Here is a 288,358-nt window from a genome sequence, read left to right as displayed (position 1 = left end):
TTTGTATGTTACATTCAAATTATTTCATCTTATTCTCAATATGCCTCATGCGAATGTTCATACCAAGAAAATTAAACCCTTCACTTGTGTTGCTTAAAAAAATTTGGCATGAGTTTGGTCAAATATGTATGTGAATGTCCGTGTCAATGTTTTGTCTCAATGTTCTATACTTTAAAATCATATGACAATGGTGTCATCGTGACCCATGTGAATGATCCTATTATCCACATGTAAACACCCCATTTTTGACCGTCCTCAAGACTTGGACGTCACTGTTTGAACTCTCGGTAATCATCCATGTTTGTGTTTGTTTGGAGTTTCCGGAGGTCTCGGCTACGCGCCTTGCCTCAGGATCTCCGAACTCGACCGTTTAGTGTCTGGTTTTGCACCAAACACTTGTGCTTTGCCTTTGAGAGGCAGGGTAGGGCTTGTAGACCATCCCCACCCACCACCGGCAGTGGCTAGAGGCCACCGGCTGGTTTTTGCTGCTACCGGCAATGTATATTGCCGGTCGGCACTATTTGTTGCCGGTCGACACTCCATTTTGCCAAAATGGCATTTTTGGCCGGCCGACTACTGTGCATCTGCTTTTGAAAATATTTTGAGACAGCTGTCTTGCTTTTGCTCCCCTCCATACACGTGTATGGAGGGATCTCCCTCTTATGAAGCTTGTCTTGTAAGCTTTACAAGACAAGAGGCTTCTATAAAGAGAGGGGCTCTCTCTTGTTGCTAAGATTGGAGAGACTTGAGATATTTTAGAGGGCTTAGACAGCCATTGTTAGGGTTTGAGTTCTAGGGTTAGGGTTTGATACACATCATATCTCTATATTACACTTGTGTGTGTGTTTTAGTCCATACTATTGCACACAAGCACCTAGTGTTTCACCTTCCTCTTGAAACTAAGGTTCTAAGGGCTTGTTCTTGAGGTTCTTGACTGGTTTGGAGCCTAAGGAAGGCCATTGGAGCATCATTGTTGAAGAGGACTTCAAGGGTAAGAATCTTACCCATTTTTCCCCCATTCTTGCATTGTATTTTTACCTGTCTTAAAATCGTTTTTGAGCTTGGTGTATAATATAAAAAAGTTCTGTTTTTAGGCCCTCTTGATTGTTTATTAAGGGTGTTTTGTGGTTTGGAGGTGTTTGATCCCTCTTAGGCCTTGAAAGGTCTCATTTTGTGCTATTTTGTGCAAGTTTTGAGACTTTGGTGTTTGCGCCTCTTCACCACTGAAATCTTGAGGGATTTCAGTGGTAAAGATGGTGCCTTGAAGTCTCCAAAAGGGGAGGGCCACCCCCTCTCCTTGTTGTTCTTGAAATGGACCATTTTTGGCCTCTTGAGAGAGCATCATGTTAAAGTGTGTATTGGCCATGTCTTGGTTGCTTTCCATGCTTAATATGTTGTAATATACCTCTGTTTTTTGTTGGTTTTGGTACACCATGCATGCTTAGCATACCTACCATGTAATGCCATGTTATTGCCTTAATATGCCTTAGGTTGTTAGCCTTTGTTCAAGCATGTTTTAGGCTTAGTCTTGTGAAGCTTTTATGCATATTTTGCCATGTTTTAGGTCTGTCCATAGTTGTTTGGGTCGGATTCGGCATGCTTAGTATAGCTCTTTTGTATTCGGGCTTGTTGGCCTCAAGTATGCGGATGTGTAGTATGCGTTGCTTGCATCATTTCGGTGGTTTGAAACCACCCTACATGTTATTTCAGTCCTTTTAGCATGCCTAAATGTTTGCATTTTGTGGCCCTTTTGTTGCTTCAAGAGTTGATGCTCCATGCTTCATATTTGTGCCATGATGTATACCTCTAGGATTAGGTTGCTTAGATGCCATCTAAGTGATTCTTGAGGCTTGTTTTTGCATGATTTGGGACTGTTTTGACCCAATTTGGTCATTTGCTTCATGAGTCATATGATCATGCTTTAGGTCCTTGGGCCTCGTTGTATGTGTAGCTTGCATTGGTAGGTCAATTTGGCATCATGTCCTACATATTTTCAAGGCTTATAATGCATGCTATTTGTCCATGATTGTCTCATTCAAATGTGCTTAGAAATAGCCCTTTGATGCTTAGGCATTTGGGCCTTAACATGTGCATGTGTGTATGTGTGTTTTAGTCCCTTGTTTTGGTCATTTTGGCCCTTGTTTTAGGCCTTATTAAAGCTGCCTAAACCATGCTTAAGTCCATCTTGACATCCATTAGCATTGCCTCATGTTTGCTTGTATGCTTGCATAAGTGCCTTGCCATGCCGTGTTGCATCCTTAGCTTGCATGCCTAAGTTGCATTGCATCTTGTATGCATGCCTTGTTCCTTGAATTGGTGATAGGAATTGGGCCTTAGTTTGTTTGATTGATTTGCATTTCATTTGACATGAAAGTTGCATACTTGATCACTTGGGCCATCATGCATGGAAATGCGTGATTGGTGGTCCGAGAATCGAGACACATGCCCCTTTGAGTCATTACCATGATAAGGGACATGAATGGTGCATATATGCCTTGAATTGTGCTGCCATGCTTTGCCTTGCCCTCTGTTGCTGTCATTTGCAGATTCTGCAGGAACACTCTGCCGACCGTCAGTGTAAAGTGCCGACCGGCAATCATTTCTCTGTCGACAGATTCATTTTGTGCCGGTGAGCACATCCCACTGCTGGTGGCAATTCCATGCGGCCGGTGATGTCTCCCAGTATCCAAGGAAGCAGTCCTGAGGTTTTGGCAGCCTCCAGAGGAGTAAAAGAAGGAAAACAGAGGCAACCTACGCATGGCGGTGCATTTCCCGAGGCGATTTCTTGTTTTCTTAGCTTAAGTTAATTTGCTTAGTTGATTAGGCAATTTGTAATATTTAATTAGCTTGCGTAGTTAATTAATTTGTATTATTTATTTGGCCCCCTCCGAGTGAGGGCAAATCTGTAATAAGTGTGTGTGAGTGGTGTGTATGTCTTCCAATCTCCACTTCTTTCTTCCCTTTTACTTACTTGCTTTGTTGGTTAGTATTAGGGCACGTTTAATTTAGCATACCTTATGCTATGCATGCGTGCATTCATGCATTTGTATTGCATGCATTAAGCTCGGTACATCATGCTAACTGCATTTGTACCTCAATTCGAAATTGAATACGTGATAGTTGATCGCATTTCACATGCCATGTTTAGGTTAACCGAGCCTGTCTAGATTTCATTTTTGCATGTGTTGCATTAGGCAATCTAACATGAACTAGGACACGCATGTTTGCTAACTAGTTTATTGTTTTGACACGGAGTACGATGTAAGTATTTATGCTTTAGCATCTCGCATGCGTGTGAATGTTAACATGACAGTATGCTTGCCATGCGGCTAAATGCTTATGTGCTAAACTATTTGAATGCCTGTGGGTGAAGGTTGGATTGTTTGAGTTGGAAAAACTCATTGAAATCCGTGTTTTAGCCTACTTGCGAGTAGCAAATTCCAAAGCATTTTCAAAACAAACGGATATGCAATGTTTATTCCCAAATTAGGCAATCTAGTCTATACTTGTTTGCTGTGCGCATAACGTACTAATTCTAGGCTAATAATCGGAATAAGAACACAACGTTTTCAAAAATGGATATCACGGTTAGTAGAGGCCAGTCTTCGGACCGGGCGAAAGGGGGTGCTCATAGCTGACCTTCCCCGATCGTACCCAAGCTCCCGAGCCGAGACAACTCCGGTGATGACGGACATGTGGCCTTCGGCACCGAGTCAGGGTTTCCTAAATTCTCCCATTTTAAAATATTTAGGTGGCGACTCTGTATCTGGCAAAGCAGTCCATGTTTGGCACTACTTTTCAAAAATCTGTTTCTCAAAACGATTTGCCAGATTTGGACTCTTTGGTTCAGATTCAGAACCGTGATACAAATCGAGTCCGAACTGTAGTAACCCCAAATGAACGGAACGGGACTCATCCTCCCGAGGCGTTCGGGGGACGTCTACACCACGTAGCTTTGTTTAAATATTTGCAGTCAAGTGAATATTCACACAGACATGATTTACATTATTTAGTGCATGATTTTGTCTTCAATTTGAGGCAAGTTAGAAAGTGTTTGGGGGGGGTCCATGGTAGTTCTGTGAAAGTAGCTGTGGTGCTGGTCTGCTGGTCTATAAAGCTCTGCAGACATGTTTGTTGCTGTATGAAAGCTGTGTTTTGGCTGAATTCTACTCTATAGGTCTACAACAGTAGTGCCTCACTGCAACAGGTGTTTGTATTGGAGTCTTGGGGTCCTGCTTATGTGCCTAATTGCTCTGTTGCTGATCTGTATGCTATTTGGGAAGGCTCTTGCTTGCTGCTGCTTTTGCTATTGATTGGTGACTACTAACTCAGGGTGGTTTTGGATCCTCACCCTTTTTGTTCATGATGGTTGTGAGAAGCTGCAAATGGTTTTGCTCTGGCTTTGCTTTTGGTCTGCAACAGTAGTGCCTCACTACAACAGGTGCTCTGTGCTGATCTGTATGCTATTTGGGAAGGCTGGTTTATCTGCTCTGGGCTGCTCTTGCTTGCTGTTGCTTTTGCTATTGATTGATAACTACTAACTCAGGGTTAACTTGGCTGATATGCTGTTGGATTCTCACCCTTTTGTTCATGATGGTTGTGAGGAGCTGCAAGTGGTTTGCTGTGGTTTTGCTTCTGGTTTTGCCCTGGAGTAAGCTCCTTCTGGTTTTGTTGCTGGTCTGTACTAGGCTCTATCTGTTGCTATTGCATCTGTTTATCTGTCAGTTAGGTGTTACTCTTGCTTTGTTTTGTGTTGTTGGTTTCTCACCAACTTGTAGGTTGGAGCTTTCTCTAGCTCCAGGCTCCTCTTTATTGATGTTTTGCCTATCATATGTAATTTATATGTGGTTCATCAATAAAGATTTCTTTTGCCAATCAAAAAAAAAAAGTGAATATTCACACAATTTTTTATGTCCAACTATTCCTCTCCATCTTCCCTTCCTCTCTTTGAATTTACAATACAAACTTCACATTTTATGATTTTGTGAATTTTCATATTATGAAATCTACAAGATTCAATTTTGAGAAACCTTTCCTATATCTTGCTAGAAAGCTTGCGGGGTAATATATAAGAGGTTTTCCTTTTTGTGCTTACTGTTTTAGTTTTTCACTTTGTATTTGTACTTTTGGAGTATTACTGAATTGATTATTTCACCTTGCATTAATCATAATCTTCACTTTGTTGAATATTCTGCTCCTGCTTCTCCAGAAGTTCAAATTCACATCGTTATATATTATAATTTGTTCTAAAAAATGGATCGTTTCAATAAATATATAAATGTATTGTATATATTGTAGGATAAGGTGTGAGAAAATATCTATAAGGATAAAATTGTTCACAAAGAGCTCAAATATAGAAATTAAGATTTGGTGAATTAAATCTTCAAAAATAAGACTTATTGAAATATAAAAATTTAGAATACAAGTACGTGGAAGTAAACTTTTCACTAAATTCCCTTCTTTTTTTTTTCATGAGTAATTATGGAGAAGTGGTTTGGAAATACTCTTCAGGATCCTGAGAAACGCTCGTGATCCTCTGCTAGTCACCTGAAAAATAATAAACACTCCGGTCAAGGGTGCCGGAATTTGCACTCCGACGGGCAAGTTAGTATCTACACTCGAGGAATCCTGTATTCTGAGTTTAAGCACAATAATTCTCACATACCTCTTTAGGACTGAAGATCTTGTATTTATAGTATTCTCTTGGGGCCTTGGGGCCTGGCCCACGCCTAGTCCTTGCCATGTACTTCTACACGGCCCTTGTTTCACTGGCAGGAATGCCGGCTCTTTTATTCGGCCCCAAAATTGGATAGGGTCAATGCCGAATAGAAGTTATGTTCTGGACCGGATTGGTCTGCTCCTGTTGATCCAAAATTATTCGGCTCCAACAATTGCCCCCCAAACACCCCACTTGCACCAGTTAGTTGGCGTGATTGGCTTCTAGTCTGGAGGTTAGAAATCCGACGGTTATTCCTCTTCCCGATGCATGTGAGAACGCGTACACACTTGTTGGTCATTATAACACTTTCCCGCCCCTTTATACGCTGCCTCCATTTAATGCGATTTGAATTTGTCTCTTCGAATGTATGCTCTGAATACTCGAAGATATCTGGCTCGTCTTCCAGTGGGACTCTTGCATTCCGCGGCTTCTGCAACCCCTTGTTTCTCGATCTTTCCTTCGCCTCCTATAAGTTTTCTTCTCCTACCTTTTTTGATCCCCCCTCTTTATTTGCTTTTAGTTTTCCGTAATCCCTGAGTCGGCAAGAATGGCGAAACATTTGAAAGAGCTCCTTTCTGCGGATCAAATCTCTGGCTTTCGACGCCACTTCTCCATCCTTGACAACGTCCATCTGTCACTTTTGGCAGACAGCACTACTGATATGGTGAGGGAAAACGAGAACACAATCGTCTTTCCTCTCCTATCAATTGCTGAGGGCGGCGTCTATTTTCCTCTTCACCCACTTTTGAGGGCCATTCTTCGGTACTAGGGTCTCATTCCTTCCCAGCCCAACGTGAACTTCTTCCGCATCATAATGGGCATTGTAGAGAGAAATCGGCGTCTTAGAGTTGATTTAGGTATTCCCGTCATTCGACATTGTTATGTCCTAGCCAAGTCTACTGGCCGTCTGGGACGCTACTTCCTTAGAGCCAAGGACACTGACCACCACTTAGTGACCATGCTTGCTAGCTCTGGCAAGCGTGTCGATGACGTGATGGTCATTGTCCGCGGTAATTGGAAATTCGGCGAAGGGGAAGATTGCCTAGATCCTGTGCCGAGGCAAAAAGGCGAACCAGGTGGCCGACCAAATCACTGTTTCTGTTACTTACATATGCATGTATTCGACACTTTAGCTCACCTAATTGTTTTGTCTACACAGGCAGTGACTTGAAGAGAGTGTTGACTTCAGACGACGAAGTTGTGCTCGCAGAAATTAAAACCACGCTACAGTTCGTCAGCCGTCCAGACCTTCAAAAACAAGGAAGGGCAGCCCGCATTCTCCTACGGTACGAGCCAACCTACACGACGTTCTCGGCGGCAGATAATATTCCCATCGCGCAAGGCGATAACCAACTGACGGCCCTCATCTTTCCCAGCTTCAAAAACTTGAGGCAGATTGGCCTTAAATCGTCTAATTCTGAGCACGTGGAAAGACAAGTTGCCGAACCTATCGCCGAGGACCCGGAGGAGTTGGTCGCGGAAGTTGACAAAACCATCAATTCGGCCTTTGAGGAAGCCGGGTTGAACTCTCCTGATCCTCCATCTACATCAGGCCGAGGGGATGCCAAAGATATCTTTACGAACTTGGGAGATCTTCCCGGCAATTTCTATGAGGATATGGCCGGGGATAATCTTACGCAGATGGCACGAAAAAGGAATGCCGAATGCATGGCCGCCCGACAAAAGGCCGTAGCCATCCGTTCCGGACTTGTCCCGACTGAATCTATTACTCCCGTTGCCATACAAGAAACGGCTCACGTTGTCCTGGCCGAGACGGAAAAGGAGGTCGAGCGCCCGATGACGGAAGTTCGGCCGATTTCAGAGGATCGAGACGAAAAACGAGGTGTTGAGGGTGAGGACGGCTCCGAAGGGGGCCCCTTGGAAAAACGGCCACGCTTGGAGGAGTCGGCTGTGGTTGCTCCTTTTATTATTGAGCCAAAGATTAAAAAAATATGCTGATCTCCTCCGAAGCGTCGGCTCTGAAAGATGTAGCTGTGACACTAAGCCTGGCTGCCTCGGTCTCCTTGCCGGCTGACAAGGCGATGTTTCGTGCCGAGCCGGATTTGGCGACAATAGCATTAGCCGCCCAGTCGATTTTTCTGGTACATGACTGAATCTTTGGTTTGGTTTGCATTTGATGTTTCTTGGCGCATGACGATCCTTTGTTTTGCAGACAGTTAGAAGGATGGCAGAATTGGGCCGCCGCCAGCATGACGCTGTTGAAAGGATTGGCTGTTCGCAATCTGAAGTCGAGGGTCAAAAGAGCAAGGCAAAGTTCGAGGCAATGAGAGCCGCGATGGAAAACGCGCGAGCTAAGGCTGAGAAGGAAAGGGCCAAAACTGCTGATCAACTCAGGGCTGATGCCGAGGAGAGGGCAAATGCGAGCGAGGAGTCGCTCAAGTTAGCCAATGAGGCGCTTGCCAAGCTGGAGGCCGAGTTTGGAGAATTGAAGCAGGTTAAGGAGAAAGCCGACTCTGAGTCCTCGGTGGCATTCGAGGCTGGGAAGAGTTCCGCCTTTAAGGACTATGTAGAAAAAGTCCCCAAATTCGAAAATCGGGGGTGCAAACACGGCTGGCTCACAGCCCTTGCTGCCGCTGGAGTTACATTGGCCACGCCAATTCCCTACGACCAAGTAGATGTTGAGCCGCTTAAGTCTAACCCTGAGACTTGATTTGGGAGACATTCTAGTTTTGTTAGATTTTTTTTTTTTTTCGATTTCAATGTCTGTTTTTGTTTAGAAGATTTTCATCTGTGTTGGACTTTCATATGTAAAATGTCCGCTGTTAGCGCCCAATTTATGAATGAAAATTTCATATGCTTCCAAGATATTTCTCGTATTGTTTGTTATATGAGTAGACAATTAGGAGAATCAGTGGTTATGACAAAATTCCAAGACTACGTGAGACGACAGACTTACAAACCGACTAAGCTTAGCGTTCTGATTAAAACAATGAATCTGCCCTTGCCCCAACGAGTTCAAGATCGTAGAACGCCGAATAACACATCCCATAAGAATCTTGTGTTGAGGCATCGATTCAGGGAATGGCTAGAGCACTTAAACCGACTAGATTGATGAATCTGCCCTTGCCCCAGCGGGTTCGCGATCGTAGAACGCTGAATAACACGTTCATAAGAACCTTATGTTGAGGCATCGAATCGAGAAACGGCTGGGGCACTTAAGCCGACTAGATTGATGAATCTGCCCTTGCCCCAACGGGTTCACGATCGTAGAACGCCGAATAACATGCTCATAAGAACCTTGTGTTGAGGCATCGATTCGGGGAACGGCTGGGGCACTTAAGCCAACTAGATTGATGAATCTGCCCTTGCCCCAGCGGGTTCGCGATCGTAGAACGCCGAATAACACGTCCACAAGAACCTTGTGTTGAGGCATCGATTCGGGGAACGGCTGGGGCACTTAAGCCGACTAGATTGATGAATCGGCCCTTGCCCCAGCAGGTTCCCGATCGTAGAACGCCGAATAACACGTCCATAAGAACCTTGTGTTGCGGCATCGATTCGGGGAACGACTGGGGCACTTAGGCCGACTAGATTGATGAATTTGCCCTTGCCCCAGCGGGTTCCCGATCGTAGAACACCGAATAGATACGATTGGGGCCTATGATTCGTTCGGCGCCGGGTAGTTGGCGCTTCAACATTGAGGGGATTGCCTCGGAGGTGCTGCCCCCGTAAGGAATAAATGGGTGTGTACTTCGTGAACGAGGGTCCCATTTATGTACTCATTCAGCATTTCAATCCAGCTGTTTGAGGAAGATTGAACAAGCGCAAATGTCAAATAAACTTTTCTTCAACAACAGAGGCGAAGCGAAGACTCTAGCTGAGCTAGGAGGAGCTATGAGTCGAAGCGGCGAACCTTCACGCACGGGCAGTAGGACTTCGAGGGATCGGGAGAGGCGCCAATCTCCTCGTCGTCGGAGTAGGTCGCTCAGGAGGGACAAACAGCCACAGCGTAAGTCTCCTCAGCTTGGTTCCAGTAGGCAACCTGACGCGACTCCTCGCCCATTGAGTTTTGCAGTCTTCGTGGGTAATATACCAATGACAGAGGCGGACTCGATCATTCGAGATCCGAATGTGGCAGTAGAGTTTACTCGACAGATTTTCCTGCCTGAAGTTCAACAGTCGATGGTAGGTCGACAGGATTTCAAAGTGTTTCGTAAAGGCGTTCACAGGGCAGTGAGGGGACTGTACACGGCTTATGAGGTCGGCATGCGTCTCTGCACCGCTCGCCGCGACATAGAACAGAGAGATGAACGCATTCGGAAGTTAGAAGCTCGCGTCGAGAAGGCCGAGCGCTAGATAAAGAAAATCAAGTCTGGCAGGCCCCAATTAACCAGCCACCCCAATCCGGTTGTTGAAGAGAGGGCTACTCAGAGGCTGATTAGCGATGCGATCGCCGATCGTAATACGGCTAGCATGTTCGCGATCGAGACTGCGAGGGGTACGGCCTATGAAAAAGGCTTCCATGACAGTCGAAAGGTCGGAATTCAGAAGACCAAGGAGGAACTCGCCGAAGAAGTTTGCCGATGTGAAAATCGTGGATTTAGACACGATAGGATCAAGGCACTTCGGCAAACCGCGAGTATCTAATCAGGAGGGTTGGATTCGGCGTTTCCGTTGTATCAACAGAAATATTTTCCCTTCTCCGCATTTGAAATTGAGAAGAGCGATGACGAAGAAGTCGCCGAACCCAAGAAATCCTTGTAATGCTTACGTAGATTGAAAGTGAAATTATGTATTTATTCGCTGAATTTAATAAAATGCTTAGTTTTCAATCTGTAGTGCACTTGTTATTTATATTAGTACTCATTTTATTCCAACTTTGCTTCGTTGAAAATTTTATTCGGCACACGCGTATTTTTTGCGGAGGCCATTTCGGCCTGAAGGCGTCGTGCGCCGATGGGGCTCCGAATCCGGAGGCTTTTTCGGCCCAAAGACGTCATGCACCGATGGGGCTCCGACTCCGAAGTCATTCGGCCCATCTATAATTTCTGTTTATATAATTAGGCCATTTTAATAAGGTAGAAATTAGTGCATGAAGTGGCTGCGGCAACGTATCGATCGGCATGGGGCCAAGATGGTCGGCCGGTTAGATTAATAAATCGTCCCTTGCCCCCAGCCAGTTCATGGACTTCAAGGCATTCGCCCATGATTGCTGTTTATATAATTTAGGCCGTTTAACAAGGCAAAAATTAGTGCATGAAGTGGCTACGGCGAATGTCGCTCGGCGTCTGTCGTTTAGAGTTCAATGTTAATGAAATCGCCTCGGGGCCACTGCAAAGATTTTAGAAATAAAATGCCTCGGATTTGTCGTTCCAGTGACTACGCTTTTTGTGAACAGACTCGTTTTAGAATGATTTTGTTGCGTGGGGTTACGTAACTGTGATCATCAAATGGAGTTTTTCTTTGTCAAGGAAGAAGCTCGGACTCTGGTTAAGGCTGATATTGCGACGAATCGCAGCGGGAAAAACACTCGCACGGGAGGCAGGGTGCTCAAGAAACGTCAGCCTTTAAGTCGTCAAAGCAGATCACCTCGAAAGGAGAAACAGCGATGGTGAAGTTGTCCGCAACCGCGGCCAAGAAATGGGGCCGACGTAGCTCCGCGACCGTTGAGTATTATTGTTTTCGTGGCGAATTCCTTTCTTGTCTTGGATCTTGGCCTTGACATTGTCTATGGTGCCATAGGTTTCCGCCTCAAGGGCGATTATCTCGTTGGGGTGAATCGTGGACTCAAACGCAGTCAGATCAAAGCATTTTCAAGTTACGGGTGCCCTCTGATCAGCGGGCATCGATTTGGCGCTGCCGCTTGTACAGCGTGATGTCGTATGAGAATAGATGTTGTAATGCTTCGAATGCGGATGGTGTTTTTTGTAATTACTGTTTAATTTGAATAAAATGTTTCATTCTAAAAGTTTATCTCGTTCTGAACTTTTATATATTTAATTTGAGCATCTTACTTTGAATGCTGGCACGTTTTTTCTTGTTCATGCGATTGTACTGGTTTCAGCCTACATATCCCTGCTTAGATGTGTAAATGTTTTCATTTTAGAAGGGCGCTCCGAATCCGGAAGCTTTATCGGCCTAAGGACGTCATGCGCCGATGGGGCTCCGACTCTGAAGGCTTTATTGGCCCAAAGACGTCATGCGCTGATGGGGCTCCGAATCCGGAGACTTAATTTGGCTAATCGTAACATCCACAAAGGGCGTTTCGAATCCGGAGACTTAATTTGGCCAATCGTGACATCCACGAAGGGCGCTCCGAATCCGGAGACTTTATCGGCCCAAGGACGTCATGTGCTGATGGGGCTCCGAATCCGGAGACTTAATTTGGCCAATCGTGATATCCACGAAGGGCGCTCCAAATCCGGAGGCTTTATCGGCCCAAAGTCGTCATGCGCCGATGGGGCTCCGAATCCGAAGACTTAATTTGGCCAATCGTGACATCCACGAAGGGCGTTCCGAATCCAGAGGCTTTATCAGCCCAAAGACGTCATGCGTCGATTGGGCTCCGAATCCGGAGACTTAATTTGGCCAATCGTGACATCCATGAGGGGCGCTCCGAATTCGGAGGCTTTATCGGCCCAAAGACGTCATGTACCAATGGGGCTCCGAATCCGGAGACTTAATTTGGCTAATCGTGATATCCACGAAGGGCGTTTCGAATCCGGAGACTTAATTTGGCCAATCGTGACATCCACGAAGGGCGCTCCGAATTCGGAGACTTTATCGGCCCAAGGACGTCATGCGCCGATGGGGCTCCAAATTCGGAGACTTAATTTGGCCAGTCGTGATATCCACGAAGGGCGCTCCAAATTCGGAGGCTTTATCGACCCAAAGTCGTCATGCGCCGATGGGGCTCCGAATCCGGAGACTTAATTTGGCCAATCATGACATCCACGAAGGGCGTTCCGAATCTGGAGGATTTATCGGCCCAAAGACGTCATGCGTCGATTGGGCTCCGAATCCGGAGACTTAATTTGGCCAATCGTGACATCCATGAGGGGCGCTCCGAATTCGGAGGCTTTATCGGCCCAAAGATGTCATGCACCAATGGGGCTCCGAATCCGGAGACTTAATTTGGCTAATCGTGATATCCACGAAGGGCGTTTCGAATCCGAAGACTTAATTTGGCCAATCGTGACATCCATGAAGGGCGCTCCGAATCCGGAGACTTTATCCGCCCAAGGACGTCATGCGCCGATGGGGCTCCAAATCCGGAGACTTAATTTGGCCAATCGTGATATCCACGAAGGGCGCTCCAAATTCGGAGGCTTTATCGGCCCAAAGTCGTCATGCGTCGATGGGGCTCCGAATCCGGAGACTTAATTTTGCCAATCGTGACATCCACAAAGGGCGTTCCGAATCTGGAGGATTTATCGGCCCAAAGACGTCATGCGTCGATTGGGCTCCGAATCCGGAGACTTAATTTGGCCAATCGTGACATCCATGAGGGGCGCTCCGAATTCGGAGGCTTTATCGGCCCAAAGATGTCATGCACCAATGGGGCTCCGAATCCGGAGACTTAATTTGGCCAACCATGACATCCACGAAGGGCGCTCCGAATTCGGAGGCTTTATCGGCCCAACCAATAGGGCTCCGAATCTAGAGACTTAATTTGGCCAATCGTGACATCCACGAAGGGCGCTCCGAATTCGGAGACTTTATCGGCCCAAAGTCGTCATGCGCCGATGGGGCTCCGAATCCGAAGACTTAATTTGGCCAATCGTGACATCCACGAAGGGCACTCCGAATTCGGAGGCTTTATCGGCCCAAAGTCGTCATGCGCCGATGGGACTCCGAATCCGGAAACTTAATTTGGCCAATCATGACACCCACGAAGGGCGCTCTGAATCCGGAGGCTTTATCGACCCAAAGACGTCATACGCCGATGGGGCTCCGAATTCGGAAACTTAATTTGGCCAATCGTGACATCCACGAAGGGCGCTCCGAATCCGGAGGCTTTATCGGCCTAAAGACGTCATGCGCCGATGGGGCTCCGAATCCGGAAACTGAATTTGGCCAATCATGACATCCACGAAAGGTGCTTCAAATTCGGAGGCTTTATTGGCCCAAGGACGTTATGCGCCGATGGGGTTCCGAATCCAGAGACTTTATTTGGCCAATCGTGACATCCACGAAGGACGCTCCGAATCTGGAGGCTTTATCGGCCCAAAGACGTCATGCGCCGATGGGGCTCCGAATCCGGAGACTTTATTTGGCCAATCATGATATCCATGGCGGGTACTCCGAATCCGGAGGCTTTATCGGCCCAAAGACGTCATGCGCCGATGGGGCTCCGAATTCGGAGACTTTTGAACTGGATTGCAGAGTCAGTAAACAGGCATCTTTGCATTACAGAAATGGAAAGTGTACATGGTGAGCCGCTCAGAACCAATATCATTCCCACAATGGAGTTGACCTGCATCTCCGTTGGTGTCTTTCCAGAAAGGAGATAACATGCTTGTGCGGATTGCTAGGAACCCCGGATTTGCTCAACGCCATGTTCGGTCGGAAAGCGTAGCAGCTGATGATAGATGCTTGGTACGGCCCGAATAGTATGCAACCAAGTCCGCCCCCATAATGAGGTTATACGGCGAAGGGAGCTTAACGACCAGGAATTCCATTTCCACCGTTTGGGAGCCCGCCCGAACGGGTAACGTGATTTTCCCCAACGGATACTCCGGATTCTCATTGAAGCCGAACAATGGATGAGGAGCTGGAGACAAGTCTGATTCGTCGAAGCCGAGTTTGATGAAGGTCTCGTAATACATGACCTCCAAAGTGCTCCCCTGGTCAACGAGGACGCGTTCAACGGTAAACCGGTTCATGTGTAGTTTAATGACCAATGGATCAATATGGGGGAGTGTTATGCCGATAAGATCGGAATCGTCGAAGATAATGCTCGGCGCTTGATGGGGCTGTTTCGTTTGTGCGCACTGCTCCTGAGGAGATGAACGGATTGCATGCACGGTACGTGGCATTGGAAGACTATATATCATATGTATAATGCCGAGGGGAGGTGACTCCTGTCGAAGGGCTACAGTTTTGATTGTGCTTTTCCAGACGTGTTGCTGGAGCCGACCATCTTGGACCAATTCCTCAAGGTGGTCTTTCAAGGCATAGCAGCTGTCCGTATCATGGCCGTGATCTTTGTGATATTCACAACATCTATCCCGCCTTCTCGTGTCAGGAGGTCCCACCATCTTGGATGGCCATTTGAAGAATGGAAGATGTTGGATCTTGGGCATAATTGAGCTGATTGGCTCTGACAGCTCCGTATATTTCTTGTCGGCGCGCTTTGTGCACCAGCTATCGACCTGCAGTTGCTCATTGGCTTGGTGTGGGCATCGATCGCTGGATCAGCGAGAATCCCGTCTCTTGTCTCGTTTAGCCCGCTGTCGTGGTTCAGGGCTTTGAGGTGGTGCGGAACTTATTGGCTGAGCGATTTCGGGAGGGGCCGTTTTGTTGACCACGTGTCCGGCCTTAACCCGCAAGGCGTCGTCTTCCATTTTGCAGTCTTCCTCTACTTTCTTCATCAACCCCCAAACTGTTTTGGGGGGTCTTCTAGTCAAGGAACTGTGGAGGGCACTATCTGGGTGTAGTCCCATTTTGAAGGCAGTGATGGCCATGGAGTCACTGCAAGCGTCATCGACAAGGTTAAAGCATTCCCAATATCACGCCGAATAAGCTCTTAGTGTTTCTCCTGGCAAGACTTGCATTGCCCAGACGGAGTCGGCTTGCTTTGGCTGGACTTCGTTGGTAATGAATCTGGCCCTAAAGGATTTCTGCAATTGGTAGAAGGTTTTGATCGAAGCCGGCTCCAGTTTATAATACCACCGGACCGCCAACGGTCCCAAACTGCTGGGAAATATTCGGCACATGAAGGCCTTGTCGTCTGCATGCAATGTCATGGCCTGCTTGTAGTGGCGGATGTGGTCGGTGCGGTCTGTTTTGCCGTCGTACAGGGTGAACGACGGTGCTTTAAATTTCTTTGGTAGCGCAGCCTTTGCGATCTGTCGTACGAAGGGGTCGGTTTATCTTCGTCTGAACTTTTTCTTCTTCGCTTCTGCATTGTATGAGGACTTTCTTCGGAAGAACTAGTGGTTTCATGTCGTCCCTTCTTCCTGGGCTCCGGGGATAGTGAGTCGGAGTCGCTATCAGTGTCTTGTCATGCTCGAGGTTGTCGACCACCCGCCTTCGGAGATCGTTCTGGATTTAGGCGCGCAGCTTGTTTGGACTTTGCCATTTCCAAGGCCAAATCTTCACGAAGACGTTCGTTCTCAGCGATCATGTTCTCCAGCCTCTGTTCATTTTGCTTTGCTTGTTCCATGATCGCCTGCATTGTCTCGTGCTCCGAAGTCGAGGGTGAGGCGAAATTCAAGGCTCGTCGTGCGGCGATAGTCTCTGGTCCAAGCAAGTTTGTTGGAGTAGTTTCATCGTGAGGTATAGGGTCGACAGTGACTGTCGGAGGATCTTCCGTCACGCTCTCCATGGATGTGCTTGAGTATTCCCACAGACGGTGCCAATTGTGGGGAAGTGGTTTGGAAATACTCTTCAGGATCCTGAGAAACGCTCGTGATCCTCTTTTGGTCACCTGAAAAAGAATAAACACTCCGGTCGAGGGTGCCGAAATTAGCACTCCGACGGGCAAGTTAGTATCTACACTCGAGGATGCTTGTATTCTAAGTTTAAGCACAATAATTCTCACATACCTTTTTAGGACTGAAGATCTTGTATTTATAGTATTCTCTTGGGGCCTTGGGGCCTTGGGGCCTAGCCCACTCCTAGTCCTTGCCATGTACTTCTACACGGCCCTTGTTTCACTGGCAGGAATGTCGGCTCTTTTATTCGGCCCCAAAATTGGATAGGGTCAATGCCGAATAGAAGTTATGTTCTGGACCGGATTGGTCTGCTCCTGTTGATCCAAAATTATTCGGCTCCCACAATCATAAATGATATATAAACAGATGTATAGAGACTTTTAATACAAAATAGGCAATTTATTCAAATACAAAAATTAAACTCACTTTTTAAATCTAATAATGTGGAAATCAATTAAAATATCTAAGGCAATTTTTTTTCCTCATATATTCACTAATCATCTCATTTACACATAATTGAGTCTGAAAAATGAGTTTGGAAAATGAACTCATATATCATTGTCCATAAAATATCTACAAGGATAAAATTGTTCACAAAAGACCTCAAATATAGAAATTAAGATTTGGTGAATTAAATTTCAAAAAATAGTACTTATTGAAATATAAGAATTTGGGATACATGGAAGCAAACTTTTCACTAAATTCCCCTTTTTTTCACGAGTAATAAATGATATATAAACAGATATATAAAGACTTTTAATACAAAATAGACATTTTTATTCAAATTTAAAAGTTAAACTCACTTTTCAAAGTTAATAATGTGACAATCAATTAAAATATTTAAGGTGGTGTTTGGGAAGTAAGCTGGGGGCTAAATTAGCCACATAAGGACAAAAATGACTTATTTAGCCAAAAAATGACAAAAGATGCACAGGAATGAGGCAACAACACTGGACAAGCAAAGTTTACGGAACTACCCCCATGAAAGAGGGGCATGTGTCCTTTCACACAAAAGTTAAAAAAAAAAAAAAATTTATTTAAATTTGATTTCAAGTTATGTGTAATTATGAGTTTTAAAAATAAATTATTACTTGCGTTTTATTTTATGTGTTTGGTTATGATTTGAGTGTAGAGTTGTTTTTAAATTTAAAATATTAACATTTTTATTAATTTAAATTAATTGAATATTTAAATTATTTAAATTTTTTTGTTAAAATAATTTTTTGAATATTTAAATTATTTAAATTTTTACGATTTAAATTTTTTGAATATTTATTTTAGTTTCTTACTTATTAAATTTTTTAGATTATTTACATTATTTAAATATTTAAAATAAAATTAAAGGTAAAATAAAAATTAAAACGCAAATTAAAATAAAAATAAAAATAAATATTTAAAATAAATTAAAAGTAAAATCAAAATCAAAACGCAAATTAAAATAAAAATAAAATTAAATATTTAAAATTAAATTAAAATTAAATTACTTAAAATACACAGGACAATAATATAAAACCTCACTTTTTTTATCATTTTACATAAAATGAAAAAAAAAAATTAATGTATACAAATAAAAAAAAATTACAAATAAAAAAATGACAAAAACGTTAAAAAACCTCACTTTTTATCATTTCACAGAAAATGAAAAAAAAATTAAAATAACAATAAAATAAAAAACACATGAAAAAACCATTTGCAAAAAAAAAAAAAAAAAAAAAAAAAACTTAAAATACATAAATTATTTTAAAAAAATACGCCTCATTCAAAAATATTTAAAAATATTTAAAAAATTACAAAAAAGTAAATTCAAAAAAAAAAAGAAGAACGACAAAAATAAGCCTCATCCAAAAAGAAAAAAAATAGAAATTACCATTTGCCATGTAATTTATAAATAAATAAAACACATGAAAACCCTCTTTTGAAATAAAACACATCAAAAATATATTAAAAAAAACATAAAAACATAAATTACCATTCGCCACGTAATTTACAAATAAATGAAACACATAAATAAAAAAAAATGTTATTGTATGCCAATAAAAATAAATAAGGCAAAAAATGTAAATTAAAAAACAAGAACTAATTAATGTATAAAAAAATAAAAACGACAAAAACATAAATTTAAAAAAAAAATAAAAATGACAAAAACAAATAAATTTAAAAAAATTAAAAAAATAAAAATACGGCAAATCCAAACCCAAAATAAAAAAATAAACAAAAATAAAAATGACAAAAACAAATAAAAATATAAATGAAAAAAACAAAAATAAAAATGATAAAAATGACAAAAACAAATAAAAATGACAAAAACATAAATTTAAAAAAAAATAATAAAATAAAGCAAAATACGGCAAATCCAAACCTAAAATAAAAAAATAAAATAAATAAATATTTTACCAAAATACGCCAAAATAAAACCCAAAATAAAAAAATTTAAGTAAAATACGCCAAATCCAAACCCAAAAAAAAGAAAAAAAAAAGTTAGCCAAAAAAGCCAAATCCAAATCGAAAAAAAAAAAAAAAAAAAACAACAACAACAACAAGGGCACTTTGGTAAATGAACAGGAAGACACCTCACCAAAAAGTCAAAAATTCAAAAAAGTCAAAAAGTCCTTCCCAAACCAAGCTAAAATAGTCAAAAAATCCAAAAAGTCAAAAAGCCAACCCACATCCCAAACGGAGGCTAAGGGAACTTTTTTTTTCATATCTATTCTAATCATTAACCAATCATTTCATTTATACATAATTGAATCCAAAAAATGAATTTGAAAAATGAATTTATATATCATTATTTATAAATATATATATATATATATATATTAAAAAAAATACACAATAGCGTGAAATGAGAGAAATTATCAATCTTAGATTACGACAAGGATGAATTCCTGACCTCTCAAAAAGAAGAGTATAGTGGTGGCCGAGCGAGCCGACCCAGATAAAATAATTACTGATGAAATTGTCATGTGTAATTTATTTTCATTCGTCAAATAAGCAACAAAATTATGGTTGCCTTTGGGAAGGTATATTTGATTATGGTGTTTGGTTATAATTTTTAAAAATTAATTTCACATCATTTTTGAAAACTCATTTTAGGTGGGATTTGAATTTTGAAATTTAGCCTATCCAGTTGTCCTTCTGAACGTCCGGTTGATTGACCGGAACAGTACAATATATATATTTTTGGCAACTGGCACCTGTTATTTTTTTATATATTAAATAAAAAATATATTCCGAATTTTTTAAAAAAGCTTATGAGTTTTGAATAGAATTTTAGGTTGTATGTTTAATTATGAGTTGTAAGTTTTTGAATCAAATATCATGTCACATCAATTATTTTAAACTCAATTCAAATTTCTTTTCAAAACTCATAATCAAACAATTTTTTTACACTTAAATTATAATTTCAAAATTCATAAATTTAAAATATAACTCTATTCTCAAATGATAATTCTAAAACTCTATCAAACGCAAGCTATATTTTTCTTGCAAAATCATTATAATTAGGGGAGATTTACCAATAAATCCCAAAATTTGAACTTATGAACCAATTGGTCCCATTTTTATTCTATTAAACCGTTTAGTCCCATCTTTCTCCTATCACACACAGATACACACATACATTGTGAGGGGCAGACAGACACACACACACAGATACACACACATATACACACACACAGACATATACACACACCCAGACAGACACACACACACACAGATACACACACACAGACATATACACACACCCAGACAGGCACATACACACAGATACACACAGACAGACACACACACACACACAGATACACACACACAGATACATACACACAGACAGACACACACACACAGATACACACACATACAGATACACACATACATTGCGAGGGGCAGACACACACACACACACAATAGCTAATCGATGCGACGCCGTTGCTGACCGATCAGATCTTCCTGAGCCGCCGGTTCGTGTGCCGCCCGCCGAGCCTCCGCGGCAGTCGGAGAATGATGCGCGAGCCAGAGTTGAGGGTAAGAGAGGCGGCGGCGGAGCAGATCGAAGCGAGACAGAGCGATTGGGCGTACTCGAAGCCGATCGTGATTCTGGATCTGTTGTGGAACTTCGCGTTCGTGTTCGTTGTTTTGTCGGTGTTGGTGGTGAGTCGGAAGGAGTCTCCGACGAAGCTTGTTCGTTGTTTTGTCGGTGTTGGTGGTGAGTCGGAAGGAGTCTCCGACGACGCCTTTGAGGCTTTGGATTGTTGGATACAGTGTGTGCTTCACATGGTTAATAAAAAAAAAATAAAAAGGACCAAATATGGAAAATAGGATCAACAAGTAACAAACTTCCCCACTGATAGGACTTACCCGAACAAAAGAATAAAGTTGGGACTAATTGGTTTAAGAGTTTATGAAATAGGATTTATTAGTAAATTTTCCTATAATTAGTGACAAAATGGGATTTTATCTTTAATATTCATCACAATAAAATATTTTTGTTGTGCTACATTGAAAATTTATTATTATGAATTTAAGATTTTTTTTTTCTTGCAAAATCATTATAATTAGCGGAAAATGGGATTTTATCTCTAATATTCATCGCAATAAGATATTTTTGCTGTACTACATCAAAACTTCATTTGAATTTAAGATTTTTTCTTACGAACTCATTGTTAGAGTATTCGCATCAGCCTCAATAAAATTTGAGTCAAATTATAATTTAAAATTTATTTTTGTTCTTTTAGCTAGTCACTATTTTAGTACTCACTGTATCAAACTCTCTATTCTAATTCAATCTTATTAAAATATTAATTTCTTATTGTATTTGTTATTCATTATTTTTTTATTAAATTGATGAGGTGCCATTCAAACAATTCTTAAAAAATACAAAAATAAAAATAAAAAATTGCCGCTAACTAGTTGACTAGCCAGTCAACCAATTAGACTAATTTTCGGCATGTTTTCTTCTTTTGTTACAGGCACTCGAGTTCGGATCCTCTCCAGCCAAAGGATCCCTCCGGTCCTCCGGTCAAGGGCCACGATTTGGCCACGTGGCCCTTTGAAGATCTACGGCTCAGATAAATAAAATAAAAAAAGAATTTCGTTTTTCACCAAAAACTTCTTCTTCAAATCATCTAAAAAAAAAATCTGAACATCATCAATATCATCTTCAAACTTAATTGATTATTCAGATCATCTAAAGATGTTCAAATTTTATCAAATGCTAAAAAAAATCTTCAAGATCAGATTTGAACATCAATCTTAATTGATATAATTTGAACATCATCTTCAAACTTCAAACTTCAAAATTTGAACATCAATCTTAATTGATTATCAAACGCAGATCTGTGATAAAATTTGAACATCAATATCATCTTCAAACTTCTTCAAACTTAATTGATTATTCCCTCAACATTTCAGTTCCATTTTTTTTTAAATTGATATTTTTAATACAGATCTGTGAGTAAATCTGTAAAAAAAAAAATCAGATTTCAAATCTGCATAATTTTTTTTTCTTGAAGATCATCAATATCTGCAGAAAAATCTGCAGAGATTTTTTTTAGTTTTGATGCAGATTTCTGTGTTCAAAAATCTTTGAAGATCATCAATATATATTCTTGAAGATCATCTATCCATTGTTTTTCAGAAATCTGCATATATATTCAGATCATCTAAAAAAAATCTGAACATCTTCAACATCATCTTCAACACCTTCATCATCTATCCATTGAAGATCATCAAGATCATCTGCAGAAAAACGCATCAAATCTTCATCATCTTCAACATCTTCAACATCATCATCATCTTCATCAACAACAAAAAAAAAATTCATCTGCAGATCCGGATCTACAAATCTTCATCATCTTGATTTTTCTTCTTTTTCTTCTTCCAAAATATCTGCATCAGAAAAACGCAGGAAAAAAGAAAAAAAAATGCATCCTCTGTTCTTCTTCCATTTCAGAGAAACAAAATTCTTTTTTTTTTTTTTATCTGAGCCGTAGATCTTCAAAGGGCCACGTGGCCAAATCGTGGCCCTTGACCGGAGGACAGGAGGGACTTTTAGCTGGAGAGGATCCGGACTCCAGGCACTCACAGGACATCCGGTGAAATATTCAGGAGGACATCCGGTGGGATATCCAGGGAGACATCCGAGTGGACGACTGGTTTAAAGATTTTGGCCTAGTTTTGCTCCAGAAATAATAAAAAATCATATAACTAATGAACACTGTAACAAATTTAACAAAAAGTTAATTTACAAAAAAATTTGTTGAGCCTGATGGAGGAAAAATTTGATGTTGATGCTCTGTACAATAGCTTCAAAGTTATTGTAGAGAGACTGATGCGGATGCTCTAATTAGCGACAAAATGGGATTTTATCTCTAACATTCATCACAATACAAAATTGAAAGTTCATTATCATGTATTTAAGAATTTTTTTCCTTTGCAAATATTAGGGTTATTTACACAGACAGAGACTCCCCAAATTATTAAGAAGTATCACTTTAACTCCTTAAACTATAAAAACATACAAACAGACCCCCTAAACTACTGAGAAGTATCACTTTGACCTCCTGTACTATAAAAGTATATAAATAGACCCCTAAATATTGACATGTTTCACTTTGACCCCTTCTTTACACTGTCAATTAAACCAAACTTTTAAACATTTTTTTATATGAAAATACCCTTCAACGCTCTATATATTTACAATTTCATTATCATTGCTTTTTAATTTTTTTTAAATATAAGAATTTATCCATTATTATTGTTTTTCATTATTTTTTTAAATATTCTTTGTAAATATTTTTTGCAAAAAGAATATTTAAAAAAAACAATAATAAAATAGAAAACTGAGGAAAATTGAGAAGAAGTGTTGTTTGGTGTGTTAGTGTTATATAGAGTGTTGAGAAAAGTAGAGAGAAAATGTTGATTAATGTATCCCAATAAATATATGTATATAAAAAAAATATACTTTTTTAATATATGTCAAACACGTACAGTCTCATCTGTCTGACAATGTCACATTATAACCTACAAGTATCAGGAAAATACCTAAAAAAATGTTTAAAAAATTATATAGTAGGACAAGCCGAAAGTGCTCCTCACTCAGGATTTTTTTTTTAGTAGTGGCTATTTAATTAAAATATGTGAAATACCAATAAATCTTAAAATAGTAATTTTATAGATTTAAAGATTTCATTCTAGCTTGAATTACATAAATGATCAAATATAAACATACGTATGTTATGCATTGAGGGATAAATGTGAGTTTTCTCATAATGTTGAAATTACTAAATATAACACTTCAAAAAAATTTTTAATGTACTTTTTTTCAAACGTAGCACTCCAATTAATATAACACAAAAACTCCTTAATATACTTTTTCTAAACGTAACACCTAAATGTAATACATTAGAAAACTCTTTGATATACTTTTCTTAAATGTAACAATGTAACATTTTAAAAAAATTCTTTAACGTATTTTTTCCAAAAACGAATAAGACAATTGGAAAAACAAATCATAAAAAGATATTCACTTAAACTCAAATGACACCAAATCGAATAAATATAACTTTCTAAAACAAAAAAGACTAATTAGTTCATAAGAAAACTCTTAGGACTAAATGGATCGACATTTCCCTATATTGAATTTATGGGTAAATTTTTCTAAGATTAAGGTGCTTGAAAATTACTTTAATTTTCTATGAAAAAACGTACAAAAAAAAAATATAGAGAATGCGAAAAAAAAATTGATTTTTTATGACTTTTTAGTTTTTTTACGTTTTTTAGTAGTATTTTAGCTTTTGAATTTTTTTAGTGATTTTTTTACTAAAAGATTGTTTGGGATGTCCTAAATAAGTGTACTTTTTAACTTTTTTTGACTAAAAAGTTGAGGGAAAAAAATGATTGTTTGGGTTAACTTTTTACTTTTTATGAAAAAATGTGTATTAAAAAGTTGTATAAATTAGTGTGCAGGGAAAAATTAGGATTGGGAGTTGTGCAGCCGTACTTTTTGACTTTTTGTGAATAATGATAACTTTTTGAATTTTTGATTTTTTGACTTTTTAGGCACATGCCAAACTTGGCCCTAATGACTAAATACTAAAAATTGGATATTTCTCATTTATTTTTATTTTTTTTCATGAAGTTACAAAAAAGTATAAAATTGACCAGTAAGAGAGTATGTTTTGTTCATATTATGGGAACAAATCCACACTCCCTAAGCAGGGTTCGCATGAGAGATGAAATATAGCCAATTTCCATTTTTTTTTTTTGTTCATGCAATATAGAGAATTGAGAAACATGAAGGTACACACTACAACATTTTTTTAGTTTAGTGACATTTGAAAGTGTCACAAAATTATTCTTCTAATGACATTTTTTGGTCTTGTGGCATTTTGAACAAGTGTCATTTCTATCGGTGCCACGGTAGATACGAGTGTCATGGTAGATACTTGCAAGTGCCACTGCACCATCATGGCTGAAAACTTTCAATGACATTTTAATGTCATGGTAGATATTATTTGTGACACTATCAAGCGCCATTAAAAAAAGAGTTAGTGACATTTGTAAGTGTCATTACACTATCAAGACTAAAACCTTTCAGTGGCACTTTAATGTCATGGTAGGCACTATTCATGACGCTATCAAGTGCCATTCATGACGATAATTCATTGTAGAACAATTTGATCCGCTCTTGCGGAGACTCGAACCGCCAACCTTCCGCACCATAAACTTTATACACCACACTCTTCCTACTACACCTTTATAGCACCACATGATTATATATGCAACATATATTATTTATATAGTACATACATCTATATTAATATAAAAGTATATGTATAAACATAATTATTTTATTGAACATAATTTATGTAAAATAAACTATTTACTACCAAAATAAAAAAAGACCACTTTTGGCGACTAAAAATATTTTTTAGTCGCCAATTCTATACTTTTGGCTACTAATTATTTTTTAGTTACTAAAAAACTTAACTTTTGTCAACCAAAATCGGACTTGGTTGTCGAAGATGCACTTTCAGCTACCAAAATTTTGGTCACCAAAAAATTTTATTCCCACCTTAGGATTTTAGTTCTCCTGCGCTAAAAATGACCACTTTTGGCGACTAAACTTATTTTTTAGTCGCCAATTGTAGACTTTTGGCTACTAAAAATTTTTTTGGCACCAAAAAGCTTTACTTTTGGCTACTAAAATTTTTTTAGTCGGTAAAACGCATATAATCAGCGACCAAACTTATTTTTAGTCGCCAATTGTAGACTTTTAGCTACTAAACTTTTTTAGTCACCAAAAAGGTTTACTTTGGGCTACTAAAAATTTTTTAGTCACTAAAACCCATATAATCAGGGACCAAACTTAGTTTTAGTCGCCAATTGTAGACTTTTGGCTACTAAAATTGTTTAGTCGTCAAAAAGCTTTACTTTTGGCAACTAATGCTATTTTGGTCGCTGAAAGCTATACTTTCAGTGACCAAATTTTTTTGGTCAGGAAATTTAGTCGCCGAATATGCTTTTTCCTGTAGTGTATATTGAGTTTAATTCATTTATTTTTAATCATACTGCATTTTAAAAATTTAGAAAATATATTGGTATTTTTTGTTTTTCAAAAATGTCATTATAAGCTTGGAAAGTTTTTAACTTAGTGGCATTTCTCAAAATGCTATAAAATATTTGTTTATGACACTTTTCACCTAAGTGTCATAAAAAGTAATTTGCACCTACCTAGTGTCCTGACATTTTTTAAAAAATGCCATTGCAAATATTCATAAAATTTTTTTGTAGTGACATTTTTGTTGTACTGAAGTGACACTTTTTTATAATTGAAATGCCACTAGAGCCTTGTATGTTTGTGGCTCTATGACATTTTTCTAAAAAATGCCACCAAATATTCTTTTTGTGACATTTTTTAAGAACATGCCACTAGTATGGTGTCACTAAAATATATTTTTGTTGTAGTGTTGTGACACTTGTTTATCGAAATGTCACTAGAGCCTTTTATGTTTGTCGTTTTGTGACATTTTTCAAAAACGTGCCACTAAATATCATTTTTGCGGCATTTTCTAAAAATATGCCACTAGTGTAGTGCCACTAAAGTATGTTTTTGTTGTAGTTTTGTGACACTTGTTCATTGAAATGTCACTAGAGCCTTTTATGTTTGTCGTTTTGTGGCATTTTTCAAAAACGTGCCACTAAATATCATTTTTTGTGGCATTTTCTAAAAATATGCCACTAATGTAGTGCCACTAAAATATGTTTTTGTTGTAGTGACAGGAAAATAAAGGATAGAGAAGTTGCAATGCCTTTAATCAAAATAAAATAAAAGTTATTACTTAACACTTTCCTACGAAAGTCTAATGCGAAATTAGAAGGCAAAAGAAAACTATGTAAAAACTTTGGGTTAACCTTTTTGCCTAGAATTGTTTAATTCTATAATCTTTATTTTTGAAACTATAATAGCCTGCCAATTTTTTCAAAGTTCCAAATTTTTACTGTATTTGATCTTTGACAGCGTTATAGAAAGTGTTAAAAAAATTTACTTATCTAAGACCAAAAAAAAAAAAAAAAACTCTTATCCAAAAGTCCAATAATAAATCATGAATAAGATATATTTTTGGAAAATGTTTGAGGGCCACAATTTTTGTGGCCACAATGGCTCAAAACTATCAAAACGACGTCGTTTTGACAGTTTTGAGTCATTGTGGCCACAAAAATTGTGGCCCTCTAGCATTGTTGTATATTTTTTGGGGGTGCCTAAATGTCCAGCAAGACACAACAATGTACCTTCTTATCTTAAAGTCCAACAAAATAAAAATTCTAGTGCAAATGCTTCAATAGTAAAGGCAATGAACTCATCTTATATATAAAAAGGAAAATAAGTGAGACCCCATTTTTGGAGACGCTCACAATTCTCAAATTGATGTGGATTAATCATGTGTTTGTAGTTTTTTTTTTTTTTAAGATCAATCATAGGTGAGTCGGAGTTGTGGGGGGTTGTGCTTTTTGGGCATCTCAATCATTATGTTACAAAAAAATAGATACACGAATGATCAATCTAAAAAATAAATATTATTTAAATAAAAAAAGAAGACTGCTATTAGCACCTATCTTTTTACTTTGGCCTCCTCCCTCCAATTTCTTTGAACCCCCACGTAGCAAAATGAATCCTCTCAATTTTCTCTTTGAACCCCCACCTTAATACCAACTATACCCCTTATCTTTTTGACCCCCAACTTTTCTTTCTGCAATTTTCCTACCATCGGCAGTCCCATCTCTCTGGCAAGCTCCCAACACCTCCCTCACCAAAGACCACCCGTCCACAACCTTCAACCACCGCAACCCCCTTCATCTTCTTCTTCTTTTTTTTAGACCTTCGCTTTTCAATCCGAAATCAACCAACTCCCCAGTTTCATCATCAACAGTTTCTATAACAACAAAGAGATCTTCCCCCATGAACTCATCAGCAATGCCTCTGATGTATCTATACACACAAACATATACATATATATATATATATATGTATATATGTGTGATGTAGGTTTTTGCTTTTTTGATGGGGTTTGTTGCAGGCATTGAATAAGATTCTGTGGGAGCCGAATATTAGGGGATGCAAAGAGGCCGAGTACACATTTGGAAAATCAAGATATATATTATATTTGGCCCCGTCTTGTACCATCCAAAAGCCAAGCATCCTAATCGGCCATAGAACCAGTTGAGCGATGAGCCGAGTGAACAATCATGCGGTGGATTAAAAGTGGGCCCGACCCTGAGGCCCAAAATCGGATATAAATAGAGGAACATCAGCCAAAGAAAGATATGTGAGAGATAACCCCAAGAATCTTGAGACATAAGCAAATGTGAAACATATACTGACTTGTCTGTCGGAGTACTAATTCTGGCACCCCTTATTGAGTGTTAATCTCTTTTCAGGTGGCAATCAGAGGATCAGGAACGTCCTTCAGGATCCAAGAGTATTTCCAAACCACATTACCACAATTGGTGCCGTCTGTAGGAATACTCAAATACATCCATGGCGGGTGTAACGGAAGATCCTCCGATAGTCGATGATGAAACTACACCAAGAGACAACCTCACACTAATAAACATGCTGGGACCGGAGAATATCACCGCGCGACGTGCCTTGAACTTTGACTCAGTAGCTCAGACATCACCCTCAACTTCGATGCATGAGACAATGCAAAAAATTATGGATCAGGCAAAGCAAAGTAAACAGCGGCTGGAGAACGTGTTGGCTGAGAATGAGCGCCTATGCCAGGATTTGGACTTGGAGGTGGCGAAATCCCAACAAGCCGCATGCCAAGACCGGGGTCGACTTTCGGGAAAGAAGGATAGTCGCCGACGTCAACTTCAGAAATGTAATAGTGATAGTGATTCAGACTCACCATCCCCGGAGCCCAGAAAAAAAGGGTGCGTTGATGTATCCAGCTCGTCTGAGAGAAGTCCGTATGTACGGCATAGACGAAGGAAAAGCGATGATTCGGATGAGGAAGGTAAACACAACTCATTCATGCGACAAATTGCCAGGGTTGTGCTACCCAAGAAGTTCAAGGCACTGTCGTTCACCCTCTACGATGGAAAATCAGACCCCACTGATCACATTCGTCATTACAAGCAAGCGATGATGCTCCATGCTGATGACGAAGCCCTCATGTGTCGCATATTTCCAAGCAGTTTGAGACCACTGCCCGTGAGGTGATACTATAAATTGGAGCCGACATCAATTAAGAGCTTCTACCAACTCCAAAAGTCATTCAAGGCAAGATCCATCACCAATGAGGTCCAGCCGAAGCAAGTCAACTCACTCTGGGCCATGCAAATTAAACCGGAAGAAACTCTTCGTAAATACTCAACCCGCTACTGGGAATGCTTTATTCTGATTGATGATGCTTGCAATGATTCCATGGCCATCACTGCCTTTAAGATGGGATTGCATCCCGACAACCCCCTCCGCAATTCATTGACCAAGCGTCCCCCCAAAACCGTCTAGGCATTAATGAAGAAGGTTGAAGAATACTGGAAAGTGGAAGATGATGCCCTTCGAGTCAAAGCTGGACGTAAAGCTGCTGAGACGGCCACGTCGAGAGTTGTTCAGCCAATTAGCTCCGTGCCTCCAAGAAGCCTCGAACGAGGGAATCAACCCAAACGAGACAAAAGGCATGATTCGTTCCGATCAACCGACTAATGTTCATAACGAGCTAATGAACAATACCAAGTGGATAACAGGCGCATAAGGCGTCCGGGCAAAGAATACACAGAGCTGACAGAGCCAATCAATAAGATTCTGTCAAAAATACAACACCTTTCATTCTTCAAGTGGCCGCCCAAGATGACGGGACCTCCCGATGCGAGAAGACAAGATAAACGATGTGAGTATCATAAAGACCATAGTCACGACACCGATAGTTGTTTTTCTTTAAGAGATCACCTGGAAGAATTGGTGCAAGACGGCCGTCTTATGCAATACGTCCGAAAGAACACTTCAACAAATACAGTAGCTCTATGGCCGATGTCACCCCCTCTTAGTGTAATCCATATGATATACAGCTTGCTGGCACCACTTGAGGTGCACACAATCCAGTTGCCGTCTAGCACACATGGCTCAATGACGCCAGCGAAACGGCCACTTGACACTGGAAGGATTAGTTTCGATGACAGTGATTTAGTTGGAGTGACCCACCCCCACACTGATTTCCTCGTCATCGAGCTACGTGTAAACAGAGTCACCATCGAGCGTGTCCTCATTGACCAGGGCAGCACTTCGAAGATAATGTACTACAAACCTTTTGTCAAACTTGGTTTTACCGATTCGGACCTATCTCCGGCTAATTATCTATTATTCAGCTTCAATGCTAACCCGGAGTACTTTTTGGGCAAGATCACACTACCTGTACGGGCCGGAACCAGATCAGTAGACGTAGAGTTTCTGGTTATTAAGCTCCCTTCACCATATAATCTGATCATGGGCAGAACTTAGTTACATACGATGCAAGCCGTGCCAAGCGCCTACCACCAACTGCTCCGTTTTCTGACTGAATACAGTATTGAACAAATTCGCGGCTCTCAGAAGTCGGCGCATGCATGCTATCTTCTAACTACAAAGAGATCGAGGGAACTGGAAGTGCATTCAATTGAGGTGCCGGATAGGGAGAGTCCCGAAGACATTTGGAGGATCCCAAGTGAAAAAGCAACCGAAGCCCTGCATCGGGTCAAAATTGATGGAAATCCTGACAAGTTCTTCATGATCGGCGCTTCCTTGGATAACGTGAAAAGACAGGAATTGGTAGCCTTCTTACTTGGCAATATTGATGTGTTTTCATGGTCCCCATATAAGATGCCAGGAGTAGATCCATCAGTGGCCCAACACCGCTTGAACGTTGATCCGAAATGTAAGCCAATTGCTCAAAGAAGCCAGCGGTCTACCGCGGAGCATACTTCAGTCGTTGTTGAAGAGGTGGATAGGTTACTTGACACCAGGGCAGTTCGCGAAGTAACTTATCCTGCATGGTTGTCCAATACTGTGGTTGTAAAGAAGAAGAAGAAGAATGGCTCTTGGCGCATCTGTGTAGATTTTACGGACTTGAACAAAGATTGTCCCAAAGACTGTTTTCCCCTGCCCAGAATAGACCAACTCGTAGATGTAACTGTACATCATCAACGCATGAGCTTCTTGGATGCCTACAAAGGCTATCATTAAATTGCCATGCATCCGTAAGATCAAGAAAAAACCGCATTCCTCACCCCAAGAGGGACCTATTGCTACAAGGTCAAGCCTTTTGGGCTGAAGAATGCGGGGGCAACTTATCAAAGACTAATGACTTCCATGTTCAAGGAATAGCTCAGCCGTACCATGGAAGTATACATTGATGATATAGTGGTCAAATCCAAGGAAAAGCATTCCCATCTAGCCGATTTGTCAGAGACATTCAGCATTCTTCGAAAGTACAAAATGAAATTGAACGCTTCTAAGTGTGCATTCGGCATCGGCTCCGGTAAATTCCTTGGCTACATCGTTAACCACTGCGAAATCGAAGCCAATCCAAGGCAGATCACGGCAATTCTAGAGCTTGGATCCCCTCCGTCAGTCAAAGAGGTTCAGAAGCTAATGGGGATAGCCGCCGCACTTAACAGATTTATTAACCGTTCCACAGATCGCTGCTGACAATTCTTCTACACACTTTGGTAAGGTAGAGCATTTGGTTGCACTCCCGAGTGCTAGGCCGCCTTGGACGGCCTGAAATCTTACCTCCGATCAGTTCCACTCTTGGCAACACCTGCAGCCGGCAATCCACTCATTTTGTATCTGGCAGTATCCTACTAGGCGGTTAGCGCCGTATTGTTAAAGGAAGAACTAGGGAAGCAGCGACCAGTTTACTATGTGAACAAAGCTATGGCCGACGCCGAGACACGTTACCTTCCACTAGAAAAGCTTATCCTTGCTCTCATCATGGCTACAAGAAAACTGATGCACTACTTTCAGGGACATACCATTGGGGTGCCAACGGAATATCCCCTTCGGTCAGCGCTCCGCAGCGCGGAGGCGTCTGGGCGCGTCTCGAAATGGGCTCTTAAACTCAGCCAGTATGATATCCAGTTTTTACCCAGAACTTCTATCAAAGCGCAAGTGCTCGCCGACTTTGTTGCCGAGTTCACAGGATCCCTGGCCGACTTTAAGTTCGATCAAGTGCAAACTAAGCTCGACTAGAGAATGTATGTTGGCGACGTTTGGCAGATGTATTGCGATGGGTCATCCAACCAGTGTGGTAGTGAGGCTGGCGTAGTAATCATGACCCCTGAAAGGACAATAATCGAACAGGCCGTCAAATTGGGATTCGACGCATCAAACAATGGGGCCGAATATGAAGCACTGTTAACCGGCTTGCGAAATGCACTTCACTTCAGTGCGCGGCATCTGCTTGTTTTCTGTGACTCAAAGCTAATAATCAACCAGTTGAAAGGGGAATATACAGCCAAAAATATAACGATCCCGGGTTTACCCTTGTTGTACAGTGATCCGGACATGTGTCCGTGGATGATAGTAGTTGATTATTACCTGGTGTACATCCTTTCTTACTTTGTATTTGGGTTATAGGATGTGTTGGGCAGGTTTGTTACAGGTTGGTTGAGTTTAGAAACCAAAACTAGTTGCCCAGATTTTGACCTATCCGCTCGAGCGGGGGTTTTGGCGCTCGAGCGGGAAGTCCACCCATCCAGTATTTCCTGTGCAGTGTTGGACGCTCGAGTATGGGATTGGACGCTTGAGCGGGATTGAGTGAGTGCCGCTCGAGCGAGGAATTGGACGCTCGAGCGGGAGACCTGTCTGCAAAAGTGCTGAGAGTGTGCATCCGGCGCTCGAACGGGGGATTGGCCGCTCGAGCGGGAGTCTGTGAGTGACGCTCGAGCGGGGGTTTGGACGCTCGAGCGGGGAGACTTTTATATAAATCCGAGATCCGACTTTTGGATCACTTTTTCAAGATCTTTTCTCTCTCTTACTTTTCCAAAAAGCCATTTTCAGAGCTTCTCACTCTAAAACCGGCCCTTCTCTCTTAGATTTGATCTAGTAGGAGTTGTTTGCTCACCTTTGGTCTTTACGAAAGTTGTGTTGATCGTCGAGGGCTACACTTTAATTTGAAAATTTCAGAATTTGAAGCATTTTGGTTTTGGTCTTCATCTCCATTGGAGCTCAAACTTTGAGGTAGGGATATCCTACTCCTTTCTATGAGCTTTGTCTTTAAATTTTAGTATTTTGAGATGTTGGGGTTGGTTTGGTAATTTGGTGAAAGTTTGGGGCTTTTGTGTAAATTTACAAAGGTTGGGGTTTTAGCTAAATAAAGCCTAGATACATGTTTGGCATGGAAAAAGTGAAATTAATGTTAAAACATTAATGAAAATGGAACCTAAGGGTTGTAATGTTAATTATGAAAAATGCCCTAATTACATTGATTGATTAATTTGTATAATTAATTGTTGGAAATGAGGAATTGAATTGAGAATATGGAAATTGGAAAGGGAAGGGATTAAAGGGTGTAGTTGGATTATTTATCGCTCACCTAGTTGGAATGTTGATTATATATCCATTGTTGCATTTATTTTCTGTATAGAAATAACTGCTTTGGGCTATCGGTGGAGGATAGTCGTGATTGTTGTAGACAATGCATGATGATTAGGCAAACTGAAACTAATCACTAGAATGTGTCATTGAGATTGACAATTGAAAGAATACATTAAATTTATGTATTGTGTGATGATGTGTATAATTGTTGTTTATATGCATTGTGTTGTGTTGGAGAAGATAGGGGATGTACTCCACGGTTTAGGGGAAGATAGGGGATAGACCTCTAAACCGGATGTTGTTGGGAGGAGATAGGGGATGGACTCCGTAGATAGAGCTCATATGCTTATCTAGTGATGTATTGACAGAGCTCATATGCTTGCCATTGGAAGTGTGATAGTGCTCATATGCATATCTGTGGAATTGATGATATAGCTTGTATGCTTATCTGTTGGTTTGTGATATAACTAGTATGCTTATCTATTATGAAATGGGGAAGTGCTTGATATGAGTTATTGTCTCATATGAGTTGTTTGGCCAGGTTCTGAGCCATGGTTATAAAATGAGAATTGAAAGGAACTAGAAAATGAATTGTAACATGGACTTACATGTCATGAAACTGTAAAGTGTGATAAGAGAAAGTATCAGTGTTGGCCATCTATCAACTGCTAATCTTTTAGTCATTGTTCATATTTGGTTTAGTGTATTTCTACTGGGCTGTGGCTCACCCTATATGGGAATATCATTTTCAGGTACAGGTAGCATGCCGCCTCCAAGGACATAGCTTGGGAGGCTAGAGGCGGACACACGCTTGTCGTTTTATTTTTGATGTATTACATGTAAATTCAAGCCAAGGGCTTAATGTGTAAATGAGTTAGTACTCTTTTGTTGTAACCAAGTGTTAACTTGGAAAGTTGTAAGCCTTTAGGGCATTTGCTTTTGTCGTTAACATGTAATACTTTTTGTAATGAAACTTTGATAAATGGAAGAATGTGGAACTTTTATATATCAATGCATGTCTCTATTGATGAGTTTAATGTTGTTATTTTGAGAGCGTTACAAAAAATGACCGCATGGTAGCCTATATGAAAACGGCTAATTCTTTGCTCGTGAAATTTGATCACTACGAACTGAATCAAATAACCCGAGATCAGAACACGCATGCAGATGCCCTGGCTTACTTAGCCTCTGCTATCAACTCAGAAATTAAGCGGACAATTGAAGTAGGGTTTGTCCCCGAGCCGAACATTGCCTTTTTAGAACCAGTTCAAGTCAATGTTATCGAACCCGGTCCGAGTTGGATGGACCCTATCGCCGCATTCCTATCTTCAGAATAGCTCTCGATGGATAAGAAAAAAGCACATAAACTCCGAAACAAAGCCCTCCGATACTATTTGGATCCGCAGGGGAAGCTCTACAAAAAAATCTCTCTTCGGGCCGTACTTAGAGTGTGTTCACCCGGATAAAGGCAAGGAACTTTTATCCGAAATACATGAAGGCAATTGTAGAGCCCATTCAGGCAGACGTTCTCTGGCTCACGGCGCCGTGTCGCAGGGGTACTATTGGCCGACCATGCGAACCGACACCCAGTGTTATGCCAAGAAATGTGGTCAATGCTAGAAGTTTTCCCACTTAACTCACCTGCCAACCGAGGAGTTAAATTCTATCACTAGCCCTTGGCCATTTGCTCAATAGGGCCTTGATATCGTTGGACCGTTACCATGAGCCCCGGGCAACAGGCGATTCCTAATTGTTGCGATAGATTATTTCACAAAATGGGTCGAAGCAGATGCACTAACACACATTCGAGATTCCGACATCAAACGTTTTGTATGGAAAAACATCATAACAAGATTCGGCACACCACGAGCACTTGTTTCTGACAACGGTACCCAATTTGATTGTGGCGTGTATCGAGAATTGTGCGACACCTATGGTATCCGGCCCTACTTTTCCTCGCCGGTTTACCCCCAGAGCAATGGTCAAGTGAAGGCCACCAACAAGGTTATCTTGGACGGCATCAAGAGAAAGGCTGGAGAAAGCTAAAAGCAAATAGGTCGCAGAGTTGCCCAGTGTGTTGTGGGCTCATCGCACTACTCCGAGACAGTCCACTAGAGAAACGCCATTTGCTCTGTGCTTCAGAACCTAGGCAATCATCCCCCTGGAGATCGGCCTCCCAACCTTTAAATCAAAAGTTTTCGATATGGGCCGAAATGACATGATGTTGGCCTTGGACTTGACTCTGATTGAAGAACGCTGAGACCGTGCCTTTGCATCCATGGCACGGTACCAACAACAGCTCGCTAAGTCGTATAATTAATGTGTTCAGCTACGCCGTTATATCAAGAGAATTGGTCCTCAAGAAAGTGCTCCTCGTTGCTAGAAATCCGGCTAACGGAAAATTGGGTCCTAACTGGGACGGCCCCTATCAGATTGATTCAATCGTAGGGACAGGGGCATATCGACTCAAAGACATGGATGGAAAAAGCTTGTCGCGCCCGTGGAATTCCACACACTTGCGCAAATTTTATCATTAACTTGTACGGCACGATAGCTTGTTTTGTTTTTACACAGCGTATATCTTTCTTTTCTCTAATATAATGTCCTGTTGTCCAGTGAGTTTTGGTTGTGTGAAAAAGCCTCCGAATTTGGAGTGCCCTTCGTAGAAATCACGATTGGCCAACACAAAGTCTTCGAATTCAGAGCGCCCTTCGTGGAAGACACGATTGGCCAAGACACTAAGCCTCCGAATTCGGAGCGCCCTTCATGGAAAACACGGTTGGGCTGAATAAGCCTTCGAATTCGGAGCGCCCTTCATGGAAATCACGATTGGGCAAGGCAAAAAGCCTCCGAATTAGGAGCGCCCTTCGTGGAAATCACAGTTGGGCCGAATAAGCCTCCGAATTTGTAGCGCCCTTCGTGGAAGACACGGTTGGGCCGAATAAGCCTCTGAATTCACGATTGGCCAAGGCAAAAAGCCTCCGAATTCGGAGCGCCCTTCATGGAAATCACGGTTGGGCTGAATAAGCCTTCGAATTTAAAGCGCCCTTAATGGAAAACACGATTGGCCAAGACATCGAGCCTCCGAATTTGGACGCCCTTCGTGGAAGACACGGTTGGGCCGAATAATCCTCCGAATTCAGAGCGCCTTTCGTGGAAATCACAGTTGGGCGGTGTAGACACCCCATTTTTGACCGACCTTAAGACTCAGACGTCACCATTTGAGTGCTCGGTGATATTGCATACTGTACTCATTCAGAAGTTTCAGAGTCCCGGCTGCGAGCCTTGCCTCCGGACTTCCGGACTCTTTTGTGCCTTGCCTCGGTTTGCGAACCAGGCTCCGTTTTCTCTGTTTTCTCTTCCCAAAGGGAGGGAGAGGTCTTGTAGATCATCTCTCAGTGGCCGTAGGCTACGTTTTGTGGTCGTAGGCCATTTTTCCCGTTTGGAGCCCGGTTTTCGATTTTTCGGTTTTTCGGAGCCGACGGCCGTGCGCCTCTGTTCGGGACCGCTTAACCACCTCCGTTTGCTCCAGTTTTTGGCATACATCTTATTTCCTCCCTTTTGAGGAACACTGTGGCCCGAGAGACCAACTTCGCAGTCGAACGCCACCTCCGGTGCTTAACAGCCCATTTTCGGGGCCCTGGGCCGCGCGTTTCGGTCCCCCGAACCTCCGTTTTGCATCTGTTTTGGTTCATTTTTGGTGGAGACCTTATTTTCATTGTTAGGAAGCTTGTAGAAGGGTGGGAGGCCAGCAATTGTTCCGAAAAGCCAGCTTTATTCCTTCATCGCCCTCCGACGCCTGTTTTCCTCACTTAAAAGCCAATGTTGACCACCCCAGGGCCACTTTCTTGAACCCTAAACCCCATATTTGTGTTGTACACACCTGGGAGGCCACCAATAGTTGGTGGCCGACCAATAATTGTTTCTGACCCTTTTGACCCCCTCTAAAAAATGGTCTTTTCTCCCTCCTGGTTTACTTTTTCTGGGTTTTAACCACATAGTTGTGTTGTGCACACATGGGAGGCCACCTTTCTGGGTAGGCCGACCAGTAATTGTGATTGACCCTTTTGACCCCTAGTCGGCTGACCAGGGGAGGTGGCCGGCTGGCTCCCTGGCCCTTTTGAACCTAGTCGGCCAGAATCCTCTCACCTGGCTCCTTCCAGCTGTGTATTTTGTTTTCCCCCAGACCCTGTATCCGGGGGGGTGCCCTTTTGGGGGGAAATTTGAATTTGTTTTCCCCCCTTTTTTCTCCATTCCTTTGCCTATATAACCAGCCCCTCAGCTGCATTTTTAAGGGTTAGAAAAATCCATTGGAGCTCTTGCATTGAAGCCTCCCTCTCTCTCTACTCCAAGCCTCAAAATACCCTTGCTCCTACACCATTTCTACACCAACTCATAGCCTATCAACCCACACTCCACTTCCAGCAACTTGAGGCTATTTTTCAGAGTTTAGAAACACCTTTCCTTGGTCCAAAAGCTGCTGAAGTTTGGTTCTACAAGGGTGAGTCATTTTCTTTCCTTTTCTAGTCTTTTCTTGCTTTGTATCTAAGCCGTACTTTCTTGAATTTTTGGGCTCCGACCCAAACTGTAAATAGTCATATTTTGAGTCCCTTTTCATGTTTGATTAAGGGTCTTTCTCTGTTTGAGAACAGCAGCTGTCACTTGCCTCTTTAACTCTCTTTTAGGCCCTATTTTTGCATAGTATTTTAGGCCTATTTGTGAGTTGTTTTGGACTTTTCCATAAACTGTAAAATAACTTTTTTTGATCCCCTATTCAACATTGTTAAAGGGATCTCCTCTGTTTGAGGCCTCCTGCTATCACTTGCTTCTTTATCTCTCTTTTAGGCCAATTTTTGCATAGTATTTTAGGCCTATTTGTGAGTTGTTTTGGACCTTTCCATAAACTGTGAAAATTCTTTTTTTGAGCCCCTCTTCAACATTGTTGAAGGGCTCTCCTCTTTTTGAGAACATAAGATGCCACTTGTCTCTTTACCCCTCTTTTAGGCCTTTTCTTGCATGATAGTTTGGCCTTATTTTTGATTATTTTAGTGGCTTGATGTAAACTGTAAAGTGCCCTATTTTGAGCTCCTCTTCAACTTTGTTGAAGGGTTATTTGCCATTCGGGGTCATCTTCTATCCCTTTGTTTTTAAATCTCTATTTTAGGGCCACTTTTACATGATAGATTAGCCCTATTTTCATTCATTTTTGGGACTTGTTATAAACTGGAAATATGCATGTTTTGGGACTGTATTTCATCTGTCTTCATGCTTCATGATCAAATAATGCATGCTTTGTATAGCTATAGGCCAATGCGTATGCCTAGTTTTGTGTTTCGGGGCCATTCCATGCATCGGGTGCCATGTTTCCATGTTTCGGGATCATTTTGCATCACATTTCAGTGCTGAAACTTGCATGTTTGTATGCCATATTTCGTGCCTTACCATGTCTTGTTAGAGTGGCATTTGTGCCTTAGGCTTGGTCCTCGGTTTGCGTGCATGTGTGCACGCATTTCGAGTGTCTCATTTTCATCTCATGGCTACTGATGTGAGTGTGGCTGAGGTCCACTCATGTTGGTGTAAGCTCATTGTGCATTGTGTATGCCATTTCATTTCATAGCATTGCGTATGCTAGGTTTTATGTTAGCGCATTGTGTATGCCATGTTACCTCGTGCATCGTGTATGCCATTTCATAGCATCGTGCATGCTAGGTTGTATATTAGTTGCATTCATGCATGTCATGCATATCGCATTGTATTTGGGATAGGAGTTAGCCCGAACACGGGAAACGAGGAACGTTTCGCACTCCGAGTGACGGAACGTGTCTCAATTCCTTGTCACCGACACTCCGGATTATCCATGATGGAGTTTAGGTCTTGTTGTGTTTATATGTGCATTCATTTCATATTGAGTCGTGCAATTCGACTCCTCGGCCATCATGCATCAATGTACGTGATTGGTGGCACGAGGATCGAGGACTACACTCCCCGAAGAATAGTCATGCATACATATGTGAAAATACTTTGCCATGCCCCTTTGTTGCTCTCTGTTGCAGCAAATTAGAAATCGGCAGCCTTCCGGAGTTTGGCACGCATTCCAAGAATAATTGCAAATAGAGGCAAACCGGGGCATCGCGAGGGATTCTCTGCACAAGGCAACCCGAGCATGCATCATTCATCATCCGGAGCAGATTTGAGGCAGTCCCTGGCTTGCATGCCAATTTATTGCTTTCCTAATTTAATTTGTTAATTAATTAGGGTTTTGTACATATTTGGACTGTAATTATTTGGGACTGTATTTTATTCAGACCCTCTGCGCGAGGGCACAACTATAATAAGTGTGCGTGTGTGTGATGTATGTCTTCCAACCCCACGTCTTTCTCCCATTTATTTACCCGCTTATAATGGTTAGATTAGGGCATGTTTCAATTAGCATACAGTATGATAGCATGTTTGCATTCATTCATCTGTCTTGCATGCACCGGGCTCGGCGCATCATACTAACTGCATTGTATTTTCAATTCCAAGTTGAATACATGTTAGCTGTAGCATTTCATATGCCATGTCTAGAATAGCCGAGCCTGCTATAGTTGCACTTTTGCATGTGTTACATTAGGCATTTCTGTATAATTAGGATCATGCATGGATTTCTAATTAGCTTCTGTTTTGGCTTGGAGTACTCGGTAAGTTTTATGCTTTAGCATCCTTGCATGCGTGTGAGTGACTGCCATGATAGCATGCTTACCATGAGGCTAATTGCTTATGTGATATATCTGCCTGAATGCCTGTGGGTGAAGGTCGGGTTATTTGGATTGAAATAATTCATCAAATGTGTGTTTTAAGCCCACTAGATAGTAGCAAAATCATATTTTTCTAAGCCCACCCGAGGGTGGCAAATCCATGTCTTAGCCTACTTGCGAGTAGCACCATCAAACCATTTTCAAATAAACAAACATGAAACGTTTTGTTCCAATTCAGGCGATCCAGTCTATACTTGTATGCTGTGCGCATCACATAGTAAATCTAGGCTAATAACCGGAATAAGAACACATCATGTTTTCAAAAATAGATATCGTGGTTAGTAAAGGCTGATCTTTGATCGGGCGAGCGGGGGTGCTCACGAAGTGACCTTCCCCAATCGTACCCAAGTTCCCGAGCCGAGGCAACTTTGGTGATGACGGACACGTGGCCTTAGGCAAACGAGTCAGGGTTACCTAAATTTCCCCAAAATAAAATATTTAGGTGGCTACTCTGTATCTGGCAAAGCAGTACATGGCACTTCTTTCAAAATCTGTTTTCTCAAAACGATTTGCTGGATTTGGACTCTTTGGTTCAGATTTAGAACCATGACAATTTTAGAGTCCTGAACTGTAGTGACCCCAATGAACAGAACGAGATTTCCCTTCCGGGGCGTTCGGGGACGTCTACAGGCGAAATAAGCCTCCGAATTTGGAGCGCCCTTAGTGAAAAACACGATTGGCTAAGACACAAAGCCTCCGAGTTCGGAGCGCCCTTCGTGGAAATCACGATTGGCTAAAGCAAAAAGCCTCCGAATTCGGAGCCCCCTTCGTGGAAATCACGGTTGGGCCGAATAAGACTCCGAATTCGGAGCGCCCTTCTTGGAAAACACGATTGGGTAAGACACAAAGCCTCCGAATTTGGAGTGCCCTTCGTAGAAATCACGATTGGGCCGAATAAGCCTTTGAATTCGGAGCGCCCTTCGTGGAAGACAAGGTTGGGCCGAATAAGCCTCCGAATTTGGAACGCCCTTCGTGGAAAGCACGGTTGGGCCAAATAAGCCTCCGAATTCGGAGCGCCTTTCATGGAAATCACGGTTGGCACGAACGAGTATCCGAATTCGAAGCTCATTTCATGAGCATTGTGATTGATAAGCGCCAACGCAATTGACATACAATGGTAGATGATCATAGCTTAATTTGTAAACATTGTCTGAAATAACTTGCAAACATTTCAAATAATATGTTTCATTAAATTGATCGTGAATACATAATCCGCATCCAATTTGCGTTAAAGAGGTACAATGTGTTCAATTTTATTCGGTACCACCTTCGTTGTCACTTTTCTCTACTTCGAAAGTTGCGAAGGGAAAATTGTGACGCTGATATAATGGCGACGCCGAATCAACGCCTGTTGCACGGAAAGCCTCCGTGGCCTGGAGAGCCTTGATCCACCCGTGCTTAAATCTACGATTCTTGCATCGACAGACCTCCTCGACAAGTTTTTCCTTAGTCTTTTGTATCCCAATTTTTTGGCCCTCATAGAAGCCTTGTTCATAGGCCCTAGTCTTTGCAGCCTCTATCGCAAACATGCTTGACATTTCTCGATCGGCAATCGCATGACTTATAAGCTGTTGGGTCACCCTTTCCTCCACAATCGGGTTAGCTTGGCCTGTCGACGATGTCTCGACAGTTTTGACTCTTCTTAATTCACATTCAGCTTTCTCTGCGCAAGCTTCCAAGTTTCGAATGCGTTCATTTTTCTGCTCTATCTCTCGCCGTGCGGCACGTAGGCACATGCCGATTTCATAGGCGGTGTATAGCCCTTTCACTACTCCATGAACTCCCTTCCGAAACACTTTGAAATCAGGTCGACCGATTATCGACTGCTGGACTTCTGGCAGAAAAATCTATCATGCAAATTCAACTGCTACGTATGGATCTCGAATGATCGAATCTGCCTCCGTCATCGGTCTATTCCCGATAAAGACTGAAAAACTCGATGGACGCGGTGGCCCACTGGCCTCACTTTGAGAATGAGGGAAGTTCCCCCGCTGCTACTTCTCCTTTTTAGATGACCTGCTGCAACGACGTGGAGAGTGGCACCTCTCGCGCTCCCGAGACATCCTACTTCCCATTCGTAAAGGTTCGCCACCTTGATTCATCACTGAGTCCAGCTCAGCCAGTGTCCTACCCTCCCCTCTACTGTTGAAGAATAGTCTACTAGATATTCACACTTTTCCAACCTCGTTCGACGCATTGGGTTGAGTTGAGTTTGGACACACTAATGGAATCTACGCACACGAAGCAACCACACCTTTTATTACTCGCGAGTGCACTGCTCCCAAAGCGATCTCTTCAAAGTTCTACACCATAAACTACCGATATTCGGCGACCACTTCACTAATCTGATAGGGCAAGGGCAAGGGCAGATTAATTGATTTATTTGGCCCAGTATTAGTAATTTGTAATTTGTGCTGAAACGATAGTCTGCCCCAGCCAATTCATGAACTACAGATATTCAGTAGCCACGTTCACTAATCCGCTGGGCAAAGGGCAGATTGATTGATCTATTCGGCCTAGTATTAGTAATTTGTAATTTGTGCCGAAACGATAGTCTGCCCCAACCAATTCATGAACTATCGATATTCAGCGGCCACGTTCACTATTCGCTGGGGCAAGGGCAGATTGGTTGATCGATTCGGCCTAGTATTAATAATTTGTAATTTGTGCCGAAACGATAGACTGCCCCAGCCAATTCATGAACTACCGATATTCAGCGGCCACGTTCACTAATCTGCTAAGGCAAAGGCAGATTGAGTGATCTATTCGGCCTAACCTCAGTACTTTAATTAATTAATTTGGCCTACTTGTAAAACCACGCAGTTATTTGCCTGCCACCTCAGTCCTTTAATTAACTAATTTGGCTTACTTGTAAAACCACGCAGTTATTTGCCCGCCGATTTATCTTATTAAATTGTTTCAACAATCCCATTCTGTGATTACACATGTAACAAACAGAAAAACAAAGGAAATTTTCATTAATAAATTGAGTACAGATGTAGTCATTTTACACATAAAACTTACTTTACATTTAACTTCCAACCGAAGTAAATAAACAAAAATCTACAAAAATTATACACGGAAGATTCTTAACAAAAATCAAGTTATCACCCTAATCAATCTTTAGGGTCAGACTCGAGCGGCTCAACGTCCACCTGCTCGTATCGAATCGGCTGGACCAATGTCACATTAGCGGCAGTGAGGGCTTTGAGCCAGTCATGTTTGAAGCCCTGATTCTTGAACTTGGGCATTTATTCTGCGTAGTTGCCCAAGGCGGCATCCTTCCCAGCTTGGAACTCTTTGGAAATCTCGGAGTCGGCTACTTCCTTCGCTTTCTTCAACTCTTCCAAATCGGCTTCCAATTTGGCAATCACCTCCTAGGCTAACTTGAGCACGTCTTCGCTCGCGTTTGCCCTCTCTTTGGTGGCCATCCTGAGCTGGTCGGAACTTTTTGCCTTTGCTGACTCGGCATTGGCCCTTGCACTTTCCTCGGCCGCTTTCGCTACCTCATACTCGGCCCTTTGAGAGGCCTCGGCAGCCTTGCTCTTCTCACTTTCAATTTCTACTTTCAGAAGGCCAATCTGTTCAATAGCATCGTGTTGACGGCAGCCTATCTCGGTTATCCTTCCCGCTATCGGCAAAACAAAGAATTAGAATAAAAAAATATAGGCAGAAAGCAGCAGATAAGGATCAAGTCATGTACCAATATGGCCGACTAAGCGGCTAATGCTATTGCCAGCAAACCTGGGTCTGCCCGAAAAGTTGCCCTGTCAAGCAGTAGGGAAATTGAGGAAGTCATGCTCAATGCCACGGCCTGATCTTTCAGAGCCGACGCATCAAAGGAAATCGACACGTTTTTTATCCTTGGTTGAACAACAAATGGCACAACCGAGTCTGATTCCTCAATGAGCGGCCGTTTGTCGGTAGGGTTTTGCGGACTTCATTCTTGGCGAGACGTTTCTTCCCCCTTTGATCGGTCTCCTGACTCAACCGTTTGACTATTTGCTCCGTCTCGGCCGTCTCAATTTGAGCCGTTTCTTCTACAATAACAGGCGGAGAAGACTCAGCCGCGACAGCAGGTTTAGAACGGATGGTCTCGACCCTCCTCCGGGCGGCCATCCATTCGGTGTTCTTCCTCCTTGCCAGCTGCGTAAGCGATTCCCTCACCATGTTCTCAGGATACGAGCTAGGGAGATCTCCTAAATCAGTAAAAATGTCTTCAAAAGAGACGTTCCCTCGACCTAAAGTGGATAGATGGTTGGATGGGTTAAGGCCGGCTTCTTCAAACACCAAGTTTAGAGCCTCGTCAACTTCTTCGGCTTCCAAAGCGGACTGACTCGGTTGCTCGGCGACTTCTACGGCTACTGGTTTTTCAGCCTGCTCCGAATCAGAAGCTTCCAAACCAATCTGCCTAAGGCTTTTGAAACGGGGGAAGATAAGGGTCGTGAGCTGCTATTCGCCCCATGGAATCGGAATGCTGTCCGCGACCGAAAATGTTGTATAAGTCGGCTCGTACCTCAGAAGTATATGGGCTGCCCTCCCTTGCTTCTGGAGGTTTGAATGGCCAAATAACTAGAGTGCGGTTTTGATTTCCACAAGCACAACGTCATCGGCCGAAACCATAACTTTCTTCAAATCGTTGCCTGCACAAACAAAACGATAAGTACATAGAAAAAAAGCCGAGTAACTATAAAGTAGATAAATGTAAGGAGTTATACGGCCACCTGGTTCACCTCTCCATCTAGGTACAGGATCTAGACGATCTTCGCCTTCGCCGAATTCCCAGTTACCTCAGACAATGACCATGACATCATCAACTCGCTTGCTAGAACTGGCAGGCATAGTCACCAAGTGATGGTCGGTGTCCTTGGTCCTGAGAAAATAGCGCCCTGCTGGCCAGAAGATTTGGCCAAGGCATAACAATGTCGAATAGCAGGTATGCCAAGATTGATCCTAAGGCGTCGGTTTAACTCTATAATCCCCATTATGATTTGGAAAAAATTTACATTAGGTTGAGAAGGGATTAGACCCCAATGACGAAGAACGACCCTAAGAAATGGGTGAAGGGGGAAACGAACTCCGCCCTTAGCAATTGAAATGAGAGGAAAGATGATTGTACTTTCATGAGTCCTCTCCATATCAAGGGTGGTGTTTGTCACGAGTGACAGAGGGACATCGTCAGGGATGGAAAAATGCCGTCGAAAACCAAAAATTTGACCCGCAGAAAGGAAGTCTTTCAAATGTTTTGCTATCCTAGCCAGTCTAAGGAGTACGCTAAACTAAAAACAAACAAGGAAATGGTATTCGAAATGAAAGAGAAGAGAACTTACAAGAAGTAGAGGAGACAATGAGAAACGGAAGAAGGTTGCAGAGGTCGTGAAATAGAGGAGGTATATCGAAAGGCAGACTAGGAGCTTTGAGTATTCAAAAAACATGCATTCGAACGGACAACAAAGTTTTAAATCACAATAAATGAAGGAAGCGTACGAAGGGACGGGAAATTGTAATGATGACCGAAAAGCGTGTGCGTTTTGACACTCGCATTGGAATGAGGTTAACCGCCGAATTTCTGTTTTGACTTTTCAAGTTCGAAACCAAACACAGCAACTAACTGTTGTTAGTGGGGTGTTTGGCAGTAATTGTGGGAGCCGAATATTAGGGGATGCAAAGAGGCCGAGTACACATTTGGAAAATCAAGATATATATTATATTCGGCCTCGTCTTGTACCATCCAGAAGCCGAGCATTCTAATCGACCATAGAACCAATTGAGCGAGGAGTTGAGTGAACAATCACACGATGGATTAAAAGTGGGCCTGACCCTGAGGCCCAAAAGTGGATATAAATAGAGGAACATCAGCCAAAGAAAGGTATGTAAAAGATAACCTCAAGAAACTTGAGACATAAGCAAACGTGAGACATATACAGACTTTTCCGTCGGAGTGCTAATTCCGGCACCCCCGACCGGAGTGTTAATCTCTTTTCAGGTGGCAATCAGAGTATCAGGAACGTCCTTCAAGATCCAAGAGTATTTCCATACCTCAGATTCAATTTGAGAGCTTGATCGACAAAAGCAAGCTTGATTTTGCACCCGAGCTCTTCATCAAGATTGTCCCTAACAAGGTTAATAAAATCCTCTCCATCATCGATAGCAGTATCGAAATGACTAAAGCAGGTTCTTATTAATCAAATCAATTTCATATTTGTCTTGTATTGACTTTGAATTTTGTTTCTCATGAAATTTGGTTGATTTGTTATTAGACTTGGTGAATAATTTGATGACAATCCCGAGGTCGGAGACGAAAGAGTTCATGGAGGCATTGTAAGCAGGGTCTGATGTCAACAGTACATTTGGAAAAATAGGGTTAGGGTTAGGGTTTGGAAAGTTAGGGTTAGAATATTAGGGATAAGGGTAAAAATGTAACTTCATGTTAGGATAAAATTGGAATTTAAAAAAATATAAAAGATGGGGGGTTCAAAGAAGAAAGGTAAGTGCTAATAACAGCACTCTAAAACAATCCAATTGAAATTTTACTATCCATGCCCATAACTTTTAGGATTAAATATACAAATAGTCTCAAAATATATGTCTTATGTCATTTTACTTCTCAATATTTTAAATTTGTCAATTTGGTCCCTCTAACTATTAATTTTCTCTCTAAATCGTATCCTCCTATATTTTCATCTACAATTGATAATGAAAGTAAGGTCAATTTTGTCAAACCACATTTACACATCAACAAAATGAGAAAACAATAATCATCAAAGTATGTTATTTGCTTCATTCATCTCCAATGTTCCAATGACTCAATTTAGGCCGCGTTTGGGGAGCTGATTATTTTAGTAGGTTATTTTAATTTTTTATTATTTTAATAGGTTAAAATTTTTGTGTTTGAAAAAATGGTTGGTTTTTTTTTAATTAGATGTGATGTTTGTGAGAGAAAAAGTAAAATGATTATGGATTTGATGTGACATTTTATCTTATTGACTACTTTAACCTATTTTGTTTTTTGTGAATTTTAGCCCAAAAAAACATAAAAACAAAAAAAAAAGCAAAAAAGTCACTTGCCAAAAAAACCCCAAATTATTAAGTGTCATAGAAGTTTGACGAAAATACCCTTACTTCCATAATCAATTATAGATGCAAAGAGAGGTAGAGACTATTTAAAGGAAAAATTAATTAGTTAGAAAATAAATCGACACATTCAAAATATCATAAATCAAAATGATACACAATGCATATTTTGAGAATCATTTAGGTATTTAACCCTAACTTTTGTAGAGATCCAATATTCCCACGGAATAAAAGGAACACATAGTTATCACATCCTGGACTAAAGAAAGAGTTTGTTCAAACAAGCTAATCTTTCATGTAACTGGATAAAATGTTGAACTTTTGCCAATTTGACCTTCTTTATATCTTTTCATCTTCACTAGTCCAAAAATAAAATATTTCTTAAATGGAAAAAATGGCTTACCTAAAAATTTAATGAATTTCTGAAAATTGCATTAAAGTAACAAATTTTTTTTTTGGGTCAAAATCTTTCAAGTAGACCCCCTCTTGTCAAAATCCCACTTGGCATCCACATACTCGGTCAATTTGGAAATTTCGACCTGCTTCTTAGTATTTCTTTTTTTTTTTTTTGGATTCATCCAGTTGTACCTTGGTGTTTCTTCATTTCATGATCAATAATTATGCACATTAATATTATAAAAAAAAATTAAAGTTGTAAAATTTCTAACAACATAATAATTATAGACAGTTAATTTTCAATTTTAATAACATGCTGTAACTTTTTAAAATGAAATGAAGAGTATAAAAATCCCATCCACTTTATAATTAGGGAAACTAATGACTCAAAATAAATAAATAATACTAGTTCTGACTTTAATCCACTTACATAACCAAGTGAAATCCTTAACTACGTGAAAAACATGGGACTTCACACGATTGCACAACAACCACACCGTTGAACAAACCATATTGGTATAAGTCCACACCAAAAAGGGTGGAGCATGTCAGATTTATGGCTGGTTTGACATTCTCTAGATAATTTATCTTTTTATTTTTTTTATTTTTTTTATCACATCACTTTTTTATTTTTTTGCACATTTTTTTATAAAAAGACAAAAAATACACTTATTTAGATCATCCCAAACAACCCTTATAATATCTATCCATCACCCATTTTTCTGTTTTATAAAACTGTAATATATGACTGTAAAAAAGTTCAAAACTAAAATGATGCAAAAATCAAAAGAGTAAATTATCACACGGTCCGGCATATTACGTGGCGGTTTATTTATCTAATAGAATTTTGAATTTATCCATCACGTCCCTTGTTTCTTGAATAATATAAACATTTTAGTACCCAAAAATGCTTTAGAGCTCTAATATAGGAGCTCTAATAGCTCTAATGGGAAGGTGGGTTCCACCCTGATGTGACGTTTGTGCCTTATTTTGTTTTTTTTTTTGTTTTTTTTTTGCTTTGACACATCATTAGAGCTCAAATTAGAACTCTATATTTAGAGCTCTCTATCATTTCTCTTTAGTACCCTATTATTGAACTGGTATACAATCATAGGACAACAAATGATGTTGTTGCTAATAGGTATGGATCTAGGATTTGATCATCGGTGGGGTGAAAAAAAAAGGAATAAATTGTTAATAGATCCTAATAATTGGATTTAATTCTCATCAAATTCTATTGAAAATAAGTCTTAATAAAATTATTGTTAAAAATAATTTTTTTGTGACATTTTTTATATGTCGCTAAAAATATTTTACTATTTAGATACATATAAATAAGGTGTATTTAAAAAAGTAAAAAAAAATTCTTAAAATTTAAAAAATATTCATTAAAAACAAAAACAAAAAAACACGAAAAACAAAAACACAATTTTCAAAAAACTGAACCCAAACACTCAAACTCTTAACAAAAAAAAAAAAAAAACTCCCCAAAACCCATTCTGTCTCTCATGACGGTGGAAGAAAAATATTTCTAAAGTGAATCGATCAGTGTAAGGAATATGTTTTTTGTGATTTTATTTTTTTCTTCGCATTAGGTGCGTATATCTTCCTTCAATCAATTTATTTGATCAATCCAAAACCCTAAAAACAACACATATTAATATATATCTATGTGTATGTATAGTTTGAAGGGAGCAAATTCGTATTTTGCTTAGTCTCAATCTCGCTCCTCCCCAATCTCACGAAGTCTCTCTCCTCTCTTTTTCACTGAGAATGTTCGGATCCGTATTCCCGAACAAATAAGCTATGTTTGAGTCTGTGTCCCAAAACAAATAACCAATGTTCAGACCTGTGTTCTCAAACTTGATAAAATGAAAACTCCTCCAAATGTAAACAATTTTAATCTTTCAAAGTGTATCAAATTTCCATGTTCGAACATGTGTTTCGGAACAAATAACCAATGTCTGGGCTTGTGTTCCCAAAATTTGGTTATGTGTTCGAGAGTTCATTATCGAAAAAAATACGAATATTTCTCATCATTTTTGCCGTATTTTTCAAGAAACTTATCCTTACAAGTCAACGAATTTCCTTTAAACTTACATTATTGTACTTCTCTCGTCTCAAGAAATTGTAATTATCGAAAAAACTTTCACTCATTATCATTGTCAAAAACGTGTGTGTAATCGACTGATTGCCACCATTGTTACCGGATCGCCTTCAGAAGGTTCTCAAGGTTTTGCGGGTGGGATTTTGGAAAGATGGATGGGTGATGGTGGAAGTGGGTGCTTTCATAAACCTTATCTCATTATTTAGTGGGTGTGTGAATTTAATTGTGAGATGGGTGTCCCACTATTATTAATGTTCTTTTTAATAATTTCATTTGAGATTATTATTGTAATAAGAAAAATGGTTAAGAAATGAGGAGTCCAAAATAATAAATGCGGTGCTAATAAATGCCCTCTAATTTTATCTTTAAAATTTTCATATTGTGTCAATTTCATCCACTTAATAATACCCTTTGAGAAATTTGACTAAAATTAAGAGAAAGTAGTTCATTTACTCTCATCGAAGTGATTGAGATGTTGTCATTTAATTTGAAATAATTCATTCTCTTTTGAATTGACCAATTTATCATGAATAAAATTATATGCACTAATTAGTATATCAATTAGTGTACTAATGGATAATGTAACATAGTTTTATTGGTTTTGAGTATTTGTGCTTTGTATAATAAGTGGGATCCATAATTTTAAAATTACATTACTATAGCATGTGTTGGTATACTAATTGATATAGTAATTGGTATGTGTAGCACCATTGATTTATCATTGTTTTTTGTCAAATTTTCAACAAGTGTTATTAATTAGATTACATTGATACAATTTCAAAAATTAAAAGGCAACCTTGATATAATGGAAATTATAATGACGAAATTGACATCAGAGATAAATTACAGATATACTAATATAATTTGCATTTTAATGAAATTATGCATTTTGACAGTTAAGGGTCTTAAAAGGGTGTATGTGATTCGTGTAGTGTTTATTTAAGGGGAAATAACTGCACAGTGAATGTAACCCAAAAAAAATTACAAAAACATGAAAATGTATAATATTTCAATTATTATAATATATAATTTTTTTTTATATTCTTATAATTTATTTTTTTTACTGCTAATTATTTCCCTTTTATTTAACTCCCATTATGGGAGTCGTACATGATAGTTTATTTATTTTTCAGTTTGAATTTTTTGTGATGGTTATTTATTTATTTTTAGGGTTGGTTTGGGGTGTCCTAAAAAAGTGTACTTTTTGTCTTTTTATGAAAAGATGTGCAGAAAAGTAGAGAGGTGATGTGATGAAAAAAAAATAAAAAAATAAAAAGATGGATTATATAGTCTATGTCAAACCAGCCATAAGTATACATAAAGCTGTTTATAAATAACAATAAGAATTTTTAAATATTATTAAACTAATCAGTTTGATATAATATTTTTTATAATTATTTTTTTTCAATTGAAAAAAATAATTTCAACGCCACTGTCAAATCGTTTCTTTGATGATCTGGCACGAACAAATTCACCAAAACAATTGATGGCGATCCACTGCCAAATTCATCGTACTTCACACGCCAATGCTCTCCATTAGTCTACTAGTACCAACTTCAATACCACTTTCAATAATGATTTAAGTCCGTTTTGGAGTTATAGAGAGCGGATTAGAATTGATAGTGAGGTGAAATTATTGTATAGAGTGTTTGTTTTGAGAGATAGAGAGGAGACTCTTAATCTCTTAGTATTAGTAAAGGCCTTGAAAAGAGAATTGGGATAGAAGAGGTAGAGATGATATTAGAAAAATAGTGAGGGGATTAGAATTTTTTTTATTTATTTTATTTTTTATATATTGGGAATTTTTTTTTTAAATATTAATTTTTTATATATTGGGAATTTTTTTTTTTAAATATTAATGTTTAATTTTTTAAATTTTTTTATTTGTTTTATTATTTTATATAAAAATAATTTAACAATTCCTACACTAATAACTATCATCAAAACAAACACAATTTTACTTAATTCCCTCACTATCAATCCCCTCACTAATAATTCCCTCACTATGAATCTCATTCATTCTACCTCTGAAAACAAACAGAGCCAGAGTATTAATTTGAGTGTTTTAATAGAGCACTAATGACATAATAAGAAGAAAAAATAAATAAATAAATCAATACTAAAATATCACATCACAATAAATGAGGTACACTGCCAACTCACTAAAGTTAGTCTTAGAACTCAAGAATTAAAATTTCAAAGCATTTTTTATACCACTTTTGCACCAAATACAGGTTTTTTTTTTTTTTTTTTTAATGAAAAGATGTAAACGATTAGTAAAATTTAAAATAAGTTTGATTTTTTTTTTCTATATTTAAAATAATAATAAAATTTATAATTTTAAATGAAGTGAAAACATTTTTCTTATGGTCTCTTTATTTTTAACCAATCATATTTTGTGCTTTGTAACGACACTTCAAATGAACCAACAAAAGGTTGGTCCAGTGAATAAAACCTTCGAATCCCTCACTCAAGGCTTGGGTTCGAGGCTCCATAACCCCTTGTTGGGGTTAAACATACTCCTTAGTGCCTAGAGCACGCGGGAGGCCTAAGTTTCGGCCCCGACGTAGGTGCGGTGGGGTTCCCTGCAGTTATGATGTAGGTGCTGAGGGGCAATACTCCCTAGCGGATATGTTGAAGTAGCCTATCTGCATATCCATTTTTCTGAATAAAAAAATATATATATATATATGACAACTTCAATTTTGGTAGAATGGCCGGTTTTCATCTTCTTTTCTTTTTGGGTAAATTGTATTGATTTCTCTACAAGTTTAAAAAAAATATAGCCTCAGTTTGGGAAGTGGGTTGACTTTTTGAATTTTTTGACTATTTTAGCATGGGTTAAAAAGCTTGATTTGGGAAGGATTTTTTGACTTTTTTTGTGAGAGAAGAGTGTAATGATTATGGGTTAGATGTGATGTTTTGTTTGTTGTGGTTAAAATAGCCAAAAAAACTCTTGCCAAACGGAGCCATAATAAGTCTCACAAATTTAACATAATTAATTAAGTTTTCTTAATATTAATTTCGTATAACACTTAGTTCCTTTTGAATGAAAAATAATATTATCATTTTTTTTATATATTTTATTTTATTTTATTTTTATATTTTTATATCATTTACATTATTAATTTTAATTTTTTAAATTTTACTAAGCCTCCGTTTGGGAAGTGAGTTAGCTTTTTGACTTTTTGACTTTTTTGACTATTTTAACCTGTGCTAAAAAGCTTAGTTTGGGAAGGACTTTTTGGCTTTTTGACTTTTTTTTGTGAGAGAAGAGTGTAATGATTATGTGTTGAATGTGATGTTTTGTTTATTGTGACTAAAATAACTTATTTTGTCTTTTGTAACTATTTTAGTCCCAACCTTACTTGCCAAACGGACCCTAAAAGAAAGATCGAGATAATTATTATATTCTTACCACAGTTAATCAGAGGTCAGTATACACCAAAAATAAATAAATAAAAGGTCAATGGTGCCGTTTGAAGAGTGAGTTAGCTTTTTTATTTTTTCAGTTGTTTTAGTTTGGGTTAAAAAATTTGATTTGGAAAGAATTTTTTGAGTTTTTGAATTTTATGACATTTTTTATGAGAGAAGAATGTATAAATTATGAATTAAATGTGATATTTTATTTGTTATGATTAAAATAATTTATTTTATCTTTTGTGGTTAAAATAGCCAAAATCATCCTCCCAAACGGGACCAATATAAGTGGACAATTGACTAGTCAGCACCACTAAGAAATTTCTTTAATGCAGATTGAATAGTCAGCACCACTTCGTGCACATATCACAATACAGGGGACTACATTATTTTTTTCATACTATCGAACGGTCGTTCAATCATTAAGGTTAAGTTTGATCAGTTGAAAAAAAGTTAAAAAATTAAGAAATTATTTAAAAAGTAAAAAAGTTGTCACTATTTACTAAAAGTAAAAGGTTACGGTTGCATAATTTTAAATTCTAATTTTTTCTTACACACTGATTTATACAATTTTTTAATACATATTTTTTCATAAAAAGTCAAAAAATTAACTCAAACATTCATATTTTTTCTCAATTTTTTAGTTCAAAAAGACAAAAAGTGCACTTATTTAAGACACCCCAAACAACTCTAAGTTTAACTAAGAAATTTTTTTAAAACAAAATTGATTATTTTCGAAACCCGTTAATTTAATTAATTTTTATAAAAAAAATTAAAAATGAACTTTTTAATAATAATTTTTTTTTTCCTTTTTAACTATTTTAATATGTTGCCATTGCCAAACATACAAAATTGCCCAAAGTCTTCACTTTTTAAAAAGTATTTTGTATTGTCAAGTAACTAATATAATGTAATTGATGTGCCGTAAAAATTAAGATTGGAATCATATATAGTCAAACATTTAGTACATAATGGATCAAGCACAAAATAAATTCTTAAGTTCCACATGACCAATAAGTAGAAAAATACAAAACCTCACAAAATATTCTCTTTTTTAACACAAATCAAATAAGATAAGATTTTATTTTGGCATTTATCTAAAATCTTATTAATAAAGAAAAATTTTAAAATCTTTATGAAAATTTTATAATATACACGTTGAAGACCTTTGTGGCATTAGATTATGAATCATTGGATGTTGGTTGTAATTTGATTATGGTTTATTGTAAATGTAATTTTGATTGTAACCAAAAAGATATTTAGTTATGCCTCAAACGTGTTTGATTATAAACTATTAAGTTATGACATAAGATGATTTGATTATGATTTTTTGTGATTATATCAATATCATAAAATATTTTAACTTGCACATAATATATCTATTTTTAAAGAATGTGTATTATAACATTACGCAATACACTTGGTGAAAAGCACGTTACGTGTGCAATTGAAAAGATCATGAAGTGTAAGAGACAACTAAAAGTTGTGTGTTTGGTTTATTCTTGAGAGATTGATTTTCAAAAAAAAAAATTGGGGAAAAAGTTTAGGTGTCGTTTGGTAAAATAAAAATTTGTTTGGTAAAATTTTTGATTTATAAATCAGTGGTCTCAGTTTATAAATTTGGCCAAAAAATAAAAACACAACACAAAAAATGTGTTTTTATTTTGGATTTTCATTTTTTTTTTTTTTTACTACCCAACCCTAGCCACCACCCGCCACAATTTTTCACCACTGTCTTCCGCCACCACCACCCACCACCCACCCCCCGCCACCACCCACCACCCACCCGCCACCACCCACCACCACCCACCTGCCACCACCATCTACCCCTCGCCACCACCACCATCTACCCCTCGCCACCACCACCACCCGCCACTACCATCCACCGCCCGCCACCACCACCCACCACCTACTTGCCACCACCACTCACCACCCACCTGCCACCACCCACCACTACTACCACCACCACCCACTCGCTACCACCTACCACCCGCCACCGTCACCGTCACCCACCCACCTACCCACCCACCTACCACCAGCACCACCACCGGCCACCACCCACTTGCTACCACCCATCACTCGCTACCGTCACCCACCCACCCATTATCACTACCCACCACCCATCTGCTACCACCCACTACCATCCGCCATCCACCCGCCACCGTCACCCACCCACTCACCACCACCACCACCACCACCACCCACCCGCCACCACCAACTACCCACCACCCGCCGTCATCACTTTCCACCACCGTCTTCCGCCGCCACTTGCCACCACTTGCTATTTCTCACTCTTTTTATATTTTTAAATTTTTTTAAACATTTTGCCAATTACCAAACGCGTTTGCAGTTTTTGTTTTTCTAAAAATAAACAAAAATAAACAAAAACCAGTTTATAAAATTTTTGTAAATATAAACTGAAAACGTAAACGTTACCAAACACACCCTTAGAAATTTTTTTGGTTTGTTTGGTTGTATATTTTGAAAATAATTTTGGAGTTTGGGGGTTTGGAATGATTTGATATTTTGTTATAATTAAGTAGATGTGTGTGAGAGAAAAAGTGATTGAGAATGAGAGAGGAGAGAGAAAAAATGATTGATTGATATGTAAGAGAGAGAAAGTGATTTTGAAAATTTTTTGAGAAAAACCACAAACCAAACAAAAATTTGAAATTTTTTTTCAAAATAACTCTCCCAAAAACAAACCAAACAAACCCTTTATTTTTTGTGATTTAAGGAAAGAATGAATAATGACATAAATATTATTGTAACTGGCAAACTGCTCTTATGGACATTTTGAAAAACTAAAATTATGTCACATAAATGCAAAATACAGTGTCGGCTTTATTATCTATATTATTGTTAAGTGGAAGTTTAAATTGATTCAGTGAAACCTTCTTCTTTTCATGTCACGTGACAACTTTATATATATTAAAATAAAAAAAATTATTATATACAGTGTGAGTAAGTTTTGAACTCAAAATTTTAAATTTTATTAAGAATATATTTATCATTTAAGTAACATATATATTATAATATTAAATTTTTTATTATTAATTATCTTTAATTGCATCCCCATCGCGTTTGCCATGCTAATAAGAGAGAGATAGATAGACATGGGCCTGTACTGCTACTCTACTATGTCGGTTTTTATGTCAACGGCTGGCGCTGGACTGGAATGGTTGGGTAATGTTATGACCACAAAATCTTTTAAAAAAAAAATAAATAATAAAATAGTATATCGATAAGCAAACTAAGTTATTAATAATTCTTTCAATTTAAAAAATAAAAGATAAAAATATATATATTATTCTATCAACTAATAGGTGATCCGTGTAATGTATGAAAATTTATTTTTAAATTAGAAAATTAATTTTGAGTCTTAATATTTTATGTGTAAAAAATTTTAATAATTAAAAGTTAAATACAAACGGATTTACTAATGGCTCATAAAAATTATTGCCACTATATGTGATCTTATGTAAAATAGGCTTATAAAAAACAATTTCTTTCCATTTTTTTTTTTTTATAAAAAAAGTGTATTCTATAAATTCAATATTTTTATTTAAAAAGTATTCAATAAATATCAATAGGTGCCTTAAATATATATGTGAGGATATATTTTCTGAGTACCAACACGTGGCTAAGGTGACGCCGACGTGTAAGCCGAGGTGCCACGTGTCCTGGTCATGACGCCGAGGTTATCTCGGCGAGGCCGAGGTTACCTCCGAAGATGTCGAAATCCGAGATAGGTAGATAAGGCACAAGAATCCTAGAAAGGGGAAGACTACAGTTGGGAAATGATAAGATTCTTAAGGAGTTTATCCCAATCCTACTAGGAGTCCAAGATTTATAGTAATCCTAAGTTCATTAGAGTTAGGCTCCTGTTGGGACAAGGATTGGGTTAGCTATAAAAGAGAGGCACCCCTATGGGTCTAAGGTATGCAATTTCAGATTCTGAACAGTGAGATTTACACTATTTATTATCTTTGAGAGATATACTGACTTGATCGTCGGAGTACCCCCGGGTGGACGAACCACCGCTGGAATCTTCTCTTTCTATTGCAGGTCAGCTAGGTGTCATCTATTCTACCAGTGTTCTCCAGCTGAATACTAAGTTGGGCAGTGTGATCGGAAAATCACTCACACAATTTGGCGCCTTCTGTGGGAACCAAAGGAGAATAGATGGCCAGTAACGGACAGAAGGAAAAGATTGGGGACGACACTCCTGCTGGGAGTGGGAGACCTATTGACCTTGATATCACAAGAGATGAATGCAATGCAGAAACTCGTGACTAGAATCACGGAGTAAAAGACGTCGACCAGACTGGCGACGCACCAAAGAAACCAAATAGAAGTGGATACTACAACGAGGACGACCTCCAGGTATAGAAGGATAGGTGCCTTCGGAGGGATGAAGAAGTAAAAGAGATGGCAAACATATTGGCAGACCTACAGTCGGTCGTCAATTTCATGATGCAAAATAAAGTCATGCAGCCACCATTCCTGCTGTACGACACGCCGATTCCAGCGGCCAATACCTAGAAGGGAGGGCAGAAAACAATCCCCGTAGCCCCTCAGCACAGTGGGAGCGAAAGATACTCTCACCGACCTTCTAGGGAAGTCGGACGAAGAGAGTCAAGAAGAGAAGAATCACGGAGGACGCATTGCACAAAGGAGGCAGATCCCAAAGGACATCAACATGTTCAGGGGCAGGCATTGTGCTTCGACACAACTCATAGAGAAGGGTCGAAAAGGACTAACCATGAAGCTGAAAGTAGCGTACCAAAAAGACTGAAAGCAGGAGATAGCCGAGCTCCTGGGCGGACGAAGGAGGACTTAAGAGATTACCTCAAGAGGACGCAACAGAATGCCGACGCCGAGGTAACCTCCCCAGATAAGCCGAGGACACCATTCTCGGTAGAATTGGACAGGTTTGAGGCGCCGAAGACATTCAGTATGCCGAGGTTTCAAATATACGATGGTAAGTCAGAACCCAACTTCCACGTTGGATTATATTTGAACTCAATGGCATTGTATAGTGGGAACGAGCCATTGCTCTGCAAAGTGTTCCCCTCATCTTTTGGGGAGATTGCATCAGATTAGTTCCACAAATTACCAAAGGAAAACGTGAAGACTTGGGAAGGCCTGGCCGAGATGTTCGTGGCCAGGTTCGTGACAAACAAGCTGCAGCCATTAAGGGTGGACGCATTGATGGCCCTGAAGATCAGCAAAGATGAAGGCTTAGGGCCTATGCAAAAAGATACTATGAGGTGTTCAATCGAATACCGGAATGCAATCAAGAGGTGGCGGTCGTATCTTTCAAGAACGGCCTGAAAGACAACTGTCCACTACGAAAGTCTTTGGCAAAGACATTGCCAAAAAGTATGGAAGAGCTCATGCAAAAAGATACTATGAGGTGTTCAATCGAATACCGGAATGCAATCAAGAGGTGACGGTCGTATCTTTCAAGAACGGCCTGAAAGACAACTGTCCACTACGAAAGTCTTTGGCAAAGACATTGCCAAAAAGTATGGAAGAGCTCATGGCGAGAATCGAGAAGTATGCCAGAGCCGAAAAAGACACATCGGGGACTAAGGAGATAAAGCAAAAGAAAGGAAGCGACTCGCCGAAGCGAGGCTGACGTAACAATGGATCGAGCAAACAAGAGGCAGAACTAAGGGCCACACAGGCAGTAACAACTGTGTTTCAAATCCCGATTCCCAAAGTCCTGGACCGAATTCAAAACCAACCCTATTTCAGAACACCAGCGAAGGCACCAAGAGAGTTTATGGGAAAGAACGTTGGAAGACATTGTGCTTATCACAATGAAGATGGGCACACGACTCAGGGTTATAGAGCCCTGAAAACACACTTGGAAGAACTGGTGAGGCAAGGCCATTTGAGAGACCTCATCGATGAGGCCATAACAAGGGAAGAACAGGCAAGATTGCCTAAGGCGGCAGCAGCTCCGCCTCTCCCAGCACCACAACCTCAGGCAGGAGGACCTCGGGTAGTCAATGTGATTCATTCAAAGGTCAACGAGAACGAAATTAGGGGGGAGACCCAGAAGGTGAAGCACCTGCAACATGTCTACCAAGTCGGGGAGAAGAGACATCGGGCAGATGAGCGCCAAGGACCAGTAGTGTCCTTTTTAGAGGCCGACCTTGAGATGGTACAGCATCCGCATAATGACGCCTTGGTAGTATCCCTCCAGGTTGGAGAGTGCCAAGTAAAACGCATCCTGATTGACCAAGGCAACTCTTGCGACATCATGTATGTTCGATGTTTTAAGGAGCTTGGCCTTCACCCAGACGATATGGAGCAATCCAATAGCCCAATGGTCAGGTTGAATGAAACGCCGACATGGCCACTGGGAACAACCAGCTTGGAGGTGCAGGCGGGCACCAGGAAGGTAACAACAGAGTTCACCGTAATCGACACACCCTCCCCTTACAACATCATCTTGGGAAGGCCTTGGTTGCATGCAACGGGGGCAGTTCCCTCAACATTGCATCAACTATTGTGATTCTCAACAGAGCATGGGATAGAGGAAGTCAGAGGCGATCAACTGCAAGCGAAGAATTGCTCCATAGCAGTAATGAAATCTACCTGCAGCACACGAGAGCCAGAAAAGGCAGAAATTGAAGATGAGAACGTGAAAGTCCTAGAAGACGTCAGCAAGGAGCCAACCGAAAAGAGCGAAGAGGCACTGAAGAAAATCCTTGTCCAGGATGGGGATGAAGAACGCTTCTTTCTTCTCGGTTCGGGCTTAGCCGAAGAAGAGGAAAAAGAGTTGGAAGCTTTTTTTAGAGCAAATATTGAGGTGTTTGCTTGGACACCTTACGAAATGCCTGGCATTGACCCCGAGGTCACTTGCCACAAACTGAATGTTGACAAGTCAGCCAAACCTATAATTCAACGAGCCAGAAAATCGACGTTGATGTACGTCGAAGCAGTAGAGGAAGAAGTAGACAGACTTCTGGAGGCCAGGGCCATTAGAGAAGTTCACTACCCGACATGGCTATCAAATACAGTAGTGGTGAAGAAAAAGAATGGCAAATAGAGGGTCTATGTAGACTTTACCAGTTTAAACAAAGTCTGTCCCAAAGACAGTTTTTCTCTACCCAAGATTGACCAGCTAGTAGATGTCACTTCAGGGCATGGAAGAATGAGCTTCCTAGATGCCTACAGGGGGTACCACCAGATAGCCATGTATCCCCCAAACGAAGAGAAGACCGCGTTCATCACCCCAAAAGGCCTGTACTGTTACAGAGTAATGTCTTTCGGGTTGAAAAACGCAAAAGTAACTTACTAAAGTTTGGTAACCAAAATGTTCAAACACCTGATTAGCCGAACAGCAGAAGTCTACATCGACGACATGGTCGTTAAGACCAAGGAGCCAGAGGGTCATCTTGCCAATCTAAAAGCAGTCTTTGAAATCCTTAAAACATATTGGCTCCGACTCAATACATCGAAATGTGCATTTGGAGTTGGATCTGGTAAGTTTTTAGGATACCTGATGACCAGAAAGGGCATCGAGGCCAGCCCAGATCAGATCAAGGCCATCCTAGAGTTGAAGAGCCCGACGTCGGCAAAACAGGTGCAGATGCTAATTGGAAGGGCCGCAACTCTGAATAGGTTCATAAGCAGAAGCTCAGACAAGTGCAAACCTTTCTTCAACTTGGTGAAGCAAGCCATGAACTTTCTTTACACAGAAGAGTGCGAAAAAACATTAGCCGATCTGAAAAAGTACCTGACCACAGCTCCAGTTCTTTCGAATCCAGAACCTGGGGAGGAGCTGTTCCTGTACTTGGCAGTTTCAAAACATGCGATAAGTACAGCACTAATCCGAGAAGAAAAATGGGAGCAAATGGCTGTTTACTATGTAAGCAAAACCCTAGCCGACGCAGAAACAAGGTATCTACCCTTAGAGAAATTGGCACTGGCTTCAGTAATGGCTTCAAAGAAGTTGAACCATTACTTCCAGGCCCATAAAATTGTGGTACCGACAGAACATCCATTGAAGTCCCTATTGCAGCAGGGAAACTTAACAGGAAGAATAGCCAGATGGGCAGTCGCCCTAGGCTAGTATGATCTGGAGTACAGGCCTAGAACAGCAATCAAAGGCCAGGTTTTGGCCGACTTCATGGTCGAGTTCACGCCAGAATCCATCGAACATCGGGCTCCGTTGAGCCAAGATAAACGATGTCCAAACAAGCAACTAGAAGCCCAGCCAAAGACACAAGAGCAAAGGAAAAAGGACAAACTCAGACCCTGCAGCATTTACATCGGCGACTCCTTTCGACTGTTTGTTGATGGAAGTTCAAACCGACAAGGAGCGGGGGTAGGAGTAGTTTTGATATCTCTAGATGGACAGATAGTGGAACAGTCCATTCGTTTGGGGTTCAATGCCTTAAACAACGAAACAGAGTATGAAGCATTGATTGCAGGACTAAAGCTGGCTGTAGCAGCAAAGGTAGGTGAGGTAATAGTCTTCTGCGACTCCCAGCTCATTGTCAACCAGACGACGGGCGAGTTTGCCGCTCGAGATGAACGGATGTCAGCTTATGCAAAGGAGGTCATCAGGCTGGCAGCCTTGTTTCAGAACTGCCGACTACTTCAGGTTAGCCGAGATGATAACAGCCACGCCAATGCGTTGGCCTACCTAGCTAGTGCAGTACAACCTGGAAAAGCAAGAACAATAATGATCAACTATTTGTCGGGCTCGAGCGTCGAGCCACTATCCACAGAGCATGAAGCAATGTGCGTGGATATGGGACTAAGCTGAATGGACGCAATTGTTGCATTCCTGAAAAAAGGGAAGCTGCCAGACAATCACAAAGAGGCACACAAGATCAGATTGAAGTCGGCAAGATTCAGTATGACAGCAGAGGGGCATCTCTACAGAAGGTCCTTCACTGGACCCCTTTTAAGGTGTGTACATCCTTTACAAGTTGAAGATTTTTTATATGAATTTCATGAAGGCATTTGTGGAAGCCACGCTGGGGGCAGATCACTCGCCCATAGGGCCATCACCCAGGGGTATTGGTGGCCTTACATGCAGAAAGATACAGAAGCCTATATAAAGAAGTGTGACCAAACCCAAAGGTTTGCACCTCTGATACACCAACCGGCAGCAGACCTGAACTCTGTATCCAGTCCTTGGCCATTTGCCCAATGGGGCATGGATCTCGTCGGGCAACTACCCCAAGCAACTGGACAAAGGAAGTACTTGCTGGTAGCAACAGATTACTTCACTAGGATAGAAGCTGAACCTCTTGCCAAGATCCGAGATGTGGACGTAAAGAACTTCATTTGGAAGAACATTATCACCAGGTTTGGGATTCCAAGAGCAATTGTTGCAAACAATGGAACTCAATTTGATAGTAAGCTAATCAAGAACTTCTGTGCAAAGTTCAAGACCAAGAACTACTTTTCAACCCTAAGCTTTCCACAAAGCAATGGACAAGCAGAAGCATCCAACAAAGTAATTATGGATGGGATAAAGAAGAGGCTGCAGGCAGCGAAAAGAAAGTGGGTAGACGAATCGCCCAATGTACTCTGGGCATATCGGACTATGCTGAGAAGATCAACAGGGGAATCCCCCTTTGCCATGGCTTATGGCACAGAAGCAGTCATTCCGCTGGAGGTCGGCATCCCTGGGATCAGAATCCAAGGGGTAGAGAACGGGACTAATGATGTACTCCTAGCCCGAGATCTAGATCTTCTAGAAGAACGAAGGGAGAAAGCTGTAATTCAGCTCGCAGCATACCAGCAACAGCTTGCCAGAGCTTATAATAAGAAGGTTAACCCAAGGGAATTTCAAATTGGAGACCTCGTCTTAAGAAAAGTCGTCGGCAACAAGAAGGATCCCAGAGAGGGCAAGCTTGGCCCAAATTGGGAAGGACCCTACAGAATCATCTCGGTGCTAGGCAATGGGGCATATCGGCTTGAAGATAATGAGGGCAAAGAGTTGCCAAGACCTTGGAACACTTGCAATTTGAAACTTTTCTATCATTAGAATTCCTTTGTTCTTTTGTCATTTGACGAAGTAAATAAATAAAGATTCATCTTGGTTTTCTTTTCAAGATACTTGACATTGTCTCTAGAATACATGTATAATGAGAACCTAAGTAGAACTTAGGTTCACATGAGGGGGCAGAGAGAGGCGAAATCATTGTTTAACACTTGTTGAAATTTGTGGACAATTTACAAGTTGAAGTTAAACCGAGATCATCGTTTAACACTTGTTGAAATTTGTGGACAATTTACAAGTTGAAGTTAAACCAAGATCATTGTTTAACACTTGTTGAAATTTGTGGACAATTTACAAGTTGAAGTTAAACCGAGATCATTGTTTAACACTTGTTGAAATTTGTGGACAATTTATAAGCTAAAGTTAAACCGAGATCATTGTTTAACACTTGTAAATTTGTGGACAATTTACAAGTTGAAGTTAAACTGATATCATTGTTTAACACGTGTTGAAATTTGTGGACAATTTACAAGCTGAAGTTAAAGCGAGATCATTGTTTAACACTTGTTGAAATTTGTGGACAATTTACAAGTCGAAGTTAAACCGAGATCATTGTTTAACACTTGTTGAAATTTGTGGACAATTTACAAGTTGAAGTTAAACCGAGATCATTGTTTAATAGTTGTTGAAATTTGTGGACAATTTACAAGTTGAAGTTAAACCGAGATCATTGTCTAAACACTTGTTGAAATTTGTGGACAATTTACAAGTTGAAGATCATTATTTAACACTTGTTAAAATTTGTGGACAATTTACAAGTTAAAGTTAAACCGAGATGATGTCTAACACTTGTTGAAATTTGTGGACAATTTACAAGATTGAAGACTAAGGTTAAACACTTGTTGAAAATTTATATGTACAAGGTGAAACCAAGATTATGCCGAGAAAGGTAGTTAGGTACTTGCCGAGATAAATCATCAGTTTGTACAATCGAGGTGTGTCACCCCGAGAAGGTTGCACAAGGATTGAAGTGTATATTGAAGACATGTAAGATATTCTAAGTATGAAAACATACAAGGCAAACATGCAAGCATTCAAAAGCAAAAGAGTTGTATTAAGAGAACGTCAACGATGTAAAGAGTTTTACACTACTTCAAAAAAAAAAAAAAAAAAAAAACAACAACAACAACAACAACAAAACATAAAACTAAGGCTCCTCAACAGTAACAGTTGGTTGAGTTTGAAGTTCAGACGATTGTTGAGAGGACGCCTCGGCAGCCTTTTCCTCCGCGAGCTCGGCATTAATTTGGGCAAGAGTTTTGTCAAGGCTCTTGTCGGCAAAGGTGACGTCGGCTGATGTCTTCTCAGGAGCAGTATCTTTGAGAACCTCATCACCCTCTTCATCTTGAGTCAAGTCTAGGACTTGCTCACTCTGAAAAGGGGACTTGGCCCCATCAACATCCTTTGGCTTTCTCACCATGGTCTCCTCATCAGATTCAGAGCCATCATCAGATTGAGCTGTAGTTGGAGTTGGAGGGAATGGAAGAAGAATGGCGTCGGCATTTCTCAAAGGCGAGCCCTCAGGGACATTAAAATTTTTTAGAAGGGACATCCAACCAAGGGTGAAACCCTTGTTGCATGCCTTCTTCACTTGCTTTTCGTAGGCCCCCGTGACATCGGCCATACCCTGGGTATACGCCTTCTCATCAGCATCCTTGATTTCAGTCTCTTTTGTAGCCAAGGCCTCCTGCAGCTCTTTTTGGGCCTGGACCATCTTCTCCTCGGCCTTTCTTTTTTGGGACTCAGCAACCTTCCTAATGGCCTCAGCAGAATCAACCTTCTCTTCGGCATCGGTCTGAGCCTTGATGGCAGCTTCGGCTTGTGTAGACACCCCATTTTTGACCGACCTTAAGACTCAGACGTCACCGATTGAGCGCTCGGTGATGGTGCATATTGTGCTCGTTCAGAAGTTTCAGAGTCTCGGCTGCGAGCCTTGCCTCCGGACTTCCGGGCTCTTTCTTGTCTTGCCTCGGTTTGCGAATCAGGCTCCGTTTTCTCTTCCCGAAGGGAGGTAGAGGTCTCGTAGATCATCTCTCAATGGCCGTAGGCTACGTTTCGTGGTCGTAGGCCATTTTTCCCATTTCGGAGCCCAGTTCCTGGTTTTCAGAACCGTCGGTCGTGTGCCTCGGTTCGGGACCGCTTAACCACCTCCGTTTGCTCCGGTTTTTGGTATACACCCCACCACCATCCATTCCAATGACTTGGAGCTATTTTTCAGAGCTTAGGAGCACCATTTCTCAGACCAAGAGCTGTTGGTCCATTGGTCTTCAAGGGTAAGCTTCTTTTCCTCTTTTTTGTTCCTATCTTGCTCTATATCTAAGCCTTTCTTGCAAGCATTTTTGGGCTCCGACCCAAACTCTAAATAGTCATATTTTGAGCTCCTTTTCATGTTTGATTAAGGACCTTTTGCTGTTTGAGGTTTCATACTATCACTTGCCTCTTTAACTCTCTTTTAGGCCTATTTTTGCATGGTATTTTAGGCTTATTTGTGAGCTGTTTCGGACTTGGTCATAAACTGTAAAATGTCTTGTTTTGGGCCCCTCTTCAACTTTGTTGAAGGGCTCTATTCAGTTTGAGGCCGGCAGATACCACTTGCCTCTTTATCTCTCTTTTAGGCCTATTTTTTGGGAGAAATTTGAATTTCATTTTCCCCCCTTTTCCTCCACTCCTTTGCCTATATAACCAGCACCCCCAGCTGTGTTTTCAGAGGTGAAAAAATTTTCTTTAAGGCTCTTGCATTATCTCTCTCTCTCTCTCTCTCTCTCTCTCTGTATTCCAAGCTCCAAAACCCCAAGTTTCCTACACCATTTCTACACTACCTCATAGCACAAAGCCTCCATACTCCATTCCAGACCTTTGAAGCTGATTTCCAGAGGTGAAGAGCTTTTAAACTTGGTCCAAAAGTCGTTGAAGCTTGGTTCTACAAAGGTGAGTCCCATTTTCCCTCTTTCTTGCCTTGTTTTGTTCCATATCTAAACCATACTTGATTACACTTTTGGGCTCCGACTCTAACTGTAAATAGTCATATTTTGAGCTTCTTTTCATGTTTTATTAAGGACCTTCTGCTGTTTGAGGTCTCCTACTACCACTTGCTTCTTTATCTCTCTCTTGGGGCCTAATCTTGCATGATATATTAGTGTAAATCAAAACACAAAAACATGCAGCGGATAAAATGTTTAGATCATACCTCTTTGATGATAGAACCTCGTGGATAAATCACGTGCTTCCAGAGTCTGATAAACCAACTCAGCAGTGAAGTGATATCACAGATTGAATATCACCCACACAAATCACAGTGCAAATGACTTGATCGTTGTTTTTGGGAGAGAGTCAGTATATGGGTAGAAACAGATCATACGTTGTTTCTCTCTTGGTTACCCATAACCATATATCAGATATATAATATATTATTATATCTATCCATATCAGTTAAAACTGATAATATCTGTATCTTGAGTGGTTATCCTAAATAGGTTTGAATTCAATTTCAAAACCTATTTGGATAGGATTCCAAATTCAAATTCAAATGGTCATGCCACATGGGCACCCATTACTAATATCTCCCACTCGCACATGAGTTGGCATGACACTGCCACATCTCTATCTCAATCTCCCAAAAAATAAACAATCTCATACTAGCCACTGCACCGTGCGACTGCTGAGAACACCTGCATGTGGGAGCTCTATACTAGAAACTCAAAATGAGCCAGCATAGAGACATCAACCCAAAAAGAACAGAAATAGTGTCTCATATACCCCAGACCCATCTAATTACACCGGTCCAAAAAAAACATCTCTAATCCCTCAAAAAGAGCATGTTTGACCCTCTCAATTCTTGCAATATATTCACACTCAATTCGTCTCTCATACAAAGCGATATGAGTTGCCGGCAGTGAATATACAACAGTGGTGTAATACTAGATGATCTTCCCTTTGCACTCATGCCATTTAGTTTAGGATTGACCGCTTTCCCAGTGATGTCCCTTAAGGCCGAATCATGCATGACCGCAGGCAACATACCAAAGTAGCAGAACATCAACCCCTTACCTTATGACATAGTCAAAAGTCACAAAAGGGTACATAAATGAAAGTCATATCAATAATGACACGTAAAACTCACACGGTGAGGAAGCAGGGATCCATTCTCTCACCTCATTACTCGGTCGCCAAGCACATATAGTATGAATACATGCTACGGTGGAGTAACTCTTCCATAAAGAGTGATGTCATACTCGATACACCGTACAGATATTAGTCTAGTCGCTTTCTAGCGCCTAACCCGAATTCTCTATTTGCTCGCCTTCTAGGCGCCAAATGAGATCTCGCATCTGGCTAATCATAACAGGCACAACATGGAAAGTGGGTACTATCATCCATGTTTAGTCCTTAACACGACCTCATCTTGGTTGTAACCAAGGCGACATGCATAGTGGATTATTTAAGCCTCTCTTGGCTCCAAATAAAAATAAGCCACTAGTCTCAACCTTGCTCGCTCCTAAGCACCAAGGGCGATTGCTCGTGTGAGTGAGCCAATCTTGCCTGCTGACATCATCATTTGCTAATCATTATGACACAAACCATAATAGTGTCAACATCCCATCATCTCAAAATAAGTGATCGATTTAAAAAAAATGACCACAGCTTGCGCAATTATAGATTCCAAACATAAGCCATATCAGCACCTCTTGCGATAAGTATATACAATGGAATCCACCATGTGCGCCTCACATGAAATGAATTAAGATCACTACCTCTTGCGCAATAACCTCTCTAAAGATATTTTGGTAACCAATTTGCGTTCATTCTTAATGCGCCCAACTAGCGCAGATGCGCCCAACTAGCGCATTGAATCTTACAAGGAGCAAATTAATATGCTTCTAGTAAAGCATTTTATCCACAGTCTAATGAGCAAGGTCAATGTCTAAACAACTCAGTTAACCATTTATCAAAAAATAACACTTACCATGCCGAATACGCCCACATAGCGTACTTTAGGCTCCCACAACAAAGAAAAGATCAAGGAATATAGGTCATCTGTTTCTCCCAAAGACAATCCGAGGATTCACTCAATAGCTAAGGCTATGGCTTTTACCGATAGGTAAGTCAATGGGTTTGCAATTTTGTATCTAGAATCGTTCTAGGATATTCCTTATGTAAGTCATCGAAGACAAACCAAGAATTTTCCTAAAACAATCCCTAAGGATCGTACATCCGAGCATATAAATTACGTCACCCATGTCTATCATATCTAAAATAGAGGACTGCCCACCCTAGGTGGCGACAACCTTATAAATTCCTGGCTCATAATGACTAAGTAAGGAAAAAACTTCTTTTGGACCATTGATCATGCCTCAGTGGTCTTCATCGATCATCGTTGGCCTATCATGGCTTGACGAAATCTAAGAACCACTGTTTGGATAACTGCTTTAGGCTGTAAAAGATTTATTGGAACTAGCAACCTTTTTGCGCTCCTAACTTTTCACCATAAAAACAGAAAGTAAATCCCTACGGATCTACTTATCCAATTCTCCAACGAGAAGTTGGGTCACAATGCCCACAAATCAATGTTCCGAACTTATGTCAATCATAGCCTAAGTCAAAATAACCTCACTCCCCAGGAGGAAGTCTTCTCATGGTCTACACTTTCCTCAATGGTGCGACTTTTCGGTATCTAGCGAGCCTTATGCCTCAACAATGACTATCCAAATTACGCATAAATTTAGAACAGTTTTGCGTCATAATGGAAAGTCAACCAAATTATAGAAATGGTTAATCCTCAAAGACTTTGTCTTAAACTGCGCAACATTGATCCACTTTTTTAAACACAGGGGACTAGAGCCTTTGGCATTATCCTAGGCTCTTTATCATCTTGCGGAGCAATCATGAATGTTTCCCTCTCAATCACCCAGTGATGACGTGGAAAATTTTCACATTTGCTACCACGCAACTAAGAATGTAGAGTATTCTGCTCTAATGGAGTAATCCATTAGTAGGCACATCACTCCCACTGTCCCTAGGATATTAGAAATTTCTTTCCATTCTCAACTAGGCTACATAGAGCGCTATGCTTGGAATTCTCCATCTTATAGAGTTCCAAAAACTCTATTCACGTCACCTTTTCTAATAAAACTTTATGTGACTTAGTTACACTACCACAAAGCTGCTTACCTATATGCACATGACCCGGAGGGTTTGCATGACCGCATACAATAATGCGCCACACGACCCTTTGTGTTTACAAGACAGCATACAATAATGCGCTATAGAACCCTAGGTCTGAACTTCGCAATCTTATGAGAAGTAAAATAAAGATAAGCTGCTTAACGGTTACAGATCGCCCATAGATGGCTCTCCGCTAACCTATTACTCAAATGGAGTGTAAAATCTGATATGGAGGGCACTTAGTTAGGGATATAGGCAACAAACTAGTGCAATTTCCAATTGGGAAACATTTTGCGCCATTATCCACCTAACATTAACAATATTTAATTCCTTATCTCTACTACACAATTGTGTTGTTGAGTACTAGGAATAATCAATTTTCTAAGCACCCATCTCTCTTCACAGAGTTTTCTAAAAAATAACTCAAATAGATACTCGCCACCTTGGTCAAAACTAAAAGCATGAAAGCTGTTATCTAATTGATCTCAACCTCATATGTGCAATGTCAAAAATCATCTCAAAACTTTTGACTTATGGGAGATCAAATAGTCTTGACTCAGATGCGTATCGTAATCTATAAATGTGTCGAGATTGAGGCTTAGCTATCATACCCTCGCACATATCTAGTCACAAATATCATAGTGGACTAAATGCGCCAATACAAATGACCTTCTACGGCTTTCCTACTTACTTGTGCGCACCCATTGCGAACAAAGTTACACATTCACATGAGAGCAGGATGCCATAAGCGAGTGGGCTCGAGAAGGCCTACTCAAACCATCGTGTCATCATCTCATTAATGTGATTAAGTATAATAAGCCACTGGTTCATGACCAATGTCATAAACTAATTCCAATCATCTTAATGTGTGAGTTTTCGAAGACAAGTTTTAAAGGTTTAGGCCCAACTAGGTAATGACTCACGACAAAGTCATATTCACTAGATCATAAAAGGGATGTCATGGAGATATCAAGTGCGCCTAAGTCGCAAATTTAACTAGTAAGTGCTAATCCCCTGCACCTTCAAGTCAATTTTATTCTCCATACATTTTACTGCATCTAGTTGAAAGATAACGATACTCATCTTGCCATATCTATTTCTCGCTTCATAGTTACTTGCAATTAATTCTACTATCCACAAGAAGGAGAGAATAAGCTATCAACTATGACAGCTCCAAAGTAACTTAATCGCGAATTAGGCTAAAGAGTTTAATTCAACACAATACTCTCACAAGTGATGCGTCAAATTCTTAGAGTCATAACAACCTTGTCGGCCTTGACCTTTTCATCACTATGCCGCAACGTTTGCGCTTAGTGTTAAACGTTATTAAAAAAAAACGTTAGCCTAGCTAAGGAATTATACAAAGAAGCCCCTCCTCATGTCTCACACTCAAGTGTGGAAACAGTAAGTGTCCAGACTTAGACAAGTTGGCAATGCTAATAGATTTTGCAGCCACTAAGCGCTAATCTTCTCACTTAGTGTTAATAGATTTTGCAGCTTCTAAGCGCTAATCTTTTAACTTCACGTGATATTTCAACGCACACTATTATAGTGCATGGAATTTTGCTCCATCCAACTCCCAATAATTGGGTAGAGAGCAAAACACTGCTCATACTGGCTACTCGTCTTACACTTAATGACTAATTTATTTAAGCTCGTATTTCTAGGATGACGTGACTCTTGAATGTTACTTCATCCAATGATGTAACATTATTTACAAATCAAATTACAAAGTCAATCCGCACAGCTCATTAGTCAAGATCATATACTGATCTATTGAGGGCTTACTAATTTCATAACTCCAAAACTCGCCAACCAAAACTACGTAGTATGCCGCTAACCATAGCGCACACATTAGTTTTTATTGTGCCAAACAAGGCACCAAAACCACGGCAACTTTGAGTCATGTTTCCTTACTTTGGCTCAATTAAGGTTTGACCTAAAGTCTCCAAGACTTTTGCTCATCTAAAGAATGGGATTAGTTTGATCACATTTGAACATCTCTACTAAGTCTAGGTCAATCAAATTAACTTCCATAAGTTAAATCAATTTAGAGAGAAATTCGCATTGGGATTAATTTGATTAGCATAATATAATTTTGCTGCAAAAATCTAAATTAAATAGTGACAATGTTACACAAGTCGCAAGATCGAAAGTCCGCTATGCTCGTAATCATCTCTTGCGCCACAGGTGACAATTATCCAAAATTTAATTTAATTTATGTGAAAAATATTGGTTTTCGGGAGTTAATCTACAAAGATTTCTCTCAACCAAATAACCTCCCACTGACTATGGCATATACAAAGCATGATAAATTCCATACAATAGCATGTTAATGTAAATTTACAAATAACTCATGCTATATTCATTTAATAATGGAATTCTAATAAATAAATAAATAAATAATCATGCTTCTCTAATTACAACATATTACAAACTCTAAAAAAAAATATGCTGTATTAAATATTTAAATTATGCCATAACAGAAAGTACATCATCCTGAAATTTTCTGGAATTTTCTGGTATTTTCTGGAATTTTCTGGAATTTTAAATAACTAATAAACACACATAAAATCAGAAATAAATATTCCAGAATCTGATAAAATGGTATAACTATACCAGTAAATAGTAAACTATATCAATAGTCTACAATAAAAAATTCAGCCCCAGAAATTTAATCATGCAACACCAGATGCATTTTAAAGCAAAAATAATGCATTATTATTTCAGGAAAAATATTTTTTATTTTCATAAAATTTTCAAAATTTTACAGAATGTAGAAAAATTAATTCTGAGTCTAACGGTACCAACCATGCTTAAAACAAAGCTATAACGAATAAATTATGGCCAATTAACGCAATTCAGAATTAAAAACAAACAAACAAAGCCTTAGAGCCAAGCCAGGCGGGAAAAACGGCTCGGCTCGGCTCAGCGCCGCTCAGCGCAAGTCGGCGCAAGTCGGCTTAAGGGGCGGCTCAGCGCGGCTCGGCGCTCGGCTCCAGCACGCGGCGCGCGTGCGAGGCGCGGACGGCGTGCGCGTGGACAGCGCCGCTAACGCGCGTGTGATGGCGCGTGCAGGCGCGTCTGCAGGGCGTCTGGCGCGTGTGAGCGCGTGGCAGCGCGTGGGCGCGCGTGGCTGCGGCGTGGTGGCGCGTGCATACCACGCGCCGCCTTCCAGGGTACTGACTGGTCCGATTTTTATACTGCCGGACTCCTTTTGTCAAAATAAAACCGTTTATGGTATGAAAAAAGACATTAATGAACATAAAAAAATATTTATCCTCTTAATCTAATCAAAGTAGATTTTTTTTTTCTCTTTTACAAACATTCATGTATATAATGTAAACATACACATGTAAAAATATACACATGATTAAAAAGAAACACAAAAATATCCATCAACTTGGCTCTGATACCAATGTAAATCAAAACACAAAAACATGCAGCGGATAAAATGTTTAGATCATACCTCTTTGATGATAGAACCTCGTGGATAAATCACGTGCTTCCAGAGTCTGATAAACCAACCCAGCAGTGAAGTGATATCACAGATTGAATATCACCCACACAAATCACAGTGCAAATGACTTGATCGTTGTTTTTGGGAGAGAGTCAGTATATGGGTAGAAACAGATCATACGTTGTTTCTCTCTTAGTTACCCATAACCATATATCAGATATATAATATATTATTATATCTATCCATATCAGTTAAAACTGATAATATCTGTATCTTGAGTGGTTATCCTAAATAGGTTTGAATTCAATTTCAAAACCTATTTGGATAGGATTCCAAATTCAAATTCAAATGGTCATGCCACATGGGCGCCCATTACTAACAATTAGCCTTGTTTTTGATCATTTCTGGGCTCCAAGCCAAACTGTAAATAGTCTTATTTTGAGCCCCTCTTCAACATTGTTGAAGGGCTCTCCTCTGTTTGAGAACAGCAGCTGCTACTTGTCTCTTTACCTCTCTTTTAGGCCTTTTCTTGCATGATAGTTTGGCCTTATTTGTGATTATTTTCGTGGCTTGATGTAAACTATAAAATACCTTTTTTTGAGCTCCTCTTCAACTTCGTTGAAGGGCTCTTTGCCATTTGGGGCCAGCTGCTGTCCCTTTGTGTTTAATCTCTATTTTGGGGCCATTTTTGCATGATAGATTAGCCCTATTTGTGTTCATATTTGAGACTTGTTATAAACTGGAAATATGCATGTTTTGGGACTGTCTTTCTTCTGTCTTCATACTTCATGATCAAATAATACATGTTTTGTATAGCTATAGGCCAATGCATATGCCTAGTTTTGTGTTTCGAGTTCATTCCATGCATCGGGTGCCATGTTTCCATGTTTCGGGACTGTTTTGCATCATATTTCAGCACTGAAATTTGCATGTTTGCATACCATGTTTCATGCCTTGCCATGCCTTGTTAGTGTTGCATGCTATGCCTTGGGTTCGGTCATCGGTTTGCATGCATGCGTGCACGCATCTCGAGTGTCTCATTTTCATCTAATGGCTACCGATGTGAGTGTGGCTGAGGTCCACTCATGTTAGTGTAAGTCCATTGCGCATTGTGTATGCCATTTCGATTCATAGCATTGTGTATGCTAGGTTGTATGTTAGCGTATTGTGTATGCCGTGTTACCTCGTGCATCGTGTATGCCATTTCATAGCATTGTGCATGCTAGGTTGTATATTAGTTGCATTCATGCATGTCATGCATATTGCATTGTGCTTGGGATAGGAATTAGCCCAAGCACAGGAAACGAGGTACGTTTCATACTCCGAGTGACGGAACGTGTCTCAATTCCTGGTCGCCGACGCTCCGGATTATCCATGATGGAGTCTAGGCCTTGTTGTGTTCATATGTGCATTCATTTCATATTGAGTCGTGCAAATCGACTCCTCGGCCATCATGCATCGAGATGCGTGATTGGTGGCACGAGGATCGAGGACTACACTCCCTGAAGAGTAGTCATGCATACATATGTGAAAATACTTTGCCATGCCCCTTTGTTGCTCTCTGTTGCAGCAAATTAGAAATCAGCAGCCTTCTGAAGCTTGGCACGCATCCCGAGAATAATTGCAAACAGAGGCTAATTGGGGCATCGCAGTGGATTTCCGCACAAGGCAACTCAAGCATGCATCATCCATCATCCGGAGCAGAGTTGAGGCAGTCCCTGGCTTGCATGCCAATTTATTGCTTTCCTAATTTAATTTGTTAATTAATTAGGGTTTTGTACATATTTGGACTGTAATATTCATTCGGGACTGTATATTATTTATTCGGACACTCCGCGTGAGGGCAATATTGTAATAAGTGTGTATGTATGTATGTCTTCCAACCCCACGTCTTTCTCCCTTTTATTTACCAGCTTATGATGGTTAGATTAGGGCATATTTTAATTAGCATACAGTGTGATAGCATGTTTGCATTCATTCATCTGTTTTGCATGCACCGGGCTCGGCGCATCATACTAACTGCATTGTATTTTCAATTTCAAGTTGAATACATGTTAGCTGTAGCATTTCATATGCCATGTTTAGAATAGCCGAGCCTACTATAGTTGCATTTTTGCATGTGTTGCATTAGACATTTCTGTATAGTTAGGATCATGCATGAATTTCTAACCTAGCTTTTGTTTTGGCTTGGAGTACTCGGTAAGTTTTACGCTTTAGCATCCTTGCATGCGTGTGAGTGAATGCCATGATAGCATGCTTACCATGAGGCTATGTGCTTATGTGATATAAACTGCCTTAATGCCTGTGGGTGAAGGTTGGGTTATTTGAATCGGAACAATTCATTAAATGTGAGTTTTAAGCCCACTAGATAGTGACAAAATCATGTTTTCTAAGCCCACCCGAGGGTGGCAAATCCACGTCTTAGCCTACTTGCGAGTAGCACCATCAAACCATTTTCAAACAAACAAACATGAAATGTTTTGTTCCAATTCAGGCGATCCAGTCTATACTTGTATGTTGTGCGCATCACATAGTAAATCTAGGCTAATAACCGGAATAAGAACGCATAATGTTTTCAAAAATAGATATCATGGTTAGTAGAGGCCGATCTTTGATCGGGCGAGCGAGGGTGCTCACGAAGTGACCTTCCCCAATCGTACTCAAGTTCCCTAGCCGAGGCAACTTTGGTGATGACGGACACGTGGCCTTAGGCAAACCAGTCAGGGTTTCCTAAATTTCCCCAAAATAAAATATTTAGGTGGCGACTCTGTATCTGGCAAAGCAGTCCATGTTTGGCACTTCTTTCAAAATCTGTTTTCTCAAAACGATTTGCCGGATTTGGACTCTTTGGTTCAGATTTAGAACCGTGACAAATTGAGAGTCCGAACTGTAGTGAGCCCAATACGAGCGGAACGGGACCTCATCCCTCCCAGGGGCGTTCGGGGACGTCTACAGTTTTTGGCGACTCCACTGGGAAGCTTAGAGAACTTGACTCGAACTCATGATATCTGGTTTTAACTACACTTGTGTGTTTCTTTGCATTGCATTTGCATTGGTGCGCCTAGGACACCGTGTTTGCCATCTGCTATTCCCGAACGGTTTGCCGGAGGCTTGTCTTGTCAAGGCATGACCATAAGGCTGACCGGTTGTGGGCTCTGCCAGTATGGGAACACAAACCCCGGTTTTACCGGGGCACCCTTTTGACCATTCGACCTAGTGCATATTCGGAATCCATAGTGACCATTCCAAACTAGGACAGGTTGCTTACCCGATCATAAGTTGTTTGAAACCGCTGCGTGAGTAGTGAAACCCTAGCTCCTGACAAAATAGGACAGGGAAACCCTACCCCAACATAGGGGTGTTTTGGCTCTCACTTATCTGTTATGTGCTTTTAGAGTGCGTCTCTACAGGAATGCATGTATCAGTTTGCAAGTTTGGGCATCAGGCCTGCGGGCACCAGTTCAGTATTTTGGGATTCAGTTTACCTGAGGGTATCAGTTTACGGGCAGAATTCTGTAGAGGCACAATCATTCAGCTCTGCTCATATGGGTTATCGTGAAATCAAGCTGTGATGCTCTCTGTTTTCCCTTTTGCTAGGTAGTCCTGGAACCATAGCTTCAGAAGGCTCCGATATCCCCCGGGTACATTGGACTAGTGCTGATAGACTTTGTTAGGTCAGAAGTTCGATTCAAGGGAAACCGGTATTCTTTCGCTGAGGCAAGGCAAAGAAAGGCCAGTCAGGGCTCACCGGTTCATCTGACCCGTCAGTCGCCAGTCACATCACCTTTGTTCGGACTCAGCAGACCGTGATGGCACAAGGTTCGGAAGAATTTGTGGCCGTGATAGCAGCGCTAAATCAGGGAACTGCCATGCGGGCTGAGACTAATACTGAAACACACCGCCCATCTGGGGCGTCTGCCTCACATCTAGCTTTGGGACCCCAGCCGAACTTTGACTCACTTCCGCCAGCTGAAGATTTGCAGGGTCCAGATCCTCGAGAAGGGTTAGCTCAAGCCCGAGTTTTCAGACCCTTGGTGCTGCCTAATGAGAGGCTTTATCCCCTCGATGTTAATGAGCTCGATCTGACCGCAGTGAAAATTGCAAACCTTGAGAAGCAATGCAAAAAGACACAAGGCCTTAACTCCATTCCCGACATTGAGGATGGGTACATCGAGTCTGCCGTACGGCTCCCAGACAGATTCAAAATGCCATATATTGACCGTTTCGACAGGTCTGGGGATCCAATGGTACATATCTGGCTTTTCTTGGATGTCCTGAAGCCGATGGGTTTGACTAAGCCACAAAAACTCTCTCTGTATGGAAGAACCCTGTCAGGTGTAGCAGCCACTTGGTATGCCAAGTTGGAGGATATAGTGAAGCAAAACTGGGAAGAACTGGCTGAGGCCTTTGTCGATCAGTATTCCTACAATACCCAAGTTGAAATGACCATCCAAGAGCTTGAAACAACTCGCCAGAACCCAACAGAGCCTTTTGTGGAATTCGTTGCAAGGTGGAGAGCAAAGGCAGCACAAATGACAAATCGTCGCCCTTCTGAAAGGGATCAAGTGCAGATGATGGTGCGAAACCTCGAGCATGATATGTTGCAAAAGTTGATAGTCGCTCCGCTATTCACTTTCAAAAGTTTGCATGAATTGGGGGTTCAGGTCGAGAATGCATTCAACAGTGGGATCATTCCCAGAACAAGGGAACCGACAAGGAGGATGATTTCAAGGAGTACCAATGCTGGAAGTAGCACTATTCCCGAACCCATTAAAATCAATGCAGTCACCACAGCCAACCCTTTTACCAAACCAAGCCTAGAAACAACCGGCCCAGCCCGAGCTCAGGGCAGAACTTTCACCCCTCTCTATATGAGCCTGACTAGCGCACTAAAAGTCTTGATGGAAAGAGGGTATCTCAAACCCCTCGATCCTCAACCTCTGTCTGACCCACTCCCAGCTAAACATAACCCCTTCAAGTACTGTATGTACCATCAGCAGCGTGGTCATGGCACCGACCGTTGCTACCGCCTTCGTCATGAGGTCCAAAATCTCATCGATAATCGGACGATAGCTCCACCTTTAGACCCCAATGACCAAACATCTCCTGCCTACCTCAATCTTATCCATATACTGCCATCCACCTATGACCCCAGCATATACATCACCCCAGCCCATCTACCCAAGTCTGAGGTGTTTATCCCAGAAAGCATGGACTTATGCATGATGGGTACATCTGAACCCCAATCATCTCAAACCCGTGAGCCCACTACTTCTGAGCTGAAGAGAATGATCGAAGATCTTCAGAGAACTGTGACAGATCTGGCCTCCGGGACATTGGCTCCATTATCAACCACATCACATACCAGGGAGTTCATGTCAAAAGGCTCCCCAGTCTTGGAACGGGCTGCATTTGAGGAATGCCAATCCCTTGGCAAAGTGGAGACGAGTGGAAAGAACAAGGTAGGGGCGGGTATGGATCCCCATGAACATCTTCTGTCTGCTGTTGAGGCTTTGAAAGCCAAAGGACTGAACAAACAGCAAGTGCTTGCAGTGGTTGCAAAAACTGTGGATAATACTTTTGCCACTCAAGTTGGAGGCAGTCTGAATCAAGGGAAAAATCGGGAAAAGGGCCATCGCACCAGAAATGATCCTGTTAGCTCTAATCCTCCACTCGGAAGAGATCAGCAAACCAGGCCAGCACCTGCCAATCCCTTTGCTGGTGCTCCCAGCAAAAATCTACAAACCTTGAAGTACCAACCCCGAGGTCGGAGGGTCTTCCATGCCCTCTATATGCCTTTGTCCAAAGCTCTCCAAATCCTTGTTAGACAAGGCCATCTCAAACCCCTTGAGCCTCGGCCTCTCCCGAACCCTCTTCCGGCTACGCATGACGCTGCCCAGTACTGTGCCTTCCATCAGCAAACTGGCCATACTACCGACAACTGCTTCTGTCTTCGTCATGAAGTACAGGATTTATTTGACAACGGGGTCATTGTCGTGCCAAGCTTTGCAAAGTCTATCGGCACTGGATCGGTGAACTTGGGGGATAATATGACCATGTGATCAGGGGATGAACCACCTGCGGATGGCACTCGATTTACTCTAGATATGGCGTATGGCAAGCACCGTTTTGAGCATTTGGCGAAAGCTACATTCTGACTTGGGTATTGAGTCAGTCTTGTTGTTTTGTTTTGAGTCTGTCCTTTTGTTTTGAGTCAGCCTTTTCATACTGAGTCAGTTGAGGTCTGTCTTGTCGTATCGAGTCAGTCCTGTTGTATAGGGGTCGGGTGATCCCGAAGGGTGTTACCTCGGACATCACTGTTTTGTTTCGTGTTTGTCTTTTTGCTTTCTTTGAGTCTGTTTCTACCGAGGAGCCAGTTGTGCCAACAGATCTCAATGAAACAGCAGTAATTTTCGCACTATTGTATTTGCTTCAGCCGTGCGCCAGTTGTGCCAGAAAATTTGAATGAAACGGCAATGCATCTTACCTGCTCTTTTGTGCCTTGAATTCATTACATCGACCTAAGTTTTTCAAAACCTTTTAAACACTGCGGTGAAAACGAAGAGGAAGGAATTCCTCTGGTTTTGCAAAAATTTGATCAATTGAGAGAAAGAGAGGCATGCTAAGCCCTTAATGAATGAAATCATGCTTGTTAGTGTGAGTACTGGGAAGGATCCTGGCTTGATCCAGATTGGTTCTACACTGTCTTCAGCGCGAGCGACTGGTCGCTTTCTTAAAAGATTTCAAAAAATGTTTTGCGCGGTCCTGCGAAGACCTGTGTAGAATCGCTCTTGAGATTGTGTAGCTTAGGATCGCTCTCAGCCTCGAGACTCGACCCCTCTGCTTTCAAAACCTTGAACTCGAATTCAGAACGTTCAATAGTCAACTACAATGTGAGGCCTGTGTGGCCAGATTCAAAGCAGCCCTCGAACAAGAGGCAAGGAAGTCAGATCAAGAAGACCAGATGTCATCAAAAGAAGCTTGCGAAGCTAGGTCAGAAGCACCCTTCGAACTAGGGGCAAAAAAATGTCAGACAGCTCGAAGAGCCAAAGGTGGATCATTCCGCAAGTCAATGAAAATCGGCAAGAATGCCAAATCCCAGAAGGGAGGAAAGAAGAAAGTATTGCTCAAGGACAGCCGAGTTCCTATCCACAACACTAGGGGCAAATTCAGCCCCCATTGGATGGACTTCTACTTCGTCAGCAAATAACAGCCATTCTCCTAGATTCAGACGACTTCAGGATCTCAAAACCATTTGACATGGACAAAGCTACACTTTTACCCTTGAGAGGCTCGCTGGGCCGAAAACCCGGAAGGGCGACCCAGGCAAAAGTTAGAGCAAAAAAAAAAAAAAAAGAGAAAAAAAAAAAAAAAAAAAGAAAAGTGCAAAGAATGAAAAAAAAAAAAAAAGAGAGAAGAAAAATGAAGAAAAATGCAAAGAAAAGAACAAAAAAAAGAAAATCAAAAAAGAAAAGAAATGAAAAGAATTGAAAAGAAAAGAAAAACAAAACTCGCAAGGTCGAAAACTCGCAACAGGCGCCTTGGCAAAAGTTAGAGCATAAAAAGGAGAGGTTAAATACCCGAGTGTACCTTAACCCCGAACTACGTAAGGCTTGATTCCCATCTTTGGGATACGTAGGCAACTTCATTCTGAAGTCCAGCCGTAAAACACTCCAAATTCGATTGTGTCCATGCGATGGTTCTGGTCATCTTTGTCTTCTCTATATCTGAGGATTTGGTTGTGTTCGTCACTCTGAGGACTGCCTACAATGCGCTGCGGTGCCATCCAAACAAGGGGCAACTTTCCATTGCCATTCAAAACGCCGCAGTGTCATTTCAAACAAGGGGCAACTTTCCGTTGCCATGTAGTGTCCTTCAGACATGGGGCAATTTTCCATTGCTATGGGTCCAAGGTTGTGCATCTCAAGAGTAGGTTCCGTGCTCGTTGAGCAGTGGTCGTTTGCAAAAATAGTTTTTGAGAATTTTTACTAAGGTTGACTAATCTTCTCGAAAAGTACTCCATTTTTCAAAACTGGACCATTTCTTGGACCCAAAAAAGGAAAACTCTTAGTGCTCATAGCCTAACTTGCATGATTTTAAATCAGAAAATTGAACAAGCGTGTTAGTCTAACTCTCATGTTGGTCAAAACTGTTTTAGTCGAAAACCAAAACAAAAAAATTTGTCAAAATGATGAACTAGGGGCACAGTTGAGTCAGGCTTCCTGTCTTTTCCCCGTTGCCAATGCCTTTGCCAGAAAAGGGCACCATACTTGCCAAGAAGGACACTCTACCTGCCGGAAAAAGGCACCACTGAAGCTGACTGCAACAGGGGAGAAAGCTCTCACATCCTCCAAGCAAAGAGGTATCAAGTCAAGTGTGAAGCACGAACTGGAATGGATCAAGATATCCCACTCCCTCATCTGGATAGATCTAACCACGTCCAAACTCCCCGGCAGAGCATCGACAGCCGATGTCAGCTGCAGATTCGCTACACGCTTAGTTGCAGCACAACCCCTCTGTGGGATGAACTCACTAGCTGCACGCAGGAAAAGAAGAATCTAGTTGAGTGCTAGGGGCAAGAGCCCACAACTTTTTGTTTATCCATTAACCACCCTGGGGAGGGATGAAAATGAGAGAATAAAGAATAGAGAGATGTACGATGAGAGAAAAGTGAGAAAAGGGTTTTGTGAGAAAAATCGAGCTTGAAGGTCGAGTGATGTGAGAATCACAAATGAGAAAGGGTGGGAAACAATACCCAGAGAAACAGGCTCCCTGTGCGCGTCTGAGTGTCGTGTCTTTTTGTTTTACCTCGATTCTTGTCTTGAGTCATTTTTTTGAGTGTCTGTATTTGTGTTTAGGTTGATTACCTTTTGTTTTCCGTTGTTGAGTCGTAGTGCGTTGTGTTCAGTTGTAGGCTCAATACCCGGTCGAGAACTCATTTATCAATTTCAAAATAAAATCATTTTGTGCTCCGAGTGCCGTGCTGTTCTCCACATCTGTGCAAAACAAGATTCGTTCTTTCATAAAATCGTAGGGTTTAACCCAGGTCATGTCAGAATAGTAAAACCAGGACCTATTTGAAGCTATATAGGTTCCAGACTGCAAAGCAAAAGAAAAGAGGAAATGTCGAGCATCTGAGTTTATTTCAACTTCAGTAAGTTCCGAGACTACATTCCGTATGTACCTCTTCAGGTTTTGCCATTGCTCTGAAGTACGAGTGTACCTCTACCTCAAGCTCAAGATCAAGTCTGCTTCAAGCCAGAATGGCGATCAAAAGTGCTCTCCCTGAGTACCATTCCCTGCCAGAGGCATCTTGGCTGTGTTTGCAATGAGTTCCTAGGAGACCAACTACGACGGTGGAAACTAGAGTTCGAATGGCTGTTGCCTAGAATGCAAAGGTTTGGGATTTCCGAGACTAAAGTCTGGTTTAAATCCCCAGAGGCATGTCCTCAGCTTGAAATCTGTACGGAAGCCCCATAGGTTGAGATAGCGTGTATGCACCTCAATTCTGGATACCGAACCAACCTAGTTTGTCACCCTGTTGGAGAATAGAGAAAGTTGTGAATATGATCAGGAAGAAAGGCAACGTCCAAAGTGTTCTACATGAAGAACCCTTGTCAGTATTTCAGAGCCTTTGTACTGTAAGTTGAAGGTAAGTGCTCGAAGAGCATGAGGGGAGATCCCCGTCAGAGTAGAGCAGTTTATCACCACTCACCCCATGAGGTGCTTTCTAAAGCGCCGCTACGCTTGTTTATTGCGTTCCTTAAACATCATGCATTGTATTGCATTGTACCTATCAAGTTTCTTTCTCATTCATGCACGATATTGTATGTACGGTTCATTCAAAGAAGTTCTGTTTAAGATCAATCATTTAGTGTATCAATCACACTTCACTCATTTTGTGTATCAATCACACTTCACTTCATTCACTTAGTGTATCAATCACACTTCATTCACTGTTGTGTATCTATCCCACACGTTCTCATTTTGTGTATCTATCATGCACATATACACTTCATTTATTTAGTGTATCAATCACACCTCATTTTGTGTATCTATCACACACATCCTCATTTTGTGTATCTATCACACAGATTCTCATTTTCTGTATCTATCACATACATTCTCATTTTCTGTATCTATCACACATATTCTCATTTTCTGTATCTATCACACACACCCACTTTTAGTGTATCCATCAAGCTCGTTCACTAAGTGCATCTATCACACTTCGTGTTCACATTTAGTATATCAATCATACTCTGTTCACATTGTGCACCTATCACACTTTGTGTTCATTTTCAGTATATCAATCATACTCTGTTCACTAAGTGCATCTATCACACTTCGTGTTCACATTTAGTATATCAATCATACTCTGTTCACATTGTGCATCTATCACACTTTGTGTTCATTTTCAGTATATCAATTATACTATGTTCACTAAGTGCATCTATCACACTTCGTGTTCACATTTAGTATATCAATCATACTCTGCTCACATTGTGCATCTATCACATTTTGTGTTCATTTTTAGTATATCTATCATACTCTGTTCACATTATGCATCTATCACACTTTTTGTTCATTTTCAGTATATCAATCATACCATGTTCACTAAGTGCATCTATCACACTTCGTGTTCACATTTAGTATATCAATCATACTCTGCTCACATTGTGCATCTATCACACTTTGTGTTCATTTTCAGTATATCTATCATACTCTATTCACTAAGTGCATCTATCACACTTTGTGTTCATTTTCAGTATATCTATCATACTTTATTCACTAAGTGCATCTGTCACACTTCGTGTTCACATTTAGTGTATTAATCACACTTCATTCATTTAGTATATCAATCATACTCTGTTCACATATTGCATCTATCACACTTTGTGTTCACCTTTAGTGTATCCATCACACTCGTTCGCATAGTGCATCTATCACACTTTGTGTTAACCTTTTGTGTATCCATCACACTTGTTCACCAAGTGCATCTATCACACTTCGTGTTCACCTTTTGTGTATCCATCACACTTTGCTCACTAAGTGCATCTATCACACTTTGTGTTTACCTTTTGTGTATCCATCACACTTGTTCACTAAGTGCATCTATCACACTTTGTGTTCGCTTTTTAGTGTATCAACCACACTCTGCTCACATTGTGCATCTATCACACTTTGTGTTCGCTTTTAGTGTATCTATCATACTCTGTTCACATAGTGCATCTATCACACTTTGTGTTCACTTTTAGTGTATCAATCACACTTTGTTCACATAGTGCATCTACCACACTTTGTGTTCACCTTCAGTGTATCAATCACACTCTGTTCACTTAGTGCATCTATCACACTTTGCGTATATCCATCATGCTTTGCTTCACATAGTGCATCTATCACACTTTGTATTCACTTTGTGTATCTATCACACTTTGCTTCACTTAGTGTATCAATCACACTTTATTCATATAGTGTATTCAGCACACTCTCTTCACTTTTGTGTATCTATCACACATGCTCGCTAAGATTGCATCATAACTGCATGAAATGTAGCTTGATTTGCCTTCCTGCTTAAAACTGTCGCATTTATTATGAATATTTGCTTCGTTACAGCTTTATTTACATTATCCTTACTGCATGAAATGTAGTTAGATTTGTATATGCTTGCTGCTTTGCATAATCATGAGTTACGTCCGGCTTTGTGCATATCATTTTGCATCTTGCCCTCTCCCTGCGAGCATGCCTGTGGACACATCTTTGTTATCTTGCCTGCTTGTCTAAGTCTTCGGCCTTGTCAAAAATGGGTCGTCTCTGGGCTTTGACATTCACTCCCGTCACGTGTGACTTTCGAGTTCTGTCAAAGAGGGACAACTGTAGACACCCCATTTTTGACCGACCTTAAGACTCAGACGTCACCGATTGAGCGCTTGGTGATGGTGCATATTGTGCTCGTTCAGAAGTTTCAGAGTCTCGGCTGCGAGCCTTGCCTCCGGACTTCTGGGCTCTTTCGTGTCTTGCCTCGGTTTGCGAACCAGGCTCCGTTTTCTCTGTTTTCTCTTTCCGAAGGGAGGGAGAGGTCTCGTAGATCATCTCTCAGTGGCCGTAGGCTACGTTTCGTGATCGTAGGCCATTTTTCCCGTTTCGGAGCCCGGTTCTCGGTTTTCGGAACCGTCGGCCGTGTGCCTCGGTTCGGGACCGCTTAACCACCTCCGTTTGCTTCGGTTTTTGGTATACACCCCACCACCATCCATTCCAATGACTTGGAGCTGTTTTTCAGAGCTTAGGAGCACCATTTCTCAGACCAAGAGCTGCTGGTCCATTGGTTTTCAAGGGTAAGCTTCTTTTCCTCTTTTTTTGTTCCTATCTTGCTCTATATCTGAGCCTTGCTTGCAAGCATTTTTGGGCTCTGACCCAAACTGTAAATAGTCATATTTTGAGCTCCTTTTCATGTTTGATTAAGGACCTTTTGCTGTTTGAGGTTTCCTACTATCACTTGCCTCTTTAACTCTCTTTTAGGCCTATTTTTGCATGGTATTTTAGGCTTATTTGTGAGCTGTTTTGGACTTGGTCATAAACTGTAAAATATCTTGTTTTGAGCCCCTCTTCAACTTTGTTGAAGGGCTCTCTTTAGTTTGAGGCTGGAAGCTACCACTTGCCTCTTTATCTCTCTTTTAGGCCTATTTTTGGGGAAAAATTTGAATTTCATTTTCCCCCCTTTTCCTCCACTCCTTTGCCTATATAACCAGCACCCCCAGCTGTGTTTTCAGAGGTGAAAAAATTTTCTTTAAGGCTCTTGCATTATATATCTCACTCTATCTCTCTATTCCAAGCTCCAAAACCTCAAGTTTCCTACACTATTTCTACACTACCTCATAGCACAAAGCCTCCATACTCCATTCCAGACCTTTGAAGCTGATTTCCAGAGGTGAAAAGCTTCTAAACTTGGTCCAAAAGTCATTGAAGCTTGGTTCTACAAAGGTGAGTCCCATTTTCCCTCTTTCTTGCCTTGTTTTGTTCCATATCTAAGCCATACTTGCTTACACTTTTGGGCTCCGACTCTAACTGTAAATAGTCATATTTTGAGCCTATTTTCATGTTTTATTAAGGACCTCCTGCTGTTTGAGGTCTCCTACTACCACTTGCTTCTTTATCTCTCTCTTAGGGCCTAATCTTGCATGATATATTAGCCTTGTTTTTGATCATTTCTGGGCTCCAAGCCAAACTGTAAATAGTCTTATTTTGAGCCCCTCTTCAACATTGTTGAAGGGCTCTCCTCTGTTTGAGAACAGCAGCTGCTACTTGTCTTTTTACCCCTCTTTTAGGCCTTTTCTTGCATGATAGTTTGGCCTTATTTGTGATTATTTTTGTGGCTTGATGTAAACTGTAAAATACCTTTTTTTGAGCCCCTCTTCAACTTCGTTGAAGGGATCTTTGCCATTTGGGTCCAGCTGCTGTCCCTTTGTGTTTAATCTCTATTTTGGGGCCATTTTTGCATGATAGATTAGCCCTATTTGTGTTCATATTTGAGACTTGTTATAAACTGGAAATATGCATGTTTTGGGACTGTCTTGCTTCTTTCTTCATACTTCATGATGAAATAATGCATGTTTTGTATAGCTATAGGCCAATGCATATGCCTAGTTTTGTGTTTCGGGTTCATTCCATGCATCGGGTGCCATGTTTCCATGTTTCAGGGCTACTTTGCATCATATTTCAGCACTGAAATTTGCATGTTTGCATACCATGTTTCATGCCTTGCCATGCCTTGTTAGTGTTGCATGCTATGCCTTGGGTTCGGTCATCGGTTTGCGTGCATGCGTGCACGCATCTCGAGTGTCTCATTTTCATCTAATGGCTACCGATGTGAGTGTGGCTGAGGTCCACTCATGTTGGTGTAAGTCCATTGCGCATTGTGTATGCCATTTCGATTCATAGCATTGTGTATGCTAGGTTGTATGTTAGCATATTGTGTATGCCGTGTTACCTCGTGCATCGTGTATGCCATTTCATAGCATTGTGCATGCTAGGTTGTATATTAGTTGCATTCATGCATGTCATGCATATTGCATTGTGCTTGGGATAGGAATTAGCCCAAGCACGGGAAACGAGGTACGTTTCATACTTCGAGTGACGGAACGTGTCTCAATTCCTGGTCGTCGACGCTCCGGATTATCCATGATGGAGTCTAGGCCTTGTTGTGTCCATATGTGCATTCATTTCATATTGAGTCGTGCAAATCGACTCCTCGGCCATCATGCATCGAGATGCGTGATTGGTGGCACGAGGATCGAGGACTACACTCCCTGAAGAGTAGTCATGCATACATATGTGAAAATACTTTGCCATGCCCCTTTGTTGCTCTCTGTTGCAGCAAATCAGAAATCAGCATCCTTTCGAAGCTTGGCACGCATCCTGAGAATAATTGTAAACAGAGGCTAATTGGGGCATCGCAGTGGATTTCCGCACAAGGCAACTCAAGCATGCATCATCCATCATCCGGAGCAGAGTTGAGGCAGTCCCTGGCTTGCATGCCAATTTATTGCTTTCCTAATTTAATTTGTTAATTAATTAGGGTTTTGTACATATTTGGACTGTAATATTCATTCGGGATTGTATATTATTTATTCGGACCCTCCGCGTGAGGGCAATATTGTAATAAGTGTGCATGTGTGTATGTCTTCCAACCCCACGTCTTTTTCCCTTTTATTTACCAGCTTAGGGCATATTTTAATTAGCATACAGTATGATAGTATGTTTGCATTCATTCATCTGTTTTGCATGCACCGGGCTCGGCGCATCATACTAACTGCATTGTATTTTCAATTTCAAGTTGAATACATGTTAGCTGTAGCATTTCATATGCCATGTTTAGAATAGCCGAGCCTGCTATAGTTGCATTTTTGCATGTGTTGCATTAGACATTTCTGTATAGTTAGGATCATGCATGGATTTCTAACCTAGCTTTTGTTTTGGCTTGGAGTACTTGGTAAGTTTTACGCTTTAGCATCCTTGCATGCGTGTGAGTGAATGCCATGATAGCATGCTTACCATGAGGCTATGTGCTTATGTGATATAAACTGCCTGAATGCCTGTGGGTGAAGGTTGGGTTATTTGAATTGGAACAATTCATTAAATGTGAGTTTTAAGCCCACTAGATAGTGGCAAAATCATGTTTTCTAAGCCCACCTGAGGGTGGCAAATCTACGTCTTAGCCTACTTGCGAGTAGCACCATCAAACTATTTTCAAACAAACAAACATGAAATGTTTTGTTCCAATTCAGGCGATCCAGTCTATACTTGTATGCTGTGCGCATCACATAGTAAATCTAGGCTAATAACCGGAATAAGAACGCATAATGTTTTCAAAAATAGATATCATGGTTAGTAGAGGCCGATCTTTGATCGGGCGAGTGGGGGTGCTCACGAAGTGACCTTCCCCAATCGTACTCAAGTTCCCGAGCCGAGGCAACTTTGGTGATGACGGACACGTGGCCTTAGGCAAACGAGTCAGGGTTTCCTAAATTTTCCCAAAATAAAATATTTAGGTGGCGACTTTGTATCTGGTAAAGCAGTCCATATTTGGCACTTCTTTCAAAATCTATTTTCTCAAAACAATTTGCCGGATTTGGACTCTTTGGTTCAGATTTAGAACCGTGACAAATTGAGAGTCTGAACTGTAGTGAGCCCAATACGAGCGGAACGGGACCTCATCCCTCCCGGGGACGTTCGGGGACGTTTACAGCTTGGTCCTCTAACTTCTTCATTTTCGATTGAAGGCTTTTGTTGGTTTTTTGAAGAGTACAGAACTCCCTCCTCATCTCGGTCAACTTCTCTCGATTTTCAAAAGATTGAACAGAGAAAGAATGGGCACGCTGGATGGCCTGAAAAAAACACAAGACAAAAGTTATTACAAAATCTTCTAAAGTACAAGAAATGGAAAAATTGCCAGGTAAGGACACTCACTTGAACAGAACGCTGAAGCATCAGAGCGTAATTTCCATACTCGCTCAACTCGACATTTCGGTCAAGATCACTAGGGAGAAGCAGAGCAGTACTGAGGGCTACGCCGACGCTGATATCCTCAGCGCTATCGTTGGCCATGACAGGCTTATCTTCCAGAGTGATTGCGGGGGCCCAGGGGGCATTAGGCTTTTTAGACCCCGAGGTCGTTGCAGAAGATGACCTCGACCTTTTGGATTTGGTAAAGTCGAATGGAAGTGTTTCGGCGGACCTCTTCGCAAGGACAGAGGCAGTTTTCTCACTCGGAGCCAGTTTAGAAATTGGCAAGGTATCCTCAGAATCGATCTGAGGCACCTTTGCCTTTGGCTGAGCCTTTTTGATTCGTTTTGGCTTTGAAGGAGGCTGGGTTTGTGTTGGCTGAGCGTCAACATCAGTTGGAATGTTAGCCGGGAGATCTTTAGCAACTGGTTTTGGGCGACCCATCTCGGCAGAAGAAACTGTTCGGCATCGACGGCGGCGTTGGGATATTGGAATCAAGTATGGAGCCGAGGTTGACGGTTGCTCAGCTGGATCAGAGGTTGACCCTTGGTCTATCCGAAATGTAGACGTGGTTTGTGGAGTTGTAGCAGAGGGTGGAGAAAGGCTTTTCTTCTTCCTCCTAGGGACGTCGGGCAGAGCTGACTTGTATGTTGGAATAAAATTGAGAAGCAGAGGTGCCTTCCGTTTATGGACTGGCAAGTCCAAAAGTTTCTTCAAATCCTTGCTGGGAATGAAGGATTGGCGAAAATTTTTTGGTGGCTTAGGAACAGCTGCAAGAAAAACAGACATTAAGAAATAGATAAAATATGAAAGACTCTAAAAAACAATTAGGTATGAATGCAGGGCTCTTACCATTGCCCTCTACAAAGACTGATTGAGGGAGAGGGAAGAGATGAAGGTCTTCATCTGGGGCGAACTCCCAGTTCCCCGAAGTAATGAAATAATCGTCCCCAGCTCCCTTATTGGAGTCAGGGAGGTCGGCAACGATTTTGTATTCAGTGGACCTCAGCTTGAGGTAGTAAACATAGCCAGTGTCTTTTTTAAGGCCACACATGGTGTAGCAATATTGGATGTCGGCTAATGTGATCCTAGCGTTTTCTTGTTTGGCTAAGGCTATGATACCATTGATGGTTCGATAGGAATTGATGGAAAGTTGCATTGGGTTCAATTTGTAATAACGAAGTATTTCACGGAAAAGGGTGTCGAGTGGGAGCCGAAGTCCACACTCAATGAAGGCTACCACAGGGAAAGACATGGAGTCAACAGTAGGCATGATGGAGTCATCATCCCCAGCCAACCTCAGATGGACGTCGGCTGGGATTTCAAACTCTTGTCTAAAGAATGTTAGTTTGGATGGGGTGTCTATCCTATGTTTCCACATACCCATGATATCGGCTTAATCGAAGGGGTTGGATTTCAGAAGATGTTTTGAAAGGGTTATTTGAACCTCGGCAAACACTTAGGTAAATGCAGGTTTCAGTTTTTTCCTAAATTGTGGGTTCTACAGACAAATCCCAAACCTAAGTCTATGGAAACGAAGATTAAAGGCACAAATCTGGAAAAGACACAAAAAACAGAAAACAAGAACAAGTTTTAGAATCAAGAACAAAGATGGGCTATCAAGAACATAGCGAGTACAAGGGGTACAAAGTGCAAGAAAATGGTGAATAATGCGTGTATTCAGGACATGGGCAAGGGCAAAATTGTGGAATAAAGCACACTCAGATATGAGATTCACAAATCGAATGTTTAAACAAAGCAGTAATGGCAACAAGTAGTAAAGAGCATCTGAGAATTGAAAACGAAAGGAACAGTGGCTTACCAGAAAAAGTGAAACCGGTATGAAGATCGCCGAAGTCAGGCGACGGTTACAGAAGTAACAAAACTGCGAAAGCTTCACCAAGAGGGAGGAATGAAGGCAGTTGCAGAGCTTGAAGTCTGGAACAATGGCGGATTCAAGAGAAAAAAGTAAGAAAGAGAAAAAACAAGAGTATCTAATGAAAAGTGAAGAAATGAAAGAAGAGGGAAAAGTTTTTGTTAAAACTTGAAACGACGGCAAAAAAAAAAAAAGGGCAGTTAATGCGCCTAGAGCAGTAAATGCGTCAGACGGTGTATGCAGGCGCAAAATGGCTTACAGGCGAGTCACAGGCACGATCCAATGAGGATAAGACGCGTGAATGAAACGATTGAATAGTGATGCATGCCAGCTCATACGAGTGAAGGAATTCACTGGAATTCTTGATTAAGGAGACATGTCGGCCTTAAACAATGATGTACTGGTAGGAAGGAATGATATAGGTTCCATCACCTTAGAATGCCGAGGTAATAGAACCTAGGGGGCAGTTGTGGGGATATATTTTCTGAGTACCAACACGTGGCTAAAGTGACGCCGACGTGTAAGCCGAGGTACCACGTGTCCTGGTCATGACGCCGAGGTTATCTCGGCGAGGCCAAGGTTACCTCCGAAGATATCGGAATCCGAGATAAGTGAATAAGGCACAAGAGTCCTAGAAAGGGGGAAGACTACAGTTGGGAAATGATAAGACTCTTAGGGAGTTTATCCCAATCCTACTGAGAGTCCAAGATTTATAGTAATCCTAAGTTCATTAGAGCTAGGCTCCTGTTGGGACAAGGATTGGGTTAGCTATAAAAAAGAGGCACCCCCGTGGGTCTAAGGTACGCAATTTCATATTTTGAACAGTGAGATTTGCACTATTGATTATCTTTGAGAGATATACTGACTTGATCGTCGGAGTACCCCCGGGTGGACGAACCACCGCCGGAATCTTCTCTTTCTGTTGCAGGTCAGCCAGGTGTCATCTATTCTACCAGTGTTCTCCAGCTGAATACTAAGTTGGGCAGTGTGATCGGAAAATCACTCACACAATATACAATCATTTTCGATGAATCATTATTCTTTAATAATATTCCACATTATTTATCATTTAACATTTATCAATTTATCTTCTAAAAACTTAACCAAAAAAAATATTGAGTTCCGTTATTTTAATCAATCAATATCAAATTGAAAGCTATTTCGTGTATGTAAATCAATTCTAGAAATATGATGTGTAACATAAAATCACAATTGAATTTACTTTAACTAATGTGATGATATTTTATACTATAATATGTGTTACAAAAGAATAATATTAATTTAAATTAAAATTATTTATTTTAATAATCTTAGCCTAATCATTCTATAAAAGTGTTATTTGAATGCTTATATATTATAAATTTAGTTAAATTATTTATTTATTTTGATAATTTTAATTCTATTGTGCTATAAAAAGTGTAATTATCATATAATGATTTTATATGATATATATATATATATATTAAATTATAACATAGTTAAATAAACACTTATTTTGATATTAAAAATAATAGTTAATCAGAAAGAGAATTAGTAATATAAAACTAAAAGTGATTCTAATTATTTAATTTTATTATATTTATTTGAAAAATAAAAATATGTAGAAATAGAAGTACACAAAATTTATTTAAAAGATTAAATATAAATATGCTGTGATTGGATTAATAAGAAAATACATAAATTAAATATGTAAATTATTGATTTTTTTTCTTTAATATTCTTTTTGAATTATTCATACATATTGTATATAGGTATATAAAATTTAAATTAAATATAAATACTTTGTAATAAATAATTTCATGTTAAACAAAAAATTAAATATTAATTAATATTAAGACTTCAATAAGATAGATAAAAAAATTAAAAATATAAGAGAAAATTAATTTAATCCGTGCGATGCACATGATTAAGCACATTCTATCTTATTTATTTATTTATCTATATAACAAGATAATTTTTTTTTCAAATATCATAATAATTAAATTAAAATATCAACTATATAAAAGAAATCTGACAACGACAAAGCTAAATACACGATGAAAAATATATGAAAAATAAGTATTTCTCAAATAGAGTCCATATAAAATTTGTTATTATAATTGAAATTGAATTTGTGTAGAACCCCATATGTAATTAAGAAAATACATGTTGGTATAATTTTATATATATAATCACTATAAAATTTAAACGACAAATCCATATAATATAGAATTGGTATTGGATATAGAATAATGCACGGAAAAATAAGAAGAAAAAAAAAAGGAGGCAATTTAACATTAAAAAAAATCCTAATACCCTTGAAAGAATTAAGAAGAAAAACGTGAAATACAAAATTGGTATTGGATTTGTAAATTATCTAAATTTATGATGAAAAATATATGAAAAAGAAATATTTGTCAAAAAGAGTCCATATAAATAAGTAAAATTAGTATAATTTAAATTAGATTTACGTTTGTATAGATTCTATATGTCATTAAGAAAATATATGTTAACGTGACTCTTTTTTTTAAAAAAAAAAAGAAAAAGAAAAAGAAAAAGTAAGCCCTTAAAATATGCCACTTAAATATGAAAAAAAACACTACTTTTAGTAATATATACTAGTAATTTACCCGTGCAATGCATGTGCTATTTTTTTTTTTTTTTTGAAACAAATATTTGATAGTACAATGTGTGTTATAAAAAATAATATTTTAATTTAAAATTAAATTAAAATTAAAGTATGATTTTAATTATTTATTTTGATAATATTGGCGCTATCATTCCATAAAATTGTTACTTGAATACTTATATATATTAATTTTAGTTAAATTATTTGTGTATTTTAATAATTTTAGTTCTATCGGATTATAAAAGTGTAATTATCATTAAAAAAAAATTTGTATGATATATATTAAATTATAAAATAGTAAAATAAACACTTATTTTGATATTAAAAATAATAGTTAAATTAGAAGAAAAATTAGTAACATAAAATTAAAAGTAATTCTAACTATTTAATTTTCTTTTATATTCATTTGGAAAATAAAAATATGTAGAAATAGAAATTATATAAAATTTATTTAAAAATTAAATATAAATATGTTGTAATTGGATTATCATATAATGATTTTATATGATATATATATATATATATTAAATTATAAAATTATAAAATAAACACTCTTAATTAAATTAAAATAGCAACTATATAAAAGAAATTCAACAACGACTAACCAAGAAAGAATCACATAACATCTAACTTAAAAAGAAAAAATAATGAAAACAACCAAACGATAGATATATCTCAGTGTATGAAGTGATTAATCATCTGTAATATGATGTCAAAACATAAAAGAACTTACTGTTCAAAAATTGAAAAAATAACTCAAGCAGTAAATCTAAACTTTAGAGATTTCTCGAGAGTATCATTGCTGTGCAAATTTTTCTTCCTGTGAGTCGTGATTATATAAAATAATGCAGTAAATGAAATATAATTCCATATATAGAATCACTATAAAATTTAAATGACAAACCCATATAATATAGAATTAATATTGAGTATAGAATAATGCACGGAAAAATAAGAAGAAAAAAAGGGGGGCATTTTAGCATTAAAAAAAATCCTAATATCCTTGAAAAAATTAAGAAGAAAAACGTAAAACGCAAAATTGGTATTGAATTTGTAAATTATCTCAAATTACCATGAAAAATATATGGAAAAAAAGATATTTATCAAATAAAATTCATATAAAATAGGTAGAGTTAGTATAATTTAAATTAGATTTGGGTTTATGTAAAACTCTATATGTAATTAAGAAAATACACGTTGATGTGACTATTTTAGAAAAAAAAAATTAAATAAATTCTTATAATATGCTACATAAACATGAAAAAAATATTACTTTTAATAATATATATATGATATGATGATATGATTATATATATGTGTGTGATCTATATGCATGTGAGACCAACACATATGTGAGTAATTGATAATTTAATTTGTAATTGTAACAAATACAAAATGAATACTGTTATTCAGATCTAAAAATTAGACTCACTCTTTAGATTCAATGATGTGTTATTAACTAATTATTTCTTGACACATCACTAGATCTAGAAAGTAAACTTACAAAGTAAACTTATATATTATTTTCCCGACAAACCATGAAAAGACAAAGTTTAGTTAGAGAGGGCAAGAAAGTTTTTTATTTATTTTTTTGTCTTACTCTCTTAGAAAGATAATGGATAGGTTAGGTGAACCGCTTTCTTCATTTCCTTCTTAGTGGAGAGTGTAATACAAGAATTCAATATCTCACACTGGTCAAAACCAAAATCAACTTTATTTTTCTTTCTTACTTCACAAGGCGAATGATTAGAGTGTTGATCTACTGCTCTCCAACCACTTCAAATTTGTTCAATTAGACACTATCTTTGCTACACTTAAGCCAATGGTTAACAAGGTCCAAGTAGTGCACACTGAAATGGGATTGAAAGTCCCATCTCAATCTTGACTTGGGATACCTGGGTAGTTAAATGTTTATATCTATAACTTTTCCCTTACCAAACAATGTGCTACATTGAAGATGAAGGGCGATTGCTTATCTAGGAAAATAGAAAAGCTTGCTTGGTGAGCAGCGGTGGGACTGCTCAGTTCATAATCCACTTTTGTGTGTGGGTTTGTGGAAGATATTGAACATTTTACCACCACCTTTTGCTTGATGAAAAGGCTAAAATTTGGTGACCAACCTTGGCTTCTTTTTTTTTCGGCGTGAAAAGTGTCCATTATCATTTGAGGGAAAAGTTATTCGCTGTCTATGGTAAGGTCAGGTGATGCTGCAAATTAAATGTGATAGATGTTAAAAAACAAATTTATTTATGTTGTGATTGGGAACAGTGACAGTTTTGGCCCAAAACCGACAAAAGTCACCATTTGAGCCCAGCCCCGAAAATTGATATTGAAAAAACAAAGACGGTTTCAAATTTTTTTTAGCAATTATACTAACTCACAAAAAATACATCATTTGAATTTGAAAGGTCTTAACAGAGTTTGGTAAAGATTCAAAAATAACAGATGGTTGATATAATGAATTATTTAAAACTATTTGATGATTGTTTTATTAGGAAAAAAAAATCAAAAAGCCGATTGATATGGTAAATTATTTAAAATTAATGGATGGTTATTTCGTAAATGCATGAATTGCAAAATGAAATATGATTAATTATATCAGTTACAGTTATTTTGAGAAAATTTCTAAATTTGAAATTGATTAGATTTTATTTTCGGTCAATTATGTCACAATAGATATTAAATATATTAGTAATTTAATCCATTGCGAAGAATTTAGTTAATAAGCTGAATAATGCAAGTTTGGTAAGCAATTTTGCTGTCAAAAATATAAAAAGCATGATGTTCAAGTGATATTTTATTACAATTTGTTAACTTTTTATTTACTACTTGAGCTTGAATTATTTTTGTCATTTTCCTTATTGTAAACTTTGTTATATATTTAAGTAAATATTAATAGTCATATATGGAAGTAATCTTTTTGTAAACACATAACATATATATATATATATATATAATCTTTCAATAACGGTTTGTTTTTGTTTTTTTATTTAAATGTACGAGAGACCTCAATATCAAAAATTCACTTTAAATCTTGAAAATGTCAAAACTAACCCTAATTGGAGAAATAATAGAAGCCATGATAATTGATGACCGGTTAGTGGCATGGTCACGTGATCTCATTAGGATACTCAATAATGTCTCATTTGAGGAGTCGTATAGAAGGGATCTCCTCGAGCTGATTGTATAGAAAAATTATTCACCTTGTTTGGTTTCTAGTTTTGCAAAACATTTTTTAAAAAATTTTATTTTCTTATTTTTCGTATTTTTTTATTTTTATTGAATTTTTTTAATATTTTAAGCAATTTTTTTACTTTTTAGACACACCGAACATAAATACACCTAAAAAATAAAAAAATTGTGAAAAAAACTTTTAAAAATTCACTAAATACCAAAAATACAAAAAAAATATAAGAATTCAGTACATTTTTTTGTATTTTTATGTATTTATTAATTTTTTAAAATATTTTTTCACAAATTTTTTACTTTTTAGATACATCTAAATAAGGTGCATCTAAAAAAGTAAAAAAAAAATTAAAATTTAAAAAATATTTACTAAAAACAAAAAAACATAAAAACCAAAAAAATCAATTTTCAAAAAACTTAATTCAGAAAACTCAAACCAAACACAGTGATTGGTGCTCTTTCAAAACCAACTTGTACTATAATTTGACCCAACTTCATCATAATAAACAGAAGTTAGTAAGGACATTTCCAACGGTTTATCTTTTTTTTTTTTCCCCACTAAATTTGAGTAAAAGCTTCCTTCTATATTATGTGCTCCAACGGAATTTCATCAAACCACCGGTCGACCAGGCGGATGACCTGCCGGATGTCCGACCGATTGACTAGCCAGTGTAATTTTTTCACAAACTTTTGCCTTGAAATGGTCATCTAGGGGTACATCCGGTGATGAAAATTCGAGGGCAATGAATAGTGATTTAATAAAAAGCACATCCATCCCTAGTTTAATGAAAGATTTGAGAAATCTTGGATTTGATTATCTATTTGATGAACGATTGGAGAAGCAAAAAGTAAGCTTTTTTTTATCAAATTTGAATTGGATGATCTATTTGATAAACCATTGAAAATGGTCTAACAGAGATTGATGGAAACCATATCATTTTATAGAGCTTCATTTGGCAAATGAATTCTTTTAGCTTTTTGGCTAAATTAGTCATAAAAAGACAAAATAAATTAAAATGTCAATAAGATAAAATGTCACATTTAAAATATAATTATTTAATTTTTTCTCTTATAAAAGTCAAAAAAGCTAAAAAAATCAACGCAAACAAACTTTTTAATCTTAGACTAAAATAATCAAAAATCAAAAGCCCAACCAACCTTCCAAACGGAGCTTGAGTCTTGAATTCAGAACCACTCATTTAGCAAACACAATTGGAGTGAACTCTCTACCGCTAAGTTACTGTCATGCCCCGGATTTACACGGTCCAGTCCACGTGAATAAACCCACAATCGATAGACAAAAATGACAATAAGATATATCAAAATAGCATCTCTCATGTGAATGAATGTTATAAAGTCATACAGTAAATGAGTTCTTCCGATTCATACATCTTATATACAACATCTAGGTGGTATGAATGTTCATTATACTAAACATACAACAATAGTCATCAAGTTGAAATGTTCATCGGCTTACATCATATACAAAAGGTGTAACCCTTACAAGAATGGTACACGGCCTAATAAAGCAAGTAAATGGCCTATGGCCTACAAATACAGGAATCACCCTACACGGTTCCAATCACAACTTCACGTCACTGTCCACATCCACACATGTACACCTGAAAAATATTTTCAGCCATGTAGAGTGAGAATAAAGCCCAGTAAAGATACTACAATACAATATATGAATCTTAACGAAATCATAAGGTGAATGCATATGCCATGCCCTTGTAAAACAATTCCATATTTCCATCTCAAAACAATGCAATGTCAAATTATATATCAATTCAGGAAATAATCTATTAACATTAGTAACAGGGCAATGAATACAACACACTGTGAATCTCTAACCAAATACAAACTTTCACAAAAATTTCGTCCGTAGGAAACTGTAAACCGACACCCATGTAAACGTAGGCTATACAAGCACTACTATTGTCATTTCACGGAAATTTCGTCTGCGGGAATTGGCATCCATGTATGCACGCGGTTTTTAAGGCTTTCACCATGGATACACAGGTCAACTTAATTTGAAGGAACCACATCACTTATTCAGATTTACCAAGGTATTCACCCATTTCTCTCAAAACAATTCATTTTCAATGATTAAGTATGCAACAATGCCCAATGCGATATGGATGAGAAATTAGTTTCAGTTCACCTAATTCTCATGCAATTTCTACAACAATCAAAACTATCATCCACCGATAGTCCAAAACAGATATTTCTAATCAATAGAAAGTTTCAATAACAATAAATATATTTTCATCATTTCCAAGATGTGAGCGATATTACATACCCAACTCCACCATCATCATCAATATCTACATTCTTCCCAATCTTACAAAACCAACATCATTTTTCATTGTTTTCTAACACAAGCCAAAACCCATGGTTTTAGAACAAAGCCTCATTTTCTTTCAAAATCACTTTTGATTATAGTAAAGGCATCATTTTAACATATCTTAACCATTAATACAAAATCATAACCTTGTTCAAGAACTCATTTGAAAAATCTCATACATTTCAAATCCAAACCCTAAGTTTAACCCAAAACACCCAAATCCATAGATCTTTTGAAACAACAAATAATTAGGGCAAAAATCATACCAAAGGTCTAGAAATCCCTACCTCAAGTGATGAAAAGGAAAAAACTTAAAAAACTCAAAGTCGATGAAACCACCAAACTCTTAGATCAAAAGAAAGCCCTCGACGAGATCTACAACCTTTCACAAATGACCAAGGTGTCATGACCCAAACTCGCTCCTATATGTTTAGCATCATAAATGGCCAGTAATCTTTGGATTACCAAAGGCCTCTGTACAAAATAACATATAACTAAAGAGATAACGGAAGTAACTATACACAATACAATATCCATAGAGCTGTGTAGACATACATCAGATAAAAAATTTAAAGCTTTATATACATATAAGTGACGTCAAATAAACAGCAGTCTTACGTCACCAGATAAACTAACGAAAAAGAATATGACTTATCCCACTATACAGATAAACAGAAACTTGTTCAAATTTCATAAAAGAAAACAAAGTCCTAAACTTAGTTCACAAAACACGACCATATGGCTTTTTTCGCAACCTCCTTGGGAGGCACAAAGGTTGACCGACAAAACAGAATTCCAGGCAATCATTACTAAACCTGGTCATATGCCTGATCACCTACTGTAGATGTCCCCCGAACGCCCCGGGAGGAATGAGTCCCCCGTTCCGTTCGATATTGGGCTCACTACAGTTCGGACTCTCAATTTGTCACGGTTCTAAATCTGAACCAAAGAGTCCAAATCCGACAAATCGTTTTGAGAAAACAGATTTTTGAAAGAAGTGCCAAACATAGACTGCTTTGCCAGATACAGAGTCGCCACCTAAATGTTTTATTTTGGGAAAATTTAGGAAACCCTGACTCATTTGCCTAAGGCCACGTGTTCGTCATCACCAAAGTTGCCTCGGCTCGGGAACTTGGGTACGATTGGGGAAGGTCACTTCGTGAGCACCCCCGCTCGCCCGATTAAAGATCGGCCTCTACTAACCATGATATCTATTTTTGAAAACATTATGCATTCTTATTCCGGTTATTAGCCTAGATTTACTATGTGATGCGCACAGCATACAAGTATAGACTGGATCGCCTGAATTTGAACAAAACATTTCATGTTTGTTTGTTTGAAAATGGTTTGATGGTGCTACTCGCAAGTAGGCTAAGACGTGGATTTGCCACCCTCAGGTGGGCTTAGAAAACATGATTTTGCCACTATCTAGTGGGCTTAAAACACACATTTGATGAATTGTTCCAATTCAAATAACCCAACCTTCACCCACAAGCATTCAGACAGTTATATCACATAAGCAATTAGCCTTATGGTAAGCATGCAGTCATGGCAGTCACTCACACGCATGTAAGGATGCTAAAGCATAAAATTTACCGAGTACTCCAAGCCAAAACAGAAACTAATTAGAAATCCATGCATGATCCTAATTATACAGAAATGCCTAATGCAACACATGCAAAAATGCGACTATAGCAGGCTCGGCTATTCTAAACATGGCATATGAAATACTACAGCTAACATGTATTCAACTTGGAATTGAAAATACAATGCAATTAGTATGATGCGCCGAGCCCGGTACATGCAAAACAGATGAATAAATGAAAACATGCTATCATACTGTATGTTAATTGAAACATGCCCTAATCTAACCATCATAAGCTGGTAAATAAAAGGGAGAAAGACGTGGGGTTGGAATACATGCATCACACACGCACACTTATTACAATATTGCTCTCGCGCAGAGGGTCCGAATAAATAATATACAGTCCAATATTACAGTCCAAATAATTACAAAACCCTAATTAATTAACAAATTAAATTAGGAAAGCAATAAATTGGCATGCAAGCCAGGGACTGCCTCAAATCTGCTCCGGATGATGAATGATGCATGCTCGGGTTGCCTTGTGCGGAGAATCCCTCGCGATGCCCCAATTAGCCTCTGTTTGCAATTATTCTCGAGATGCATGCCAAGCTTCGGAAGGCTGCTGATTTCTGATTTGCTGCAACAGAGAGCAACAAAGGGGCATGGCAAAGTATTTTCACATATGTATGCATGACTACTCTTCAGGGAGTGTAGTCCTCGATCCTTGTGCCACCAATCACGCATCTCGATGCATGATGGCCGAGGAGTCGATTTGCACGACTCAATATGAAATGAATGCACATATAAACACAACAAAACCTAAACTCCATCATGGATAATCCAGAGTGTCGGTGACTGGGAATTGAGACACGTTCCGTCACTCGAAGTACGAAACGTCCCTCGTTTCCCGTGCTCGGGCTAACTCCTATCCCAAGCACAATGCAATATGCATGACATGCATGAATGTAACTAATATACAACCTAGCATGCACAATGCTATGAGATGGCATACACAATGCACGATGTAACAAGACATACGCAATGCTCTAACATACAACCTAGCATACGCAATGCTATAAAATGAAATGGCATACTCAATGCACAATGGACTTACACCAACATGAGTGGACCTCAGCCACACTCACATTAGTAGCCATGAGATGAAAAATGAGACACTCGAAATGCGTGCACACATGCACGCAAACCGAGGACCGATCCTAAGGCACAAATGCCACTCTAACAAGGCATGGCAGGGCATGGAATATGACATATAAACATGCAAGTTTCAGCACTGAAATGCGATGCAAAATGATCCCGAAACATGGAAACATGGCTCCCGATGCATGGAATGGGACCCGAAACATGAATTTAGGCACATGGAATGACCTATGGCTATGCAAAGCATGCATTATTTGAACATGAAGTGTGAAGACAGAATCAAGACAGTCCCAAAACAAGCATATTTACAGTTTTAATCAATGCCAAAAAGTGAACACAAATAGGGCTAAGTTAACATGCAAAAATGGCCCCAAAAGAGAGATAATGAAGCAAGTAGCAAATGCTGGCCCCAAATGTCCAAGAGCCCTTCAAAAGGTTGAATAAGGGCTCAAAATGAAGCACTTTACAGTTCACAACAAGCCACGGATCTAAACACAAACAGGCCTAAAATGTTGTGCAAGAAATGGGCCAAAAGGGAGACAAAGAAGCAAGTGATGGTTGCTGGCCTCAAACAGAGGAGGACCCTTCAACAAAGTTGAAGAGGGGCCCAAAAAATGGTATTTTACAGTTAGTGACCAAACCCAAAACAGTGCACATGCAAGCTTAAAATACTATGCAAAATAAGGCCTAAAAAGAGGTTTAAGCACAAAGAGCAAAAAGAGAGCTTCAAACAGAAAAAGTCCCTTGATAAAACATTAAGACGGGGTCAAAATAAGGCTATTTACAGTTCGGACCAGAGCCTAAAAATACAAGCACAGGGGGCTAACAAAATATGCAAAAATAAGGCCAAAAGAGGGATAAAGAGGCAAGTGGAAAAATGAAGCCTCAAATAGTGAAGATCCCTTCAACAATATTGAATAAGGGCTCAAAATAAGCCACTTTACAGTTTATAACCAAGCTCAAAACAGTTTACAAATGAGCCTAAAATGCTATGCAAGAAAGAGGCATACAAGAGAGGTAAAGAAGCAAGTGTAAAAAGGAAGCCTCAAACAGGGAGAGGCCCTCAAACAAATATGAAAAGGAGCTCAAAATAATTCTATTTTTAGTTAGGGTTAGAGCCCAAATATGCGAGCAAGAGGAGCTAATATATTGAGCAAAAATAGGCAAGAAAGAGGGAGAAGGAGACTTACCCTTGTAGCCTATGTCTTCAACAACTCTTGGACCAAGTTTGGGGGCCCTTGACCTCTGGAAATGGCCTTGAAGCTGCTGGAATGGAGTGTGGATTGGTTGGCTTGGAGATGGTGTAGAAATGGTGTAGGACTTGAGGGGTTTTGATGGTTGAAATATAGAGAGAGAGAGAGATTGAATGCAAGAGGCTTCAACCAAACCTTCTAACCTCTGAAATGCGAGCTGGAGGGCCTGTTATATAGGCAAGAGTGTGGGAAAAAAGGGGGGGAATTTCAAATTCAAGTTTCCCCCCCAAAAGGCCAAATCCTCGGACATGGGTGAAATGCAAAACAGAATACATGGCTGGAATACACTTGGGACAAGGATCATGGCCGGCCGGGTATTGAAGTTGCAGGTGGTCGGCTGGCCCTCCCCATGGCCTGCCGGCCAAGGGTCAAAAGGCTCAAGAAGCATTAGTGGCTGGCCACCCTGTAACAGCGCCCGTGGGCCTCATGCTACAGTTCGGACTCAATTTGTGTCACGGTTCTAAATCTGAACCAAAGAGTCCAAATCCGGCAAATCGTTTTGAGAAAACAGTTTTTTGAAAGAAGTGCCAAACATGGACTGTTTTGCCAGATATAGAGTCGCCACCTAAATATTTTTTAAATGGGGAATTTAGGAAACCCCGACTCGGTGCCCAAGGCCACATGTCCGTCATCACCGGAGTTGTCTCGGCTCGGGAGCTTGGGTACGGTCGGGGAAGGTCAGCTATGAGCACCCCCTTTCGCCCGGTCCGAAGACCGGCCTCTACTAACCGTGATATCCAATTTTGAAAACGTTATGTGTTCTTATCCCAATTATTAGCCTAGAATTACTATGTTATGCGCACAGCAAACAAGTATAGACTAGATTACCTAATTTGGAAATAAACATTGCATATCCGTTCGGTTTGAAAATGCTTTGGAATTTGCTACTCGCAAGTAGGCTAAAATACGGATTTCAACGAGTTTTTCCAACTCAAAAAATCCAACCTTCACCCACAGGCATTCAAAACAGTTTAACACATAAGCATCTAGCCACATGTTAAGCATGCTGTCATGGCAACATTCACACTCATGCGATATGCTAAAGCGGAAACACTTACATAGTACTCCACGCCAAAACAAAGAACTTGTTAGCAAACATGCATGATCCAAGTCCATGTTAAGTGTCTAATACATCGCATACAAAGTGTTGCTAGAATAGGCTCGGCTATCCTAAACATGTCATGTGAAAATGCACAATTATCACGTATTCAGTTTGGGAATTGAAGTATTGATGCAGTTAGCGTGATGTACCGAGCCTAATGCATGCAATACAAATGCATGGATGCACACATGCATAGCATAAGGTATGCTAAATTAAACGTGCCCTAGTACTAACCATTAAAGCGGGTAAGTAAAAGGGAAGAAAGAAGTGAGGTTGGAAGACATACACACCACCCACACACACTTATTATAGATTTGCCCTCGCTCGGAGGGACCGAATAAATATTACAAATTAATTAACTACGCAAGCTAATTAATATTACAAATTAATTAATTAACAAATTAACTAATCTAGGAAAACAGTAAAACGCCTCGAGAAGCGCGTCGCCATGCGCAAGCTGCCTCTGTTTTCCTTCCTTTCCTCCTCTGGAGGCTGTAAAAATCTCAGGGTTGCATCCCTAGGCACTGGGGAGTACCACCGGCTAAGTGGAATCACCACCGGCACTGGTGTGTATCCATCGGCACAAAATTGAATCTGTCGGCAGAGAAAAGGGTGCCGGCCGGCACCTTACACTGCCGGTCGGCAAAGAAAGTCTGCAGGACCTGCAACTCACAGCAACAGAGGGCAAAACAAGGCATGGCAGCACAATTCAAGGTATGTATGCACCAACCATGTCTCTTATCATTGTAATGACTCAAAGAGACATGTGCCTCGGTTCTCGGACCACCAATCACGCATTTCCATGCATGATGGCCCAAAGAACCAAGTATGCAACTTTGATTTCAAATGTATGCAAACCAATCAAACAAAACTCCCAATCCCTATTATCCAAGTCAAGGGACAAGGAATGCATGCAAGATGCAATGCAACCTAGGCATACAAGCTAAGGATGCAACATGGCATGGCAAGGCACTTATGCAAGCATACAAGCATACATATGGCAATGCAAATAGATGGGAAGGTGGTCTTATACATGAATTAGGCAGCTCTAAAAAGGCCTAAAACAGTGGCCAAAGTGCTATAAAATGAGGGCTAAATGGCATGCACACACACATGCACATAAGGACCAACACTTGAGCACAAATCAAACAACATTCAAGCACACTTGAAAGGGGGAATCATGGACAATTAGCATGCAACATAAGCATTGAAAATGCATGTTAGGATGGTGCCAAACCAAGCAACAAATCAAGCTAAACATGCAACAAATAGTCTAAGTGTTCAAAGCGAACCCAAGGAGCATTGAAATACACTTGCAAGACTAAACATGGTATGAGCTTATTGACCCAAAACAGAGTTTTAGCACATAACATAAGGCCCGAAAGACCACTTAGATGGCATCTAGATGGCTCAAAAACAAAGGCATGCAAAGGCACCAAAACATGGAGCAATGCTACACATGCTTCCAAAGCATTAAAGAGGCATGCAAGGCAATCGAACAAGCGTGGAAATGGGACTGAAATGGCATATAGAATGATCCCAAATCACCAAAACAATGCAAAGGTGCCATGCTACACATGCACATACTCAAGGCCAACAAGCCCAAATACAAAGGAGCTATATAATGCATGCTAAAATCGACCCAAACACTTATGGACAGACCTAGAACATGGCAAAATAAGCATATAATCTTCAAAAGACTAAGCCTAAAACATGCTCCAACAAAGGCTGACAACCTAAGGCACATTAAGGCACAAACATGGCATTACATGGCAACTATGCTAAGCATGCATGAAGTTCCAAAACCAACTTAAAATCATGTTATATTATGGATATATAAGCATGAAAAACAAACCAAACATGCTCAACACACACTCAAGCATAGGCTTCCTTAAGAGGCCAAAACATGCCCTTTTCAAGGACAACAAGGAGAGGGGGTGGCCCTCTCCTTCTTGGGACTTCAAAGCATCATCTTCACCACTGAAATCCCTCAAGATTTCAGTGGTGAAGAGACCTCAACACCAAAATCCCGGAGCTAACACAAAATGGCTCAAAAAGAGGCCTTTTGAGGCCTAAGGGTGGTCAACAACCCTCAAACCACCAAACACTCTTAATAAACAATAAAGAGGGCCTAAAAATAGAACTTTTTTATGTTATACAATAAGCACAAAAACAGCTCTAAGATAGGTATAAAATCAATGCAAGAATGGGGAAAAAAAGGACTAGAATCTCACCCTTGAAGACCCCTTTACAAATGGTGCTCCAATGGCCTCCTTGAGCTTGAATCCAACACCAAAATCTCAAAACAAACTCTTTAGAACCTCAGCTCCAAGAGGAAGGTGAAACACTAGGTGTTTGTGTGCAATAGTGAGACACAAAACACCTAGTGAACAAATGAGAGGGAAAGAGAGATAGAAAATATATGTAACTCAAACCCTAAAACCAGAGCTTCTCTCTGTCCTTTTTCTCTCTAAAAATGTCTAAAGTCCCTCTTTTCTTGCCTTAGAGAGAGCTCCTCTCTATATGTCTCTTGTAAAGCTTACAAGACAAGCTTTGCAAGAGGGAGATCCCTCCATACACGTGTATGGAGGGGAGTAAAAGCAAGACAGCTGTCTAAAAATATCTGCAAAAGCAGATGAACAGCAATCGGCCGGCCAAAAATGCCATCTTGGCCAAAAAGAGTGCCGACCGGCACAAACAAGTGCTGACCGACAACAAATAGTGCCGGCCGGCAAACTATATTGCCGATGGCAGCAAACACCAGCCGGTGGCCTCTAGCCACTGCCGGTGATGGGTGGGGATGGTCTACAAGCCCCACCCTGCCTCTCAAGGGCAAGATGCAAGTGTTTGGTGCAAAACCAGACACTAAACGGTCGAGTTCGGAGATCCTGAGCCAAAGCACGCGAGCCGAGGCCTCCGGGAACTCCAAACGAACACAAACATGGATAATCACCGAGTGTCCAAACGGTGACGTCCAAGTCTTGAGGACGGTCAAAAATGGGGTGTCTACAGTTGCCCCTCTTTGATAGAACTCGAAAGTCATAACAATGACGGGAGTGAATGTTAAAGCCCAGAGACGACCCATTTTTGACAAGGCCGAAGACTCAGACAAACATACAAGACAAATAAGATATGCGCCCGAAGGCTGGGGCAAAATGCAAGACAATGCACAGAGCCGAGCATAACTTATGATCATGCAAAGAAAGCTGTAACGAAGCATGCATGCGACAGTTTTAAGCTAGCATACCAAACTACACTACCATGCAGAAGGGGTGTAAGAGAATTATGTAATTCTCAATACGTCTCACTCGGGAGATACAATACCTGTGCGGCTCGTCTGGTTGCACCAGCTTCAAGTGAACCATACATACAATATCGTGCCTGAAAAGAAAACAAACTTAACGGGTACAATATCGTTAGCGACGTGCATGACAATGCAAGAATAGTGGTATACTCGAAATGCGTGACAGCGCAAAACAAGTGGGGAGCATGACAATGCATATGGAAATACAACTAGGTACGTGGAGCAAGCAGTCTATGCAGGCGACGAAATTGATCATAAGCATGCGGTCTACGCAGGTAATGAAATCAACAAATTATGCGGTTTATGCAAGCAATACATGCGGTCTACGCAAACAATGAAATTAATATGGGGTCTACCCAAACGAAACATGCGGTCTACGCAGGTAATGATATAATGCGGTCTACGCAATCAAAACATGCGGTCTACGCAGGTAATGAAAATAATAATGTGGTCTACGCAGGTAATGAAATTGAACAATTATGCGGTCTACGCAAGCAAAACATGCGGTCTACGCAGGTAATGGAATTAAACAATTATGCGGTCTACGCAAGCAAAACATGCGGTCTACGCAGGTAATGGAATTAAACATGCGGTCTACGCAAGCAAAACATGCGGTCTACGCAGGTAATGGAATTACACATGCGGTCTACGCAAGCAAAACATGCGGTCTACGCAGGTAATGGAATTAAACATGTGGTCTACGCAAGCAAAACATGCGGTCTACGCAGGTAATGGAATTACACATGCGGTCTACGCAAGCAAAACATGCGGTCTACGCAGGTAATGGAATTAAACATGCGGTCTACGCAAGCAAAACATGCGGTCTACGCAGGTAATGGAATTACACATGCGGTCTACGTAGGCAAAACATGCGGTCTACGCAAGTAATGGAATTACACATGCGGTCTACGCAAGCAAAACATGCGGTCTACGCAGGTAATGGAATTAAACATGCGGTCTACGCAGGTAATGTAATGAGATGCGCAAAACCGCGCAATGGAATGCAATGTACAAAACAGCGTGACGGTTTGAAATGCACAAAACAGTGCGATGATTCAAATTGCACAAAACAGTGCGACGGTTTGAAATGCACAAAACAGTGCGATGATTCGAATTGCACAAAACAGTGCGACGGTTTGAAATGCACAAAATAGTGCGCCGGTTTGAAATGCACAAAACAGTGCGACGATTTGAAATGCACAAAACAGTGCGACGATTTGAAATGCACAAAACAGTACGCCGACAAGTGTGACACGCATGCCTCACGGAATGTAAACGGGCTTAAATGCGCAACAACGCACGTATTCCGGGATGCATGACAATGCATGGAATGGAAATGCAATGATGATGCATGAGAAATGTGCATAACAATGCAAAGGGGTGCGTGTTGCAACGCATATAATACGTGCATAACAATGCAAATGTGTGGCGCATGACAGCGCGATGTAATGCACTGAAGTAGTGTGATGAACTTGTGCAACACACATGGGGCAACTTTTGAATTCAAAAGGATACAAAAAGGATACACCTTGTACGAATTCGAGTGCCACGCACTGGAGACACGGCCCGCGGTCAAAACGGAGGCCGGTTGAACGTCGGAGATGCACTTTCTTGCACTTTCTTGAGCTATGAAGACCACAAACTTCTCATATGGCCTAACCAAGGCTGTGGGAACCCCACCGGCCGAAAGGGGAGGCCACCGGCATAAAAATAATTCCATCGGCACAAAAAAGTGCCGGCCGGCACAAAATATTGCCGACCGGCAAACAGTTTCTGGTGCGGGGCAGTTTTGACTTTTCACCTTGGGTGTTATAAAATAGGGCTTCAAGCCCTATTTTCTCACTTCTCCACCGCCGAAAACCTTCACACTCTCTCTCTAGAGCGTTTTTCCTTCCCCGTTTCTCCGTTTCTTCGCGTTCTACGCCCGTTCCGTCGTCGGATTCGCGATTTCCTTCGCGTTTGGGACATTTTCAACCGATCGCATTCTTGTTTCGGTGCCTCGTTTGGCGTTCTCGCCTTTTCGGGGTTTGTTCCCCTCACTTTCCTCTTCATTTCCGTGCCTTTTCACATTCCGGCCTTCCCGGCCATTTCCGACCCTCTCAGGAGTTGACTTTTTGGTTGACTCTTCGTATTCCGACCCGGTTTTCCTTTTCCGGGCCATTTTCACATCATTCTCTACATGGCGGACGACATTCCACGTGGCGGGACTCCCCCGGACCACGAGATGGATCCCGGGGTCGAGCTCCTACCACTGAGCGAGCGCCCGTTAGACCCGGCGACCTACCGGCCGGCGATCCATGTTCTGCCCCCAGACAGCCTGCGTCAGTTCCGGAGCTTTGAGAGGCATGTGGCGCCTGAGCTACTGCTGCGTGAGCCTACCTCCCACCTTTCATTCGGCACTTCCGAGGTAACTCCCTTCTTTCTGCTTTACTTTCCGCAATGTAGGATACAAAAACTGTCATAGTTAGTTGTACTCTTTAACTGCTGAAAACTGATATGCTGTAAACTGTAGTTGACTGTAAACATACATACAACTGATATCTGTTTGAGACTGACACATGCACACACACTGCATTAGCCCTGAATCACTCAAACACACGGCGCACACTGTTTTTCTAATGCATACACACTGGTACCCAGTATTTGTCTGAATCTGTTAGATTTGCACACATGCTACATCTGTTCTGAAACACCCAAACACGTTGACACAGCACACGTATTTCACTGTAAGCACACCGGCACCCAGTATTTGCCTGAATCTGACAAATTTGCATACATGCCATATCTGTCCTTTCAAAACTGCATTTTGAATGTTGTCTTGCAATTGTCATCTTCTGTTTGCAGGAGGGTTCCCATACCATTCGCGGGTATGGGAATACTGGTGCACGGGAGTGGTATGATGAGCTCCCTGATGCGGTCCAACGCATCGTGGATCGGGCGGGCTTCGACACCTTCTGCCGAGGGCTCTCTAGGTTGTCCACATGCAGACCTCTTCTTGCTGCTTTGGCGGAGAGGTGGTGGGACACCACCGATTCTTTCCACTTTTTTGCTGCAGGGGACATGACGATGACCCCTTATGACTTCTCGATGCTCACAGGCATCGGGGTAGGGGGGGATCCGATCCCTTTCGACACCGACATGGATGAGTGGACCGCCGGTCAGGTTTATCTGCTGGGGGAGACGCCGCCACTAGCTCGTCCAGGTTTTGTGCGGTATTCCTGGTTCGAGGTACAGTTTCGGGTCCAGCCCGCATTGGAGGAGGAGGCGCAGATGACCCCGGAGGACGAGGAGAGGTATGCTCGCGGCTTCCTCATGTTCCTGTTCGGGACTACCATCTTCGCTGACCGGGCGAACACCGTGCCTCTCTGTCTTCTCAGCGCACTGGTGGACGTCCGGGACATCTTGCACTACGATTGGGGCGGCGCTGCTCTGGCCACCCTGTACGGGTACATGAGCTCAGCTTCTCGCGGCAGCGGCCAGCTACTCGGAGGTTACTGGCGGGCTTGGGAGGTACATTTCTTCTCCGCTTTTTCATTTCTGTCCAATATTCTCTGTACTCTGTACACTGCACACATTGTAATCTGCTTTGCACTTGCTGTATACTGTACACACGGCACACACATACATCCTGTTTTACACTGACTGTACACTGCTCACACTGTACACTGCACACAATACACTGCACAACACACGGCTCTGCCATTTCTGCTTTATTCTGTATATCCTGCTTTATCTGATGGTCATACTGACATCTGTTTTGCAGTTGTGGGTTTACGCCTACTTTCCTAGGCTTGCCCCTGTGCCAGTTGCAGAGCCTCCTCCGGCCGTCCCATTTTCGAGTCGCTTCGACGGGAGATGCACTCGGCGGCCACGGGAGACATTCGGCTTCTTTCGCCGATACTTTGACACCATCACCCCGGCCGAGGTATGTTTTACTTTCAGTTTATTTAAGCTTCGCTTTCCCACTGCATACTTCAATAACAGTAGATGACAAACTGTCTGTCATTTTCAGATCACATGGCGGCCATGGGCTCCTATGCCGGCGGCGATGCGGGGTCGGTTCCCTGGTGCGGAGGAGACCTCACGTTTTCGGATTCTGCTTGAGGGCCCGGTCTGTCGGGCTTGGTACCTGGGGGAGCGTTTTCTACGCCAGACCCGCGGGTTACCTGAGCAGATAGTCCCGGCTCACCCTCCTGCAGAGATGAGGGAGACCGAGGGGCTCACCACTGAGCAGCTGGATGATTACTCCATCGGCTGGGAGGAGGCCGGCTTCCGAGGCACCGACGATTATCAGGAGTACGTGCGGACGTACCTGATGCGCCCCCTGAGTGGTCGTCGAGCAGAGGGGGCCAGGCCTGTAGCATTGGCGGCTGGGGCCGGAGCGGGAGCAGGGGCTGGATCTTCGAGGAGGGCCCGGGTCCGTGGTAGGGGTAGAGCGCAGGGAGGACGGGGAGCTGGCTGGCCTGCCCTGCTTGCTGTACTGACTTTCCAGGGGCAGGGTGGGTCGACCTATCAGATCCCCTTCGCCCCTCCACCGGCTGGTCATGAGTTCATTGACGTCCCCGACTTACCGCCGGTATATTCTACTGCATTTTGTACAGTTATTCAATTCAGTTTACTTGATATTCCACAGAATATTGATGCGTCTGATACTTTTGCAGGCTTTTTCTGAGTACACCCGTCATTCGTTGGCGATGAATGCCTCGATGATGGGGATGCTCCAGCGGACATTTGACCTCCTAGCCGTCTACAGCATACCGGTACGTTCTTCTGACATTGGCCTCAAACCATTCACCCACTGCTTTACATAATCTGATGCACGGCACAACACCTGATACACCGGTCTCACAGTATCTGACACACTGCATACACTGCATTCTGCACCGTACTCTGTACTGATAAACTGCTCACGGCATTCTTATACTGTACTCATACTCTGCATTCTGCACTGTTAAACTGCTCACGGCATTCATACACTGTACTCACACACTGCATTCTGTATTGCTAAACTGCTCACGGCACTCTTACTGTATTCATACACTGCATTCTGCACCTTTAAACTGTTCACAGTGTACTGATGCATTTCCCTTTTTGTGTACTTTTTCAGCCTCCTTTCTAGATTCCCATGGCAGGAGGTGCTCCGGCCGGACCTTCTGTCCCTGCTCGGGGGAGAGATGAGGAGGGCAGGATATTTCCCCGTACCAGGGGAGGGCGTACTCACGTCGTGAGTAGCTCGCGAGCTCCAGTCCCGGACGATGATGATGACGAGGAGTCAGAGGCGGAGGCAGAGTCATCGGAGGAGAAGACCGGAGACGGCTCTAGCTCGGGCTCTGACAACGACGCTGTTGATGCTCCTGGACCCTCGTCCAGGAAGAGGACTAGGACGGACTGACGGCCCTTGGAGTACTTGACATGGATGCAGATTTTTGCTATCTTTTCTTTCTTTTTTGTACTTTTCTTTTTGTTGGTAGATAGATTACCTTGTACTGCCGCAGGCAGATTTTGTTTCCAAAACTTGTACATTTGAAAAGATAATGAAATGAAACGGACTTTTTATCTGAAAAAGTGTTTACATTGACACATTTCATGCATTGCATCGCATCTCATCATGTTACACCTCAATGTAAATGGAATTGATTGGTTGTCTGAAAATTAAACACTTGCACTGTAATAATCAGATAACTTAAACAGCCAACAGCAAAATGCACCCAAGCAACCCACTGCCTGATTCTGGACACACAGCCCTTGCTCTACTGGGGATTAATCTGCACACAGCCCATAACACAACATTCGATTCATTCTGCACACGGCAATTCTCAAACAAACAGCCCAATCTGACAGGACGGACCTCAAAGATGGAACCGGTTGGAGTCGAAACGCGTTCAAATGTAGAGAATGGCACAGCATTCTGATCATAAGCGATTTTTGAAATCGAATGAGGGTTTTTCAAACCGGGATATCGAGCCTACAACTGAACACAGCGGGGGGGACTCAAACAAAGAGGTACACGACCTAAACACAACGAGACACGCTCGGGAGAGACTCAAAACAAAAGACGAGACCGTCAAATGAAAGAGACACGACACACAGACGCGTAAACGAAGATGGGGGACCTCGGACCACGAGGAGCCAGTTCAATCTGGGTATTGTTTCCCACCCTTTCTGATTTGTGATCCTCACATTACTCGACTCTCAAGCTCGGATTTTCTCTCAAAACCCTTTTCCTCACTTTTCTCTCAACTTACACCTCTCTATTCTTCAATCTCTCATTTTCCATCCCTTCCCGGGGTGAGTGATGAATGAACAGGAAGCTGCGGGTTCACGCCCGATGCCGTTAGCTCACAGCTATTTCTTCTGGCGGGCAGAGTGCTCTTCTGGCAAGTACGTGGGTGACGGGGGAAAGACAGAACGCCTGGCTCAACTGTGCCCCTAGTTCATCATTTTAACCATTCTTTGTTTTTGCTTTCTACTAAAACAGTTTTGATCAAAATGAGAGTCGGATTAACGTACTTGTTCGATTTTTGATTTGAAAACCGTGCAAGTCAGGCTGTAAACACTGAAAATTCTCCTTTTTGGGTCCAAGACAATGGTCCAGTTTTGGAAAATGGAATAGTTTTCGAGAAAATAGTCAACCTCAGTAAAAATTTTCAAAAACTATTTTTCAAACAGTCAATGTTCAACGAGCATGGAATTTACCCTTCGAGATGCGCAACTTTGGATCGGAGGCAATGGAAAATTGCCCCTGGTTTAAAGGGGGATGGGAGGTAACGGGAAGTTGCCCCTAGTTTGGAAGGCGGCTCACAGCGGCTCGTGGCGACGGAAGGTTGCCCCTTGTTTGGGATGGTGCCGTGGCAATCCGCAGACAGTCTTCATTGGCGGTGGTCGAGTTCTTGGACACAGCGATGACGAAGACGGTCACAACACATATATGGACACAATCACCTTGAAGGGTGTTGGCCACTGAACTTTGGGATGAAGTCGAAACCATTGCATGGACTGAGACGATATGAAAGCGTTGGGGGTTGGACTTCATGATGAAGTTGCCTACGTATCCCAAACATGGGAATCAAGCCTTACATAGTTCCGGTTAAGGTCCACTCGGGTATTTTAACCTTCACTTTGTTTGGCTCTCACTTTTGCCAAGGCGCCCAATGCGGGTTTTCGACCTTGCGAGCTTCTTTTCATTTTCTATTTCTTTTTTCTTCTTTCTTTTTTCTTTTCTTGCTTTTTTTTCTTTTTTTTTCTTTTTTTTTCTTCTTCCTTTTTTGTATTTTTCTCTTGCTCTAACTTTTGCCTGGGCCGCCCTTCCGGGTTTTCGGTCCAGCGAACCTCTCAAAGGGTAAAAGTGTAGCAAGTCCATGCCAAATGATTTTTTGAAATTGAAGCCTCTCTGTGTCTAGGAGAACGGCTGTTGTACTGATTTGCGGAGAATCCATCAGGGTTACTCTACGAGCTTCTTCCGGCGAGATCTACTCCTTCTGATTCGGCTTTGATGCTTCTTGATCGAAGGCTCCCTCAAAACTGGCCACACGGGCCTTTCATGGCGTTTGTCCGTTGAACTTTCTGAATGTTCTGAACGGGTTCAAAGTCGGAGAACAAGTAGATTGAATCTTGAGGCTCAGAGCGATCCTAGGCTGCGCAATCTCAAGAGTGATTCCACACAGGTCTTCGCAGGGCCGCGTAAAACATTTGTTTTTGAAAGTTTTTAAGAAAACGACGAATCGCTCGCGCCGAAGATAGTGTGGAACCAATCTGGATCAGGCCAGGATCCTTCCCAGTACTCACGCCGACAAGCATGATTTCATTCATAAAAAGGCTTAGCACGCCTCTCTTTTTCTCAAAATGATCAAAATTTCGTAAAACCCGAGGAATTCCTTCCTCTTCGTTTTTATCACCGCGGTGTTGAAAGAGGTTGTTTTTTGGAAAACTTAGGTTAATGCAATGAGTTTGGCGCGCAGGAGAGCAGGCGAGATGTACTGTCAGCCCAATCAAATTCTCTGGCACTTATGCTGAAAGCAAGCATGGGGTTTGAGATAGCAACAGCTGTTTTGATCGGCTTTGTTGGTGCAACTGGCCCCTCGGTAGAAACAGACTCAAAACAAAAACAGGTAATAATTACAAAACAAAATGGTGTTCGGGACAACAACCCCAGAATCACCAGGTATTATATACAACGGGGACTGACTCGATACAACAAGACAGACCCTTAAACAAAAAAGACTGACTCGAGACAAAGAGACAGACTCAAAAACAAAAGACTGACTCGACATCCAAGCCAGGATTTACAAAACTCGGTCTCACCGATGCTCAAAAATGCGTGCCAGACGCTTCACCCAAAATGTACCAAATGTTGCCCGCAGGCGGTTCACTTTACATACTCGCAGTATCTGAGCCCTCGAAATCCAACAACTGAGCAGTGACGGGCTTGCCTGAGGTGGGTGGTAGGATAACCTTGTTATCAATCAAATCCTGCACTTCATGACGAAGGCGGGAACATCCATCGGTACTGTGACCGGACTGTTGATGGTACGCGCAGTACAAGGTAGCATCATGAGTGGTGAGGAGATTCTTCGGGAGTGGCCGGGGCTCCAAAGGCTTAAGATGCCCATTCTTCGCCAATATTAACAATGCCCTAGACAAAGGCATGTGGAGGTCGTGAAAGACTCTGCGCCCTCGGGGCAGGTACTTTGCAGTTTGAGGGTTCTTGCCAGATGCGCTGGCGAAAGGATCAGCTGGCGCTGCCTTGGCTTTTTGAACTTTCCCCGGTGCAGGGTTGGGAACTACTGGAATTGTCTGGGTATGACGGGGCCCATCCCGGTTTTCTGCCTGGCTTGAACTGCCTTTGATTGGAGCGGGGAAAGCATCATCTACAGCTTTGGTCACTATTGCAGACGTTTGTTGCTTGTTCATCCCTCTGGCCTTCAGAGCCTCGACTGCCCACAGCAGTTGCTCAATGGGGTCGGCGTCTATCTTTGCCTTGTCTTTTCCTTTGGCCTCAGCCTGATCAAGGGTCTGGGTTGGTGCTGGCATGTCGTGGCTGTAGCTGGAAGCCACCTCTGGTTGGCTGAGCTCTATTACAATCCGTCCCAATAGCGGGGGCTCCTGTGGTACGAAATTCCCGGCATACGACATCGCTGGCAGTGAAACCGACATTCCATAGGCAAGGTCCGCCACAGACCTTTGGAGATCGCCTATCATCCCCATCAATTCGAAGGTGGTGGGCTCACGAGTCTGGTATAACTGGGGAGCCCAAACCGGATGCACAACGGGCGACCTGGGCGGGTATGACATACTGATGCTGGCCTCACTCTGCGGAGCGGTTCCCTGCTCCAATGCAGCTGTCATAACCACAACTTCTTCTGAACTTTGTGCCGCCATAAATTCTGCCTCAGCAAGGGAGAGACACTGGCTATTCTGTATCAACTCTGCAACTCTCTGAACTGAAAGAAAAACAGACAGCATTTCAGCCCAAACTGATCAAACACGGGTGTAGCCAAACAACTGTACCCTACTGCCGATCACTGTTCCCAGAAGTCACTGTTCCCGAAAACTGAACCGATACCCGCGGATAACTGATTCTCACAACTGATACTGGTACTGGTGTCTTCAGATTTGATACTCAAACTTGAAAACTGATACGTACTTCCCTGTAGAAATACATTCTAGAAGCACATAGCAAGTAAAGAGAACAAAACACCCCTATGTTGGGGTAAGGTTTCCCTGTCCTATTTTGTCAGGAGCTAGGGTTTCACTACGCACGCAGCGGTTTCAAACAACCTAACATCGGGTGAGCAACCTGTCCTAGTTTGGAATGGTCACTATGGATTCTGAATATGCACTAGGTCGAATGGTCAAAGAGGGTGCCCTGGTAAAAACCGGGGTTTGTGTTCCCATGCTATCAGAGCCCATAGCCGGTCAGCCTTATGGACATGCCTTGACAAGACAAGCCTCCGGCAAACCGTTCAGGAATGGCAGATAGCAAACACCTGTTCCTAGGCGCACCAATGCACATGCAATGCAAAGAAACATATAAGCGAAATCAAAACAGGATATCACGAGTTTGAGTCAAGCTCTCTAAATAATCCCCAGCAGAGTCGCCAGAAACTGTAACAGCGCCCGTGGGCCTCATGCTACAGTTCGGACTCAATTTGTGTCACGGTTCTAAATCTGAACCAAAGAGTCCAAATCCGGCAAATCGTTTTGAGAAAACAGTTTTTTGAAAGAAGTGCCAAACATGGACTGTTTTGCCAGATACAGAGTCGCCACCTAAATATTTTTTAAATGGGAAATTTAGGAAACCCCGACTCGGTGCCGAAGGCCACATGTCCGTCATCACCGGAGTTGTCTCGGCTCGGGAGCTTGGGTACGGTCGGGGAAGGTCAGCTATGAGCACCCCCTTTCGCCCGGTCCGAAGACCGGCCTCTACTAACCGTGATATCCAATTTTGAAAACGTTATGTGTTCTTATCCCAATTATTAGCCTAGAATTACTATGTTATGCGCACAGCAAACAAGTATAGACTAGATTACCTAATTTGAAAATAAACATTGCATATCCGTTCGGTTTGAAAATGCTTTGGAATTTGCTACTCGCAAGTAGGCTAAAATACGGATTTCAACGAGTTTTTCCAACTCAAACAATCCAACCTTCACCCACAGGCATTCAAAACAGTTTAACACATAAGCATCTAGCCACATGTTAAGCATGCTGTCATGGCAACATTCACACTCATGCGATATGCTAAAGCGGACACACTTACATAGTACTCCATGCCAAAACAAAGAACTTGTTAGCAAACATGAATGATCCAAGTCCATGTTAAGTGTCTAATACATCGCATACAAAGTGTTGCTAGAATAGGCTCGGCTATCCTAAACATGTCATGTGAAAATGCACAATTATCACGTATTCAGTTTGGGAATTGAAGTATTGATGCAGTTAGCGTGATGTACCGAGCCTAATGCATGCAATACAAATGCATGGATGCACACATGCATAGCATAAGGTATGCTAAATTAAACGTGCCCTAGTACTAACCATTAAAGCGGGTAAGTAAAAGGGAAGAAAGAAGTGAGGTTGGAAGACATACACACCACCCACACATACTTATTACAGATTTGCCCTCGCTCGGAGGGACCGAATAAATATTACAAATTAATTAACTACGCAAGCTAATTAATATTACAAATTAATTAATTAACAAATTAACTAATCTAGGAAAACAGTAAAACGCCTCGAGAAGCGCGTCGCCATGCGCAAGCTGCCTCTGTTTTCCTTCCTTTCCTCCTCTGGAGGCTGTAAAAACCTCAGGGTTGCATCCCTAGGCACTGGGGAGTACCACCGGCTAAGTGGAATCACCACCGGCACTGGTGTGTATCCATCGGCACAAAATTGAATCTGTCGGCAGAGAAAAGGGTGCCGGCCGGAACCTTACACTGCCGGTCGGCAAAGAAAGTCTGCAGGACCTGCAACTCACAGCAACAGAGGGCAAAACAAGGCATGGCAGCACAATTCAAGGTATGTATGCACCAACCATGTCTCTTATCATTGTAATGACTCAAAGAGACATGTGCCTCGGTTCTCGGACCACCAATCACGCATTTCCATGCATGATGGCCCAAAGAACCAAGTATGCAACTTTGATTTCAAATGTATGCAAACCAATCAAACAAAACTCCCAATCCCTATCACCCAAGTCAAGGGACAAGGAATGCATGCAAGATGCAATGCAACCTAGGCATACAAGCTAAGGATGCAACATGGCATGGCAAGGCACTTATGCAAGCATACAAGCATACATATGGCAATGCAAATAGATGGGAAGGTGGTCTTATACATGAATTAGGCAGCTCTAAAAAGGCCTAAAACAGTGGCCAAAGTGCTATAAAATGAGGGCTAAATGGCATGCACACACACATGCACATAAGGACCAACACTTGAGCACAAATCAAACAACATTCAAGCACACTTGAAAGGGGGAATCATGGACAATTAGCATGCAACATAAGCATTGAAAATGCATGTTAGGATGGTGCCAAACCAAGCAACAAATCAAGCTAAACATGCAACAAATAGTCTAAGTGTTCAAAGCGAACCCAAGGAGAATTGAAATACACTTGCAAGACTAAACATGGTATGAGCTTATTGACCCAAAACAGAGTTTTAGCACATAACATAAGGCCCGAAAGACCACTTAGATGGCATCTAGATGGCTCAAAAACAAAGGCATGCAAAGGCACCAAAACATGGAGCAATGCTACACATGCTTCCAAAGCATTAAAGAGGCATGCAAGGCAATCGAACAAGCATGGAAATGGGACTGAAATGGCATATAGAATGATCCCAAATCACCAAAACAATGCAAAGGTGCCATGCTACACATGCACATACTCAAGGCCAACAAGCCCAAATACAAAGGAGCTATATAATGCATGCTAAAATCGACCCAAACACTTATGGACAGACCTAGAACATGGCAAAATAAGCATATAATCTTCAAAAGACTAAGCCTAAAACAAGCTCCAACAAAGGCTAACAACCTAAGGCACATTAAGGCACAAACATGGCATTACATGGCAACTATGCTAAGCATGCATGAAGTTCCAAAACCAACTTAAAATCATGTTATATTATGGATATATAAGCGTGAAAAACAAACCAAACATGCTCAACACACACTCAAGCATAGGCTTCCTTAAGAGGCCAAAACATGCCCTTTTCAAGGACAACAAGGAGAGGGGGTGGCCCTCTCCTTCTTGGGACTTCAAAGCATCATCTTCACCATTGAAATCCCTCAAGATTTCAGTGGTGAAGAGACCTCAGCACCAAAATCCCGGAGCTAACACAAAATGGCTCAAAAAGAGGCCTTTTGAGGCCTAAGGGTGGTCAACAACCCTCAAACCACCAAACACTCTTAATAAACAATAAAGAGGGCCTAAAAATAGAACTTTTTTATGTTATACAATAAGCACAAAAACAGCTCTAAGATAGGTATAAAATCAATGCAAGAATGGGGAAAAAAAGGACTAGAATCTCACCCTTGAAGACCCCTTTACAAATGGTGCTCCAATGGCCTCCTTGAGCTTGAATCCAACACCAAAATCTCAAAACAAACTCTTTAGAACCTCAGCTCCAAGAGGAAGGTGAAACACTAGGTGTTTGTGTGCAATAGTGAGACACAAAACACCTAGTGAACAAATGAGAGGGAAAGAGAGATAGAAAATATATGTAACTCAAACCCTAAAACCAGAGCTTCTCTCTGTCCTTTTTCTCTCTAAAAATGTCTAAAGTCCCTCTTTTCTTGCCTTAGAGAGAGCTCCTCTCTATATGTCTCTTGTAAAGCTTACAAGACAAGCTTTGCAAGAGGGAGATCCCTCCATACACGTGTATGGAGGGGAGCAAAAGCAAGACAGCAGTCTAAAAATATCTGCAAAAGCAGATGAACAGCAATCGGCCGGCCAAAAATGCCATCTTGGCCAAAAAGAGTGCCGACCGGCACAAACAAGTGCTGACCGGCAACAAATAGTGCCGGCCGGCAAACTATATTGCCGGTGGCAGCAAACACCAGCCGGTGGCCTCTAGCCACTGCCGGTGATGGGTGGGGATGGTCTACAAGCCCCACCCTGCCTCTCAAGGGCAAGATGCAAGTGTTTGGTGCAAAATCAGACACTAAACGGTCGAGTTCGGAGATCCTGAGGCAAGGCACGCGAGCCGAGGCCTCCGGGAACTCTAAACGAACACAAACATGGATAATCACCGAGTGTCCAAACGGTGACGTCCAAGTCTTGAGGACGGTAAAAAATAGGGTGTCTACACACCCCAGATTGGTGGCCTCCCATATGTGTACAACACAACCATGTAGTCAAAAACTGGAGAAAGTGAACCAAGAGAGAGAAAATGCCACTTTTAGAAGGGGTTCAAAAGGGTCACACACAGTTACTGGCCGGCCATGTGATATTGGTGGCCTCCCAGGTGTGTACAACACAAATATGTGGTTTGGGGCAAGAAAAAGTGGCCTTAGGGTAGTCAACATTGGCTTTCAAGTGAGAAAAAACGGGCGACAGAGGGCGATGGAGGAATAAAACTGGTTGTTAGAACAATTACTGGCCTCCCACCCTTCTACGACCTTTCTAACAATGAAACAGAGGTACCTGCCAAAAATGAACTCAAACCGATGCAAAATGGAGGTTCGGGGGCCGAAACGCGCAGTCAGAGGCCCCGAAAACTGACTGTTCGGCACTGGAAGTGGTGTTCGACCACGAAGTTGGTCTCTCGAGCCACAGTGTCCCTCAAAAGGGAGCAAATAAGATGCATGCCAAAAACTGGAGCAAACGGAGGTGGTTAAGCGGTCCCGAACCGAGGCACACGGCCAACGGCTTCGAAAAATCGGAAACCGGACTCCAAACGGGCAAAAATGGCCTACGACCACGAAACGTAGCCTACGGCCACTGAGAGATGATCTACGAGACCTCTCCCTCCCTTCGGGAAGAGAAAACAGAGAAAACAGAGCTTGGTTCGTAAACCAAGGCAAAGCATGAAAGAGTCCGGAAGTCCGGAGGCAAGGCTCGCAGCCGAGATTCTAAAACTTCTGAACGAGCACTATATGCAATATCACCGAGCACTCAACTGGTGACGTCTGAGTCTTAAGGTCGGTCAAAAATGGAGTGTCTACAGTTGCCCCTCTTTGACAGAACTCGGAAATCATAAGTGACGGGAGTGAAGGTCAAAGCCTAGAGACGACCCATTTTTAACAAGGCCGAAGACTTAGACAAACAGGCAAGATAACAAAGATGTGCCCGCAAGCATGCCCGCAGGTAGGGGGCAAGATGCAAAATGATATGCAGGAAGATTTTGATAATTGGACTTATACGCTACGCGAAGCCGGTTTGAAAATTGGACTTATACGCTACGCGAAGCCGGTTTGAAAATTGGACTTATATGCTACGCGAAGCTGGTTTGATAATTGGACTTATACGCTACGTGAAGCCGGTTTGATAATTGGACTTATACGCTACGCGAAGTCGGTTTGATAATTGGACTTATACGCTACGCGAAGCCGGATTTGATAATTGGACTTATACGCTACGCGAAGCCGGTTTGATAATTGGACTTATACGCTATGCGAAGCCTGATTTGATGATTGAGGATTCATGCAATGCACTGTAATGTAGTTGCTAAAATGCAATGTAATAGCTAAGAGGTAAAGGTACCTTACAGGGGCAATTGGCAATGACTTACCTCATGCTGCTGGGGATCTTTCGCTTCTTCTTGGTTGAACTGCAGGTACTACTTTTCTCCCTGACTATGGTCGCAGCTTTCCCTATTCTCCAACAGGGTGACAGACTAGGTTGGTTCAGTATCCAGAATTGAGGCGCATACATATGCTATATCAATCTATGGGGTTGCCATACAGATTTCAAGTCGAGGATATACCTCTGGGTATTTAAACCAGACTTTAGTCTCGGAAATCCCGAACCTTTATGTTCTAGGCATGAGCCATTCGAACTCTAGTTTCCACCGTCTCAGTTGGTCTCCTAGGAACTCACTGCAAACATAGGCAGGTGGCTATACCAGACCACGGGAAGTCGTTCGGGCACGACAAACACCAAAGGAATTACACCTTTAGAGGATTTAAGGTCTCCTAGACCGAGAGTGCACAAGATAGTGCGAAGAAAGATGCAGGATTTAAGGTCTCCTTAGACCGGAGGATTTAAGGTCTCCTAGACCAGACAGTAAAAAAGATACGATATAATAGATGTGGTGCAATAGATGCAAAGGGTGAACACACGCTGGACTCGTGAGTGGAGGAAGAACAAAGAAAATCAAATCAGGAGCGCGTTCCACGCACCCTAAGATAAATTCCAGACACGCTGAAATCGTGTGAGGAAGGGGACAAAGAGAGAAACATAGGGACTTATCCCAGTGTTTCGGAATGGTATAAGCATTGGAATGTATTCCGAACGCTTTTAACCGAAGGGGGAGAAACATAGGGACGTATCCCGGTGTTTTAGAATGGTGTGAGCATTGGAACGTATTCCGAACACTTTTAACCGAAGAGAGAGAAACCTAGGGACGTATCCCGGTGTTTCGGAATGGTGTGAGCATTGGAACGTATTCCGAACGCTTTTAACCGAAGAGGGAGAAACATAGGGACGTATCCCGGTGTTTCAGAATGGTGTGAGTATTGGAACGTGTTCCGAACACTTTTAACCGAAGAGGCAGAAACTTAGGGACGTATCCCGGTGTTTCAGAATGGTGTGAGTATTGGAACGTATTCCGAACACTTTTAACCGAAGAGGGAGAAACATAGAGACGTATCCCGGTGTTTCAGAATGGTGTGAGTATTGGAATGTATTCCGAACACTTTTAACTGAACACTTTTAACCAAAGAGGGAGAAACCTAGGGACGTATCCCGGTGTTTCAGAATGGTGTGAGTATTGGAACGTATTCCGAACACTTTTAACCGAAGAGGGAGAAACTTAGGGACTTATCCCGGTGTTTCAGAATAAAAGGAGAGACATAGGGACGTATCCCAGTGTTTTGGAATGGTGTGAGCATTGGAACGTATTCCGAACGCTTTTAACCGAAGAGGGAGAAACATAGGGACGTATCCCGGTGTTTCTGCAAGGAATGAGAAACATAGGGACGTATCCCGGTGTTTCGGAAAGAGAGAAATGTAGGGACGTGCCCCGGTGTTTCAGAATAAAAGATGTGGGCATTGGAACGTGTTCCAAATGCTCTAAACCAAAGGAGGTCTAAGCCGTCGCACGCACGAGGAGAAAGAATGATAATTGCAAGTGAATTGGTGCATAACAATGCAATGAATGAGCATAACAATGCCAGATAGATGTGCATAATCAATGCAATGAATAGGTATAACAATGCTAGTGAAGTGGGTGCATAATAATGCAATTAGAACATGCATCACGATGCAAATGGAACGTGCGTGACAACGCATATTTAAAACAAAATGCCGAATAAGGGAATACAAGCCTTAACGAGACTAAATTCAAACGCGACCTCTGATTTACCTTTCGGAGGGGTTTGCAACATACTCAGCTCAAAACGGGCACACCCTGTTCATACCAGAGAGAGATAACATCTGCTGCTGCTTTAATTGCCATTCTGACTTGGAATAGGCTTAAGCTTGGGGCCGAGATACACACATGCTTCAGAGTAGTGACAAGGCCTGAGGAGGTACATCCGGAGTACAATCACGGAATTTGCTGAAGGTGAAACACACTCAGATGCTTCGATTTTCCCTCTTTTCTTTTGCTTTGCAGTCTGGAACCCATATAGCTTCAGATAGGTCCTGGTTTTACTGTTCTCACATGACATGGGTTGAACCGTGCGTTTTATGAAAGAACGAATCTTGTTTTGCACAAACGTGAAGAATGACACAGCACTTTGAGCACAAAACTATTTTATTTTTGAAATTGAGAGATGAGTTTTCTACCAGGTATTGAGCCTACGACAGAACACAGCAAGATAACTCAACACGGAAATAAAAGGTACACAACTTAGACACATCGAGTAACACTCGAAACGACTCAAAACAAGAATCGAGATAAAACAAAAAGACACGACACTCAGACGTGCACAGGGAGCCTGTTTCACCGGGTAGTGTTTCCCACCCTTTCTCATTTGTGGTTCTCACATCACTCGGCCCTCAAGTTCTGTTTTTCTGAAAAATCCCTCTTCTCACTTTTCCTCTCATCGCACATCTCTCTATTCTTCAATCTCTCATTTTTTCATCCCTCCCCTAGGTGGTTGATGGATAAACAGAAAATTGTGGGCTCGTGCCCCTAGCATTCTGCTAGATTCTCTTTCTTCCGCTCACAGCTAGTGAATTCCTCCCACGGAAAGGTTGCGCTACAACTGGGTGAGTAGCAAATCTGCAGCTAACATCAGTTGATGATGCTTTGCTGGGGAGTTTGGACGTGATAAGGTCTGTCTAGATGATGAAGTGGAATATCTTGCCCCATTCTAGTTCGTGCTTCACACTTTGCTTGATACCTCGTTTCTTGGAGGATGTGAGAGCTTTCTGCCCTTTGTTGTGCCCTTTTCTGGCGAATACGGTGCCCTTTTCCAACAAGTAGAGTGCCCTTTTTGGCAAGTATTTTGACAAAGGGGAAAAGACAGAGCACCTGATTCAACTGTGCCCCTAGTTCATCATTTTGACCATTTTTTGTTTTTTTTTTTGCTTTCTACTAAAGCAGTTTTGACCAACATGAGAGTTAGATTAACGCGCTTGTTCGATTTTCTGATTTAAAATCATGCAAGTTAAGCTATGAGCACTGAGAGTTTTCCTTTTTTGGGTCCAAGAAATAGTCCAGTTTTGAAAAATGGAGTACTTTTCGAGAAGATTAGTCAACCTCAGTAAAAATTCTCAAAAACTATTTTTGCAAATGACCACTGCTCAACGAGGACGGAACCTACTCTTGAGATGCACAAACTCGGACTCATAGTAATGGAAAATTGCCCCTTGTCTGAAGGACATTGCATGGCAATGGAAAGTTGCCCCTTGTTTGAAATGACACTGCGGTGTTTTGAATGGCAACGGAAAGTTGCCCCTTGTTTGGATAGCATCGCAACGCATTGTAGTCAGTCCTCAGAGCGACGAACACAACCAGACTCTCAGATACAGAGAAGACAAAGATGACCAAAACCATCGCATGGACACAATCGAATTTGAAGTGTTTTACGGCTGGACTTCAGAATGAAGTTGCCTACGTATCCCAAAGATGGGAATCAAGCCTCACGTAGTTCGGGGTTAAGGTACACTCGGGTATTTAACCTCTCCTTTTGCGCTCTAACTTTTGCCAAGGTCGCCCTTTGCGGGTTTTCAACCTTGCGAGCTATGTTTTTCTTCTTTTCAATTTTTGTGTTCTTTTCTTTTCTTTTCTTTTTTTTTGATTTTCTTTTTTTTTTGTTCTTTTCTTTGCATCTTTCTTTTTTGTTCTTTTCTCTTTTTTGTTCTTTTTCTTCTTTTCTTGCTCTAACTTTTGCCTGGGCCGCCCTTCTGGGTTTTCGGCCCAGTGAGCCTCTCAAGGGTAAAAGTATAGCTTTGTCCCTGTGGAATGATTTGAGATCTCGATGCCATCTGAATCCAGGAGAATGGCTATTGTTCGCTGATGATGTAGGAGTCCATCCAATGGGGAGGCTGAATTTGCCCCTAGTGTTATGGATAGGAACTTGTTTGTTCTTCACCAATACTTTCTTCTCTCTTCCCCTCTGGGATTTGGCATTCTCGCTGATCTTCATCTTTGACTCTTCGAGCACATCTGACATTTTCGCCCCTATTTTGAGGGGGGGCTTCTGATCTAGCTTTACAAGCTTCCTTTGATATGATCTTCTTGATCTGACTTTGGTGCCTCTTGTTCGAGGGCTACTTCAAAATGGCCACACAGGCCTCACGTTGTGGTTAACCGTTGAACATTCTGAATGCAAGTTCAAGATTTGAAAGCAAGGGGCTGAGTCTTGAGGCTGAGAGCGATCCTAGGCTGCACAATCTCAAGAGCGATTCCACACAGGTCTTCGCAGGATCGCGCAAAACATTTTTTGAAATCTTTTAAGAAAGCGACCAGTCGCTCGCGCTGAAGACAGTGTAGAACCAATCTGGATCAAGCTAGGATCCTTTCCAGTACTCACACTAACAAGCATAATCTCAATCATTAAGGGCTTAGCATGCCTCTCTTTCTCTCAATGGATCAAATTTTTACAAATCCCAAGGAATTCCTTCCCCTTTGTTGTCATCACAATGTTTAAAAGGTTTTGAAAAACTCAGGTTATTACAATGCCTTCAAGGCACAGAAAAGGCAGAGTTCTTAGTCAAATACTGTCATCTCATTCAGAACTTCCAGCATAACTGGCACAAGGCAGAAGCAAATACGAGAGCGTGAAAATCACTGCTGTTTCATTCAAAATCTATCGGCACAACTGGTTCCCTGGCAGAAACAGACTCAAAACAAAACGAAAAGATAAACACAAAACAAAATGGTGATGCCCGAGGTAACACCCCCCGGAATCACCCGACTCCTATACAACAGGACTGACTCGATACAACAAGACAAACCCAAAACAAAAGAGACTGACTCAAAACAAAAAGACAGACTCAAAAACAAAACAACAAGACTGACCCAATACCTAAGTCAGAATGTACAAAAACCAGCATTCACAAATGCTCAAAACAGTGCATGCCATACATCATATTTGAAATAAACTGAACGCCGCCTGCAGGTGGTTCATCCCTCGATCACATCACATTATCCCCTACAAGTTCACTGATCAAGTGCCGATAGACTTTGCAGGACCTGGTGCGGGGATGACCCCATTGTCAATCAAATTTTGTATCTCGTGGCGGAGACAGACTCAACTGTCGGTGTCATGACCAGTTTGTTGATGGAAAGCACAGTACTTAGTCGGGTCATGTTTTGGAGGGAGAGGATCGGGTAGAGGCCGTTGCTCTAACGGTTTCAGATGTCCTTTCCTGAGTAGGACCCCCAGGGCTTTAGACAAAGACATATAGAGTGGGGTGAAAACCCTCTTGGCTCGGGGTAGATAGTCTGAAGTTCGGGGGTTTGAAGTGGATGCACTAACAAAGGGGGTGGCTGCTCTTGGTGTGGTGGTGGCGACCATGCCCACTTCGGAAGATCTTGCAGCTGCGTCACCGCTGGTGGTTGCATTCGAACTGCAGGTAAATGCCCTCCTGGGCTGCTCCTTCTCCTGGTCAATGAGGCCCTGCATCATAGCATCCTCGATCTGTACTCCCATCTCATGCAAATTTGAAAAGGCAGGGAAGGGGAGCACGATCATTTTCTGCATTAGTTTGGGCTGGAGGTTGCGCACAACCATCCGTATTTGATCCTTATCCGTTGGCCTAATGGTCATCATTGAGGCTTTGGCCCTCCAGCGGGCCACGAATTCTGAGAAGCTCTCCTTAGGCTCCTGTCTCGTCGTCTCAAGATCACGGGTCGTAATCTCGATTTGGGTATTGTATGAATATTGTGCGACGAAGGCCTCGGCCATCTCCTCCTAGCTTCGTTTCACTGAATCCTCCAATTTGGCGTACCAGATGGCCGCAATACCCGACAGGGTCCTGCCAAAAAGGGAAAGCTTCTGTAATCTTGTCAAGCCCATCCGGCGCAGAACATCTGAAAACAAACTCAGGTGGACCATGGGATCTCCTGACCCGTCAAAATGGTCGATGTGAGGTATCTTGAACCTGTCCGGCAGTGTCACAGCTACGTCGGTGTACCCGTCCTCAATGTCTGGGATGGACTTTACCCCTTGGGATTTTTTGAACAACTTTTCAAGCTTGCTCAACTTCAACGCTGTATGGTCTACCTCGAACTCAAAGGGAGAGTCCGGTGGGTTGATTGGTGCTTTAGACAGCTGGGGTAAGATTGGAGGCAGAGCCAGCCCTGTCGGAATGTCCGTACCTTCCTGGACATTTGGTGTCTCCCCGAGTGCTGGAACTCCTGGTGGGGGAGGAGCTTGATGCGAAGCAGATGCTCCGTTTTGCCGTTGCAATCTAGTGATTAGCTCTGCCTGTTGGGCCATGACCACAGCCTGCTGTTTGGCGAATTCAGCTTGGCGGACAGCATCTTGCTGCATGAGTTTCATACTTTCTTGCATCTGGCGCATCATTGCCTCCATCCCTGATGTGTTCTGCTAATCCATCTAACTGACTGGTATCTATCCCTGCAGTAGAAACTGAGACCTCAGCCTGACTGTTCACTGGTGGGGTAGATAAGGGCCACTGATCTAGTAACTACTGAACTGGTGATTTGCGCCTGACTGGCCCTTTTACCCTGCCTCTAGCAAAGGAACACTAATTGCCCTTGAACTGAATCTGTGACCTGACAAAGTCTATCAACACAAGTTCGATGAACCTCGGGGGATATTGGAGCCCTCTGAAGCTATGGTTCCCAGACTACCTAGTAAAAGAGAAAACATGCAGCATCTCAGCCCGATTTCACGATAACCCATATGAGCAGAGTTGAATGATTGTGCCTCCTACAGAATTCTGACTAAAATTCTGCCCGTAAACTGATACCCTCAGGTGAACTGAATCCCAAAGTACTGAACTGGTGCCCGCAGGCCTGATACCCAAACTTGTAGACTGATACATGCATTTCCCTGTAGAGACGCACTCTAAAAGCACACAACAGATAAGTGAGAGCCAAAACACCCCTATGTTGGGGTAGGGTTTCCCTGTCCTATTTTGTCAGGAGCTAGGGTTTCACTATGCACGCAGCGGTTTCAAACAACCTACGATCGGGTAAGCAACCTGTCCTAGCTTGGAATGGTCACTACGGATTCCGAATATGCACTAGGTCGAATGGTCAAAAGGGTGCCCCGGTAAAGCCGGGATTTGTGTTCCCATACTGGCAGAGCCCACAACCGGTCAGCCTTATGGTCATGCCTTGACAAGACAAGCCTCCGGCAAACCATTCAGGAATAGCAGATGGCAAACACGGTGTCCTAGGCACACCAATGCAAATGCAATGCAAAGAAACACACACGTGTAGTCAAAAACAGATATCATGAGTTCGAGTCAAGTTCTCTAAGTCCCCAATGGAGTTGCCAGAAACTGTAGACGTCCCCCGAACGCCCCAGGAGGAACGAGTCCCCCGTTTCGTTCGATATTGGGCTCACTACAGTTCGGATTCTCAATTTGTCACGGTTCTAAATCTGAACCAAAGAGTCCAAATCCGGCAAATCGTTTTGAGAAAACAGATTTTTGAAAAAAGTGCCAAACATGGACTGCTTTGCCAGATACAGAGTCGCCACCTAAATGTTTTATTTTGGGGAAATTTAGGAAACCTTGACTCGTTTGCCTAAGGCCACGTGTCCGTCATCACCAAACTTGCCTCAGCTCGGGAACTTGGGTACGATTGGGGAAGGTCACTTCGTGAGCACCCCCGCTCGCTCGATCAAAGATCGGCCTCTACTAACCATGATATCTATTTTTGAAAACATTATGCGTTCTAATTCCGGTTATTAGCCTAGATTTACTATGTGATGCGCACAACATACAAGTATAGACTGGATCACCTGAATTGGAACAAAACATTTCATGTTTGTTTGTTTGAAAATGGTTTGATGGTGCTACTCGCAAGTAGGCTAAGACGTGGATTTGCCACCCTCAGGTGCGCTTAGAAAACATGATTTTGCCACTATCTAGTGGGCTTAAAACACACATTTGATGAATTGTTCCAATTCAAATAACCCAACCTTCACCCACAAGCATTCAGGCAGCTATATCACATAAGCAATTAGCCTCATGGTAAGCATGTTGTCATGGCAGTCACTCACACGCATGCAAGGATGCTAAAGCATAAAACTTACCGAGTACTCCAAGCCAAAACAGAAACTAATTAGAAATCCATGCATAATCCTAATTATACAGAAATGCCTAATACAACACATATAAAAATGCGACTATAGCAGGCTCGGCTATTCTAAACATGGCATATGAAATACTACAGCTAACATATATTCAACTTGGAATTGAAAATACAATGCAGTTAGTATGATGCGCCGAGCCCGGTGCATGCAAAACAGATGAATGAATGCAAACATGCTATCATACTGCATGCTAATTGAAACATGCCCTAATCTAACCATCATAAGCTGGTAAATAAAAAGGAGAAAGACGTGGGGTTGGAATACATGCATCACACACACACACACTTATTACAATATTGCCCTCGCACAGAGGGTCCGAATAAATAATATACAGTCCCGAATAAATATTACAGTCCAAATAATTACAAAACCCTAATTAATTAACAAATTAAATTAGGAAAGCAATAAATTGGCATGCAAGCCAGGGACTGCCTCAAATCTGCTCCGGATGATGAATGATGCATGCTCGGGTTGCCTTGTGCGGAGAATCCCTCGCGATGCCCCAATTAGCCTCTGTTTGCAATTATTCTCGGGATACGTGCCAAGCTTCGGAAGGCTGCTGATTTCTGATTTGTTGCAACAGAGAGCAACAAAGGGGCATGGCAAAGTATTTTCACATATGTATGCATGACTACTCTTCAAGGAGTGTAGTCCTCGATCCTCGTGCCACCAATTGCGCATCTCGATGCATGATGGCTGAGGAGTCGATTTGTACGACTCAATATGAAATGAATGCACATATAAACACAACAAAACCTAAACTCCATCATGGATAATCCGGAGTGTCGGTGACTGGGAATTGAGACACGTTCCATCACTCGAAGTACGAAACGTCCCTCGTTTCCCGTGCTCGGGCTAACTCCTATCCCAAGCACAATGAAATATGCATGACATGCATGAATGCAACTAATATACAACCTAGCATGCACAATGCTATGAGATGGCATACACAATGCACGATGTAATAGGCATACGCAATGCTCTAACATACAACCTAGCATTCGCAATGCTATAAAATGAAATGGCATACTCAATGCACAATGGACTTACACCAACATGAGTGGACCTCAGCCATACTCACATTAGTAGCCATGAGATGAAAAATGAGACACTCGAAATGCGTGCACACATGCACGCAAACCGAGGACCGATCCTAAGGCACAAATGCCACTCTAACAAGGCATGGCAGGGCATGGAATATGACATATAAACATCCAAGTTTCAGCACTGAAATGCGATGCAAAATGATCCCGAAACATGGAAACATGGCTCCCGATGCATGGAATGGGACCCGAAACATGAATTTAGGCACATGGAATGACCTATAGCTATGGAAAGCATGCATTATTTGAACATGAAGTGTGAAGACAGAATCAAGACAGTCCCAAAACAAGCATATTTACAGTTTTAATCAATGCCAAAAAGTGAACACAAATAGGGCTAAGTTAACATGCAAAAATGGCCCCAAAAGAGAGATAATGAAGCAAGTAGCAGCTGCTGTCCCCAAATGTCCAAGAGCCCTTCAACAAAGTTGAATATGGGCTCAAAATGAAGTACTTTACAGTTCATAACAAGCCACGGATCTAAACACAAACAGGCCTAAAATATTGTGCAAGAAATGGGCCAAAAGGGAGACAAAGAAGCAAGTGATGGTTTCTGGCCTCAAACAGAGGAGGACCCTTCAATAAAGTTGAAGAGGGGCCCAAAAAATGATATTTTACAGTTAGTGACCAAACCCAAAACAGTGCACATGCAAGCTTAAAATACTACGCAAAATAAGGCCTAAAAAGAGGTTTAAACACAAAGAGCAAAAAGGGAGCTTCAAAAAGCAAAAGTACCTTGATAAAACATGAAGAGGGGGTCAAAATAAGGCTATTTACAGTTTGGACTAGAGCCTAAAAATACAAGCACAGGGGGCTAACAAAACATGCAAAAATAAGGCCAAAAGAGGGATAAAGAGGCAAGTGGCAAAAGGAAGCCTCAAGCAGTGAAGATCCCTTCAACAATGTTGAAGAATGGCTCAAAATAAGACACTTTACAGTTTATAACCAAGCTCAAAACAGTTTACAAATGAGCCTAAAATGCTATGCAAGAAAGAGGCATACAAGAGAGGTAAAGAAGCAAGTGTAAAAAGGAAGCCTCAAATAGGGAGAGGCCCTTAAACAAACATGAAAAGGAGCTCAAAATAATGCTATTTTCAGTCGGAGCCCAAATATGCGAGCAAGAAGAGCTAATATATTGAGCAAAAATAGGCAAGAAAGAGGGAGAAGGAGACTTACCCTTATAGCCTATGTCTTTAACAACTCTTGGACCAAGTTTGGGGGCCCTTGACCTCTGGAAATGGCCTTGAAGCTTCTGGAATGGAGTGTGGATTGGTTGGCTTGGAGATGGTGTAGAAATGGTGTAGGACTTGAGGGGTTTTGATGGTTGGAATATAGAGAGAGAGAGAGAGATTGAATGCAAGAGGCTTCAACCAAACCTTCTAACCTCTGAAATGGGAGCTGGAGGGCCTGTTATATAGGCAAGAGTGTGGGAAAAAAGGGGGGGAATTTCAAATTCAAGTTTCCCCCCCAAAAGGCCAAATCCTCGGACATGGGTGAAATGCAAAACAGAATACATGGCTGGAATGCACTTGGGACAAGGATCATGGCCGGTCGGGTATTGAAGTTGTAGGTGGCCGGCCGGCCCTTCCCATGGCCGGCCGGCTGGCCAAGGGTCAAAAGGCTCAAGAAGCATTAGTGGTCGGCCACCCCAGATTGGTGGCCTCCCATGTGTGTACAACACAACCATGTGGTCAAAAACTAGAGAAAGTGAACTAGGAGAGAGAAAAGGCCACTTTTAGGAGGGGTTCAAAAGGGTCACACACAATTACTGGCCGGCCATGTGATATTGGTGGCCTCCCAGGTGTGTACAACACAAATATGTGGTTTGGGGCAAGAAAAAGTGGCCTTAGGGTGGTCAACATTGGCTTTCAAGTGAGAAAAACGGGCGACAGAGGGCGATGGAGGAATAAAACTGGTTGTCAGAAAAATTACTGGCCTCCCACCCTTCTACGACCTTTCTAACAATGAAACAGAGGTCCCTGCCAAAAATGAACTCAAACTGATGCAAAATGGAGGTTCGGGGGCCGAAACGCGCAGTCCGAGGCCCCGAAAACTGACTGTTCGGCACTGGAAGTGGTGTTCGACCACGAAGTTGGTCTCTCGAGCCACAGTGTCCCTCAAAATGGAGTAAATAAGATGCATGCCAAAAACCGGAGCAAACGGAGGTGGTTAAGCGGTCCCGAACCGAGGCACACGGCCAACGGCTTCGAAAAATCGGAAACCGGACTCCAAACGGGCAAAAATGGCCTACGACCACGAAACGTAGCCTACAACCGCTGAGAGATGATCTACGAGACCTCTCCCTCCCTTCGGGAAGAGAAAACAGAGAAAATAGAGCCTGGTTCGCAAACCGAGGCAAAGCATGAAAGAGTCCGGAAGTCCGGAGGCAAGGCTCGCAGCCGAGATTCTGAAACTTCTGAACGAGCACTATATGCAATATCACCGAGCGCTCAATTGGTAACGTCTGAGTCTTAAGGTCGGTCAAAAATGGGGTGTCTACACCTACCTACATAAATAATACAGTGCATTGGAGCCTAGTGAATAATAAAAGAGTAAAGGATTTAATAAATGTTGTCCATAACAGATACAAAAAAACATAATTCAGCTCATAACAGAGGTGGGTTCATATTCTTGTTCAGAAATCAGTATTTGTAAAAAAAATGGATATAGAATCATGTTTATAATCATAATTTAAAGTCAATTGTACGTGGTACATCCATTAGCACTAATAGAAATAGTTGACCCATAAAAGAACAGTCATAAAGGCATACAGTTGACTCACGTGCACATAGACGGTACAGTTGGCTCATGAGACATACAGTTGGCTCATAATTGGGACGTAACAGAACAGATAACAGATATCATTTGAAGCTAATGATGCCACGAGTACATTTCCGAAACATTGGACTAACACTCATTCATATAGAGCAAACAATTGAACAGATCATCTTATATCAATCAGAAAATACTTAAAAATTGAACATAACTTTACAAAGTTATTACTCATAGTTGACTTCAATAGCAGACAGACAGAGCATATAAAGCAAACAAACAGAGCAGATAACCAAATAGCTTACGGCGCATGACCTACATAAACACAGAACGGATACACATTGAACACATGTGTCACAGATATTCCTCTTTCATGATGTGTGTTCCTAGCTCTTATCCTCATTATTATGTTTTAATTAGGGCTTATGATAGACTAGGATGCAATGAGGATGCCAAAATGTGCTTTGGAACACTTAGTCAAATTTTCAAAAACAGGGCAGTCCACTCGAGTTCAACATTGGTTGCTCGAGCGGTCTGCAAAGTCTACAAAAGTACTGGTTCCATGATTTTCTCACTCAATGGACATTCAACGGTCGCTCGAGCCAAAGATTGAGTAAATAGGGTCTCCGCTCGAGCGCAACTTCTTATGCTCGAGCGGTTTACAAAAGTCTGTAAAACTTCTGGAAGCTCTCATTTTACGCTCGAACGAAGGGTCAAAAATAAGGGTGGTCGCTCAAGCGTAGGTTCTGTCGCTCGAGCTAACCCCAAAGCTCTGTAAAAGTACTAGGAGCTCACATTCTTCGCTCGAGCGTAGACTTCACCACTCGAGCGGAGAGTGCAAATTCCAGAATTTTCAGATTACTAATTCAAGTTCAAAATCCACTTTTAAAGCATCAAAACACATCCTTTTGGGCCAAAATTTAGTAAAACATTGAGAAACCCAAAATACATGATGAATTACAAACCATTTCACAAAATCAAACCCAAAAGCTTTGCCAATTACACTAAAACCAAACTTGAAGTTTACTGAACATAACTTGTATGTAATGTCATGAATTCCAACCTTCCAAAACAAGATCAAATGAGGTAAAATGATGGCAAACTTGATAAGCCCTTAAAAGAAAGCCAAAATGTGAGATTTGTTTGAAATTCAAACTCAAAATATGATGAAAATGCATACATGCATGATATGATATTACTTCCTCTTTCATAAGCTCCACTCTTGCATTACTCAACTTAATTCTCCAGAATTCATGTCCTTGATATCATAATTATATAATCTAAGGGTTGAATTCTTACCTAGGCTTTCCAAAGTGAGCTCTAAAGGCTTAATCCTTGAGTCTCTAAATTCAAAACCTTCAATTCTCTACAATTCTTCTTTCTTTCCTTGAATTCAACTCTTTTGAGACTTCTCTCTCTCTCTCTCTCTCTCTCTCTCTCTCTCTCTCTCTCTCTCTCATGTTTTTGAGTTCAAGAAGAGGATGAAATGCCTGTGTCTAACATAAGCTAGAGTCAATTGTGCCTTATATACGCTTAATTAGGCTGCCTTAATTAATTTGAGTTAAAGATAGTTAATTAGGAGTAGTTTATTGTAATTAATTAGGTTCGAAGCAAATTTTAATTAAATCTACCATAAAATCCTAAAAAATTCAAATAATATATATACATAGTCGATTTCATGTTCAGAAGCCGATAAGGCCTTCGATTCGCAAAACAAAACAGAAACACAGACAGATATTTCTATGACAGATAGATACAAACACAAATAACATAATTCACATGCAATTAACTTAGAATTTCCTCTTAATTACTTATTAGGCATTTTTAATCAAAGATTATGGTAAATCACAAGTCGGGATTGTTACAGTCTTCTCCCCTTAAAACGTTTGGTCTTCCAAACTATAATTACCTTCAGTTTGAAAGAACACCGAATCTAGAGGGAACAAATCAGGGTATCTTTTTATCATATCTTCTTCAATTTCCCAAGTTACATATGTCCCTCCGTGGTTTTTCCAGTCAGCTTTCACCAATGGAATTTCTTTGTTTCTTAGCATTTTGATCATGTGGTTCACAATCTGTATTGGTCGTTCTCCATAGGTGAATTCATCTTTCAATAGCACATGAGTTGGCTCAATAACATGTAACGGATCCCTCGAATAATGGAAAACATTATGCATTTGCTTCGTGATTGGAGGTAAAGCCACTTGATACGTTATCGGATTGACTTTCTCAAGAATTTTATAGCAATTTCGATTTTCACCCGTTATCTATTGTATCCCAGACTCGGGTTGGCATGATTTAGAATAGTTATTCATATCTTGTTTCCCTTGCTTCCTCCATATTTTGGTTATCGGGTTGTGGTTGTGCGTTTGGAATAGGTTGGTTGCTTGATTTTTTTTCCAAACCTTGTTGCCTTGATTTTGGCTCCTCCACTCGAGCAGACATTCTTGCGCTTGAGTGGCCATTCTTGCGCTCGAACGGGATTCGTCAACTTCTAGTATTTTTGTAGTTTTGTAAATACTGGGAGGGTGCATTGGACGTTCGAGCATCTATTCTCACACTCGAGCGGGGTCCTTGATCTGCAAAACTTTTGAAAATATGTATTCTACACACGAGTTTCGCTTCTCGCACTCGAGCGGACTGCGTGTATAACAATCCGTGAAGATATCATTTTGAATCAGTTTTCTTCTCTCTCTCTCTCTCTCTCTCTCTAAAACTTCCCAAAAACCTAGATCTACACATTCTCTTTCTAAAACTCACATTCTCTCTAAGATTTCATCTACATTCGTTAGGATTTCCACCCTAGTGCCTTTGATAAAAAGGTAGAGTGCATCAAGATCTTCCTTTTGATCTAATTAAAAGTGGGTTTCGTCATTCTTAGAGTCTCACTCTTTCTTGGCTCATCTTCTTCCTTTGAGGTAGGGATTTTTCTACACTCTCATATGGTTTTTAGCTTAGTTATTTGTTATTTTGTAAAAATGATGGGATTTGGGAGTAGTTTGATCAAACCTAGGGTTTGGGAATAAAGTGAAAAAAAGGGGTTTTTGGTGAATATGGAATAAATGAGTTTGGGGATTGAAAATATGTTCACGTTGTGCCTAAATTGTGTATTTTGGTACACGGGTTCATATTTGGAAAAAAAGAGGTTTTGCCCTAATTGAACCAATTTGCTATTTTGTACAAATAATTGAAATTGATATTGAAAATGTGAGATTGGATGACTCTTGATATAAATGGTGGAATTGAATATGCATTATTTCACACCTTTGGAAGTTTTGAGTAAACTATCTGTTTGAGGTTGAATATCTATTTAGAGATAACTGTATTGGGCTATCGGTGGAGGATAGTTTTGATTGTTGTAGAAATGGCATGTGGATTGGGCAAATTGAAACTAATCTTTTGATGGTTGCCATTAAATATGGCCATGTCTATATACATTGTACATGTATGATTATTTGGGAGTGGAAAGAGGATGTACTCTATTGTTTGATTTTGTATCTATATACATTGCATATGTATGAATGATTGTTTGGGAAGAAAAAGGGGGTGAACTCCATTATAATTAAGTTGGTCGAAGTGTCCTAGGTGAAAGTCCCAAAATTATACATGGATGCCTAGCCCACGGATGAAATATCTGTAAAATGAAAATTGTAGTGCTTGTATAGCCTACGTTTACATGGATCCCGTTTGACGGCTTCCCGCAGACGCAATATCAGTGAAATGGAAGTTTGAAGTGTTTAGGTGTATGTGTTGCATGATTTGAAAACCATTGAGTTGTAACCTGAGTTTGGTTGCTAAGAAATAATGAAATTGACTCGTGAAATGAGAAAGATAAGTGAACGGCATATGAATTGAAAGAAGACGGATTAAGACTTGAATTTGATATCTTATGAATATATATACATTCGTGAAAGTTTTATCCCAAACATTGTATATGCACTTTATACTTATATCTTTGCTAAACCTCATACATTGTGTTAGATGATTCCTACTAGGTTATGGCTCATTCTATTTGGGAAAAACATTTTCAGGTAATGATGGAATGCCTTTATCACGGCAATAGCATGGGAGAGCTTTTCGTGAGTAAGAGCTTCTTATTTTGATTGTATATTTTTACAAAGCCAAGAGCGTAAGATGTAATAAGCAAAGCTCACTTTTGTTGTAACCAAGTTAAGGCTTGGAAAGATGTAAGCCAATGGGGCATTTATTTATGTTGAACACTTTTGTATTCGTTAACTTCATGTAATGAAAAGGCTATTTACTCTGACTTATGCGATTATTAATATATATTTTGGGTTGTATCTATTGTGTATATTTTTGGGGCGTGACAACTTGGTATCAGAGCATACCGGTTTGAATACTTTGGGTACGTGGGAAGTGGTTAATACCACAATGGGTTTGTCTCGCTTGTTAGAGACTTAAGTATAAACAATATGTGCGTATGTGACAACATGCTTATGTGAATATTTGGGTACGGGATGGAATTTCTAGTATGTTGATTGGGTCTACGGGTTTCTAGGAGTCCTGTTTGAAAGGCACTTGATCACTGCTATTTCTAATTAGAACTCTAGCAACGCCGCGGGACAATCATTTTCTGGAAATGAAAGTTGTATGCGTTTACGTGATTATGTGCTTATGTGGAGTCAATTACTGTTGTCCAACGTATTAGGACATGAATGAGTTAGCTTCGGCACATTTGTGAATGTGCCAATTTCTTGTGTTACCTTTATTAGGATGTCAAAACGTGGTCGTGGTGGCAGGCATGGTAGGCCTAGAAGGCACAAGGTGCCCATACCAGATGAAATTCCGGCACAGGAAGAGGGGGTTAGTCAGGCCAATATAGCCGAGCCAGTAGGTCAGCAGACCATGGGCGCCTTAGCCCATGAAATGGTCGGAGCTTTGTGAGAGTCCATGAACATTCTTAGGGCTGAGACTCAGGTCAAGGCCCAAATAGCTAAAGCAGGGCCATCTTTTCTAAATTGTCTTTGTGTTGTTTAACTATTTAAATATAATCATTTCAACTTTGTTAATCTGACAGAACTTATTTTCTATCACGCCCCTAAAATAATGCGGAAATACAACTCTAAACATATATTAATAACTGCACAAATTAGAGTAAATAGTCTTTTCATTATATAGAGTTGATGATACAAAAGAAGTTAACATAAATAAACACCCTATTGGCTCACACCTTTCCAAGTCTTGGCTTGGTTACAACAAAAATGAGACTAGTTCTTACAATTAAAGCCCTAGGCTATACAAGTAATGAAACAAAACATAGAAGCCCTTGCTTCCCAAAAAGAAGTCTCTCTAATGCTATTGCCTTGGTAGAGGCATGCCATCATTACCTGAAAATGTTTTTCCCAAATAAGGTGAGTCACAACCCAGTAAGAACAATCTAACACAGTATATGAGGTTTAACAAAGATATAAGTGCAACATGCATAAACAATGCCCGTGATAAAACACCCACATTTTTATATAGTTATAAAATACCAGATTTAATTCTTAATCCATTTCCATTCGATTTATTTCATTACATAAGCTGATTTCATCATTTCTCAATAACCCAAATGAGACTACAACTCATTAGTTCCATGATCACATCATCAACGTACAAACACTTCAAACTTTCCTTTCATGGATATTTCGTCCGCAGGAAACCGTCAAACGGGACTCATGTAAACGTAGGCTATACAAGCACTACAATTGCCATTTTATGGATATTTCATCCGTGAGATCGGCACCCATGTATAATTTCGGAACTTTCACCCAAGACACTCCGGCCAACTTAATTATAATGGAGTCCATTCCCTTTTTCCTCCCAAACAATCATTTATACATATGCAATGTATACAAACACATAATCATATATGGAGCACATCCCCTTTCCACTCCCAACTAGTCATACATATACAATGTATATAAACATAGCCATATTCAATGACAACCACAGAGATTAGTTTCAATTCACCTAATTCGTATGCAACTTCTACAACAATCATAGCTATCCTCCACCAATAGCCCAATACAGATATTTCTAGATAGATATCCAATCTCAAGACAGATAATTTATCCAAAATTTTCAAAGATGTGAAGCAATTTCATATTCAATTCCACCATCCATTCAATACTCGCTCAATTCCGTGTTTACAACACAAATTTCAACTATTTATACAAAATATATATGATAGTCATTTTAGAGTAAAATTTCCTCCTTTTTAAAATATCAATCCAAGTTCCAAAATCACCCATTTTGACACAACAAGACTTCATTTTCAAACCCCAAGTTCATTTATTCCATTTCCACCAAAAACCCCACTTTTACATCTCACCCAAACCCTAGGTTTGGCTCAAAATACTCTAAAATCCTACCATTGTTACATAATCACAAATAACTAAGTTAAAAAGCATAACAAAGTGTAGAAAATCTCTACCTCAAAGAGAGAAGATGAGCCAAGCAAGGATGGAACTTCAAAAATGTCGAAATTCAACTTCAATCGGTTCAAAATGAAGATCTTAAGAAGCTCTACCTTTTTATCAAAGGAAGTAGGGTAGATAGATCACTAGATCTAGGTGGAAATCTAGAGAGAAGGTAAGTTTTAGAGAGAGAGGGTCTCACTTTAGGGCCTTTTTGAAGAATAGATTTGAAAAAGTAATATAAAATGATATTTCTGCGATCTAATATACGTGCAGTCTGCTCGAGTGGAGAAGTTGACGCTCGAGCGTCAGGCACAAAGTTTGGTTCTGCTCGAGCGCATAATACAAACATCCAGTACTTATGTAGACAACAAACAACCCGCTCAAGTGCAAGGAAGGTCGCTCGAGCGTCCACCCGCTCAAGCGTAGGAAACGCCGCTCGAGCATAAAAAACATCCCTCCAATACCTTTGCAGACGTGCAAAGTACTGAGAGTTTGCACATCCCGCTCAAGAGCAAGAAGGCCCGCTAGAGCGGAACACCAAAATTCTGGACAACACAAGTTTGGTAAAACAAGCAACCAACCTACTTCAAACACACAACCACAATCCGATAACCAAAATAAAGCGGAGACAAGGGAAATAAGATATGAATTACTATTCAAAACCACACCAACCCAAGTCTGATCTACCTCAAGAGACGGGTCAAAATCAGAATCGCAGTATTTTCTGATTTTAATCAGAATTCGTTTAATTTGATTTATTAGGAATAAACTTTTTGTACAAGATTTAGTTTATATGTGTATAGTTGTGCTTAAATACTCTCATAGTAATTACTACTAGCTCATGGGCATATTAATTTTAGCATTTCCAATTAATTTGAAATGAGTTTTTTGCCATGAAATTCTTATGGAATATTGAGTAATATGTGTTATTTTCATACTGATTTAATTCCATTGTCATGTGATTTAAATAGAATTTGATTTAAAAGTTTGTGAAGTTTTAATTAATTTGTGGTGGTGATTATGATATATATGTTATTACTAATGGATCGCTTTTAAAGTATTATTATATGAAAAGGTATATTTTATGTGTACATGACTTGCCACTTGGTTGCGGTAGTATTATCTTAATTTGCAATGTCAACTTAGTCGTTGACAATGAAAAAATTTAAACATGATGATTTAAATAATGGTGTCGTTTCATTTAATTGGAAATGGCTTTTGAGTTTTATGACATAGTTTATCAAGTTTGTCAAAGTCATAATTATGAACATTGTTGGTTTAACCATGAACCATCAACATGAATTATGAAGAGTAAATAGTAACTCATGTGAGAGTTTATCTCTTGGAAAAAAAAAGAAAATTTATTTATTCATTTTTTTTGTCACAAATATTTGTTTTGAATGAAGAAAAGATTATTTTATTTAAAATGAGTTATTAATTGTGACAGTGACACTTGTTTGAAAATGAGTCCTATTGTTTGTGCTAAATTTTGTATTACTACAAATATAAGGAAAGAAATAGAATTGTCTGCTGATCATGATTCATGAATAGTTACCCATAGAAACTCGAACAAAAAATACTCAAATTTCAAGAATTAGAATAATTTTGAGGTACAAATACTCTCTCTTAAATGAGGTTTTAGAATTTTATTGAGGTTTTAGAATAATTTTATTACTCAAATTTCAAGAATTAGAATAATTTTGAGGTACAAATACTTTGCAAGGATTCATATACTTAAATGAGGTTTTAGAATTATTTCTTATTCAAAATCTTTATGAGGATATGATTTTCTTTAAGCATTAATTTTGACTTCATAATTATTATGGATTTTCTATTTCATAAATTTTGATTTAGAATTTTATTATTCAAGCACATCATAGTCAATAAGCCATAGATATTATATTTTGATTTATATCAGAATTGTGAGAGTGCATTGATATTGTCTGTGTCTGCATTTCATTTGCATTGTATTGTCAATTTCATTCATGTGAGGGATTGTTGGAAAATTTTAGAAGTGAATGAAAATTGACTCTATTTGAATGAAGAGGTGCAGCCCTTCATGTTATCTCTTCATATGAAAATGTGTACCCTTAGAGCAGGGACAAAACTAGGATTTTATTACCAAAGGGGCCAAAAAAAAAATAATTTTTTTTTACCATATATACAAAACACACATGTATGTATATATGATATATAAATTTTATATACATAAAAAAAATTAAATGCCATAGAAGCAATTTCTAATATGATGAATACGTTTTGTTATGTAAAATAGAAAGAGAATTCAAGATGGAAGAAGAATGACATATATAATTTTTATACTGAGGGTCATTTTGTATATAAAATGATATATATATATATATAGAGAGCATTGATAGAGATCCCCTCCAATTACCACCCCCACCACCCCCACACACACGTGGCGGGTGGTGATTGGAGGAGAAGGAAAACAAAAAAAATACAAAAGAAAAACTGGCCAATGGAAGAGAAAGGGGGTCAAAGGGGGTAAGAGGGAAAGGGAGTCTCAAACATTTTTGATATATATATATATATATATTTGAAGTTCTTTGGCAAATAATAATATTCACAGAAACAAGGGAGTCCTGGCCCCCCAAAGTATTCTCTTAGTTCCGTCCCTGTCCTAGAGTCATGACCTTTATGAATTGTCACAAATACTTCTAGATATACCATCCCCCTAGCATTCATTTGTTAAGAAGCTTTAGAATTCATACATTATGTCTAGTCAAGTATAAAAAATAAAAAAATAAAAACAAAAAAAACATAACACAATTGGTTCACTGCACATACAGAAAGTTGTGCAATTTTTGTGTGAGATAATCGTTGTATCCTAGAGACAAGACGTCTATCAATCACAAGTACCAGAAGCGAGGGTGAATTTTTGTCTTAAAGACACAATGTTCAAACACTGGTCTCGGTCACAATCTGTAATAAGTTTATAGAATTTTTGTAATAAATTTCTTGTGTTTTATTTTATTATTTATTTGCATTAATTTTATTTTTTGAAAAATTTTTCCTACAATATTTGTGTTATAGTTTATAAAAAAAAAAAAAAATCTTTATTTATTACACTTTATACTCTTGAACTATCGCCAAATTTGTCTATTTAGTCTCTTTACTATTGATTGAGTCTACTAAATCCCTAAAATATATAAATCAAAATCTATTTAGTTTAATCTATCGATTAAATCTATTAAATTCTTGAAATATTTAATTAAAACATAATTAGTCCTTGAAATTATTACAAAAATAATATATAAGTTCATAATTATAAATCTTATTTTTAAAAAAAATCTTAAGTTTGTTTTGTTTTGTTTTGTTTGTTTGTTTGTTTGTGTTTTTTTTTTATTTTTTATTTTTAAAAGTAGGGATTAGTTCTTATAGTGAATTTCTTTTATAAGGGTAAAGACAATTATCTATAGTATTTTCTTATGTATCTTCTACAATAATTATGTTTTTGTCATTATCTAGTAATATATACAATATTTTGTTTATAATTACTAATTGATTATTTTTAAATTTTTCGCTAAGTTCTTTTTATAATTTAATCAATGTATTATTTTGTTCTATTGTTCTTTGCAGCAAAGTATTATTATTTAAATTATCCAATTTTACTTCTTTAATATATTTAATAATCATATAATTTTATTGATAAAATAGAGAAACCAGATTCTAATGCTAACAAAATTTTAACTAGATAGGATCTTTTACTAATTTATAATAATTATAGACATATATTTTATTTTTGTAATCGTTTCAATGACTAAATAAGTTTGAATACTTTATAGACTTAATAAATTCAATTCATAGTTTAAGAACTAAATAGATTTTAATTTATATAATTTAGGTATTGAATAGACTCAATCAATAGTTCAACGATTAAGTAGATAATTTCAGTATAGTTTAGAAAAATAAAGTGTAATAAACCCATTTTAAAAAAAAAATTTAAAAAAAAAACCACAAACAAAAACCTATTAATATAATTATTACTAAGTACCCCCAATAAGTGACAAAATCAATTGTAATAGAGTTAAAGGAAAACAAAATTGAGTGAGACCCCACTGGAGGTGACTCCATCGCCCCCAGTGAATGCTGATTGGTTCAGAAATTTTTTTTTTTCTTCCTCTTTTTGACCCCACGTGTATGTGGGGTGGTGGGGGTCACCCCCAACTGGGATCTGAAACACAGTTGAAAGGAAAAAAAATGTATCGGGATGATTACCAATATGTTCTGTCTTATATATTGGACATATTTATTCATAAATCATGAATAAAAGTTTTTTATGTATCTGTCTCTCATTTTACTAATAAGAAAATTTTAAAACTTTATAGATATATGTTGTGTTTGTGGAATGATCTAGTAAGAAATTTATTAAAATGATAAATAATTTAGATATTTAGTAAAATGTATAATTTGCATAGGATCTTTAATTAATTTATATTAAAGTATGTTACGAAAAGTATAAATAATTGAGTTATATATTTTTAAACATTTTTTATAACAACAATAATAGGGATACTTACACATTTACTAACAATCTTACTAACACACTCATAAATTTTGATAAAATCAACTATTACTTGATATAAAGACCCACATCAATTTGTGAGTGTTAGCATTTTTCTTTTTATAATACTAAGGGTTGGTTTGGCAAGTTAAAAAAAAGTAAAACGGTCAAAAAGTTACCAAAAAAATTAAAAAGTTATTACTATTCACAAAAAAAAAAAATATATATATATATATATAAAATAATATACAAATAATAAGTTGAATGGTAAATTAATATAAAAGTTAAACTTTTCCCACCCATAAATGTACTGACGTCAGCCACTTGCAATGAAAGGGGAAAAAAAAAAAAACATGTGTACATTCACTAAAATTGAATGGTAAAGTTGGGCCTATGGTGGCCCACCATGGGTTTCGTTTTAATAATCCGAACTGTTTAATATGTAGAACTCATCTAGTACTATATGCTTGTAAAAAATCACGTTTATCTGATATCGCTAACTCCATGATCAAATTAGTTTTGTATAAAAATTGGATAGTATTATAGTTAACAGTTGACAAAAAAAACTAACACGATCAGATAGCTATCGATATCCAATCAACGTGATTTTTTAAAAGCATATAGTACTCAACGAGTTCTACATAATGAACGGTTCCGATTAGAAAAACGGGACCCGTGATGGCCCCCACGGGCCGAACAACACAGTCTAATCAAAGCCCGAAAAAGAGACAATCTTTTCCAATGTATTCACCAAACCGACTATAATGTTCCCATTTGTACGGCGAACTACATATCTTCCCCTACACATTTCTTTACACAATTTTTTAATACACATTTTTTCATAAAAAATCGAAAAATTAATACAAGCATGCATATTTTGTTCCTCAACTTTTTAATCTACAAAGATAAAAAATACACTTATCTAGGATACCCCAAATAACTAAGCAAAATTTATGGACAAATAAGCACCATCGATATGGCCCACACCTAATAACTCACATCAATCAAATATAAGATGTGGGTTGTGATCGTAATTCCTCACACAATTCACGTTCTTTGTTTGTCATCAATTTCAAACATTTCAGCCCGACCATAGTTTCAAAATGAAAAATGTTTGAAATTAAAAAGAAAAAAAATTCCCATAATTCTATCCACAAATATGCTATATTATGATAAAATATTAATTTTTAGTCGCTTACACACTTATTAATAATTGAGAGTTTTATTTTTTTACCACATCATTGTTAATAAATTTACGAACCGAATGTACGATTCTCTTGTGTTACTCATTTTAAAATTGTCCATTGATTTTTGTGAGTCCTGTACATAGAGATGTGGCGAGGATTTTCTTTGGGCAAAAGTCTACCAATCATAAACCAAAAAAACACGTTTGGAAATAGGTTATAGTAATTTTTTAATTTTTTTTGCTAAAATATAAGATGAAAAAAATTAATATGTTTGAAATGATTTTTAATTTTTTATGAAAAAAGAAAAAAAAATAGAGAAAAAAAATCTTTAAATTTTTTGTATAACTCTTTGACTTTTTAATTTTTTTTAAAAATAATTTATTCACTTTTTACTACTATGGCGCTATTCAGTAGGGTTTATTTTTAGTTTATTTCAGCTTTTAATTTAATTTAAGCTATTTTGATGTGTTTGGTTCAGTTTAACAATACAGCTTGTAGATTTTTATAAGTCAAAAATCAACTTATTCTTTGAGTGGAGGAGGAGAAGCTTAATTTATAAGCAAAAAATTAATTTATGTTCACAGTTATAAGATATAAGCTATTAAACTATAAGTTATAATTACTTTCCCACAACTCTACCAAGCGGGGCCTATGTGATATTACCAAACTTGTGCTTAAAGTATGCTTTTTCGTGTTTCACTTGCCTGTGCAAATATCATTTGTGTTGGCTCAATAATTTTACAACTTTTTTTTCCTTATATTTTTGACCAACATATAATTCACAATTTATTTCTTTACTTTTGACCCCGATATTGAAAATTTTAAAATAATAATATATTTGTTGATTAATTGAAAATTTTAGCACAAGAAAATATTAGTGTTGGTCATTTATTATAGAACTATCAATTAAAAAAATTGAGTTTTAAAAGTCAATATTTGAAAGTGAATTTGTTAATTGTGGAAAATATTTTTTGAAAAATATTTTATGTATTTTTTGTTGTTCAGTACAATGAAAAATAAAAATCAACGGAAAACATTTTTCATGATCAATAGAAAATAAGTCAATATGAGCAGAAAATATTTTTTACTTTTAAAAAGCGAAAAACTTTTTCTAAACTAAAATCTTACCAATGTCACAACACTAGCACTGCCACTCTCACCTCCACCGCCATCTCCACGGCCACTGTCACTATCATCATCACCTTCGCTATCATCATTGCTGCTACCCAACCACTATGCCACCACTTCTACCTCCACCTCCGTTTCACCACTATCGCCAAACATAAAAATATATTTTATTTAGAAAAATATTTTACAAACATTTGACAATATTTTTCACCCAAACAAATAGAGCGTTATTTAAGATAAAACTTCCAACCATTGAAATTTTAGGACTTCCAACATAAATGTTTCTTAGTTATTATTGTGACCCAAAAAAAAAAAAAAAAAAAAACCCAGTACTTAATGCTTAACAGGCCTCAAATAAAGCTGTTATCAAACACGGCCCAAACGAAAAGTTCCATGAAAGTTGGGCAAGCCATGGTGGCCCGCCTCACACACGTTTTCAGAGACATAAGATTGATATTTTAGGGTCAAAGACCCAAGTTAGGGTTCAATTATAAGCCCGTTTATGTATTGGACCGGACTTGGAAATAACTTTTGAGGAACGCCCTGATTAGGGTGATTCTATTTGCACTCAATAATAATTTAGTATACTCAATTAAAATTTTAATTCTTATCATACTATAATATAAATTTATTAATAAAAATAATATACATTAAATCCTAAAATTATTATTATTATTTTTCATGGTACAACCAAACCACTTATACGTATTATTTATATTTAATTTTGTTCATTTTTTTCCCCACTTATCATTTTTGCAATGTTTTGGATTAAGGATGGTGGCCAGTGTAATTTAAACCCATATTTGAATTGGGTAGTAATTTTTTATTTTTTCCTGAAAGCAATTTGTTACTTTTTTTTTCCCTGACAATAAACCATTCAAATTTCTTTGTAAATCTTTTGCTATTGTTATGAAGATTTGATTTTATGAGATTTATTCATTTATCAATCTTTATAGTGTTGAACTACTGTTGCTGAAAATTGACAAATGAATTTGGTACAATATATACATAATATTAATGGGTTTTGATCCAAAAATTGTTCATTGAATTTAATACTAGTGAAGAATAAGAGAAAAGTAGAAGGAGATTAAAAAGAAGTTCGCTGGAATCTATGTTGTCAAAATCTATGGTGCTGCCGGAATCTATGGGGTCACTGGAATCCATGGTGAGTTGTTGCACATGATTAAAAAATTGATAAGTGTTTTGGTGAGCTTTTGGGATTATGGAGAGGGCTTGGTTAAAAAGGTGGCAGTTGTGGTCGTCATGGATGTTGGGTTTGAAGGGGGTATTGTGATGGAAAAGTAGAAGGAAAAGTAAAAGTTACAGAGCAAAGGAAATGGGAGGAAGAGAGGGGAGGAAAGAGAAAGAAATGTACTGAAAAAAGAGAGAGAAAATTGAGAATATTTTCATATTGATAAGAGAATTGAAGGCTTCAAAATTAAGGATTTTTTAAGGGTGCTCAGGCTGTAAGACCAAATTTGGATTTATTTTGTCCAAAGGTTCATGTGCGAAAATACTATGTCCATAAAGACATCCTTTTGCAAAAGAACCAAATTACCCATGATACACGTTTGTCTTCTAAACACTCTATAATCAAATCCCATGTCTCTCTCTGTCTCTAAATCACCTCTCTCTATCTGTTCAAATTAACCCCTACACACACACACACACACACTCTCTCTCTCTCTCTCTCCCCCCTCATCTAGCCTTTTATTCTTTAATCTTCTCTTTCTCTCTAGAAATGATGGCAAAGATCGACACTAGGGTTGTTTACAAGTTGGATCTGACTGGGTTTGTTGTACATCTGTCATTCGGACAGATCACATCAAGTAGGAGAATCTATCATCCGATTCCGACTAAGCAACTATTCGAAATCGACCAATTCGAGGAAGGGTTTTAGCAGTTGAGTTTCGGTTAAAACTATAACAGATCTTCAGACCATTAATAGATTAGAGAGAGATGAAGGAAAGAAGAGTTTGGAGAGACGGCATACGTGAGGAGGTTTCATACAACAACATATTTGAAAGGGAGAAAGAAAGAGATCTGAGAAAGGAAGTTACACGGAGAATGATACGAGAGAAGGACTTCATCAAGGTGAAGCATCAGAGCCATCGCTGGTATGAGAGATGGAGAGACAAAGCTAATGACCTTATCAATCTGAGAGAGAGATATGGACAACAACAAAACTCTACTACTTGATTGAGAGAGGGAGAGAGAGAGAGAATACATAGTAAAGATAAAACTCTATCACGATCCAAATCCGCCCTTATGGTTTAACGTTGTAACCGGCCAATAATCCGTGATTACCAAATGTCTGCTTAACAGTAATAACAACAATACAATAATAAGGGCTAGCGAAAGCCAGTAAATAACATAATATATCGTCCAATGAGCTGTGCGGACTTACATGAACACACAAAATTTATATGATATATTCAGATATTCACATACGTCCAAACTCTGTCGCATTTATATACAAAATAAAAACTTAAGTTAGGGAATTAAATCACATTACCAAAACAGTTGGAAGAAAAGTCATACAACATTCACATCATTTAAAGACAATGCCCAAAGGGTGAACTTAGAACCACCCAAAAAAAAGCCTTACTACTTGACGGTTCAGAACCTTGCGGTGAGGCACAATAATTGGCTTGACAAAATTGGGTTCAGAGCAACGTAACTAAGTCTGATTCTGTGCTTGATCACCTACATACATATATGTGGGGGCTGGATAATTGGAAGAATCAGAAGTGTACTCTAGAAGACAGATAATACACGGCTCTTTCCTGCACGATCAGGAAGCCGAATAAAACAGATAAGCTGAGTAGATACTGAACTATGGAGCCGAGTAAATAAAAGGATAATGAGTGAAAAGTGGACCTAGCCTCGAGGCCCAGGAAACGAGTATAAATAAAGGAACAACAGACTAAGAAAGGTAGGTGAGAATTGTTGTGCTTAATTTAGAATATAAGTAATCTTGAGCGTAAAGACTAACTGGTCTGTCGGAGTGCTAATTCCGGCACCCCCGACCGGAGTGTTTATTCCTTTTCATGTGACTATCAGCAGATCACGAGCGTCCCCCAGGATCAGAAGAGTATTTCCAAACCACTTCTCCACAATTGGCGCCGTCTATGGGAACACTCAAGCATATCCATGGCAGGCGCGACGGAGGACCCTCTAATAGTCACTGATGAAACCATGTAGATAGACGATTTCACTCCAACAAACATGCATGGACCGGAGATTATCCCAACAAGACGCACTTTGCACTTTGCCTCACCTTCGACTCCAGAGCATGAGGCAATGCAAGCGATCATGGAACAAGCAAAGCAAAACGAGCAAAGGTTGGAGAACATGATTGCTGAGAACGAGCGTCTCCGTCAGGATTTGGCCTTGGAAGTGGCAAAATCCAAACAAGCCGTACGCCAAGATCCGGAACGACCTTTGAAAGCAGGTGGTCGACGACCTCGAGCCCAACAACAAGACGTTGATAGCGACTCCGAATTATCCCCAGAGCCCAGAAAGAGGGGCGAACCAATCAGCTCAGTCACATCCAAAGTTCAACACCTTCCATCCTTCAAATGGCTGTCCAAAGTGGTGGGACCTCCCGATACGAGAAGACGGGATAGGCGGTGTGAATATCAAAACGATCACGATCATGACGTCACCAGTTGCTATGCTTTGAAAGACCACCTTGAGGAGTTGGTGCAAGATGGTTGGCTCCAGCAACATGTCCGAAAGAACGCAACCAAAACAGTTTCACTACGGTAGAATTCGCCCCCGCCCGGCGTCGTTCATATGATATACAGCTTGCCAACGCCTCCAACCATGCATGCAATTCAGTCACACCCAGTACCCCAAAAGCAACTAACACCAGCAAAAAAGCCACGTGAAGCTCCGAGTATTACCTTCTACGATTCTGATCTGATCGACATAACAGTCCCCCACATTGATCCACTGGTCATTGAACTACGCGTAAACCGATTTACCGTTGAGCCCGTTCTCATAGACCAGGGGAGTACTTCAGAGGTTATGTATTACAAGACCGTCATCAAACTCGGCTTCAACGAATCAGACCTGTCCCCGGCTCCTTATCCACTATTTGGCTTCAACGCAAATCCAGAGTATCCGTTGGAAAAAATCACACTACCCGTTCGAGTGGGCTCCCGAACAGTGGATGTGGAATTCTTGGTCGTCAAGCTTCCGTCGCCGTATAATCTCATCATGGGGCAAACTTGGTTGCATACAATGCGCGCCGTTCCAAGCACCTATCATCAGCTGCTGCGCTTCCCGATAGAACACGGCATTGAGCAAATCCGTGGTTCCCAGCAATCGGCACAGGTATGTTATCTCATTTTCGGAAAGACGCGAAAGGAGTTGCAAGTTAATTCTATTGAGGAGCCGGATCGAGACAGCCTCGACGATGTGGAACGACTCCCAAATGAGAAAGCCACGGAAGACCTAGACCGAGTTGAGATTGATGGCAATCTAGAGAGGTTCTTCATGGTCGGCGCCTCCCTGAGTCAAGCCGACCGACAGTAGCTAGTATTCTTCCTGCACGGCAATCTAGATGTATTTGCGTGGACTTCGTATGAAATGTCGGGCGTAGACCCATCTATTTCGGAGCACCGTTTGAATGTTGACCCTAAGTACAAGCTGATCATTCAGAAAAGCTGACGATCAGCCGCAGAGCACACTACCGCCGTCGTTGAAGAGGTAGACCAATTGCTTGATGCCGGAGCAATCAGGGAAGTGACTTACCCTACATGGCTCTCTAATACTGTGCTTGTGAAGAAGAAAAATGAGACTTGGCGAGTCTGCGTCGATTTTACGGATCTAAACAAAGCCTGTCCCAAAGACTGTTTTTCTCTTCCCAGGATAGACCAACTTGTAGATGCTACAGCGCATCATCAGCGTATGAGCTTCCTTGATGCCTACAGAGGTTGTCATCAAATTGCTATGCATCCGGAGGACCAAGAGAAAACTACATTCCTCACCCCAAGAGGTACTTATTACTATAAGGTTATGCCTTTTGGGCTGAAGAATGCAGGGGCAACCTACCAGAGACTGGTCACAACCATGTTCAAGGAGCAACTCGGCAACACTATGAAAGTGTACATTGACGATATGGTGGTCAAGTCCAAGGAAGAACAGAATCATATAGCTGATCTGGAAGAGACATTCGGCATCCTACGCAAATATGGAATGAAGTTGAACGCTTCCAAATGTGCGTTTGGTGTCGGCTCTGGCAAATTCTTGGGTTACATTGTCAACCACAGAGGAATCGAAGCCAACCTAAGGAAAATCACAGCAATCCTGGAGCTCGGCTCCCCTCGTTCAGTAAAAGAGGTTCAAAAGTTGATGGGGATGGCCGCCGCACTCAACAGGTTCATCAATCGATCCACAGATCGCTGCCGGCAATTCTTTCATACACTACGGCAGGGCAAGGCTTTTGAATGGTCTGCTGAATGCGAAGCCGCTTTTAACGGCCTGAAGACCTACCTTCGCTCAGTACCACTCCTGACAACACCCTCTGCTGGCGACCCGCTCTTTTTGTATCTGGCAGTTTCTGACCGAGCCGTCAGTGCCGTACTGATAAAGGAAGAGCTGGGGAAGTAGCGACCAGTGTATTTTGTGAGCAAGGAAATGGTTGACGCCGAAACACGCTACCTTCCGCTGGAGAAGCTCATCTTAGCCCTAGTCATGGCGGCAAGGAAGCTGATGCATTACTTCCAGGGGCATAGCATTGGGGTGCTCACAGATTATCCCCTCCGATCAGTACTATGCAGTACGGAAGCATCTGGACGTGTTTCAAAGTGGGCTCTGGAACTCGGCCAGTACGATATTCAGTTTCTGCCCAGAACCTCAATCAAGGGACAGGTGCTTGTCGACTTTGTCACCGAATTCACTGGGGGCCTTGCCGACTTCAAGTCTGATGAAATTCGACTGAAGCCGAACTGGAGGATTTATGTTAGGGACATTTGGCAGTTGTATTGTGATGGATCGTCCAACCAGCGAGGTAGTGGAGCCGGAGTTGTAATCATGGCCCCTGATGGCGCAATAATTGAGCAAGCCGTCAAGCTCAGCTTCGAAGCATCAAATAACGAAGCCGAATATGAAGCCCTTCTAGTTGGTTTACGGAATGCGCATATCCTGGGTGCTCGGCGTTTGCTTGTGTTTTGCGACTCAAAACTAGTGATCAATCAGCTAAAGGGGGAGTACGCGGCAAGAAACGACCGTATGGGGGCCTACATGAAAACGGCCAATTCCTTGTTGGCAAAATTTGACCATCATGAGTTGAACCAAATAACATGTGATCAGAACACCCATGCAGATGCCTTGGCTTGCCTAGCCTCCGCAATCAACTCAGAGATTAAATAGACCATTGAAGTAGGTTTCATCCCAGAGCCAAGCATTGGCCCATCAGAGGAAGTCCAGATCAACGTTATAGAATCTGCACCAAGTTGGATGGATTCCATTGTTGCATTCCTATCTTCTGAACAACTCCTAGAGGACAGGAAAAAAGCGCACAAGCTGCGAAACAAAGCCATGCAATACTACTTAGATCCGCAAGGAAGGCTTTATAAAAAATCCCTCTCTGGCCCATATTTGGAATGTGTGCACCCGGACAAGGTTGAGGAGCTTCTGACTGAGATACACGAAGGCAGATGTGGTGCCCATTCTGGCGGACGCTCTTTGGCCCATCGAGCTATAACACAGGGGTATTATTGGCCGACAATGAGAGCGGACGCCAAATGTTACGCAAAAAAGTGTGAATAGTGCCAGAAGTTCTCCCCGTTAAACCATTTGCCTGCTGAAGAGTTGAACTCTATCACCAGTCCCTGGTCGTTTGCCCAGTAGGGGCTTGATATCGTAGGACCATTGCCGAGGGCCCCAGGGAACAAGCAATACCTGATCGTCGCAACAGATTACTTCACGAAATGGGTCAAAGCGGAGGCATTAACACACATTCGGGATGCTGATGTTAAGCGCTTTATGTGGAGGAACATCATAACACGATTCGGTATTCCAAGAGCTCTTATCTCAGACAATGACACCCAGTTTGATTGTGGCGTGTACCGAGAGCTGTGCAACAAGTATGGTATCCGACCTTATTTTTCTACGCCGGCTTACCCCCAAAGCAATGGTCAAGCCGAAGCCTCTAACAAATCCATCTTGGACGGCAACAAGAAGAGGCTGGAGAAAGCCAAAGGCAAATGGGTCGAAGAATTACCGAGTGTATTGTGGGCCCATCGAATTACGCCGAGAAGATTAACCGGAGAAACGCCATTTGCCCTATGCTTTGGAACCCAGGCAATCTTACCCCTGGAGATCGGCCACCCGACGCTCAAGTCGCAAGTTTTTGATACGGGCCGAAACGACATGATGCTAGCTTTGGATTTGATTCTAATCGAAGAACGAAGAGACCGAGCCCTTGTGTCCATGGCATGGTACCAGCAGCAGCTGGCAAAGTCGTATAATCAACGCGTTCAGCTGCGCCGCTACACACCAGGAGAGTTGGTCCTGAAGAAGGTGCTTCCAGCCGACAGGAAACCGGCCGATGGAAAACCGGGTCCAAACTGGGACGGCCCATACCAGATTGATTCTATTGCGGGAGCGGGGGCGTACTGGTTGAAAGATATGTTAGGAAGGAATCTCTCACGGCCTTGGAATTCAACACATTTACGTAAATTCTATCATTGACCCGACTTGTGGGACTTGATATTTGTACAAATTTCACTTCTACAATGCGAAGTTTCTTATTTCTTAAATCACACGATTCAGTTTACGAGCTCTTTGGGCCGATAAAGCCTCCGGATTCGGAGCACCCTTCGTGGATATCACGATTGGCCGATTAAGCCTCTAGATTCGGAGCGCCCTTCGTGGATATCACGATTGGCCGATGCAAGTCTTTGGATTCGGAGCGCCCTTCGTGGATATCACGATTGGCCAATGCAAGTCTCCGGATTCAGAGCCCCACTGACGCACGACATCTTTGGGCCGATTAAGCCTTCAGATTTGGAGCGCCCTTCGTGGATATCATGATTGGCCGATTAAGCCGTTCGTGGATATCACGATTGGCCAATTAAGGCTCCGGATTCGGAGCGCCCTTCGTGGATATCACGATTGGCCAATGCAAGTCTCTGGATCCGGAGCGCCCTTCGTGGATATCACAATTGGCCGATTAAGCCTCCGGATTCGGAGCGCCCTTCGTGGATATCACGATTGGCCGATTAAGCCTCCGGATTTAAAGCGCCCTTTGTGGATATCACGATTGGTCAATGCAAGTCTCCGGATTCAGAGCCCCTCTGGTGCATGACACCTTTGGCCCGGTCAAGCCTTCCTATTCGGAGCCTCATCAGCACATGACGCTTTAGAGCCGATAAGGTCTCCCTGTACGGAGCCTCGTTGGCGCATTACGACTTTGAACTGATAAAATGCCCCAAATTCGGAACCATGTTTGATGAAGAACTCATAACAAGCCAACAAAACCCATTTACACATTAAAGCATGTAAACGTTCGGAATGAAATGCTTATACAATGAAACATGAAACACGTGTATGCCGAATAAATATTCAATGTTTATACATTTATTCAAAAATTTATGCAATGAAACACAAAACATACAAACACGGGAGTGCTGAATGAAAATTACAATAAAACATTTTATTCAATCAGGCAATAATTACATAGTTTTGAACGCGCTCTGCGTTTGAACGTTACAATGTGTTTTTATACGGCGTCACCCTCACCCTTACTCTGCTCGACTTCAAAGGCAAAAAATGGAAAATGGTTACGTTGGTAGAGTGGCAATGCCGAATCGACGCCCGCTGCCGGGAGAGCTTCCTCGGCCTGAAGCACCTTGATCCAACTGTGCTTAAATCCACGATTTTCACATCGGCAAACTTCCTCGGCAAGCTTTTCCTTGGTTTTCTGTATCCCTACTTTCTGGCCCTCATGGAAGCCTTTTTCATAGGCCCTCCCCTTCGCGGACTCAATTGCGAACATGCTCGCTGTATCGCGGTCGGCAAGCGCGGTATTGATGAGCCGCTGGGTAACCCTTTCTTCCACGATTTGGTTAGCCTGTCTGGCGGGTTGGGTCTGAACGACCTTGACCTTCCTTAGCTCACGCTCAACCGCTTTCGCGCGAGCCTCCAAGCTTCAAATGCGTTCATCCTTCTTCTCTATTTCTCGGCGGGCAGCATGGAGACGCATACCGATTTCGTAGGCGGAGTAGAGCCCCTTCACCACACCGTGAATGCTTTCATGAAACACTTCGAAGTCCTGCCGACCTACCATCGACTGCTAGACCTCGGGTGGAAAAATCTGTCGAGCAAACTCGACTACCACATTTGGATCTTGAATGATCGAGTCCGCCTCTGTCATAGGTCTATTCCCCACGAAGACTGCAAAACTCAATGGGCGTGGGTTCATGTCGGGCACCCTTCCAAAATGGGGTTACGGGGATTTGCCATGTGGCTCATTGTCCCTCCTAGGTGACCTACTTCGACGACAAGGAGATTGGCGTCTCTCTCGATCCCTCGAAATACTACCTCCCGCGCGCGAAAGCTTTGCTACTTCGATCCATGTCTCCTCTCAACTCAGCTAGCGTCCTCGCTTCTCCTTTGTTGTTAAAAAAGAGTCTATTTGACATTCGCACTTGTTTAATCTTCCTTAAAGAGCTGGACTGAGTTGTTCACTAAGCACATAAATAGGACGTCCATTCATTTATTCCTTACAAGGGCAGCACCTCCGAGGCAATCTCATTAATATTGAAAACCTCAACAGCCCGACGCCGACCGAGTCATATGCCCCCATCAAACATTGTTATTCGGCAGTCCTAACGTCCACAAGGGCAGATTCATCTCAATATTCATAAGCTCGTGTTATTCGGCGTTTGATGTTCATGAACCAGTTAGGGCAAGGGAAGATTCATTAATCTATTCGGCTTGAGTGCCCCAGCCGTTCCACGAATCGATTCATCAGTACAATATTCAGCACCCGATCAGATCCATAAATTTAATCGGTTTTTAAGTTCGCCGTCTCACGGGAGGCAAGGGCAGATTCATCAATCTATTCGGCCTAAGTGCCCCAGCCGCCTCATGAAGTGACTCAATATTCATAAGCTCGTGTTATTCGGCGTTTAATGTTCATGAACCAGCTGGGGTAAGGGCAGATTCATCAATCTATTCGGCTTGTGTGCCCTAGCCACCCCATGAAGCGATTTACTAATAGAATGCCCGACTGAGTGCCCCAGCCACCTCATGAAGCGACTCAATATTCATAAGCTCGTGTTATTCGGCGTTTAATGTTCATGAACCAGCTGGGGCAAGGGCAGATTCATCAATCTATTCGGCTTGAGTGCCCCAACCGCCCCATGAAACGATTTACTAATAGAATGCCTATGAACTAATCCTATTCGGCGCCACAGTAGTGAAAGGAAAAGCTCTTCATTAATATCAAAAACTGCGTACAAGTAATAGTGAAATGGAAAGGAAATTTTCATTAATAAATTGAGCGCAGAAGTAACTAATTTATACATGAAAATTACCTTGTACTAACAGAAATCCACTAAACAAAAACATACATTGAAATTGAAAATAATTAATAAAACTAGAGTGTCTCCCAGATCAATCCTTGGGATCAGACTCAAGTGGCTTAACGTCCACTTGCTCGTATGGAATTGGCAAGGCCAATGTAACTCCACCGGCAGCAAGAGCCTTGAGCCACCTATGTTTGAATCCCCGATTCTCGAATTTGGGGACTTCTTCTACGTAATCTTTAAAGGCGGTGCTCTTTCCAGCCTCAAACGCTGCAGAAGCCTCTGAGTCGGCTCTTTCCTTGCCCTTTTTCAACTCTTCTAACTTAGCCTCCACCTTGGCAAGCGCCTCCTTGACTAACTTGAGCGATTCCTCGCTCGCGTTCGCTCTACCCTCGGCTTCGGATCTGAGTTGGTCAGCAGTTCGAGCCTTCTCATTCTCAGCTTCGGCTCGAGCACTTTCCATTGCGGCCCTCATTGTCTCGAACTCGGCCCTACTCCTCTCACCTTCAGCTTCAGACTTCAAGCTGCCAATTCTTCCAATGGCATCGTGATACCGGCGGCCTAGTTCGACTATCCTTCCAACCGTCTGCAAAACAAGAAGTTGGGATCAGCACATACCAAGAAATATCGTACAAAAACCAAACCAAACAAGAAAAAGAGTCATACCAGAAGGGCCGACTGGGCAGCTAACGCTACAGCTACCAAATCTGGCTCTCCTCGAAAGGTGGCCTTGTCAGCCGGCAGCAAAACTGAGGCGGCCAAGCTCAACGCTACGGCTGGATCCTTCATGGCGAATGCGTCAGAGGAGATCGGCGTGTTTTTGATCTTTGGCTGAACAATGAAAGGAACCACGTTCGATTACTCTAATCGAGGCCGTTTGCCAGTAGGGCTATCCTCCGAGCCGACTTCTCTCTCAACGGTAGGTTTTTCGCCCCGCCCTTCTATAATCAGCCGTTCTTCTGTAAACTGCTAGTCGACGTCCTTCTCCGTCTCGGCCACAATAACTTGAGCTGTCTCTCCTCCAATAATGGTTTGGGAAGACTCAATCGGGGCAGGTTCAGAACGGGTGACCTTGGCTTTCTTTCGGGCGTGTAACAGGGCCGCGGGGGGACCTCGCTACAGCTCGGACTCGACTTTCGTCAGTCACGGTTCTAAGTCTGAACCAAAGAGTCCAAATCCGGCAAATCGTTTTGAGAAAACAGATTTTGAAAGAAGTGCCAAACATGGACTGCTTTGCCAGATACAGAGTCGCCACCTAAATATTTTATTTTGGAAAATTTAGGAAACCCTGACTCGGTGCCAAAAGGCCACGTGTCCGTCATCACCAAAGTTGCCTCGGCTCGGGAACTTGGGTACGATTGGGGAAGGTCACTTCGTGAGCACCCCCACTCGCCCGGTCATAGACCGGCCTCTACTAACCATGATATCAATTTTTGAAAACATTGTGAGTTCTTGTACCGGTTATTAGCCTAGGTTACTATGTGATGCGCACAGCATATAAATATAGACCAGGTCGCCTGGATTGGAACAAAACACTTCTTGTTTGTTTTTGAAAACGGTTTGCTACCCGCAGGTAGGCTTAAAACATTTGATGATTTATTCCAATTCAGATAACCCAACCTTCACCCACAGGCATTCAGGCAGTTATATCACATAAGCACATAGCCTCATGGTAAGCATGCTATTCATGGCAACACTCACACGCATGCAAGGATGCTAAAGCATAAAAACTTACCGGGTACTCCAAGCCAAAAACAAAAACTGTATTAGAAATCATGCATGATCCTAAATATACAGAAATGCCTAATGCAACACATGCAAAATGCAACTATAGCAGGCTCGGCTATTCTAAGATGGCATAGGAAATGTTACAACTATCATGTATTCAATTTAGAATTGAAAGTACAATGCAGTTAGTATGATGCGCCGAGCCCGGTGCATGCAAAACAGATGAATGAATGCAAACATACTGTCATACTGTATGCTAATTTAAACATGCCCTAATCTAACCATCATAAGCGGATAAATAAAAGGGAGAAAGACGTGGGGTTGGAAGACATACATCACACTCACCCACACTTATTACAGTTGTGCCCTCACTCGGAGGGTCCGAATAAATATACAGTCCAAATATTACAGTCCCGAATAAAAGAATATTACAGTCCAAAATATTACAAAATCCTAATTAATTAATGAATTAACTAAGAAAGCAAATAAAACTGGCGTGCAAGCCAGGGACTGCCTTGCTTCTGGCGGATGATGCATGTCCGGGTTGTCTTGCGCGAAAATCCACCGGAATGCCCCAATTAGCCTCTGTTTACACCTATCTTTGAAATGCGCGCCAAGTCCCAAAAAGTTATTGATTCCTGATTTTGCTGCAACAGAGAGCAGGAAAGGGGCATAGCAATGTATTTGCACAGATGTATGCATGTCTCGATCCTCGTGCCACCAATCACGCATACCGAGGCATGATGGCCGAGGAGTCGAAATGCACAACTCAATATAGGATGAATGCACATGAAACTACAGCTAAAACCTAACTCCATCATGGATAATCCGGAGTGTCGGTGACTGGGGAATTGAGACACATTCCGTCACTCGGAGTACGAAATGTATCTCGTTTCCCGTGCCCGGGCTAACTCCTATTCCGGACACGATGCAATATGCATGATATGCATGAAATGCAACTAAGATGCAATTCTAACATACACAGAATGCTATGGAATGACATGCCTCGAAATGCATGCACACAGGTACGTGAACCGAGAAAATGACAGAATGCAATCTAAGATACAACCTAGTATGCACAATGCTATGAAATTGAGGTGCCTCGAAGTGCGTGCGCACGGGCACGCAAACCGAGGCGATGATAAATGCAATGAAGATGAGGTGCCTTGAAGTGCGTGCGCACGGGCACGCAAACCGAGGCGATGATTGTAACAATAAAAATGAGATGCCTCGAAATGCGTGCACACGGGCACGCAAACCGAGGCGATGATATGTGTCTCGAAATGCGTGCACGCGGACACGCAAACCGAGGCGATGATAGAAACAATGAAAATGAGGTGCCTCAAAATGCGTGCACACGGGCACGCAAACCGAGGCGATGATAGAAACAATGAAAATGAGGTGCCTCAAAATGCGTGCACACGGGCACGCAAACCGAGGCAATGATGAAATGTGATGAAATGACATGGAAATGACAAATGAACTTATACCAACATGAGTGAGCCTCAGCCACACTCACATAGGATGCCGGCGGATAAAAAAGAGGTGCCTCGAAATGCGTGCACACGGGCACGCAAACCGAGGCAATGATGAAATGTGATGAAATGACATGGAAATGACAAATGGACTTATACCAACATGAGTGAGCCTCAGCCACACTCACATAGGATGCCGGCGGATAAAAAAAAAGGTGCCTCGAAATGCGTGCACACGGGCACGCAAACCGAGGCAATGATGAAATGTGATGAAATGACATGGAAATGACAAATGGACTTATACCAACATGAGTGAGCCTCAGCCACACTCACATAGGATGCCGGCAGATAAAAAAGAAGGTGCCTCGAAATGCGTGCACACGGGCACGCAAACCGAGGCAATGATGAAATGAAATGAAATGACATGGAAATGACAAATGGACTTATACCAACATGAGTGAGCCTCAGCCACACTCACATAGGATGCCGGCGGATAAAAAAGAGGTGCCTCGAAATGCGTGCACACGGTCACGCAAACCGAGGCAATGATGAAATGCAATGAAACATGGCAAAAATGATATGCAAGCATACCAACAGAATTTCAGCAACAAAATGTGGGGAAAACAGTCCCGAAATGTAGCGAAATGATGCCAAATGCAAGAAAATGTCCCGAAATGCAACATTGGGCACCCGAAATGGCCTATAGCCATGCCAAACATGCACAATATGGACATGCAATGCAAAGACAGAAGCTAGACAGTCCCAAAAGATGCACTTTCACAGTTATAAACATGGCCAAACAGCAAGCATAGATAAGGGAAACATAGCATGCAAGAATAGGGGCCAAAAGAGGGGTAATGAAGCAAGTGGTATAATAAAAACCCAAACTGAAAAATTTCCTTCTACAATACTGAATATGGACCAAAAATATGAACATTTACAGTATATGACAGCCTCAAAATCAGTATACAAATATGCTAAAAATGTGATGTAAAATGAAGCTCAAAAGGTGCTAAAACATGAAGTATACAAAATAATCACCAAACAGAAAAAAAGTGTGAATGAAACATGAAGTATAGGCCAAAATAAGGCCATTTCCAGTTCGGACCAAGGTCCAAAAACAGAAGCAAAGGGGGCTATCAACTCATGCAAAAATGAGGCCAAATAAGGGATTGAACTACAAGTGATACATGGAGACACCAAACAAGGTTGAACCCTTCCCCAATGTTGAAGAGGGGCTCAAAATAAGCCTTATATCAGTTTACAACATGCTCGAAAATAAATTGCTCATGGGTCAAAAATAGCATGCAAATCTATGACATACAAGATGGTCAATGAAGCAAGTGTATTATGGAGGGCTCAAACAGGGTTGAGCCCTTAATGAAAAGTGAAGATGAGCTCAAAAGATGGCCCTTTTCAGTTAGGGCCGGAGCTTGAAACAAAAAGGAAGTGAGGCTTAGAAATGGATCAAGAAAAAGGGTCAAAAGGGTAAAAGTGTAACTTACCCTTGAAGATTCGAATTTTTGTTGCTTCTTGGATGGATTTGCAGCTTCTTTAGCCTTCAAGAATCCCTCCTTGCTGCTGGAAATGAGATGGTGGTGGTAGAGCTTGGTGGTGTAGAAGGAATGAAGGTTATGGACTTATGGTTTTTTGAAGAATTGAAGAAGAAGAAGATGGAGGTGGTTATGGAGCTTTGAAGAAAAGTTTTTCTAACCCTTGTAGAGGAGGCCATCAGCTGGTTAAAAGGGCCAAAAGGGGGTGTAAAAGGTGGGGGAAATGGAGAGGAAAACTCCCCCACAAAATATCCCCCGGATACAGAAAATATCTGGGGGATATTGCCTAACAGCTGGAAAGGGTACAGTGAGGAGAATACGGCCGGCCTCTTACTTTTACTGGAGGTGGCCGGCCGGCCACACCCCCTAGCCGGCCGGCTAGGGGTCAAAAGGGTCAATGATATTCTCTGGCCGGCCAGCTACTGGGGAGGTAGCCCTATGTGTGTACAACACTACCATGTGGTTAGAAGTCTGAGAAAGTGGGCCCAAGGGGTTCAACATTGGCTCGGAAAGAGGGGTTCAAAAGGGTCAAGTGACCTTAATGGCCGGCCATGAACTTTTAGTGGCCTCCCAGATGTGTAGATCACAGATATGTGGTTGAAAGTTCGAGAAAAAAGGTCCAAGGGGTTCAACATTAGCCCGGAAGAAAGGGGTCAAAAGGGTCAGGTGACCTTAATGGCCGGCCACCAACTTTTAGTGGCCTCCCAGATGTGTAGATCACAGATATGTGGTTGAAAGTTGTCAACACTAGCTCCAAGGTATTCAACATTAGCCCGGAAGTTGGAAAAACGGGCGCCGGGAGGCTCCGGAGGAGAGATAACTGGCTGCTGCAACAATTGCTGGCCTCCCACCCTTCAGTGACCTTCCTCGTGATAAAACAGAGGTACCTGCCAAAAATGAACGAAAACCGATGCAAAACGAATGTTCCGGGGCCAAAACACGCAGTTCGGGGTCCCGAAAATGGGCTGTTAAGCACCGAAAGTGGCATTCGGCCACGAAGTGGGTTTCTCAGCCCCCAGTGTCCCTCAAAAGGGATGAAATAAGATGTATGCCAAAAATCAGAGCAATAGGAGATGGTTAAGCGGTCCCGAACCGAGGCACACGGCCTGACGGCTCCGAAAACCGGGAACTGGACTCCGAAATGGGAAAAATGGCCTACGGCCACCAAATGTAGCCTACGGACATTGAGAGATGGTCTACGGGACCTCTCCCTCCCCTCAAGAAAAGAAACAGAGAAAATCGAGTCTGGTTCGCAAACCGAGACAAGGCACAGAAAAGGGTTCGGGAGTCCGGAGGCAGGGCTCACGGCCGCAACTCCGAAACTTCTGAACAAGCGCATAATGCAACATCACCAAGCGCTCAATCGGTGACGCCTGAGTCTTAAGGTCGGTCAAAAATGGGGTGTCTACAGGGAGGCCATTCGTTCGGCATTTCTCTTTCGTGCCATCGGCGTAAGATTTTCCCCAGCCATACCTTCAGAAAAAGAGCCAGGTAAATCTTCCAAATTTATAAAAATATCTCCGAAGGAAAACTCCACCCGACCCGAAGTGGACGGTGAGTTAGGCTGGTCTAGACCGGCTGCCTCGAACGCTGAGTTTAGAGCTTCGTCGACCTTTTCAGCCTCCGCAGCAAACTCTTTCGTTGGTTTGGCAACTACCTCGACCATCGGCGCTACGTCTTGCTCCGAATCGGAAGCTTTGAGACCAATTTGCCTAAGGGTCTTGAAGCTGGGGAAGATTAGAGCCGTAAGGTGATGTTCGCCGATCGGTATCGGAATGTTGTCCGCAGCCGAGAACGTAGTATAAGTAGGCTCATACCACAAGAGTATATGGGCGGATCTCCTTTGTTTCTGTATGTTTGGATGGCCAAAATACTTTAGTGCAGTCCTAATTTCCGCAAGGACTGCGTCGTTAGTCGAGGTCAAAATCCTTTTCAATTTATTGCTTGCAAAAACAAAGAATTAGACTTGAAGAAAAAGCCGAATAAAAGAAAGATCAATAGACACAAGGGGTTACACGGCAACCTGGTTCGCCCCTCTTTCTGGAAATAGGGTCTAGGCGATCTTCACCCTCACCGAATTCCCAGTTGCCACGGACATTGACCATTGCATCGTCAACTCGTTTACCAGAGCTGGCAAGCATGGTTACCAAGTGATGGTCGGTGTCCTTGGCCTTGAGAAAATAGCGCCTGAGCCAACTGGAGGATTTGGTTAAGGCGTAGCAGTGCCGAATCTCTGAAATGCCAAGGTTGATCCTAAGGCGCCGGTTCAACTGTACGATTCCCATTATGATTCGAAAGAAATTCACATTGGGTTAGGAAGGAATCAGACCCCAATGGCGGAAGATGGCCCTAAGAAATGGGTGAAGGGGAAAACGAACCCCGCCATCCGCAATGGATAGGAGAGAAAAAACGATCCATATCAAGGGTATTGTCCGTTACTAGAGATAGATGGACATCGTCAGGGATAGAGAAATGTCGTCGAAACCCAAAAATTCTACCCTCGGAAAGGAGGTCTTTCAAATGTTTAGCCATTCTCGTAAGGACCCAAGGATATTCTAAATCAAAAATAAATATGGAAAGTAGGATTACAAAGAAAAGAGAAGAAAACTTACAAAAAGCAAATGAGACAAGAAGAGACGGAAAGGAGTTGCAGAAAACGCGAGTCAGAAAAGAGATACCGACTGGCAATCTAGGAGGCTCAAAAATTAGAAAAAGCGTGCATTCGAAGGGACTGAAGCTTCAAATCGTGATAAATGCGAGAGAAGCACGAATGAGGCGGGAAAGCGTTACAATGACCAAAAAGCATGTACGCGTTCTGACATGCATCGGAGAGAGGATTAACCGCTGAATTTTTGACTTCCTAGACTAGAAGCCAAACACGCCGAGTAACTGGTGCTAGTAGGAGTGTTTGGGGGGCAATTGTGGGGGTCGAATAATTGGAAGAATCAGAAGCGTACTCTAGAAGACAGATATTACTCGGCTCTTTCCTGCACGATCAGGAAGCCGAATAAAATAGATAAGCTGAGTAGATACTGAACTATGGAGCCGAGTAAATAAAAGGATAATGAGTAAAAAGTGGACCTGGCCCCAGGGCCCAGGAAACGAGTATAAATAAAGGAACAACAGACTAAAAAAGGTAGGTGAGAATTGTCGTGCTTAATGTAGAATATAAGTAGCTTGAGCATAAAGACTGATTGGTCCGTCGGAGTGCTAATTCCGGCACCCTCGATCGGAGTGTTTATTCCTTTTCAGGTGACTATCAGCGGATCACGAGCGTCCCCTAGGATCAAAAGAGTATTTCCAAACCACTTCTCCACAATATACATAAACAGTGAGCTAGAATCTAGTGAATATTCTCATCGAAAATAGGTTAATGAAGGAGTTCCATAACTGTGACAAAATATATAACGTTCTTAACGTAGTTAAAGCACATTTCAGAAACATATATAATAGCAAATATGGATCACCAACCTTGCATGGCTTAACACATTTCGTAGTATCCAATAGGCTTATCAATAGACTTATCAAACTTGACGGATTACCGTACAAAACGTTCACGGTGGAACGAAGCATTCAGAACGCCCTCATTAGACGGCTTCATACAGAATGTCCACATTGGACGACCACATACAAAACACCTGTATAGGACGACTTCATACAAAACGTCTTTATTGGACGACTATGCAAAACGTCCACTTAGAACAACTTGGTACAAAACGTCCACTTTGGACAAGCTTATGCAGAACACCCACTTTGGGTGACTTCATTCGAAACGTCTATAACAGATAGATATCATACAAAATGATTACAATCTAAATCATGTGGAACAATCATTAAAGATCGACATCATATAAAATGTTACAATGAGTCAATAACTTACACGGAACGTACATGACGAGTTGAAGATGATACGGAAGTCATTGGGGATTAAAAGACATTACCCATGTCATTACCATAGTTGTTGTTTCAAAAGGCAACTCATTCATTCTTAGCCAAATTTCATTTTCGAAGCTTATCATATAGTACTCAATTCAAAATTTTATAGCATAACTTATCGTTCAAAAACACTTATTCGGAAAACTTATTACATCATGAACAATCGGAAAATTCGTAACATATCTTATTGTTTTATCAACATACTTGTCTTAACAAATATTTCATAATCAAAATATAAATTGCATAATCACTGTATAGCAAAGCCAATTTAAAAGTAGCTAGTACAAAAATATCTTTACAAAGACATTACTCACGATGTTTGGCTAGATGGTACTTCTCGTACAGCGACCTACACAACCATAATCAAGCACCACAACTAAAAATTACAGTCAATTTGGTCAATCGGTTCTTAAACCTATTCGGTTAGTCGTTGCTCATTCATTTGGTTCTAACTATTTGTTCTTTAATTTCTTTCATGCTTATGATATGCACATGATATCCATTTGAAGTTGAAATACACACAAAAGCCATGCAAATGGAGGCCTAGAAGTAGGGAAAATGAAGCAAAAATGAAATGGGAAACTTCCTAAAATCTGCACGTACAGAAGCACTGGCCACATGTGAGGAATTGCCATCGCACATGCACCTCGCACGTGCAATTAAAGCAGTAGTTGAGCCTTGCTGTGTTCTGTTTGCCGCACGTGTGAGACTCCAAGCTGCACGTGCAGTTCTAGGTTTTGAGCAGTCCGAAAATCCTCTTTAATTTTGGAGCTAAGTTTTGCAACTTTAAACTTCAATTCCTTGCATTTTACTCCCAAAAACCTCTTGTAAACAATGTAAGCTTGGATTCTGAACATCAAAGAGAAATTAAACTAAAACACCAAGCTCAAATACTCAATTGGAAGATCAAAACTTGAATTATAATTCTAAAATTAAGAACATTTGATTAAAAGCCTCAACTTCTAAATTCATGGGGAAATTCCTTTAAAGCTTTTAGAAGTCATGAGATTCACGCAAGAAATTATGTGAGTGAACAAAATTCCATGGCTTCAAATAAAACTCAAATTTCCATGCAAGGATCAAGTTTTTGAATTCAAAGTGTAAACTCACTAAAATGAGCATGGATGAGTTCCAAATTCATTTCTCTTCATTTCCATAAACCATGTAAGAAAATAAGTATATGATCAAGAATTTCACGAAACATGCCATGCATGTTGAGTTTGAGAGGTAATTCATCTAATTTTGCACTTTTATGATCATATATGTTTATATAGGTTCTCAACTCTAATTCTACCTACAAAACTCTTAATTAACCATGAATTCATCTTGATTTAACTCAAGGGGTTATGAGTATGACATCTTAAATTCTTGAATTAGAGGGGAATTCTTACCTTGACTTGATGTAATTTTGGAGATTTAATTTCTCCTCCTAGTTCTTCTTTTCTTCTTCTTTCTTTTTATTCCTCTCCTTTGAAGCTCTCTAGCTCTCTCTCTCTCTCTCTCTCTCTCTCTCTCTCTCTCTCTCTCTCTTGTTGATGCTTAGACCTCCAACAAAACCCACTATGTTTCTCTCCTCTAAAGTCTTCTAGTCTACTATGTTGAATAAGCTTAAAGTGTGTGATTAATCACCAAATGGTCCTAAGCCTTGATCAATTATGTGATTAGATTATCAAATTCACTTAAATTAAATCAATTCTCATAATAATCTAATTTAACTTAAACCTAATTTAATCACACTAATGTGAATTAGGCAGTAATTACTATCCAACTATTTAATTCTAACTCGTTTAAATTACTGATTCAGACAGGTTCATTTCATATCCTATTCGTATATGTTCACAATAACACGATGCAAATATCACTTGGCTCATAATTAACACATAAACACATGATTAACATAAAGCACATAATTAACTTAATTAATTAAGGAAATGGTTGTCACAGTGAGGTTTAAAAAAATGAAACAGAAAAGTCATAATATTAATTGTGACAGATAGAGAGAGAAAATGAGATCGGGAAAATAAATAATAAAAAAAAAGACTTCATATTATGTGTATTAATAGTGACAGATAGGGAGAGAAAAAGAGATTGGGAAAAAAAAAGACTTCGTATTATGTGTGTGTGTGTGTGTGTGTGTGTGTGAGAGAGAGAGAGAGAGAGAGAGAGTGTGTATAGACTAAAGAAAAATCTTTGCAGCAAGGAAGGTGAGAAAAAAAAAAAGGGAACAGAGTAGTCAGAATATTGATTGTGACTAGAGAGGGGAAAAAATGAGTTGAAAACATAAGGTACGAAAATAAGTAAGAAGTAATTTTTTTACAACCAATCATATAATACCAAGTGTATTGTAGCGACTCTAATTTTTCGTAAGTCGTTATTTATTATTATTACTTTATTTTATTTTTGGCTTTATTAATTGTGTAGATACATGATAATTTAATGCGGTATTTAATTAATTTAATGTGATATTTAATTATATATAATTAATCTGAATATATATATATATTGATCTTATATAACATATTTATATATGTTGTATTTATATAATAAAATATAATATAGTGTTATTAGGTTATCAACATAAGAGGCAAAGAAAAAAGAGAAAAAAAAAAGAGGAAAAGAAATCCGGGAGAGAGAGAGAGAGAGATTAATCAAAACCAGAGAGAAAGCTGAGAGAGAGGGAGAGAGAGGAGAGGGGAGAAATAAAGGGTTAGAGTTTTATTTTTGTGACTTTATTAATTCTCTAAGTATTCTTTGATCTTCGAAAAATAATTGTGAGTGCAAAACCCACTTTCCTTGATTTATGTTTATTTTATTGTTATTATTTATTTATTTATATTTATTTGATGTTGGTTCGATTCATATTGGCATAAAAATGATGGATTGATTTCAATTATTTTGTTTAGTTGTATATGCAATATTTAGGATTTTTATATGTATTTATTTTATACTTGTAATCACACTCATGGATATATGAAATTAAAATAAATTGGGAACCCATAGATAAATTCTTTATACTCCACCATGACTCCATGAATTGTTGTTTTATTTGAGTGTTGGTGAGAAAAAGTGTACATAAAAAAAAGGTGAGGATTATGAGATTTATTTAGGCTTGGCATTGTTATGTTTGTTCTCATGAGTAGATGAGGGATTGTGTATATATATATGTTATTGTCTCGTTCTCAGGAGACGAGTGCTTTGATTTACGCACGTACGTATATGCTAACCATCTGGGGAGTGTGGGTCAAACTTAGGACGATATCCCTGTGCAAGTTTGGTTTCAGAGCGGTATTAGGTATCCGAGAAGCACATGGAATATATATGTAGGCCAGAAGCAAAGGGCCGAAGTGGTGGAGTTAAGGTACAAAGAATTAAATATGAGTTTATTGGTATAGTGTAAATTGTATTGATTTGTACATCTTGAAAAATAGTAAACGACCTCGATAAATTAAGAAATTTGGGCAGAGGCATGTATACGTAATTCTAGACAACTTTTATATTTTAACTTTGTACTAAAAAAATCGATTAGAACTTGTAATTGGATGATCTTGGTTACAATAGTGTTTATTCATTTTAGCAATACAGATTTTAGATGATTTTTTAACTCACGAAATGAGCTCATTTTTATTGATTTTGCGCAAAATGAAGTAAAACATTGTTCTGGACACTTTTCGTGTTTTGAACTTTTTCGAAAAAAATCATCTCAGGGTAGTTTCTTTTCGTTTTCAGTTTCAGATTTTTCGGTCAAATTCCATCTAGGTTCTTTGATCACATTGTTCTCTCAACCTATTCAGTCTCTACTAAATCTTTTCACGCCACCTCTTAGAAAATTTGATTCTGTACAACTTTTGTTCTTTGAGTTTTGGTTAATTCGAATGATTTAAGCACGAAACGGTGCATTTTTATATTTCTTCAGCAATTTACTTATGATTAAATTATAATAACTTTATTTTTTGCAGAATGGTGGGTCTTACTAAGTTTTTATGTAACACTCACCATATTTTTTTATTTTTATTTTGTTTATTTTATACTCAATTTATATTTAGTCATGTACAGATAAGAAATTAAATGCCACCGTATCTCGAGAGACTACCCATTTATCTCGGTGTGGGTGGAACTACTTGTCTTATTCTGTAACAAGAATTAAATATACTTTTGTTTGTGTCTGGTGGATATGTGGGTGTCAAATCTTGTACTCATACTCGTATACTTGTATACTAACCCGTTTTGTCTCTTGGCATCTGTAGACACCCCATTTTTTACTACCATTAAGACTTGGGTGCCTCATGGTGAACACTCGATGATGAAATAATACGCTGTACAACCGTTCAATTTCTTCAGCAAAAAGCATGGGTTTTCAAGCTTCAAAGCTTAAACCTTGCACCTCTTTTGGACCAAAACCTAATTTGTTCTAGCATGACCACTCAGAGGCCTACTAGCCAAAAAATGGCTAGCAGGCCAATTTTTATTGGCTGGCCGTCCCTTTCTATGGCCAGCTGGCCATATCAAGCAGCAAACAGATATTTGCTGCCAACTGTCCCCCCCATGTGCATGCCCTGCACTAGTTGGCTCAATACAAATATTTCTGATAGAAGAACCTGTTTTTCTATAAATAGATGACCATCCCTCATGGTTTTAGGTTAGAAAAATTTGCCAAAAGCCAAAAACTTGCCAAACACTCTCCCTCTCTATCTTACAATATACATGCACTATATATGCACTATACATACACTTCCTAAACCAAAAATTTGAGGCTTCTTGCTGAGATTATTGAGCCAAAATTTTAGCTCTTGAGGGTGAACACTTTGTGGTTTGTGAACCAAAGAGTATCTTCTCTTCAAAGATATAACTTTTGCCTTGTTTATACTACTCTTCTCTCATCTTTTCCTTGGTGTTTATATTCTGTTTGGGACTATTTTTGTGAGCCAAAACTTGTGATTTAAAAACTACCAAAGGTGGAGGGGTTAACCACCCTTCCTTGAACCTTATTCTATAGCTTATATCCTTGTGTTTCCCGCTTATTTCTTTACTTCTAGCTATTGATTTTTGGAGTTTTCAAAGGCTAAACATGTGATTTTAAGGTCCATAAAGTTAAGGGGTTAGCCACTTTTCCTTTGGCTAGCTTACTAGCTTTAATTCTCTTCCATTTTTGCTCACTTTTTTCCAGCTTTCCAAGATAATTTCAGCATTGTTTTTATTAGTTTTGGAGTTGTTTTAGTGTGTTTACTTAGTTTATGCTTTGAATATTATGCTTGTATTGTTGTAAGTCTTCATAGGTTTGATGGTTTAGGCCTTAGACACCAATCTATTTGAGTTGATAGCTCTTATTCCATAGTTTTCATACATATACTCACACTTGTAATAATCATCTTTGCAACCTCCCTCCTTTCTTGTTTTTCTTTGGTTAAGAGTTTTTTCAAACAATTGATTGTTGTTTAAGGCATGAGAAAGAGACCTTCCATACTTAATGGTTTAATTTCTTCGGAGGTTTATTACCAAGGCATTACATCTCTCTCATGCTAAACACAACTTCTTTCTTGACACTTCTCTTCATTAGTGGACATAATTATCACTTTTGGACAAAATGAATAAAGAATGGCAAGGTAATAAAAGAGATTAAAATTGGAATAAAAGTGGTAAAAAGATAATAAAATTGAGTTGCGTTCAATCGGACGTTATATTGAACCCATTGAGTCTTGAATCATTACATACTCTTTAGTGATGTTAATGATTCAAGAAGCAATGTTTACCACTTCCCTTGAGGTAATTCCATGATAGAGAGGAGGTATTGTTGGTCTTTTATTTCCATTTATTGAGCCTTTGTCCTATTGGTTCATAAATCATCACGCAACAACTTTATGACAATTGATGGTTTATAAATCGAGTCTACTCCTCCCTTGATTAGTTTCATGATAAGGAGAGATAGAAAGGATAAACATCCCTTGGAAACACTCTATTTTTGCTCTGTTTCAATTCTATGGCAGTCGACCAGTACCCAAAACAGTGGCCGGCTGGCCACCTCCCAGTACAGCCGACCACTTTCCAAGGTCGGCTAGCCACTCTAGTTTGTGCAAGCAATATCCTTTTTATGGCAAAACAGAGCAAAAGTTGAAGCAAAAAAAGATTAATTTTCTGACTGCAAACAGAATAGTTTTTGGCATCAAAACAGAGAGGTTTCCGGGAGGACGTTCTCATTTGTGCACGTGTGACACTTCAATTCCCGTAGTCCTTTAAATTAATGCTTTAATAGTAATATGTTGTATGTAATTAGGAGCTTCATTCAAAAACTTGAAATAGCTAGTTAAATTAGCATTAATTCATTTATTTGATGTTGTAATAATTAGTTTAATTAGGACATTCATTCGGACCCTCTTGTATGAGGGCAAACTTGTAATATTATGTATGTCTTCCAACCCCCATTTTTTCTCCCTTTTATTTACATGCTTATGATGGATTGTATGTAGTATCATATTTTTGGTTTCATATCATTACCATGTGTAAATATCCATTTTTGCATGCATTGGGTTCGGTTCATCATTCTAACATTATTGTCATTTTCTACTTACTTGAATACGTGCGCTATCACATGCTTTGAGTTGAGCCATATGTCATTTTAAGCAACCGAACCTAGTAATTGCATTTTGTATGTATTGCATTAGTCACTTGCATATTAGAACATGCATTTTTCTAACTATTGTCTCCTATTTTGGCTTGCCTCGGTTGAGTACTAGGTAAGTATTTTTGCTTTAGCATATTACATAAATGTTTGTGTTTCCATATCAATCATATTCCCATGAGGCTAAGTGCTTATTTGATATACCTCTTAAATGCTTGTGGATGAAGGCTTTTCACTTAAATTGGGATATATTTGATTAATGTATATGTGAGCTCACTTTTTCAAGTAGCACATATTCAAAAAAATTATCAAACAAACATGAAATCAAAGCATTCCAAAATGGATGAATTAGTCTATACTTGTATGTCTCACATAGTATGTTTAGCATTAATAATCAAAACAAGAGCATATATTGTATATAAAAATCATATCATGATTAGTAGAGGTCGATCTTTGATCGAGTGAGTGGGGTGCTCAATTCATGACTTTCCTCTCTCATACCTAAGTTCGCGAGCCAAGACACTTTGGTGATGACGAACAAGTGGCCTTTGGCATGAGTCACGGGTTTTCTAAATTTTTCAAAAATATTTAGGTGGAGACTCTGAAATCTAGTAATGCAGTCTGTTCCTGACATCTTTGATAATAAATGGATTTTCTAAGATTTGCCAGATTTGGACTCTCATTTGTTTAATCTATTTCACATTGCACTTGTGAAATCAGATTTAGAACCATGAAAGTCCGAACTGTAGGGCTATCTGTAGACACCCCATTTTAACCGACCCTAAGACTTGGGCGCTTTCTTTTGATTACCTGATGATGACAAGTAGAATGTGTTTCTCACAGAATCCTCAATAAGAGAGATGGAATTTGAACTTTAATCCCAACCTTTACCATTATGGCCAAATTGTTTTAAAATACTAAATATTTCATTAGCTTAGTATTTTTGTAATTTTGCATAATTTTATGTGTTTATTCATATTTTTGGTATTTTTATATAAATTGGTATAAATTATATATTTCATATATATAAAATAAAATAATAAAAAGTTATATTATTATATTATATGTTTAGTATTTTGGTATAAATTACATATTTTATATATTATATCATATATATATATATATATTATAAAAGAAAAATAATAAAAAAATGTTTTGATGTTGATCAGCCCTCTGCTGTCGACATCCAAATCTCAGCATAACATATATATAGTATATTAAATATAATCTTTATATAATATCTATATTATTATATTATATGCCTATAGCTTTTTATATTATTATATTATACTTTGCTGCCTATATAAAGCCATAGAAAGAGAGGCTCAAGGGAGCAAAAAACAAAGAACAGAAGAATGCTTCAAGAGAGTTAGAGAGAAAAGAGAGTAAAAGATTGTCTACATTTTCAATTTTGAGCCAACACTTTCAAGCTTCCATAGCTACTGAAATTCCTCATTTCCATACACCGAAAACACTCCAAAAATTCTGATATAACCTAAGATCAATTGCCTTGATCATAAGGAAGAGTGTTTAATGATTGAAAGTGAGAGAAACTAGAGAGTTAGCCACTTTCCAAACTCCATAATTTCGAATTGAGGATTTGAGAACACACTTCCTACACTTGAGGGTGATCAAGAGGGAGTTTGTGAACTAAGGAGTTCATCATTTCCTTGGAAGGTGAATTTCACAAACCTTTCATTTTCTTGCATTTCTTACTTATTTTGCTCTTTTGCTTTGATTTATTATTATATTGTATATTGTTGTAATCTAATTGAAAGTGGTGAATTGATGTCCCATATCTGTTGTTTTTAGCATAAGAAAAAGACCTTCCATGCCAAATGGTTTAATCTCTTCGGAGGTTCATTACCAGGGCATTACATCTCTTTCATGCCAAGAACAACTCCTTATTGATGCTTCTTTCCATTTAGAGGACTTAAACTCACTATTGGACTTAATGAATTAAAGAACGGATGGTAATTTAAAATTAAGTAACTAAAATTGAGGCTAAAATGGTGCAAGATAATAATTTGATTGTGTTCAATCGGACGTTAATTGAACACATGGAACCTTGAGGTAGTTTATACTCATTAGTGGTGAAATGATTCAAGTTTCCAAGGTCACTACATCCCTTGATCAATTCATGAAAGGGAAGAGGTCAGAGTCATATTTTGTTGCATTTATTGAACTTGCACACTTTGATTCACAAGCCATCATGCGATGAAATTGCTTGAGTTAGTGGTTTGTAGCTTATGTTTACTTCTCATTTGATTCGTTCATGAAAAGGAGGGGTGAGTTGTGCAGACAACCCTAGAGAATACCCTGTGCATGCTCTATTTGTCCTCTGTTGCAACAAGGTGAACTGGGTAGCAATGGCCGGCAAGCCACTTTCCATGGCCAACAGTGGCCGGCAGACCACCTTTGATGGTCGGCATCCCTTACCAGTGGCCGGCCGGCCACTAATGCAAAATTCAGCAGTGTGTTCCTTTGGCGGAGTAGAGCCATTCTGGAAGTGGGCAATAGTGTATTTGTTCTATTGTGCAACAGAGGCTCTCTAGAAGCAAAATAATGGCTCTCTAGAAGCAAAACAATGGCTTTTTGGGTGGAAATCGAGCAAGCGCATGAACATTCCTCACTTCCCGAAGCGGAGTAATTAGTTGTTTAGCTTACTAACTTCTTCTAATTATACTTGTGTGGTAATTATTTAATTAGCTAAAGTAGTTAATTAGTTGGGAGTTAATTTATTTCATTTGGTTTGTAATAGTTAATCAATTAGCTTAGCTTAAATAGTTAGCTAGTTAGTTTATTCATTCGGACTCTCCTTCGTGAGAGCATAATGTTGTAATAATGTGTATGTTTTCCAACTCCACATCTTTCTCCCTTTTATTTAACTGCTTATGATGGTTAGTATAGGGACATCATGTTTAAATTAGTATTCTTCATGTTTGCATCCACTTGTATTGCATGCACCGAGGCTCGGTTCATCATTCCAACTGCATTGTTAGTTTAATACTTATTTGAATGCACGCTTAAACCACATGCTATCAATTGATTCATATGACGTGTTAAGTAGCCGAGCCTATTTTAAATTGCATATCGCATGTGTTGCATTAGTCATATTGCATAGTTAGGAATCAAGTATTTTTTTCTAACTCTCTTATGTCTTTTTGGCTTGGAGTACGAGGTGAGCCTTTACTTGCTTTAGTATATTGCATGAGTGTGATTGTTGCCATGTCTAGCATGCTTACCATGAGGCTAAGTGCTTAATTGATATACCTGCTTGTATGCTTGTGGATGAAGGCTAATTGTTTGAATTTGAATAATTTGAGCCATGCACATTTAAGCCCACTTTTCAAGTGGCAAATTCAAACTCTTTTCAGAAAACAAGCATGACTCAAGTGTTACAATTTTTGCAAGTTAGTCTATACTTGTATGTGCGCATCACATAATAATGCTAGATTAATAATCAGAACAAGAACATATAATGCAAAGTAAGATTTATATCATGATTAGTAGAGGCTGAGGCGAGCGGGGGTGCTCAATTCATGACCTTCCCCTCTCGTACCTAAGTTCCCGAGCCGAGACAATCTTGGTGATGACGGATACGTGGCCTTTGGCGCGAGTCATGGGTTTCCTAAATTTTCCCAAAATAAAGCATTTAGGTGGCGACTCTGTATCTGGCAAAGCAGTCCATTTTTGGCAATTTGATTCAAAATTGATTTTCTAAAAGATTCACCGAATTTGGACTCTTTAGTGTTTATTTATTTCACATTGCACTTGTGGAATCAGATTCAGAACCGTGTGAGTTCGATACTGCAGGGCTTATTTTGACTTCTGAAAGGGGGCGCGAAAAAGTCGAGCTACAGTTTCTGGCGACTCTACTGGGGAGAATTAGAGAACTTGACTTAAAACTCATGATGTGAAATTTTATCTACTTATATATGTTCTTTGCATTGCATTTACATTGGTGCACCTAAGTCACTATGTTTTCCATTTACTATTCCTGGACGGTTTGCTAGAGGCTTGCCTGAAAGCTTGCCAAAAGGCTGATCGGTCGCGGGCTCTGCCACGATGGGAACACAACCGTTGGATCTGGATTACTGCCGTACTGCTTGATCCACATTTCATTTTTCCGTGTTAGGTGTGAGAGGTATATTAGGTAATCTTGCCAAGGTACCCTTTTGACCATTCGACCTAGTTATATATAATGAAGCTATAGTGACTATTCTAACTTATGACAGGATGCCACCTATTTGTACGATGTTGCGAAACTTGTTGTTTGAAATAATGCAGCTTAGATCATGCCAAAAATCTAGGACAAGGTAACCCTACCCCCTCATAGGGGTGTTTTGATGCTTTTATGTGATATGTGCTTTTCAGTGAGACTGTACAGAATGGTTCATATCAGCATGAGTTTGAGGACAGAGTTCAGTAGGGATTACAATTCAGCTATGTGTTATGATTGTTGTGAATTAGGGTCGAAATGCTGTCCAATTTTGATTTTATTCTTTCTTTTTGCTACGTAGTTTACCAACATAGCTTCAGAAAGCCCTGATATCCCTCAAGTACTCTGGACCTATGTCAAAAGGCTTTACAGAACTGGAGATCTTGTTAGGGGGCAGCCTGTGTTTACTTCACTGCCATTGGTTACTAGACGAAGAAGAGTTAGGCACAATTCAGCAATCCAGTTTCTACAGCAATCACCTCTCATTTCACCTGTATCTAGTCAGGCTTAGTCTTCTACATCTAGTCCAGTATGAGATCATTCGCCCATTCCAATGGCACAGTATCCCCGGGTGAGTATGGAAGACTTGATTTATCATCTTCAGCAAACAATTGAAACCATGCAGCAAGACGCTGCTCGACAGGATGAAATAATAGCCCGTCAGGCTAAGGTTTTAACATACTACAACAATAACAACCACAACCGGCAGCAGCCTCTGCAGCTTATGCACCTCCTGCTCATGCACCTCCTATGGGTATCCCAACACCTGGAGCCACTGCCCACACCACTAATGTCCAAGAAAATCAGGGCAATCTAGCGGAACCAATCCCAGCACATGCCTCCAAAGCACCTGCATATCAAACTGGGGCGCCATTTGAATTTAAGGTTGACCCGACTGTGCTTAAGGTCAACAAACTAGAGAAATTGTTCAAAAAAGCACAAGGAGTCAACTCCATTCCAGACATAGAGGAAGGGTACACCGAGTTTGCAGTTACCTTACCAGAGCAGCTTAAAATGCCGCCCATTGATCACTTTGATGGTTCCAGTGACCCAATGGTGCATTTGCCTTTGTTCTCTGATATTTTGCGACCCATGGGCTTGACCCGATTACAGAATTTATCCCTTTTCTGTCGTACCATGTCAGGTATAGCAGCCATCTGGTATGCTAAGTTGGAAGATTCAGTGAAACAGAATTGGAAGGAATTGGCCGAAGCCTTCATGGCTCAGTATTCTTACAATACCCAAATTGAGGTCACAACTCGTGATCTCGAAGCAACACGTCAAGAATCGAAAGAGGGTTTCTCTGATTTTGTAACAAGGTGGATAGCTAAAGCCTCAATGACGACTACGAGGCCTTCTGAGAAGGATCAGATAAGGATGGTCGTACAAAATCTCCAAGGCAAGCTATTACAGAAAATGATTATTCTCCCGTTATCCACGTTTTCAGAGCTCCATGAAATAAGGGTTTAGATTGAAGATGCTATGAAGCAGGGGCTCATTATTGATGATAAAGAGCCAACCAAAAGGCTGTTTGTTCGCAGTTCCAATGCTGTCAGTGGTATCATAGTTGCGAGGCCATCAGATATAAGTGTTGTCACCACAACCAATACCGCCAATCCCTTTGCCAATACAGCTCCATAACCTTCAGCCAACCCTGTCCAGTCCCAGAGGACCTTTACCCCACTCTACATGACCCTATTCCAAGCCATGAAAGTGCTGATTAAAAAGAGGTACCTCAGACCGTTAGAACCTCGCCCACTGCCTGATCCTCTTCTACCCAAACACAACCCAGCAAAATATTGTGTGTTGCACCAACAACACGGTCATGATACTGACCAATGCTTTTGACTGCGTCATGAGATTCAAAACCTCATTGACAACAAGGTGATCGCACCACCCGAGAAACCAAATACAATTACAAACCCTCTCCCGACCCATAATCAAGTTCCGCCACCTCTGAACCTAAACCTAACCCATACACTGGACCTTCCTTATGACCTCAGCGTGTATATTACCCCTTCCCACCTATCCAGACCGACGGTGTTCATTCCTAAAAGCACGGACTTGTGCATGATAGACACATCCACACTTCAACCTAAACCTGTGGTGGTAACAGGTGCAATAAAAGGGAAGCCAACCTTAAAGGAGAGTACAAATTCGTTGCCTGAGTACTTTAAGAACTTGTTTGAGGAGGGGTATAATCCGTGTCGCTACATTCTGTCGGTTGATCAAGCCAAGCCGTAAGTGGTATTGCTAATTATAGCAGAGGTCAATGTGGTTAAGAAGGATGCCCCCAGCCAATGTTTGAATGATTTGGCGGAGTTTGAGGAGGACTTAGACAACTTGTAGTTCTTCGATGAACAAGATCAAGGAGATGTACAGATTGACTGGTTCGATTTCAATAGGTCGACGGACAACTTTGGATGGTTAAGTGATGAACCTGACAGGGAGGAAGGAACTGAAACAAAATCGGAGAAAAATGGAGCAAGAATTGTTGCAGTAGCCGGAATGGCCAATGGAAAGGGGAAATTGCTGAAAAGTACCGGTGAGGAAAATTCAGCTTAGGGACTGGGTACTATGCATACTGCGGACACAGAACATGAACCTGTGTTTGAACGAGAAAGGATGGACGACAAGCAAAAAGCTGTAATGACTCAACACCATGCAAAGGTGCTAGACAACTGTTTGTCGGCTGCCGAAGGCGTATGGTGGGAGGATGACGATCTATACCTGGCTCACACCGATGAAGGTTGGGGTGAGTACCTTCCAGACAACACGTGGTACACTGAGGAGATTGATCACATGACAAGAAGTGAGCGGTATCTCAAACCACCACACTTAGACCAAGCTAAGGCCTCCGGGAAAGATGGAGAGATTAAGAAGTAGAAAGAAAAATAGCTGGAAGATGAGGCAATGTTGAAACAACTGAAGAAACTATAAGCCGATATTTCAATTTGGGGTCTTCTTATGGCCTCCCGAATACATCAACAGGTTGTATTGTCAGTAATGGACAAAGCTAAATTGTCCATTGACACCACCCCTGAACAGCTTGTGGGATTGGTCTTCCCAGGTGGCGTTAGCCTAACCCTAACCTTTTCTGACAAAGAACTGCCACCGGAAGGCTCAGTACATAACAAACCCCTGTACATATCTATTGAGTGCAGAGAAAAATGGGTACCGGTGGTGTTGATAGACACTGGTTCGGCTATCAATGTCTATCCGTCTCGCACAACTTATGCCATTGGCCTGAAACCAGCAGATTTCGCACCTATAACCCAAGTGATTTAGGCATATGATAACACGAGCAAGGAAGTGATGGGCACAGTACAAATCTGAGTTCAGGTTGGCCCAGCTCAACAGGACGTCGAGTTTTATGTCTTAGACGTCCCTGCCACCTTTAACTTACTGCTAAGAAGACCCTGGCTACACCTTGTGAAAGCAATCTCTTCTACCCTCTACCAAATGCTGAAATACCCTCACGGAAAAGGGGTAGCAATTGTCTTCGGGAATTCATCTATCCATCCGCCATCAGAGGTAACCACACCAATGCTTGAAATTGACCATAGTAAGGAAGATTTATTCCTCTCAGGGTTTAGTCTGGCTGAGGCTCGACTAGTGCAAACCATCTTGGCAGTAGATGAGTGTATGTATGTTAGTGCCCAATCTGCTTATCTCATGAACAAACTACAACATATGCCAGGAATGGGACTTGGAAGAAGTGACTAGAAGGGCATCACAACATTGGCCGATGTGACGTATAATTCGCATGCCTTTGGTCTTGGCTATGAACCCACCAGAGGATTGCGTCAGGAAAATAGAAGAGATAACAAGCAGAGCTATAGCCAAACAGGCCGAGAAACGCTATGATCTCGTTCACAAGCCGATCCGCGGAACACTAAATGGTTACTTTGTTCGGGAGGGAGAGGATTTCCTCTTTTGCGGTTTTCCTAAGCCCTAGATGAATTCTGCAAAGCAACATGTCCCCAGCTTTGAAATTTTCTTTGATCTGCAGTTGCAAGAGAGTGATGCCAAGGAAAAGGTTGAACCGAGTCCTAAAGCTGAACAGGGCATAGAAAGTGACTCTAACAACAGCGAGCTTGGAGTAGAGGCAACACTGGCATGTCTCCTTTCAGATCCTCTGGTCGACTTAGAGAGCTTGGGAGATAACCTTACCATCTCCATAATCGGGGAAAAACCGGGTATGAACCCAACCAGTGGTATTTTGGAAGCATCAGGGGCACCATCTCTTACTTGGCAACTGGAGAAAGGATACCTTTCCAGTTCTGAATCGGATTATGATCCAGAATTTGATTCCACAGAGTTTGTGGAGTCGAGATCAGATTCAAGTCAGTCTAAGGGGTCTGAGTCTGGCATTCTCGGGGGTGGTAACCTGGATGCCAAGGTCCTGTCTAGGTCTTTCTTTTCTTTTGCTTTTAAGTCTATTGTAACTGAAGAGGTGAACCTGTTGAATGAGAACTCTGCAGATTTTGAGTACTTCTCTGTGCTGCTTATTTATTGCATTAACTAAGATTTTCAAACTTTTAATGAAAACGAAGAGGAAGAAATTCTTCTAGCTTTGAAAAACTTAATTAATCAAGTGGAGGAGAGGTATATTAAACCCTGTATTGATAAAATCATTGCCATTAATGTGGCTACTAAGAAGGATCCACGCATGGTCTAGATCGAGTCCACGTTGTCTTTGGAGAAACGCGAACACTTAGTCATTTTATTAAAAGATTTCAAAGATGTTTTCATATGGTCCTACGAAGACATGCCTGGAATCAATCCTAAGATCATACAGCACTAGATCTCTCTTGACCCTGATGTCCGACCAGTCAAGCAAAAGTTACGTAGAATTTGCCCGGATTGGGCATTAAAGATCAAAGAAGAGGTCACCAAATAGATTGAGGCAGGTTTCTTGTTAGTATCTGAGCATCCAACCTGGTTGGCCAACATCGTCCCAATGCCGAAAAAGGATGGCAAAATTCAGGTTTATGTAGACTTCCGGGACTTAAACAAAGCCAGTTCGAAAGATGACTTTCCTCTACTGCACATTGATGAGTTGGTAGACTTCACCGCATGCCATGCATTGTTTTCCTTCATGGATGGGTTTTTCGGATATAATCAGATTCTGATGGCTCCCGAAGACAGAGAGAAAACTGCATTTATTACGCCGTAAGGAACGTATTGCTATCGAGTCATGCCATTTGGCTAGAAAAATGCTGGGGCTACTTATCAAAGGGCTGCAACCACCATTCTACATGATATGATCCACAAAGAGGTCGAAGTGTACGTGGATGACATGATAGTCAAGTCCAAAGACCGAGAGGGCCACTACACCGCTCTGGAAAAATTCTTTCAACGGATTAGGGAATACAGATTGAGGTTAAACCCGTAGAAGTGCACCTTCAGTGTAACGGTAGGGAAAATATTGGGCTTTTTGATCACACATAGATCCTTCCAAAATCAAGGCCATCCTAGAAATGCCACCACCAAGGACTGAAAAGGAGGTGCGAGGCTTTCTGGGTAAAGTGTAATTCATAAGATGGTTTATCTCCGAATTAACCTTGACTTGTGAACCACTATTTGGTCTCTTGAAGAAAGGGAAGAAATTCCAATGGGATGATCGATGTCAATTCGTTTTTGAGCAAGTCAAGCATTACCTCCAAAATCTGCCTGTGTTGTCACCGCCAGAGCCGAGGAAGCCTTTTCTTTTGTATCTTTCAATAATAGACACCACAATGGGATGCATGCTTGCTCAAGAATCTGAGGCTAGGGTGAAGAAAGCCATCTATTACTTGAGCAAGAAAATATTGGATTACGAAACCCACTACAACCCGCTAGAGAAAGCTTGCCTAGCCTTGGTATGAGCTACCAGGAAATTGAGGCACTACTTATTAGCTCACTCCATAATTCTGGTTTTGAGATTTGATCTTATCAAATATCTCTTCGAGAAACCAGTGCTTATGGGTAGGCTAGCTCGTTGGTTGCTTCTTCTCTCCAAATTTGATATGAAGTATGTTACTTGCAAGTCGGTCAAAGGGAAAACAGTAGCAGAGTTCCTAGCAAATCACCCGGTAGAAGGGGACGAAGCGGTAGAATGCCTCTTCCTAGATGAAGCCATTCTGCAAGTTGAGAAGGAGACTTGGACAATGTACTTTGATGTAGCATCAAATCAGTACGTCTATGGAATCGGTGTGTTGCTAATAGCACCTGACGACTCCCATATACCTTTAGCTTTCAAACTCCGGTTCAAAGTGTCCAACAACGAAGCAAAATGCGAAGCATGTATTGCTGGTTTAGAAGCTGCCCTAGAACTAGGGGCAAAAAGGTTGGATGTTATCGGGGACTCGAACTTAGTTGTTTCTCAAGCAAATGGAGACTAGAAACTCAGGGAAGAAAAGATGAAGGTCTATCACCAGACCCTGGACATTCTAATTCCTATGTTTGAAAAGCTGACTTTCACGCATCTACTGAGAGAGAACAACAGGTTCGCTGATACTTTAGCAACTCTATCTTCCATAGTAGACATCCCGTTTAGAGTCCGGATGCGTCCGATCCTCATTGAGTAGAAATCCATGCCGGCCTATGAAACTATCACCGTAATAGATGAAGCATAAGACAAAAATCCTTGGTACTTCGATATCTAGAACGTCTTGGAAAATGAGGCATATCCACTAGTGGCAAATGCCAAGGACAAACAAGAAATACGGCGAATGGCCATTCAATTTATCATCTGCGGAGGCAAACTGTACAAAAGAGGACATCTGGGAATGCACAAGTTGTGTGTTGACAAAGAGGAATCGAAGCGCCTAATGGAGGCCATCCATGGGGGAGAGTGCGAAGCGCACATGAACGGAGTAATGTTAGCCCGGAAGATTCTCAGGCAAGGTTACTACTGGTCCACCATGGAGGAGGATTGCATTGGTTTTGTTCGGCGATGCCACAAATGCCAAATTCATGCTAATCGCATGAATATCCCGCCGTCAAAACTATATAACATGACTTCGCCATGGCCTTTCTTAGTCTAGGGAATCGATGTCATCGGCCCAGTCACACTGAAAGGGTCAAACGGGCATGAATACATTCTAGTGGCTATTGATTACTTTACAAAGTGGGTGGAAGCCCAGTCCTATGCAGTGTTGAAAGCAGCGCATGTGGCTAAGTTCATCAGAAACAACATTATTTGTCAATACAGAGTCCCAAATGAGATTATATCAGATAATGGCTCCCACTTCAAGGAGGTGATAGACTTGTTAGAGAAATACAATGTGGCTTTTCATAAGTCATCTACATATCGACCGCAAACTAATGGAGTTGTTGAGGCTGCCAATAAGAACATCAAACATATTTTGCAGCAGATGGTTGAGACCTATAGGGACTGGCCAGGTAAATTGCCCTTCACACTTTGAGGCTATAGAACTTCAATTCAGACGTCTACAGGGGCAACTCCTTATTCTCTTGTTTATGGTATGGAAGTTGTTCTGCCAATTGAAATTGAAGTACCATCACTGCGGGTTATGGCTGAGTGTCAAATAGCAGAGGCCGACTGGCAACAGAGTAGATTTGAGGAGTTAGTGTTGTTTAATGAAAGAAGGCTGAAGGCATTGTATCATGTTGTAGACACCCCATTTTTGACCGACCTTAAGACTCAGACGTCACCGATTGAGCGCTTGGTGATGTTGCATAATGTGCTCGTTCAGAAGTTTCAGAGTCGCGGCCGTGAGCCCTGCCTCCGGACTTCCGAACCCTCTTCTGTGCCTTGTCTCGGTTTGCGAACCAGACTCGGTTTTCTCTATTTCTTTTCCTGAGGGGAGGGAGAGGTCCTGTAGACCATCTCTCAATCTCCGTAGGCTACATTTTGTGGCCGTAGGCCATTTTGCCCATTTCGGAGTCCGGTTCCGGTTTTCGGGACCGTAGGCCGTGTGCCTCGGTTCGGGACCGCTTAACCATGTCCTATTGCTCTGGTTTTTGGCATACTTCCTATTTTCTCCCTTTTGAGGGACACTGGGGGCTGAGAAACCCACTTCGTGGCCGAATGCCACTTTCGGTGCTTAACAGCCCATTTTCGGGACCTCGAACTGCGTGTTTTGGTCCCCGAGCATTCGTTTTGCAACGGTTTTCGTTCATTTTTGGCAGGTACCTCTGTTTTATCACCGGGGAGGTCACTGAAGGGTGGGAGGCCAGCAATTGTTGCAACAACCAGTTATACATCCTTCGACGCCCTCCGGCGCCCGTTTTTCGCACTTCCGGGCTAATGTTGAACACCTTGGGCCCACATTCTTGAACTTTGAACCACATATTTGTGATGTACACACATGAGAGGACCCTAAAAGTTCATGGCTGGCCATTAATTCAACTTGACCCTTTTGACCCCCTCCTTCCGGGCTAATGTTGAACCCCTTGGGCCCATTTTCTCGAATTTTGAACCACATATTTGTGATGTACACACATGAGAGGACCCTAAAAGGTGGTGGCTGGCCATTAATTCAATTTGACCCTTTTGACCCCCTCTTTCAGAGCTAATGTTGAACCCCTTGGACCCACTTTCTTGGACTTTTAACCACAGGGTTGTGTTGTACACAAATAGGAGGACCCCACCAGTTGGTGGCCGGCCAGAAAATCTGATTGACCTTTTTGACCCCTAGCTGGCCGGCTAGGGGGTGTGGCCGGCCGGCCACCTGCAGCAAAAGTACCAGGCCGGCCGAGCTCCTTGCACTGTTCCCTTTACAGCTGTGAGGCTTTATCCCCCAGAAAAGATCTTTGTCCGGGGGATATTTTGTGGGGGAAAGTTTGTCTCCTTTTCCCCCACCTTTACACCCCCTTTTTGGCCTATATAGCAAGCAAGATATATCCTTTGTTGGGGTTAGAAAACTTCATCTTCAAGCTTCCATACACAACTCCATTTCTATACCTCTCATTTCCTTGAAAAACCTTAAGTCCTTAAGCACCATTTCTTCTACACCACCAAGCTCTACCACCGCCACCTCATTTCCAGCAACAAGGAAGGTTTCTCAAAGGCCAAAGAAGCTGCAAATTGATCCAAGAAGCAACAAAAGTCTTAGTCTTCAAGGGTGAGTAACATTTCTCTTCTTTGACCCCTTTTCTTGATCCATTTGTAAGCCTCACTTGCTTTTTGTTTCAAGCTCCGGCCCTAACTGAAAAGGGCCCTCTTTTGAGCTCATCTTCACTTTTCATTAAGGGCTCAACCCTGTTTGAGCCCTCCATGATACACTTGCTTCATTGATCCTCTTATATGTCATGATCTTGCATGCTATTTTTGGCCCATGAGTAATCTGTTTTTGAGCATGTTGTAAACTGATATTAGGCTTATTTTGAGCCTCTCTTCAACATTGAAGAAGGGCTCAACACCATTTGGGACTTCCATGTTATACCTACCTTTATACTCCTCTTTTCTTCCCTATTCTTGCATGCAATGGCAGCCTACCATGCTTTTGTTTTTGGCCATTTTATAGTTCTGAAAAAGTGATTATTTTGGTCCATACTTCATGTTTCATTTAGGTCCTTTCATGGTTTGGGACCTCCATAGGTCACTTCATGTTATATCTCTCTTTTATTCCCCATTCTTGCATGTTTAGTTAGCCTACCATGCTTTTGTTTTTGGCCATTTTACAGTTCTGTAAATAGTCCTATTTTGGCCCATTCTACATGTTTTATTAAGAGTCTTTGGCTGTTTGGTGATTATTTTGCATACCTCATGTTATAGCACCTTTTGAGCCTCATTTTGCATCACATTTTTATCATGTTTTTATACTGATTTTGAGGCTGCCATATACTGTAAATATTCATATTTTTGGTCCCTCTTCAATGTTGTAGAAGGAAATTTTTCAGTTTGGATTTTGCTTATATCACTTGCTTCATTACCCCTCTTTTGGCCCCTATTCTTGCATGCTATTTTTACCATACCTATGCTTGCTGTTTGGCCATGTTTATAACTGTGAAAGTGCTTTTTTTGGGACTGTCTAGCTTCTGTCTTTGCATTGCATGTCCATGTTGTGCATGTTTGGCATAGCTATAGGCCATTTCGGGTGCCTAAATTCGCATTTCGGGACCATTCCTTGCATTTCATGTCATTTCGCCTCATTTCGGGACTGTTTTCCCCCATATTTTAGTGCTGAAATTCCATTGGAATGATTGCATGCCATTTCCATGTCATTACATCGCATTCTGCCATCGCCTCGGTTTGCGTGCCCGTGTGCACGCATTTCGAGGCACTTCATTTTTATCCGCCGACATCCTATGTGAGTGTGGCTGAGGCTCACTCATGATGGTATAAGCCCATATCATGTTTTCATGTCATTCCATCGCATTTTGTCATCGCCTCGGTTTGCGTGCCCGTGTGCACGCATTTCGAGGCACTTCATTTTTATCCGCCGGCATCCTATGTGAGTGTGGCTGAGGCTCACTCATGATGGTATAAGCCCATATCATGTTTTCATGTCATTCCATCGCATTTTGTCATCGCCTCGGTTTGCGTGCCCGTGTGCACGCATTTCGAGGCACTTCATTTTTTATAGCATTGTGCGTGCTAGGCTGTATCTTAGTTGCATTTCATGCATATCATGCATATTGCATCGTGTTCGGGATAGGAGTTAGCCCGGGCACGGGAAACGAGGTACATTTCGTACTCCGAGTGACGGAATGTGTCTCAATTCCCCAGTCACCGACACTCCGGATTATCCATGATGGAGTTAGGTTTTAGCTGTAGTTTCATGTGCATTCATCCTATATTGAGTTGTGCATTTCGACTCCTCGGCCATCATGCCTCGATATGCGTGATTGGTGGCACGAGGATCGAGACATGCATATATCTGTGCAAATACATTGCTATGCCCCTTTCCTGCTCTCTGTTGCAGCAAAACGAAGAATCAGCAACCTTTTGGGGCTTGGCACGCATTTCAAGAACAGGTGTAAACAGAGGCTAGTTGGGGCATTCCGGTGGATTTCCGCGCAAGACAATCCGGACATGCATCATCCATCAGAAGCAAGGCAGTCCCTGGCTTGCACGCCAGTTTTATTTGCTTTTTTTAGTTAATTTGTTAATTAATTAGGATTCTGTAATATTTTGGACTGTAATATTCTTTTATTCGGGACTGTAATATTTGGACTGTATTATTTATTCGGACCCTCTGCGCGAGGGCACAACTGTAATAAGTGTGGGTGAGTGTGATGTATGTCTTCCAACCCCACGTCTTTCTTCCCTTTTATTTACCAGCTTATGATGGTTAGATTAGGGCATATTTAAATTAGCATACAGTATGACAGCATGTTTGCATTCATTCATCTGTATTGCATGCACCGGGCTCGGCGCATCATACTAACTGCATTGTATTTTCAATTTCAAAATTGAATACATGATAGTTGTAGCATTTCATATACCATCTTAGAATAGCCGAGCCTACTATAATTGCATTTTGTATGTGTTGCATTAGGCATTTCTGTATAATTAGGATCATGCATGATTTCTAATGAATTCCTATTTTGGCTTGGAGTACCCGGTAAGTTTTATGCTTTAGCATCCTTGCACGCGTGTGAGTGCTGCCATGAATAGCATGCTTACCATGAGGCTATGTGCTTATATGATATAACTGCCTGAATGCCTGTGGGTGAAGGTTGGGTTATCTGAATTGGAATAAATCATCAAATGTTTCAAGCCTACCTGCGGGTAGCAAACCATTTTCAAAAACAAGCATGAAATGTCTTGTTCCAATTCGGGCGACCCGGTCTATACTTATATGCTGTGAGCATCACATAGTAACCTAGGCTAATAACCGGATTAAGGACACACAAAGTTTTCAAAACTAGATATCATGGTTAGTAGAGGTCGGTCTATGACCGGGTGAGCGGGGTTGCTCACGAAGTGACCTTCCCTAATCGTACCCAAGTTCCCGAGCCGAGGCAACTTTGGTGATGACGGACACGTGGCCTTTTGGCACCGAGTCAGGGTTTCCTAAATTTCCCAAAATAAAATATTTAGGTGGCGACTCTGTATCTAGCAAAGCAGTCCATATTTGGCACTACTTTTTCAAAAAATCAGTTTCTCAAAATGATTTGCCGGATTTGGACTCTTTGGTTCAGATTAGGAACCGTGACATTTAAGAGTCCGAGCTGTAGTGACCCCAAATGAACAGAACGGGACTAACCCTCCCGGGGCGTTCGGGGATGTCTACACATGTACAGGGCTACCAATGCAGAATTGCTAAGGCTTTTAACAAGAATGTTAAGTCTAGGAATCTCAAGGAAGGAGATCTGGTGTTCGAAAACAACCAAGCTCCCATCCATAACCCTAGGGGCAAGTTCAGACCCAATTGGACTGGTTCTTACATCATCAAGTCTATCTGGTCAGGAGGAGCAGCCATTCTCATGGACTTAGATGGTCTGGAATTTTCCTAACCGATCAACATGGACAAGTTGAAGAAATACTATCCCTGAGAGGCTCGCTAGGCCAAAAACTCAGAAGGGCGACCTAGGCAAAAGTTAGAGCATAAAAAATTAGAAATAAAGAAAAACTGAGCTCACAAGGTTGAAAACCCTAAAGGGCAACCTTGGCAAAAGTTAGAGCGCAAAAGGAGAGAGCTAATACTCGAGTGAACTTGAACCGAACTACATAAGGCTTGATTCCCATCTTCGGGATACATAGGCAACTTCATCCTGAAGTTTGGTTTTAATCAATTCCAGCTCACCTGTCCTGTCCATTTTCCTGATCAAGTCATCTTTATCTGTTATTTACCTGAGGGTTCGGTTATGATCTTTACTCTGAGAGAAAAACTGGGTACAATGCAGAGTAGTGGTATTCAATCGAGGGGCAATTATGATCTTTTGATCCAGCATTATACATCTTAAGGATTGATTCCGTTCGTGTCAAGTGGTGATCCTTTTCAAAAATGATTTTTGAGAAGTTTTGATAAAAGTTGATTTTGTTCAAATTTACCTTTTACAACTTAGACCATTTTTGGACCAAAAAGAAATTTTCAGTGCTTACAACTTTAATTTCATTGATTTCAAACTTAAAGTTCTTCAAATCTTTGATACAAATCAAAGTTACTTTTATTACAATAAACAAAAAAAAAAACTTGAAAAGAAAGGTCGAAGCAATAAACTAGTGGCATAGAAGCAGCAGTGCATGACAGCTACGCAGCACTGACCGACCTCTTTTTGAAGCCCGGCCGGGTCAAGATGGTGGCCCAAACCAGTGCAGATGCAGCAAAGGCTGGCCCTTTGTCCGAGCATGTTGCGGCTATGTTTTGAGTATTGTTTGTACCAAGTGTCTTTTAGTATTTTCAAGTTGTTTTCATTTTGTTTTCCTGTTATCGAGTTGCATTTTACATATTTGTCCGGTTGTGGGTCGTTATCCGATTCAAGAACGAATGCAAGAGTAGGTATTCACAGTTTTAAGTCTTGTACAATGCTACCATTCATCAGACGCCATTCATCACACATTATGCGAGGAGATCATCCAAACTGGTGGATCCAACCCCGATCATTGTTTTATAAAGCAATAAAACAAAAGAAAAGTCTTCTAATACAACGAGTCTATCTGAAGCTAGTGTTTAAACTACAAAGGAAAAAATAATAAAACCAAAAAAAAAAAGAGGAGGAACTTTGCTTTTTGTTTGTTTGTTTGTTTTTTTTTTGTTCTGATAATTCGTAAGTTGTTCTGTTATATTGTGTGCTGGTATTCTGTCCTATACCCGTACTATCAAGTTTTTATCACCAGAATGCATTTCCGATGAGTGACCGACTAGGTGATCGACTGGTATTGCTCTGTCTTACGTCTATTTTGTGTCTATTTTATCAAGTTTTGTCATTTCATTGATTTTTGATTTGTGTTATAATTAGTGAGAGACTTAATTTTTAGTTCGGAATTGATTGCCATTCGGATTTGTAAAAAGAGAAAAAAAAAAAAAAAAAAAACTCGTTTTATTAATAAGGATTAACCCCGATCAAATTTGTACAAACATATATACAAAAATAAAAGAAAAAAAAAACAAAAGCAACAAAAAAAAACAGAAAATAAAAAAATAAAAAATAAAAAACAAAAAACAAAAAACAAAAAAAAAAAAAGAAGAGAGAGAGGGATCTTTTCCTTCTTTCTTCTCCGGCAGCAGCCCGGCGGCAAAGATTACAATCGGCTTCATTTGTACACAGCTTCGTTGCCCGACTTTACCATCAGTTGCCTCGCTTTATCTTTACTCCTTTGAAACTCTTGAAGACTTTGCCTTAGCCTTGGCCTTAGCCTTGGCAGAGCTTCTGAAGGAGATTATTCCTCGCTGGCCATCAAATTGGTTATGCGAAGAAACTCCGAATCGAGCCACGCAGGGGGCTTATCGTTTCTGCTCTTCGTTATGCTTTTTCAACACACTAATTTTTTTCACGAGTGCCTTTCTACATACGTTGGAGGAGGGAGAGTTGTGCATTTAATTGATGGACCTCACACGTCCTGTTCTGCAGTCGACGGGACAAGTTGGAGACCGCAGTCACAGTCTCTACATAAGACCTCAGCATATAAGTTTGCTTCGATGTCAGATTGTGCCGCCATTATTTTTTCAACTGACATCGCTGGAAAGCTAAAAACAGGGAAAGAAGGAGGAGCCCGTGGTTGAGGTACAGGGGAGTTAGAATCGGTCATCTCTATCGTGGACTCATTTAGGTCTGGACAAAGAGTGAGAGAACCATGTGAAGAAGCCATGGAAGAGGAGAGTAATGCAAAAGAAAGAGGTTGCAAAGTGGTGGGAGAGAAAGTTTACAGGCTTTTGCTCTGCCTCTCTCTCTCTTGCAGGCCTCAACTTAAGAAGAGAGCGAAGAAAAAGACAAAGAGGGAGAAAGGTTGAGACGATCATTGACAATTGGGGCAGGATTGGATAGCCTGTCGGTTAGGACCACGATTGTTGAAATCGTGCCAGATACGACGGTCGAAGAAGATGAAGGAAGAGAGAGTGAGACAAAAACAGAGAGAGAGGCGAGAGAGTTGTATATGTATATATATGTGTATATGTATTATACATCTATGTATTATATATATTTGTTTGAATATTTGGTCACAAGAGTGGCTTGGCCTCAGTGGTTCGGCTTAGTGGTTAAGGATTGAGGGGCTGAGCTTGAGGTCAAAGGTTCGAGCCCCCATAGCAACGAGTGTTTCTTTTGTTTTGTTTTGGTTTTATGTGTATATGTCTCGTATACCTATATATATATTTATTTGAATATTTTGTCACAAAAGTGGTTTGGCTCAGTGGTTGAGGACTCGGAGAAGCCTGAGTCAGAGGTTTGAACCCCCGTATCCATGCATTTGTGTTTTTCCTTTCTTTTTGCATGTTTTGTGTATGCATGCTGGCGTCAGCAAACGGAATATGCCTTTTCAGTAATGGCATCTTCTCGCTGACGACCATAAACAAAATATTCAAGCAAACAAAATATTCCCCGAATATGTGTATGTGTACCGTATGTATATATCTGTGTGTATTTTGTATATGGTATTTGGTATTTATGAAAAAAAAAATTTTTGACATTTTTTTGAAAACAAGAAAAAAAAAAAAAATCATTCTAACCTTCTTCCACTCGCGTGAGACACCTTTGGACTTCAAATTCACTTTTGTTCTCTTCACGTGAAACGTGTTAGGATTTGATATTTACTCAATTAAAATCTTTCCCCTCTCCGTATGAGATACGGTTAGATATGCTTGTTGGTTATACCACCTTTGTTTCTTCCACATGAAACGTGTTAGGATTTGATGTTTACCTGGTTAAAACCCCTCTCTCTCTATATGAGATACGGTTAGGTACGTCTGTTGGTTATGTTGTAACCAAACGATATTGTATGTATGGTTCATTTAGAGGAGTTCCAGATAAGTTATTTGTGTCTTGGTAGGAGAACCTACACGGCTTTGTAGTTGCGATCACTTTGTGCATCTATTGCACTCGTTCACTTTATGCATCTATCACACACCTCCCTGCTGTTTCTCAGGGTGTGTAAAATGCTGCCCTGGACGGGTTTTATCTCGGGACGTGTGAAACACGACCCCGAGCGATTTTTGTTTCTCAGGACGCGTGAAATGCGGTCCTGGGCAGATTTTATTTCGGGACATGTGAAACATGATCCCAATCGGTTCTTCTTTTATCTCAGGACACGTAAAAAGCGGCCTTGGGTGTGTTTGCTCTTAGGATATGTGAAATGCTATCCCAAACAATTTTGTTTCTATCTTCGGACGCGCAAAGTGTGGCCCTAAGCTATTTTGCTTTCACCTCGGGACGTGTGAAACACGACGCTGAGCGATTTTCGTCTTCTTGTTTCTTAGGATGCGGGAAATGCAGTCCTGAGCGATGTTTCTTTCCTCGTCCTGTGATTTGGCGTAGGTAGAGTGTTGTTAGTTCATGTGTTGCTCACTATCTTGCGTATTGTATTCATTATTGCTTATTGTATCATCTTGCATGATCATTTTCAAAATAGCCGGCTTTGCGAAGCGTGTCAGTCTGTCTTTCAAAGTTGCATCGTGCATATCATTTGCATCTTGCCCCTGAACTACACAAGTTTGAGTCCTTAAAGGGATACTGTGGACTCGCCTTTTTCCACGCCCCGCCTTTTGGAAGGGATTGAAAAGAAGGCCTCACAGTTCAGACTCCCGTGGTTTTGAATCTAATCTCACAAAGTGCAATGTGAAATTGATAATCACCAAAGAGTCCTAATCTGGTAAATCTTTTTAAAAAATCAATTTTAAATCAAATAATGCTAAAATTGGACTGCTTTGCTAGATACAGAGTCGCCACCTAAATATTTTATTTTAGGAAAATTTAGGAAACCCTGACTTGTGCCAAAGGCCACGTGTTCATCATCACCAAAGTTGCCTCGGCTCAGGAACTTAGGTATGAGGGGGGAAGGTCATGAATTGAGCACCCCCGCTCGCCTGATCAAAGATCAGCCTCTACTAACCATGATATGTCATTTTATAAACATTATGCGTTTTTATTCTGGTTATTAATCTAACCTTACTATGTGATGTGCACAAGCAAATATTGACTAAATCGCAAGAATTTGAACATTTCAAGTAATGTTTGTTTTGTGAAAATAGTTTGAATTTGCCACCCTCAAGTGGGCTTAAAGATGCGGATTTGCCACCAAACATAGTGGGCTTAAAATAGGATTTTGCCACGACAAAGTGGGCTTAAAACACACATTCGTTGAATTGTTCCAATTCAAACAACAAAGTCTTCATCCACATGCATTCATGCAGTTTAGCATCTAAGCACGTAGCCTCATGGCAAGCATGCTAATTATGGCAATATGGCAATCACACTCATGCAAGTATGCTAAAGCGTAAAGACTTACCAAATACTCCAAGCCAAAACAAAAACTAATTAGAAAAATGCATGATCCTAACTATGTTAAATGACTAATGCAACACATATAATAATGCAATTAATAGGCTCGGCTACTAATATGGCATATGAATCAATTTGAACAACATGTGATAAACACGTATTCAAAGAAGTATTTGAAATAGCAATGCAGTTTGAATGATGCGCCGAGCCTCGGTGCATGCAAAACAAATGAATGGATGCAAGCATGCAAGCATAAGGTATGCTAATTAAAAATGTCCCTAATCCAACCATCAAAAGCGATTAAATAAAAATGAGAAAGACGTGGGGTTGGAAGACATACACACATGCACGCACACTTATTACAACATTATGCCCTCGCGAAGGAGCGTCCGAATGAATAAGCTAAGCAACTAGCTATGCTAACTATTACAACAATTGAAATGAATTAACTAACTTATTCTAAGCTAATTAAATATTACAAATTGAAGTAATTAGCTAAACACTAAGCTAATTAATTACAAAGCAACCTACTTGAATAATTACATCACTTGCAAGAATTAGCTATAACTAACTAGCTAAGCAAAGCAGCTAAATGGCCTCGGGGCGAGGGACATATGCATGCTCGATTGGTTTCCTCCCGAAAATGCCACTGCCTCACTGATGTAAGACTCTATTTGCACACTTGAACACCAAAGAAACTACCAACTTCCAGGACACCTCTACTCTCATTTCCCATCACATTGGGCAACTTTCTTCATTGATGGCCGGTCGGCTACCAATGGTGGCTGTCGGCTACCAATGGTGGCCGTCAGCTACCATTGGTAGCCGGTCAGCTACTGCTAGTGGCTGTTGGCCACTGCTGGTGGCCGGTCGGCTACCCTTGTCCAGAACTGCCTTTTGTTGCAACAGAGAGCAAACAGAGGCAAAGCAGTGTATTCTCAATGGGTGTTTATACTGTTACGCTCCTTATCATCACACAAGTTCAAAGGAGTGTAACTCTTGGCCCTCAAACCATCAACCAAGCAATTTCCATGCATGATGGCTAAGGAACCAAGTTGGTACAAGCTTAATGAGTGCAGAACAAGACTCAAAAAGACCACCACCCTATCATACATGATCAAGGGTGATGGCGACCAAGGAAAGCGGCACATTTCATCACTTCGAGTATGAAATGTCCCATTTTCCTCGTGTTCGAATTAACGTCCATTTCGAACACATGCAATGCAACACGAAAGATGCTTAATCTTGCTTGTTTTAATTGCCATTTTTGTTTACTAATTTTACATTACCAATCCATTTTTTAATCAGTTAAGTCCAAAAGTGAGTGTCCTCTAATGGAAAGATGGCTCAGACCAAAAGTCACTTTGGGCATGAAAGAGACATTACACTGTTGGTAATGAAGCCCCTAAGGGATTAAACTATTAGGTGCAACACCTTAATTTCACACTTAGGCAAACAAGTGGTTTGAAACGACTTTCAAAGAAAACAAAAGAGTGAAGAATGGAGGGAGATTGCAGAGATTTTAAGTGCTAAAATGGAGTGCAAAACAACACTAAAACATGCTTTTGACTCAAAACAATGATGATCAAAGTTTTAAAACACTAAGCTAGTGAAGGAAATTACACTACAACCATGCAATACAAGACTCAACTAAACTAACCAAAACAAAGCCAAAACAAGTCAAAACATAGGCAAAAACATGCTGGACTTAAGCTAAAGTAAGCTAGAAAAACATGCTAACTCATGAAGCTAACTAAGCATGCAAACAAGACACAAGGAGGGGAGGCTAACCCCTCCAATTTTGGACTTCAAAACAAAGTTTTTACCACTGAAAAACCTCTAAAATTTAGTGGTTAAAAGGCCCAAAAAAGTGGATTTGAAAGTAAGGAAAAATAGCACAAAAAGCTTAACAAGCTAAGGAGCCAAAAGGGTGAACAACCCCCTAACTCAAAAAGGCTCAAACCACCATTTTTTTTTTTTGTCACAAAAATAGATTTTTTTACACTTCAAAAACAGCCTTAAAACAGTAAGAAAGGATGGCAAAACTAGCATTGAAAACAAGTATAAACAAGGTAAGTTCTATACCATTGAAGCAAAGCACAATTTAGGCACAAATCCAAGCTCAAACCTCCTTCCAAGGCTCAAACAAGACTCCAAGGGACCTCAGCTCAATGGTGGTCAAGTTTGGTTAAGGGTTGGTGTGCAAAAGTGTAGAGAAAACTAACTACAAAGCACAAAATATCAAGTGAGACAGAGAAAGCTAGAGAGAGAAAAATTTTGGTCCAAAATCTTCTAACCCTCCAAAATGTGGGAGGCACCACCCTATATATAGAAAATCAAGTCTTGAGCTTAGATACATCCTACCATATATGTGTATGAAAATGCAGCTTAGTAAGCAACAGCTGGCACATTTGTCAACAAATATCTAGAAAAAGAGACCAATGGCCGTCGGCCACCACTGGTAGTCGACAAGAACAAGCCATGGCCGACAGATTCCAGGTCTGGCCGACAGGTCACCCTCTCTTCTAGGCTAGAGACAACAAGCTCTAGGTCCAAAAACGTGCACAAAATAGATAAGGTCTAGAGGCTCAAAGACAAGGCGTTCTGCCGAGGACTTCGGGCACTCAAAACGAACATAAAAAAGCACAATCATTGAGCGCACAAATGATGACGTCCAAGTCTTGAGGACGGTAAAAAATGGGGTGTCTACCGATACATAGGCAACCCTCGGGTTCAACCAATTGTTTGCACATTTGTTTGTTTGCCCAAGTCTTCCAACCTTGTCAAAAGGGTCATCTTCGGGTTTTGACATTCACTTACGTCATGAAATGACTTCGAGCTCTGTCAAAGAAGGGCAACCGTAGACACCCCATTTTGACCAGCCCTAAGACTTGGGCCCTTTTTTTTATTACCTGATGATGACAAGTATAATGTGTTTCTCACAGAATCTTCAGTAAGAGAGATGGAATTTGAATTTTAATCTTAATCCCATCCTTCATCATTATGGCCAAATTGTTGTAAAATACTAAATGTTTCATTAGTTTAGTATTTTTGTAATTTTGCATAATTTTGTGTGTTTGTTCATATTTTTAGTGTTTTTATATAAATTAGTAGAAATTATATATTTTAGATCTTATATATATATATATATATAATAAAAGAAAAATAATAAAAAATTGTTTTGATGTCGGTCAGCCCTCGGCTGTCGACATCCAAATCTGAGCATAACATATATAGAGTATATTAAATATAATCTTTATATAACATCAATATTATTATATTATATTGTAGACGCGCCCGAACGTCTCGTCCCCGTGCACGAATAGCGCGAAATCCGTTTTGTTCATTAGCTACTACAGTTCGAACTCAATGTCACGGTTCTAAATCTAATCTTGTAAAGTACAACAGAGGATTGATAAATCACCAAAGAGTCCAAATCCAGCAAATCATTTTAGAAAACTGATTTTAATAAAGAAGTGCTAAACATGGACTGCTTTGCCAGATACAGAGTCGCCACCTAAATGTTTTTGTTTTGGGAAATTTAGGAAACCCTGACTCATGCCTAAGGCCACGTGTCCGTCATCACCAAAGTTGCCTCGGCTCAGGAACTTGGGTACGAGAGGGGAAGGTCATGTAATGAGCACCCCTGCTAGCCTGATCAAAGGATCGACCTTTCCTAACATGATATGTTGTTTTTGAAAACACATGTGTTCTTATTCCGGTTTATTAGCTAACCTTACTGCGTGATGCGCACAGCATACAAGTATAGACTAGATCGCCTAAGTTGGAACAAAACATTTCATGTTTGTTTGTTTCAAAATGGTTTGAAGGTGCTACTCACAAATAGGCTGAGACGTGGATTTGCCACCCTCGAGTGGGCTTAGAAAACATGATTTTGCCACCTCAAGTGGGCTTAAAACTCGCATTTCAATGAATCGTTCCAATTCAAGCAACCCAACCTTCACCCACAGGCATTCAGGCAGTTATATCATTTAAGCAAATAGCCTCATGGCAAGCATGCTATCATGGCAACACTCACACTCATGCAGGGATGCCAAAACATAAATACTTACAATGTACTCCGAGCCAAAACAACAACTATTTAGAAATCATGCATGATCCTAGTTAATGTTAAGATAGCTAATGCAACACATGCAAAATGCAACTAGAAATAGGCTTGGCTATTCTAAGGTGACATATGAAATGCAACTTGATAACATGCTGTTGAACACGTATTCAAGTAAATGTATTTAAAATACAATGCAGTTAGTATGATGCGCCAAGCCCGGTGCATACAAGACAGATGAATGATGCACGCATGCGAAGCATAAGGATGCTAATTGAAATATGTCCTAAACTAACCATCAAAAGCGGTTAAGTAAAAGGGAGAAAAACGTGGGGTTGGAAGATATTCACACACTCACGCACACTTATTACAAAAATGCGCCCTCTCGACGAAGGGTCCGAATGAATAATACAAGCTAGCTACGCTGAGATATTCTAACTAATCTAATAATCTAATTAGACTAATTATTACATAATCAAATTGAATATTAGCTAAGCTAAGCTAATTAAGAATTTACAACGATGAAATAAATTAGCTAACACATTAACTAATTAATTACAAATTAACTAACTATACAAAGCAGTTAAAACGGCCTCAAGAAGAGGGGCATATGCATGCTCGATCGACTTCGCTCGAAAATCCGTTGCCATGCCTCATGTTGCCTCCGTTTGCACACTTCTGCACCTCTGAAAACTGTGTCAACTTCCATAGTGCTTTTGACCCACCTCATGGACACTCTGAGAGGTCATCGGCCAAGAGGGGTGGCCATCGGCCAGTAGATAATGATCATCAACCAATTTTGAGGCTATCGGCCAAATATTATTAGCCGATCGGCACACCAAATAGCCGATCGGCCATCTCTTCATGCAAACTCTCCTTTTTGCTGCAACAGAGCACAAACAGAGACATGGCAATGTATTTGCAAGAAAATGTGTGTACAACCACACTCTTTATGATGTTTGAAGCTCAAAGGAGTGTAGTGCTCGACTCTCGAGCCATCAATCACGTATTTCGATGCATGATGGCCAAAGAGGCCGAGTTGCACAAATCAATATGGATAAAATGCACAAAAATACGTAAATGCCTTAACCTCTATCATGCATGATCAAGAGGGTCGGCGACCGAGAATTGAGGCACGTTTCATCACTTCAAGTATGAAACGTCCCTCGTTCCTCGTGTTTGGCTTAACACCCAAACCAAACACAATGCAATGTATACACAACTTAACCAAGCTAATGACATGCAAACAATGTAATGCAACATGAGCATGCAAGCACCATGTAATGCAACCTAAACATGTAAACAACATGCAAGAATCATGCAATGAGACAAGCATGCGACAAGCATGCAACAACAATAGAATGGAACAAGCATGCAACAACATGCAATCTAACAAGCATGCAACAACATGCAAAACACATACACAATGGGCTTAAACCGAAGATGGACAGACCTCAGCCATGCCAAAAATAGTGGCCGAAATGATGAATTGATGACATGAAATGCAAGACAAGCATGCATGCCAATTGGCCCAAGAATTAAGGAATAAAGAGGACAACTCTCAAGAGCACTTAAAGAGTGAAAAGTATGCAAGTGTGACAATACTACATGCTCTGAAATCATGCATGGAATGATGCCAAATCAACCAAACAATGCAAGTATGGCATGCAAGAAAGCTCAAAGCCTAAGGCTAGCCAAGGAACTTACACCATGGCCATGCAAAGCAAACCCCAAAGGGCCGAGGACAACCAAAACAGTCCCAAGGCAGGTCAAGATAGGACCAAAAACATGCTTGAACCTAGCCAACACAAGCTAGAACAAAGTACCAAAAGCATAAAGCATGCAAGGCTACAAAGGGGTATTACACTACACCTATTAAAACCAAACATGGAATGACTTAACTAATAAAAATCAGAGTTATGGCATGTCAAAATAAGCCCAAAAACCCACTGAGATGGCATCCCAAAAGCTTAAGCAATAAGACATGCAAAATGACCCACTCTTAAGGCATAAAACACCAACTCTTCAATGCATTGAAAGAATGACAAAGGCAAGTGTATGACCATGAAACATGCATTGAAATATCATTTCAAATGATGCCAAATCATGAGAATAGTCTAAGCAATGCTTGCTAGTGGATTTGATACACAAAGCTAACAAGCTAGAATGCACTATGGCTATACAAAGCATGGTATGCATGACCAAGACAACACAAATCAGGGCTTAAGCATGGTAAAACAAGGCTAAAAGCTTCTTTGAGTTAAGCCAAAACATGCGAGAATGATGGTCCAAACACAAGATGCATGTTATGCTAGCATGCAAGATTGCTCTACAAGTATGTGAAGCATGCAAGATGCTATCAAACCAAATTAAAACAGAGTTGAAGCATGCTAAAATAACACCAAAAAGTTGCTGAAATGGAACCAAAACATGCTAAGCAAACATGCTACCATTATGAGCCATTTATACTAGCATACAAGACATAAGGAGAAGGGGGTGTCCCTCTCCTAGTTAAGATTCCAAAACCACCTTTCCACCACTGATAATCCTCTAGATTTTAGTGGTGAGATGGTCAAAACAAGGTGGTTCCAAAAGCTTAAAAGAAAGGCACAAAATAAGACCAAACAAGGCCTAAGAGGGGGTAGACAACCCCCAACACAAAAGTGACCTTAAACAAACATCACAAGCATGAAAAAATAGAACTTTTTACAGTAGAAAGTTAAGCTTAAATCAACATGCAAATAGGTCTAAAAGCTTAAGCCAAAATAAGGGATTAAAAGGTTAGTTTCTCACCCTTGAAGAACACCTTCAAGAACACAACTCCAATAGCTTTTCTGAGTTCAAACCAACCGAAAAAGACTAAAACCAACTCCTCAGTACCTCAGCAACAAAAGGATGGTGTTCTAGTAGGTGTTTGTGTGCAATAATATGAAGATTTTACACTTTTGAGCACAAATAAGGGTAAATGAAGAGAGAGAGGTAAAATATAGAGAGAGATATATAGAACTTCTATCTTAGATTTTCAGAACCTCTGGAAAGGGAGAGGGGCCTCCCTTCTTATAGAATTTCAATTCTCAAGCTTGTTGAACAAGCTTGAGTCTTGATTCAATCCCTCCATACACGTGCATAAAGGATGAGAATTGTGCCCACCAGCTGTCACAGCTGGCACAAAAATTTCTGCAAAAGCAGATAGAAAGGTCTCGGCCATGAAATATGGCTGATCGACCAAAAAGAGTGCCGATCGGCCAACACTTATGGCCGATGGCAAGAAAACAAGGGCGATAAGCACAAGGCTTGGCCGATGGGTTGCAGGGATGGCCGACAAGCCACCCTCTTCCCTCAGAAGCAAAAACCACAAGTCCTTGGTCCACAACCAAGCACTAAACAGACAAGTTGAGAGATCCTAAGGCAAGGCGCGCAACCAAGACCTTCGGGAACTCAAAACAAACACGAACATGGATGATCATCGAGTGTTCAAACGATGACGTCCAAGTCTTGAGGATGGTAAAAAATGGGGTGTCTAGAGTTGCCCCTCTTTGATAGAGCTCGAAAGTCATGAAATGATGTGAGTGAAAGTCAAAGCCCAGAGACAACCCATTTTTGACAAGGCCGAAGACTTGGACAAACAAACAAAATATAGATAAATAAATGGTTTCTCCCACTGGTTGCCTATGTATCCCTTTGCAAGGAATCAAACCAGCGTAGTTCAAGGGCAGGATGCAAATGATATGCAACAAAACAGCATAAATGATATATAATGCAATGCAATAATATGATCAAACCACGAGCAGTGCGAAACCGCACAAATATCATAAAGGGATGGAGATGCAAAATCAAACTACGTGTAACATAGAAAAGTGCCGGTGCGCTCTAACCACAATTCTCTTAGTGGAATAGGTGCATGCACAAACAGAACTATGTGTTTCGCAGAAAGAATACAAGTAATTGGGTGGCATGATATAAGTGAGGAATGACCTGCTGAGGAAAGATCGTGATCCTGCATGCTGAATGCAACAAACTACAATGCAATGGATGTAATGGATGAAGTGAATAAGGCACGCGGCCAAACCACATTTTGCCTAGAAAAGGCATAGACACAAAACAGACCACGTCTAACACAGAAAAGATGCTGACACCCTCAGATCACAATTCTCTTAGTGGAATAGGCGCGTACACATAATCACAGAACCATGCTTCAACGCAAAAAGTATGGGCACCTGCCAGACTAAGCTTAACATGGAAAGGATGCAGGCGATACAATGAACAATGCAGTAAATGCATGCGATAGATGCTATGTACAATGCAATAGACATAACAGATGTGATGTAATAGATAATAGATGTGATGTAACAGATAGTATAGTAGATACAAAGGGTGACATACTCCAACCATGCTGGAATCATGAAATGAGGAAAAACAAATCCCAAACACGCCAAAATCGTGTGAGGAAATGAACACTCAAACCACGCTAAAATCGTGAGAAGAGACCCGAAAACAACCGCTCAGGGGCACGCTCGACACAACCCGAGATAAAGTCCAAACACACTAAAATCGTGTGAGGAAAGGAACACTCAAATCATGCTGAAATCGTGAGAAGAGGAAAACAAATTCCAAACACGCTGAAATCGTGTGAGGAAGGACAGACTCTAACCACACTGAACTCGTGAGAAGAGGAAAGGCAAATTCCAAACACGCTGAAATCGTGTGAGGAAAGACAGACTCTAACCACGTTGAACTCGTGAGAAGAGGAAAGGAAAATTCCAAACACGCTGAAATCATGTGAGGAATGACAGACTCTAACCACGCTGAACTCGTGAGAAGAGGAAGAAAATAACTCGGGAGCGTGTTTCACGCATCCCGAGATAAAACATGCCTAGGCTCGCGCATCACGCATCCTGAGATACTCTAATCATGCTGAAATCGTGAGAAGAGAAAAACAAATTCCAAACACGCCGAAATCGTGGGAGGAAGGGCACACTCTAACCATGCTGAAATCGTGAGAAGAAGTCAGAAACCGCTCGGGTTTGCGCTTCACGCGTCTTGAGATAAAACACGCCCAGGCTCACGCATCACGCATCCTGAGATAAATTCCAAACACGCTGAAATCGTGTGAGGAAAGAAACACTCTAACCACGCTGAAATTGTGAGAAGAGGTCAGAAACCGCCTAAGGTGCGCGCACAATGCAACCTGAGAAAGCCCCGGGGGACAACGATCCTAAACACTGCCCAACGTAAAAGGATAAATGATAGAAGATAACACAAGATGCAAATAAATGCAATAAGTGCGATGATACGATACATGTTACAAGCAATGTAGAGCATGATGTTTAGGGAATGCAATAAAAAAACAAAGCGGCGCTTTAGAAAGTACCTCATGGGGTGAGTGGCGGTGAACCGCTCTACTCTGACGGGGATCTCCCCTTGTGTGTTCTTCGAACTCTTACCTTCAACTCACAGTACAAAGGTCCTGAAATGCTGACAATGGGTAACTTCTGCATGTAGAAACCACAAATGTTGTTTTCCTTCCTGATCATATTCACAACTTTCCCTATTCTCAAACGGGGTGACAGACTAGGTTGGTTCAGTATCCAGAATTGAGGCGCATACGCATGTTATCTCAATCTATGGGGCTGCCATATAGATTTCAAGCCGAGGATACACCCCTGGGTATTTAAACCAGACTTTAGTCTCAGAAATTCCAAAACTTTGCATTCTAGGCAACAGCCATTCAAACTCTAGTTTCCACCGTCGTAGTTGGTCTCCTAGGAACTCATTGCGAACACAGCCAAGATGCCTCTGGCGGGGAATGGTACTCAGGGAGAGCACTTCTAATTGCCATTCTGGCTTGAAGCAAACTTGATCTTGAGCCTGAGGTAGAGGCACACTCATACTTTGGAGCATTGATAAGTCCTGAAAAGGTACATTCGAAATACAATCTCGGAATTTGCTGAAGTCGAAACAAACTCAAATGCCCGACATTTTCCCTCTTTTCTTTTGCTTTACAGTCCGGAACCAATATAGCTTCAGATAGGTCCTGGTTCTACTGTTCTCACATAACCTGGGTTGAACCCTGAAGTTTACGAAAGAAAGAAACCTGTTTTGTACAAATATGGAGAATGGCACAGCACTCTGAGCACAAAACGATTTGTTCTTGAAATTGAAATTGAGAAACAAGTTCTTAACCAGGTATTGAGCCTGCGACTGACCACAGCCAAAACGACCCAACAAAGAAAAAAAAAACAAAGGTAAAAAAAAAATAGCCTAAACACATCTATTGACACTCGAAATGACTCAAAACAAGAAACAAAGCAAAAACACAACACAACACTCGGATGTGTTCCAAAGGCGAGAGACCTCTCGGTTGACGGGGAGCCCAGTTTGGGTATTGTTTCCCACCCTTTCTTAATTATGATTCTCACATCACTCTGGCACTCAATCTCTTATTTTCTGAAAAGCCCTTTTTCTCACTTTTCTCTCCACGCACATCTCTCTATTCTTTAATCTCTCTTCTTTCTTATCCCTCTCCCTGGGTGGTTGATGGATAAACAGGAAGTTGTGGGCTCTTGCCCCTAGCATTCCGCTAGATTCTTCTTCTTCTGCTCACAATAGTGAACTTTTCCACAGAGGGGTTGTGGTACGACTGGATGTGCAGCAGACCAGCAACTGACATCGGTTAGCAACGCCCTTGGCCAGTTCGGATGTGACCAGACCTTTTCGAACAAGGGAGTGGAATATCCTGCTCCTTTTCCAGTTCGTGCTTCACACTTAACTTGATACCTCGCTGCTCGGAGGATGAGAGACCTTTCGACCCTTTGTTGTTTGCTTCAGTTGTGCCCTTTTCTGGCAGGTAGGGTGCCCTTTTTGGCAAGTATGGTGCCCTTTCTGGCAAATACATTAACAACGGGGAAAAGACAGGAAGCCTGACTCAACTGTGCCTCTAGTTCATCATTTTGACCATTTTTTATTTTGGTTTTCTACTAAAACAATTTTGACCAACATAAGAGTAACATGCTTGTTCGATTTTCTGATTTGAAATCATGCAAGTCAAGTTGTGAGCACTGAAAATTTTCCTTTTTTGGGTCCAAGAAATGGTCCAGTTTTGGAAAAATGGAATAATTTTCGAGAGAAAATTAGTCAACCTCATTAAAAACTCTCAAAAACTGTTTTTACAAATGGCTACTGCTCGACCAACACAGAATTTACTCTTGAGATGCACAACCTCAGATCCAAAACAATGGAAAATTGCCCCTTGTCTAAATGGCACTGCATGGCAACGGAAAGTTGCCCCTTGTCTGAATGGCACCACAGCGCACTGTAATCAGTCCTCAAAGTGATGATCACAACCGAACTCTCGAATACAGAGAAGACAAAGATGATGAGAACCATTGCATAGACACAATCGATTCGGAAGTGTTTATGGCTGGACTTCAGAATGAAGTTGCCTACGTATCCCACAGATGGGAATCAAGCCTTACGTAGTTCGGGGTTAAGGTACACTCAGGTATTTAACCTCTCCTTTTACGCTCTAACTTTTGCCAAGGCCGCTCTTTCTGGGTTTTCAACCTTGCGAGCTCTGTTTTTCTTTTCTTTTCAATTCTTTTTATTTCTTCATTTCTTTTCTTTTCTTTTTTTTTTTCATTTTTTCATTTTCTTCATTTTCCAATCTTTTCTTTTCTTTTTCTTACTCTAACTTTTGCCTGGGTCGCCCTTCTGGGTTTTCGGCCCAGCGTGCCTCTCAAGGGTAAAAGTGTAGCTTTGTCCATGTCAAATGGTTTTAGGACCTCGAAGCCATCTGAATCCAGGAGAATGGTCGTTGTTCGTCGATGATGTAGAAGTCCATCCAATGAGGGGTTGAACTTGCCCCTAGTGTTGCGGATAGAAACTCGATTGTCCTTCAACAAAAACTTTTTTCTTTCCTCCCTTCTGGGATTTGGCATTCTTGCCGATCTTCATTAGTTTGCGAATGGACTCATCCTTTGAATGTTTGAGCACATTTGACATTTTTGCCCCTAGTTCAAGGGCTACTTCTGATCGAGCTTTGCAAGCTTTCTTTTGATCATATCTGACCTTCTTGATCTGATTTTCTTGCCCCTAGTTCGAGGGCTGCTTCAAATCTGGCCACACAGGCCTTAAATTGTGGTTGACCGTTGAACATTCTGAATCCAACCTCAAGGTTTGAAAGCAAAGGGGTTGAGTCTCGAGGCTGAGAGCGATCCTATGCTGCACAATCTCAAGAGCGATTCCACATAGGTCTTCGCAGGACCGTGCAAAACATTTTTTTGAAATCTTTTAAGAAAGTGACAAATCGCTCGCGCCGAAGACAGTGCAGAACCAATCTGGATCAAGCCAGGATCCTTCTCAGTACTCACATTAACAAGCATGATCTCATTCATTAAGGGCTTAGCACGTCTCTCTTTCTCTCAATTGATCAAATTTTTGCAAATCCCGAGGAATTCTTTCCTCTTTGTTTTCACCATAGTGTTCAAAAAGTTTTGAAAAACTTGGGTCAATGCAATGATTTAAAGGCACAGAAAAGACACAGTTTTTTTAGTCAAATACTGCCATCTTATTCAGAACTTCTAGCACAACTGGCACAAGGCAAAAGCAAACACAAGAGTGTGAAAATCACTGTTGTTTCATTCATAACTTATGGCGTAACTGGCTCCAAGACAGAAACAAACTCAAAAGAAAGAGAAAAGACAAACACAAAACAAGATAGCGATGTCTGAGGTAACACCGCCGGAATCACCTGACTCTAACAAAACAGGACTGACTCGATACAACAAGACAGACCCAACTGACTCAGTATGAAAAGACTTACTCAATACAACACAACAGAACTGACTGAATACCCAAGTCAGAAAGCACAAAAACTAGCATTCGCAAAATGCTGAAAATAGTGCGTGCCATACGCCACATCTTGAGTAAACTGAGCACTGCCCGCAGGTGGTTCATCCCCGATCACATAATCACATTATCCCCCAAGTTCACTGATCTAGTGCCGATAGACTTTGCAGGGCCCGATGCGACGATGACCTCTTTATCAATTAGATCTTGTATTTCGTGGTGAAGATGGTAACAACTATCAGTGCCATGACTGGTTCATTGATGGAAGGCACAGTACTTGACCAGATCATGGGAGAGAGGAAGTTTATTCGGTAATGGCCGCGGCTCCTGGGGCTTCAGATGCCCTTGTCCTATAAGGATTTGGAAAGCTTTGGACAAAGTCATGTAGAGGGGATTGAAGACCCTCTGGCCTCGGGGTGGGTACTTCGAGGTTTGTGGAGTTTTGCTGGATACACCAGCAAAGGGATTGGTAGGCGTTGACTGGGTTTGCTGATCTCTTTCAAGTATAGGTTTAGAGCTGAAAGGAACGCCTCTGGTACAACGGCCCTTTTCCCGGCTTGCCCCTTGATTCAAACTGCTCTCATTCTGAGTGGCGAAAGTGTCATCCATAGTCTTTGCAACAACTGCGAGAACTTGTTGTTTGTTTAGCCCGTCCGCTTTCAAAGCCTCCACAACCCACAGAAGGTGTTCATGGGGATCAATGCCTGCCCCTACCTTGTTCTTACCACTTGCCTCAGCTTGGCCAAAGGATTGGGTCACTATATTAGAGCGAAGCCCCGTTGTTGTTGACACGCCAACACCCAGATCCTAGATGGCTTCAGGTTGGCCCTTTTCAATTGCTGCTTGTCCCAAGATCAAGGAGCCCTTTGGGCTGAAACTTCTGGCCTGTGATGTGGTCGATGACGGAGCCAATATTCCGAAAGCCAGATCTGCCACAGTTCTCTGAAGATCTTCAATCATTCTCATTAGCTCAGAAGTAGTGGGTTCATGGGTTTGAGATGATTGGGGTTCAGGTGCATTTATCATGCATAAGTCCATGCTTTCTGGAATGAACACCTCAGGCTTGGGTAGATGGGCTGGGGTGATGCATATGCTGGGGTTGTAGTCAGATAGCAATATATGGATCTGATTGAGATGCAGAGATGATGGGTCAGTACTGGCCCGAGGTCCTTTTGGTTGAGTTATGGTCTCTTCGTCAATAAGATCCTGAATCTTATGACGGAGGTGGATGCAACGGTTCGTATCATGACCGTGTTATTGATGATATGCATAGTATTTAGCTGGGTCAAACCTTGGTGAAATAGGATTTAGAAGGAGTTGAGGTTCTAGGAGCTCTAGGTGCCCTTCCTCTCGCAGCATTTTCAAAGCTTGGGAGAGACTCATGTAAAGAGGATGAAAATTTTGGGCTTGGGGCCGATTTGAGGTGGTTGGTTTTTGGCCATTGAGGGAAGTGGTGATAGTGTCTACTTCTAAGCATTTCACAATTGTGCTACCATCAGTAACAACATTGGAACTGCGAACAACATTCCTCTTTAAAGGCTCATTATCTTCCGCAAAAATCCCTTGTCGGATGGCATCCTCGATTTGAACCCCCATTCTATGAAGGTCTGGAAAGGTAAATAGTGGTAGAACGATCATCTTCTGCAGCAACTTGCCATGCAGATTTCGAACAATCATCCTGATCTGATCTTTGTCGGAAGGCCTTGTAGTCATCATCGAGGCCTTTGCTCTCCATCTCGTCACGAACTCTGAAAAACCCTCATTTGACTCTTGGCGGGTGACTTCGAGATCACGAGTTGTGACCTCGATCTGTGTGTTGTAGGAGTATTGAACAATGAAGGCCTCAGCCAGCTCTTTCCAGTTCTGTTTCACAGAGTCCTCCAATTTCGCATACCAGATTGCGGCTATCCCAAACATGGTTTGGCCAAAAAGAGACAACTTCTGGGTTGTGGTCAAACCCATTGGCCTCAAGATATCAGAAAACAGGTGGAGGTGCACCATTGGATCTCTAGAGCCATCGAAGCCGTTGATACGTGACATTTTAAACCACTCTGGTAAGGTAACTACAGATTCAGTATACCTGTCCTCCAAATCCGAGATGGAGTTCACTTCCTGTGCTTGTCTGAACAACTTCTCCAGTTTATTGACCTTAAGTGCAGTTGGGTCAACCTCAAATCCAAACGGAGTTCGGCTTGATAGACAGAAGCTTTAGAGACTTGCTCTGGGATTGGCTCCGCCGGATTACCCTGAGTCTCTTGGACATTAGCAGTATGGGCAGTGGCTCCAGGTGTCGAGTTACCTGTGAGAGGTGCATGAGATGTAGAAGTTGCAGCCTGCTGTGGCTATTGTTGTTGTAGCTGGGTTATCACTTCGACCTGACGGGCCATGACTTCAGCCTGACGAGATGTGACTTCAGCCTGACGGACTGCGTCCTGCTGCAGTGCCTCGATTGTTTGTTGCAGGTACCGCATCTGTTCTTCCATACTGGCTGGGGGATACTGAGCCATGGGAATGGGTGATTGATCTCGTGCTGAGTTGAATGCAGACAACTGTTCCCAGACCAGACTAGACTCGGGTGAACTGAAGTGTGACTGCTGTAAAAACTGTACTGGTGAATTCTGCCCGAACCTCCTTCGTCTTGTAACCGGTGGGGGTGAGGCAAACACAGGTTGCTTCTGAACCAATTCTAACCTGACAAAGTCTATCGATACAAGTCCGGTGTACTCGGGAGATATTGGAGCCTTCTGAAGCTATGGTTCCAAGACTACCTTGCAAAAGAGAAAACAGATAGCATCTCAGCCTGATTTCAAAAGAATAGATATGAGCACAACTGAATGACTGTGCTCTCTACTGAATTCTGTCCAAAATTCTGCCTGTAAACTGATACCCTCAGGTCGATACTCAGGCTAGCAACTGATACATACATCCTGTAGAGACACACCCTAACAGTATATATCAAGTAAGTGAGAGCCAAAACACCCCTATGGAGGGGTAGGGTTTCCCTGTCCTATCTGGTCAGGAGCTAGGGTTTTCACTACGCACACAGCGGTCTCAAACAACCTATAATCGGGTAAGCAACCTATCCTAGCTTGGAATGGTCACTATGAATTCCGATATGCACTAATTCGAATAGTCAAAAGGGTACCTCGGTAACAACCGAGGTTTTTGTTCCCATCGTGACAGAGCCCGCAATCGGTCAGCCTTAAGCACGCTTCTCAAAGCGGGCCTCTGGCAAACCGTTCAAGAATAACATACGGAAAATGCGGTGTCCTAGGCGCACCAATGCAAATGCAATGCAAAGAAACACATAAGTGTAGTCAAAACAAGATATCATGAGTTCGAGTCAAGTTCTCTAAATCCCCAACAGAGTCGCCAGAAACTGTAGACGCGCCCGAACGTCCCAGCCCCGTGCGCGAATGGTGCGAAATCTGTTTTGTTCATTAGCTACTACAATTCGGACTCAATGTCACGGTTCCGAATCTAATCTTGCAAAGTGTAATGCAGGATTGATAAATCACCAAAGAGTCTAAATTTGGCAAATCGTTTTAGAAAACTGATTTTAATAAAGAAGTGCCAAACATAGACTACTTTGCCAGATACAGAGTCGCCACCTAAATGTTTTTGTTTTGGAAAATTTAGGAAACCCTGACTCATGCCTAAGGCCACGTGTCCGTTATCACCAAGTTGCCTCGGCTCAGGAACTTGGGTACGAGAGGGGAAGGTCATGCAATGAGCACCCTCGCTCGCCCGATCAAAGGATCGGCCTTTACTAACATGATATGTTGTTTTTGAAAACACATGTGTTCTTATTCTGGTTTATTAGCTAACCTTCCTACGTGATGCGCACAACATACAAGTATAGACTAGATCGCCTAAATTAGAACAAAACATCTCATGTTTGTTTGTTTGAAAATAGTTTGAAAGTGCTACTCGCAAGTAGGCTAAGACGTGGATTTGCCAAACTCGAGTGGGCTTAGCAAACATGATTTTGCCACCTCAAGTGGGCTTAAAACTCGCATTTCAATGAATCGTTCCAATTCAAGCAACCCAACCTTTACCCACAGGCATTCAGATAGTTATATCATTTAAGCAAATAGCCTCATGGCAAGCATGTTATCATGGCAACACTCACACTCATGTAGGGATGCTAAAGCATAAACACTTACAGTGTACTCCGAGCCAAAACAACAACTAGTTAGAAATCATGCATGATCCTAGTTTATGTTAAGATGGCTAATGCAACACATGCAAAATGCAACTAGAAATAGGCTCGGCTATTCTAAGGTGACATATGAAATGCAACTTGATAACATGCTGTTGAACACGTATTCAAGTAAATGTATTTAAAATACAATACAGTTAGTATGATGCGCCGAGCCCGGTGCATGCAAGACAGATGAATGATGCACACATGCGAAGCATAAGGATGCTAATTGAAATATGTCCTAAACTAACCATCGAAAGCGGTTAAGTAAAAGGGAGAAAGACGTGGGGTTGGAAGACATTCACACACTCACACACACTTATTACAAAAATGCGCCCTCTCGACAGAGGGTCCGAATGAATAATACAAGCTAGCTACGCTAAGCTATTCTAACTAATCTAATAATCTAATTAGACTAATTATTACATAATCAAATCGAATATTAGCTAAGTTAAGCTAATTAAGAATTTACAACGATGAAATAAATTAGCTAACACATTAACTAATTAATTACAAATTAGCTAACTATACAAAGCAGTTAAAACGGCCTTGAGACGAGGGGCATATGCATGCTCGATCGACTTCGCTCGGAAATCTGTTGCCATGCCTCATGTTGCCTCCATTTGCACACTTCTGCACCTCTGAAAACTGTGTCAACTTCTATAGTGCTTTTGACCCACCTCATGGACACTCTGAGAGGTCATCGGCCAAGAGGGGTGGCCATCGGCCAGTGGATAATGATCATCAACCAATTTTTAGGCTATCGGCCAAATATTGTTAGCCGATCGGCACACCAAATAGCCGATCGGCCATCTCTTCCTGCAAACTCTCCTTTTTGCTGCAACAGAGCACAAACAGAGACATGGCAATGTATTTGCAAGAAAATGTGTGTACAACCACACTCTTTATGATGTTTGAAGCTCAAAGGAGTGTAGTGCTCGACTCTCGAGCCATCAATCACGTATTTCGATGTATGATGGCCAAAGAGGCCGAGTTGCACAAATCAATATGGATGAAATGCACAAAAATACGTAAATGCCTTAACCTCTATCATGCATGATCAAGAGGGTCGGCGACCGAGAATTGAGGCACGCTTCATCACTTCAAGTATGAAACGTCCCTCTGTAGACGTCCCCGAACGCCCCGGGAGGGTGAGCTCCCGTTCCATTCGTTTTGGGGTTACTACAGCTCGGACTCTTAAATTGTCACGGTTCTTAATCTTGAACCAAAGAGTCCAAATCTGGCAAATCGTTTTGAGAAACAGATTTTTGAAAAGAAGTGCCAAACATAGACTGCTTTGCCAGATACAGAGTCGCCACCTAAATATTTTTTATGGGGGAATTTAGGAAACCCTGACTCAGTGCCGAAGGCCACATGTCCGTCATCACCGGAGTTGTCTCGGCTCGGGAGCTAGGGTACGATTGGGGAAGGTCAGCTATGAGCACCCCCTCTCGCCCGATCCAAAAATCGGCCTCTACTAACCGTGATATCCGTTTTTGAAAACGTTATGTGTTCTTGAACCATTTATTAGCCTAGAATTACTATGTTATGCGCACAGCAAACAAGTATAGACTAGATTGCCTAATTTGGAAATAAGCATTGCATATCCGTTTGTCTTAAAAAGTACTTTGGAATTTGCTACTCGCAAGTAGGCTAAAATACGGATTTCAACGAGCTATTCCAACTCAAGCAACCCAACCTTCACTCACAGGCATTTAAACAGTTTATCACATAAGCATCTAGCCACATGGTAAGCATGCTATCATGTTAACATTCACATGCATGCGATATGCTAAAGCATAAATACTTACATCGTACTCCGTGCTAAAAACAGGAACATGTTAGCAATCAATGCATGATCCAAGTCCATGTTAAGTGCCTAATGCATCGCATACAAGATGCAATTAGAGAGGCTCGGCTAACCTAAACATGGCATGTGAAATGCAGTCAATTGATGCACGTATTCAATTTGGAATTGAAGTACAAATGCAGTTAGCGTGATGTACCGAGCCCTGGTGCATGCAATACAAATGCATGAACGTATGCATGCATAGCATAAGGTATGCTAATTTTAAATATGCCCTAGACTACCATCACAAGCAGGTAAATGAAAGGGAAGAAAGAAGTGGGGATTGGAAGACATACACACCACCCACACACACTTATTACAGATTTGCCCTCGCCCGGAGGGACCAAATAAATAGTACAAATTAATTAACTACACAAGCTAATTAAATATTACAAATTGCCTAATTAGTTAGCAAATTAACTAAACTAGGAAAAGCAGTAAACCGCCTCGGGAGGAGAGCTAGATGCAGCGCATGCTCGGGTCCTTCTCGGAAGTGCACGGCCATGCATAGTCTGCCTCTGTTTTCCCTGCTCTGCCTCTCTGAAGACTACCAAAGTCTCAAGGATGCCTCACCACCGGCTGAGTAGAATTACCACCGGCAGTGAATTGTGGTCACCGGCACAAAATGAATCCATCGGCTGGTGATTTACTGCCGGTTGGCAATGTATACTGCCGGTCGGCAAATAATGCCTGCAGAACTTGCAACTCACAGCAGCAGAGAACAGAACTTGCATGGCAATACAATTCAAGCAATGTATGCACCAATCATGTCCCCTATCATGTTTGTGACTCAAAAGGGCATGTGTCTCGATTCTCGGACCGCCAATCACGCATTTCCATGCATGACGGCCCAAAGAATTAAGTGTGCAACTTTCATGTCAAATGAAATGCAAACCAAACAAACGAACCAAGGCCCAATTCCTATCACCAAGTCAAGGAATAAGGCATGCATGCAAGATGCCATGCAACCTAGTGTAGACACCCCATTTTTGACCATCCTCAAGACTTGGACGTCACCGTTTGGACACTCGGTGATTATCCATGTTTGTGTTCGTTTGGAGTTCCCGGAGGCCTCGGCTCGCGTGCCTTGCCTCAGGATCTCCGAACTCGACCGTTTAGTGTCTGGTTTTGCACCAAACACTTGCATCTTGCCTTTGAGAGGCAGGGTAGGGCTTGTAGACCATCCCTACCCACCACCGGCAGTGGCTAGATGCCACCGGCTGATTTTTGCTGCCACCAGCAATATAGTTTGCCGGCCGGCACTTTTTGTTACCGGTCAGCACTTTTTTGTGCCGGTCGGCACTCCTTTTGGCCAAGATAGCATTTTTGGCCGGCCGATTGCTGTTCATCTGCTTTTGCAGATATTTTTAGACAGCTGTCTTGCTTTTGCTCCCCTCCATACACGTGTATGGAGGGATCTCCCTCTTGTAAAGCTTGTCTTGTAAGCTTTACAAGACAATATAGAGAGAAGCTCTCTCTAAGGCAAAAAAAAGAGGCTTGGTTAGAGACTTAGGAGATTTTTGAGAGCAAGAACAGCCATTGTTAGGGTTTGAGTTCTAGGGTTAGAGTTAGATACACACTCTATCTCTCTTTCCCTCTCTTTTGTTCACTAGGTGCTTTGTGTCTTACTATTGCACACAAACACCTAGTGTTTCACCTTCCTCTTGAAACTAGGGTTCTAAGGGCTTGTTCTTGAGTTGCTTGACTGGTTTGAAGCCAAAGGAGGCCATTGGAGCACCATTTGTGAAGGGGTCTTCAAGGGTGAGATTCTAGTCCCTTTTTCCCCCATTTTTGCACTGATTTTATACCTATCTTAGAGCTGTTTTTGTGATTATTGTATAACATAAAAAAGTTCTGTTTTTAGGCCCTCTTTATTGTTTATTAAGAGTGTTTTGTTGTTTGAGGGTTGTTGACCACCCTTAGGCCTCAAAAGGCCTCATTTTGAGCCATTTTGTGTTAGCTCCGGGATTTTGGTGTTGAGGTCTCTTCACCACTGAAATCTTGAGGGATTTCAGTGGTGAAGATGATGCTTTGAAGTCCCAAGAAGGAGAGGGCCACCCCCTCTCCTTGTTGTCCTTGAAAAGGACATATTTTGGCCTCTTAAGGAAGCCTATGCTTGAGTGTGTGTTGAGCATGTTTGGTTTGTTTTTCATGCTTATATATCCATAATATAACATGATTTCAAGTTGGTTTTGGAACTCCATGCATGCTTAGCATAGTTGCCATGTAATGCCTTGTTTATGCCTTAATGTGCCTTAGGTTGTTAGCCTTTGTTGGAGCATGTTTTAGGCTTAGTCTTGTGAAGATTATGTGCTTATTTTGCCATGTTCTAGGTCTGTCCATAAGCGTTTGGGTCGATTTTAACATGCATTATATAGCTCCTTTGTATTTGGGCTTGTTGGCCTTGAGTATGTGCATGTGTAGCATGGCATCTTTGCATTGTTTTGGTGATTTGGGATCATTCTATATGCCATTTCAGTCCCATTTCCATGCTTGTTTGATTGCCTTGCATGCCTCTTTAATGCCTCATAAGCTTGTGTAGCAATGCTCCATGTTTTGGTGCTTATTCATGCTTTTGTTTTAAGTCATTTGAATGCCATTTAAGTGATCCTTCAGGGTTGTATTAGCATGATTTCAATGCTTATGTTGCATGCTAATTGCTCTTGTTTGTCCCTTTCAAGTGTGCTTGAATGTTGTTTGATTTGTGCTTAAGTGTTGGTCCTTATGTGCATGTGTGTGTGCATGCCATTTAGCCCTCATTTTATAGCACTTTGGCTACTGTTTTAGGCCTATTTTAGAGTTGCCTAATTCATGTATAAGACCACCTTTCCATCTATTTGCATTGCCATATGTATGCTTGTATGCTTGCATAAGTGCCTTGCCATGCCATGTTGCATCCTTAGCTTGTATGCCTAGGTTGCATTGCATCTTGCATGCATTCCTTGTCCCTTGACTTGGGTGATAGGGATTGGGAGTTTTGTTTGATTGGTTTGCATACATTTGAAATCAAAGTTGCATACTTGGTTCTTTGGGCCATCATGCATGGAAATGCGTGATGGGTGGTCCGAGAACCGAGGCACATGTCCCTTTGAGTCATTACAATGATAAGAGACATGGTTGGTGCATACATGCTTTGAATTGTGCTGCCATGCTTTGCCTTGCCCTCTGTTGCTGTGAGTTGCAGGTTCTGCAGGAATACTCTGCCGACCGGCAGTGTAATGTGCCGACCGGCAACAATTTCTCTGCCGACAGATTCAATTTTGTGCCGATGGCCATACCACACTGCCGGTGGCAATCTCAATCAGCCGGTGGTGATCCTCTCTGTCCAAGGGATCAGTCCTGAGGCTTTGACAGCCTCCAGAGGAGGAAAGGAAGGAAAACAGAGGCAGCCCATGCATGGTGGCGCGCTTCCCGAGGCGTTTTCCTGTTTTAATTAATTTATTTAATTTGTTAATTAAATTAGTTAATTTGTAATATTAATTAGCTTGCGTAGTTAATTAATTTGTAATATTTATTCGGTCCCTCCGAGCGAGGGCAAATCTGTAATAAGTGTGTGTGGGTGGTGTGTATGTCTTCCAACCTCACCTCTTTCTTCCCTTTTACTTACCCGCTTTAATGGTTAGTATTAGGGCACGTTTAATTTAGCATACCTTATGCTATGCATGTGTGCATCCATGCATTTGTATTGCATGCATTAGGCTCGGTACATCACGCTAACTGCATCAATACTTCAATTCCCAAACTGAATACGTGATAATTGTGCATTTTCACATGACATGTTTAGGATAGCCGAGCCTATTCTAGCAACACTTTGTATGCGATGCATTAGGCACTTAACATGGACTTGGATCATGCATGTTTGCTAACAAGTTCTCTGTTTTGGCACGGAGTACGATGTAAGTATTTATGCTTTAGCATATCGCATGAGTGTGAATGTTGCCATGACAGCATGCTTAACATGTGGCTAGATGCTTATGTGTTAAACTGTTTTGAATACCTGTGGGTGAAGGTTGGATTGTTTGAGTTGGAAAAACTCGTTGAAATCCGTATTTTAGCCTACTTGCGAGTAGCAAATTCCAAAGCATTTTCAAACCGAACGGATATGCAATGTTTATTTCCAAATTAGGCAATCTAGTCTATACTTGTTTGCTGTGCGCATAACATAGTAATTCTAGGCTAATAATTGGTATAAGAACACATAACGTTTTCAAAACTGGATATCACGGTTAGTAGAGGCTGGTCTTCGGACCAGGCGAGAGGGGGTGCTCATAGCTGACCTTCCCCGATCGTACCCAAGCTCCCGAGCCGAGACAACTCCGGTGATGACGGACATGTGGCCTTCGGCACCGAGTCAGGGTTTCCTAAATTTCCCCATTTTAAAAAATATTTAGGTGGCGACTCTGTATCTGGCAAAGCAGTCCATGTTTGGCACTACTTTTTCAAAAATCTGTTTCTCAAAACGATTTGCCAGATTTGGACTCTTTGGTCCAGATTAAGAACCGTGACACAAATCGAGTCCGAACTGTAGCATGAGGCCCACGGGCGCGTCTACAGTTTCTGGCGACTCTGCTGGGGAGTTTAGAGAGCTTGACTCGAACTCATGATATCCTGTTTTGATCTCATTTATGTGTTTCTTTGCATTGCATGTGCATTGGTGCGCCTAGGAACACAGTGTTTGCCGTCTGCCATTCCTGAACGGTTTGCCGGAGGCTTGTCTTGTCAAGGCATGTCCATAAGGCTGACCGGCTATGGGCTCTGACAGTATGGGAACACAAACCCCGATTTTTACCGGGGCACCCTTTTGACCATTCGACCTAGTGCATATTCGGATCCATAGTGACCATTCCAAGCTAGGACAGGTTGCTTACCCGATGCTAAGTTGTTTGAAACCGCTGTGTGCGTAGTGAAACCCTAGTTCCTGACAAAATAGGACAGGGAAACCCTACCCCAACATAGGGGTGATTGAGCTCTCTTTACTTGCTATGTGCTTTTAGAGTGTATCTCTACAGGGAACGCATATACCAGTTTGCGAGTTTGAGTATCGGGCCCGAAGGCGCCAGACTCAGTATTGTTGAGAATCAGTTATCAGAAATCAGTTATCCGCGGGTATCAGATTCAGTATTTTGGGAACAGAAATCTGGGAACAGTGATCAGCAGTACGGTACAGTTGTTTGGCTACACCCGTGTTTGATCAGTTTGGGCTGAAATGCTGTCTGTTTTTCTTTCAGTTCAGAGAGTTGCAGAGTTGATACAGAACAGCCAGTGTCTCCCCTTTGCTGAGGCAAGATTTATGGCGACACAAAGTTCAGAAGAAATTGTGGTTATGACGGCTGCATTGGAGCAGGGGACCGCTCCGCAGAGTGAGGCCAACATCAGTATGTCACACCCGCCCAGGTTGCCCGTTGTGCACCCAGTCTGGGCTCCCCAGTTATACCAGGCTCGTGAGCCCACCACCTTCGAATTGATGGGAATGATAGGGGACCTCCAGAGGACCGTGGCCGATCTAACCTATGGAATGTCGGCTTCGCCGCCAGCGGCGCCATATGCCGGGAATTTCGTACCACAAGAGCCCCCGCTACTGGGGCGGATTGTGATAGACCTCAGCCAGCCAGAGGTGGCTTCCGGCTATAGCCGCGGCATGCCAGCACCAACCCCGACCCTTGATCAGGCTGAGGCCAGGGGAAAAGACAAGGCAAAGGTAGACGCCGACCCTATTGAACAACTGCTGTGGGCAGTCGAGGCTCTGAAAGTCAGAGGAATGAACAAGCAACAAACATCTACGATCGTGATCAAAGCTGTGGATGATGCTTTCCCCGCTCCGATCAAAGGCAGTTCAAGCCAGACAGAAAACCGGGATGGGCCCCGTCATGCCCAGACAGTTCCTGTAGTTCCCAACCCTGCACCGGGAAAGGTTCAAAAAGCCAAGGCAGCGCCAGCCGATCCTTTCGCCAGTGCATCTGGCAAGAATCCTCAAACTGCAAAGTACCTACCCCGAGGACGCAGGGTCTTTCACGACCTCCACATGCCTTTATCTAGGGCATTGCTAATATTGGCGAAGAATGGGCATCTTAAGCCTTTGGAGCCCCGTCCACTCCCGAAGAATCTCCCCGCCACCCATGATGCTACCTTGTACTGCGCGTACCACCAACAGTCCGGTCACAATACCGATGGATGTTCCCGCCTTCGTCATGAAGTGCAGGATTTGATTGATAACAAGGTTATCCTACCACCCACCTCGGACAAGCCCGTCACCACTCAGTTGTTGGATTTCGAGGGCTCAGATACTGCGAGTATGTAAAGCGAACCGCCTACGGGCAACATTTGGTACATTTTGGGTGAAGCGTCTGGCACGCATTTTTGAGCATCGGTGAGACCGAGTTTTGTAAATCCTGGCTTGGATGTCGAGTCAGTCTTTTGTTTTTGAGTCTGTCTCTTTGTCTTGAGTTAGTCTTTTTCGCTTAAGGGTCTGTCTTGTTGTATCGAGTCAGTCCCCGTTGTATATAATACCTGGTGATTCTGGGGTTGTTGTCCCGAACACCATTTTGTTTTGTAATTATTACCTGTTTTGGTTTTGAGTCTGTTTCTACCGAGTGGCCAGTTGCACCAACGGAGCCAATTGAAACAGCTGTTGCTATCTCACACTTTATGATTGCTTTCAGCATAAGTGCCAGAGAATTTGATCGGGTTGACAGTACATCTTGCTTGCTCCCCTGCGTGCCAAACTCATTGCATTAACCTAAGTTTTCCAAAAAATAAACTTTTTGAACACTGCGGTGATGAAAACGAAGAGGAAGGAATTCCTCGGGTTTTGCAAAATTTTGATCATTTTGAGAGAAAGAAAGGCGTGCTAAGCCTTTTAATGAGTGAAATCATGCTTGTCGGCGTGAGTACTGGGAAGGATCCTGGCCTGATCCAGATTGGTTCCACACTATCTTCGGCGCGAGCGATTCGTCGCTTTCTTAAAAACTTTCAAAAACAAATGTTTTACGCGGCCCTGCGAAGACCTGTGTGGAATCGCTCTTGAGATTGCGCAGCCTAGGATCGCTCTTAGCCTCAAGATTCAATCTACTTGTTCTCCAACTTTGAACCCGTTCAGAACATTCAGAAAGTTCAACGGACAAACGCCATGAAAGGCCCGTGTGGCCAGTTTTGAGGTAGCCTTCGATCAAGAAGCATCAAAGCCGAATCAGAAGGAGTAGATCTCGCCGGAAGAAGCTCGTAGAGTAACCCTGATGGATTCTCCGCAAATCAGTGCAACAGCCGTTCTCCTAGACACAGAGAGGCTTCAATTTCAAGAAAAAACATTTGGCATGGACTTGCTACACTTTTACCCTTTGAGAGGCTTGCTGGGCCGAAAACCCGGAAGGGCGGCCCAGGCAAAAGTTAGAGCAAAATAAAAAAATACAAGAAAGAAGAAAAGAAAAGAAATGAAAAGAAAAAAAAAAGAAAAAAGCAAGAAAAAAAAGAAAAAGAAAAAAGAATGGAAAAGAAATAGAAAATGAAAAGAAGCTCGCAAGGTCGAAAACCAGCATTGGGCGCCTTGGCAAAAATGAGAGCCAAACAAAGTGAAGGTTAAAATACCCGAGTGGACCTTAACCGGAACTACGTAAGGCTTGATTCCCATGTTTGGGATACGTAGGCAACTTCATCATGAAGTCCAGCCCCCAACGCTTTCATAGCGTCTCAGTCCATGCAATGGTTTCGATTTCATCCCAAAGTTCAGTGGCCAACACCCTTCAAGGTGATTATGTCCATATATGTGTTGTGACCGTCTTCGTCATCTCTGTGTCTGAGAGTTCGACCACCGCCAATGAAGACTGTCTGCGGATTGCTGCGGCACCATCCCAAACTAGGGGCAACTTTCCGTTGCCACGAGCCGCCGTGAGCCGTCATTCAAACTAGGGGCAACTTTCCGTTGCCTCCCACCCCCCTTTAAACCAGGGGCAATTTTCCATTGCCTCCGATCGGAGATTGCGCATCTCGAAGGGTAAGTTCCACACTCGTTGAGCATTGACTGTTTGAAAAATAGTTTTTGAAAATTTTTACTGAGGTTGACTATTCTCTCGAAAACTATTCCATTTTCCAAAACTGGACCATTGTCTTGGACCCAAAAGGAAAATTCTCAGTGCTTGCAGCCTGACTTGCATGCTTTTCAAATCAAAAATTGAACAAGTACGTTAATCCGACTCTCATTTTGATCAAACTTGTTTTAGCAGAAAAACAAAACGAAAAGAATGGTTAAAATGATGAACTAGGGGCACAGTTGAGCCAGGCGTGCTGTCTTTCCCCCGGCATCGGCGTACTTGCCAGAAGAGCACTCCGCCCGCCAGAAGAAATAGCTGTGAGCTAACGGCATCGGGCGTGAACCCGCAACTTCCTGTTCATTCATCAGTCACCCCGGGGAGGGATGGAAAATGAGAGATTGAAGAATAGAGAGGTGTAAGTTGAGAGAAAAGTTAGGAAAAGGGTTTTGAGAGAAAATCCGAGCTTGAGAGTCGAGTGATGTGAGGATCACAAATCAGAAAGGGTGGGAAACAATACCCAGATTGAACTGGCTCCTCGTGGTCCGAGGTCCCCCATCTTCGCTAAAGCGTCTGCGTGTCGTGTCCTTTTGATTTGACGGTCTCGTCTTTTGTTTTTAGTCTTTTCCGAGCGTGTCTCGTTGTGTTTAGGTCGTGCACCTATATTTGAGTCCTCCCCGCTGTGTTCAGTTGTAGGCTCGATATCCCGGTTTGAAAAACCCTCATTCGATTTCAAAAATCATTTATGCTCAGAATGCTGTGCCATTCTCTACATTTGAACGTGTTTCAACTCCAACCGGTTCCATCTTTGAGGTCCGTCCTGTCAAATTGGGCTGTTTGTTTGAGAATTGCCATGTGCAGAATGAATTGAATGTTGTGTTATGGGCTGTATGCAGATTAATCCCCAGTAGAGCAAGGGCTGTGTGTCCAGAATCAGGCAGTGGGTTGCTTGGGTGTATTTTGCTGTTGGCTGTTTAAGTTATCTGATTATTACAGTGCAAGTGTTTAATTTTCAGACAACTAATCAATTTCATTTACATTGAGGTGTAACATGATGAGATGCGATGCAATGCATGAAATGTGTCAATGTAAACACTTTTTCAGATAAAAAGTCCATTTTATTTCATTATCTTTTCAAATGTACAAGTTTTGGAAACAAAAATCTGCCTGCCGCAGTACAAGGTAATCTATCTACCAACAAAAAGAAAAGTACAAAGAAAGAAAAGATAGCAAAAATCTGCATCTATGTCCTGCGACTCCGGGGGGTCGTCAGTCCGTCCTAGTCCTCTTCCTGGACGAGGGTCCAGGAGCATCATCAGCGTCGTCATCGGAGCCCTAGCTAGAACCGTCTCCGATCTCCTCCTCCGATGACTCTGCCTCCGCCTCTGACTCCTCGTCGTCGTCATCGTCCGGGACTGGAGCTCGCGAGCTACTCCCAACGTGAGTACGACCTCCCCTGGTACGGGGAAATATCCTGCCCTCCTCATCTCTCCCCCGAGCAGGGACAGAAGGCCCAGCTGGAGCACCTCTTGCCATGGGAATCTGGAAAGGAGGCTGAAAAAGTACACAAAAAGGGAAATGCATCAGTACACTGTGAGCAGTTTAACAGTGCAGAATGCAGTATATGAGTACAGTGTGAATGCCGTGAGCAGTTTAACAGTGCAGAATGCAGTGTGTGAGTACAGTGTATGAATGCCGTGAGCAGTTTAACAATGCGGAATACAGTGTATAAGTACAGTGTAAGAATGCCGCAAGCAGTTTAACAGTGCAGAATGCAGTGTATGCAGTGTGTCAGATACTGTAAGACCGGTGTATCAGTTGTTGTGCCATGAATCAGATTATGTAAAGCAGTGGGTGAATGGTTTGAGGCCAATGTCAGAAGGACATACCGGTATGCTGTAGACGGCCAGGAGATCAAATGTCCGCTGGAGCATCCCCATCATCGAGGCATTCATCGCCAACGACTGACGGGTGTACCCCGAAGAAGCCTGCAAAAGTATCAGATGCATCAATATTCTGTGGAATATCAAATAAACTGAATTGAATAACTGTACAAAATGCAGTAGAACATACCGGCGGTAAGTCGGGGACGTCAATGAACTCGTGACCAGCCGGTGGAGGGGCGAAGGGGATCTGATAGGTCGACCCACCCTGCCCCTGGAAAGTCAGTACAGCGGGCAGGGCAGGCCAGCCAACTCCCCGTCCTCCCTGCACTCCGCCCCTACCACGAACCCGGGCCCTCCTCGAAGATCCAGCCCCTGCTCCCGCTCCGGTCCCAGCCGCCGATGCCACAGGCCTGGCCCCCTCTGCTCGACGGCCGCTCAGGGGGCGCATCAGGTACGTCCGCACGTACTCCTGATAGTCCCCAGTGCCTCGGAAGCCGGCCTCCTCCCAGCCGATGGAGTAATCATCTAGCTGCTCAGTGGTGAGCCCCTCGGTCTCCCTCATGTCTGCAGGAGGGGGAACCGGGACTATCTGCTCAGGTAACCCGTGGGTCTGGCGTAGAAAACGCTCCCCCAGGTACCAAGCCCGACAGACCGGACCCTCAAGCAAAATCCGGAAACACGAGGTCTCCTCCGCACCAGGGAACCGACCCCGCATCGCCGCCGGCATAGGAGCCCACGGCCGCCATGTGATCTGAGAATGACAGACAGTTTGTCATCTACTGTTATTGAAATATACAGTGGAAAAGCGAAGCTTAAATGAACTGAAAGTAAAGCATACCTCCGCAGGGGTGATGGTGTCGAAATATTGGCGGAAGAAGCCGAATGTCTCCCGTGGTCGCCGGGTGCATCTCCCGTCGAAACGACTCGAAAAGGGGACAGCCAGAGGAGTCTCCGCAACTAGCACAGGAGCGAGCCTAGGAAAGTAGGCGTAAACCCACAACTGCAAAACAGATGTCAGTATGACCATCAGATAAAGCAGGATATACAGAATAAAGCAGAAATGGCAGAGCCGTGTGTTGTGCAGTGTATTGTGTGCAGTGTACAGTGTGAGCAGTGTACAGTCAGTGTAAAGCAGAATGTATGTGTGTGCCGTGTGTACAGTATACAGCAAGTGTAAAGCAGACTACAGTGTGTGCAGTGTACAGAGTACAGAGAATATCAGACAGAAATGAAAAAAGCGGAGAAGAAATGTACCTCCCAAGCCCGCCAGTAGCCTCCAAGCAGCTGGCTGCTGCCGCGAGAAGCCGAGCTCATATATCCGTACAGGGTGGCCAGAGCAGCGCCGCCCCAATCGTAGTGCAGAATATCCCGGACGTCCACCAGTGCGCTGAGAAGGCAGAGAGGCACGGTGTTCGCCCGGTCGGCGAAGATGGTAGTCCCGAACAGGAACATGAGGAAGCCGCGAGCATACCTCTCCTCGTCCTCCGGGGTCATCTGTGCCTCCTCCTCCAATGCGGGCTGGACCCGAAACTGTACCTCGAACCAGGAATACCGCACAAAGCCTGGACGAGCTAGTGGTGGGGCCTCCCCCAGTAGGTGGACCTGAGCGGCGATCCACTCATCCATGTCGGTGTCGAAAGGGATCGGATCCCCCCCTACCCCGATGCCTGTGAGCATCGAGAAGTCATAAGGGGTCATCGTCATATCCCCTGCAGCAGAGAAGTGGAAAGAATCGGTGGTGTCCCACCACCTCTCCGCCAAAGCAGCAAGAAGAGGTCTGCATGTGGACAACCTAGAGAGCCCTCGGCAGAAGGTGCCGAAGCCCGCTCGGTCCACGATGCGTCGGACCGCATCAGGGAGCTCATCATACCACTCCCGTGCACCAGTATTCCCATACCCGCGAATGGTATGGGAACCCTCCTGTAAACAGAAAATAACAATTGCAAGACAACATTCAAAATGCAGTTTTGAAAGGACAGATATGGCATGTATGCAAGTTTGTCAGATTCAGGAAAATACCGGGTGCCGGTGTGCTTACAGTGAAATACGTGTGCTGTGTCAGCGTGTTTGGGTGTTTCAGAACAGATATAGCATGTGTGCAAATCTAACAGATTCAGACAAATACTGGGTACCAGTGTGTGTGCAGTAGAATACAGTGAGTGCAGTGTGTTTGAGTGATTCAGGGCTAGTGCAATGTGTGTGCATGTGTCAGTTTCAAACAGATATCAGTTGTATGTATGTTTACAGTCAACTACGGTCTATGGTGTATCAGATTTCAGCAGTTAAAGAGTGCAACTAACTATGGCAGTTTTGTATCCTACATTGCGGAAAGTAAAGCAGAAAGAAGAGAGTTACCTCGGAAGTGCCGAATGAAAGGTGGGAGGTAGGCTCACGCAGTAGTAGCTCAGGCGCCACATGCCTCTCGAAGCTCCGGAACTGACGCAGGCCGTCTGGGGGCAGAACATGGATCGTCGGCCGGTAGGTCGCCGGGTCGAACGGGCGCTCACTCAGTGGTAAGAGCTCGACCCTGGGATCCATCTCGTGGTCCGGGGGAGTCCCGCCACGTGGAATGTCGTCCGCCATGTAGAAAATGGTGTGAAAATGGCCGGAAAAAGGAAAATCGGACCGGAATACGAGGGGTCAACCGGAAAGTCAACTCCTGAGAGGGTCGGAAATGGCCGGGAAAGCCAGAATGTGAAAAGGCACGGAAATGAAGAGGAAAGTGAGGGGAACAAACCCCGAAAAGGCGAGAACGCCAAACGAGGCACCGAAACGAAAATGTGATCGGTGGAAAATGTCCGAAACGCGAAGAGAATCGCGAATCCGACGATGAAACGGGCGTAGAACGCGAAGAAACGGAGAAACGGGGAAGGAAAAACGCTCTAGAGAGAGAGTGTGAAGGTTTTCGGTGGTGGAGAAGTGAGGAATAGGGTTTTCAAACCCTATTTTATAATGCCCAGGGTGAAAAGTCAAAACTGCCCCGCATCAGCAACTGTTTGCCGGTCGGCAATGTTTTGTGCCGGCCGGCACTTTTTTGTGCCGATAGAATTGTTTTTGTGCCGATGGCCAGCCTGTGGCCTCATCTTTCGGCCGGTGGGGTTCCCACAGCCTTGTTTAGGCCATTTGAGTTGTTTTTGGTCTTCATAGCTCAAGAAAGTGCAAGAAAGTGCATCTCCGACGCTTAACCGGCCTCCGTTCTGACCGCAGACCGTGGCTTCAGTGCGTAGCGCTCGAATTCGTGCAAGGTGTATCCTTTTTGTATCCTTTTAAATTCAAAAGTTGCCCCATGTGTGTTGCACGAGTTCATCACACTACTTCGGTGCATTACATCGCGCTGTCATGCGCCACACATTTGCATTGTTATGCACGTGTTACATGCGTCGCAACACGCACCCCTTTGCATTGTCGTGCACGTTTCTCATGCATCATCATTGCATTTCCATTCCATGCATTGTCATGCATTCCGGAATACGTGCGTTGTTGCGCATTTAAGCCCATTTACATTCCGTGTGGCATGCGTGTCGCACTTAGCATCGCACTGTTTTGTGCATTTCAAACCTCGCGCTGTTCTGCGCATTGCACTGTTTTGTGCATTTCGAAATTGTTCGCGTTGTTCTGCGCATCGCACTGTTTTGTGCATTTCAAAATTGTTCGCGCTGTTCTGCGCATCGCACTGTTTTGTGCATTTTAAATTTTGCGCTATTTTGCGCATCTCATTGCATTTTGCATGCATTCCATCGCACTGTCCTATGCACTCGCGTTGCCTAACGCATAGCGCTATTTTGCGCATCATACCATCGTGCAATACCGCGGTCTGGCGAGACCTTAAACACGCACGGTCTGGCGAGACCTTAAACACGTACGGTCTAGGAGACCTTAAATCCTTGGGAGGTGCGAAACCTCCGGTGCATTGATGTGCACGTTTTTTTATTTGGCATATAAGTCCATTTGCATCAACTTACATTCCATACGGCATGCGTGCCTCATTCTTGCATTGTCATGCATATTGCTAACAATATTGTACCTGTTAAGTTTGTTTTCTTTTCAGGAACGGTATCGTATGTACGGTTCATTTGAGGCTGGAGCGACCAGACGAACCGGACAGGTACTTCACGGTCTGGCGAGACCTTAAACACGCATGGTCTGGCGAGACCTTAAACACGTACGGTCTAGGAGACCTTAAATCCTTGGAAGGTGTAAGACCTTTAGTGTTCGCATTATCATGCGTCTCGAAAGCCGCGTGTTGTCGCGCATTCCATGCAACATGCATCACTTGCATCATTTGCATTTCAAAAAACAAAAACAAAAAAATATGCATTGTCATGCATACATTTTGCATTCCGGTCTAGGAGACCTTAAATCCTCTGAAGGTGCAACTCCTTTGGTGTTTGTCGTGCCCGAACGACTTTTGGTGGTCTGGTAAAGCCACCTGCCTATGCTTGCGATGAGTTCCTAGAAGACCAATTGGGACGGTGGAAACTAGAGTTCGAACGGCTTATGCCTAGAACGCAAAGGTTCGGGAGTTCCGAGACTAAAGTCTGGTTTAAATACCCAGGGGTTTACCCTCGGCTTGAAATCTGTATGGAAGCCCCATAGGTTGAGACGGCATGTCTACGCCTCAATTCTGGATACTGAACCAACCTAGTATATCGCCCTGTTGGTAAGATAGGGAAAGTTGCAATCATAGTCATTGCATCATAGTGCATTGTCATGCATTTCCATTGTAGCTTGCATGCATCCATTGCATTTTCCCCCAGTAGGTCGCATTGCACTGCATTGTCATGCATGTTGTAAATATCCACTCCATTGCATATTTGTAGATATTGCATTGTAGATTGCATGCATTCATTGCATCACCTTCCATCCATGGCTTGCGCCTTTCCAGGTTGAGCTTGGTCTGGTATGTGCCCTTACTTTTCATGTTAAAACACAGTTCTGCATGTGTATCGCGCCGATTCCACGCTGATATGTTGGTTGAGGGTTGCGGCACCTTTTCTGTGTTACACATGGCTCGTATGTGTACATGCCTTTCCCAGGCAAGATTCGGTTTGGCTTGCGTGCCATATCCATTGTATCCATATCCATTCCATTGCATATTTGTAGATATTGCGTTGTAGATTGCATGCATTCATTGCATCACCTTCCATCTATGGCTTGCGCCTTTCCATGTTGAGCTTGGTCTGGTATGTGCCCTTACTTTTCATGTTAAAACACAGTTCTGCATGTGTATCGCGCCGATTCCACGCTGATATGTTGGTTGAGGGTTGCGGCACCTTTTCTGTGTTACACATGGCTTGTATGTGTACATGCCTTTCCTAGGCAAGATTTGGTTTGGCCTGCGTGCCATATCCATTGCCATCTTCCTAGCGTATCCATATATTTTACATTGTAGTGTAATTTTTGCATCCGGCATTAGGATCGTAGTCCTTTCTCCAGCGGGTCGTTTCCCCACTTGTGTCATTCCACCCAATATTTGTTCTTGCGTCTGTCTACAATACTCATAGTTCAGTTGACCGTTCTATGGTAGACAGACTTGTTATCTCCATCAATCTATTTGACATAGGTGTGGTTTCGAACCGCTCGTGATTGGATCACGATTCAAATGCTTTGCATGTAGCTTGCATTGTTTCAATTACATTGCATCTTCATTTGCATTGTTTATACATTGTTTTGTATATATTGCATTTCGTTATGCATCCACATTTGCATTGTCATGCATGTTGCTAACAATATTGTACCTGTTAAGTCTGTTTTTTTTTTTTGCAGGCACGATATTGTATGTACGGTTCACTTGAAGCTGGTGCAACCAGACGAACCGCACAGGTATTGTATCCTCCGAGTGAGACGTATTGAGAATTCCATAATTCTCTTACATCCTTTCTGCATTGTAGTGTAGTTTGGTATGCTAGCTTAAAACTGTCGCATGTTTGCTTCATTACAGCTTTATTTGCATGATCATAAGTTATGCTCGGCTCCGTGCATTGTCTTGCATTTTGCCCCTGCCTTCGGGCGCATATCTTATTTGTCTTGTATGTTTGTCTGAGTCTTCGGCCTTGTCAAAAATGGGTCGTCTTTGGGCTTTGACATTCACTCCCGTCATTGTTATGACTTTCGAGTTCTGTCAAAGAGGGGCAACTGTAGACACCCCATTTTTGACCGTCCTCAAGACTTGGACGTCACCGTTTGGACACTCGGTGATTATCCATGTTTGTGTTCGTTTGGAGTTCCCGGAGGCCTCGGCTCGCGTGCCTTGCCTCAGGATCTCCGAACTCGACCATTTAGTGTCTGGTTTTGCACCAAACACTTGCATCTTGCCTTTGAGAGGCAGGGTAGGGCTTGTAGACCATCCCTACCCACCACCGGCAGTGGCTAGATGCCACCGGCTGGTTTTTGCTGCCACCGGCAATATAGTTTGCCGGCCGGTACTTTTTGTTGCCGGTCAGCACTTTTTTGTGCCGGTCGGCACTCCTTTTGGCCAAGATAGCATTTTTGGCCGGCCGATTGCTGTTCATCTGCTTTTGCAGATATTTTTAGACAGCTGTCTTGCTTTTGCTCCCCTCCATACACGTGTATGGAGGGATCTCCCTCTTGTAAAGCTTGTCTTGTAAGCTTTACAAGACAATATAGAGAGAAGCTCTCTCTAAGGCAAAAAAAAGAGGCTTGGTTAGAGACTTAGGAGATTTTTGAGAGCAAGAACAGCCATTGTTAGGGTTTGAGTTCTAGGGTTAGAGTTAGATACACACTCTATCTCTCTTTCCCTCTCTTTTGTTCACTAGGTGCTTTGTGTCTTACTATTGCACACAAACACCTAGTGTTTCACCTTCCTCTTGAAACTAGGGTTCTAAGGGCTTGTTCTTGAGTTGCTTGACTGGTTTGAAGCCAAAGGAGGCCATTGGAGCACCATTTGTGAAGGGGTCTTCAAGGGTGAGATTCTAGTCCCTTTTTCCCCCATTTTTGCACTGATTTTATACCTATCTTAGAGCTGTTTTTGTGATTATTGTATAACATAAAAAAGTTCTGTTTTTAGGCCCTCTTTATTGTTTATTAAGAGTGTTTTGTTGTTTGAGGGTTGTTGACCACCCTTAGGCCTCAAAAGGCCTCATTTTGAGCCATTTTGTGTTAGCTCCGGGATTTTGGTGTTGAGGTCTCTTCACCACTGAAATCTTGAGGGATTTCAGTGGTGAAGATGATGCTTTGAAGTCCCAAGAAGGAGAGGGCCACCCCCTCTCCTTGTTGTCCTTGAAAAGGACATATTTTGGCCTCTTAAGGAAGCCTATGCTTGAGTGTGTGTTGAGCATGTTTGGTTTGTTTTTCATGCTTATATATCCATAATATAACATGATTTCAAGTTGGTTTTGGAACTCCATGCATGCTTAGCATAGTTGCCATGTAATGCCTTGTTTATGCCTTAATGTGCCTTAGGTTGTTAGCCTTTGTTGGAGCATGTTTTAGGCTTAGTCTTGTGAAGATTATGTGCTTATTTTGCCATGTTCTAGGTCTGTCCATAAGCGTTTGGGTCGATTTTAACATGCATTATATAGCTCCTTTGTATTTGGGCTTGTTGGCCTTGAGTATGTGCATGTGTAGCATGGCATCTTTGCATTGTTTTGGTGATTTGGGATCATTCTATATGCCATTTCAGTCCCATTTCCATGCTTGTTTGATTGCCTTGCATGCCTCTTTAATGCCTCATAAGCTTGTGTAGCAATGCTCCATGTTTTGGTGCTTATTCATGCTTTTGTTTTAAGTCATTTGAATGCCATTTAAGTGATCCTTCAGGGTTGTATTAGCATGATTTCAATGCTTATGTTGCATGCTAATTGCTCTTGTTTGTCCCTTTCAAGTGTGCTTGAATGTTGTTTGATTTGTGCTTAAGTGTTGGTCCTTATGTGCATGTGTGTGTGCATGCCATTTAGCCCTCATTTTATAGCACTTTGGCTACTGTTTTAGGCCTATTTTAGAGTTGCCTAATTCATGTATAAGACCACCTTTCCATCTATTTGCATTGCCATATGTATGCTTGTATGCTTGCATAAGTGCCTTGCCATGCCATGTTGCATCCTTAGCTTGTATGCCTAGGTTGCATTGCATCTTGCATGCATTCCTTGTCCCTTGACTTGGGTGATAGGGATTGGGAGTTTTGTTTGATTGGTTTGCATACATTTGAAATCAAAGTTGCATACTTGGTTCTTTGGGCCATCATGCATGGAAATGCGTGATGGGTGGTCCGAGAATCGAGGCACATGTCCCTTTGAGTCATTACAATGATAAGAGACATGGTTGGTGCATACATGCTTTGAATTGTGCTGCCATGCTTTGCCTTGCCCTCTGTTGCTGTGAGTTGCAGGTTCTGCAGGAATACTCTGCCGACCGGCAGTGTAATGTGCCGACCGGCAACAATTTCTCTGCCGACAGATTCAATTTTGTGCCGATGGCCATACCACACTGCCGGTGGCAATCTCAATCAGCCGGTGGTGATCCTCTCTGTCCAAGGGATCAGTCCTGAGGCTTTGACAGCCTCCAAAGGAGGAAAGGAAGGAAAACAGAGGCAGCCCATGCATGGTGGCGCGCTTCCCGAGGCGTTTTCCTGTTTTAATTAATTTATTTAATTTGTTAATTAAATTAGTTAATTTGTAATATTAATTAGCTTGCGTAGTTAATTAATTTGTAATATTTATTCGGTCCCTCCGAGCGAGGGCAAATCTGTAATAAGTGTGTGTGGGTGGTGTGTATGTCTTCCAACCTCACCTCTTTCTTCCCTTTTACTTACCCGCTTTAATGGTTAGTATTAGGGCACGTTTAATTTAGCATACCTTATGCTATGCATGTGTGCATCCATGCATTTGTATTGCATGCATTAGGCTCGGTACATCACGCTAACTGCATCAATACTTCAATTCCCAAACTGAATACGTGATAATTGTGCATTTTCACATGACATGTTTAGGATAGCCGAGCCTATTCTAGCAACACTTTGTATGCGATGCATTAGGCACTTAACATGGACTTGGATCATGCATGTTTGCTAACAAGTTCTCTGTTTTGGCACGGAGTACGATGTAAGTATTTATGCTTTAGCATATCGCATGAGTGTGAATGTTGCCATGACAGCATGCTTAACATGTGGCTAGATGCTTATGTGTTAAACTGTTTTGAATACCTGTGGGTGAAGGTTGGATTGTTTGAGTTGGAAAAACTCGTTGAAATCCGTATTTTAGCCTACTTGCGAGTAGCAAATTCCAAAGCATTTTCAAACCGAACGGATATGCAATGTTTATTTCCAAATTAGGCAATCTAGTCTATACTTGTTTGCTGTGCGCATAACATAGTAATTCTAGGCTAATAATTGGTATAAGAACACATAACGTTTTCAAAACTGGATATCACGGTTAGTAGAGGCTGGTCTTCGGACCAGGCGAGAGGGGGTGCTCATAGCTGACCTTCCCCGATCGTACCCAAGCTCCCGAGCCGAGACAACTCCGGTGATGACGGACATGTGGCCTTCGGCACCGAGTCAGGGTTTCCTAAATTTCCCCATTTTAAAAAATATTTAGGTGGCGACTCTGTATCTGGCAAAGCAGTCCATGTTTGGCACTACTTTTTCAAAAATCTGTTTCTCAAAACGATTTGCCAGATTTGGACTCTTTGGTCCAGATTAAGAACCGTGACACAAATCGAGTCCGAACTGTAGCATGAGGCCCACGGGCGCGTCTACAGTTTCTGGCGACTCTGCTGGGGAGTTTAGAGAGCTTGACTCGAACTCATGATATCCTGTTTTGATCTCATTTATGTGTTTCTTTGCATTGCATGTGCATTGGTGCGCCTAGGAACACAGTGTTTGCCGTCTGCCATTCCTGAACGGTTTGCCGGAGGCTTGTCTTGTCAAGGCATGTCCATAAGGCTGACCGGCTATGGGCTCTGACAGTATGGGAACACAAACCCCGATTTTTACCGGGGCACCCTTTTGACCATTCGACCTAGTGCATATTCGGATCCATAGTGACCATTCCAAGCTAGGACAGGTTGCTTACCCGATGCTAAGTTGTTTGAAACCGCTGTGTGCGTAGTGAAACCCTAGTTCCTGACAAAATAGGACAGGGAAACCCTACCCCAACATAGGGGTGATTGAGCTCTCTTTACTTGCTATGTGCTTTTAGAGTGTATCTCTACAGGGAACGCATATACCAGTTTGCGAGTTTGAGTATCGGGCCCGAAGGCGCCAGACTCAGTATTGTTGAGAATCAGTTATCAGAAATCAGTTATCCGCGGGTATCAGATTCAGTATTTTGGGAACAGAAATCTGGGAACAGTGATCAGCAGTACGGTACAGTTGTTTGGCTACACCCGTGTTTGATCAGTTTGGGCTGAAATGCTGTCTGTTTTTCTTTCAGTTCAGAGAGTTGCAGAGTTGATACAGAACAGCCAGTGTCTCCCCTTTGCTGAGGCAAGATTTATGGCGACACAAAGTTCAGAAGAAATTGTGGTTATGACGGCTGCATTGGAGCAGGGGACCGCTCCGCAGAGTGAGGCCAACATCAGTATGTCACACCCGCCCAGGTTGCCCGTTGTGCACCCAGTCTGGGCTCCCCAGTTATACCAGGCTCGTGAGCCCACCACCTTCGAATTGATGGGAATGATAGGGGACCTCCAGAGGACCGTGGCCGATCTAACCTATGGAATGTCGGCTTCGCCGCCAGCGGCGCCATATGCCGGGAATTTCGTACCACAAGAGCCCCCGCTACTGGGGCGGATTGTGATAGACCTCAGCCAGCCAGAGGTGGCTTCCGGCTATAGCCGCGGCATGCCAGCACCAACCCCGACCCTTGATCAGGCTGAGGCCAGGGGAAAAGACAAGGCAAAGGTAGACGCCGACCCTATTGAACAACTGCTGTGGGCAGTCGAGGCTCTGAAAGTCAGAGGAATGAACAAGCAACAAACATCTACGATCGTGATCAAAGCTGTGGATGATGCTTTCCCCGCTCCGATCAAAGGCAGTTCAAGCCAGACAGAAAACCGGGATGGGCCCCGTCATGCCCAGACAGTTCCTGTAGTTCCCAACCCTGCACCGGGAAAGGTTCAAAAAGCCAAGGCAGCGCCAGCCGATCCTTTCGCCAGTGCATCTGGCAAGAATCCTCAAACTGCAAAGTACCTACCCCGAGGACGCAGGGTCTTTCACGACCTCCACATGCCTTTATCTAGGGCATTGCTAATATTGGCGAAGAATGGGCATCTTAAGCCTTTGGAGCCCCGTCCACTCCCGAAGAATCTCCCCGCCACCCATGATGCTACCTTGTACTGCGCGTACCACCAACAGTCCGGTCACAATACCGATGGATGTTCCCGCCTTCGTCATGAAGTGCAGGATTTGATTGATAACAAGGTTATCCTACCACCCACCTCGGACAAGCCCGTCACCACTCAGTTGTTGGATTTCGAGGGCTCAGATACTGCGAGTATGTAAAGCGAACCGCCTACGGGCAACATTTGGTACATTTTGGGTGAAGCGTCTGGCACGCATTTTTGAGCATCGGTGAGACCGAGTTTTGTAAATCCTGGCTTGGATGTCGAGTCAGTCTTTTGTTTTTGAGTCTGTCTCTTTGTCTTGAGTTAGTCTTTTTCGCTTAAGGGTCTGTCTTGTTGTATCGAGTCAGTCCCCGTTGTATATAATACCTGGTGATTCTGGGGTTGTTGTCCCGAACACCATTTTGTTTTGTAATTATTACCTGTTTTGGTTTTGAGTCTGTTTCTACCGAGTGGCCAGTTGCACCAACGGAGCCAATTGAAACAGCTGTTGCTATCTCACACTTTATGATTGCTTTCAGCATAAGTGCCAGAGAATTTGATCGGGTTGACAGTACATCTTGCTTGCTCCCCTGCGTGCCAAACTCATTGCATTAACCTAAGTTTTCCAAAAAATAAACTTTTTGAACACTGCGGTGATGAAAACGAAGAGGAAGGAATTCCTCGGGTTTTGCAAAATTTTGATCATTTTGAGAGAAAGAAAGGCGTGCTAAGCCTTTTAATGAGTGAAATCATGCTTGTCGGCGTGAGTACTGGGAAGGATCCTGGCCTGATCCAGATTGGTTCCACACTATCTTCGGCGCGAGCGATTCGTCGCTTTCTTAAAAACTTTCAAAAACAAATGTTTTACGCGGCCCTGCGAAGACCTGTGTGGAATCGCTCTTGAGATTGCGCAGCCTAGGATCGCTCTTAGCCTCAAGATTCAATCTACTTGTTCTCCGACTTTGAACCCGTTCAGAACATTCAGAAAGTTCAACGGACAAACGCCATGAAAGGCCCGTGTGGCCAGTTTTGAGGTAGCCTTCGATCAAGAAGCATCAAAGCCGAATCAGAAGGAGTAGATCTCGCCGGAAGAAGCTCGTAGAGTAACCCTGATGGATTCTCCGCAAATCAGTGCAACAGCCGTTCTCCTAGACACAGAGAGGCTTCAATTTCAAGAAAAAACATTTGGCATGGACTTGCTACACTTTTACCCTTTGAGAGGCTTGCTGGGCCGAAAACCCGGAAGGGCGGCCCAGGCAAAAGTTAGAGCAAAATAAAAAAATACAAGAAAGAAGAAAAGAAAAGAAATGAAAAGAAAAAAAAAAGAAAAAAGCAAGAAAAAAAAGAAAAAGAAAAAAGAATGGAAAAGAAATAGAAAATGAAAAGAAGCTCGCAAGGTCGAAAACCAGCATTGGGCGCCTTGGCAAAAATGAGAGCCAAACAAAGTGAAGGTTAAAATACCCGAGTGGACCTTAACCGGAACTACGTAAGGCTTGATTCCCATGTTTGGGATACGTAGGCAACTTCATCATGAAGTCCAGCCCCCAACGCTTTCATAGCGTCTCAGTCCATGCAATGGTTTCGATTTCATCCCAAAGTTCAGTGGCCAACACCCTTCAAGGTGATTATGTCCATATATGTGTTGTGACCGTCTTCGTCATCTCTGTGTCTGAGAGTTCGACCACCGCCAATGAAGACTGTCTGCGGATTGCTGCGGCACCATCCCAAACTAGGGGCAACTTTCCGTTGCCACGAGCCGCCGTGAGCCGTCATTCAAACTAGGGGCAACTTTCCGTTGCCTCCCACCCCCCTTTAAACCAGGGGCAATTTTCCATTGCCTCCGATCGGAGATTGCGCATCTCGAAGGGTAAGTTCCACACTCGTTGAGCATTGACTGTTTGAAAAATAGTTTTTGAAAATTTTTACTGAGGTTGACTATTCTCTCGAAAACTATTCCATTTTCCAAAACTGGACCATTGTCTTGGACCCAAAAGGAAAATTCTCAGTGCTTGCAGCCTGACTTGCATGCTTTTCAAATCAAAAATTGAACAAGTACGTTAATCCGACTCTCATTTTGATCAAACTTGTTTTAGCAGAAAAACAAAACGAAAAGAATGGTTAAAATGATGAACTAGGGGCACAGTTGAGCCAGGCGTGCTGTCTTTCCCCCGGCATCGGCGTACTTGCCAGAAGAGCACTCCGCCCGCCAGAAGAAATAGCTGTGAGCTAACGGCATCGGGCGTGAACCCGCAACTTCCTGTTCATTCATCAGTCACCCCGGGGAGGGATGGAAAATGAGAGATTGAAGAATAGAGAGGTGTAAGTTGAGAGAAAAGTTAGGAAAAGGGTTTTGAGAGAAAATCCGAGCTTGAGAGTCGAGTGATGTGAGGATCACAAATCAGAAAGGGTGGGAAACAATACCCAGATTGAACTGGCTCCTCGTGGTCCGAGGTCCCCCATCTTCGCTAAAGCGTCTGCGTGTCGTGTCCTTTTGATTTGACGGTCTCGTCTTTTGTTTTTAGTCTTTTCCGAGCGTGTCTCGTTGTGTTTAGGTCGTGCACCTATATTTGAGTCCTCCCCGCTGTGTTCAGTTGTAGGCTCGATATCCCGGTTTGAAAAACCCTCATTCGATTTCAAAAATCATTTATGCTCAGAATGCTGTGCCATTCTCTACATTTGAACGTGTTTCAACTCCAACCGGTTCCATCTTTGAGGTCCGTCCTGTCAAATTGGGCTGTTTGTTTGAGAATTGCCGTGTGCAGAATGAATTGAATGTTGTGTTATGGGCTGTATGCAGATTAATCCCCAGTAGAGCAAGGGCTGTGTGTCCAGAATCAGGCAGTGGGTTGCTTGGGTGTATTTTGCTGTTGGCTGTTTAAGTTATCTGATTATTACAGTGCAAGTGTTTAATTTTCAGACAACTAATCAATTTCATTTACATTGAGGTGTAACATGATGAGATGCGATGCAATGCATGAAATGTGTCAATGTAAACACTTTTTCAGATAAAAAGTCCATTTTATTTCATTATCTTTTCAAATGTACAAGTTTTGGAAACAAAAATCTGCCTGCCGCAGTACAAGGTAATCTATCTACCAACAAAAAGAAAAGTACAAAGAAAGAAAAGATAGCAAAAATCTGCATCTATGTCCTGCGACTCCGGGGGGTCGTCAGTCCGTCCTAGTCCTCTTCCTGGACGAGGGTCCAGGAGCATCATCAGCGTCGTCATCGGAGCCCTAGCTAGAACCGTCTCCGATCTCCTCCTCCGATGACTCTGCCTCCGCCTCTGACTCCTCGTCGTCGTCATCGTCCGGGACTGGAGCTCGCGAGCTACTCCCAACGTGAGTACGACCTCCCCTGGTACGGGGAAATATCCTGCCCTCCTCATCTCTCCCCCGAGCAGGGACAGAAGGCCCAGCTGGAGCACCTCTTGCCATGGGAATCTGGAAAGGAGGCTGAAAAAGTACACAAAAAGGGAAATGCATCAGTACACTGTGAGCAGTTTAACAGTGCAGAATGCAGTATATGAGTACAGTGTGAATGCCGTGAACAGTTTAACAGTGCAGAATGCAGTGTGTGAGTACAGTGTATGAATGCCGTGAGCAGTTTAACAATGCGGAATACAGTGTATAAGTACAGTGTAAGAATGCCGCAAGCAGTTTAACAGTGCAGAATGCAGTGTATGCAGTGTGTCAGATACTGTAAGACCGGTGTATCAGTTGTTGTGCCATGAATCAGATTATGTAAAGCAGTGGGTGAATGGTTTGAGGCCAATGTCAGAAGGACATACCGGTATGCTGTAGACGGCCAGGAGATCAAATGTCCGCTGGAGCATCCCCATCATCGAGGCATTCATCGCCAACGACTGACGGGTGTACCCCGAAGAAGCCTGCAAAAGTATCAGATGCATCAATATTCTGTGGAATATCAAATAAACTGAATTGAATAACTGTACAAAATGCAGTAGAACATACCGGCGGTAAGTCGGGGACGTCAATGAACTCGTGACCAGCCGGTGGAGGGGCGAAGGGGATCTGATAGGTCGACCCACCCTGCCCCTGGAAAGTCAGTACAGCGGGCAGGGCAGGCCAGCCAACTCCCCGTCCTCCCTGCACTCCGCCCCTACCACGAACCCGGGCCCTCCTCGAAGATCCAGCCCCTGCTCCCGCTCCGGTCCCAGCCGCCGATGCCACAGGCCTGGCCCCCTCTGCTCGACGGCCGCTCAGGGGGCGCATCAGGTACGTCCGCACGTACTCCTGATAGTCCCCAGTGCCTCGGAAGCCGGCCTCCTCCCAGCCGATGGAGTAATCATCTAGCTGCTCAGTGGTGAGCCCCTCGGTCTCCCTCATGTCTGCAGGAGGGGGAACCGGGACTATCTGCTCAGGTAACCCGTGGGTCTGGCGTAGAAAACGCTCCCCCAGGTACCAAGCCCGACAGACCGGACCCTCAAGCAAAATCCGGAAACACGAGGTCTCCTCCGCACCAGGGAACCGACCCCGCATCGCCGCCGGCATAGGAGCCCACGGCCGCCATGTGATCTGAGAATGACAGACAGTTTGTCATCTACTGTTATTGAAATATACAGTGGAAAAGCGAAGCTTAAATGAACTGAAAGTAAAGCATACCTCCGCAGGGGTGATGGTGTCGAAATATTGGCGGAAGAAGCCGAATGTCTCCCGTGGTCGCCGGGTGCATCTCCCGTCGAAACGACTCGAAAAGGGGACAGCCAGAGGAGTCTCCGCAACTAGCACAGGAGCGAGCCTAGGAAAGTAGGCGTAAACCCACAACTGCAAAACAGATGTCAGTATGACCATCAGATAAAGCAGGATATACAGAATAAAGCAGAAATGGCAGAGCCGTGTGTTGTGCAGTGTATTGTGTGCAGTGTACAGTGTGAGCAGTGTACAGTCAGTGTAAAGCAGAATGTATGTGTGTGCCGTGTGTACAGTATACAGCAAGTGTAAAGCAGACTACAGTGTGTGCAGTGTACAGAGTACAGAGAATATCAGACAGAAATGAAAAAAGCGGAGAAGAAATGTACCTCCCAAGCCCGCCAGTAGCCTCCAAGCAGCTGGCTGCTGCCGCGAGAAGCCGAGCTCATATATCCGTACAGGGTGGCCAGAGCAGCGCCGCCCCAATCGTAGTGCAGAATATCCCGGACGTCCACCAGTGCGCTGAGAAGGCAGAGAGGCACGGTGTTCGCCCGGTCGGCGAAGATGGTAGTCCCGAACAGGAACATGAGGAAGCCGCGAGCATACCTCTCCTCGTCCTCCGGGGTCATCTGTGCCTCCTCCTCCAATGCGGGCTGGACCCGAAACTGTACCTCGAACCAGGAATACCGCACAAAGCCTGGACGAGCTAGTGGTGGGGCCTCCCCCAGTAGGTGGACCTGAGCGGCGATCCACTCATCCATGTCGGTGTCGAAAGGGATCGGATCCCCCCCTACCCCGATGCCTGTGAGCATCGAGAAGTCATAAGGGGTCATCGTCATATCCCCTGCAGCAGAGAAGTGGAAAGAATCGGTGGTGTCCCACCACCTCTCCGCCAAAGCAGCAAGAAGAGGTCTGCATGTGGACAACCTAGAGAGCCCTCGGCAGAAGGTGCCGAAGCCCGCTCGGTCCACGATGCGTCGGACCGCATCAGGGAGCTCATCATACCACTCCCGTGCACCAGTATTCCCATACCCGCGAATGGTATGGGAACCCTCCTGTAAACAGAAAATAACAATTGCAAGACAACATTCAAAATGCAGTTTTGAAAGGACAGATATGGCATGTATGCAAGTTTGTCAGATTCAGGAAAATACCGGGTGCCGGTGTGCTTACAGTGAAATACGTGTGCTGTGTCAGCGTGTTTGGGTGTTTCAAAACAGATATAGCATGTGTGCAAATCTAACAGATTCAGACAAATACTGGGTACCAGTGTGTGTGCAGTAGAATACAGTGAGTGCAGTGTGTTTGAGTGATTCAGGGCTAGTGCAATGTGTGTGCATGTGTCAGTTTCAAACAGATATCAGTTGTATGTATGTTTACAGTCAACTACGGTCTATGGTGTATCAGATTTCAGCAGTTAAAGAGTGCAACTAACTATGGCAGTTTTGTATCCTACATTGCGGAAAGTAAAGCAGAAAGAAGAGAGTTACCTCGGAAGTGCCGAATGAAAGGTGGGAGGTAGGCTCACGCAGTAGTAGCTCAGGCGCCACATGCCTCTCGAAGCTCCGGAACTGACGCAGGCCGTCTGGGGGCAGAACATGGATCGCCGGCCGGTAGGTCGCCGGGTCGAACGGGCGCTCACTCAGTGGTAAGAGCTCGACCCTGGGATCCATCTCGTGGTCCGGGGGAGTCCCGCCACGTGGAATGTCGTCCGCCATGTAGAAAATGGTGTGAAAATGGCCGGAAAAAGGAAAATCGGACCGGAATACGAGGGGTCAACCGGAAAGTCAACTCCTGAGAGGGTCGGAAATGGCCGGGAAAGCCAGAATGTGAAAAGGCACGGAAATGAAGAGGAAAGTGAGGGGAACAAACCCCGAAAAGGCGAGAACGCCAAACGAGGCACCGAAACGAAAATGTGATCGGTGGAAAATGTCCGAAACGCGAAGAGAATCGCGAATCCGACGATGAAACGGGCGTAGAACGCGAAGAAACGGAGAAACGGGGAAGGAAAAACGCTCTAGAGAGAGAGTGTGAAGGTTTTCGGTGGTGGAGAAGTGAGGAATAGGGTTTTCAAACCCTATTTTATAATGCCCAGGGTGAAAAGTCAAAACTGCCCCGCATCAGCAACTGTTTGCCGGTCGGCAATGTTTTGTGCCGGCCGGCACTTTTTTGTGCCGATAGAATTGTTTTTGTGCCGATGGCCAGCCTGTGGCCTCATCTTTCGGCCGGTGGGGTTCCCACAGCCTTGTTTAGGCCATTTGAGTTGTTTTTGGTCTTCATAGCTCAAGAAAGTGCAAGAAAGTGCATCTCCGACGCTTAACCGGCCTCCGTTCTGACCGCAGACCGTGGCTTCAGTGCGTAGCGCTCGAATTCGTGCAAGGTGTATCCTTTTTGTATCCTTTTAAATTCAAAAGTTGCCCCATGTGTGTTGCACGAGTTCATCACACTACTTCGGTGCATTACATCGCGCTGTCATGCGCCACACATTTGCATTGTTATGCACGTGTTACATGCGTCGCAACACGCACCCCTTTGCATTGTCGTGCACGTTTCTCATGCATCATCATTGCATTTCCATTCCATGCATTGTCATGCATTCCGGAATACGTGCGTTGTTGCGCATTTAAGCCCATTTACATTCCGTGTGGCATGCGTGTCGCACTTAGCATCGCACTGTTTTGTGCATTTCAAACCTCGCGCTGTTCTGCGCATTGCACTGTTTTGTGCATTTCGAAATTGTTCGCGTTGTTCTGCGCATCGCACTGTTTTGTGCATTTCAAAATTGTTCGCGCTGTTCTGCGCATCGCACTGTTTTGTGCATTTTAAATTTTGCGCTATTTTGCGCATCTCATTGCATTTTGCATGCATTCCATCGCACTGTCCTATGCACTCGCGTTGCCTAACGCATAGCGCTATTTTGCGCATCATACCATCGTGCAATACCGCGGTCTGGCGAGACCTTAAACACGCACGGTCTGGCGAGACCTTAAACACGTACGGTCTAGGAGACCTTAAATCCTTGGGAGGTGCGAAACCTCCGGTGCATTGATGTGCACGTTTTTTTATTTGGCATATAAGTCCATTTGCATCAACTTACATTCCATACGGCATGCGTGCCTCATTCTTGCATTGTCATGCATATTGCTAACAATATTGTACCTGTTAAGTTTGTTTTCTTTTCAGGAACGGTATCGTATGTACGGTTCATTTGAGGCTGGAGCGACCAGACGAACCGGACAGGTACTTCACGGTCTGGCGAGACCTTAAACACGCATGGTCTGGCGAGACCTTAAACACGTACGGTCTAGGAGACCTTAAATCCTTGGAAGGTGTAAGACCTTTAGTGTTCGCATTATCATGCGTCTCGAAAGCCGCGTGTTGTCGCGCATTCCATGCAACATGCATCACTTGCATCATTTGCATTTCAAAAAACAAAAACAAAAAAATATGCATTGTCATGCATACATTTTGCATTCCGGTCTAGGAGACCTTAAATCCTCTGAAGGTGCAACTCCTTTGGTGTTTGTCGTGCCCGAACGACTTTTGGTGGTCTGGTAAAGCCACCTGCCTATGCTTGCGATGAGTTCCTAGAAGACCAATTGGGACGGTGGAAACTAGAGTTCGAACGGCTTATGCCTAGAACGCAAAGGTTCGGGAGTTCCGAGACTAAAGTCTGGTTTAAATACCCAGGGGTTTACCCTCGGCTTGAAATCTGTATGGAAGCCCCATAGGTTGAGACGGCATGTCTACGCCTCAATTCTGGATACTGAACCAACCTAGTATATCGCCCTGTTGGTAAGATAGGGAAAGTTGCAATCATAGTCATTGCATCATAGTGCATTGTCATGCATTTCCATTGTAGCTTGCATGCATCCATTGCATTTTCCCCCAGTAGGTCGCATTGCACTGCATTGTCATGCATGTTGTAAATATCCACTCCATTGCATATTTGTAGATATTGCATTGTAGATTGCATGCATTCATTGCATCACCTTCCATCCATGGCTTGCGCCTTTCCAGGTTGAGCTTGGTCTGGTATGTGCCCTTACTTTTCATGTTAAAACACAGTTCTGCATGTGTATCGCGCCGATTCCACGCTGATATGTTGGTTGAGGGTTGCGGCACCTTTTCTGTGTTACACATGGCTCGTATGTGTACATGCCTTTCCCAGGCAAGATTCGGTTTGGCTTGCGTGCCATATCCATTGTATCCATATCCATTCCATTGCATATTTGTAGATATTGCGTTGTAGATTGCATGCATTCATTGCATCACCTTCCATCTATGGCTTGCGCCTTTCCATGTTGAGCTTGGTCTGGTATGTGCCCTTACTTTTCATGTTAAAACACAGTTCTGCATGTGTATCGCGCCGATTCCACGCTGATATGTTGGTTGAGGGTTGCGGCACCTTTTCTGTGTTACACATGGCTTGTATGTGTACATGCCTTTCCTAGGCAAGATTTGGTTTGGCCTGCGTGCCATATCCATTGCCATCTTCCTAGCGTATCCATATATTTTACATTGTAGTGTAATTTTTGCATCCGGCATTAGGATCGTAGTCCTTTCTCCAGCGGGTCGTTTCCCCACTTGTGTCATTCCACCCAATATTTGTTCTTGCGTCTGTCTACAATACTCATAGTTCAGTTGACCGTTCTATGGTAGACAGACTTGTTATCTCCATCAATCTATTTGACATAGGTGTGGTTTCGAACCGCTCGTGATTGGATCACGATTCAAATGCTTTGCATGTAGCTTGCATTGTTTCAATTACATTGCATCTTCATTTGCATTGTTTATACATTGTTTTGTATATATTGCATTTCGTTATGCATCCACATTTGCATTGTCATGCATGTTGCTAACAATATTGTACCTGTTAAGTCTGTTTTTTTTTTTTGCAGGCACGATATTGTATGTACGGTTCACTTGAAGCTGGTGCAACCAGACGAACCGCACAGGTATTGTATCCTCCGAGTGAGACGTATTGAGAATTCCATAATTCTCTTACATCCTTTCTGCATTGTAGTGTAGTTTGGTATGCTAGCTTAAAACTGTCGCATGTTTGCTTCATTACAGCTTTATTTGCATGATCATAAGTTATGCTCGGCTCCGTGCATTGTCTTGCATTTTGCCCCTGCCTTCGGGCGCATATCTTATTTGTCTTGTATGTTTGTCTGAGTCTTCGGCCTTGTCAAAAATGGGTCGTCTTTGGGCTTTGACATTCACTCCCGTCATTGTTATGACTTTCGAGTTCTGTCAAAGAGGGGCAACTGTAGACACCCCATTTTTGACCGTCCTCAAGACTTGGACGTCACCGTTTGGACACTCGGTGATTATCCATGTTTGTGTTCGTTTGGAGTTCCCGGAGGCCTCGGCTCGCGTGCCTTGCCTCAGGATCTCCGAACTCGACCATTTAGTGTCTGGTTTTGCACCAAACACTTGCATCTTGCCTTTGAGAGGCAGGGTAGGGCTTGTAGACCATCCCTACCCACCACCGGCAGTGGCTAGATGCCACCGGCTGGTTTTTGCTGCCACCGGCAATATAGTTTGCCGGCCGGTACTTTTTGTTGCCGGTCAGCACTTTTTTGTGCCGGTCGGCACTCCTTTTGGCCAAGATAGCATTTTTGGCCGGCCGATTGCTGTTCATCTGCTTTTGCAGATATTTTTAGACAGCTGTCTTGCTTTTGCTCCCCTCCATACACGTGTATGGAGGGATCTCCCTCTTGTAAAGCTTGTCTTGTAAGCTTTACAAGACAATATAGAGAGAAGCTCTCTCTAAGGCAAAAAAAAGAGGCTTGGTTAGAGACTTAGGAGATTTTTGAGAGCAAGAACAGCCATTGTTAGGGTTTGAGTTCTAGGGTTAGAGTTAGATACACACTCTATCTCTCTTTCCCTCTCTTTTGTTCACTAGGTGCTTTGTGTCTTACTATTGCACACAAACACCTAGTGTTTCACCTTCCTCTTGAAACTAGGGTTCTAAGGGCTTGTTCTTGAGTTGCTTGACTGGTTTGAAGCCAAAGGAGGCCATTGGAGCACCATTTGTGAAGGGGTCTTCAAGGGTGAGATTCTAGTCCCTTTTTCCCCCATTTTTGCACTGATTTTATACCTATCTTAGAGCTGTTTTTGTGATTATTGTATAACATAAAAAAGTTCTGTTTTTAGGCCCTCTTTATTGTTTATTAAGAGTGTTTTGTTGTTTGAGGGTTGTTGACCACCCTTAGGCCTCAAAACGCCTCATTTTGAGCCATTTTGTGTTAGCTCCGGGATTTTGGTGTTGAGGTCTCTTCACCACTGAAATCTTGAGGGATTTCAGTGGTGAAGATGATGCTTTGAAGTCCCAAGAAGGAGAGGGCCACCCCCTCTCCTTGTTGTCCTTGAAAAGGACATATTTTGGCCTCTTAAGGAAGCCTATGCTTGAGTGTGTGTTGAGCATGTTTGGTTTGTTTTTCATGCTTATATATCCATAATATAACATGATTTCAAGTTGGTTTTGGAACTCCATGCATGCTTAGCATAGTTGCCATGTAATGCCTTGTTTATGCCTTAATGTGCCTTAGGTTGTTAGCCTTTGTTGGAGCATGTTTTAGGCTTAGTCTTGTGAAGATTATGTGCTTATTTTGCCATGTTCTAGGTCTGTCCATAAGCGTTTGGGTCGATTTTAACATGCATTATATAGCTCCTTTGTATTTGGGCTTGTTGGCCTTGAGTATGTGCATGTGTAGCATGGCATCTTTGCATTGTTTTGGTGATTTGGGATCATTCTATATGCCATTTCAGTCCCATTTCCATGCTTGTTTGATTGCCTTGCATGCCTCTTTAATGCCTCATAAGCTTGTGTAGCAATGCTCCATGTTTTGGTGCTTATTCATGCTTTTGTTTTAAGTCATTTGAATGCCATTTAAGTGATCCTTCAGGGTTGTATTAGCATGATTTCAATGCTTATGTTGCATGCTAATTGCTCTTGTTTGTCCCTTTCAAGTGTGCTTGAATGTTGTTTGATTTGTGCTTAAGTGTTGGTCCTTATGTGCATGTGTGTGTGCATGCCATTTAGCCCTCATTTTATAGCACTTTGGCTACTGTTTTAGGCCTATTTTAGAGTTGCCTAATTCATGTATAAGACCACCTTTCCATCTATTTGCATTGCCATATGTATGCTTGTATGCTTGCATAAGTGCCTTGCCATGCCATGTTGCATCCTTAGCTTGTATGCCTAGGTTGCATTGCATCTTGCATGCATTCCTTGTCCCTTGACTTGGGTGATAGGGATTGGGAGTTTTGTTTGATTGGTTTGCATACATTTGAAATCAAAGTTGCATACTTGGTTCTTTGGGCCATCATGCATGGAAATGCGTGATGGGTGGTCCGAGAATCGAGGCACATGTCCCTTTGAGTCATTACAATGATAAGAGACATGGTTGGTGCATACATGCTTTGAATTGTGCTGCCATGCTTTGCCTTGCCCTCTGTTGCTGTGAGTTGCAGGTTCTGCAGGAATACTCTGCCGACCGGCAGTGTAATGTGCCGACCGGCAACAATTTCTCTGCCGACAGATTCAATTTTGTGCCGATGGCCATACCACACTGCCGGTGGCAATCTCAATCAGCCGGTGGTGATCCTCTCTGTCCAAGGGATCAGTCCTGAGGCTTTGACAGCCTCCAAAGGAGGAAAGGAAGGAAAACAGAGGCAGCCCATGCATGGTGGCGCGCTTCCCGAGGCGTTTTCCTGTTTTAATTAATTTATTTAATTTGTTAATTAAATTAGTTAATTTGTAATATTAATTAGCTTGCGTAGTTAATTAATTTGTAATATTTATTCGGTCCCTCCGAGCGAGGGCAAATCTGTAATAAGTGTGTGTGGGTGGTGTGTATGTCTTCCAACCTCACCTCTTTCTTCCCTTTTACTTACCCGCTTTAATGGTTAGTATTAGGGCACGTTTAATTTAGCATACCTTATGCTATGCATGTGTGCATCCATGCATTTGTATTGCATGCATTAGGCTCGGTACATCACGCTAACTGCATCAATACTTCAATTCCCAAACTGAATACGTGATAATTGTGCATTTTCACATGACATGTTTAGGATAGCCGAGCCTATTCTAGCAACACTTTGTATGCGATGCATTAGGCACTTAACATGGACTTGGATCATGCATGTTTGCTAACAAGTTCTCTGTTTTGGCACGGAGTACGATGTAAGTATTTATGCTTTAGCATATCGCATGAGTGTGAATGTTGCCATGACAGCATGCTTAACATGTGGCTAGATGCTTATGTGTTAAACTGTTTTGAATACCTGTGGGTGAAGGTTGGATTGTTTGAGTTGGAAAAACTCGTTGAAATCCGTATTTTAGCCTACTTGCGAGTAGCAAATTCCAAAGCATTTTCAAACCGAACGGATATGCAATGTTTATTTCCAAATTAGGCAATCTAGTCTATACTTGTTTGCTGTGCGCATAACATAGTAATTCTAGGCTAATAATTGGTATAAGAACACATAACGTTTTCAAAACTGGATATCACGGTTAGTAGAGGCTGGTCTTCGGACCAGGCGAGAGGGGGTGCTCATAGCTGACCTTCCCCGATCGTACCCAAGCTCCCGAGCCGAGACAACTCCGGTGATGACGGACATGTGGCCTTCGGCACCGAGTCAGGGTTTCCTAAATTTCCCCATTTTAAAAAATATTTAGGTGGCGACTCTGTATCTGGCAAAGCAGTCCATGTTTGGCACTACTTTTTCAAAAATCTGTTTCTCAAAACGATTTGCCAGATTTGGACTCTTTGGTCCAGATTAAGAACCGTGACACAAATCGAGTCCGAACTGTAGCATGAGGCCTACGGGTGCGTCTACACCTAGGCATGCAAGCTAAGGATGCAACATGGCATGGCAAGGCACTTATACAAGCATACAAGCAAACATGAGGCAATGCAAACCGATGAAAATGTGGACTTATACATGATTTAGGCAACTCTAAATAGGCCTAAAACAGTGGCCAAAGTACTATAAAATGAGGGCTAAATTACATGCGAACATGCATGCACACAAGGACCAACACTTAAGCATAAAAGGCAACTCTCAAGCACACTTGAAATAAGGCAATCATGGACATATGGCATGCAAGGTAAGCATTGAAAATCATGTAAGGATGGTACCAAACCAAACAAACAAAATAGACTAAGCATGTCATAAATGGTCCAAGTACTTGAAGCAAGTCAAAGGGGCTTGAACCATGACTAAGTCAACCAAGCCTCACAAGGCTAAGAGGACTTAAAATAGATTCAAGACAGACCTAGACCATGCAAAGGGGACTCTTAGATGGCTTCTAAGTGACTCAAATTTCAAAGGCATGTACAATGGCCAAAACATATAGCATATAACACAAGCTCATGAGGCATCAAAGAGACATCCAAGGGAAACATATAGGCATGCAAAGGGGACTGAAATGACATGGTGGATAGTTCCAAACCACTAAATCAATGCAAGAATGTCATGCTATACATTCGTACACTTAAGGCCAACAAGCCGGAATGCAAAGGGGCTATACTAAGCATGCCAAATCTGACCCAAACAACCTAGGACAGACCTTAAACATGGCAAAATATGCACAAAAGCTTCACAAAGCTAAGCCTAAAACATGCTCGAACAACGGTTTACAACCTAAGGCATGTTAAGGCCTAAACATGGCATTACAAGGTAGATATGCTAAGCATGCATGGTGTACCAAAACCAACACACAACAAGGTTATATCATGGCATAATAAACATGGAAAACAGCCAGACATGATCAATACATACTCTAACATGATACTCCCTCAAGAGGCCAAAAAGGGTCCCTTTCAAGGACAACAAGGAGAGGGGGTGGCCCTCCCCTTTTGGAGACTTCAAGGCACCATCTCCGCCACTGAAATCTCTCAAGATTTCAGTGGTGAAGAGGCCCAAACACCAAAGTCTCGAAACTTGCACAAAATAGCACAAAAAGGAGCCTTACAAGGCTTAAGAGGGGTCAAACAAACCCAAACCACAAAATACTCTTAATAAACAATCAAGAGGGCCTAAAAATAGAACTTTTTTATGTTATACACTAAGCACAAAAACAGCTCTAAGATAGGTAGAAAAGCAATGCAAAAATGGGGAATAAAAGGGAAGTTTCTCACCCTTGTAGACCAACTTCACAAATGATGCTCCAACAGCCCTCCTTGGCTTGAATCCAGCTCCAAAACACCAAAACCAACCCCTTAGAACCTCAGTAGCCAAAGGAAGGTGAAGCACTAGGTGTTTGTGTGCAATAGTATGGACTAAAACACCTAGAACACACACAAGAGGGAGATATAGAGATAGAATGTGTATGGATTCTAACCCTAGAACTCAAACCCTAAAAATGGCTGTCTAAACTCTCTAAAATGTCTAAAGTGTCTAACCCTTAAGGCCAAGAGAGAAGACTCTCTCTTATAGAGCCTTTTGTCTTGTAAAGCTTACAAGACAAGCTTCTAAAGAGAGAGATCCCTCCATACACGTGTATGGAGGGGAGCCAAATGCAAGACAGCTGTGATAAAATATCTACAAAAGCAGATGCACAGTAGTCGGCCGGCCAAAGATGTCATTTTGGCAAAAAGGAGTGCCGACCGGCAAAAAAAGGTGCCGACCGGCAAAATAGATTGCCGAAAACAAAAACCAGCCGGTGGCCTCTGGCCATGGCCGGTGATGTGTGGGGATGCCTCACAAGGCATTCCCTGCCCCTCCAAGGCAAAACACAAGTGTTTGGTGCAAAACCAGACACTAAACAGTTGAGTTCGGAGATCCTGAGGCAAGGCGCGCGAGCCGAGACCTTCGGGAACTCCAAACGAACACAAACAAGGGTAATCACCAAGTGTTCCAATGGTGACGTCCAAGTCTTGAGGACAGTCAAAAATGGGGTGTCTACAGTTGCCCCTCTTTGACAGAACTCGAAAGTCATAACAATGACGGGAGTGAATGTCAAAGCCCAGAGACGACCCATTTTTGACAAGGCCGAAGACTTGGACAAACAAACAAAATACCGATAAATAAATGGTTGTGCCCACAGGCTGCCTACGTATCCCTTTGCAAGGAATCAAACCAGTGTAGTTCAGGGGCAGGATGCAAATGATATGCAGGAAGACTTTGATAATTGGACTTATACGCCACGCGAAGCCGGTTTTGACAAGTAAAGTGCACAAAACAGTGCGATGCGCAAAATAGCGCGAATGAGATGTAATGCAAAATGCAATGAGACGCGCAAAATAGCGTGAATGAAATGTAATGCACAAGACAGTGCGATGCGTAAAATAGCACGATGCGCAAAATAGCTCGAATGAAATGTAATACACAACATAGTGCGATGCGCAAAATAGCGCGAATGATGAATTGCACAAAACAGTGCGATGTGCAAAATAGCGCGAGTGTAAATTGCATAAAACAGTGCGATGCGCAAGAAAGCACAAGTGATTAGAAATGCGAAAGTGCACAAGGCAATGCAATGCGCAAAATAGCGCGAACCTGAACCTGCACAGAACAGTGCGATGCGCAAAACAGCGCGAACGATAATCTGTACAAAACAGTGCGATACGCTAAACAGCGCGAATGAAAATCTTCACAAAACAGTGCGATACGCTAAACAGCGCGAGTGATTTGCAATGCACAAAACAGTGCGATACGCTAAACAGCGCAATTGATTTGAAATGCACTAGAAAGTGCGATACGCTAAACAGCGCGAGTGATAATGCAATGCACAAAATAGTGCGATACGCTAACAGCGCGATTGATTTTGAAATGCACAAAATAGTGCGATACGCTAAACAGCGCGAGTGATATGCAATGCACAAAATAGTGCGAGCGAGATAAAACCACAAGATGCACAAGACAGTGCTAGTGAGATACAAAGTGTAAGTGCACAAGACAGTGCGAGTGAATGCATGTTCTATGCAAATGAGGTGCATTTTCTATGCAAGTATGGAAGAGTGCATTTTCTATGCAAAAGATACGAGCATTTTCTATGCAAGAAACAGGAGCATATTCTATGCAATATTGAAAGCAAATTCTATGCAGAATCAAAAGCAAGCATATTCTATGCGTGAATCATAACGTTGCGCGGCATGCATGTAATAGAAGTGTATATGAAAGTGCACATTCTATGCAATGGAAGGGCATCAAACGTGTACTCTGGTGCCTCCGATTTACCTTTCGGAGGACTTTGTAACACACTCTGCTCAAAAAGGGCACACCCTGTTTATGTTGGCAAGATATAACATCTGCTGCTGCTTTAATTGCCATTCTGACTTAAAGCAGGCTTACACTTGGGGTGGAGATACACTCATACTCCAGAGAAATGGCGAGGTCTGGGAGGTGCACCTGAAATGCAGTCTCGGATCTTGCCAAAGCTGGAACACCTTAAGATGCTCCAAATTTTCCTTTTTTCTTTTGCTTTGCAGTCTGGAACCTACATAGCTTCAGATAGGTCCTCGTTCTACTGTTCACACTTATCGGGGGTGGACCCTGCAGCTTTATGAAAGAACAAATACTGTTTTGCACAAATGTGGAGAATGGCACAGCACTCTGAGCACAAGATGATTTTTTGGAAATTGAGAAATGAGTTCATAACCGAGTATTGAGCCGACGACTGGGCACAGCCAAAACGACTCGACAAGGGAAAAACAAAGGTAAACAACCTAAACACATCGAGTAACACTCGAAGCGACTCAAAACAAGAATCGAGACAAACAAAATAAAACACAAGACTCAAATGTGCACATGGAGCCTATTTCCCCGGGTATTATTTCCCACCCTTTCTCACTTGTGATTCTCACATCACCTGGCACTCAATCTCTAGTTTTCTGAAAAAGCCCTTTTCTTACTTTTCCTCTCAACGCACATCTCTCTATTCTTTAATCTCTCATTTTTCATCCCTCTCCAGGGTGGTTGATGAATAAACAGGAAGTTGCGGGTTCTTGCCCCAAGCATTCTGCTAGATTCTCTTCTTCTGCTCACAATAGTGAACTTTCTCCCACAGAGGGGTTGCGATGCGGCAGGATGTGCAGCAGATCTGCAATCGACATTGGTTGACGATGTTCTTACTGGGGAGTTTGGACGTGATTAGATCTGTTGAAATAAAGGAGTGAAATATCTTCATCCGTTCCCGTTCGTGCCTCGCACTTGGCTTGATACCTCGTTGCGTGAAGGATGTGAGAGCCTTCTGCCCTTTTGCGGTCAGCTTCAGTGGTGCCCTTTTCTGGCAGGTAGAGTGCCCTTTCTGGCAGATGCATTGACAACGGGAGAAAGACAAGAAGCCTGACTCAACTGTGCCCCTAGTTCATTATTTTGACCATTTTTTGTTTTTTTGCTTTCTACTGAAACAATTTTGACCAATATGAGAGTCAGATTAACATACTTGTTCAATTTTTGATTTGAAAATCATGCAAGTTAGGTTATGAGCACTGAAAATTTTCCTTTTTTGGGTCCAAGAAATGGTCCAGTTTTGGAAAAGATGGAATAATTTTCGAGGGATCAGTCAACCTCAGTAAAAATTCTCAAAAAAATTGTTTTTGCAAACGGCCACTGTTCAACGAGAACAGAACCTACTCTTGAGATGCACGACCTCGGATCGGAGGCAATGGAAAATTGCCCCTTGTCTGAAAGGCACTACATGGCAACGGAAAGTTGCCCCTTGTTTGAACGGCACCGCAGCGCATTGAATGGCAACGGAAACTTGCCCCTTGTTTGAATGGCACCGCAGCGCACTGCAATCAATCCTCAGAGTGACGATCACAACCGAACTCTCGGATACAGAAAAGGCAAAGACAATCAAAACCATTACATGGACACAATCGATTTTAGAGGTGTTTGTGGCTGGACTTCAGAATGAAGTTGCCTACGTATCCCAAACATGGGAATCAAGCCTTACGTAGTTCCGGTGTAAGGTACACTCGGGTATTATCCTCTCCTTTTTAGGCTCTAACTTTTGCCAAGGCGCCCGTTGCGGGTTTTCGACCTTGCGAGCTTTGTTCTTCTTTTCTTTTCAATTTTTTTTTTCATTTCTTTTTCTCTTTTTTTTTTTTTTTTTTCTTGCTCTAACTTTTGCCTGGGTCGCCCTTCCGGGTTTTCGGCCCAGCGAGCCTCTCAAAGGGTAAAAGTGTAACAAGTCCATGCCAAATGGTTTTAGGGTTTTGAAGCCATCCGTATCCAGGAGAGTGGCTGTTGTATCGATTTACTGAAGGATCCATCTTCGGCTCTTCAAGCATATCTGACATTTTTGCCCCTAGTTTGAGGGGGGGCTTCTGATCTAGCTTTACAAGCTTCCTTTGATCTGATCTTCTTGATCTGACTTTGGTGCCTCTTGTTCGAGGGCTGCTTCAAAATGGCCACACAGGCCTCACGTTGTGGTTGACCGTTGAACGTTCTGAACTCAGGTTCAAGGTTTGAAAGTGAGGGGTCGAATCTCGAGGCTGAGAGCGACCCTAAGCTGCACAATCTCAAGAGTGATCCCACACAAGTCTTCACAGGACCGCGCAAAACATTTTTTTTTTGAAATCTTTTAAGAAAGCGACTAATCGCTCCCGCTGAAGGCAGTGCGGAACCAATCTGGATCAAGCCAGGATCCTTCCCAGTACTTACACTAACAAGCATGATTTCATTCATTAAGGGCTTAGCATGCCTCTCTTTCTCTCAATTGATCAAATTTTTGCAGAACCCGAGGAATTCCTTCCTCTTCGTTTTCATCACAATGTTCAAAAACAGCTTTGAAAAACTTAGGTCAACGCAATGACTTAAAAGCACAGAGAAGCAGGTGAAATGCACTGTCGTTCCATTCGACTTTCTGGTACAACTGACACAAGGCAGAAGTAAGCACAAAAGCATGAGAAACCACTGTTGTTTCATTCATAACTGTTGGTGTAACTGGCTCCATGGCAGAAACAGACTCAAAAAAAATGAAAAGACAAACACAAAACAAAATAGTGATGCCCGAGGTAACACCCTCGGAATCACCTGACTCTAACAAAACAGGACTGACTCGATACAACAAGACAGACCTGACCGACTTAGTACAAAAAGACTGACCATATACAAAACAACAAAACTGACCCAATACCCAAGTCAGAAAGTACAAAAACTAGTATTTGCACATTGCTCAAAACTGTGCGTGTCAAACGCCACATCTGAAGTAAACTGAGCGCCGCCCGCAGGTGGTTCATCCCCCGATCGCACCGCATTATCCCCCAGGTTCACTGATCCAATGACGATAGACTTTGTTGAGTTGGTGCGACGATGACCTTATTGTCAATCAGATCTTGTATTTCGTGGCGAAGATGGAAACAACCATCAGTGACATGGCCGACTTGCTGATGAAAGGCACAGTACTTGGTCGGATCATGGGAGGAAGGAAGTCTATCTGGCAGTGGTCGCGGCTCCAGGGGTTTCAGATCCCCCTCTCTAATCAGGACCTTCAAGGCCGCTGATAAAGACATGTACAGTGGTGTGAACACCCTCTAGCCTCGAGGTGGGTGTTTTGAGGTTTGTGGAGTTTTGCTGGATGCGCCAGCAAAAGGATTGGTAGGCGCTGACTGGGTTTGCTGATCTCTTCCGAGCAAGGGTTTAGAGCTTAAAGGAACATTCCTGGTACAGCGGCCCTTCTCCCGGATTGCCCCTTGATTCAGACTGCTCTCATTCTGAGTAGCGAAAGTGTCATCTACAATTTCTGCAACAGCTGCGAGTACTTGCTGCTTGTTCAGCCCTTCGGCTTTCAAAGCCTCAATATCCCACTAAAGGTGTTCATGGGGACCAATGCCTGCCCCTACCTTGTTCTTACCACTTGCCTCCACTTTGCCAAGGGATTGGCCTTCTTCAAATGCAGCCCGTCCTGAGGAGCCTTTTGACATGAACTCCCAGGTATGTGATGCGGTTGATGACGGGGCCAAAACTCCAAAGGCCAGATCTGCCACAGTTCTCTGAAGATCTTCGATCATCTTCATCAGCTCAGAAGTAGTGGGTTCATGGGTTTGAGATAATTGGGGTTCAGATTCACCCATCTTGCATAAGTCCATGCTTTCTGGGATAAACACCTCAGGCTTGGGTAAATGGGCCGGGGTGATGTATACGCTGGGGTCGTAAGGGACGGCCAGTGTGTGGATTAGATTGAGATGTGGATGATGTACTTGGTCATTGGGGCCTAAAGGTGGAGCTATCGTCCGGTTGTCGATGAGATTTTGGACCTCATGACGAAAGCGGTAGCAACGGTCGGTGCCATGACCGCGCTGCTGATGGTACATACAGTACTTGGAGGGATTATGTCTGGCTAGAAGTGGGTCAGGCAGAGGTTGAGGATCGAGGGGTTTGAGATTCCCTCTTTCCATCAAGGCTTTTAGTGCGCCAGTCAGGCTCATATAGAGGGAAGTGAAAGTTCTGCCCTGAGCTCGGGCTGGGCCGGCTGTTTGTAGGCTTGGTTTGGCAAAAGGGTTGGCTGTGGCGACTGCATTGATCTCGGTGGGTTTGGGAATAACACTACTACCAGCATTGGTACTCCCTGCAATCGCCTTCCTTGTCGGTTCATTTGTTCTGGGAATGATCCCGCTGTTGAACGCATTCTCGACCTGAACCCCCAGTTCATGCAAACTTTTGAAAGTGAATAGTGGAGCGACTATTAACTTTTGCAACATATCATGCTCGAGGTTTCGCACCATCATTTGCACTTGATCCCTCTCAGAAGGGCAATCTGTCATCTGTGCTGCCTTTGCTCTCCACCTCGCAACAAATTCCACAAAACGCTCTGTTAGGTTCTGGCAGGTCGTTTCGAGCTCTTGCATGGTCATTTCAACTTGGGTATTGTAGGAATACTGATCGACAAAGGCCTCAGCCAATTCTTCCCAGTCTTGCTTCACTTTGTCCTCCAACTTAGTGTACCAAGTGGCTGCTACACCCGACAGGGTTCTTCCATACAGAGAGAGTTTCTATGGCTTGGTCAGACCCATCGGCTTCAGGATATCCAAGAAAAGTCGGATATGTACCATTAGATCTCCAGACCCGTCGAAACGGTCAATATATGGCATTTTGAATTTGTCTGGGAGCCGAACGGCAGCCTCGGTGTGCCCATCCTCAATGTCGGGAATGGAGTTAAGGCCCTGTGCCTTTTTGAATTGCTTCTCAAGGTTCGCAATCTTCACTGCAGTCGAATCGAGCTCATTAACATCAAGGGAATAAAGCCTCTCATTAGGCTGCACCAGGGGTCTGAGCACTTGAGCTTGAGTCAACCTTTCTCGAGGATTCGGACACTGCAAATCTTCAACTGGCGGAAGTGGGTCAAAGTTTGGCTGGGGTCCCAAAGCTGGATGTGAGGCAGATGCCCCAGATGGATGCTGCATTTCAATACCAGTCTCAGCCTGCATGGTAGTTCCCTGATTTAATGCTGCTACCACGGCCACAAATTCTTCCGAACCCTGTGCCATCACGGTCTGCTGAGTCTGAACAAAGGTGATGTGACTGGCGACTGACGGATCAGATGGACCGATGAGCCCTGACTGGCCTTTCTTTGCCTTGCCTCAGTGAAAGAACACTGGTTGCCCTTGAATTGAATTTCTGACCTAACAAAGTCTATCAACACTAGTCCAATGTACCCCGGGGATATCAGAGCCTTCTGAAGCTATAGTTCCAGGACTACCTAGCAAAAGAGAAAACAGACAGCATCTCAGCATAATTTCACTAGAACGGATTTGAGCATACTAGGATGACTGTACTCAATACTGATCACTGTTTCCCAAATATCTGCCTGTAAACTGACACCCTCGAGTAAAACTGATTCCCCAAATACTGATGTTGATGCCCACAGGCCTGATGCCCAGACTTGCAAACTGGTATATGCGTCCCTGTAGAGATACACTCTAAAAGCACATAGCAAGTAAGAGAGAGCCAAAACACCCCTATGTTGGGGTAGGGTTTCCCTGTCTTATTTTGTTAGGAGCTATGGTTTCACTACGCACGCAGCGGTTTCAAACAACTTAGCATTGGGTAAGCAACCTGTCCTAGTTTGGAATGGTCACTATGGATTCCGAATATGCACTAGGTCGAATGGTCAAAAAGGGTGCCCCGGTAAAACCGTGGTTTGTGTTCCCATACTGTCAGAGCCCATAACCGGTCAGCCTTATGGTCATGCCTTGACAAGACAAGCCTCCGGCAAACCGTTCAGGAATGGCAGATGGCAAACACGGTGTCCTAGGCGCACCAATGCACATGCAATGCAAAGAAACACATAAGTGAAATCAAAATAGGATATCACGAGTTCGAGTCAAGCTCTCTAAATCCCCAGCAAGTCGCCAGAAATTGTAGACGTCTCCGAACGCCCCGGGAGGGTGAGCTCCCGTTCTGTTCATTTTGGGGTCACTACAGCTCGGACTCTTAAATTGTCACGGTTCTTAATCTTGAACCAATGAGTCCAAATCTGGCAAATCGTTTTGAGAAACAGATTTTTGAAAAGAAGTGCCAAACATGGACTGCTTTGCCAGATACAGAGTCGCCACCTAAATATTTTTTATGGGGAAATTTAGGAAACCCTGACTCAGTGCCGAAGGCCACATGTCCGTCATCACTGGAGTTGTCTCGGCTCGGGAGCTAGGGTACGATTGGGGAAGGTCAGCTATGAGCACCCCCTCTCGCCCGATCCAAAGATCGGCCTCTACTAACCGTGATATCCGTTTTTGAAAACGTTATGTGTTCTTGAACCATTTATTAGCCTAGAATTACTATGTTATGCGCACAGCAAACAAGTATAGACTAGACTGCCTAATTTGGAAATAAGCATTGCATATCCGTTTGTCTTAAAAAAGACTTTGGAATTTGCTACTCGCAAGTAGGCTAAAATACGGATTTCAACGAGCTATTCCAACTCAAGCAACCCAACCTTCACCCACAGGCATTTAAACAGTTTATCACATAAGCATCTAGCCACATGGTAAGCATGCTATCATGTTAACATTCACACGCATGCGATATGCTAAAGCATAAATACTTACATCATACTCCGTGCTAAAAACAGGAACATGTTAGCAATCAATGCATGATCCAAGTCCATGTTAAGTGCCTAATGCATCGCATACAAGATGCAATTAGAGAGGCTCGGCTAACCTAAACATGGCATGTGAAATGCAGTCAATTGATGCACGTATTCAATTTGGAATTGAAGTACAAATGCAGTTAGCATGATGTACCGAGCCCTGGTACATGCAATACAAATGCATGAATGTACGCATGCATAGCATAAGGTATGCTAATTTTAAATATGCCCTAGTCTACCATCATAAGCAGGTAAATAAAAAGGAAGAAAGAAGTGGGGATTGGAAGACATACACACCACCCACACACGCTTATTACAGATTTGCCCTCGCCCGGAGGGACCAAATAAATAATACAAATTAATTAACTACGCAAGCTAATTAAATATTACAAATTGCCTAATTAGTTAGCAAACTAACTAAACTAGGAAAAGCAGTAAACCGCCTCGAGAGGAGAGCCAGATGCAGCGCATGCTCGGGTTCTTCTCAGAAGTGCATGGCCATGCATAGTCTGCCTCTGTTTTCCCTGCTCTGCCTCTCTGAAGACTGCCAAAGTCTCAAAGATGCCTCTCTGGATATTGGGAATCACCACCGGCTGAGTAGAATTACCACCGGCAGTGAATTGTGGTCACCGGCACAAAATGAATCCATCGGCTGGTGATTTACTGCCGGTCGGCAATGTATACTGCCGGTCGGCAAATAATGCCTGCAGAACCTGCAACTCATAGCAGCAGAGGACAGAACTTGCATGGCAATACAATTCAAGCAATGTATGCACCAATCATGTCCCCTATCATGTTTGTGACTCAAAAGGGCATGTGTCTCGATTCTCGGACCGCCAATCACGCATTTCCATGCATGACGGCCTAAAGAATCAAGTGTGCAACTTTCATGTCAAATGAAATGCAAACCAAACAAACAAACCAAGGCCCAATTCCTATCACCAAGTCAAGGAATAAGGCATGCATGCAAGATGCCATGCAACCTAGGCATGCAAGCTAAGGATGCAACATGGCATGGCAAGACACTTATACAAGCATACAAGCAAACATGAGGCAATGCAAACCGATGAAAAGGTGGACTTATACATGATTTAGGCAACTCTAAATAGGCCTAAAACAGTGGCCAAAGTACTATAAAATGAGGGCTAAATTACATGCGAACATGCATGCACACAAGGACCAACACTTAAGCATAAAAGGCAACTCTCAAGCACACTTGAAAGAAGGCAATCATGGACATATGGCATGCAAGGTAAGCATTGAAAATCATGTAAGGATGGTACCAAACCAAACAAACAAAATAGACTAAGCATGCCATAAATGGTCCAAGTACTTGAAGCAAGTCAAAGGGACTTGAACCATGACTAAGTCAACCAAGCCTCACAAGGCTAAGAGGACTTAAAATAGGTTCAAGACAGACCTAGACCATGCAAAGGGGACTCTTAGATGGCATCTAAGTGACTCAAATTTCAAAGGCATGTACAATGGCCAAAACATGGAGCATATAACACAAGCTCATGAGGCATCAAGGAGACATCCAAGGGAAACATATAGGCATGCAAAGGGGACTAAAATGACATGGTGGATAGTTCCAAACCACTAAATCAATGCAAGAATGTCATGCTATACATTCGTACACTTAAAGCCAACAAGCCGGAATGCAAAGGGGCTATACTAAGCATGCCAAATCTGACCCAAACAACCTAGGACAGACCTTAAACATGGCAAAATATGCACAAAAGCTTCACAAAGCTAAGCCTAAAACATGCTCGAACAACGGTTTACAACCTAAGGCATGTTAAGGCCTAAACATGGCATTACAAGGTAAATATGCTAAGCATGCATGGTGTACCAAAACCAACACACAACAAGGTTATATCATGGCATAATAAATATGGAAAACAGCCAAGACATGATCAATACATACTCTAACATGATGCTCCCTCAAGAGGCCAAAAAGGGTCCCTTTCAAGGACAACAAGGAGAGGGGGTGGCCCTCCCCTTTTGGAGACTTCAAGGCAACATCTCCGCCACTGAAATCCCTCAAGATTTTAGTGGTGAAGAGGCCCAAACACCAAAGTCTCGAAACTTGCACAAAATAGCACAAAAAGGAGCCTTACAAGGCTTAGGAGGGGTCAAACAAACCCAAACCACAAAATACTCTTAATAAACAATCAAGAGGGCCTAAAAACAGAACTTTTTTATGTTATACACTAAGCACAAAAACAGCTCTAAGATAGGTAGAAAAGCAATGCAAAAATGGGGAATAAAAGGGAAGTTTCTCACCCTTGTAGACCAACTTCACAAATGATGCTCCAACAGCCCTCCTTGGCTTGAATCCAGCTCCAAAACACCAAAACCAACCCCTTAGAACCTCAGTAGCCAAAGGAAGGTGAAGCACTAGGTGTTTGTGTGCAATAGTATGGACTAAAACACCTAGAACACACACAAGAGGGAGATATAGAGATAGAATGTGTATGGATTCTAACCCTAGAACTCAAACCCTAAAAATGGCTGTCTAAACTCTCTAAAATGTCTAAAGTATCTAACCCTTAAGGCCAAGAGAGAAGACTCTCTCTTATAGAGCCTTTTGTCTTGTAAAGCTTACAAGACAAGCTTCTAAAGAGAGAGATCCCTCCATACACGTGTATGGAGGGGAGCCAAATGCAAGACAGCTGTGATAAAATATCTGCAAAAGTAGATGCACAGTAGTCGGCCGGTCAAAGATGCTATTTTGGCAAAAAGGAGTGCCGACCGGCAAAAAAAGGTGCCGACAGGCAAAAAAAGGTGCCGACAGGCAAAATAGATTGCCGATGGAAACAAAAACCAGCCGGTGGCCTCTGGCCATGGCCGGTGGTGTGTGGGGATGCCTCACAAGGCATTCCCTACCCCTCCAAGGCAAAACACAAGTGTTTGGTGCAAAACCAGACACTAAACAGTCGAGTTCGGAGATCCTGAGGCAAGACGCGTGAGCCGAGACCTCCGGGAACTCCAAACGAACACAAACAAAGGTAATCACCAAGTGTTCCAATGGTGACGTCCAAGTCTTGAGGACGGTCAAAAATGGGGTGTCTACACCCTCGTTCCTCGTGTTTGGCTTAACACCCAAACCAAACACAATGCAATGTATGCACAACTTAACCAAGCTAATGACATGCAAACAATGTAATGCAACATGAGCATGCAAGCACCATGTAATGCAACCTAAACATGTAAACAACATGCAAGAATCATGCAATGCGACAAGCATACGACAAGCATGCAACAACAATAGAATGGAACAAGCATGCAACAACATGCAATCTAACAAGCATGCAACAACATGCAAATGCGACAAGCATGCAACAACATGCAAAACACATACACAATGGGCTTAAACCGAAGATGGACAGACCTCAGCCATGCCAAAAATAGTGGCCGAAATGATGAATTGATGACATGAAATGCAAGACAAGCATGCATGCCAATTGGCCCAAGAATTAAGGCATAAAGAGAACAACTCTCAAGAACACTTAAAGAGTGAAAAGCATGCAAGTGTGAAAATACTGCATGCTCTGAAATCATGCATGGAATGATGCTAAATCAACCAAACAATGCAAGTATGGCATGTAAGAAAGCTCAAAGCCTAAGGCTAGCCAAGGAACTTACACCATGGCCATGCAAAGCAAACCCCAAAGGGCCAAGGACAACCAAAACAGTCCCAAGGCAGGTCAAGATAGGACCAAAAATATGCTTGAACCTAGCCAACACAAGCTAGAATAAAGTACCAAAAGCATGAAGCATGCAAGGCTACAAAGGGGTATTACACTACACCTATTAAAACCAAACATGGAATGACTTAACCAATAAAAATCAGAGTTATGGCATGTCAAAATAAGCTCAAAAACCCACTGAGATGGCATCCCAAAAGCTTAAGCAATAAGACATGCAAAATGACCCACTCTTAAGGCATAAAACACCAACTCTTCAATGCATTGAAAGAATGACAAAGGCAAGTGTATGACCATGAAACATGCACTGAAATATCATTTCAAATGATGCCAAATCATGAGAATAGTCTAAGCAATGCATGCTAGTGGATTTGATACACAAAGCTAACAAGCTAGAATGCACTATGGCTATACAAAGCATGGTATGCATGACCAAGACAACACAAATCAGGGGAGGGGGGTGTCCAAAAAGTTGAAATGGAACCAAAACATGCTAAGCAAACATGCTACCATTATGAGCCATTTATACTAGCATACAAGACACAAGGAGAGGGGGGTGTCCCTCTCCTATTTAAGACTCCAAACCTTTCCACCACTGAAAATCCTCTGGATTTCAGTGGTGAGAAGGTCAAAACAAGGTGGTTCCAAAAGCTTAAAAAGAAGGCACAAAATAAGACCAAACAAGGCCTAAGAGGGGGTAGACAACCCCCAACACAAAAGTGACCTTAAACAAACATCACAAGCATGAAAAAATAGAACTTTTTACAGTAGAAAGTTAAGCTTAAATCAGCATGAAAATAGGTCTAAAAGCTTATGCCAAAACAAGGGATTAAAAGGTTAGTTTCTCACCCTCGAAGAACACCTTCAAGAACACAACTCCAGTAGCTTTTTGAGTTTAAACCAACCCAAAAACACTAAAACCAACTCCTCAGTACCTCAGCAACAAAAGGATGGTGTTCTAGTAGGTGTTTGTGTGCAATAGTATGAAAATTTTACACTTTTGAGCACAAACAAGGGTAAATGAAGAGAGAGAGGTAAAATATGTAGAGAGAGAGAGATATAGAACTTCTATCTCAGATTTTCAGAACCTCTAGAAAGGGAGACGAGCCTCCCTTCTTATAGAATTTCAATTCTCAAGCTTGTTGAACAAGCTTGAGTCTTGATTCAATCCCTCCATACACGTGTATGGAGGATGAGAATTGTGCCCACCAGCTGTCACAGCTGGCACAAAAATATCTGCAAAAGCAGGTGGAAAGGTCTCGGCCAAGAAATATGGACGATCAACCAAAAAGAGTGCCGATCGACCAACACTTATGGCCAATGGCAAGGAAACAAGGCCGATAAGCACAAGGCTTGGCCGATGGATTGCAGGGATGGCCGACAAGCCACCCTCTTCCCTCAGAAGCAAAAACCACAAGTCCTTGGTCCACAACTAAGCACAAAACAGACAAGTTGAGAGATCCTAAGGCAAGGCGCGCAGCCGAGACCTTCGGGAACTCAAAACGAACACGAGCATGGATGATCATCGAGTGTTCAAACGATGACGTCCAAGTCTTGAGGATGGTCAAAAATGGAGTGTCTACATATATGCCTATAGCTTTTTATATTATTATACTTATATTATTATATTATACTTTGTTGCCTATATAAAGCCAAAGAGGGAGAGGCTTAGGGGAGCAAAAAATGAAGAACAGAAGAATGCTTCAAGAGAGTTAGAGAGAAAAGAGAGTAAAAGATTGTCTACATTTTCAATTTTGAGCCAACGCTTCCAAGCTTCCATAGCTACTAAAATTCCTCATTTCCATACACTAAAAACACTCCAAAAATTCTGATATAGCCAAAGATCAATTGCCTTGATCATAAGGAAGAGTGTTTAGTGATTGAAAGTGAGAGAAACTAGAGAGTTAGCCACTTTCCAAACTCCATAAACTCCATAATTTCGAATTGAGGATTTGAGAATACACTTCCTACACTTGAGGGTGATCAAGAGGGAGTTTGTGAACTAAGGAGTTCATCTTTTCCTTGGAAGGTGAATTTCACAAACCTTTCATTTTCTTGTATTTCTTACTTATTTTTCTCTTTTGCTTTGATTTATTGTTATATTGTATATTGTTGTAATCTAATTGAAAGTGGTGAATTGATGTCCCATATATGTTGTTTTTAGCATGAGAAAAAGACCTTTCATGCTAAATGGTTTAATCTCTTCAGAGGTTCATTATCAGGGCATTGCATCTCTCTCATGCTAAGAACAACTCCTTGTTTGACGCTTCTTTCCATTTAGATGACTTAAACTCACCATTGGACTTAATGAATTAAAGAACGGGTGGTAATTTAAAATTAAGTAACTAAAATTGAGGCTAAAATGGTGCAAGATAATAATTTGGTTGTGTTCAATCAGACGTTAATTGAACACATGGAAACTTGAGGCAGTTTATACTCATTAGTGATGAAATGATTCAAGTTTCCAAGGTCACCACATCCTTTAATCAATTCATGAAAGGGCAGAGGTTAGAGTCATATTTTGTTGCATTTATTGAACTTGCACACTTTGATTCACAAGCCATCATGCAATGAAATTGCTTGAGTTAGTGGTTTGTGGCTTAAGTTTACTTCTCCTTTGATTCGTTCATGAAAATGAGGGATGAGTTGTGCAGACAACCCTAGAGAATACCCTGTGCATGCTCTATTTGTCCTCTGTTGCAACAAGGTGAACTAGGCAGCAGTGGCCAGCAAACCACTTTCCATGGCCAACAGTAGCCGGTAGACCACCTTTGATGGCCGGCATCCCTCACCAGTGGCCGGTCGGCCACTGATGCAAAATTCAGTAGTGTGTTCCTTTGGTGGAGTAGAGCCATTCTGGAAGTGGGCAACAGTGTATGTGTTCTATTGTGCAACAGAAGCTCTCTAAAAGCAAAACAGTGGCTTTTCGGGTGGAAATTGAGCATACGCATGAACATTCCTCACTTCCCAAGGCAGAGTAATTAGTTGTTTAGCTTACTAACTTCTTTTAATTATACTTGTGTTGTAATTATTTAATTAGCTAAAGTAGTTAATTAGTTGGGAGTTAGTTTATTTCATTTGGTTTGTAATAGGTTGGGAGTTAGTTTATTTCATTTGGTTTGTAATAGTTAATTAATTAACTTAGCTTAAATAGTTAGCTAGTTAGTTTATTCATTTGGACTCTCCTTCATGAGAGCACAATGTTGTAATAATGTGTATGTCTTCCAACCCCACGTCTTTCTCTCTTTTATTTAACTACTTATGATGGTTAGTATGGGAATATCACATTTAAATTAGCATTCTTCATGTTTGCATCCACTTGTATTGCATACACCGAGGCTCGGTTCATTATTCCAACTGCATTGTTAGTCTAATACGTATTTGAATACGTGCTTAAACCACGCGCTATCAATTAATTCATATGCCATGTTAAGTAGCCGAGCCTATTTTAAATTGCATATCACATGTGTTGTATTAGTCATGTTGCATAGTTAGGAATCATGTATTTTTTTCTACCTCTCTTATGTCTTTTTGGCTTGGAGTACGAGGTGAGCCTTTACTTGCTTTAGCATATTACATGAGTGCGATGGTTTCCATGTCTAGCATGCTTACCACGAGGCTAAGTGCTTAATTGATATACCTGCTCGTATGCCTGTGGATAAAGGCTAATTGCTTGAATTGGAATAATTTGAGCCATGCACATTTAAGCCCACTTTTCAAGTGGCAAATTCAAACTCTTCTCAGAAAACAAACATGACTCAAGTGTTCCAATTTTTGCAAGTTAGTCTATACTTGTATGTGCGCATCACATAGTAATGCTAGATTAATAACCGGAACAAGAACATATAATGCAAAGTAAGATTCATATCATGATTAGTAGAGGCCGATCTTTGATCAGGCGAGCGGGGGTGCTCAATTCATGACCTTCCCCTCTTGTACCTAAGTTCCCGAGCCGAGACAACCTTGGTGATGATAAACACGTGGCCTTCGGCACGAGTCATGGGTTTTCTAAATTTTTCCAAAATAAAACATTTAGGTGGCGACTCTGTATCTGGCAAAGCAATCCATTTTTGGCAATTTGATTCAAAATCAAATTTTCAAAAGATTCACCGAATTTGGACTCTTTGGTGTTTATCTATTTCACATTGCACTTGTGGAATCAAATTCAGAACCGCGGGAGTCCGATACTGTAGGGCTTATTTCGACTTCTAAAAGGGGCGCGAAAAAGTTGAGCTACACTATCATATCCAAGGAGACTAAACCCCTCCGAGGTATTAGATAGTTTGGTTGGAGTTTATTAATTTTTTTTGTCCTCTTTTTTTTTTTAGTATTGTTATTTACTTAAACCTTATGGAGACGAGAACATTTATATTTTATTTCACCCCTAGGATTTGGATGATGGAATATTGATTGGGGTTTAGTCCTAATTTAATATTTAATTATCCAAATTTTGGGGCATGACAGTTTGGCATTAGAGCCCTAGGTTACCCTAGACTTGTGAGAGTTTAGGTGATCCTCGGATTGTGGAAACATGGGTTAGCTGGTTTAGTTTGGTGGTTGAATTTATTCTAAGCATGATTGAATGAATTCTTTTTGTGTGTTTAACTTAAAGGTAACGGCTGGAATGCATAATTTGAACAGTGGCACAAGGGAAGAAACAACTGCTAACATAGCGGCGGCAGTAGCAGCGGCAACGGAGGCAGCAGTTGCTACCGGGGTAACCAATACTGTGCAGGTTAATGTGGGGGAGATGGTGGCTCAGTTACTTCAGGTTGTGCAGAACAATAATCAAGGCTAGCGGGGAGATCCCTTTGCGAAGAGAAACAAAGACTTTGGTTGTTTAGGAGGTCAAAAATTCTCTAGAGATAGAGGACCCACTACAGCTGACGCCTAGGTCCAAAAATATGAGATGGTGTTTGGTCGTATGCAGCTCACCGAGGTCCAAAAACAGGAGTTGGCTATACATCAGTTTGAGGGAGCTGCCCTATTTTGGTGGAACTCATGGAAGGAGGGTCTAGATTTGACGACTTTGACATGGGCAGATTTCAAGACCCATTTTGACCGAAAGTTTGTTCCTGCTATTATTCGGTCTCAGTTGAGTGATGAATTTTTGAAGTTGACTCAAGAGGATAGAACAGTGATCGTGTATATCACCAAGTTTAATGAGTTGTCTCATTATGCCCCTTACTTGGTTAATATGTAGGAAAATAAGAATGAGAAGTGTATTAAGGGATTAAATCATTGCCTGTCTAAGTCTCTTATTCCTTTTAATGCTGAACCATTTGACAAAGTTCTTGACTTGGCACTGAAGTATGAGGAAAAAGAGAAACAGTTTAAGGAAAGGAAGGACAGGGTCGGGGAGACTTCTAGAAGGAGTCACTTTTAGCAGTATGATGGGAACAGATACCGACCCTACAATCAAAGGCATAGGGGTCAACAGTTTCAGAGGCCATAGTAACAGGGTAGTCAGGGAAATTTCAGACCTCAGGGTAATTTCAGGCCTTAGGGCTATTTCCAGCCCCAGGAACACTATTATCAAAGACAGGGTGGTCTACGCCTACAGGGTTATCAAGGATAGCGGTAGCAGGTGCCACAGATGGGTTATTGTCCTCTCATACCTCAGTTGGAGGGACCCCCACCTATCAGAGCAATTGCACCTCAACCAATCAATAGGAAGTGTTTTGGGTGTTAGCAGTTGGGAGATGTAGTCAAGAATTGCCCTCAGAAATAGTAAGCATGACAGAGTCAGGCAGCTCCAGCCAGGGAATTTGCAGTGATGCTAGGAAATGACAAAGTGCAAGGTACCTTTAATCTTTTTCAAGAACCCATTAGAGTACTTTTCTATACTGGTGCCTCTCATTCTTTCATATCTAGACAGTTTGTAGAAAGAGAACATCTTATAACTACCTCATTGTCTAAACCTATTCATGTTGAGACCCCTTTAGGAGGAGCAGCTACTCTTCATGAGGTGTGTAAAGATTTTGAGATTGACTTTGCGGGTAGAGTCTTGTATGTGGACCTAATTGTGTTAAGGTTTGAGGGGTTTGTAATTATTTTAGGTATGGATTGGCTGCGAAAACGTTTTGCAACTCTAAATTGTGCTGGAAGGACTATAAATATAGATATTCCCGGTATGCCACGGCTTACCCACACTTATAGCGATGGAAGAGAGTCGGTGATGACGAGTTTTTTGTGCTCAGTAGAAATCCCTAAGTAGGATATTAGTGAGGTAGATGTGGTATGTGTGTTTGAGGATATATTCCAGGAGATACCTGGACTTCCACCTCGACGCGTAGTAGAATTTCACATTGACCTAGTGCTGGGAACTGCATCGATTTCTAAGGTGGCATATAAAATAACGCCTAAAGATCTTGTGAAGATAAAGAAGCAGCTGGAAGAGATGCTTCAAAAAGGGTTCATATGTTCAAGTAACCTTTCGTGGGGAGCACCCGTGATCTTTGTCTCCAAGAAAAATGGCACTCTCCATATGTGCATAGATTACAGAGAGCTAAATAAGTTGACTATCAAGAACAAGTATCCGCTACCTAAAATTGATGACTTGTTTGATCAATTGAAGGGGGCAGCCGTTTTCTCTCAGTTTGATCTCAGAACAGGTTACCATCAGATAGGTGTGTCTGAGGAAAGTATACTGCTTACTGCTTTTCAGACTCAGTATAGGTTATACGAATTTCTTGTAATGCCTTTTGGTTTGACAAATGCTCCTGCCTATTTCATGGACTTGATGAACAGAATTTTTCAACCGTATCTAGATAAGTTTGTGATTATCTTCATAAATGATATCCTAGTGTATTCTAAGAATGCGGAAGAGCACAAAGAACACTTGAAAGTCGTGTTGCAGACTTTAAGGGAGCAACAATTATACGATAAGTTCAGTGTCACTTTTGGGAGAAAAAAGTTTAGTTTTTAGGACAAGTTGTGTCCAATCAAGGGATAGCGGTAGATCCTGAGAAAGTTGTTGTGGTCAAAGAATGGAAGCAACCTACAAATCCTTTAGAGGTGAGGAGTTTTTAGGACTAACCGGTTATCACAGGAGATTTATAGAGAAGTTTTCCACTATTGCAATACCCATGACCAAGTTGACCCACAATAATGTGAAGTTCTTATGGTCAGATGATTGTGAGAGAGCTGTCCAGGAGTTAAAGCAGCATTTGACTACAGCTCCAGTGTTAACTATACCAGTACAAGGGGAAAAATTAGTAGTGTTTATTGATACGAGTGGAACTGGTTTGGGATGTGTGTTGATGAAACATCAAAAGGTTGTATCTTATGCCTCACAACAGCTAAAACCTCATGAGAGACGATACCCTACTCATGACTTAGAGTTGGCAGTAATTGTTTTTGCGTTAAAAGTGTGGCGACACTACTTGTTTGGGGAACGCTTCGAGTTATACAGAGATTACAAGAGCCACAAATATCTTTTTTTCTCAAAAAGAGTTAAACATAAGGCAACAGAGGTGGGTTGAATTTATCATCAGTTATAATTTCAAGATCCTTTACCACTCGGGAAAAGGAAATGTGGTCGCAGATGCACTTAGTCGACAGCATGGGATTATAACTTCTTTGATGATTCAGGAATGGAAGTCCTTGGAATTTGTTTTGATGCATGATGTTCAACCAATAGAGAATGTGGAGAGGGCATACATTGGTAGTTTAACCATGCAACCGACATTACTGGGTAAAGTTCATCAGATGTAGTATTTAGATGGGTTCCTCGTCATCAAGCTCGATGACCTTGTAGTGGATTTGATTGATGATTGTCCTACTGATTGGTCTATGGACTCCAATGGGGGATCGCGATTCAAGGGCAGGTTGTGTGTACCTAACATTGTTGAATTGAGGAAAGAGATTATAGATAATGCCCATAGGTGCCGATATACCATTCACTCTGGTGGGACTAAGATGTATCATGACCTAAAGAGGACGTTTTGGTGAGAAGGTATGAAGAAGGACGTAAGAGAGTATGTTTCTTGATGTCATGTGTGTCAACAGGTTAAGGTGGAACACCAACGGCCATTTGGACTTTTGCAGCCTCTCGAGATCCCTACTTGGAAATGGGAGTACATCTTTATTGACTTCGTGGATGGATTGCCGCGGTCTAAGCGAGGCAATGAATCTATTTGGGTAATAGTGGATCGACTCACTAAGTCTACTCATTTTATTCCTATTAGTGTTCACCGAACTACAAATAAACTAGCTAGGTTGTATATTCGGGAGGTGGTACAACTTTATGGCGCATCAGTTTTTATAGTTTTGGATGGTGATTCGTTGTTTGTAGTAGAGTTTTGGAAGAGTTTTCAGCATGCTTTGGGTGCTAGGTTAGACCTGAGCATAGCTTATCATCCTCAGACGGATGAGCAAATTAGGCCAGTAAATCAGATCTTGGCGGATATGTTGAGAGCTTGTGTCCTTGATCTTGGTGGTAGTTGGGAAAAACACTTGCCATTGGTAGAGTTTGCTTATAGTAATAGTTATTACTCAAGTATTGAGATGGCACCTTTTAAGGCTTTGTATGGGAGGCCATGTCGATCACCTACTTATTGGATGGAGGTAGGAGATGCACCGTTGTTAGGGCCAGAGTTAGTGAGAGAGACCACAGAGAATGTGAACATTATTTGGGAACGTATTAAGACTACACAAAGTCGTCAAAAGGGTTACATTGATAGAAAACGTAAAAGGGTTGAGTTAAATGTTGGAGATTTTGTGTTTTTGAAGGTTTCGCTGATGAAGGGTATCATGCGGTTCGGAAAGAAGGGAAAGGTGGTACCTAGATTTGTGGGACCATATGATATCATTGAGAACATTGGTAATATGGCTTACAAATTATCCCTACCACCTGCTTTAGCTATGATTCACAACGTGTTCCATGTATCTTTATTGCGGAAGTGTGTGCGAGACCCTTTCCAAGTAGTATCACTAGAGGTGTTGCAGATTAGTGACGATCTAATGTATGTGGTGCGACCGATTACTATTCTAGAACAAGATATTAAGCAGTTGTGGCGCAAGAAAGTGAGCTTGGTGAAAGTGCAATGGAGCGAAGATGAAAATGATCACTTGGGAATTAAAAGAGAAAGTTCGGTGTATGCACCTGGAACTTTTTGTTTAGTACTCTCTCCTATCGAATCTTAGGATGAGATTCTTTCGAAGTGTGTATATTGTGGCGACCATAATTTTTCATAAGTCATTATTTATTATTATTACTTTATTTTATTTTTGGCTTTATTAATTGTATAGATACATGAGAATTTAATGTGGTATTTAATTAATTTAATGTGATATTTAATTATATATAATTAATCTGAATATTTATATATATTTTTATTTTTTTTTACATTTTTGAAAGGTGTTATATATATATTGATCTTATATAGCATATTTCTATATGTTGTATTTATATAATAAAATATAATATAATGTTATTAGGTTATCAACATATGAGGCAAAGAAAAGAGAGAGGGAAAAAAAGGAAAAGAAAGCCGAGAGAGAGAGAGAGAGAGAGAGAGAGAGAGAGAGAGAGAGAGAGAGAGAGAGAGAGAGAGAGAGAGATTAATCAAAACCAGAGAGAAAGCCAAGACAGATAGACGGCGAGAGAGAGAGGAGAGGGGAGAAAGAAAGGGTTAGAGTTTTATTTTGGTGGCTTTATTAATTCTCTAAGTATTCTTTGATGTTTGAAAAATAATTGTGAGTGCAAAACCCACTTTCCTTGATTTATGTTTATTTTATTGTTATTATTTATTTATTTATATTTATTTGATGTTGGTTTAATATTGTATTGGCATAAAGTTGATGGATTGATTTCAATTATTTTAGTTAGTTGTGTACGCAAGATTTAGTGTTTTTATATGTATTTATTTTATGGTTATAATCGCACTCATCGATACATGAAATTAAAATAAATTGGAAACACATAGATAAATTCCTTATACTCCACCATGACTGCATGAATTGTTATTTTGTATGAGTGTTGGTGAGAAAGAGTGTACACAAAAAAAGGTGAGGGTTATGAGATTCATTTGAATGCCTTAGGCTTGGCATTGTTATGTTTGTTTTCATAAGTAGATAAGGGATTGTGTATATATATATATATATATTGTTGCCTCGTTCTCAAGAGTAGACGAGTGCATTGATTTAAGCGCGTACATATATGCTAACCATCCGGGGAGTGTGGGTCAAACTTGAGACGATATCCCTGTGCAAGTTTGGCTTCAGAGCGGTGTTAGGTATACGTGAGGCACATGGGATATATGTGTAGGCCGAAAGCGAAGGGTCGAAGTGGTGGAGTTAAGGTACAAAGAATTAAATATGAGTTTATTTGTATAGTGTAAATTGTATTGATTTGTACATCTTGAAAAATAGTAAACGACCTTGATAAATTACGAAATTTGGGCAGAGGTATGTATACGTAATTCTAGACAACTTTTATATTTTAACTTTGTACTAAAAAGATCGATTAGAACTTGTAACAAATGATCTTGGTTACAATAATTTTTATTCATTTTAGCAATGCAAATTTTAGATGCTGTTTTAACCCATGAAACGAGCTCATTTTTATTGATTTCTCGAAAAAATAAAGTAAAACATTATTCTTGACACTTTTTGTATTTTGAACTTTTTCAAAAAAAAATCATCTTAAAGCAATTTCTTTTCGTTTTCATATTCAGATTTTTTGGTCGGATTCACTCTAGGTTCTTTGATCACGTTGTTCTCTCAACCTATTCAATTTCTACTAAATCCTTTCACTATATCTTTTAGAAAATTTGATTCTGTACAACTTTTGTTCTTTGAGTTTTGGTCAATTCAAATGACTTAAGCATGAAACGGTAAGTTTTTATATTTCTTCAGCAATTTACTTATGATTAAAGTATACTAACTTTACTTTTTGTAGAATGGTGGGTCTTATTAACTTTTTATGCAAGGCTAACCCATCATATTTTCTTATTTTTATTTTGTTTATTTTATACTCAATTTATATTTAGTTTTGTACGAGTAAGAAACTAAATGCCATCGTATCTCGAGAAATTACCTCTTCGTCTTGGTGCGGGTGGAACTACTTGTCTTGTCTCGTAATAAGAATTAAATGTACTTTTGTTTGTGTCTGGTGGACACGTGGGTGTCAAATTTTGTACTCATACCAATATACTTGTTTATTAACTCGTTTTGTCCCTTGGCATCTCAGGTGCATTCTGTTTGAGCGTAGCCGAGCTTCTTTTGCAAGATTAGTTGGGACTACGATGGTGATGAGAAATAACTACGATTGTCAGACATGTGTTTCGGACTTCTTTTGTTTTCTAGAGTTTAGGATTGATATTAGTTTTTTTTTTTTTTTTTTTTTACCTTAGTATTTTGGCCATTTGGCGTTGTAGGTTATTTTTAAACTTTACATTACTTAAGTTGTTTTGACTAGTTGTTGCTACTTTAATATTGGAGGTATTGGATAGTTTGGTTAGTGTTTATTAATTTTTTTATCCCTTGTTTTTCTTTTTTTCTTTTTTTTTTTTGAACATAGATATTTACTTAAATCTTATAGAGATGAGAACATTTAGATTTTGTTTCACCTCTAGGATTTGGATGATGTAATATTGATTGGGGTTTAGTCCAAATTTAATATTTAATTGACCAAATTTTAGGGCGTGACATGTATATAGAAGAGAAGAGATTGGTTTTAGAACATAAAATCTATTTTAAACTTTCAATACTAGAAAGCCACGGATATAATTAGACAGTTCAGGTGTAGTTATTAAATTTTTTTAAAATTCGAGCATCGATCGGTGAACTGATTATTTTTGCATTTTTTGACTGTCGTTCAACCATATAGCATTCAAAATCGACCATGGCTCGACGGTTCGAGTCAATTCGGTCGATTGAGTCAGATATAACGGGTTTATGAACAGCTCTAGTCGACATCGTTAGGGGTTGAGTAGGAATAAACCGTCAGTCTGTCGGATTTCATTTTCGTTCTTGTTAGAGAGTGAAAAAGTGTGTTTCAAACAGTGTTCACATCCACCGTCTTCACCACCATATCAGCTGCCGTAGTGAAGTAACTTTTCTCAAAGCCAGAGATGGAGTAGAGGTGGGCAGAGTTGAGAGCGAGGCAATGGTGGGAGTCGGAGATAGGGTCGCGATGGGGGTCTTAGTGGGGAGGGCCACGGTGTTGGTGTGTGGACCTAAACGTATCACTTCGGAGATTTTCATTTCGCTTCTAGATCTTGTGCGTCATATAGCAAGGTGGAGAGGAGTTTCACGATGAGGATTGTCGCTATCATCGAGCACGATGAAGATCTAGTTGAAGACTCACTCCTGAGCTAGTGAGTCTGACTTGATGTGAATCTTACTTGTATCGGTGAGTCTAAGCAAGAATGAGATGATTCAAAAGGGTGGGGTAATTGCCCAACTGTCCCAACAAAGCCCACTGCCCAAACCACAAAACCGTGCACTCTCCTCTCTCATCAGTCTTCTTCTCTTCCATTGTTGGAGGTTTGAAGAACACAACAGAGCCTACTTGTTAAACAATTTTCATTGTATTAAAATTAAATTATATTTGTGTACTTAACAACAAACAAAATGCACAAGGAATAAATTAAAAGAAAGATTTTCCACAATCTGTTTAATTACAGAAACCAAACAGAAAATGGAAATAGAGTAGGAGGAAGAAAACAAAATAAGAAGAGGAAAATATTTATAGAAAATAATTTCTTAGAATGATCAAGTCTAGTGTTTAACACTGTCTCCTTAAGACAGATTCGTTCTCTCTAGGGTGCTCACAGATTATGGACGTCTATCTTCCAGGATGAAATGATCTACAACGAACAGTAGCAGCACTACAAACTATTTGCACAATGAGCACACTATGTGTTTATACACTTTCTCACAGAAAAATTAATACAAAAAAATACAGAGAGCAATAGTAGAAGCAAGAATGAAAATAATTGAGTGTAAAATCCAAATGAGGACTGACTATTTATAGAAGAACTTGTGGTTTTTCAGAATAGGTTTCAACAGGTACCAAACCTGTTCAGCTATGAACAGGTACAATACCAGTTTAGGTTTAAATTTGAATAGATAAAACTTGTTTAGGTTTAATTTAAATAGGTAGGAACCTGTTCAATAAAGAGGAATAGGTACATTGGACCAAAAGAATTAACGAAATTCAAATTCCAAATGGTAAGAATTTAATTTTAGAAAAATAAAATTTAATTGTTTTTGGCCCAAAAAGATAAGCATTGGGCTAGACAAGCCCAACCCAACCTCACACCACGCACCCGCGCCCAAGCTCAGCCCAGCCCGCCCGGCTGATAGGACGGAATGCAGCGGTGGGGCGCGTGCGCGTGTGTGTTTTTGTTTTGGGTCCAATGGGTCTAGCCTTTACCCATAACCTCACCATTCCACAAAACTTGGGTACCCCTTAGGGCCTTATCCAAGTTGCAAACCCAAGGCTTATCAACCCACACAATGTTTGCCCACCAAAGCAATGTGAGACAAACCTTTAACTCCATTCCTTTATGGAAACTTCACCAAAGCACTATTTTCATAGAGCTCAATTTGGCATCAATTTTTCATTCACCCGATAATGATTTTGAGCAACCAAATATATGACATGAATCATTACGTGTCAAAGAACGTGTTGCCACATGGATCCACCAACTTTGGCGCATGGGTCCCACCTAAAAGTTAGACAAAAGTTTAAGAAAAAACTATTTTTGCCAAATAATTTTTTCAAATCATTTCTTACAATCCCCCACATGAATGGAATTTGATGACAACGAGAATGCAACAATATGCATAATTTGTCGAAAGTGTATAAATTGAAAATATCTTGAATCAGGATAGGTAGCTTTCGGCATTGAACCTTCCCTAGTGATAACCTATCGGACTTACTAGCTAACTAATAGACGCGATGCCTTGAATTGTTCAACCGTTGGTGTAAGCCAAGACAATAGATTTCACACAAATTATCTTCTGACATATCATGGTTCTCATGGTCGTATTTATTTTGGCCTTGAACACTCTTGGTTGCTCGTGAGTTTTTCTAGAGAATTTAACCTTTTCATTCTTATAGAACCGGGCCCAATTTGACACTCATGTAGATAATTCTTATTGTGAGTATCTCTTATACTCGTCTTGATTTTTATGCCTAAATCAAGATATAAGTAATCATTAAAAGCAAAACTTATCCTTAAACCCCTGCAAACAACACATGTTGCAGATATCACTCTCACCATAGGAATGGGTAGGATTTTTTTTAATCCCTTGGTGATTTTTGGTGAGCCACACATAACTTAGTTGTCCATTTGAACTTAGTTCTTAGAATCTCCAGTCATCTAAGTAGAGTTAAAATTATGATGACTCTTATGTAATAGACTTTAATCTCATTCTCTTCAATGAACTATATGATAGAAAACTTTGCAGAACATAAACTAAAAACCATTAAGGATTCAATTCTATACATGAAAACTATATGAATTTCTACTATATAAATAAGTGTATACATACGTTGATCCATGATAGTATGAAAACCACTTTTGAGAAAAAGAAATCTTGAATAGAAGACCTTGATCTTCAAGTTATTTATTTGTCTAAGATCTTCAAACCACTTCTCTCTCTCTAGGTGATGGGAGCCTTCTTGTGGTGACAACTTGAGTTTTTGTGATGGGGAGTGTGGTTTGGGACCTTATACTATTTATACTAGTATTCTTCCCATCACAGAATCCATTTATTCAATGAACTTCATTAAATAGATTAATGTATCTTTTACATTCATGATACATAATGCATCTTCTTTATTAATGAACTCATTAGATAGATTGATGTATCTTCTACATTCATAATAGATACATAATGCATCTCTAAGATTCATTCATAATGAATCTATCACATTCAATGCATTGACACTATCTCCATTAGTCTTCTATACATTATGAATATATAGGTGCATTTATCAATGATTAGTCACCATCTAATTGATGTACATGTATCTTACTTAATGAAATGAATCTAGTATAATCATGTATAAGCCACATTAAGCCATATTTAGGAAAAATTCTTACAATCTTCCACTTGGCTTGCATGATTATATTATGTTACTAGATTATCATAATATGGCCAATGTTCTCCCACTAGAAGATTGCACCATCACCATTAGATTCTGTTCAATAAAATTATTAGTACCAAATCATTGCAGTCAGTGATTTACACATTAATCAAGACTGTACAATGGTTATAGGGTTAATATTTTCCATCAACATGAATAAGTGAATCTTAAATCACAGAGATGATATTAGTAACATAATGGTGATTAATGTTAATTCATCTATAACAGTCCTGTTGTTTACATCTTCTTCTAAATTGTGCACAAGTATGAAGAATGAAAACAACAAACATAATCATTACTAACATAAGATGATTATAACATAACATTTATCATGAACATAATACACTCATTTCAAGTCTAAACATGATAAACTTTCTACTAAGCCCATGCGTGCAACATGTTCTTGAAAGAGCTTAGGTATGAGACCTTTAGTTAAAGAATCTGCTAACATGAGTGTAGTGCCAATATGAGAGATGGAAACAGTCTGATTAAAAACCCTTTCTTTAACAACTAGATACTTGATATGAATATGCTTTGATCCTCCTGAAGTTTTGTTATTATTAGAGAACCGAATAGCAACATCATTATCATAATAAATCTGTAAAGGCCTCAAAATTGAATCGACAAGTTGTAATCCAGATATAAAATTCTTTAGCCATACTGCATGACATGTGGCTTCATAACATGCTATGAACTCTGCCTCCGTAGTGGAAAAGGCTGTCAAAGACTACTTATGACTCTTCCATGAAATGGGTCCATTAACAAGCATAAAAATGTACCCAGAAGTGGACTTTCAACTGTCTTTACATCCAGCATAATTAGCATCTAAATAACCAATTACTTCAAGGTTATCTGTTCTTTGATAAGTGAGCATGTAATCCTTAGTGCCTTGTAAATATCGCAACACTTTCTTAACTACTTTCCAATGATCAAGTCCGAGATTGTTTTGCTATCGACCAAGCATACCAACTACAAATGCTATGTCAGGTCGTGTACAAACTTGAGCGTACATAATGCTTCCAACTGTGGAGGCATAAGGAATTTCTTTCATTTGTTCCCTTTCTAAATTATTTCTGGGACACTGAAATTCACTAAATTTATCACCCTTAACTATAAGGGCAACACTACTTAAACAGTTCTGCATGTTGAACCTCTTAAGAACCTTTTCGATATAGGCTCTTTGAGACAATCCTAAAGTACCGTGAGACCTATCTCGATGAATTTCTATCCCAATGACAAAAGATGCTTCACCAAGATCTTTCATTTCAAAATTCCTCGTAAGGAATTGCTTTGTCTCATGTATCATTCCCAAATTATTGCTAGCAAGCAATATATCATCAACATACAAAACTATAACGCCGATATTGCTCCCACTGATTTTAAGGTAGACACATCGATCAACCACATTATCCTTAAAATAAAATTTGGTGAGAACTTCATGAAATTTGAGATACCATTGTCGAGATGCCTGCTTTAGACCATATGTGGACTTCTTAAGCCTACAAACCATACTTTCCTTACTTTCATCTTGAAAACCTTCAGGTTGGTCCATGTAGACCACTTCATGCAAGTCACCATTCAAAAAAGCTATTTTAACGTCCGTTTGATGTAACTCTAAATCATAATGGGCTACTAAGGCCATGACTATTCTCAAGGAATCTTTATTAGAAACAGGAGAAAAAGTTTCCTTATAGTCCATCCCTTCTCTTTGAGTGTATCCTTTAGCAACTAATCTGGTCTTGTATCTTTCGACATTACCTTTAGGATCATGTTTGGTTTTAAAAACCTATTTGCATCCAACAGTTTTGGCTCCCTTAGGCAATTCTACAAGATCCCAGACATTGTTGTCTTTCATGAATTTTAATTCATCTTTCATGGCATTTAACCATTAAGTTGCATTTCCATTTTTCATGGCTTGGGCATAAGAAACAGGATCATTCTCCAAGCCTATATTACACTCATTTAGGTAAACCTCATAGTCATCTGATATGGCTGGTTTCTTTTCTCTTTATGATCTGCGTAAAGGTTGTTCTGCAACTGGGACAACTTCTTTTTCAATGTAAGAAATCTCTTGAGTACCGACATTATCCATAATATGTTCAGGCACTTTATTTTCTTGGATAATCGTGGAAGATGTAAAAGCACGATTTTCCTCCAAAGAAACATTTTTGAGATTCATACTCCCACTAATGTTTTTATCCTCTGAGAACACAACATTTCTAGTTTCAACAATTCTTGTGCTATGAGTGGGACAATAGAATCTAAAACCCTTTGATCTCTTAGGATATCCAATGAAATAACAACTTATAGTTCTAGGGTCTAATTTCTTTATTTGTGGATTAAAATTTTTTGCTTCAGCAGGACAACCCCATATATGTAAATAATTCAAATTAGGTTTCCTACCAACCCACAACTCATAAAAACTTACAGGCGCAGCCTTACTAGGAACACTATTAAGAACATGTACAGTAGTTTTTAAAGCTTCACCCACAAGTAATCTGGCAAAGAAGAGTTACTCATCATGCTTTTCATCATGTCCAAAAGAGTACAGTTTCGTCTCTCAGCTACACCCTTTTGCTCAGGTGTATCGAGCATCGTGTAGTTAGCAATAATACCATTCTCAGCTAAAAATAAAGCAAAAACACTTGGATTTTGACCCAACTCAGTGAATCTACCATAATATTCACCGCCTCTATTAGATCTTACACTTTTAATCCGTCTACCAAGTTGATTTTCAACTTTAACTTTGTAGAGTTTGAACATATCCAATGCTTCTGATTTTTCACGAATAAGATACACATAAGTATACTTAGAAAAGTCATCAATAAAAGTAATAAAATATTTATGTCCAAAAATAGTTGGAACAGTAAAGGGACTACATATATCAGTATGAATTGTGTCTAATAATTCAGTAGTCCTAGTAGTACCCTTTTTCTTTGTCTTTGTGTATTTTCCTTTAATGCAATTCACACAAGTACTAAAATCAGAAAAATCAAGTGAACTTAAAATTTCGTCTTTAATAAGACGTTCCATCCTTTCTCTTGATATGTGGCCCAAGCGTTTATGCCACAACATGGATGAATTTTCATTCACTTGTTTTCTCTTTTTATTTACCAAGTCGTTTACATGAAAGGATAAAAGAGATTGTGCATAAGTGGAATCTAAATTCAATGAATAAAGATTACCATATAAAGTACTAGAACCAATCATATGAGAATTGTGAAATAAAGGGACTATTATTTAAATTCATAACCACAGGAATCAACTTGTGAAACAGAAATTAGGTTTCTAGTAAAAACAAGAACATAAACTATGTTTACTAAATCTAAAATGAAACCAGAGTCTAAAATTAGACGGAGGGTGCCAACAGCCTCGGCGTCCACTTCTATTCCATTCCCAACTGTAATGGTTTGTTCTCCTTTATTTAGTTTCCAACTTGTAAGGTACTCCTGCATGGAATTTGTTATGTGAATACTTGCACCAGTGTCAATCCACCAAGAATTTGGTGGACATCTACCAAAAAGGATTCATAAGATATAAAGCATTGAGTGTTACCTTTCTTGTCCAACCAACTTTTAAAACCTGGACAGTCTTTTCTTATGTGACCTTTCTTTCGACAGAAATGGCATCGAATCTTATTTTCTTCATTAGTCTTGTGAGTTTCATTATTTGCATTCTTCTTCTTCTTACTTTTGCCTATCTCGAAAATCTTTTTGGTTGGACCCAAGGTGGTAAGATGAGCCATATCAGGCTTTTCAGGTTTAAGCCTCTCTTCTTCTTGAACACACAATGCAATTAACTCGCTCATCTTCCACTTATCTTTCTGCGTATTATAATTGATCTTGAAATGACCAAATTGCGCAGGAAGAGAAGTCATAATGAAATGAACAAGAAAACCTTCAAAAATTTCCATGTCCATTCCCTTTAATTGAGAGGCCATGTCATTCATCTTTAAGATATGTTCACGAACACCACTCAAACCATTATATTTCATTGTCATCATTTTAATCATGAGAGTACTGGCAAGGGATTTGGAAGCTCCAATGAATTGTTCTTCAATAGATTTCATATAGCTCACTGCACTTTCAGAAACAGGGATTGCTCCTTGAATTGCTAGCGTAATTGAGCCTTTCATAATCATTAGACTTAAGCGATTAGAGCATTCCCATTTTTCATATAAAGCCATGTGTTCCTTAGAACTTATATCATTAGGCTTTGTAGGAGCTGGCTCTCTTCATGCATAGTCTAAATCCATAATTTCCAAAACAATTCTAATTTGTTCCTTCCGTTTCTTAAAATTAGTTCCACTCAATGCTTCAATACCAGACAAGTAACTATTAATTGTAGTAGGATTCAATACTGCAAACACATAATATCTATTACATAATACAATCAAGAAAACTATTTTTCACATGTCATGAATAAAAATAACACCACAAGTTAAATATATCTAATTAGAAAACACAATTAGTTAGATACGAAATCAAGTTATCCTTCTGTTGGGTCGAATAACAATATATTTTAGCAATTCATAAAAGTAAATGAGATGACTAATAAAAATAAATAACATAAAATAAAATAAAATAATCAGTAAGACCATAACGAGTTTATCACCGTTGGGCAGAAAAACTCAATGTCTTATGTTATTTTATTAACTAAAGCACGTGAGAAGTTTATCACCGTTGAGCAAAAAAACTCATTGCTATATTTATTATACTAATCATCTCGGTTGTTCAAACATACATAGTGTTGAACCTCCATTGGGCTGATCAACAATGTTTCAACCCATAAGGTGTGTAACAAAACATTATAAGTGCATAAGACATTATCTTAATTACCACTTGTTCAATAATTTTCAATTTTTATTTTAATATCAATAGAATAAAAGATTGGCCAAAAATAAAAATAAAATTGGACAAATGTAAATTAAGGTTATGCACTTGTTACACAAAACATCATTATAAAATGCAATTCATACTTATACGTTTTATACATCAGAATTAAGAACCATGGCTCTAATACCAATTGATAAAAAACTTTGTGGAACATAAACTAAAAACCATTAAGGATTTAATTCTATATATGAAAACTATATGTATTTCTACTATATAAATAAGTGTATACATACCTTGATCCACGATAGTATGAAAACCTCTTTTGAGAAAAAGAAACCTTGAATAAAAGACCTTGATCTTCTAGTTCTTTATTTGTCTAAGATCTTCAAACCACTTCTCTCTCTCTCTAGGCGATGGGAGCCTTCTTGTGGTGACAACTTGAGTTTTTGTTATGGAGAGTGTGGTTTGGGACCTTACACTATTTATACTAGTATTCTTCCCATCAAAGAATTCATTCATTCAATGAACTTCATTAAATAGATTAATGTATCTTTTACATTCATGATACATAGTGCATCTTCTATATTAATGAACTCATTAGATAGATTGATGTATCTTCTACATTCATAATAGATACATAATGCATCTCTAAAATTCATTGATAATGAATCTATCACATTCAATGCATTGACACTATCTCCATTAGTCTTCTATACATTATGTATATATAGGTGCATTCATCAATGATTAGTCACCATCTAATTGATGTAATGTATCTTACTTAACGAGATGAATGTAGTATAATCATATATAAGCCACATTAAGCCATATTTAGGAAAAATTCTTACACTATATACTTGCTCTTTTGCCAAACCTTTCGTTAATGGATCCACAATATTCTCTTTAGGTTTTATATAATCTATTGAGATTATTTTACTTGAGAGAAATTGCTTTACGGTATTATGTCGACAACGAATATGTCATAACTTACCATTATACATGGATGCAAATAGCTGGCACATGTTTTGGCCACATTAGAATGTCTTCTAAGAAGTGGCGAAGCCATTCTGCTTCTTCTCCTTCTTTGTCTAAAGAAATGAACTTCGATTCCATTCTGGATCCTACGATGCATGTTTGTTTCATGGATTTCCAAAAAACAGTAGCGTCCCCCAGAGTAAAAACAAATCCACTAGTGGATTTTGAATCTTTAGTATTGGATATCCAATTGGCATCACAATAACCTTCCAATACTGCAGGATATCGAGTAAAGTTCAAACCAAGATCACGGGTAAATCTTAGATATCTAAAAACCTGAATGATCACTTTCCAATGGTCTTCACCGGGGTTACTAGTGTACCTACTCAATTTACTAACAGCATAAGCTATATCAAGACGAGTACAATTCATTAGGTACATTAGGCTTCCAATGATTTAGGAATATTTTAACTGAGACGCCGCATCAACTTTATTTTTCGATAAATAAAAATTGATGTCTACGGGTGTTCTTGCTACATTCACATCATTGTAGACACCCCATTTTTTACCGCCTTTAAGACTTGGACGCGACTGATGGTTTTGGAAGTTGTGCAGTGCAAAGGGTCGATTTCTTCGGCAAGAGGAGAGTCAAATCTCAACTTCATACCCCTTTTTGGACCAAAACAATCTTGATCAAAAGATTTTAGACCTTAAAACCCTCTCTTTCAAAACGTTTTTGAAATAAAGTTTTTACGATGTTCCAAGGCTCGCATTTTGTCAAATGTTGCGCTTTTCGGTAAACCGAGCAAGGACAAAGTGGAAATGAACGAAAAAGAGATGAAATCTTTGAAAAATCTTTCAAAACACCTTGTCTAGGGGTTTGGAGTTGAAGAAAAAAGGAGAAGAGAAAGGAAAACTAGTTTGGGAGAAGTTCGGCATGAATCCGGGTAGGACCAAATCTGCGCGGCTTCACCGAAATGGGCATAACTCTTTGCACAGGAGGAATTTTGATGCGAGGTTGGTGCCATTGGAAAGATAACTTCAGGGGATTGAATATGGCCACATGGCAAACCAGAAAATCAGATGGTCGACCAGCTTTTTTGGTCAAAAGTGGTTCAGCATGAATCCGGGAAGGAGAGAAAACATCTGCGCGGCTTCACCAAAATGGGCATAACTCTTTGCGCAGGAGGAATTAAGATATGAGGCCACCACCATTGGAAATCTTACTTCTGGGGCTTCATTTTTCACTCAAGAATCTCCTAAGGACAAGTCCGGGTGGGGGAGATATGGTTGGTTGAAGTCCGTTTGGACCGAATCTGCGCAGCTTCACCAAAACTGGCATAACTTTTTGAACAAGAGGAATTTTAATGCAAGGTTTGTGGCATTGGAAAGCTAACTTCAAGGGCTTCATGGATGACCAGATTTGGGGTTTGGACCTTTTGACCCCTGGTCGGCCAACCATGCCAAGTGGTCGGCCGACCACCTTGAACTTTTTTAACTGGTTGGCCAGCTTTGTCTCAGTAAGTGTATTCCGGCTGTGCCAGCTGTTTGCCATTTGCTGCATCCTCCATACACGTGTATGGAGGATGTTTAACCTAGGTTTTAAGCTTCTAAGAGAAGCTTTAGCCTCTCTTCTCTATAAAGGAAGGGCTCCCCTTCCATTGCAAGGGTTCTGAAATTGCTGGAGCAAAAAACCATACATCTTCCTCTATATCTCTCCCTTTTGGCTTCAAAAGTGTAAAGTCTTTGGCCCTTTGCACACCACCTCACAACCACACACTTCCACCATTGCTTGGAGGTCCTTGGAGCTTGTTTTTAGAGGTTGAAGACTCACTATTTTGGTCCAGGAGCTGCTGGCCTTCTTCTTTACAAGGGTAAATCTTCATTTCCCCTTTTCTAGCCTTATTTTGCTTCATTACTTAGCACCATTTTCAAGCATTTCTGGGCCTCGACTTAAACTTTAAAGTGTCTTATTTTGAGCTCCTCTTCAACTTTGTTTAAGGGCACTTTGCTGTTTGAGGTCATCTACTTCCCCTTACCCTCTATCTCTCTTTTAGGGCTATTTTTGCATCATGTTTTAGCCTTACTTGTGAACATTTTCGAGATTTTTCATAAACTGAAAAAGAACTTGTTTTAATCTCCTCTTCAAGTTTGGTTAAGGTCCCATTTCTGTTTGGGGTCATCTTCCCCCTATGCATGCTTCATCTTTTCATGATTAAGGCTATGCATTAGAGCACTTGCATTGGCCATGGTTTGGCCTCTTAGCCACTAAAATCCACTGGATTTTCAGTGGCTTAGATGCATTTTTGAGGGCCAAAATTAGAGGGGGGTGACCCCCTCTCTCCTTGTCTTGTTTGGGGATCTTTTGGGCCTTCCAAAGGGACCCTATTTTGCATGCATCGAAGTCTTGTTTCAGGCCTCATTCTGTGAGTTTTGGGGTCTTCCTTGGCTCTGTCCATGGCCCTTTTGGCCATATTTTATACCTACAATGCATGTGTAGAGCAATCCCATCCAAGGCTCTTCAAAGGAGCCTTTCTTTGCATGTTTCCTAGACTGATTTCAGGGCCTATTTGGTGAGTTTTAGGGCTGTCATAATCCATTTCCAGAGTTAGTTTTGCCATGCTAAGTGTCTATCTTGTATGTGCTTAACAACCCCTTGCAAGGCCCTCCAAAGAAGCCCTTCATTTTTGCATGCATTGGCTGCATTTCAGTGATTATTTGGGCATATTTTGGCATTTTTATTCACTATTTTTGGCTGGTTTGATGAGTTCTCATTTTCTTCATATACATGCCATGTAAACCATGCTTGCTAACCAATGTTGCATGCTATTTTAGTCCATCATGTTAGCATCTTTTGGCCATGCTCTAAACTAGAAATGTGCATGTTTTGGGACTGCCTTGGCTCTGTCTTTTGACTTCATGATCAAATAATGCTTTCTTTGTATACTTGTAGTTCAATACATGTGCCTAGGTTTGAGTTTCGAGGCTTATTCCATGCATCGGGTGCCATATTTCCATGTTTCGGGACCATTTAGCATCATGTTTCAGTGCTGGAAATTACATGTTTTTATGCCATCTTTCATCCCTTGCCATGCTCTGGTAGAGTGGTATTTTATGCCTTAGGTTTGGTCCTCGGTATGCGTGCACGTGTGCACGCATTTCGGTTGTCTCTTTTCCATCTCATGGCCACTGATGTGAGTGTGGCTGAGGTCCACTCATGTTGGTGTAAGTCCATTATGCATTGTGTATGCCTTTTCAATTCATAGCATTACGTATGCTAGGTTGCGTGTTAGAGCTTTGTGTATGTCATGTTACATCGAGCATTGTGTATGCCATTTCATAGCATTGCGTATGCTAGGTTGTATATTAGTCGCATTGTGTATGCCATCTCATTCACATTGTGTTTGGGATAGGAGTTAGCCCGAGCACGGGAAACGAGGGACGTTTCGTACTCCGAGTGACGGAACGTGTCTCAATTCCCTGTTGCCGACACTCCAGATTACCCATGATGGAGTTTAGGTCTTGTTGTGTTTTCATGTGCATTCATTTTATATTAAGTTGTGCAATTCGACTCCTCGGCCATCATGCATCGATATGCATGATTGGTGGCACGAGGATCGAAGACTACACTCCCTGAAGAGTAGTCATGCATACATATGTGAAAATACTTTGCCATGCCCCTTTGTTGCTCTCTGTTGCAGTAAATCAAAAATTAGCGGCCTTCTGGAGCATTGCGCAATATTCCGAAAACAATTGCAAACAGAGGCAAACCGGGGCATCGTAATGGATTTCTGCACAAGGCAACTCGAGCATGCATCATTCATCATTTGGAACAGAGCTGAGGCGGTCCATGGATTTGCGTGCTAATTTACATGCTTTCCTAGATTAATTTGTTTATTAATTAGGATTTTGTATTTATTCAGACTGTACTATTTATTCGGACTGTATTATTCATTCGGACTGTATTATTCTTTCGGACCCTCTAAGCGAGGGCACAATTGTAATAAGTGTGCGTGCGTGTGATGTATGTCTTCCAACCCCACGTCTTTCTCCCTTTTATTTACCTGCTTATGATGGTTAGATTAGGGCATGTTTCAATTAGTATACTTATGCTTGCATGTTTGCATCATTCATCTGTCTTGCATGCACCAGGCTCGGCACATCATACTAACTGCATTTGTATTTCAATTCCAAATTGAATACGTGTTAGCTGTAGCATCATCATATGCCATCTTAGAATAGCCGAGCCTATTGTAGTTGCATTCCTGCATGTGTTGCATTAGGCATTTCTGTATAGTTAGGATCATGCATGGATTTCTAACATAGCTTTTGTTTTGGCTTGGAGTACTCGGTAAGTTTTATGCTTTAGCATCCTTGCATGTGTGTAAGTGACTGCCATGATAGCATGCTTACCATGAGGCTATGTGCTTATGTGATATACCTGCCTGAATGCCTGTGAATGAAGGTTGGGTTATTTGGATTGGAACAACTCATCGACTGCGAGTTTTAAGCCCACTAGATAGTGGCAAAACCATGTTTTCTAAGCCCACCCGAGGGTGGCAAATCCACGTCTTAGCCTACTTGCGGGTAGCACCATCAAACCATTTTCAAAATAAACAAACGTGAATTG

At 41.4% G+C, this 288,358-nt stretch overlaps 2 protein-coding genes across 2 annotated transcripts; both read left to right on the top strand.

Annotated features, from left to right (window-relative positions):
* Nucleotides 1-29,689: 29,689 nt before the first annotated feature.
* On the top strand, nt 29,690-30,337 carry LOC145820484 (uncharacterized). Its single transcript, XM_082916326.1, has one exon. It carries the CDS (start codon nt 29,690-29,692, stop codon nt 30,335-30,337), a length of 648 nt encoding a protein of 215 aa, XP_082772452.1.
* Nucleotides 30,338-268,588: 238,251 nt separating this feature from the next.
* Nucleotides 268,589-269,029, top strand: LOC145820482 (uncharacterized). The gene has a single exon (XM_082916319.1). The coding sequence runs from the start codon at nt 268,589-268,591 to the stop codon at nt 269,027-269,029; it is 441 nt and encodes a 146-aa protein (XP_082772445.1).
* The last annotated feature ends 19,329 nt before the right edge of the window (nt 269,030-288,358 follow it).

Source organism: Camellia sinensis, chromosome 1 (assembly GCF_055761805.1).
Source record: "Camellia sinensis isolate YWXY chromosome 1, ASM5576180v1, whole genome shotgun sequence".
In the NCBI taxonomy this organism is placed as follows: Eukaryota; Viridiplantae; Streptophyta; class Magnoliopsida; order Ericales; family Theaceae; genus Camellia; species Camellia sinensis.
The sequence above is the reverse complement of the archived record's forward strand: the minus strand, read 5'-3'. Positions and strand labels throughout refer to the sequence as shown.

Bases quoted from the DNA above. Each gene is read 5' to 3' on its own strand.
- LOC145820484 (XM_082916326.1), top strand. From the start codon at position 29,690: ATGACGGGACCTCCCGATGCGAGAAGACAAGATAAACGATGTGAGTAT.
- LOC145820482 (XM_082916319.1), top strand. From the start codon at position 268,589: ATGCTAGGAAATGACAAAGTGCAAGGTACCTTTAATCTTTTTCAAGAA.